This window comes from Taudactylus pleione, unplaced genomic scaffold, assembly GCF_031769625.1.
Source record: "Taudactylus pleione unplaced genomic scaffold, aTauple2 ptg000512l, whole genome shotgun sequence".
In the NCBI taxonomy this organism is placed as follows: Eukaryota; Metazoa; Chordata; class Amphibia; order Anura; family Myobatrachidae; genus Taudactylus; species Taudactylus pleione.
In genome coordinates this window covers 2,780,063-3,013,599 of record NW_028284914.1, presented here as the reverse complement: position 1 = coordinate 3,013,599, position 233,537 = coordinate 2,780,063, and the positions used below count along the sequence as shown (strand labels likewise).

The 233,537-nt window shown below is 47.2% G+C and overlaps 2 protein-coding genes across 2 annotated transcripts; one reads left to right on the top strand and one right to left on the bottom strand.

Moving 5' to 3' along the window:
• The first annotated feature begins 51,107 nt into the window (after nucleotides 1–51,107).
• PLXND1 (plexin D1) lies at nucleotides 51,108–209,979 on the top strand. The gene is made up of 36 exons (XM_088450238.1): nucleotides 51,108–52,452; nucleotides 101,047–101,223; nucleotides 121,363–121,494; nucleotides 122,159–122,259; nucleotides 125,374–125,503; nucleotides 128,858–129,038; nucleotides 130,956–131,064; nucleotides 133,157–133,253; nucleotides 137,280–137,384; nucleotides 138,787–138,876; nucleotides 141,073–141,166; nucleotides 151,992–152,161; nucleotides 153,829–153,980; nucleotides 154,992–155,091; nucleotides 155,312–155,451; nucleotides 156,441–156,611; nucleotides 157,173–157,263; nucleotides 157,437–157,709; nucleotides 158,870–159,016; nucleotides 166,534–166,648; nucleotides 167,795–167,902; nucleotides 168,771–168,883; nucleotides 173,584–173,691; nucleotides 178,629–178,759; nucleotides 180,096–180,294; nucleotides 184,178–184,324; nucleotides 190,016–190,172; nucleotides 191,677–191,780; nucleotides 194,339–194,402; nucleotides 195,986–196,020; nucleotides 201,863–201,967; nucleotides 203,619–203,782; nucleotides 204,794–204,941; nucleotides 206,738–206,878; nucleotides 207,022–207,096; nucleotides 207,203–209,979. Exons 1-36 carry the CDS (start codon nucleotides 51,292–51,294, stop codon nucleotides 207,317–207,319), a joined length of 5,652 nt encoding a protein of 1,883 aa, XP_088306364.1. The 5' UTR covers nucleotides 51,108–51,291; the 3' UTR covers nucleotides 207,320–209,979.
• A 9,768-nt stretch (nucleotides 209,980–219,747) lies between these two features.
• Nucleotides 219,748–225,776, bottom strand: H1-8 (H1.8 linker histone). Its single transcript, XM_088450213.1, has 5 exons — nucleotides 225,649–225,776; nucleotides 223,263–223,534; nucleotides 222,739–222,877; nucleotides 221,462–221,514; nucleotides 219,748–220,044 (listed from the first exon to the last, which is right to left on the bottom strand). The coding sequence occupies exons 1-5, from the start codon at nucleotides 225,716–225,718 to the stop codon at nucleotides 219,826–219,828; spliced, it is 753 nt and encodes a 250-aa protein (XP_088306339.1). The 5' UTR covers nucleotides 225,719–225,776; the 3' UTR covers nucleotides 219,748–219,825.
• Nucleotides 225,777–233,537: the final 7,761 nt, after the last annotated feature.

The window sequence follows — 233,537 nt, the reverse complement described above, 5'->3', positions numbered from 1 at the left end:
ACCCCTCCCCCCCCTGTCTGGAGCCTAACGCTAACCTTCCCCCTCCCACAACCTAACGCTAACTCCCCCTGGGGTGCCTAAACCTAATCCCCCAGCGGCTAAAAACTACCCGGCCCCGCTATACTTACGATTGGGATGCTGGCTGTCAGGATTTCGGCGTCTCCACCCATGTGGGGGTTCCGGCGCCGATCTTCAAACGCTGATCAGGATTTCGGCAGCCGGCATCCCGGCTGTAGGTATTGTAACCGCATTCCCATTAGACGTTGTGTACCCAGCATGACATCACTGGTGACGGGACCCGGCATGCGGCAAGTGCATTCACAATGCCTGTACATGGCATCGTTGGCGACATCCCACGTCAGCCCTGCGCTAGCAACCCGTGGGAGCGCGCATCACATGGGTACACACTATCGATGTACCCAATATGTCACTACGATCTGCAGGATCGGACGACATATCGTCTAGTCTGTACCCAGTTTAAGGGATAGAGGAAGGAGTACTAGATGCCACAATACCACTCAGAACAGGATGTAGTCATTAAGTCGACATTCACAATGTTGAATTCATAATCCCGACACCACAATGTCGACAGTTATGATATCGACATTGATAAAATGTTGACATTAGGGTTAGGTTTAGAAAACCGAGAAACCAGATGCACCATACAACCATTAATAATTATGTGTAATATGTGAGGTTTTTGGCATTAATTTGGCCAAAATTATGAGCTTACCCACCATCGTCAAGGTAACCTCATCGGGTAAAGCTGGCCACACACTAGACCAACTTACATCCAACCAGCCAACTTGTTGATTGGTTGGAATGAAAATCTGGTAAGGAATGAAAGCAAATGACAATCAGCAATTTGCTCCCAAACGCCGGAAAATTAACAAAAACTGTTGTTTGTTAAATGTTTGATCTAAACAATTTGTTCAAACTTGTCTGACGCCATTTTCATCTGTTTTCTGGCATTTAGGAGCAAATTGCTGATCATCATTTACTCCTATTCCTTACCAGATTTTCATTCCAACCAATCAACAAGTTGGCTGGTTGGATGTAAGTTGGTCTAGTGTGTGGCCAGCCTTAGTCCCTAACACTATGGGGGTTCATATCTGGGGCGCAGGGCACCCCCAAACCACCCCAGGGCACCACACAAAATAAAATAAAAAAATAGCAGTGACGTGTTGGGTAAGTGAAAGTGGCCGCTTAGGTTTGGAAGTGTTAGAAAAACAATAAAAATAAAATGTGTGATAATGTAACATGAACAAAAAACAAACTCGGTGATATAAAGTGTTAAAAATAAGTGGTGATGCCCCAAAGAAGTCCAGCCGTAGCAGTTCAAGGTGCCCCATGCCCCAAAATTCACCCCTTAACTGACTTGGTACACGGTACTAAATGCATGTAGGTCTTACCTGTGCCTTTGTTATATAGACTGTGCAGTCAGTAAATGATAGGTCCCTAATTTAAAAAATCAGGGGCAGGTGGGCGGGGTGCTAGTCCAGATTGAAGGAGTCTCGGCCTTCGTGTGTGTATATCATATATAATATATATATATATATATATATATATATATATATACACATAATACATTAAATATTTTTGGGAAACTGCTCTGGCTGGACTTCTTTGGGGCATCACTGCTTAACACTTTCTATCACTCGGTTTGGTTTTTGTTTGTTACATTATCACACATTTATTTTAACATTTTTTTCTAACACTTCCAACACTAAGCAGCTACTTTCACTTACCTAACACGTCACACTTCACTACTATTTTTTATTTTATTTTGTGTGGTGCCCTGTGGTGGTTTGTCCAACGCCCAAGACATGAACCCCCATAGTGTTAGGGGCTTGCCCAATGAGGTTACCTTGACGATGGTGGGTAAGCTCATCATTTTGGCCAAACTTATGCCAAAAACCTCGCCTATGATGCATAATTATTAATGGTTGTATGGTGCATCTGGTTTCTATGTTGTAATATTTATGTCTCAGCTAGGTAGCCCATCCCATTAGAAAGAGCTAGGGTGTGCAGTCCAGGCCCCCTTTCCCAAAAATATTGGCTGCAGACAAGATGGTTAGGCAGCCTGGATGGTGGGGTGGGTAATGATAGACCTACAGTAAGTTAAAGACCTTCGCCACCATTGGGGCTTGCGATGAGACCCTTGTGGTAGGGTCTCGTCTTCCGCAAACCCCAAGTGAGCTTTCGGCTCTATTAGAGTCAGACTCTCACCACTGACATCATGAGCAATGTCAGTGGGGCCGCCCCCAAATGGCAGGGAACGCCTCTGTTTGTGTAGCCACCCCCCCCCCCCCGCCCCGCCTACAAAACGGGGCGAGCTGTCGATCACCATCGACAGCCGCCCCTTTTGTAGTGAGTCCCGGAGTGCCTCAACATCGACCCGCTGCTAGCGGGTCTGAATGAGACTCAGTGTGTGCCCGGCTTTACTCTCAGTTCATTGTCAATAGGTGGCTGCAGTACTACCCCTTAGCAGCTTGTGATGTCTACAGCTCAGAGAGTCTGCGGCATATCCTGGAGGGGCCGTAGTGAGTGAAATCACCGCGTGAGACCTGACCGCTGCGCACGGATTCTGTGCAGAAAAGAGTTCAAATCAGGCCAAAAGTTTTATTATTGTAGCACTGTAAAATCCTCCTTCATATTTAAAAAGCATAGAACACATTTTTTTTTATTTTTTCATTTTAATGTTCCTTCAATACATAAGTAACAACCCAACAAATTAGTGCAGCATTTTGGCTAACTTTTTTTCCAGGGTCACTGATTGGGAACCAGGTGCCTGTGCTCTGCGTTTATACAATGAGAGACCATTATAGTGCCTATAAAGTTTGACATATTGCCTTTAGGATGTTTTGTAAAGCTTTGTATTTGCAGCACTGCCCAAACATAGGCCCTGATTCAGAGCCGGACGCTCTGAATCAGGGCCCACCTCCATTAATATGGAGCGTCCTCCTGGACGCTCGTATAGCTGTGGGTCACCACCCACAGCATATACGAGTGTGCAAAATGATGGTCGCGATGGTCTTGACCATCGCGATCATCGGAACTGCGAGTAAAAGCCTGCGGTTGGGTTTTTCAACCGCAAGGCCAGGAGTGATTTTGGCTCTATCAGAGCCAAAATCACTCCCACTGACATCACTAGTGATGTCAGTGGGGCCGGCTTCAGACGGTAGGCGCTCCCTTGGGAACGCCTCCTTCTGGCAGGCATGCCCCCAGCACGCCCACCAAAGGGGGCGTGCTGTCAGTCCCCATCGACAGCAAGCCCCCTTTGATGAGACACTCCGAGCGAAGGAAAGTCCTTCGCTCGTCGGGTCTCGCGCATGCGCAAAACGGAGCTCCCTCCGTTGTGCGCATGCGCCGTCGTGCGCATGCGCAGTGGGGACCATCGACCCACTTGTGAGCGGACAGCCGCTCGCGAGTGGGTCTGAATGAGGGCCATAATCGCTTAGTGAAATATCAGTTTACTGCAACCCAATTTAGCCACAAGTGGGCGACGTTCCATAGGAGTCTACGGATGAGAAGTCACTATGGCTGTTCTCGCTCACTTTAATACATACAAAGGGGCTTATTTGTTATGAGGTACTTGTAGCATCTTCCCTGAAAATATCCGCATATATTAATTATCCCCCCAGATGAATGATGTGGTTCCTCCGTTTCCCACAGCAGCTGCACCCCCAGATTTACCAAGTTCCATTGTGCTGCTGTAGTTTATAGGCTACACATCCCTAATATTAACGGGAGAGGGATCCGGAGAAACCCGCTCCTGCGATGGCCACCGGGCATGCTCTGTCTATAGATGCTACTGCTGTACTAGCCCTTCCCCTGGTGACCTAGCGTGCATACGAATGTGCACGGACATCCGCTTAGTCGCACCAGCCCCGTGTAGATTTTCCCACAGAGTACGATGACCTCCAATGGGAATGATTAAGGGCCTGATTCAGAGCCGCTCGCTATTTGCGGTCGTTCGTTCTAAAACAAGGGGTGGCTATTCAAATGAACCGTTCGCTATTTGCGGTCTGTTCACGCCTCTACGTCTGAACGAGCGAGCAAAACTTGCGGTTGTAATTTTGAAAAATACGCACCCTGGCCGCTCGCATCCTACGTCATGTCCGCTATTTATTAGATTAATCGAACAGCGTATGAACTGCTCGCTATTCTTGTGGCTGGTTTTTTCAACCGCTATTTTGCGATCAGTTCGGGGTAAAAAAAAAAACAAGTGACGTGGTCAATGACGCTGCTGTATTAATTATGCACTCCCTTAAAACGCCCGTTTTGACCTTTTAAGCACGCCTGCGATCTAATTCCACACCCCCGTTTTCAAGCACCTTCCCCTGTTACCACCCACATACGCCTCCTCCTGTCAATCAAAATAGTAGGCATTCGCAATTTAGCGAACAAACGATTTTCGGCCGCACTGACTGGTTCGCGCATGCGTATAACGATCCGTACGCATGCGCAGATGTGCGAACATCGGTCAGAACGAACGAGCGGCCGCCTACGAGCGGCTCTGAATCAGGCCCTAAGTGTCTGCGTACCCTGCCGCTTCAGTGACGGGCCTGACACTCCCACATCACACTCAAAATATGAACCATCTGGCATCTGAATAGTCCTCTCCCAGCACATTCCTGATACCTTGCGTCTCAACAGCACCTGCGCCTGTGTGCGTACACGCTGTGGGACGCATGGACTATACGAGTTTTTAGGGATTTTCATGCATGTGCAGTAGTCAAAAAAATTAATTATCGCTCAACTCTGAACATTGGCACAGTCTGCCACTCAGGATCAGGACCACCGCGTGCTCATTGGAAGGGGGTGAATGGATGGGTGCCACTCACAACTGGCCGTATGGCACCCTTACCCGCACTAAGGCGAGTGGTGTGATTGGGGGACAGATCTGGTTGCAGAACTAATTGAAATGAATTGTGATAACGTTCACACTGCAGTTAATTGTAGATCATCCTGGGAGGTCTCACTGTACAGTAAGTATAAAGGGCTCAGCTACAGGCGGTGTGTGTGTGTACATGATTATCTGTGGCCTAGTCTTTATTTTTCTATATTTAGCCAGAAGACATGGGCTTATTTTTCCTGCCAGTCCTAATTTCTCTCCGTGTTTGCAGTTAAATTCCAAAGAAACATTTCATCTAATCAGCAAAGGCGCCTGCAGATCCCTGCCAGAGCCCTAACGTGGTGGATAATGTCTGTATATCGCAGGGCCTACATTATATAGCTCTGCTGCACGGAGACTGAGAAATATCCTTTCTGCTAACCTACTGTACAAGCTCGTTTTATCTTCCATGACCTTCGCATGACTGAGATAAGCGGTTTTGCCATTATGTGTGGGTGAAAGTCTGCCAAGGTGTGAATGAGAATTTATAGTAAAACGAATACCTGGCTCTGTGCATATATAGCCTCTAAATACAATGGGGTTTTGTGTTCTTTTAAAACAGCGTTATTATTTACTATTTATTTCATCAAGTATTTATACATGTTTTGTGGCAAAAGTTACTGTGTGGCTGTGCTGCGCCGCGCCCACTCTGTGACATCACCATTTAATCACACACTAACCTGCTACATAGACTGTGTGACTGTGCTGCACTCTGTGACATCACCATCCGATCACAAACTAACCTGCTATATAGACTGTGTGACTGTGCTACACTCACTCTGTGACATCACCATCCAATCACACACTAACCTGCTACATAGACTGTGTGACTGTGCTGCGCTGACTGTGACATCACCATCCAATCACACACTAACCTGCTACATAGACTGTGACTGTGCTGCGCTCACTGTGACATCACCATCCAATCACACACTAACCTGCTACATAGACTGTGACTGTGCTGCGCTCACGCTGTGACATCACCATCCAATCACACACTAACCTGCTACATACACTGTGTGACTGCGCTGCGCTCACTCTGTGACATCTCCATTCAATCACACACTAACCTGCTATATAGACTGACTGTACTGCGCTGCGCTCACTCTGACATCACCATCCAATCACACACTAACCTGCTACATACACTGTGTGACTGCGCTGCGCTCACTCTGTGACATCACCATTCAATCACACACTAACCTGCTGCATAGTCTGTGTGATTGCACTGCGCTCACTCTGTGACATCACCATCCAATCACACGCTAACCTGCTACGTAGCCTTTGTGACTGCACTATGCTCACTCTGTGACATCACCATCCAATCACACACTAACCTGCTACATAGCCTGTGTGACTGCACTGTACTCACTCTGTGACATCACCATCCAATCACACACTAACCTGCTACATAGCCTGTGTGACTGCACTGTGCTCACTCTGTGACATCACCATCCAATCACACACTAACCTGCTACATAGCGTGTGTGACTGCACTGTACTCACTCTGTGACATCACCATCCAATCACACACTAACCTGCTACATAGACTGTGACTGCACTGTGCTCACTCTGTGACATCACCATCCAATCACACACTAACCTGCTACATAGACTGTGTGACTGCACTGTACTCACTCTGTGACATCACCATCCAATCACACACTAACCTGCTACATAGACTGTGACTGCACTGTGCTCACTCTGTGACATCACCATCCAATCACACACTAACCTGCTACATAGACTGTGTGACTGCACTGTACTCACTCTGTGACATCACCATCCAATCACACACTAACCTGCTACATAGACTGTGACTGCACTGTGCTCACTCTGTGACATCACCATCCAATCACACATTAACCTGCTACATAGACTGTGTGACTGCACTGTGCTCACGTTATGACATAATCACCCAATCACATACTAACCTGCTACATAGCCTGTGTGACTGTGCTGCTCTCACTCTGACATCACCATCCAATCACACACTAACCTGCTACATAGCCTGTGTGACTGCACTGTGCTCTCTGTGACATCACCATCCAATCACACACTAACCTGCTACATAGACTGTGTGACTGCACTGTGCTCACGTTATGACATAATCACCCAATCACATACTAACCTGCTACATAGACTTCAAACTATAAAACTGAAGCAGCAGCCCTATAACAGCAGCTACATATAGTTAATCTGTGTCACTCTACACTACACATTCAATGATAATGTGGGCAGGGCCGGATTAAGGGGGGTCAACAGGGGCGGTCGTCCCTGGGCTCCCACACACAGAGGGGCCCCCACTAGCGGCCGCTGTCTGCACCTGCCGCTAATGTCCCCGCCGCTAGTGTAGTGTAGACCGCAGGGAGCGTGCCCACACTACACAGTTACAAACACACAGGCACCGGCGGCAGCTGTGTGTATGTTACAGCAGCCGATGAGAGTCACAGAGACTCTAATTGGCTGCTGCGTCAACGGAGGGAGCCGGCTGGAGCTCATTCATGAGCTCCACCTTCCGGCTCCCCACGCAGCGGGTGATGGGAGAGACGTCATGACATATCCAATATTTTGTTTATATATAAATATATATAAATTAGTACTGTATAGATGCGTGGAACACCTTAGTTTCTCCTGTAGTATGCTGTATAGTACCCATAGGTGTGGTGAGAAAGTAAAGGCCACCGCTGCTGCCATCTTCTGGTGAGTCATTGAAATGTTAGCAGTTATTTATTTAGCGCAAACATATATTCCACAGCGCGGGACTACTACTGGGGGCACTGTATAGGGGGGGGACTACTACTGGGGGCACTGTATAGGGGGGGACTACTACTGGGGGCACTGTATAGGGGAGGGACTACTACTGGGGGCACTGTATAGGGGGGACTACTACTGGGGGCACTGTATAGGGGAGGGACTACTACTGGGGGCACTGTATAGGGGGGACTACTACTGGGGGCACTGTATAGGGGGGGACTACTACTGGGGGCACTGTATAGGGGGGGACTACTACTGGGGGCACTGTATAGGGGGGGGACTACTACTGGGGGCACTGTATAGGGGGGGACTACTACTGGGGGCACTGTATAGGGGGGGGACTACTACTGGGGGCACTGTATAGGGGGGGGGACTACTACTGGGGGCACTGTATAGGGGGGGGGACTACTACTGGGGGCACCCCCTAGGGGGGGGGGGGACTACTACTGGGGGCACCCCCTAGGGGGGGGGGGACTACTACTGGGGGCACTACATAAGGGGCACTGCATGGGGGGGCTACTACTGGGGGCACTACATAAGGGGCACTGCATGGGGGGGCTACTACTGGGGGCAATGCATAAGAAAAAAATTCCTAGAGTGACAAGAAATGGTGGTATATAGGGGCCCCCACAGACCTTAATCCGGCTCTGACTGTGGGCAGCCCAGTGGCCTACTGGTTAGCATTATTGCCTCACAGTGCTGAGGTCATCAATTACTTTTCTGACCAAGGCTCTATGAGTTATCATACGCATATGACAAATAATGCTCCAGCCAATTGGCTCCCAACTGTCATTTTTTAAACAGATGACAGGAGGTGATTGGTTGGAGCACCATTATCATACTCAACGAGATTTAAAAATCATTGCATATGATAAAACTCGTTGATAATAGACCCCTATGTGTGTGGAGTTTGTATGTGCTCCATGTATTTGCTTGAATTTCATCTGGGTGCTCAAGTTTCTTCCCACCCTCCAAAAAGATGCTAAGTGCATTGGCTGATGGTTTTTATTAACCCTATTGTGTATGTCCATGTGATAGGGAATAGAGACTGTAAGCTCCACTGGGGCAGGGACTGAGGTGAGAGACTATATTCTCTGTAAAGCGCTGTGGAATATATGTTTGCGCTAAATAAATAACTGCTAACATTTCAATGACTCACCAGAAGATGGCAGCAGCGGTGGCCTTTACTTTCTCACCACACCTATGGGTACTATACAGCATACTACAGGAGAAACTAAGGTGTTCCACGCATCTATACAGTACATATATATATATATATATATATATATATATACACACACAATATTGGATATGTGGAATGAAAGATCTACTGTAAAAGGGTAGACAATGTCTAGATAGACACCAGATGTTAGTCAGTAGGTTGACCGGGTCAAAAGGTCGACACATGTTTTGTTTTTCTAACCCCAATCTTCACCCTAACCCTCCCTCGTGGTGCCGAACCCTAACTGTTGGGGTAGGTTCCTGACACTAAAAGTCCCTTCTGGTGCCTAACCCTAAAAAAATAGCGTTGACCTTTTGACCCCGTCAACCTTCTTACATGGCGACCTTTAGTGTGTCGACCTTTTGTACCTGTCGACCTATTGACTGTCTAACATCTGGTGTCTGTCTAGACATTGTCGACCTTTTTACTGTAGATCTTTAGACTGGATCCCATAATGTTTTAACAGTTACTTCTAAAGCGCAAGCGTATTCCGTTGCGCTTAACAATTGGGGGCTAACAGTAATAAAACAAGACTGGGGTAATAGGAGACATACATAGGGGTAAGAGGGCCCTGCTCGCAAGCTTACATTCTATAGCTATGTATTGATACTGATAGAGCGCTTAATAGCGGAATCGGTATTTAATGTCGGTGGCTGAATAGCCGCCGGATCAAATACCGGCACAGCGGAACCCCCGACGGACCTATTCCCGACTGGGGCTGGTAAGTAACCTAACCCCCCTCTCATCCCCCTCACCCTAACCCCCCTCTCATCCCCCTCACCCTAACCCTCCCTTAGTGATGCCTAACCTACCCCCCCCGTTAACCTACCCCCTGTTAGTGCCTAAACCTAACCCCCCTCCCTGCACCCTAAACCTAACCCCCCCCCTTTCCCTACCCTAACCCTCCCTGAGGGTTCCTAAACCTACCACTAATCCCTACGGCTAGACCCTAAGACACTCTGCTTTGTTCGGTAAGCAGGTTATCGGTATTTTGTAGTGGGGCTAAAAGCAGGCGTCCGGATTTTGACGCCTATCTTTAGTACCCTGTCAGGCTGTCAGTGTCGGCATATCGGCGGGCGGGATAGTGCCTGCCGGTTTCCTGACTCCATCACTCTGCATAACATGATTTATTGCACAAGCTTTATAGGAATAAAGTTCAAGTATCAATATTGCTATTTATATAGAGCGGCACCATTCTGTTGGTGGCCTGTGGGCCTCAGGGGCCATTGTATGAGGCCCCCTACTCCCTGATGGCCACTATAGACTCTATATAACAAGATGTACAGCACTGCTCAATGGCATCAACACAGCAAAGTGTAATGCTATTATTAGAGAAATATGTATACTCCTGTTTACAATCTCTTATTACAGTAGGTAATGAAGTTTATTTGTATAGTCCCTAGACCAGAAATTATTGGAATCATTTATAAAAAAAAAAAAGAAATGAAGTTTTTCACGTTGTCAGTGTCACACACCACCTTGTAACCCAAGATCCAATGTATACTACTTTGAGCGGTAGCTGTATTCTGTCATGCAACCACCAGGTGGCACCGTACACACATTTACCATCTTCTCTGTAATTACCTGACTGATCATGTCTGTGCCAAGATGGCAGCGTGTTGGAAAAAGCAATAGGCTTTATTTTGTACCTTATTTTTTATTTAATTTTGTTCTCTGAAAGCCATTGGCAGCCAAGGACGTAAACCCCTGCTGGGGACTGTGGCATTAACGGTGGGTAAGAAGCTGCCATTTTTATGTGGTACAAGAAACCAACCATCTTAGCCGCGTGCAGTTACCGCTCTGCTGGAATAAATACGTTTCTCCCAGGGAGACAGCGGTTCAGCCTCAGCGACAAATATACGTAATTTACAAAATAGCAGCAGATTTCAATAGGACAAACATACAGAACTATAATTTTCCACCTTATCCACAGCTTTGGGTAACATATTAGCGCTTTATAAACATGAAATACAAATAGTGGTCTAGCACCCAGCCCGTATACAGTGATGTACTAACCTTCTGATGGCTGAACACACACGAGGACGCTTCCGGTCAATAAAAATGGTTTATGATGTCACAAAGCGCAGAGAGTCTCCATTATTATAGTCTTTTCCTTTACTTCTATTTATTCATTGACCTTTCCCCTAAGCCAAAATAATTACAGTGCAGTCCTGTTTCTTAAGTAGTTTACAATAAGTATTTTTTTTTAAAAAAAGATAAAAATGAAATAGAAAAACTGCTATTCTTGCACATGCCCCCTCCGCCGTCTCTCCCCCATTGCCCCCTCCGCCGTCTCTCCCCCATTGCCCCCTCCACCATCTCTCCCCCATTGCCCCCTCCACCATCTCTCCCCCATTGCCCCCTCTGTGTCTCTCTCCCATTGCCCCCTCTGTGTCTCTCTCCCATTGCCCCCTCTGTGTCTCTCTCCCATTGCCCCCTCCACCGTCTCTCCCCCATTGCCCCCTCCACCGTGTCTCCTCCATTGCCCTTTCCATCTCTCTCCTGTTGCCCCCTGTCTCTCTCCCGTTGCCCCCACCATCTCTCTCCCATTGCCCCTTCCACTGTCTCCCCCATTGCCCCCTTCCGCCGTCTCTCCCCCATTGCCCCCTTCCGCCGTCTCTCCCCCATTGCCCCCTTCCGCCGTCTCTCCCCCATTGCCCCCTTCCGCCGTCTCTCCCCCATTGCCCCCTTCCGCCGTCTCTCCCCCATTGCCCCCTTCCGCCGTCTCTCCCCCATTGCCCCCTTCCGCCGTCTCTCCCCCATTGCCCCCTCCATCGTCTATCCCCCATTGCCCCCTCCACCGTCTCTCCCCCATTGCCCTTTCCATCTCTCTCTCCTGTTGCCCCCACCGTCTCTCTCCCGTTGCCCCCACCGTCTCTCTCCCGTTGCCCCCACCGTCTCTCTCCCATTGCCCCTTCCACTGTCTCTCTCCCATTGACTCCTCCATCGTTCTCCCTTTGACCCCCCCAATGTCTCTCTCTCTTTACCCCCTCCATGTCTCTCCCTTTGCCCCTCTCCATTTGCCAGTCTCCATGCCCCCCCCCTCCCACCTACCTTTACTTGTGATGGTCAGTGCTGTTCTGCAGCATCGCTCCTCAGATCAGACCAGACTCTTCCTGTCTGATCTCCCACAACGCACTGCATTGTAGGACCCCATGCAGGCAGCCTGTTGTCTTACAGTGACCGCTCTCCCCTGCTCATCTCAACATTTTCGCCCTGCGCGTGCCCTGGAGCCGAGCGTAGACCAACTACGGGCAAAGGGGAATTGTACACAAATTGGTTGCATCGCCATTTTCACACACACGGGCCCGATTCAGAGATGAACGCAATGCTAATAACTGACAAAGATCGCGTGCATATAAGTTGCTCTGCGTATGCGCAGCGGTCGCATGGCGATTACAGATGCACAGAGGAGCCACTCGCAAACTGATTGACAGGTAGTCAGCGTTTGGGGATAGTAACGGGGAGGGGTGGTCAGAAAAACATAGGTGTGTCTGACTGAACGCCGTTACATAGGCGCGCATAAATTAGCCAGTGCGATCTGCGCAGCATCAGAGCCCTCTCCAGGTCAGGGGAGCCGCTGAGTCTGCGGCAGGTCAGACAAGGCAAGGGCAAGATGGCCACTCAATGTGCGTCTTTGTTACCGATATTTACACAGGTAAGCGTTGTCGTGCGAATGTCAGAAGGCAGCAGCGATCTTTGGAACCATTAGCATATTTTCACAGAGCGTTGTTTACAAAATCGTAGATGTTTATCAAATTAGCGCCTATAGGCCACGTTTATGGTGATACAACGGCGTTGTGCTGATGCGTTAATACCCTACAGATAGCGGCAGTGCTGTCTTATAGATGCGTATAACACTGCATTTGGTGATTATACACATTTAGTTCCCTGCATGCAACCCGCTCGTCCAACTTTGCATCCGCTCAGAGAACATTTTTGGACATGCTTGGACCGATAGTGCACCCAGCTGACCCCTAGGCCCATGTGGGAAAAGTTGCGCTGTGTAGGAGTGCGCACGTCATGTCACCGTCCAGCCTGTGTGCACTGTACAACCAGCTTTTTTTTTTTTTCTATTGCTCAAAGGGGCTAATTCTGTGTGTGTCCTTTGCTAGTGTAGCGTGTGCAACTTTATAGGGGGGTTCTCTCTCTCTCGCAAGGTAAGGGTGTGTGTAATATATGTATAATACATACATACATATATACATTACTCACACCCCCTTACCTGGCAGGCTGGCACCATGTTGGGATGGCCATCGATGATTCAAAATCATCGATGGTTTATGGCCAATGTTGAATGCTTTTGACATTAATGGGGGAAAACCATATGGTTTCCCTCCATCGATGTCTAAGCATATCCAAATGTTTTTTTGTTTTACAAGGAGCCGGGACACAGCAAAGCTCCGCCCCCTGGCACCCGTGAAGCCCCGCCCACATGTTCTGATTTCCCTGCGGGCCAGTCAGTTAAAAAACAGGGATGACCACAGGTTGGTGAAACCATCAATGGTCATCCATAGAATAGTTTACCATCGATGGTTACTTGATATTTTGCCATTGATGGTTACCACCGATGGCCATCCCTAGCACCATGTCATTTGGCCCCTCTCCCTAGCGTGAAACTGCCATGATTCGCGGGTCAATCTGAAGGAGGCGGAGCCAAATGACGTAATTCTAATGGAATTGTCATATTAGCTCCACCTCCTCACGATTGACTTGTGAATCAGGGCGTTTTGCCGTGAGGGAGCGGGGCTTAAGAGCATGATGCCTGCTCTCGAGTCTGTCGGGATGAATCCTTCTACAAGCCCTTCCCCTGATGTCCATCCGTACGTTTCAATGTGCAAATTTGCGTCTTCAGACCATTGAAAATTCATACCAGCCCCGTGCTAGGTGCAAGTTTTCCATCTGCATACGGCCTGCAATGTGAGCGACTAAGCGTCTGAGTTGTACCACCCTGCGAAATCGCATGCCGCTGCAGCCGTTTGGATGGCCGATGCTGCAAACATTGTGACCGACGGTCGCAAAGTGGATCCGACCCTGCAACTGTGCCTCTGTGCATACACATTCAGTGGGATGCATGCGCTACGCGACTTGTCATCCACATTGCTGCAATGCGCAGTTGAAAAACATCGACCATTTGTGCGGATATCGGCACTGCGTGCGACTGCCAAGCGCAACCAAAAGATGCAAAGCGCGACCCATTAAATGTATAGGACACTGGGGTGAAATTGGCGGCGCTGTTACTGCCATAGCGCAATAAATCCCATTCAAACATGATGCACCCTCTACACCCCTTTATCTCAGCTGACCCTCCATAGACCATACTAGCCTACATTCCGGGATTCTGGGCCTGCCCTCCAGTGCATCTTGGATTGGAAGTTCAAGTGGGAAATGTGTGGAGGGGGCGTGGCCACAATTGCACAATTAGTTTTGAGTCACCTCACCAAGCCTCCAATTCTCCACCTTCATTAGAGCTGAGGCGGGAGGGTTAGGGTTGTCCATGGACAAGATAACCAAAACCATCAATGGGTTTTCACCAGCTGGTTGAGATAATAGATGGTTTAACCATGTTGGCTCAGGTCTGTGCATGCATCGGTGAACCAGGACTGCAACCGTGCAATAGAGAAAAGAGATGGGCTACTACCATAGGACCGCCACCATTGATGGTAAAACCATTGGGAGGAAATCCTTGATGGGTGCTTAATATCAATGGTCAATGACCAAACATAGGGAGGATAGCCTGCTCGCCCGGGAGCTTACCAGTCATTCCAGGAGAGCAGGCGATTACGGGCCTGATTCAGGGAAGTACGCAATGCCAATATTTGCACAGTTCGAGCGATGGTTTGCCTTTGCACTTGCGTGAAAGCCGCACTGCGCATGCGCTGCGATTGTTTTGCGACTACGCTCGCACAGAGGATTCCAAACGCGGTCCTCAAGGCTCCCCAACGGGTCAGGTTTTAGAGATATCCATGGTTGAGCACAGGTGGTTAAATTAAATTGGCCGAGGTACTAATTAAGCCACCTAAGCTTAACCATGGATATCTCTAAAACCTGACCTGTTGGGGAGCCTTGAGAACCGCGTTTGGGAACCTCTGGCATAGTGAGTGTCAGGTAGTCAGCCTTTGGGGGAGGTAACGGGAGGAGGGGGGTGGTAGGCAAACACAGGCGCGTCTGACTGTTTAAACGCTGTTACGTGGACGTGTATAAATTAGCTACTGCTATCTCCCAGCATAAGACCCCTCAGCGCGGCAGGAGAGACTCTGTGTTTGAGGCTACGCTCAGGTTAGCTTTTGATACTTTAGCATATTTTCGCTATTGCGAACCGTGCCGAAATTGCGATAGCGTCCACCTCTGAATATCAGGCCCTAGGTCCTAAAACCCAGGCATCTCGCTCCACAAATGAATACAGTCTGGTGGAAATAAAGGTGCGCGGTGCCGCCAAAGACGATGATCGGCCTCGTTGCTTTGCGTGTCGTAAATTCCTTCCTGTGCGTTTCTGAACCAACTGGTCACTCACAGACGACAACATCATCCCAGTAACTCAGCAGTCGGTCATTTATGGGGAGGGGTCGCAGGTGGATGCAGACCCACAGTGCCGTAGTAATCTGTCTCGGGCGCTGCTGCGGAATTGTACAGACGCCGTCACTGCCTCACCCTAGGGGCTGGGTGCAGCGTTAGTACAGGAGATTTCCCCTCCTTACACTCAGTAAGGAGTCAGGGTCTCCCAGGCCGGCAGGGGGTGGCGATTGAATCTCTTATCGGTGCTCCCAGCTTTGCTCGGAGTTTCCCCCGGATCTGCCAGTGCAGGCGGCTGCTTATCTGCAGGAAACCAAATCCTTTACATACACAAAGAGACAGCTCAAACTTCCCTGGAGGAAATGGTGACCCCTAATTTTACCCCTCACCCTTCCTCAGCGCCTCCCACTGCTCCCTCTGCACTTTATTCCTACGGCGGACACCTCTCATCTCGCACGGACGACACAAAGCTCCTTCACCGCATTATACACGAAGGGCCTGAATCAGCAAGAAACGCAACTGCCAATGCTATATTCCGCCCGCAGTCTCACTGCGACAGTACGGTAATCCATTGAGATCGCAGTGTAATCTGAGCACAACACAAGGACGCCCATTTTACCTCACACACATCCGTCATGTTTAGCGAGACTGCGAAAACTCCGGTACAACGAGGACCATCGGAGGCTCACGCACACTTGCACAAGCTCTGACCTTACTCAGGAATTGCTAACTTCCACGCACGCTATCAGGGTGCATACAGCATCGTAGTGGATAATTTATATATTTACAACGGCGTCCAAACACACTGGCACAGGCGACCACCCCCCCGTCACCAACGACAAATGGCACTTTCTGTTAATCACTCTGCGATGGTTCTGCGTAGTCACTGCGATCACAATCCCGAGCACAATGGCTATTTTGTCGCATGCGCTGTACGCAACATTCGGCCGATTGCAGGCATATTAGCAAATGCGTTCCTTGCTGAATCAGGCCCTAAGACAGGTACTAATTAAGTCACCTTTGGTCAAGCATGGATATCCATAAAACCTGGACTGTAGGGTAAATTGAGAACCGAGAGCCTGATTCAACACGGATCGCTACTGCAATCTCGGCTGCGTAATCGCACGCACTGCATTTGCGAATGTATGCTAATGTCTGCCACCGCTCAGCCAACATAGAGAGGCCCATTTCTGCTTTCTCACATCCTTATCACCTCGCAGACCTGCGTGTACATCGGTAACATTGAGGAAAATCGGCCCGTCGTGTCGACATTGCAGTTACATCAGCTCTGACCTGTCTCAGAAATGGCAAGTCTCGTCGCACGTAGTGAGCACTCAAGGGGCGTATGTAGTAATCGCAGTGACTAAGTTATGCACGCCCATGCAACTGCGTCCGAAAGTACAGGCACGCCTACATTTCTCTGGCCACTCCCCCACCACTTCCTTTCGCCACCACCCTGCACTTACCCCGATGAAAGTGGGCAGTTCGGTGGGGTCCGATGACAACATTTGCGCTGAATCGTGTCATCGTAGCAAGATGGAATTCTTGGCATTGGGGAGCGGGGCTGGAATGACGCGATCGCACCACCACACCCCCTGCAGCGCCGACCTGGCAGCCCCCCTCCCTCAGGGAGCAGCCACAAAGTTGGAAAGCCTGGTTATAGTAGTCTCACAGTCACCTAAATCAGAGTAAAGATCATTTTCATTTACTGTATTGTCCAGGTGAATGAATGAAATGTCGACATGTTCATAATGTCAACATTTAACATGACCACATTACATTTATGTATTAGGGTTAGGCTAAACTACACAAAAAAATGTCGACATGTTAAATGTCAACATGAATTATGATATTTTGAACGTTGACACATCGGATGTCAATATAATGTCCATGTCTATATTCTGACTGTCGACATCGAGAACCTATAGACTTTTCATACAACACACACAACTTAAATATATGTCACCAGAATATTTGCAGCGCGAATTCAGCGAGGTGCAATGGAGTTCCCTTTTTTTGTTTTATACTGAATAGGAATCAGTGGAGGTTTAATTCAATGCATAAGAGCAAAAAGGTGAAACTGTAAAGCTGGTCACTTACATAATAATTAGTTACTGCAGAGTTCAGGGGAGGGGGAGGGAGGGGGAAGGTCAATGTCAAGAGCAACTATTTCCTATATAAACCTGGGACAGTCCCAGGAAATTGGAGAGAAAGATCTTCGTCCCCCATTAGATGAGGAGACTGGGGATTGGTACAAGTTCTAGGAGACATAATTTACGAGATATATTAATGGGGTGTGGTATATTTTGTCAACATTCATCATGTCAGCATTCTACTGGTCCGTGCACAATGCTGACATGTTCAATGTCGTATATCATGACTGTCGACATTGTGACTACATCACCATTATTGGGTGGTATCAGGAGTCCGTGAGACATAAAACATGGTTCCCTACCACCGCAAAGGCCACAGAGGAACCTTGGTCCACATCCGGTGGCCATGCCCTATGATAACCTCCTACTAGGACACGATGCACAGGGGGTCTATGTACTAAGCCTTGAGAACAGATAAAGTTAACAGAGTTAAAGTACCAGCCAATCAGCTCCTAACTGCCATGTCACAGACTGTGTTTGAAAAAATGACAGGAGCTGATGGGTTTGTACTTTATCTCTCTCCGAGGCTTTGTACATAGACCCCACAGACTCTTAAATAGTCTATTTGAGGCTGTGGGGGTCTGTTCTCCCCTAACCCTCCGAACCTTAACATTTGGGGAAAAAAAAAACAGCAAAAAATTGGAGAAACAGTAGTCTCACCCCCATCATGGTGGTTGCTATGGGTAACGTCTCCAATGGTCCAATTATCTTCTTTTCACACTGTTTTCTTCCCAATATTAGGGAGTAGAACAATGTCAAGATCCAAATTACACAGGTATTGGGACATTTCCATATTACAATACCCTGATATTGGTGCCTCTCCGCACCTCCTAATACCCAGACATTGGTGCCTCTCCTCACCTCCTAAATCCAGACATGGGTGCCTCTACGCACCTCCTAATACCCAGACATTGGTGCCTCTCCTCACCTCCTAATACCCAGACATTGGTGCCTCTCCTCACCTCCTAAATCCAGACATGGGTGCCTCTCCTTACCTCCTAAATCCAAACATTGGTGCCTCTCCTCACCTCCTAAATCCAGACATTGGTGCCTCTCCGCACCTCCTAAATCCAGACATTAGTACCTCTCCGCACCTCCTAAATCCAGACATTGGTGCCTCTCCGCACCTCCTAAATCCAGACATTGGTGCCTCTCCTCACCTCCTAATACCCCAACATCAGGGCCTCTCCTCACCTCCTAATACCTCGACATCAGAGCCTTTCCTCACCTCCTAATACCCCGACATCAGGGCCTCTCCTCACCTCCTAATACCCAGACATTGGTGCCTCTCCTCACCACCTAATACCCCGACATAGGTGCCTCTCCTCACCTCCTAATACCCAGACATGGGGCCTCTCCTCACATCCTAATACCCAGACATGGGGGCCTCTCCTCACCTCACCTCCTATACCCAGACATGGGGCCTCTCCTCACCTCACCTCCTAATACCCAGACATGGGGGCCTCTCCTCACCTCACCTCCTAATACCCAGACACCACCTTCTCCATTGATAGCTGGTAGATGCCATTCACAGTCCTACAAAACCGGTGACTCAACCCAAATGAATGATCCTCTCACTGACTCTATTGTATTCCTAGTATGGACCTCTCAGTCCTGGCATGTGGTGGCTCCTCCAGTAACCACTACATTAAACAGTCAGTGACTCAGGTCGTAACAGCTCCGTGATGAAAGGCCCACTGGGTACTTACTATTATACAGGTGATGTCAGCCTCAGAAACATCATCGCCTCCTCTGCTGAGGCCGGCTGTGTCCGTGGGCACATTTTATAGTCCGTGGAAAGAAAAGTGCAGCGTTATTTTGCATACTTGCACACGCAGCTACAGTACTAGAATCACATTATTATTAATGTTTATATATAAGGTCACAGGGGTTCTTTAGTGCAGAACAAGGGAATATAACTGCCCATACGCTACAGGAGTACAGACTAATACATACAAGCTTCACATAGTCATATGATTGCAGTTTGCATAATTATGTAAGGAGGGCAAAGGGGAGAGGACCTTGCACGCAGGAGCTTGCAATCTATGAAAAAGGTGCATAATGCAAATTTACACTATTTTTTATCATCTGCTATAAAAAGCAGCGATTATTTATAACCTGTGTGGATTTAGGGCCTGATTCTGCAAGGAACGCACGGATGCAGACCCACGCACCCGTCCGCTGCGAGAATATGCTAATCAATAGATACGCACGGAGACCGCAGCACAGTATGCAGACGCCCAGCCCCATACTATGCCGCCCATCTCCCTTTACTCACAGCCTGGTCAGCACGCAAGATAGCGTAAACATCGGTAACATCGAGAACCATTGGACCCATTAGCATAATAGTGGTTGACCTGACCTGCCACAGAATTTTGTCCGCTTCCTGTGTACAGATTACGGTATGGCTGCGTATGCCGCCACACTGCCTTAATTATGCACGCCCCTATAACGGCGTTATAACGCCTGCGTCCGCCTGACCACCCCCGTCACCACCCACAAACGGCACTACCTGTCAATCAATATCGGAGGGGTCTGTGTACACACGGTGTGTAGTCTGCGTACCCTAATCCAAACGCTCTGACTAGTTTGCACGCGCATTGCGATGCATGCGCAGTGCAAAAACATCGGCCGAGTGCGTGCGTTCTCTCCTGTGCGTTCCTTGCTGAATCAGGCCCTTAGATAGATAGAAAGGTTTGTACCACGCTGCATAACACGGGCGCAACCTTGGCCTCTCAGCTATAATCCAACAGCTGGTTATATGTAGTGGTGCGGAAGGTCCCAGCTTCAATCATACTGCAGCACATATTACATCCATCTGTAACCCTTGTAGGAACCTGGGTAATACAAGTGTGTACCATAGGCAGTAATTACTTGTGTGATATTCTGTTTCCAGGATTCCATTGAGAGCCGTAATGCTGAGGAAGTCAGGGGTTAAAATAAATCGGTTTAAGCCGGAGATGCTCTGCGCCGCGGAGCATATTAATGTGTTATTCAGATGGTATAGCTGTAGCAGAGCAATGTTCTATAGAGTCATAAAGAAAGGATTAAATTAGTCTGCAAGTCACTAGTATACAACGTATTGGGGATAATGAGCCTGGTTCTGAGTCGCGCGCAGATGCAGACGCTATATATCGCCTTTTTCCGCAGTATCGTCTGTTGCTACAACGCCCCTCCCTGGTGTACATCTGTGTGTAGGATTGTGCAAGGACTTGCAGCGTCTGTAGGAGCTGCCTTACTGTCTAGTGCGTATAGATGCACCAACCCTATGGCAGGTTCAGTTTTCCCATCTGGGTATGGTCTCCTATGTGGGCGATAGAGAACCTCTATGTTAGCGATAGAGTGCCCCTATGTCAGCGATAGAGAACCTCTATGTGAGCGATAGAGAGCCCCTATGTGAGCGATAGAGTGCCCCTATGTGAGCGATAGAGAGCCCCTATGTTAGCGATAGAGTGCCCCTATATGAGCGATAGAGTGCCCCTATGTGAGCGATAGAGAGCCCCTATGTGAGCGATAGAGTGCCCCTATGTGTGCCTTAGAGAGCCCCTATGTGAGCGATAGAGTGCCTCTATGTGAGCGATAGAGTGCCCCTATGTGAGCGATAGAGAGCCTTTGTACGCAACTGATTTAGCAACAAGCCCGTGACACTCCCATATCACACCCATCATACTGTGCAAGAGGACGCGGTGCTGTGAATGGCATCATTGGCACTTTAACCCACACGGCACAATGGCACAATTTCTGTTATTGTACAGCAGGGGAGGGGGCCACGATTCACCGCAAATTTTTTAATTATCCCCCAATCTGCCAACTCTTCGGTGGAAGGGAGCAGATCCGGGAGGCTCGTCTACTCACGTGGGCACCTGGGAGAGATCCTTGAATTTCGGGAGCCTCCTGAAAATTTCGGGAGAGTAGGCAAGATGCCAACACAAAACAAACTGTGTATGAACGTCGGTCGCCATTACTCCCAGGGGCGCAGGTGCTAATAAGCCTGTGCGAGTTATCGGGGGCTTGTGAGGATGCTGTCGTCTCTGAGAAGGATCCCCAATTATCAGCAGAATCCCCAACGCAGGAGAGACAGGAAGAATAAATTAACACTTAGGTCCTAGATCCCCCAGACAGAGGTACAGGATGTGGTAATGTCTCTCTTCCTCAGGGACATAACTAAGATGTTTGTACAGCGTGGCCAGTTACACTTCTCTAATAAATCCAGATTACTGGCCGAGATACTGGCTTCTCCTTCCCAACTTGCGGAAATGAATCTGTCAGTCTCTACGCAGCTATGCAGGGGTTAATCTGACAAATTACAACAGCCCCCCGGAACCCTTGAGGGGGTTTATATAAAATGCAGCAAGTTCTATATCACAATACATCCTCTCCAACCAGGAGACAGGTCAGTGTAGATACTACTCCTCTCAGCTCCTCATTCCTGAGACTCCATGCCTTAAGGTGATTCAGTCATAGGAGGACTCTGCGCTGCCTCTGTTCCCGGCCCCAAACCAGACGCGCACTAGGACCCGGCACAGCTCGCTCTGGAGGTCTGGCCTCCAACGTGCGCTACTGCACAGGCGTGGATATACCGAGCCCTCTCTCTCCTTTGTGTCCATACTGAGTGGACGTGTCCTTGAGCGACTCCAGGATACTATGGTACCTCCATTATGGAGTAACCACAGACCCCCCTATAGCACTATACCACCACCACCATAGTGCATAGTACAAGCACCACTGATGTTACCACCATACAAGCTGCACAGAGTGCATACTGCACCTGACACACTACAGCGCCCAGCAAACCCTATAACCTGTATCTGCTATAGACCCTGTGTTGCCTTACCTCCTGTCTCTACCTGGTTAATAAACCATTAAGTGGTTAAACTGTCTGCTGTTTGGATTAACCTCCATTCCCACACCCACTGCGCACCACGCACCACTCTGATGATGCTACTAGTAATAATCTGTATTGCATACTTACCGACTTACTGGCTGCCTAAGGTCTTAGCCAGGTCGGCTTAGTGGGGGGTTCACGGCAAAGTGGGCGGACCAGTGGGCGTGATGATGCAATTGCGTAATGGTGGCCCCACCCCCTCTACACAATGCCTAGATTACCAGTATTGTTAAGCAGGAAGCTCGCCACGATGACACGCATCAGTGCGATTTGCTTTATCAGCCATCTGGGTGGGTGGCGGCCAGCTCCTGGAGAATTGCTCACTCTTCCAGGTGGCCAGGAGCACAACAAAATTTTCGGGAGCCTCCTGGCCGTTCTGGGAAGGTAGGCAAGTATGCTGCATTGTCAGTAAAACTGGTACAGTGCACAAAATGGCTGCCTCCACTTCTTACCTGAGGTATTCTGTAGTGCAGTGACATGATTGGAAGCTCAGTAAATGTCACCACATGATGGACCGTTGTCTGGCCATGGAACTGGTTTAAGCATAAATTGGAAAAGCAGAAGCAAACTTAGCCCCGTATTCAATTAGAGGCGAAAAGCTGCAATCGGCGAAAAAGTTTCGCCTATTGACGCTTTTTGCCTTGTCGGAACTTATCTCCAAATTCAATTCCATCCGGAATTCGCCTAAGGTGGGGAAACGACCCAGAACCCATGGTACAATCCCCCAAAGAACAAATCTGTAAAAAAGAACACCCAAGTACTTTCATTTTTGGAGCAAAAAAGTAAAAAGTGGGGGGACGAGCATAAAAACTAGCGAAATAGATATCTTGGGGGTCTGCAAGGATGGGTCAGGTGTTTTTGGGATTGCAGGTGCGTTTTTGCCATTTTTTTAAAGTTCGCTTTAGTGACATAAATATACGCTAGCACCCATTTTCAGGTACCCCAAATATGACAGGACTACATGTTTCCACCAAAAAAATACAGCTTTATGCCATTCTTCACCACTTGTGCACAGACACTAATAAGAAGCAATTTAAACTACTTAAGTACCCCAAACACTATTATTAGGGGTATTAGTACACATCTACATTCATCCCCTATGTTAGTGCATCTTTTTTGGGGTACAGACTGATTTCCCCATTTCTGACAGCACTTTCCGCCTGTTCCACATTCGCCGCTTTCCGTTTTCGCGTGATTTGGAATTGAATAGGGCGAAAAGCGGGGACACACACAAGAAGTTTTTGCCTCTGAAACAGGCGAAGGAGGCGGAAAGTCAGACAGGCAAAACCTTGCCGACTTTTCACCTATAATTGAATTCGGGGCTTAAGTGGGAAGTTCCTAAATAGTATGTTACACCAGGCGGGCCATGATGCCGCTATTATTGGAATATAGGAGCGGAAAGGAACTCCTCGTGTTGGGATGGAATGGGTTCTAGATGGGATGGTGAAGGAGTCTGGTCCGGGATTATTTGCATGCTTGCTGTTTTAGGAATGCCACACAGGGGCCATTTTCAGTCTCTGCAATTAAATCTTATGAAATCAGTCACCCAAAAGGAAGAAAATAACCTTCCTGTGTTTCAGTATTTCCTGTCCAGAATCGCCTTAATCTCTGCTGTTCCTGTGAGGAGATTAATTTGCAGCATTAAGCAGTTGGTGATAAATAACCACTCTACACAGCCATTCACACAAAACAACAAATCACTTTAGTAGCAAATCACATGAAAGAATGAGTCACAAAACCAGCCGCCTCTATTAGGAGATTCATGTCTTCAGATCGAGGGACTAAAACGCACCTTATAGCATAAAGAGGCCTATGTATCAAAGCTTGATGTGAGATAAAATTGTGAGATATATATCACCAACCAATCAGCTTCTAACTTAAGGTGGCCATACATGGTGCGATGCACCGTGTAGTGCGACTGGCGATCCATCAGCAGACGGATCGTGATGTCACCGCCAACAATCATGCAGTCCCAGGCTTGCCTACCCTCCCGATTCGGCCGGGAGCCTCCCGATTTTCGGGTGCCGCTCCTGGCCCCCTGGAAAGGCAGGCAAGCCTCCCGGAAGTCTCTGACCCTCCCTACCTCCCCCCTGAAACAACTAGAAACCCCCGCAGCAGGGGGGGCCGGTGACGCAATTCGCGCTGAATCGCGTCATTGTGGCCCCGCCCCCTGCTTCACAACACCGAAAATAATGGCATTGTGACGAGGGGGCGGAGCCACGATGACGCGATCGTGCGGCCCCGCCCCCAGCTCCACCCCCAATGAGAAACAACCTGACCGGCCCCGCCCCCAATGGCCGCCCCCGCCCCCCGCTGTTAGCCGACAATCAGCTCCCTCCCGGAAGGCTGGAGCTGATTGTTGGCAAGTATGTGCAGTCCCCGCTGATGGCACGATATGCCTGCTCCCCCCTCCTCCATCTGAATGGAATCGCACATCGCATCCCAGGCCAGATGGTTTTGCAGGAAGATCTGGGAATGCGATGCACGACCCCGCGGGAGCGCGCAGCACGATATCAGGTACGATATTGTGCCCATACACGGCACGATATAGCACCTATATCGTGCCGATCCGTCGGACCGGCATGTATATCGTGCCGTGTATGGGGACCTTTACATTTTGCAGGCTGTGTTTAAGAAATTATAGTTTGGAGCTGATTGGCTGGTGATATATATTTCACTATTTTATCTCACATCAAGCTTTGATACATATGCCCCATAGCAGACATGCCGACATTTTGGCTGCCCCTTCCGGGAGGGGGCAGCCAATTCGGCAAAATAGGGGGCATGGCCGGCTGTTGTGGATGGAGTGGGGGCGTGGTCATGCACTCGTGTCATTTTGGCCCCGCCCCCGCTACACAATGCCAATAATCCCAGCATTGTGAAGCAGGGGGCGGGGCCAAAATTATGCGATTCAGCATGAATCACGTCACAGGCCCCTCCCCGCGCTGCCGGGTATTCTCATTCATCGCGGGGGGAACATGAGGGGTCGGCACTTTGCGGGAGGCTTGCCTGCCTTCCTGGGAGGCCGGGAGTGGCATCTGATTTTCGGAAGGCTCCCGACCAAATCGGGAGTGTAGGCAAGTATGCCCCATAGAGTGTAAGCTTGTGAGCAGGGCCCTCTTACTCGCTGTTGGTTATTGTCCAGTTTTGTTTTATTACCTGTTCTCCTACTGATTCCTAATTGTAAAGTGCAACAGAACATGCAGGTCCTATATAAGTGACCGGTAAATAAAAACGACTCAATTTAAAAAAAAATATATGTATATAAATATATATATTTGCCTACTTTATGCATCGCCTCTCAGGAAGGGGAGATGCGGATGTCCGGCACTTGGGCGACTCGCATCTTGCCATCATGGCGAATCACAGCATTATATAGAGGGATTGGGGCCATTATTCGCTCACAATCGCAGCATTAGGACCCAGCATCCCGCCATTTCACCAGGAAGCTGGCGGTATGCGGGAGGGTGACCTATCGTCTATGATATTGATATAAATAATTGCACAGATGTTTGTAGCCATACCCGTCCTTATCTACGCCCCAGAGAATTGCATTCAGATTCCATAGATAGCAGCTCCCCAGGGCAGTTACAGACTGGCTGTTTTTAGCTGGACAGCGATGTCCCACAACCCCGGCCTTCCTGCCCCATTGTACCTATGTCCTGCTCCTTCTGATGCTCCACATCCTCTTTCTGTCCAGTTCCTGCCTCTAATTCATTTCCTCCAGTCACTTCCAGATTGTAAAATAACAGCAGATTCCTTATTGAAGCCGGCAAACCAGCCCCCTCGTCACAGTGAGATAAAACTACGCTTCTGATTTTCACACTTATTTTCTAAATTAAAAAAAAACTGGGTTGAATTTAGCTGATGTTGAAAGAAAATAAAAAAATCCCCCCTCCCCATAACAGCTGGACAACAAGTGTGAAAATTAGAGGTCGTTGTTGCTATGTCAGGGGTCAGGTCGGGCTATGTACTGTATCTGACAGAAATGTTGTTGTCGTTTTAGGACTTTGGGGCCTATTCATTATACGATAAATTGCCCGGTATCCATGCAGAAATGCTAGTTTCCACATATTTAGGTTACCGGGCCATTCATCATCAGGACTCGCAAATGGACCCCCTGATATTCAGCAAACTCCGAAACTGAAAGTTTGCAGAGTTTGCTTCCCAGAACAAGCGCCATCTTCAGACAGCACTTGTTCTGGGATCCCCGCTCCTTCCTATGGGAAGGAGTTCTGGGGGTGCAAAGAGAAATCCGAGCGGATACCTACGTCGCCTCCTCACTACCTCCCCGGCGGCTTTGCCTATGCATGACCCGAGGTCACGCATGCGTAGCCGGGACGATGGGGAGCAGGTATGTACTAACCGAGGGGACAGCTGCTTTTCTAAGCAGTTGTCCCCTCACCGGAGCAATGATGAATTGCCCCGGTGTCACGTTTCCCCCGCGGCCAGTCGGATACTTAAGTTTCCCTCGCAGTGAGTTCAATACTTCATCATCGGAACCCATACGGTCTCCGATGATGAATAGGCCTCTTTGACCACTAGGTGGGAAACCTGTGGCACCCAGGCTGTGTGTAGAACCACAGGTTCCAGCATGCCCGGCTTTATTTTTTGTTGTCCCACAATAGAGCCACTGGTGGCCTCAGAGAAATACATTGTAACAGTTCAGCATCGCCTCCATCACTTGTTTCATCTCATAATAAGGTTTCTGTAAAGAGAATATCCAGCCGCTCTCTGACCAGTGCCACAGCAGCCCCCTGCAGCCTATCTGGGCCCCTTACATAAGCACTGCGCCAGTGCGCCTGACATACACGCTTCTGAACATTGTTATCTTGTTGTGTTTCGGATAAGTCTGTTGTATGTCGGATGAGGGATGCTCATATTGTATTACAGCACACTTGTATTGTATTACGGCACGCTCGTATTGTATTACGGCACGCTTATATTGTATTACGGCACGCTTGTATTGTATTACGGCACGCTTGTGTTGTATTACGGCACGCTCGTATTGTATTACGGCACGTATTGTATTACGGCACGCTCGTATTTTATTACGGCACGCTCGTATTGTATTACGGCACGCTCGTATTGTATTACGGCACGCTCGTATTGTATTACGGCACGCTTGTATTGTATTACAGCACACTCGTATTGTATTACGGGCGGCACACTTGTATTGTATTACAGCATGCTCGTATTGTATTACGGCACGCTCGTATTGTATTACGGCACGCTTATATTGTAGTACCGCACACTTGTATTGTACTACAGCATGCTTGTATTGTATTACAGCACGCTTATATTGTATTACGGCACGCTCGTATTGTATTACGGCACGCTCGTATTGTATTACGGCACGCTCGTATTGTATTACGGCAGGCTTGTATTGCATTACGGCACGCTTGTATTGTATTACGGCACGCTTGTATTGTATTACGGCACGCTTGTATTGCATTACGGCACGCTTGTATTGTATTACGGCACGCTTGTTTTGTAACGATGGTCTGCCTGTGGTTAGTGACGTAAGACTTTGCCTATAAAACACGTTTATTACGATACCTTCTGCTTACAGGATGTAGTTCTGAGGGCGGGACGCAGCAACGTGAGAAATGCGCTCAAATCCTGAAAGTGCGCGTTTGTCCGCACTTCTCATATGCACCGAGTCTCGGAATGCGATGCGCTCTGGGGCTTGGATGCGGTGGGTGATGCCATCTTCAGATGGCATTACCCTACAGAAGCCTACGGGCTGCTCTCTGCAGAGTGCTGTGAGAGGGATCCGATCACATCCCAAGCAGCACCCCCCGCAGCGCGCGCATCCTTCTGCGCATGTGCAGAATGGCGCCAGGGGGACTTCCGGGTCATAGACCAGAATGGGTATGTGGTAGCCTGTATGAATTAGCGTATAGAAACCCTGGGCCTGATTCAGAGTAGTCCGCAAACCCGATGATTTGCGCTCTGCTCTGATTATGAGAGACCTGCGCAGGATCTGTACTGCGCATGTGCGGGTCCTCCCTCTGCGAGATCGCTCGTAGTTCCCCCGTCGTGCATGCTTTACAATGCTGCAGCATTTGTTGGGGGGAGGGGGCGGTGACTGTGACCAAAATGGGGGCGCAGCACTCAGATCTGTGACGCGGTCAGGAGGTGGTTATTTACACCAGATGCCTCCTGCTGTATTAGCATATTACAAAGAAATGAAAATGAACCGCGCTGACTGTCACTATTAGTGAGAATATACTTATAAAAATTAATGAATATTATACATAATATAACATTTGCATGAATACTAACACAAATGCGATTAATTGCGGCTTGGTTGAAATAATCAAGATAGTTTATTTATATAAAACATTTGATAAAAGACATTTTAAAGAAAAATAAGAATAAATTCCATATCCTCAAATTATGAGTCTTTCAGATACAGGTTGTGTTAACAACACCAATTGGGTATTTCTATAGATAAAATCCTTCAGCAATACAAGATGAAATAAGAGTCTCCAAATAGATATGAAATGATTGAATATATTGTCATTGATGAGAGATGGAATCCGGATTAATGTCCAGCTCTGAGTATAATTAAACAATTCCAATCACTTTTTGGTTGCAATCTGCGATCTGTGAAGCCCCATACATTGCAGATTTTTATACACAATCGATTGCAAATTGCAGGATTGCCACAATCGATTGCTGATGTATGGGGGCCTTTACACGAGATAAATGAGACCATCCTGCGGAAATCATTATAAGTGAGAGCTGAACATTTACAAGACATCATTTTTGGAGATTATTTTCTGAGTGAAGATAAATTAATAAAATATATAAAATCATTCCAAATACGCTATAGGGTCTTCCAATGGGTGTGGGGTGTGGATTAGAAGGGGCACTGGCATTTATTACATGGAGATGTAAGAGACATACAGTGACCGAGTTGCCATGTGAGCCCCTAATTGTGTATAGGACTTCAGTGGTTATTGCTGGTGCTGTATAATGTGGATGAGGTCATCTACCTTTGTATACTGTAACGGGCCACTACCAACACGTTATATGAAGTTGAACTTGACTAATATAGATGGCTGCTATTATTACTAACATTATTTACTAACATTTATACGTGGGCTGATGGAAGAGTAATGAGACTTTTTTTTTATTTAAATTCAGAATCAGATGACTACACAGTAGGGTGACCACGTTTCCAATACCGGGAAATGCTTTTTTTTTTTTTTTTTTTTTTTTAAAGGTGAAGAAATTATCTGGCAGTGAAAGGGTTACTGGGAATATTGAGTTAAAATTTTCAATAAAGACAAATATTGAGGAATCCCTAAGCCCAGGCCGGCCGGACAGGAAGTCTCCAAACAACAGGAATCGGTGTTCCTCAGTCAGCATGCGAACGCCAAAGGCTTCCTTCCTGACATTGCTGAGGGAGTTAAGGAGCCGCAAAGCCCCTTTCATCAGCGAACGCTCGCTATAACATCACCCAACTTACACCTTTGTTGCCATTATAGATACTGGGGAAAACAATGATAGGAACTCTGTAATAAATGGCCACATTTCTAAGATGGTGACATGGGGGGGAAGTCTCATTTGCAACATGGCAGAATTACCGATACTTTTTACATTGAGATAAGCATAAAACATTACCGGGCTTTTCTATTAATCCCAAAAAATGCCGTAAATCCTCACACATTTTTGAGCATCTGGGTATTTATCAAATAGAACATCAGAGATATGTGCTGCGGTGCCCGTCTTTCTGACTACGAAAATGGGTACTGCGAAAATGCCCCAGTGCTAAGGACCTGATTCAGCAAGGAACGCAGTTGCTTATACGCATGCAATCGGTCGCCCGCCGGGATGCCAACTACATCCCCCTGTAACACGACGATTCCATGGCCAGCTGGCGCAGCACAGAGAGAAAGGATTTTTTAGGTGATAATGCACCGCCCAAATAGGCTACACACATGGCAATTTGTTGGTTATGTACAAAACATGGGAAGTCGAAAGTTAATTGTGGTAAATGTGAAGCTGCTAAAATTTTGCCCAATTTATGGGGCTACTTATCAAGCCAAAATCTCGTGGGAATAGCTGTTTATGCTTGTTTAAAACACTTTGGGGTAAATTTACTAACGGTCAATTTGGCATTTTGAGTGATTTGAGGTGTGATTTTCATTCGATTTGTATTTGATTTTGTTTTTGGGTATTTACTAAAGGCCAAATTGAATGTAAAATCGGACTTCAAATCGAATTTTGAGTCAAATCAACCATTGAATAAACATTGGTACTTTTACATAGCCCAACACACAAAACCCTTATTTACTATCATTCGATTTGAAATCATCCTCAAAATCGGACTTCAATTCACTCTTCAAATCCCCAATACAATAGACCTGCTTTATGCTTTCGATTTGAGCATGAGCAGGTCGGATTGACACAGATACATGCATACATCAGTGAGATGCCTGTAAAAAGCATTTAAAGAGTTAAAAGATAGAAAAAAATTTACGTGAGGTCCCCCCCAAATCAGAACCAGCCCTGGACTGCTGAAACCCAGGTCTGGTTGACTAAGTACAGGGAAAAAATAACGTAGGGTCTCTGTGTACTCAATACAACCAGCTCTGGGCTATGGGAAGCAGGGCTGGTTCTGGATTTACAGGGAAAATTTTGCGTAGGGTCTCCGTGTAAATCACAGAACCAGCCCTGGACCCTATCACCGGGCCCCCCAGCTGCAGCATCAGCCCTGACCGCTAGTCAGCCTGGGCAAGTCTTCCCTGAGTTGGAGACCCCTCCAATAAAGGGGTCTCCCTCTCTAGGGCACCCCTAGCCTAGGCTGATAGCCCAGGGCTATCCCCACCACCCCTGGGCGGTGGGTGGCGGGTTGATTGTGTGAGTGATGTGTAAAAATAGAAGTAATAAAACATTGTCTTTCATGGATTATACTGTATTCGCGGGGGGGGCAGATAGATCGCCGGGGACCGGGAGGCTTGCCTACCTTTCCGGGAGGCCGGGAGCGGCACCCAATTTTCGGGAGGCTCCCGACCAAATCGGGAGGGTAGGCAAGTATGCTTACACAGTATAAGTTTAATACATACATACTCACACATACTCACCTATATTACCTCCAGTGGTCCCCTTGTCCAGCAGGCATCCATGGGTGACATCGGTCCCCTGTTAGAAAGGGTCCAGGCAGGGCTGGTTCTGTGATTTGCAGGGAGACCCTACGCAAATTTTTCCCTGTAAATCCAGAACCAGCCCCACTTCCCATAGCCCAGTGCTGGTTGTACTGAGTACACAGAGACCCTACGTATTTTTTTCCCTGTAAGTCAACCAGATCTGGGTTTCAGCAGTCCGGGGTTGGTTCTGATTTGGGGGGGAGGACCTGACGTTTTTTTTTTTTTAATTTTAACTCTTTAGACACTTTTTCCAGGCAGATACATGCAGGCATCTCACTGATGTCTGCATGTATCTGTGTGAGAACGAACTGCTCATGCTGAAAGTGAAAGCATGAAGCAGTTTTAACGTGTCGGGGATTTGCAGTTCGTTTTGAAGTGTGATTTGCCGTTCGATTTGTACATGAACATGCCAAATGAACAGCAAATCACTGTTCAAAACCGACTCAAATCGAATTTGTTTTGCAAATCGCAAAACAAATCGAATAGTAAATGCAGTGAAAAAACGTTTTTCACTGTATTCGATTTGAGGAGAGGTAAATCACTGCTCAAATCGACCTGTAGTAAATGTACCTCTTTGTTTTAGCATCAGAGAGGGATTTACTACAAGCTAAAGGCAGGAGATAGCAGGCACTGCAGTATTTTGCATTATTCTGCTATTGGATGTGCTGACTGGTGTGACTGTACAGTAGTGGTAAGTTTCCCCATTAATTCATCAGTTATCGGTGCAAATAGCAGCAATAACATTTGTTAATTAATGCAGTGTTAATGTGTGCAATAATGAATAGGCGCGTATGTGCATGGTTCTTATGGTCTGACTTGAATGAACAGAGGACCTCATTCAGAGCCGGACGCTATTTGCGCTCGCTCGTTCAGAAAAAAGGGGTGGCTATTCAAATGAACCGTTCGCTCTTTGCGGTCTGTTCACGACTTGCGGTCGTTTTTTGGAAAACTACGCCCCGTGGCCGCTCGCATCCTACGTCATGTCCGCTATTTATTAGATTAATCGAGTACATCGACCAGCGTATGAACTGCTCGCTATTCTTGTGGTTGGTTTTTCCTACCGCAATCTTGCGAGCAGTTCTGACTATAAAATAACCCAGTGACGTGGTCAATGACACTGCTGTATTAATTATGCACACCCATAAAACGCCCGTTTTGACCTTTAAGCACGCCTGCGTTCGGATCTCCACTCCCCGTTTTCAAGCACCTTCCCCTGTTACCACCCACATACGCCTCCTCCTGTCACTCAAAATAGCAGGCATTCGATATTTAGCGAACAAATGATTTTCGGCCGCACTGACTGGTTCGCGCATGCGTATTACGATCCGTACGCATGCGCAGTTGTGCAAACATCGGTCAGAACGAACGAGCGGCCGCTTACGAGCAGCTCTGAATCAGGCCCAGAGGGCGTGATTCAGAGTCGGATGCTCTGACAGAGCGCTCGCTCTGAATTAGGGCCGGCCCTCTGGTTTTTTTGAGCGACCTCCTGGCCGCTCGCATAGCTGTGGGTGACCACCAAAGGGGCGTGCTGTCACTCAACATCGACAGCACGCCCCTTTGGTACGAGACCCGGAGCGACGGCTTGCCCGTCACTATCCGGGTCTCGCGCATGCGCACGACGGAGCCGGGTCTGAATCAAGCCCAGATATCTATATTTGCTACTGTATACATCTCAAGAGATGGTTAAAATCCCCCATTATTAGTTGTCATATTTGCATAGCTCAGTATATGCAGACGTAGGGCCTGATTCTGCGTGTGTGCCGTAGAAAGAAAATCGGGGACTGTGCATGCACCAAATCACACACACACACACACACACACACACACACACGGACGGAGATCGCAAGGGCGGATTGATTAATCAGATCAGTTTTAATGAAATGGACGATAACTGGGTGGCGATCGTACGGATGCACTGATCTGCTCCATCTAGTAGCAGTGTTGTTGGCACGTAAGCCATCTTCAGTAGTGCACAGACGGAGATAGGACGTCCGTTTTAGACAGATCTGTAGCACCAAGCATGGGGTGGGCGCATGTCCTGATACTATGATGATGGCTGCTGCAGATGGGCAAACAGCGGGCAGGAGGGCATTCCACATGCAGAGGCTTGGATGACGGGTGGATAAGCTAGGCGGCCGCAGTCGCATGGAGGGATGGCCACCGATGTGGCAAAATCATAATCAGGCCGATAAGGTTATCAATAATCGGTCTGTCTCATCTATCACAACATACACCAAACAGGCTCTGAGAACCGGCATCCATAGACATAGCGCAGATCAACAACCCAGATCCGTGGCACCCGCATAACACTCTGCTAACAGCTGCAATCTAATACACAGCAGGTTTAATGTCACTTTTATTTTACCTACTATACTTAATGTATTACCTGCATAGATGACTAAGGGGCCCATTTATCAATAATCGCATTCTCAATGGGATCTGGAAGCGATATTAGCACCAATGATAACAATGCAGCATATGATTATACCGCCAGAATGTATTAAATAGCACCGGCATAGACAGGGGCCCCGAAAGATGCCGTCCCTGCAATGTGCTCAGAGTGTAGCTGTCTCTTCATTCCTGCGCCGGGACTCCTGCGCATGTGCGGTCTATTGGTCACATATGCGCTGTCTAGTGGTCACACATGTGCGGTGTACTGGTCACGCATGTGCGGTCTACTGGTCACACATGCGCGGTCTACTGGTCACACATGAGCAGTCTACTGGTCACTCATGCGCGGTCTAGTGGTCAAGTATGAGCGTTCTACTGGTTACACATGCGCGGTCTAGTGGTCACTCATGCACGGTTTACTGGTCACGCATGCATGTTCTACTGGTCACGCATGCACGTTCTACTGGTCACATATGCGCGGTCTAGTGGTCACACATGTGCGGTGTACTGGTCATGCATGCACGTTCTACTGGTCACATATGCGCGGTCTAGTGGTCACACATGTGCGGTGTACTGGTCACGCATGTGCGGTCTACTGGTCACACATGCACGGTCTACTGGGCACACATGTATGGTCTACTAGTCACACATGAGCAGTCTACTGGTCACACATGCACGGGTTACTGGTCACCCATGCGCGGTCTACTGGTCACACATGCGCAGTCTAGTGGTCACACATGCGCGGTCTAGTGGTCAAGTATGAGCGTTCTACTGGATACACATGCGCGGTCTAGTGGTCACACATGCGCGGTCTAGTGGACACACATGCACGGTCTACTGGTCACACATGCGCTGCCTAGTGGTCACACATGCGCGGTCTACTGGTCACACATGCGCGGTCTACTGGTCACACAATTGCGCTTTCTACTGGTCACACATGCGCGGTCTACTGGTCACACATGCGCGGTCTACTGGTCACACATGCGCTGCCTAGTGGTCTCACATGTGCGGTCTACTGGTCACACATACGCGGTCTACTGGTCACACATACGCGGTCTACTGGTCACACATGCGCGGTCTACTGGTCACACATGCGCGGTCTACTTGTCACACATGCGCTGCCTAGTGGTCACACATGCGCGGTCTAGTGGTCACACATGCGCGGCCTACTGACCCCTGCCAGGGAATTTTGCAGTAAATTTTGCAAAGTGTGTCTCATAGGCTACAGCAGCTAATGCTGCCTTCAGAGGGCATTAGCTGTGGGCATGGGTGTAACTACCATGGGTGCAATGGGTGCAGCTGCTATAGGGCCCAGAGCACAGTGTCCAAAGGGCCTAATTCAGCAAAGAACGCAGATGCTAATAAGGACGCAATCGGTCGACGTTTGTGCTCTGCGCATCCATCGCAGTGCGCAAACTAGCAATTGCGATGGGAATTGCGATTACTGAGGCTACGCAGACCCAGAGCACAGTGTTTGTCAGGAAATGCCGTTTGTGGGTAGTGACGGGCGGTGGTCGGGCAAACGCAGGCGTGCTGGTGCGTTTCATCGCCGTTGCAGAGGCGTGCATGAATTATCCACTGCGTGGCTATAAGCAGACAAAACACTGATAGCGTGCGTGGCTGGTAGCAATCTCTGAGTAAGGTCAGGGCTTGTGCAAGTGTGCGTATGGGTCCGATGTTACTCGATGTTACCGATTGTTTCGCTATGTTCCCCTAGTATACGGATGTGAGTAAGGGGAAGTGGGCGTCCTTATGTCAGGCTGCGATCGCAGTGTGAATGCAAATATTTACATATCACCGCTGATATTAGTAACTGCGCTGCGTGCGTATAAACAGAATAGCGATCCATAGTGAATCAGGCCCAAAGCTTGGTAAATCTGACAGCATCGCATCCCCCGCAGAAATTTATAGAGATTGCAGCCGTGGTCAGAAATGGAGGAACCGCAACAGATATCGGCGATCTGTACTGCCATCCCGCCATAGTACATTTGGGGGATACTTAATATTTACGGGTATCCCAAGAAAATGGAAGTTTTCGGGGAGTATGCTGCAAATATCTAATGATAAACAGGCCCCTAAGCGAATTCCACATTCTGACATCCATTCACTTTTTTTATTCCCAAACATAGGGCCTGATTCAGAGCCGGACGCTCTGACCAGAGCGCTCGCTCTGAATCAGTGCCCTCCTCCATGAAAATGGAGCGGCCTCCTGGCCGCTCGCATAGCTGTGGGTGACCACCCACAGCATATGCGAGCGTCCATGATGATGGTCGCGATGGTCTTGACCATCGGGCTTGCGACGGAGACCCTGCGGTTGGGTCTCGCTGCCGCAAGCCCTGGAGTGATTTTGGCTCTATCAGAGCCAAAATCACTCCCACTGACATCACTAGTGATGTCAGTGGGGCCGGCTTCAGACGGTAGGCGTTCCCATGGGAACGCCTCCGTCTGGCAGGCACGCCCACCAAAGGGGATGTGCTGTCAATCAACATCGACAGCACGCCCCCTTTGGTGCGAGACCCGGAGTGATGGAGAGCCCGTCACTCGCCGGGTCTCGCGCATGCGCACAACGGAGCTCCCTCCGTTGTGCGCATGCGCAGTGGGGGAACATCGACCCGCTTGCGAGCGTCCTGCGCTCGCGAGCGGGTCTGAATGACCCCCATAGGCCCCATGTTATATAATATATGTGCCTATACTCCACATGATGGTGCCCGGGAGCTTTATTTTAGAAGCTGTGGTGAAGTAATAGTGTTTAGCATTGTTGCCATGGTGATCAGAGACACCAACATTCGTCTTAGGGACCGTGTGGAACTCTGCCTCTCACTTCAATCTCCATGTTGTCTTACCTTCTTCATTTTGTGTCACCTATTATTTCATTTCTTTTTTAGCCTTTATTTATATCGCACCTGCATAGAATATATACATATAGGATCAGCCCAGGGGTTGCAGATAGCGCTCATTTCTGCGTGCCAGCTGATACTGACACATCGACATACATGTAACATAGATTAACGCAGATAAACCTTCCCCGACACATCTGACAGCCAAGGACACATTCTGTCACAGTGCTGATACATTGACACCTTCCCTCTCATTGCTGCGTTCTCATCTGATAAACAAATTTATTTTTGGGACTGTTTTCTTCTGTAAGTCACCAAGTGCAGAACCTCATAGCTGTGAAATCTCTTGAAAGCAAACCGGCCCCCGAGGCCCAAAAACCTCTCTGCAACTTGTAGCCGTAATTATAAACCTGTGTCAAGCTGTTTGCCTTAACATTTGGTTAGAAAATATTTTATTATTAAGAAGTATCTATAACCCAGTCCTGTAATGCTCCGTTTTGAATTGTATCATCTGTCACAAAGTAATAAGGGCGGGCAGTTCTTAGAGGTCTATTTACTAAGCAGTGTTAGGAAACAGAGGGAAAAGTGATAAGAAAGTGATAAGGTGCCAGCCAATCAGCTCACCAACTGTCATTTTTCAAACACAGCCTGTGAGATGACAGTTGGGAGCAGATTGGCTGGCGCCTTATCACTTTCTTATCACTTTTCACTCTGTCTCCTAACACTGCTTAGTAACTAGACCCCTTAATGTCACAACTCAGTTAATCAAGTGGGCAGGACTATCAGATCAAGCCACACCCACCTCAGTAAACAACCTGTCCTGCCACATTATGTTCTGAGGTGGGTGGAGCTTGACCATGCAAACAGCAGTCTCCACCCACTCTGCGGCAGGTAAGCGCAATCTGGGGGTGATTCAAAGGTGGACGCATTTGCAGTAACGTCTGTTACTTTAGTCGCAGCTTCCACTGCGTCTGTTTGCCAATGCCACTGTCTGGGGAAGTCCTAGTGAGACAGAGACGCACTTTCGGTGCACCGTCGGATATTGCACGTGCCTATGACAGATGCAGAATGTCCGATTGACCATGGCCGCCGGAGTCCGTCATCTTTAGACGCAGTTACTGGCGCTATTGCGCCCGTGACTGTGAGCCACACCCCTGCTTCCCATTACTACCCATAGAAATTACATGGAACTGCTCTGCATGCAATTTTCGATCTGCGTCTCATGGCGGTAAACATCGGGATACGTGCGCAGGTCATCCCGGATGCATGCGCAGAGGTAAAACTGCTTTGCCTGCGTCCACCTCTGAGAATCCCCCTCTGCTCTGTCTGTGTCCTGCTTTCGTGGTGATCATTACGGACAGTAGGAACAATGCACGAAAATGATGACGACTGATGCAACTAATTCCAATATTCTCTTGAAAGCGCTATATAATATACTGGCTCTAAATAAAATATATGATAATTATAATAAAAGACGAAGGCTGAGTGACCGTGCCTGTTCCTATGATCACATACTTACCTACGTTTTACGTGATTCCTCCTGGAGAAAGGTCGGAGGTGAGATGCAGTTGGTCACTGTGACGAACACAGAAAGGGGGCACCCTCCGTCTCGCCCATTTCACTGGGAAGTGAGTGGCATGTGGGAAAGTTGCCTAGCCTAGGGATGGCCGGCAGAAGTGTGCCATCGAATAGCGATGGCATTGCTGCCATCACAAGATATACTATGTAGACAAAAGTGATTGGACACCCCCCGCGTTTCAGCTGGTTTGGCATCGGTCCACTAGTTGTAATGCATGGTCACAAATGTTTTTTATCAGGACGACAATGCCACCTGTCATGTTTCCAAGGTGACACTGGACTGGTATACAGAAAATTCAGTAACCTAGATGGACTGGTCAGCTCAGGGTCCAGATCTTAACCCCATTGAGAATCTCTGGGACGAATTGGAGCGACGGGGCCGATCGAACTTCTCCGGTGTCACAGTTGGTCACTGTACATAAGGCCGGATGGCAAACCATACCGCCTGCTGCTGCCCAGGAACTAGTGGGCAGTTTGCCAAGAAGGGCGTCTGCAGTAATCACTGCACGTGGTGACCTACAAAGTACTGACTTCAATAACATCTCGTTCATCTATTTGCTGTCAGTGTCCAATGACTCTTGTCTATATAGTGCACCTTGCATTGGCTGCAAATTGGTTACGAACCATTGACTTTCTATAGCCATCCCTATTGCGTATTTTCCCTGGGGATCTGTGGAGACTGCCCTATAATTGCCATGATGACTATTTTTTAAACATCTAAATGCAGTAAATACACAGAATGGCTGCAATCATCTAACACGATCATTCACCCTCTTCGCAATTGCTGCCGATTGGCTGTGTAGATAATTTTAGATAATTTATTTTTAACTCCGGCCAAGGCCATGGCTGAAGTATGTTCCAGATCTCAGCATGTGCCAGGATCTCTAACAATGTTTAACCATTTCACCTTCCACTGTATTGCTGCCTGGTTATTCTAAATAGATATTATTATACCCCTGATACCTATACAGTCTGAGAGACATTTGTTCCAAAGCTACTGTTTAGTAGGGAGCAGCAGAGAAACTATCGGCTTATATAAGGGAAAATTCCTGCTGAATCCAGGCGATCACACTAATTTGCAAAGAACTGCGATGGCATTATGGAGGGGGCACAGAATTATAGCTTACATGGCAAAATAGCTACAAAAGTACATTCTGCTGGAAGAAATTATAGTTTGTCAGTAAAGTGTACAATTTGTAACAAGAAAAACGTTAAAATGATAATAAAAATATTTAATTTGTGGGGATTTTAGCAGGACCCAGCGAAGCCTTTTTCGGCTATGCTGAATGCCTGCCAGGTTGTAGAGTTAGGTACATTCGTCATTAACCCTTCGCTGGCAGCAGGTAGGCTGCTGGCAACAGAGGGGAGGACACCGCCCAAACACAGAGCAAGTGCTTAGTACAGCTCTATGCAAGTCTACTAGTAGCGAGTGAAACAGCGCTAGTCGGATCTTAGATGCAGGTAACAGGCGGGTTACAGAGAAGAAACCCACCACCATTCGTTTTACGTGTCGGGCAGGTTTCATTAAGGAGGGTTCCAGCTAAGGGTCGGTGTTATCCTTTATTTACTGTTATATTTCCTTCCTAAAATACTTCCCATATGAGATGTCAGATGAGGGACGGGCCACAGGGGGGACTTTTAAGTTTTAATTTGTAGAAATTCTGCTGGTTGAAATGCGTTCAAATAAAAATGAAGGCCAGCTCTATACCTTCCAACATTAGTCATGTAACATTGGGACACAAGAGGCACCACAGTCCACGTCCAGATCATATTCCCCCAGAAATTATCAATTTTGGTCAAAAGACCACTTATGGCCAATGCCGATGACCAAAACTTGCCAGTATGTGCAAAAAGGTACGTTAGTTTTGTGTGTGTGTGGGGGGGAGTTTGGGGAGGTTCTGCTACATGTGCTGTGCCCCATTATATCATCCTGCAAAACAAACTCCCATTTCATGCTCCCATCCACCCAGTTCTCTCTATAAGAAAGTTCTAAATTTTGCCGCCCCATCACCTTCTCTTGGTGCATTAGGCCAGGCACTGACCCATATAAACGTCACCAATGGCAGAATAATAGGTGTATGACATCACGGGTGTGGACTGAAATGCATTGAAATTAATTCATAGACAGTAAAAAGGTAGACAATGTCTAGATAGACACCTGATGGTAGACAGTCAATAGGTCGACTGGAACAAAAGGTCGACACACTAAAGGTCGGCATGTAAGAAGGTCGACAGGTACAAATGGTCAACAGGGTCAAAAGGTCGCCACTGAAAATGGTCGACACAAAAATGGTCGACACATGATTTAATTTTATTTTTAGCCCTAATCACCCTAACCTAACCCACCCCTTGGTGCCTATCCCTAACCCTCCCTCCTGGTGCCTAACCCTAACTGTCGGGGTAAGAGCCTAAACAAACAAAAAAAATAATGTGTCGACCAGTTGTGTGTTTACCATTTTCATGTCGACCTTTTGTCCCTGTTGACCTTTTGTCCTAGTTGACCTATTGACTGTCTAACATCTGGTGTCTATCCAGACATTATAAAGATAATAAATACCTCACCCTAGCACAACTGGAAAAGCAGCCGAGGTTAAAACACGTAGGTCACCCCAAATAACATGTGAATACTAAAACATACAATGTCTTAAAAAAAAAAACTGTGGCGCTAGACCAATATAGGAAAAAAAAACAATTACTTCTCTCTTGGTTTCCACTTCAGTTTTGTTTCATGTATTTAGAGAAGAGAAACAAAAATATAGTGTGATACTGTAAACAGGTAAACACATAAATTTATTAGGTCAATACTGTCCAACAAGCAAGTAAAAACGTCACAAAGTGGCGAATATAATGATCAGCACATATATATATTGAATCAAGCAGTAACAGGAAGCCCAGTGGCCTGCGTACCAGATACAGGATCGAAATTCAGCACTGAAATGCACCGTGGGCGGAATTGGTAAGGCCGGCGGTTCGATTCCCGGCAGCGGCAGCCCGACATCAGCAGAGATCCCGGCAGCGGAAGCCCGACAGCGCTGGAAATCCCGATCGTGGATAGGTAAGTATTGTCTAACCTAACCCCCCTAACCCTCCTTAGGGGTGCCTAACCCTAACCTCCCCCCCAAGTGCCTAACCCTAATCCCCCCTCTAAGTGCCTAACCCTAACCACCTCCTTCCCAGCTGCCTAAACCTAAGTCCCCCGGGGGGGTGCCTAACCCTGTCCCCCCCGGGGGTGCCTAACTCTAAGCCTCCCTCCCCCTAGCCTAACCCTCCCGGGGGGGTGCCTAACCCTAAGTCCCCCCGGGTGGCCTAAACCTAACCCTCGCCCCCCGCAGCTGTCCGCTCGCGGCGCCCGGCATCCCTACGATCGGGATGCCGGGCGCCGGTCTCCCGGCGTCGGGGAAATGTCGGGCGTCTACATCTAGACGCCCGGAATTTCACCCTTGCCGGGATATGACAGCCGGGAAGCCGGCTGCCGGTATTTAGGCAGCCGGCTTCCCGATTGCATACCCCATGGGCAATCCGGATATGTCCACAGTGTCTCACAGGCAACGTTGGTAATAGGCGTGGGTCTCCTGCTGTTTGTAGCAGTCTGCAATCCTTAACGCGTTTCGAGCCGCTTGGTCTCTTCCTCAGAAGGTTTTTCAGAGTGATGTTAAGTCCCTGAGAATTTCCATCCTGTATCTGGTACGCAGGCCACTCGGCTTCCTTTTACTGCTTGATTCAGTGTATGCATTTATTTGCTAATCTTTATATTTCGCCACTTTGTGACGTTTTTACTTTCTTGTTGGTCAGTGTTGACCTAATAAATTTATGTGTTTACCTGTGTACAGTATCACACTATATTTTGTTTCTCTTCTTTTATCTATATCAGTGGTTCCCAAACTTTTTTGAATCACGGCTCCCTAGTGTATCAGCATTGTTTTCACGGCACCCCTAAGGCAAAAGTTTGCTATTGAGAAATTCAGAAATAAATGTAATGAAGTAGTAAAGTGAAGTAAATTGTGCTGACCTGTCATCCTTCAGTGCAGTTATGTGGTTTGTGCTTCTATTTGTCCACATACTTACATTACATTGATCATAAATAATTTAATTTGGTGCTGGACCACCAACCTGAGGCACCCCTGCAAATGTCCCAAGGCACCCCAGGGCGCCACGGTGCACAGTTTGGGAACCACTGATCTATATACATGAAACAAAACTGAAGTGGAAACCAAGAGAGAAGTAATTGTTTTTTATTCCTATATTGGTCTATCTAGACCAGTGGTCGCCAACCTTAATTGAGGTGTGAGCTACTATAGTAAAATGAAACCTCCTGAAGAGCTACTAATATTGTAGAGAAAAAATCTGGCTAATAAACCTAACATTTGAAGGTCATTTAATGAAAATTAAAAATAATGTTTCATAGAAAAGAACAATGTATTTAATTATTACAGTGATATCATTGTAATTTGTAAATAAAATTTAAGCACAGGCACATTTCACTGTTAATTACCGGCTCCAAGGAGGTACGTGCAGTAGAGGAGCAAAAGGGCTTCTGTGTGATTTTCCGGCAGGGTAGGGCCATAGCGTAGACTCCGTGGGTGGAACCACAGGGAAGCACAGCTGCGGCAATCACCTGACCTGCTTCCCTGTGGCTCCACCCATGGCGTCGACACCACGGGGGAGCACGCGTCAGAGGTCACTTCCCCCTAGTTTACTCAGCAGTACTGCAGCTAGGTGAGCTACCAAAATTAAGACAGCGAGCTACAGGTTGGAGACCACTGATCTAGACATTGTCTACCGATTTACTGATTATCTATAGTCAGGCACCCTGACATGACAGCATGCCATTTGCACAGTGCACCCACATTTTTACAGCTTTGCTCGTGACTCTTATTACGTTATCCATGAATTATTTCTACTACCGCAGAACTTATTTGCAGAAAATCTGAGCTCAGGGTACAACAAGGAACTTCCCTTTCTCCAATAACGGGAAGCTCGCCCGTTCTGTGTCTTGTGACAAGCCCAGTATGTAATGAGGTCATACTGCAAGTGTAGGCAACAGATGATTCATGAGGCAGCGCTGGGCACCTGGAATGTCAGTGTCCCTCTGATAACACATCAGTGTGGGGGTAATGAATATGTAGCGCTCTATTCATATTCATAAATATACATATTCAGCGCTGGATAACCTAAGCCCAGGTAGCCATGGTGGAAACCGCAACAAAAATCTGCAGCTGCTTCTGGTTTCTAAGCTGTGCAGGCATTATAGAAGTGGGGAGGCTGGATATGGATGAACCATACTTACCTATCCCCAGGGGTGTACTCCCAGACTCCCAGCGGACTAAGCCACCCATTTTTTTCTGAATTGGGCGGGGCTTTCATAACATATTGAGGCCGGGATGTACTAAAGGACAAATGCGGTAAAAACCCTGTTTTCTGGGGTTTTACCGCATTTCCATATGTACTAAGCCCCGGCTGCACTTTTATCGGTGCAGAGGGTAACGCCAGAAAAGCCTAGCATTACCCTATAGAAGCCTAAGGGCTTCTTTCCACACCCCGCACCCGACGCTTCGCCGACGCTTCACCGCCCTCCCCTGCGCTGGCCCCCACTCACCTGCTCTCCATGGTCACCGGCCCGCACTCCTCCTGGGCCCTCCCGCCTCCTCCTCCTCCTAATCTTCCGGGTGTATGGAGGAGCCCGGGACTTCCTGCACAGGTCACCAGCAGGAAGTTCCCAGGGCTCGGAGGGGGCGGGGTCCCAGGGAGACCCCATCACCTGGCGTTGGCTGCTTCGCAAAGGGCAGCTCTTATCGCAAGAGCTGCCCTTTGCGATACTTATCGCATATGTTAGTACATATGCGATTAGTAAGGTTGCGGTGACTGGCGGAATGGTCACCGCAACCTTAGTACATCCCGGCCTTAATCACGTCATCACAGCCTCGCTGCATGATGACGTTGTTACACAGTAGAGGGAGGGTCCATGATAGCACAAATCGCATTACGTGACCCCTCCCTTGTCCCTCCCCTACAGGATCTCCCCTGTGCATAAGTCCTGGGTGCACTTTAATATGCTTGTTGTAACACATAGGCCTGTGAAGATGGCAAAGAGTTCGCAAAGTAACGCAAATCGTGTTATGAAGGGGGTCCCTCCCAGCACCCCAGGCAATACGCACTTCCTTCTGCGCATACACACAGGGACTTCTGGGTCATAAACCCGGAAAGTCCCTCTATCACAAGGGACAGCTCTTATCGGAACAGTTGTCCTTTGCGATTTTCTTTCGTGTATACCGGAGTTATTAACGCCAGCATACATGCGATTATGGCGGATGCATCGCACGCAAAATGCGTTGCTTGATGCATTCCGCCCTTAGACGTAAAATTGCGACCATGCACCAACAATTATGTGGTTACATTTTGAGATGTACATATTTTAGGATTACGTGTAACGATACATTTAGCGTATAGGTACGGCTGTCATCGTAAGCTTGGAAACTTGCAACTGCCCAATGGGATGCACAAAGGTATGCCTCTTAAAACGTATATATTAAAGATACAGGTAACGCAAGATCAGATGCATCTATAAGAGGTGGGATGGACTTGCGTTTCCACGCCCGTACTGTACTGGACTTACGCATAAAAGCCCCAGAGCCATTTTTCCAAGTACAAGTAAGATACTCGCAACTCAAATTGCCGGTATGCGCAGTTATCAGGGATGTGAGGATGCTCTTCACCCCACCAACTTGCCGCAAATCATGTCATCAAGCCCCTCACACATCGGCTATTCGTGCCTCAAAGGACCATATGATAGGTAGCCTAGGTAATGATGCATTTAGCAGTTTTGGGTGTGTAAGCCACCACAGATCAGGGGGAGATGGGGAGATGCAGCAATATCCGGAAAGATTAGATTAAAAAGTAGTTTGCTGGGACATCTACTTCCACAATAGCAGGAAAACAGGTTGCCTAAGACTGTATTAGACAAAACGCCTATATAGGGAAAAAACTGTTACCCTTCTATATTATGGCACAGACCATTCTATCTGGCAAAAATATATCAAAAGATTCAAGTGAAATCGCAAATGAACTATAGATGCTGCAAGCGCCCCTTCCTCCTCTCTATAGATGCTGCAAGCGCCCCTTCCTCCTTTCTATAGATGCTGCAAGCACCCCTTCCTCCTCTCCATAGATGCTGCAAGCGCCCCTTCCTCCTCTCCATAGATGCTGCAAGCGCCCCTTCCTCCACTCCATAGATGCTGCAAGCGCCCCTTCCTCCTCTCCATAGATACTGCAAGCGCCCCTTCCTCCTCTCTATAGATGCTGCAAGCGCCCCTTCCTCCTTTCTATAGATGCTGCAAGCGCCCCTTCCTCCTCTCTATAGATGCTGCAACTGCCCCTTCCTCCTCCCTATTAGATACTGCAAGTGCCCCTTCCTCCTCTCTATAAATGCTGCAAGCGCTCCTTCCTCCTCTCTATAGATGCTGCAAGCGCCCCTTTCTCCCCTCTATAGATGCTGCAAGCGCCCCTTCCTCCTCTCTATAGATGCTGCAAGCACTCCTTCCTCCTCTCTATAAATGCTGCAAGCGCCCCTTCCTCCTCTCTATAGATGCTGCAAGCACTCCTTCCTCCTCTTTATAGATGCTGCAAGCGCCCCTTCCTCCTCTCTATAGATGCTGCAACTGCCCCTTCCTCCTCTCTATAGATGCTGCAAGCACCCCTTCCTCCTCTCTATAGATGTTGCAACTGCCCCTTCCTCCTCCACTGCAAGCGCCCCTTCCTCCTCTCTATAAATGCTGCAAGCGCCCCTTCCTCCTCTCTATAGATGCTGCAACTGCCCCTTCCTCCTCTCTATTAGATACTGCAAGCGCCCCTTTCTCCTCTCTATAAATGCTGCAAGCACCCCTTCCTCCTCTCCATAGATGCTGCAAGCGCCCCTTCCTCCTCTCCATAGATGCTGCAAGCGCCCCTTCCTCCTCTCTATAGATGCTGCAAGCGCCCCTTCCTCCTTTCTATAGATGCTGCAAGCGCCCCTTCCTCCTCTCTATAGATGCTGCAAGCGCCCCTTCCTCATCTCTATAGATGCTGCAAGCGCCCCTTCCTCCTCTCTATAGATGATGCAAGCGCCCATTCCTCCTCTCTATAAATGCTGCAAGCGCCCCTTCCTCCTCTCTATAGATGCTGCAAGCGCCCCTTCCTCCTCTCTATAGATGCTGCAAGCGCCCCTTCCTCCTCTCTATAGATGCTGCAAGCGCCCCTTCCTCCTCTCTATAGATGCTGCAAGCGCCCCTTCCTCCTTTCTATAGATGCTGCAAGCGCCCCTTCCTTTCTATAGATGCTGCAAGCGCCCCTTCCTTTCTATAGATGCTGCAAGCGCCCCTTCCTTTCTATAGATGCTGCAAGCGCCCCTTCCTCCTCTCTATAGATGCTGCAGGCGCCCCTTCCTCCTCTCTATAGATGCTGCAGGCGCCCCTTCCTCCTCTCTATAGATGCTGCGAGCGCCCTTTCTCCTCTCTATAGATGCTGCGAGCGCCCCTTCCTCCTCTCTATAGATGCTGCAAGGGCCCCTTCCTCCTCTCTATAGATGCTGCAAGCGCCCCTTCCTCCTCTCTATAGATGCTGCAAGCGCCCCTTCCTCCTCTCTATAGATGCTGCAAGCGCCCCTTCCTCCTCTCTATAGATGCTGCAACTGCCCCTTCCTCCTCCCTATTAGATTCTGCAAGCGCCCCTTCCTCCTCTCTATAGATGCTGCAAGCGCCCCTTCCTCCTCTCTATAGATGCTGCAAGCGCCCCTTTCTCCCCTCTGTAGATGCTGCAAGCGCCCCTTCCTCCTCTCTATAGATGCTGCAAGCACTCCTTCCTCCTCTCTATAAATGCTGCAAGCGCCCCTTCCTCCTCTCTATAGATGCTGCAAGCACTCCTTCCTCCTCTCTATAGATGCTGCAAGCGCCCCTTCCTCCTCTCTATAAATGCTGCAAGCGCCCCTTCCTCCTCTCTATAGATGCTGCAACTGCCCCTTCCTCCTCTCTATAGATGCTGCAAGCACCCCTTCCTCCTCTCTATAGATGTTGCAACTGCCCCTTCCTCCTCCACTGCAAGCGCCCCTTCCTCCTCTCTATAGATGCTGCAAGCGCCCCTTCCTCCTCTCTATAGATGCTGCAACTGCCCCTTCCTCCTCTCTATTAGATACTGCAAGCGCCCCTTTCTCCTCTCTATAAATGCTGCAAGCGCCCCTTCCTCCTCTCCATAGATGCTGCAAGCGCCCCTTCCTCCTCTCTATAGATGCTGCAAGCGCCCCTTCCTCATCTCTATAGATGCTGCAAGCGCCCCTTCCTCCTCTCTATAGATGCTGCAAGCGCCCCTTCCTCCTCTCTATAGATGATGCAAGCGCCCCTTCCTCCTCTCTATAGATGATGCAAGCGCCCCTTCCTCCTCTCTATAGATGCTGCAAGCGCCCCTTCCTCCTCTCTATAGATGCTGCAAGCGCCCCTTCCTCCTCTCTATAGATGCTGCAAGCGCCCCTTCCTCCTCTCTATAGATGCTGCAAGCGCCCCTTCCTCCTTTCTATAGATGCTGCAAGCGCCCCTTCCTTTCTATAGATGCTGCAAGCGCCCCTTCCTCCTCTCTATAGATGCTGCAGGCGCCCCTTCCTCCTCTCTATAGATGCTGCGAGCGCCCTTTCTCCTCTCTATAGATGCTGCGAGCGCCCCTTCCTCCTCTCTATAGATGCTGCAAGGGCCCCTTCCTCCTCTCTATAGATGCTGCAAGCGCCCCTTCCTCCTCTCTATAGATGCTGCAAGCGCCCCTTCCTCCTCCCTATTAGATACTGCAAGCGCCCCTTCCTCCTCTCTATAGATGCTGCAAGCGCTCCTTCCTCCTCTCTATAAATGCTGCAAGCGCCCCTTCCTCCTCTCTATAGATGCTGCAAGCGCCCCTTCCTCCTCTCTATAGATGCTGCAAGCGCTCCTTCCTCCTCTCTATAAATGCTGCAAGCGCCCCTTCCTCCTCTCTATAGATGCTGCAACTGCCCCTTCCTCCTCTCTATAAATGCTGCAAGCGCCCCTTCCTCCTCTCTATTAGATACTGCAAGCGCCCCTTTCTCCTCTCTATAAATGCTGCAAGCACCCCTTCCTCCTCTCTATAGATGCTGCAAGCGCCCCTTCCTCCTCTATAGATACTGCAAGCGCCCCTTCCTCCTCTCTATAGATGCTGCAAGAGCCCCTTCCTCCTCTCTATAGATGCTGCAAGGGCCCCTTCGTCCTCTCTATAGATGCTGCAAGGGCCCCTTCCTCCTCTCTATAGATGCTGCAAGAGCCCCTTCCTCCTCTCTATAGATGCTGCAAGGGCCCCTTCCTCCTCCCTATTAGATACTGCAAACGACCCTTTCTCCTCTCTATAAATGCTGCAAGCACCCCTTCCTCCTCTCTATAGATGCTGCAAGCGCCCCTTCCTCCTCTCTATAGATACTGCAAGCGCCCCTTCCTCCTCTCTATAGATGCTGCAAGGGCCCCTTCCTCCTCTCTATAGATGCTGCAAGCGCCCATTCCTCATCTCTATAGATGCTGCAAGGGCCCCTTCCTCCTCTCTATAGATGCTGCAAGGGCCCCTTCCTCCTCTCTATAGATACTGCAAGCTCCCCTTCCTCCTTTCTATAGATACTGCAACTGCCCCTTCCTCCTCTCTATAGATGCTGCAAGCACCCCTTCCTCCTCTCAATAGATGTTGCAACTGCCCCTTCCTCCTCCACTGCAAGCGCCCCTTCCTCCTCTCTATAAATGCTGCAAGCGCCCCTTCCTCCTCTCTATAGATGCTGCAACTGCCCCTTCCTCCTCTCTATTAGATACTGCAAGCGCCCCTTTCTCCTCTCTATAAATGCTGCAAGCGCCCCTTCCTCCTCTCCGTAGATGCTGCAAGCGCCCCTTCCTCCTCTCCATAGATGCTGCAAGCGCCCCTTCCTCCTCTCCATAGATGCTGCAAGCGCCCCTTCCTCCTCTCTATAGATGCTGCAAGCGCCCCTTCCTCCTCTCTATAGATGCTGCAAGCGCCCCTTCCTCCTCTCTATAGATGATGCAAGCGCCCCTTCCTCCTCTCTATAGATGCTGCAAGCGCCCCTTCCTCATCTCTATAGATGCTGCAAGCGCCCCTTCCTCCTCTCTATAGATGCTGCAAGCGCCCCTTCCTCCTCTCTATAGATGATGCAAGCGCCCCTTCCTCCTCTCTATAGATGCTGCAAGCGCCCCTTCCTCCTCTCTATAGATGCTGCAAGCGCCCCTTCCTCCTCTCTATAGATGCTGCAAGCGCCCCTTCCTCCTCTCTATAGATGCTGCAAGCGCCCCTTCCTCCTTTCTATAGATGCTGCAAGCGCCCCTTCCTTTCTATAGATGCTGCAAGCGCCCCTTCCTCCTCTCTATAGATGCTGCAGGCGCCCCTTCCTCCTCTCTATAGATGCTGCGAGCGCCCTTTCTCCTCTCTATAGATGCTGCGAGCGCCCCTTCCTCCTCTCTATAGATGCTGCAAGCGCCCCTTCCTCCTCTCTATAGATGCTGCAAGCGCCCCTTCCTCCTCTCTATAGATGCTGCAAGCGCCCCTTCCTCCTCTCTATAGATGCTGCAACTGCCCCTTCCTCCTCCCTATTAGATACTGCAAGCGCCCCTTCCTCCTCTCTATAGTTGCTGCAAGCGCTCCTTCCTCCTCTCTATAAATGCTGCAAGCGCCCCTTCCTCCTCTCTATAGATGCTGCAAGCGCCCCTTCCTCCCCTCTATAGATGCAGCAAGCGCCCCTTCCTCCTCTCTATAGATGCTGCAAGTGCCCCTTCCTCCTCTCTATAGATGCTGCAACTGCCCCTTCCTCCTCCACTGCAAGCGCCCCTTCCTCCTCTCTATAAATGCTGCAAGCGCCCCTTCCTCCTCTCTATAGATGCTGCAACTGCCCCTTCCTCCTCTCTATAAATGCTGCAAGCGCCCCTTCCTCCTCTCTATTAGATACTGCAAGCGCCCCTTTCTCCTCTCTATAAATGCTGCAAGCACCCCTTCCTCCTCTCTATAGATACTGCAAGCTCCCCTTCCTCCTTTCTATAGATACTGCAAGCGCCCTTTCCTCCTCTCTGTAGATGCTGCAAGCACCCCTTCCTCCCCTCTATAGATGCTGCAAGCACCCCTTCCTCCTCCCTATAGATGCTGCAAGCAATCCTTCCTCCCCTCTCACAATATATCTCCCATTCCTCAACTCTACTCTATGGGGTGGAAAAGTTTATTTTTCGCAGCTTTGGAAACAAACAAAAAAATCTCCAGTTCTTAATCAAATTCACATGACAAAGGCTGAGGGGACAGAGATTGGGGGAGAGGAGCTCGTAATGAGAGAAGGGGAATGAGGGAGACGGCTATTAGAGAGAGAGATACAGGTATAAGGGAATAATTAGACAGACAGGGCTGAGGGAGTGAGTGAGACAGAGACAGGACTAAGGAAATGAGAGAGACACGGCTAGGGAAGGGGGAGAGAGAGAGAGGGAGAGGGAGAGGGAGAGGGAGAGGGAGAGAGAGAGAGAGAGAGAGAGAGAGAGAGAGAGAGAGAGAGAGAGAGACTGCATATACTGAGAAGAAAGAATGAAACATACAGTACAACACAATAATGTGAGCAGAAAGTAACTTCTTCCAATCCAGGAGGAGTGTAGTAGGGAGCAGGGGGAGGGTCAGGGGGAGAGGAGGGGGCGGCAGAGAGACAGCATCAGTTTGGTGATAGACAGTGCACTGTGTGTAATACATATCCCGGGGAGTGAGAGAGGGAGAAGGAAGAAGAGACAGCGGGGAGTGTGTGAGACAAGCAGCAGAGAGAGGGCACCAGGCAGCCAGCTGATACCATGCAGGGCTCTGGGAGGAAGAGCTGACCATCCACAGCGCCCTGTCCCGGTGCCCCCATGCCCAGCCATGACACCGGCTCTCGGGATTGCGCTTTGCCAGCTGCTGCTTCTTTCCGTCACTTCTTCTGGGCTGAGGCTGATCAACAGGTTCCAGTCCGGGCACCCCACTAACAACTTCGCCCTAGACGGAGCCGGGCACCGGGTATACCTGGCGACGGTGAATCGACTGTACCAGCTGCGAGCAGGAGACCTGAGCCCGGAGCAGGAGGAGGTGACCGGGCCGGTGCCAGACTCACCCCTGTGCCATGCCCCACAGATCCCGGAGTCCTCCTGCGAGTTCCCCCGGGCACCGACCCCCAACTACAACAAGATCCTGGAGCTGGACGCGGAGCAGGGGCTGCTGCTGGCCTGCGGCTCCATCTACCAGGGGCTGTGCGAGCTCCGCGCCCCGCGGAACATCTCCCTCCGCGCCGTGCCCTTCCCCCCACGCAACGTGGTGCCCAGCATGCTGAACATCGCCGCCAACCACCCCAACGCCTCCACAGTGGGGCTGCTGATCAAGGGCCAGCAGGGGGACACCCGGCTCCTGGTGGGGGCCACATACACCGGCTACGGTAGCCAGTTCTTCTCCTGGAACCAGAGCGTGGCTGACCATCGCTTCGAGAACAGCCCGGAGATCTCTATCCGCGCCCTGAACGCCACTTACCCCTCCCGGCTCTTCACTTTCGACATCAGCCCCTCGGAGGACAACATCTTCAAGGTGAAGCAGAGCCACAAGAACCGGCACCGCCTGGTCTTCGTGCGGGCCTTCCAGCAGGGTGGCTTCGGGTATCTAGCCATGAACATGGAGCCCGCCCCCACGGGGAAGGAGAGCCGGCCGAGCAGCGTCCTGGCGCGTTTCTGCCTGAGGCCGGATCCACGGGGGGAGGTGCGCAAGATCACGGAGTCTTACATCCAATTGAGGCTGCGCTGCGAGGGACCGACGGGCACGCTGTATGGGCGCTTGCTGTCTGTGTACGCGGAGCCAGAGCGGATATTCGGGGTGTTCGAGGGCCAGCGGGACGCTGCGCTCTGCGCCTTTGGGCTGCAGGATGTGGGGAGAGAGATACGCGGGGCGCGTAGAGGCTGCTTCGAGAGCCGGGACCATGGAGACGTGTCAGTCCTTGATAGTGTGGTCCAGGGGACCGGGCCAAGTTGCGAGCCTCGGGTCAACACCAAGAACTTCAAGGTGAGTCACTAAGCCAGGTCTATATTCTTTCTCATGGCAGTCCAAGTTTTTAAAGTTTGCCCCTGGAAATATATCCCCCCCATCACATGTACCTGCATTACATGAGTCCTCCTAGTAAAAGATAAGTCTGGTGTTGGTACAAAATTGCCATTGCATTGACAAAGAGTGGGACGGCATCATTGGGCTTTGGTTGTACTTTTGTAGGTGAAATGTTGCATCACATTAATTGGGTGTTATGGCCACCAATGGATATTATCCATGTCCTTGTCCTTCATTGTATTGTATTTTACTGTAAGTCACTTTTTTGGTTATGTACCTTGCAAGGCGCTGCGGAACACTTGTGGCGCCATATAAATAAACTATAATAATAATAATCATCACATTCACATGTATAAGGTATTCCGATATATGGAGGGTGGAGATATTCTGAAGAGGACATTCCATGGACTGGCAGTTGGCTGAGTGATGTGTATGGGATGTGAGTCGCACAGGTGAGATGGTGTTTGGGAGAAGTAGACTGTGAATGTGAATGTCATGAGGTTATCAGGCTGAAGTCATTGGATAAAAGTGGGGACTGGGGAGTGGACATGTTGTTAGTAAGATAGGGATAAGTCAGGTGGGGTGGTGTTGTATAAAAGATACAATGGCTGGCACCCATAGAGGAGAAGTAGAGGAAGACAGGCAGATGAGTCTCAGCAACATGATCTGCTTGGGCAGAATTTGGGTTATTATAAAGGGAGCCAATATGAAGCACTAATCCAGACATTAAATAATAATTTAGGCAATTGAAGGTTTGATGTTGTTTAAGTGAGAATAGGCAGATGCTACCCATTGCCTGTCATTAAGGTGCATTAGACAGGTTAATATCGGATGTACACAGTAGAATCACAGACCACTAAGGGGCAGATGTACTAAGCTCTGGAAAGTGATACATTGGACTGCTAAACTACCAACCAATCAGCTCCTAATTGTCATTTTTCAAACACAGCCTGTAACATGACAGGAGCTGAGTGGCTGGTCGTTTATCACTTTCCAATTTATCACTTTTCAGAGCTTAGTACATCTCCCCCTAAGGGAGCCCCTCTGTAGGCCGGCTATAATGCTCAGTACTGAAATATTTTAAAATAACCGTGCGCTACGATCATGACCAGCCTTGTGCTGTTGGGATTCGCCGTGGTCCCCATTTGCTGAAACTTGATCAACCAAGAGCCCAGTGAATGGTTTTTGTATTTTTTGCAAATAAGCTTTCTTTTATTTTTCAAAATTTCTGTAACTGTGATTGAAAATATTTGTTCCAAGAGGTTCTGCAGCAGCAGGTTCAGACATCTAGCAAACTTGTTTAAAATATGTATTAAAAGTGCTCTTTTCTATTCAGAATTATTTTGGTAGTGGTTCTATAATAGCCGGCTGCAGAATCAAAGTCAGGATTGCTGGTTTATAGGTAACAGCTCAGTTTGCTTTTATGTCTGAGGTATTTAGCATTTGAGATAGAGAAGATGACCCCAGGTGTCCGTGTAGCACCCTTGACGGGTTTCAGAGTATCATGGATGAGAACTGACATGAGCACTGCAATTGCCTGGGACACCTGTCAAATATTTTATATATAAATAATATATATAAATGCACATTAAGAAGGGTGAATTCACCTGTGCCATTGAGCTCTAGCTGTTAACTACAGTAATTGTGAGCAGGAATGATGGATATGGGAGTAGTTGGATACTTGTTAGTTAAAGTGTATCTGCCATGCTGAGACTTTCACAATAGCTCACCAGCCACAGGTTGCCCAATGCAACGTTACAGTAGAGTTGTGTAGAGTTAGTTAGTTCGTGATGAGATCCTTACCAGCAGTTTCCATCTGTTGTGCTTACAAAAAAAAAACATAATTGTAAATAACATGAATTGCAGTGAGCTCAGACAGAATGTGCAGCATCTGGGGCAACCTACAAGCCGGTTCCCTGGCCACACACAGGGCAACAAAGGAAAATCTATACGCCAGAGGTTCGTCAGCTGCTGACAGTTTGTATGGTGCCATTGTCACCTCTTATGTGGTTCCACAGAGTGTCCCAGTATATAATACTGCATATAATACAAGCCATTTAATTGTAGACAGCACAGAGAGTCCCAGTATATAATACAGCATATAATACAAGTCATTTAATTGTAGACAGCACAGAGTCCCAATATATAATACTGCATATAATACAAGTAATTTCATTGTAGACAGCACAGAGAGTACCAGTATATAATATAGCATATAATACAAGTCATTTCATTGTATACAGCACAGAGTGTCCCAGTATATAATACAGCATATAATACAAGTCATTTCATTGTAGACAGCACAGAGAGTCCCAGTATATAATACTGCATATAATACAAGTCATTTCATTGTAGACAGCACAGTGTCCCAGTATATAATACTGCATATAATACAAGTCATTTCATTGTATACAGCACAGAGTGTCCCAGTATATAATACAGCATATAATACAAGTCATTTCATTGTAGACAGCACAGTGTCCCAGTATATAATACTGCATATAATACAAGTCATTTCATTGTAGACAGCACAGTGTCCCAGTATATAATACTGCATATAATACAAGTCATTTCATTGTAGACAGCACAGTGTCCCAGTATATAATACAGCATATAATACAAGTCATTTCATTGTAGACAGCACAGAGAGTCCCAGTATATAATACAGCATATAATACAAGTCATTTAATTGTAGACAGCACAGAGTCCCAGTATATAATACTTCATATAATACAAGTCATTTAATTGTAGACAGCACAGAGAGTCCCAGTATATAATACAGCATATAATACAAGTCATTTAATTGTAGACAGCACAGAGTCCCAGTATATAATACTTCATATAATACAAGTCATTTAATTGTAGACAGCACAGAGAGTCCCAGTATATAATACTGCATATAATACAAGTCATTTAATTGTAGACAGCACAGAGAGTCCCAGTATATAATACTGCATATATACAAGTCATTTAATTGTAGACAGCACAGAGAGTCCCAGTATATAATACAGCATATAATACAAGTAATTTCATTGTAGACAGCACAGAGTCCCAGTATATAATACTGCATATAATACAAGTCATTTAATTGTAGACAGCACAGAGAGTACCAGTATATAATACTGCATATAATACAAGTCATTTAATTGTAGACAGCACAGAGAGTCCCAGTATATAATACAGCATATAATACAAGTCATTTAATTGTAGACAGCACAGAGTCCCAATATATAATACTGCATATAATACAAGTCATTTCATTGTAGACAGCACAGAGAGTACCAGTATATAATATAGCATATAATACAAGTCATTTCATTGTATACAGCACAGAGTGTCCCAGTATATAATACAGCATATAATACAAGTCATTTCATTGTAGACAGCACAGAGAGTCCCAGTATATAATACTGCATATAATACAAGTCATTTCATTGTAGACAGCACAGTGTCCCAGTATATAATACTGCATATAATACAAGTCATTTCATTGTATACAGCACAGAGTGTCCCAGTATATAATACAGCATATAATACAAGTAATTTCATTGTAGACAGCACAGTATCCCAGTATATAATACTGCATATAATACAAGTCATTTCATTGTAGACAGCACAGTGTCCCAGTATATAATACTGCATATAATACAAGTCATTTCATTGTAGACAGCACAGTGTCCCAGTATATAATACAGCATATAATACAAGTCATTTCATTGTAGACAGCACAGAGAGTCCCAGTATATAATACAGCATATAATACAAGTCATTTCATTGTAGACAGCACAGAGAGTCCCAGTATATAATACAGCATATAATACAAGTCATTTCATTGTAGACAGCACAGAGAGTCCCAGTATATAATACAGCATATAATACAAGTCATTTCATTGTAGACAGCACAGAGAGTCCCAGTATATAATACAGCATATAATACAAGTCATTTAATTGTAGACAGCACAGAGTCCCAGTATATAATACTTCATATAATACAAGTCATTTAATTGTAGACAGCACAGAGAGTCCCAGTATATAATACAGCATATAATACAAGTCATTTAATTGTAGACAGCACAGAGTCCCAGTATATAATACTTCATATAATACAAGTCATTTAATTGTAGACAGCACAGAGAGTCCCAGTATATAATACTGCATATAATACAAGTCATTTAATTGTAGACAGCACAGAGAGTCCCAGTATATAATACTGCATATATACAAGTCATTTAATTGTAGACAGCACAGAGAGTCCCAGTATATAATACAGCATATAATACAAGTAATTTCATTGTAGACAGCACAGAGTCCCAGTATATAATACTGCATATAATACAAGTCATTTAATTGTAGACAGCACAGAGAGTACCAGTATATAATACTGCATATAATACAAGTCATTTCATTGTAGACAGCACAGAGAGTCCCAGTATATAATACTGCATATAATACAAGTCATTTCATTGTAGACAGCACAGAGAGTCCCAGTATATAATACTGCATATAATACAAGTCATTTCATTGTAGACAGCACAGAGTCCCAGTATATAATACAGCATATAATACAAGTCATTTAATTGTAGACAGCACAGAGAGTACCAGTATATAATACTGCATATAATACAAGTCATTTCATTGTAGACAGCACAGAGAGTCCCAGTATATAATACTGCATATAATACAAGTCATTTCATTGTAGACAGCACGGTGTCCCAGTATATAATACTGCATATAATACAAGTCATTTCATTGTAGACAGCACAGAGTCCCAGTATATAATACTGCATATAATATAAGTAATTTCATTGTAGACAGCACAGAGTCCCAGTATATAATACTGCATATAATATAAGTCATTTCATTGTAGACAGCACAGAGAGTCCCAGTATATAATACAGCATATAATACAAGTCATTTCATTGTAGACAGCACAGAGAGTCCCAGTATATAATACAGCATATAATACAAGTCATTTCATTGTAGACAGCACAGAGAGTCCCAGTATATAATACAGCATATAATACAAGTCATTTAATTGTAGACAGCACAGAGTCCCAGTATATAATACTTCATATAATACAAGTCATTTAATTGTAGACAGCACAGAGAGTCCCAGTATATAATACAGCATATAATACAAGTCATTTAATTGTAGACAGCACAGAGTCCCAGTATATAATACTTCATATAATACAAGTCATTTAATTGTAGACAGCACAGAGAGTCCCAGTATATAATACTGCATATAATACAAGTCATTTAATTGTAGACAGCACAGAGAGTCCCAGTATATAATACTGCATATATACAAGTCATTTAATTGTAGACAGCACAGAGAGTCCCAGTATATAATACAGCATATAATACAAGTAATTTCATTGTAGACAGCACAGAGTCCCAGTATATAATACTGCATATAATACAAGTCATTTAATTGTAGACAGCACAGAGAGTACCAGTATATAATACTGCATATAATACAAGTCATTTCATTGTAGACAGCACAGAGAGTCCCAGTATATAATACTGCATATAATACAAGTCATTTCATTGTAGACAGCACAGAGAGTCCCAGTATATAATACTGCATATAATACAAGTCATTTCATTGTAGACAGCACAGAGTCCCAGTATATAATACAGCATATAATACAAGTCATTTAATTGTAGACAGCACAGAGAGTACCAGTATATAATACTGCATATAATACAAGTCATTTCATTGTAGACAGCACAGAGAGTCCCAGTATATAATACTGCATATAATACAAGTCATTTCATTGTAGACAGCACGGTGTCCCAGTATATAATACTGCATATAATACAAGTCATTTCATTGTAGACAGCACAGAGTCCCAGTATATAATACTGCATATAATATAAGTAATTTCATTGTAGACAGCACAGAGTCCCAGTATATAATACTGCATATAATATAAGTCATTTCATTGTAGACAGCACGGTGTCCCAGTATATAATATAGCATATAATATTATTATTATTATTATTATCCTTTATTTATATGGCGCCACAAGTGTTCCGCAGCGCCTTACATAGTACATAGAACTAATAAGTGAACAAGAAACAAGTAACTTACAGTACATTACAGTGCAGGACAGGGACACAACTTATATACATTGCTGAAATAGTGATTAAAGCACTCACAATAAGCTGCCGGGAGTTGGCGGTCCCGTGTTAGGTGCCCTAATGGGGAGTAGAGAGTAGAAGAAAATGTAAAGAGAAGCACATGAGGGAAGAGGTCCCTGCTCATGAGAGCTTAATATAAGTAATTTCATTGTAGACAGCACAGTGTCCCAGTATATAATATAGCATATAATATAAGTCATTTCATTGTAGACAGCACAGAGTGTCCCAGTATATAATACAGCATATAATACAAGTCATTTCATTGTAGACAGCACAGAGTTCCAGTATATAATACTGCATATAATACAAGTAATTTCATTGTAGACAGCACAGAGAGTCCCAGTATATAATACTGCATATAATACAAGTAATTTCATTGTAGACAGCACAGAGTCCCAGTATATAATACAGCATATAATACAAGTAATTTCATTGTAGACATCACAGAGTGTCCCAGTATATAATACTGCATATAATACAAGTCATTTCATTGTAGACAGCACAGTGTCCCAGTATATAATACTGCATATAATACAAGTCATTTCATTGTAGACATCACAGAGTGTCCCAGTATATAATACTGCATATAATACAAGTCATTTCATTGTAGACAGCACAGAGAGTCCCAGTATATAATACAGCATATAATACAAGTCATTTCATTGTAGACAGCACAGAGTCCCAGTATATAATACAGCATATAATACAAGTCATTTCATTGTAGACAGCACAGAGAGACCCTGTATATAACCCATTGACCAGGCACCGGCCCATTTTATAAGTCTGTCTGTGCACGCTCTGCACTCAAACCACCAACGGCTATCCATCGATGGTATACGGTTGATGTTTAAAACACATTGACCTTCGATGGTAGAGCCACCGATGGCCGTCACTAGCTCCATCATCAGACCTATTGTAGGTAAAGATGGCTGCTGGTTACCCTGAAAGGGACTCTGACACATGCTGGAGTTCCCTGGTCCCTGATTGGATATTGGAATTCAGTAGAGCATATAAAACCAGCACGATTTCACAGCTGTGGCCACAAGCCTTTGCCTCTTTCCACGCTCATTAAAAACCCTAAATGGTGGCCTCATGCCGTCATCGAGGTCACAACCAAAAACCACTGGGATAGCAGCATTTGTGTTATTTTTCCACCAGCATTTGTGATAGGAATAAAAATAACTTGCAATGGATTATGGGAAGCCGGCGTGCACGGTATAGGGACCCCATTTGTGAGCTTCAGTCCGCAGGTCAGGATTGTAAAGACTGAGGTGGATTATTAGGAATGGGATCATGTAACGCTTGTGTAAGTAGAAAGGCAGCAGAAATGGCAGCTTTTATAGACGGAGCAAACTTCCTGCCATTGGGGTTATCACTGTGACAGCGAGGTGTAAAGACAGACACCGGCTGCAACTTTATTTGCTGGCAAGTGGCAAAAACACAGACACCACAAAATAACACGTGAGGTGCCCGCCAGGCGTGGAAGTTCTGCATTTGGCACTAACGGGGAGATGTACTGTATCAAGCCCTTGAAGAGAGATACAGCGGGGAGAGATACATGTGGGGTCTATGTACTAAGAATTGGAGATAAAATGGACAGAGATACAGTACCAACCAATCAGCTCCTAACTGTCATGTCACAGGCTGTTTGAAAAATAACAGTTAGGAGCTGATTGGTTGGTAGTTTTTCTCCATTCACGTTTTCTCCCTCTAAGGCTTAGTACCAAAGTACCAACTAATCAGCTCCTATAATATTTCAAACACAGGCTGTAACATGGCAATTAGGAGCTGATTGGTTGGTACTTTACCTCTCCATGGCTTGATACATATCCCCCTCTGTGACACTGTTATACCCCTTTCAGATATGCCGAGAATCCCGGGAATTTGGCCTATCTCAACCAAATTCCCGGTTGCCGCGTATGCCTGAAAGTTCCCGGGTAGCCGACCCTTCAATCGACCAGGAAAGTACCCTGCTTATGTCTGAATAGTGCTACACGGGAATTTACTGCTCCCGGGCTGCAAGAAGCAGCTTTTACATTGATTTGGCAGCGCAGAGCTTCCTGTAGGACGCCCAGTGCTGCTGCTTTGAGTTGGCAGTGCGGACGTACAGCGCTGCTGCTTTGAGTTGACAGAGCAGAGTGTCCTATAGGACGCTCAGCGCTGCTGCTCACCACCCCCAGCGCCAGAGACACCCGTCGGCGGGTCTCTGCCACAGCGGGTTCGCCCGCACTCCCGCTGGACCACCAGAGCACATTTAAATAAGTTAATAATAAAATAAAATGCCTGTAGTGATTGGTCGGCTGCCTGCTGCATGATGATGACATCATCAGCGGCACTAGGAAGAGCAGAGGAGAGGCAGGTAATATTAAAAACTAAAACACCCTGCTTGTGTCTGAAAGGGGTCTACCTGGGAATTTCCCGGGAAGACGCTGTAGTGTCGGGGTCTCGACCAAATACTCGGGAATTTGCACAGGAGAAATTCCTGGGTCTGACCAGGAAATTTCCCGGGTCGTATGTCTGAAAGGGGTATCAGTAGACAGTCGAGTCGGTTAAAGTTAAAGTCTATCTGTCAACGACACGGTGGAGCCTGCCATGTTGTGGTCCAAACTAAATCCCTGGGGCGTGGTTCCAATAGTCCCAGTTTTTAGGACAGTTCCCATTTTTTGTGCTCCTGAAAGGGGACAGGCCTGTCACAATGTGAGACTATGGCTGAGAAAATAACGGGCTGAACAGGCCGCAGGGCTGCCAATCGTGGGCAATTCAGGGTATGGCCACATTTTGTCCCAGTGCTGTTGATGGTAAAGTTGAGAGACTGGCTGGTGATGTCACTGAGGCACACAGTACCTCATGCCTCACTGGTTCCTAGTAAAGGATGGGAAGCATTCTCAACAAAAGTGCTTTAGCCCACAAACTGGCTGCATCCACTATGACAAGGTGATGAGTGTGCTATAAAATTGTCATGACTCTAGTTTCACGGGAAAGGTCAGAGAAGGCGGCCAGGATGTGTCACCCTAATCCCAGCTCTGTGACCGGAGAATGGGCCCAGACCTCCTTATCAGCACAGGTTACAAGGTGCATCCTCTGGGAACAATGGTCTTTATTGCGGTGTTTACAGAGAGAGGCGTTTATGAGCGCCCACCTGTACTCCTCCAATAACACACCGTGGTATCAGCGCAATAGATAAGGCACCACAGGTGTTTGGGACTCATTAAAGCACAATGACCAGGAGACTGCTGAGGTCTATAGAAAGTGCTTAACAATTAACCAGTGCTCATAAAAAGGGGCCTATTCAGCTTATGTCGCTGGATCCCATCATTAACATTATTATTATTACCCTTTGTATAGCGCCAGCATAATCTATGGCACTTTACCTCATCTTGTGCCAGACCTGCCCAGTCTCGGAGCATTAACCAGCGTGCGTATTAGCTCCCAGCAGCCGAGGCCCCTGGATAGCAAATGTTGGCGCATCTCGTGAAACCCGAAGAGCAGTGTATCGGTGCTTGGTGATACTTGACACGGCTGTACATTTATATTCCTGTTTTATAGCTTCGTTGCAGAGTTGAAAGTTTCAGACGGGTGAATTCCAGGCTCCGTTTATAGCCAATAAAACATTTTCTGGGAGGGAGATAGAGGTTTGGTTTTTACATGAGGAGTGAGTTTGTTTTCCCACGTCCTCTGTCCCTGGCGCAGTAATGAGTCACAGACGCTCCAGTGCCGCTCTGAGCTCACAGCTGCCGGATTTCCCACGTCCCCCTCTGTGGCGAGATCAGCAAGAGTTAGGAAACGGCGCACAGTCCAACTTCTCTGAGCGCACCGGCAGCTTACGGACTGGCAGCAAGGCCCCTGGGCCCCCCTGGGCCACTCACGTAGGGTTAGTTCAGACCGCTGGAGTAACCTGAAGGTGGAGAAATAAATAAAATAGTGCACAGCTGACACCAGATAGTCTCGTTTTCTTTTAAATTAACCCATAAGTTAAATATGAATCATTGTTTAAATGCCAATTTTTTTGTTTTATGTTTATTTACATTTTTTATTAGTATTTCTCTATTTTCATGACCCAGGACATATTTTAACATCTTTGCTTTGTGCTGGTTATAAGGCAGCATTTATTTATTTGATTACCACAGTGGATTTTATATTACAAAGAGTTACTTACATAGCGCACACATAGGGCCTGATTCAGAGCCGCTCGTAAGCGGCCGCTCGTTCGCTCCGAGCGATGTTCGCACATCTGCGCATGCGTTGTAATACGCATGCACGAACCAGTCAGTGCGGTCGGAAATCGTGTGCTCGCAAAATAGCGAATGCCTGCTAATTTGAGTGACAGGATGAGGCGTTTGTGGGTGGTAACAGGGGAAGGTGCTTGAAAACGGGGAGTGGAGATCCGAACTCAGGCGTGCCAAACGGTCAAAACGGCCATTTTAAAGGTGTGCATAATTAACAAAGCAGTGTCATCGACCACGTCACTTGGTTGTCTTTTAGTCTGAACTGCTCGCATGATTGCGGTAGGAAAATGCTACCACAAGAATAGTGAGCAGTTCATACGCCGTTCGATGTACTCGATTAATCTAATAAATAGCTGAGATGACGTATGATGCGAGCGGCCAGGGGGCGTTTTTTTCAAAATAACGAGCACATGTTTCGTTCGCTCGTTCAGACATAGAGGCGTCAACAGACCGCAAAGAGCGAGCGCTTAATTTAAATATCCGGCCCCTTTTTCAGAACACCATCCGCAAATAGCGTCCACCTCTGAATCAGGCCCATATTCCGTAGCGCTGTATGAATATATCAGCCACTCACCTCCGTCCCTGCCCCAGAGCTTACAAGCTATGGGGCTGATTCAGACCCGTTCGCTAAGATGCGAACGCTCGTAGCTGGCCGATAGTCGCTAACTGCACATGCGTACGCATCGCAATGCGCGTGCGCAAAACAATGCGAGAGGCCGGGATGCGTTCGCTTGCTGCGTATAGACTGCCCAGTAGAGTGATTGACAGGAGAGGCCGTTTGTGGGTGGTGACAGGGGCTGACCACTGGAAACGGGGGAGTGGAGGTGCGAACGCAGGCATGCCTGAGTGCCTCAACGCCATTTCAGAGGCGTGCATAATTAAAAGGCAGCATCTTAGTACACGTCACTTGGTGGGATTTCACTCTGAAGTGATCGCTGTGCTTGCGGCAGGGTAAAGGCAACCTTAAGCGATGCGATCGCATCCGATGGTGCTCGATGTACGTGTGGTTACAAGCACTTCCTGGAGATGACGTGCGCAAGTTTGCGTCTTATGAATGGCTGGTGGGCATCTACACACACAAAGCGATCCCACGCGAAGACATAGTGGGTGTGCCATGCGATCGCCGTGCCATGCCGTCACTTAGCTGAATTTGAATACGCTGGGAGCGAGAGTATGCATCTAGCGAGCGGGTCTGAATGTTCTCCTATATTCCCTATCACATGAGCACACACTAGAGTTCATTTTTTGTTAACGTATAATGCTAACCACTATGCCACCGTGCTGCCTTATATATTTATTTATAGTGATCTCGTAATCCAGAAAGGAATTTCCTTTGGTTGCATTTTTTTCATATAGATTTTTTTTAGGGTAGTGGACCTGCCAGCTCCTGCTAAGCTAAGTACACACTATATGATATACAGTATAATACTATATATATTTCTGACACGGATCGGACTGCTATATCGTACACTTAGGGTATCATTCAGCCCGGATCGCAAGTCTGCGATCGCACGCACCCGCTCGCTGCAAAATTATGCAAATTAATGCGATCGCAGCACTATATCAAGACGCCCACCACTGTATAAAGCCGCCCACTTCCCATTACATACATCTGCAAGTCAGCGAAAACATTGGTAACATCGAGTACCATCGGACCCATACGCACAGTTGTGGTTGAGCTGACCCTGACTCACAAACTGCGAAACTTCCTATCGCCATCTAGAACTCTGGCTGCGTATGCCCTCGCTGGGGCTTAATTATGCACGCCCCTGTAACGGCGTTCAAACGCACAGGCACACCTGCGTTCCTTTGACCACCCCCCCATCCCCCTAAACGGTGCTTTCTGTCAATTACTCTGCGTATGCGCTGCGTTCGATTTCCCATGGCCGGTTCCCGTACGCGCGCTGCGGTGCTTGCACAGAGCGCAAATATCGACCGGGTGCGTGCATCCGCAGACTTACAATCCAAGCTGAATGAGGCCCTTAGTATTATATGTACATCCGATCTGTCGTTATCGGCGGTCATTCATCGCATCGTCCCCCTCCGCTGGTCTGCACAGCAGATGGGGTGATGCAGTGAATAACGCGGGGCAGTTACATTGCATCGTTACATTACAGCATTTAACTGTACATTGCGTCGTCGCACGTCGGATCATGTACTGCGTGCGCGATGTTTCGTTACATTGCATCGCACTCTCGCTGGGTACACACATCGTATCGTGGAAACAGTTCCTTTTTATTTTGCATGCGTTAGGGGAGATGAACCAAGCTTTGGGGGCCTATTCATCATACCTTAAAACTCTCTGGAGGTAATTAGGTTTATAACTGGCATGGAGTTCTACCTAATTACCGGAGGAATTCATCATTCCTCCTCCCTATAACTATCTATTTCGAAAAGCTGTCACTTTTACGATGACAGTCTTTCGGGAAATAGATAGTTATCCCTGTCAACACCTACTTACCACAGCTGGAATCCATTCTGCGCATGCGCTGTTACATTTGTAAAGCCAGCGCATGCGCAGCACTGCCTACAGCGGCGGTAAGTTTGTGTCCCCCCCAACTCCCTGCCCCCACCCCCCGCTCACCTCCCCCCCGTCCCCGCACTTACCTGCCCGCGCGCCGCCTCCGGCTTCGGTGGCTGTACTGTCACATGTTCTCCCAGCAGCCCACAGTACAGTTTAGAAAAAAAAAATATATATTTTTTTTTTGTCTAAACTTTATTGTGTTCTACTGGGAGAAGACGTGTCTGCACAGCCCCAGGAGCCAGAGGATGGACCAGAGCGCCAGAGGAAAACGCCGGGGGGACCTCACCAGCTGGAAGCAGGTGTCACCTGCTATTCTCCACCTCACAGTGACGGATAGTAACTCCATCAAGTTCCGAAAATACATAATTTTCGGAATTTGATGAATACCATAATTTCCATATCCCCTTACTAATGTATGGGGAGTGTGGAAATTAACGCAGGGGAACTTAGCAAGGAGATATCAGTGATATCTCCTGTGCTAAGTGTGTTCACGAATACTAAAATAACATTCATTAAGGAAAATGTCCTTTAAAACATTATTTTAGTGTTGATGAATAGGCCCCTTGGAGAGAGATGAAGTGGAGAAGCTTCCCAAAGCAAGCAATCAGTGTCTCTGGGTACACATAGATGATATGTCGTCCGATCCGGCGGATCAGAGCTACATATCGGCCACACCGTCCGGAGTACGCCTGGTCCCGACGCTGAGGTCGGGCTGAGTACACATCATCTAGTGTGCTCCGGCCTTCACTGTCATTTCATAGTGTGCTAGATAAATGACAGAAGTAGATTGGATGCTGAGGAAACTTCTTCACTTTATCTTTATTGAAGGCTTGATACATTTCCCCCATTGAGATCTAAACTGTCTCCCTCCTGTAGGGGGCGACTAGGAGACCCTTGCAGCGTTCTGTTGAAATTATCGATTGGTCACCAATCATCAATGGTGTAACTAGGGTATTTGGAACCCAGGGCAAATTTTTAAATAGAGCCCCCCACCTTGTGCGCGCGCGGCAAAAAATGGGCGTGGTCACTTAAAAATGTGGCGTGTCAACATGACACATCCTCCTTTATCGCCACTCAGAACATTCCTATCCATATGCACCTTAACCCCAGTAGTGCCCCTTATACAGTACCACCAGTATGCAATGTCCCCAGTTGTGGTCCCTTATGCAGGCTCATAGTAATGCCCAGGGCAAATGTTGAAATGGAGCCCCCCACCCCCCCACCCGTATGCGCGCGCCAAAAAAATGGGCGTGGTCACAAGGGGTGGGGTGACTTAACAATGGGGCGTGTCGACAGGACACATATACCCCTTTCTTGTCACTCTTAACATTCCTTTCCATATGCACCTTAACCCCAGTAGTGCTCCTTATACAAGCTGGTCCCTCTTATGCAGGCCCCCAGTAGTGCCCCTTGTACAGTACCCCCAGTAGTGGCCCCCCTTGTGCAGCTCCCCATTAGTTCCCCTTATACAGTGCCCAAAGTAGTGGTCCCCCTTATACAGGCCCCCAGTTGTGCCCCTTATTCATTGCCTCCAGTAGTAATCCCCTTTATGCAGCCCCCCTGTAGTGGTCCCCACTATCCAGTGCCCCTTGTAGTGGTCCTCCCTATCTAGTGCCCCCAGTGCAGTGTCTCTTGTGCCTCCAGTAGTAAGCCCCTTATACAGTGCCCCCAGTAGTAGACCCCCCTTATACAGTGCCACTTATATAGTGCCTCCAGTAGCAGTCCCCCCCCATGCAGTGCCCCCAGTTGTGGTCCCCCTATGCAGTGCCTTTTATATAGTGCCCCCAGTAGTAGTCCCCCCCGATAATTGCCCTCAGTAGTAGTACCTCCGATAATTGCCCCCAGTAGTAGTACCCCCCGATAATTGCCCCCAGTAGAGGTTTCCCCCAGTAGTAGTCCCCCCAATAATTGCCCACAGTAGAGGTTGCCCCCAGTAGTAGTCCCCCCGATGGTTGCCCCCAGTAGTAGTCCCCCCGAATATTGCCCCCAGTAGAGGTTGCCCCCAGTAGTAGTCCCCCCGATTATTGCCCCCAGTAGAGGTGCCCCCCCCAAATACATAGCAAAAAAATAAAATTAAAATAAAACTTACCTGCATCCACGCTCCGGCTCCTGTTCCGTCTCCGGCTCCCGCCGCAGCGACGTCCGCCCTCCCGGGCGGGCGCGCTCTGCATTATGGGAGAGACGTCATGACATATCTCCCATTACCCACTGCAGGAGCCGGAAGGGAGCCGGCTCTTGGAGTGGGTACTGCAGCAGCCAATGAGAGTCTGCCTGACTCTCATTGGCTGCTGATTAACACACACATCGCTGCCGCTCGGCGGCGATGTGTGTGTTAGCACAGCCTGAGCCCGCCCACCTGCCACCCTCCTCCTGGCGCTATTGGGCAAGCGCTCAGGGGGAGGGAAGGGGCTCGGCTGTGCAGCACAGGACCGGCACTGGGAAGCCTAGCGCCGGTCCTGTGTAAATGTGTAGCGCTGACCGCACTCACTGCGGTCGGCGCTACACTGCCTAACTAGGGCGGGCCGGACCGTGGCCGGCGGCGCCCCCTCGCGCCGCTGGTCCTACGGCGCCCAGGGCACACACCCTGCTCGACCCCCTTTAGTTACTCCACTGCCAATCATATTTGATTAATTTAGAATATTGGTGTTTAATTGTCCTTAGGGTAATGTCAGGGATTGTTTAATATGCCGCCTGAATGCGTTTCCATGCTCTTACCAGTTCAACAAAACCTGTCCTAAAATTCATTATGAATTTCTCAAATTTTAGAACCATTACAAAAATCGAGAAAGTCGAGCAGTTGCGACAGTTTTCAGGCACGTCTGGGTTCAATTTAAAATCATTTTTTTTGTTTTGTTTTCATTATCAACCATGAACGGCCCTTCAGCGCAAAGCATTTTAAAATATTTTTTTTTTGTTTCAGTTCATTAAAAACTTTGATTAAAAGATGTTTTATATAAAAGTTAAAAACAGTCATTTTAGTGTGAGCGGCAAAACACGAACAGGAAATGTGATTGCGAGCCAGAAACTTCCATCCAGGGGGCAGATTAGGATTGTACTGTGAACATGTTCAGGATCTTCCAACCAGTGGAATTCGAACAGATTTCAAAAGTTTCACGAGCCTCTAAGACGAATACACAATAAGGATTAGGCCTCGGAACGGAAGTTTATACCCTCTACAATCGCTAGTCCCTTGTCTCCATTTATTACTGTTATATGGATCAGTGGTTTACAGAAATATTGCCACGCTTTATAGTCTTTTAGTCAACCCTGTTATAAACATAATAATTATTTTAGCGGTGAAAGCAAATCAGTTCGTAAAGTAGATTGTGTTAAAACACTTTATTATCTGAGGTAAAACATTTTGAAAGTCATTTTTGAAGTAAAACTTTTTTTCGAGTTTAAACATGACTTGAAATAAGTTTGAGGCTACAACTAGTTTCCGATGTAATTTTACACTATTTTACATTCGTAACATCTATTTTTCTGTATTTAATTTTTGAAGTATAAAGACCATTCTATAAAATTGGCGCCATTTTTTGTTGTTGTAAAGTAGCTCAAAACCACGTCCCCTTTAATTAGCGTATGATGTTTTGTGCATTTCATTTTAAACTAGATATAAAACAATTTTAAGTATAATTTAAATCCTTTGGAGGGAATTAATTTCTCAGCGATGTGCCTCCGCGATGTTCGGCTGCGCATATCACCATATAGCGCTGGGAGCGAGCTCCCGGAGCTAGTCAATTCAGTGCGCTGTGTGGTCGGATAATGCCGGTTATCGCAGTCATCGCGCCTTAAGAAAGATGTTAAGGCGCGGTAACCGGCATTCTCTGACAAAGTGCCGGGCGCGCGGCTGTTAGCGCCGCGCTATGTAGAAAAACAGCCGCGCACCCGGCACTTTGGTCGGATTTCTCTTCACATCCCCAGGGGGGTGCGAGAAGAAATCCTTAGCGCGCCCAATTAGCGCGGTGTATTGAATAGGTTCTGGAGTCCCTCCCGTCGCTATTCAATAGCGCGTTGAATTGAATTCCCACCACAGTACGGTAGCTTAATATCGCTAATTTTTCTGCGCACTTCTGTGGGGTGCGAGGGAAAATTAGCAATATTTCTGGTCACGAAAAGGACCTCCGCCCAACTGTGCCAGGAATCAGATTGAGGAGACTGCTTGCTGCCGAGAACCCTTGTTGTCCCAACTCCACTCTCCAAAGAGGAGAGGTATGTAAGAAATTTGGGGTGGCGGGCTACAGTCATACATCTTAATATCTCAGCGTAGGGCTGTGCTGAGGAACGTCTGGGAGCAATTTATAAAAATGGTTATTTTGAGCCCAGCGGAGATTTCCAGATCTTTGTCAGATGTGTTTGTAGCACAATATTGTAGCACTTACACAATGTTGTTGCTGTACGTTGTATGTACATTTATTTTCCGCCGCTGGTCAGACACCCTGTGACTCATAGTCATGTTGGAAGTTTTTGAGCCCAAACAGTCAGTGTTGAGGGATCAGTGGAAATTGTAAATTAATCTGCCTGATCTATGGGTTATGAAAATAGTCCATTTCTTGCATTACTCTGAGGAATCTGGGGGAGCCGCAGCTTGTCAGGAGCTTTTGGATTAATTTCCAGACTCCTGCACTTTATATTAACACTTTGCCAACTGCGCTGGACGTTTCCAAGTGGCTCATTTTAGATGAAACATAAACATCGCTGCTTGATGTATAAAAAAAAAAAAAAGGGTGAATGTAGGAGATTGACCCTGTGCAAACGGTATATGAAATAGTTACACAAACAAGGAGGCAATTCAACTCCAAGCGATGTGTCAGGCTGCGCCTACTACAGCAGCCAATCTGCGCTAATTTTACGGCGCATCTCTGTAAGTTACGTACTGGTCGCAAAGCTCCTTTGCACGACCGGTAGCACTTCGCTGCCAGCATGAGGAGGAATGAAAGAGCCCCCTGAATGCCTTTTTGTACTCTCTCCTGTAACTTTTACTGTATACTTTGGTTTATCATTCTTGCTTGCTTGAATGCTTTTTAGCTATTTATTTATATAATCAGGCAGCACTGTTTCTTTTATTTTTTTTGCTGTGAGTTACACATACAGTAGATGCCCTTTGCATTGCATAGAGGGCCTGATTCAGAGCCGGACACAATTAGCGCTCGCTCGTCCAGAAAATAGGGGTGGATATTCAAATGAACCGTTCGCTGTTTGCGGTCTGTTCACGCCTCTAGGTCTGAATGAGCGAACAAAACTTGCGGTCATTTTTTGGGAAACAACGCCCCCTGGCCGCTCGCATCCTACGTCATGTCCGCTATTTATTAGATTAATCGAGTACATCGACCAGCGTATGAACTGCTCACTATTCTTGTGGTCGGTTTTTGCTACCACAATATTGCGAGCAGTTCTGACTATAAAATAACCCAGTGACGTGGTCAATGACGCTGCTGTATTAATTATGCACACCCATAAAACGCCCGTTTTGACCTTTAAGCACGCCTGCGTTCGGATCTCCACTCCCCGTTTTCAAGCACCTTCCCCTGTTACCACCCACATACACCTCATTCTTTCACTCAAAATAGCAGGCATTCGCTATTTTGCGAGCACATGAATTTCGACCGCACTGACTGGTTCGCGCATGCGTATAACGATCCGTACGCATGCGCAGTTGGGCAAACATCGCTCGGAGCGAACGAGCTGCCGCTTACGAGTGGCTCTGAATCAGGCCCAGAGTGCGTTATCCCAGGCCAAGAAAACAAAAACTTTCTGATGATGTATAGACATAACTGAAAAGCACAGAAGAGAGCCATGTATTAGCATGAGCTGAAGTAGGCATGTTCTTATGGTGAAATATTAGTCTTTGTGCCACTAGTGGTAATAAATGTCACGTTATATGCACCCCCGTTTTGCGTCATGGTCGATTTCTAGCAATAATAAAATAAAACCCATTTCCTGGCCTCACACGTATGTTTCTCCATAGGCATATTTGTGGCTTAGTGGTGTTTGTACATGACCACTGGTGAGATCAGCACCCCAATGTCCCTCGAGGAATGGCCCTCCTTACTTGTGTGTCTCAGCGCATTGCTTGATGGCTGGAATTATGAGCCTCTCCCAGCATGCACCGGGTAACCGCTGCGCTCTCTGTCCCCGCATTCTGCACCCGGTCTGTGTAAACACCGCATTGTGTCATTTTCACAGTGTTTGAACCTTAGTCAGAAAAAAAACCCCACAGACTAATTTTCCCAAATCTGCAGGACATCCCCTTGGGGAGGTATAGGGAACATTCGTTCCTTGAATAATTCACTGCTGCTATTACAACACAGTTCTATCAGTCAAAGTCAGATTACTATCTCGATTGGAAGTGTGTCAAGAACAGGGCTTGTTTGCACAGATTGCTACGAGCAACTTTTGTTTTAGCGCAGTTACCAACAGGGAGATCTAGGAATAGGATGATGCGTTTAGGGGTCTTATTTGATAACACGGCGCTACGTGGAGAAATGTTATGAATCCTATATGAACCAATCGGATGGTCGATTTCATATCACACACTATGCTACAGAAATGTCATCTTGAATCTGATTGGTCGCTAGGGGTTATAGTGCATTCTTGCACATAGCACTATTATATGCCTGGATTAGGGGATTATTGAGTGGTATGGGCTAAGAGATGGGGGGCAGGGGATCTGTCTGTTAGGGACAGTAGAGGGGTCAGGATTTTGTGATGGCCATTGTTAAAAGATCATTATTACCAGTGACAGCTGTGCGTCCTTGGCGCTCATTAAGTTCTCTTTATTTATATTTTCCCTTCTCTCATCGAAGTGTGTGGCCACGAAATATGTTTTCTTTCTATTTTAGTCTTGATGATTGAGACTGAGAAACACGTGGCGGAGACTTTTTATTTGTTTTGTTGGGACACAACAATGAGCCTATAAAACATTGCGTGGTTGCTCACGACCCCGTTATGTGGGGTGAGATAACGAACCTAATCTTTAGCGTCTATTGTAGTTCGATTCTTGTAATAACGTAAACGCTGTTTATTTGCTTTACATATAACATGTCCATCTTAAAGACAAATTGAGGTGTTAGATCGCACCCATCAGCTTCACGCAGTGGAATCAGACTCTTAATTCACAAAGCCCTCACAGCTACTGACATTCATTGTATCGCCAATACAACGCACAATAGTTAAACTTTAATTGTTTCCATGTAAAGTTTAATTATTGTGAACATTTACGTTTGATTTGCAGTTTCACCACTGTTTCAAATTGAATGCACCTTTTTTTTTTTACACAAATGAAATAGTGGTGTGTACCGGGTCTAATTGTCTCAAGCCGCAGTCTAAAATATTATAATAACGATGAATAAGTAATAATGATCTTTTTTTTATTTTTTTTTATTAAAAATGACCCTGTCAGGGGAAAGTCCCATCACAGGGGTTCTGGTTTTGTCATTTGTATTGTAATTGCAGGACTGAGTATTAATGAGTATTTTTCTTTGCCCCACTTACATTATTTTGCAGAAGGACTCCCAACAATTTTGTCCAGATGTGATGTATTTATTTACTTACTTGTTACCAGTTATTTATATAGTGCACACATATTCTGCAGCACTTTACAGATAATATTTAGTCATTCTACATCAATCCTTGCCCCAGTGGAGCTTACAATCTATGGGCCTGATTCTGACCCGCTCGCGAGCGCTGACCGCTCGCAAGCGGGTCGATGGTGCACAAGTGCGCATGCGCGAGACCCGGCGAGCGACGGGGAATCCGTCGCTTGGGGTCTCGCACCAAAGGGGGCGTGCTGTCGATGGTGAGTGACAGCACGCCCCCTTTGGTGGGCGTGCCGGGGGCGTGGCTGCCAGACGGAGGCGTTCCCATGGGAACGCCTACCGTCTGGGTCCGGCCCCACTAACATCACTAGTGATGTCAGTGGGAGACACTACCGCAGGGTCTCGTCGCAAGCCCGATGGTCTTGACCATCGCGACCATCTTTTTGGCCGCTCGCATAGCTGTGGGTGACCACAGGAGGCCACTCCAAGTTTAGGTAGGAGGGCCCTGATTCAGAGCGAGTGCTCTGGTCAGAGCGTCCGGCTCTGAATCAGGCCCTCTGTTCCCTACCACATGCACACACACACTAGGGTTAATTTTGTTGGGAGCCAATTAACCTACCAGTATATTTTTGGAGTGTGGGAGGAAACCCACACAAGCACAGGGAGACTATACAAACTCCACACAGTTAGGGCTGTAGAGGGAATCGAACCCACAACCTCAGTGCTGTGACTTAGTAATGCTAACCATTACACCGTCTGTGCTGTACTAAAGTTCCTCTTTTGATTTTTCAGACCCTTGATAACATCACCGAGATTGGTCTTTAGTCTTTATTTTCTGGCACGGCTGTAAGAATTAATCTGAGCAGTCTTCCAAGAATTTGCGTAACAGACTGTGTGGTGAAACAGAGTAACGTATTCCAGCATACATTGGGGACACTGCGTACATGGTTAGCAAATGAAGTCCCTCCAAATCTCATTAGTCTGCCCAGCCCACCTGGCTCAGAGGACTGTTACAGAGATCCGATCGTGGCACGGTGTAAAATAGTGATTAAAACAGATAGGGGCCTATTTATCAAGCCTTGTGCCGTTTCCACGTGATCACCACTAACTTCAGTAGCAAGGTTATTTATTAAGCCTCTAACGCAGGAGAGCTTCCAGAAATCTGCTGCCTCCTGTAAGTAACCAGATACACCAGGGGGTCTATTCAGCAAGCAAACGTTTTACTGAAATCAGGCAGAAACCAGCGTTTGCCTTCAGTATCGCAGCTGTGCAGGAACCGGTTAACGGAGAAGATATCGCAGTTATCTTCTATATTGATGCCTGCCTTCTACAACATCGCCCTGTAGATAGACAGCACGCCAGCAGCATTGCTGTAAGTGCTGTTTGCTATTTCTCAGGAGGAGGTGTGAGTGGCAGCTGTCACCTGTCACTGACTGATAGCTGCTGGACTAGATTGAGGGGTCTAGTTACTAAGCAGTGTTAGGAGACAGAGTGAAAAGTGATAAGGTGCCAGCCAATCAGCTCCTAACTGTCATCTCACAGGCTGTGTTTGAAAAATGACAGTTGAGAGCTTATTGGCTGGCACCTTGTCTCCTTTCACTTTGGGCCTGATTCAGAGCCGCTCGTAAGCGGCCGCTCGTTCGTTCTGACCGATGTTCGCTCATCTGCGCATGCGTACGGATTGTAATACGCATGCGCGAACCAGTCAGTGCGGCCGAAAATCGTTTGTTCGCTATATAGCGAATGCCTGCTATTTTGAGTGACAGGAGGAGGCGTATGTGGGTGGTAACAGGGGAAGGTGCTTGAAAACGGGGAGTGGAATTCAGAACGCAGGCGTGCTTAAAGGTCAAAACAGGCGTTTTAAGGGAGTGCATAATTAAAACAGCAGCGTCATTGACCACGTCACCTTGTTGTTTTATAGTCAGAACTGCTCGCAATATAGTGGTAGGAAAAACCAGCCACAAGAATAGCGAGCAGTTCATACGCTGTTCGATGTACTCGATTAATCTAATAAATAGCGGACATGACGTATGGTGCGAGCGGCCAGGGGGCGTCTTTTTCAAAATTACAACCGCAAGTTTTGCTCGCTCGTTCAGACTTAGAGGTGTGAACAGACCGCAATGAGCGAACGGTTCATTTGAATAGCCACCCCTTGTTTTGGAACGAACGACCGCAAATAGCGAGCGGCTCTGAATCAGGCCCTTTGTCTCCTAACACTGCTTAGTAAATAGACCCCTTACTTTTGCTTATTTCAGGTATATTAGTTATCTCAGTGACAGAGAGGCCATGGCATAAAATAATGTGACATATTATTCCGCTAGCTCAGCGCACACATAAATAGCAGATAGCCAGGTGATATAAGATGCAAATTGACCTCTTTAAATGGATAAATTCTGTCAAGACAAACAACTGACTCTTAATGTGTTCATTGTACATTTAGGCGCAGAATGTAACACGCAGAACGTCACTTACCTGTACTGCTCCAGTCACATGATCTGGCGCTGCCAACGTGGCTCTAATGCTCCACCCAGGAGATCTGCTCACCTGCTCAGGGCGGGCAAACGCCTGCTCGTGTTTTTAACGCCCCTCCCCCATAACATATCCATTAGGATAAATGGGACATTTCATGTTGCGAACGAGAAGACAAATCACAAATTGTAACACAAAGCTCTGGGGAAATGTAGGCGTAGGGGCTGATTGTGAGTTGGGATTAAAACAAAAAAAAAAAGTAACTTTACTACTTGGTAACGCCATGTGGCGCTGCAGGTAGGGCAGAGTAAAATGGGCAGAGAGTGTAATTCTGGGTACACACTAGGTCAAGGGGTCGGCATATACACTTACCACTCGTCCACCCGATGTGTCGGGCCTGACGTCACATCTGGGCGGGCACTGGTTATCTGCCAATTTAGACTGTATCATAGGCATAGTTGTCAGGGCCTGCTGACAGTTGTAGTTCTACATCAGGTGAGGAGCCAAAGGCTGCATATCTCCACTGTAAAGATTGCTGTGAATTTTAACAGGCGTCTCCCGAAGGGTAAACCACTGGCCAGTATCTAGCTCGGTTCTAATCACATATATTGATCTGTGTTTTAAGTAGCTCATTTGCATGTAGTAACTTTTAGCATCTAACGGCCTATTTAACAAATAATAATTGCGGGATATCCCCCCAAAAACACCAGGAGATACCTGGATGTATCTCCGATATCTGTCCCTCCATTTCCGACGGCGGCCGACAGCCCCCCGGGGCTGGTAGACTGTCAGATTTACATGGCGTTAGCCTGTCGTAGCCTTTAGGCTACATTTGCAGACTTTATTGGGAGAGGGATCCATTCATCCACGCTGCTGCTCGGTCACACAGGCGCCACTGGACATCGGCGCATGCGCAGCTGGCCTGAACCAGAAATACGTCATCACTTTACTTCTACTGATCACCAGGACGGCTTCCTATCAGAGCTCCTGTACCTGCAACTCAACAATAATACATTCAAGCAAATAAGGAATCCTTGCTATCAGGGGCTGGCTGCATATATTAATAAATATGTCCATTATTGGCTCTGTAGAACAGGTCACTGTAGTGCAGGGGGCGTCCAAACTAAGGGCCTGATTCAGAGCCGGACGCTCTGACAAGAGCGCTCGCTCTGAATCAGGGCCGTCCTACCTAAAATTGGAGCGGCCTCCTGGCCGCTTGCATAGCTGTGGGTGACCACCCACAGCTTATGCGAGCGGCCAAAAAGATGGTCGCGGTGGTCAAGACCATCGCAACCATCGGGCTTGTGACGAGACCCTTGCGGTAGGGTTTCGTTGGCCGCAAGCCCGGAGTGCTTTTGGCTCTATCAGTGCCAAAAACACTCCCACTGACATCACTAGTGATGTCAGTGGGGCCGGACCCAGACGGTAGGCGTTCCCATGGGAACGCCTCCGTCTAGCCAGCCACGCCCCAGGCACGCCCACCAAAGGGGGCGTGCTGTCACTCAACATCGCCAGCACGCCCCCTTTGGTGCGAGACCCATAACGAAGGCATGGCCGTCGTTATTCGGGTCTCGCGCATGCGCACGACGGAGCAGCCTGCGTCGTGCGCATACGCACTTGGGCAACATCGACCCGCTTGCGAGCGCTCAGCGCTCGCGAGCGGGTCTGAATCAGGCCCGAAGGCCCATGGGTCAAATGAGGCCCGCCAACTGTTGAAATTTGGCCCCTGTGTGAAAGTCTCCTGTACTATAAGTGCAGGGAGAGACTGGGTGGTTGAGAAGTTAAGTGCCGGTTTCCCGCCATTCCGCCGCCATTTCAGATTTTGGGTGGGATGTACTCCGAAAATGCAGTTTTCGTCGGGTTTACAGCATTTTCCATATGTACTAAGCACTGGAATGTGATGCATTCTGGTGCTTCGTCCCGGTGGGTAACACTATCTTCAGATGGCGTTACCCAATAGAAGCCTATGGGCTTCTTATTGACAAACCCTCTGAAGGGGTCCAAACAGATCCCCCCCTCAGCGAGGGCGTCCTTCTGTGCATGCGCTGAAGGATGCGAGAGGGACCTCTAGGTGTTAAACCCGGAAGTCTCTCTATCCAAGGCTATTGCAAAGGACAGGTCTTATTGGGAGAGCTGTCCTTTGCAATTTGAATCTCATTTCTTAGTAAATACTGGGTAACTAACCATGTATGTACCTGATGAGAGGCGGGATGTACCGTATCGCGACTGTGACGCTTAGTACATCCCGCCCTGCCTCTTTGCTCCACGGCCAGCAGGACTCTGCAACAACATGATGTTATATGTGCGCACAGTAATTTACATGTGTTATGCATTGGGGACACTGTTGTGCAGCATATATTGAATTTGGGCACATATGCGTGTCGTATTTGCTTACTGTGTAGTACAATGTTGTGGCCCTCTGCTCTGAGTCATTATCTGAATATGGCACGCCAAGAAAAAAGTTTGGGGCGCCCCCGCTGTATTGCATTTCAGTATTGCACTGAAAGGGTTAAAGGAATCAAGGCGATAAAATGCTGCGTTGTATTACTGCGTTCCCCGTCACTTGGCTGTTACACACGTTGCGGCTGGCGTTATGTAGATAGAAATGTCTCCCGATCCCGGCTTGTCAGCACCTCCTAATCCCTCTCCCAATGCTTTGAAAACACAAGTGGGGAGTTCAGTAGTGGGATCAGGGCGATGATTAGTTCTCTTAGCATAGGGATCGGATTCGGGAGGCAGTCCCATGACAGTCCCGTGTGATCAGGACAGGACAAGGGCAGCAGCAGTATCAGGTTCCCATATCGGGGTTACAGGGCATGCCATAGATGGGATGTATAATACATACATGGAAATTCAGTCATTCAGTGTCGCATCTGCTACTGCTGCTGGTTGTAATATATATAACACAACTTAGACCAGTGATAGGAGGGATGTGCTGATACCTGTGTATTAGTGACAGGAAGCCATTAATGTCCTGGGGCCAAATGTAATAGGGTGAGAGTTTAGAAAATGTGAGAGTTTAGCAGTAAAACTCTGACACTAATACATTGATCGAGTTGTATTTTCAAATCAGGAAACACCTGGATGAGAGTTTTTTGAGTCTGAAAAACATGCAACGTGTTCTGTGACTATTACATTGGCTGAGTTTCCATGTTCTGTGACTATTACATTGGCTGAGTTTCCATGTTCTGTGACTATTACATTGGCTGAGTTTCCATGTTCTGTGACTATTACATTGGCTGAGTTTCCATGTTCTGTGACTATTACATTGGCTGAGTTTCCATGTTCTGTGACTATTACATTGGCTGAGTTTCCATGTTCTGTGACTATTACATTGGCTGAGTTTCCATGTTCTGTGACATTATTACATTGGCTGAGTTTCCATGTTCTGTGATATTATTACATTGGCTGAGTTTCCATGTTCTGTGACTATTACATTGGCGGAGTTTCCATGTTCTGTGACTATTACATTGGCTGAGTTTCCATGTTCTGTGACTATTACATTGGCTGAGTTTCCCTGTTATGTGACTATTACATTGGCTGAGTTTCCCTGTTCTGTGATTATTACATTGGCTGAGTTTCCATGTTCTGTGACTGTATTACATTGGCTGAGTTTCCATGTTCTGTGACTATTACATTGGCTGAGTTTCCATGTTCTGTGACTATTACATTGGCTGAGTTTCCATGTTCTGTGATTATTACATTGGCTGAGTTTCCATGGTCTGTGACTATTACATTGGCTGAGTTTCCATGGTCTGTGACTATTACATTGGCTGAGTTTCCATGTTCTGTGACTGTATTACATTGGCTGAGTTTCCATGTTCTGTGACTATTACATTGGCTGAGTTTCCATGTTCTGTGACTATTACATTGGCTGAGTTTCCATGTTCTGTGACTGTATTACATTGGCTGAGTTTCCAATATTCTGTGACTATTACATTGGCTGAGTTTCCATATTCTGTGACTATTACATTGGCTGAGTTTCCATATTCTGTGACTATTACATTGGCTGAGTTTCCATATTCTGTGACTATTACATTGGCTGAGTTTCCATGTTCTGTGATTATTACATTGGCTGAGTTTCCATGTTCTGTGACTATTACATTGGCTGAGTTTCCCTGTTCTGTGACTATTACATTGGCTGAGTTTCCCTGTTCTGTGACTATTACATTGGCTGAGTTTCCCTGTTCTGTGACTATTACATTGGCTGAGTTTCCCTGTTCTGTGACTATTACATTGGCTGAGTTTCCCTGTTCTGTGACTATTACATTGGCTGAGTTTCCATGTTCTGTGACTATTACATTGGCTGAGTTTCCATGTTCTGTGACTATTACATTGGCTGAGTTTCCATGTTCTGTGACTATTACATTGGCTGAGTTTCCATGTTCTGTGACTATTACATTGGCTGAGTTTCCATGTTCTGTGACTATTACATTGGCTGAGTTTCCATGTTCTGTGACTGTATTACATTGGCTGAGTTTCCATGTTCTGTGACTATTACATTGGCTGAGTTTCCATGTTCTGTGACTATTACATTGGCTGAGTTTCCATGTTCTGTGACTATTACATTGGCTGAGTTTCCATGTTCTGTGACTATTACATTGGCTGAGTTTCCATGTTCTGTGACTATTACATTGGCTGAGTTTCCATGTTCTGTGACTATTACATTGGCTGAGTTTCCCTGTTCTGTGACTATTACATTGGCTGAGTTTCCATGTTCTGTGACTGTATTACATTGGCTGAGTTTCCATATTCTGTGACTATTACATTGGCTGAGTTTCCATGTTCTGTGACTATTACATTGGCTGAGTTTCCATGTTCTGTGACTATTACATTGGCTGAGTTTCCATGTTCTGTGATTATTACATTGGCTGAGTTTCCATATTCTGTGATTATTACATTGGCTGAGTTTCCCTGTTATGTGACTATTACATTGGCTGAGTTTCCCTGTTCTGTGACTATTACATTGGCTGAGTTTCCCTGTTCTGTGACTATTACATTGGCTGAGTTTCCATGTTATGTGACTATTACATTGGCTGAGTTTCCCTGTTCTGTGACTATTACATTGGCTGAGTTTCCCTGTTCTGTGTCTGCATTACATTGGCTGAGTTTCCATGTTCTGTGATTATTACATTGGTTGAGTTTCCATGTTCTGTGACACTATTACATTGGTTGAGTTTCCATGTTCTGTAACTATTACATTGGCTGAGTTTCCATGTTCTGTGACATTATTACATTGGTTGAGTTTCCATGTTCTGTGACTATTACATTGGCTGAGTTTCCATGTTCTGTGACTATTACATTGGCATTAGTTTCCCTGTTCTGTGACTGTATTACATTGGCTGAGTTTCCATGTTCTGTGACTATTACATTGGCTGAGTTTCCATGTTCTGTGACTATTACATTGGCTGAGTTTCCATGTTCTGTGACTGTATTACATTGGCTGAGTTTCCATGTTCTGTGACTATTACATTGGCTGAGTTTCCATGTTCTGTGACTATTACATTGGCTGAGTTTCCATGTTCTGTGACTATTACATTGGCTGAGTTTCCATGTTCTGTGACAGTATTACATTGGCTGAGTTTCCATGTTCTGTGACAGTATTACATTGGCTGAGTTTCCATGTTCTGTGACTATTACATTGGCTGAGTTTCCAGGTTCTGTGACTGTATTACATTGGCTGAGTTTCCCTGTTCTGTGACTATTACATTGGCTGAGTTTCCATGTTCTGTGACTATTACATTGGCTGAGTTTAAATGTTCTGTGACTATTACATTGGCCGAGTTTCCATGTTCTGTGACTGTATTACATTGGCTGAGTTTCCATGTTCTGTGACTATTACATTGGCTGAGTTTTCATGTTCTGTGATTATTACATTGGCTGAGTTTCCCTGTTATGTGACTATTACATTGGCTGAGTTTCCCTGTTCTGTGACTGTATTACATTGGCTGAGTTTCCATGTTTTGTGACTATTACATTGGCTGAGTTTCCATGTTCTGTGACTATTACATTGGCTGAGTTTCCCTGTTCTGTGACTATTACATTGGCTGAGTTTCCCTGTTCTGTGACTATTACATTGGCTGAGTTTCCATGTTCTGTGACTATTACATTGGCTGAGTTTCCATGTTCTGTGACTATTACATTGGCTGAGTTTCCATGTTCTGTGACTATTACATTGGCATTAGTTTCCCTGTTCTGTGACTGTATTACATTGGCTGAGTTTCCATGTTCTGTGACTATTACATTGGCTGAGTTTCCATGTTCTGTGACTATTACATTGGCTGAGTTTCCATGTTCTGTGACTGTATTACATTGGCTGAGTTTCCATGTTCTGTGACTATTACATTGGCTGAGTTTCCATGTTCTGTGACTATTACATTGGCTGAGTTTCCATGTTCTGTGACTATTACATTGGCTGAGTTTCCATGTTCTGTGACAGTATTACATTGGCTGAGTTTCCATGTTCTGTGACTATTACATTGGCTGAGTTTCCCTGTTCTGTGACTGTATTACATTGGCTGAGTTTCCCTGTTCTGTGACTATTACATTGGCTGAGTTTCCATGTTCTGTGACTATTACATTGGCTGAGTTTCCATGATCTGTGACTATTACATTGGCTGAGTTTCCATGTTCTGTGACTATTACATTGGCTGAGTTTCCATGTTCTGTGACTATTACATTGGCTGAGTTTCCATGATCTGTGACTATTACATTGGCTGAGTTTCCATGTTCTGTGACTATTACATTGGCTGAGTTTCCATGTTCTGTGACTATTACATTGGCTGAGTTTCCATGATCTGTGACTATTACATTGGCTGAGTTTCCCTGTTCTGTGACTATTACATTGGCTGAGTTTCCATGTTCTGTGACTATTACATTGGCTGAGTTTCCATGATCTGTGACTATTACATTGGCTGAGTTTCCATGTTCTGTGACTATTACATTGGCTGAGTTTCCATGTTCTGTGACTATCACATTGGCTGAGTTTCCATGATCTGTGACTATTACATTGGCTGAGTTTCCATGTTCTGTGACTATTACATTGGCTGAGTTTCCATGGTCTGTGACTATTACATTGGCTGAGTTTCCATGTTCTGTGACTATTACATTGGCTGAGTTTCCATGGTCTGTAACTATTACATTGGCTGAGTTTCCATGGTCTGTGACTATTACATTGGCTGAGTTTCCATGTTCTGTGACTGTATTACATTGGCTGAGTTTCCATGTTCTGTGACTATTACATTGGCTGAGTTTCCATGTTCTGTGACTATTACATTGGCTGAGTTTCCATGTTCTGTGACTATTACATTGGCTGAGTTTCCATGTTCTGTGACTATTACATTGGCTGAGTTTCCATGTTCTGTGACTGTATTACATTGGCTGAGTTTCCATGTTCTGTGACTATTACATTGGCTGAGTTTCCATGATCTGTGACTATTACATTGGCTGAGTTTCCATGTTCTGTGACTATTACATTGGCTGAGTTTCCATGATCTGTGACTATTACATTGGCTGAGTTTCCCTGTTCTGTGACTATTACATTGGCTGAGTTTCCATGTTCTGTGACTATTACATTGGCTGAGTTTCCATGATCTGTGACTATTACATTGGCTGAGTTTCCCTGTTCTGTGACTATTACATTGGCTGAGTTTCCATGTTCTGTGACTATTACATTGGCTGAGTTTCCATGTTCTGTGACTATTACATTGGCTGAGTTTCCATGTTCTGTGACTATTACATTGGCTGAGTTTCCATGATCTGTGACTATTACATTGGCTGAGTTTCCATGTTCTGTGACTATTACATTGGCTGAGTTTCCATGATCTGTGACTATTACATTGGCTGAGTTTCCATGTTCTGTGACTATTACATTGGCTGAGTTTCCATGTTCTGTGACTATTACATTGGCTGAGTTTCCATGTTCTGTGACTATTACATTGGCTGAGTTTCCATGGTGTGTGACTATTACATTGGCTGAGTTTCCCTGTTCTGTGACTATTACATTGGCTGAGTTTCCATGTTCTGTGACTATTACATTGGCTGAGTTTCCATGTTCTGTGACTATTACATTGGCTGAGTTTCCATGTTCTGTGACTATTACATTGGCTGAGTTTCCATGGTCTGTGACTATTACATTGGCTGAGTTTCCCTGTTCTGTGACTATTACATTGGCTGAGTTTCCATGTTCTGTGACTATTACATTGGCTGAGTTTCCATGTTCTGTGACTATTACATTGGCTGAGTTTCCCTGTTCTGTGACTATTACATTGGCTGAGTTTCCATGTTCTGTGACTATTACATTGGCTGAGTTTCCATGTTCTGTGACTATTACATTGGCTGAGTTTCCATGATCTGTGACTATTACATTGGCTGAGTTTCCCTGTTCTGTGACTATTACATTGGCTGAGTTTCCATGTTCTGTGACTATTACATTGGCTGAGTTTCCATGGTCTGTGACTATTACATTGGCTGAGTTTCCCTGTTCTGTGACTATTACATTGGCTGAGTTTCCATGTTCTGTGACTATTACATTGGCTGAGTTTCCATGTTCTGTGACTATTACATTGGCTGAGTTTCCCTGTTCTGTGACTATTACATTGGCTGAGTTTCCATGTTCTGTGACTATTACATTGGCTGAGTTTCCATGTTCTGTGACTATTACATTGGCTGAGTTTCCATGATCTGTGACTATTACATTGGCTGAGTTTCCCTGTTCTGTGACTATTACATTGGCTGAGTTTCCATGTTCTGTGACTATTACATTGGCTGAGTTTCCATGTTCTGTGACTATTACATTGGCTGAGTTTCCCTGTTCTGTGACTATTACATTGGCTGAGTTTCCATGTTCTGTGACTATTACATTGGCTGAGTTTCCATGTTCTGTGACTATTACATTGGCTGAGTTTCCATGTTCTGTGACTATTACATTGGCTGAGTTTCCATGATCTGTGACTATTACATTGGCTGAGTTTCCCTGTTCTGTGACTATTACATTGGCTGAGTTTCCATGTTCTGTGACTATTACATTGGCTGAGTTTCCATGTTCTGTGACTATTACATTGGCTGAGTTTCCATGTTCTGTGACTATTACATTGGCTGAGTTTCCCTGTTCTGTGACTATTACATTGGCTGAGTTTCCCTGTTCTGTGACTATTACATTGGCTGAGTTTCCCTGTTCTGTGACTATTACATTGGCTGAGTTTCCATGTTCTGTGACTATTACATTGGCTGAGTTTCCCTGTTCTGTGACTATTACATTGGCTGAGTTTCCATGTTCTGTGACTATTACATTGGCTGAGTTTCCATGTTCTGTGACTATTACATTGGCTGAGTTTCCATTGTGACTATTACATTGGCTGAGTTTCCATGTTCTGTGACTATTACATTGGCTGAGTTTCCATGATCTGTGACTATTACATTGGCTGAGTTTCCCTGTTCTGTGACTGTATTACATTGGCTGAGTTTCCCTGTTCTGTGACTATTACATTGGCTGAGTTTCCCTGTTCTGTGACTATTACATTGGCTGAGTTTCCCTGTTCTGTGACTGTATTACATTGGCTGAGTTTCCATGTTATGTGACTATTACATTGGCTGAGTTTCCCTGTTCTGTGACTATTACATTGGCTGAGTTTCCCTGTTCTGTGACTGTATTACATTGGCTGAGTTTCCCTGTTCTGTGACTATTACATTGGCTGAGTTTCCATGTTCTGTGACTATTACATTGGCTGAGTTTCCATGTTCTGTGACTATTACATTGGCTGAGTTTCCATGTTCTGTGACTATTACATTGGCTGAGTTTCCATGTTCTGTGACTATTACATTGGCTGAGTTTCCATGTTCTGTGACTATTACATTGGCTGAGTTTCCCTGTTCTGTGACTATTACATTGGCTGAGTTTCCCTGTTCTGTGACTATTACATTGGCTGAGTTTCCCTGTTCTGTGACTATTACATTGGCTGAGTTTCCATGTTCTGTGACTATTACATTGGCTGAGTTTCCATGTTCTGTGACTATTACATTGGCTGAGTTTCCCTGTTCTGTGACTATTACATTGGCTGAGTTTCCATGTTCTGTGACTATTACATTGGCTGAGTTTCCATGTTCTGTGACTATTACATTGGCTGAGTTTCCATGATCTGTGACTATTACATTGGCTGAGTTTCCATGTTCTGTGACTATTACATTGGCTGAGTTTCCATGTTCTGTGACTATTACATTGGCTGAGTTTCCATGATCTGTGACTATTACATTGGCTGAGTTTCCATGGTCTGTGACTGTATTACATTGGCTGAGTTTCCATGTTCTGTGACTATTACATTGGCTGAGTTTCCATGTTCTGTGACTATTACATTGGCTGAGTTTCCCTGTTCTGTGACTATTACATTGGCTGAGTTTCCATGTTCTGTGACTATTACATTGGCTGAGTTTCCATGTTCTGTGACTATTACATTGGCTGAGTTTCCATGATCTGTGACTATTACATTGGCTGAGTTTCCATGTTCTGTGACTATTACATTGGCTGAGTTTCCATGTTCTGTGACTATTACATTGGCTGAGTTTCCATGATCTGTGACTATTACATTGGCTGAGTTTCCATGGTCTGTGACTGTATTACATTGGCTGAGTTTCCATGTTATGTGACTATTACATTGGCTGAGTTTCCATGATCTGTGACTATTACATTGGCTGAGTTTCCATGTTCTGTGACTATTACATTGGCTGAGTTTCCATGTTCTGTGACTATTACATTGGCTGAGTTTCCCTGTTCTGTGACTATTACATTGGCTGAGTTTCCATGTTCTGTGACTATTACATTGGCTGAGTTTCCATGTTCTGTGACTGTATTACATTGGCTGAGTTTCCATGATCTGTGACTATTACATTGGCTGAGTTTCCATGTTCTGTGACTATTACATTGGCTGAGTTTCCATGTTCTGTGACTATTACATTGGCTGAGTTTCCATGATCTGTGACTATTACATTGGCTGAGTTTCCATGGTCTGTGACTGTATTACATTGGCTGAGTTTCCATGTTATGTGACTATTACATTGGCTGAGTTTCCATGTTCTGTGACTATTACATTGGCTGAGTTTCCATGGTCTGTGACTGTATTACATTGGCTGAGTTTCCATGTTATGTGACTATTACATTGGCTGAGTTTCCATGTTCTGTGACTATTACATTGGCTGAGTTTCCATGTTCTGTGACTATTACATTGGCTGAGTTTCCATGTTCTGTGACTATTACATTGGCTGAGTTTCCATGATCTGTGACTATTACATTGGCTGAGTTTCCATGGTCTGTGACTGTATTACATTGGCTGAGTTTCCATGTTATGTGACTATTACATTGGCTGAGTTTCCATGATCTGTGACTATTACATTGGCTGAGTTTCCATGTTCTGTGACTATTACATTGGCTGAGTTTCCATGTTCTGTGACTATTACATTGGCTGAGTTTCCCTGTTCTGTGACTATTACATTGGCTGAGTTTCCATGTTCTGTGACTATTACATTGGCTGAGTTTCCATGTTCTGTGACTATTACATTGGCTGAGTTTCCATGATCTGTGACTATTACATTGGCTGAGTTTCCATGTTCTGTGACTATTACATTGGCTGAGTTTCCATGTTCTGTGACTATTACATTGGCTGAGTTTCCATGATCTGTGACTATTACATTGGCTGAGTTTCCATGGTCTGTGACTGTATTACATTGGCTGAGTTTCCATGTTATGTGACTATTACATTGGCTGAGTTTCCATGTTCTGTGACTGTATTACATTGGCTGAGTTTCCATGTTCTGTGACTATTACATTGGCTGAGTTTCCATGGTCTGTGACTGTATTACATTGGCTGAGTTTCCATGTTCTGTGACTATTACATTGGCTGAGTTTCCCTGTTCTGTGACTATTACATTGGCTGAGTTTCCATGTTCTGTGACTATTACATTGGCTGAGTTTCCATGTTCTGTGACTATTACATTGGCTGAGTTTCCATGATCTGTGACTATTACATTGGCTGAGTTTCCATGTTCTGTGACTATTACATTGGCTGAGTTTCCATGTTCTGTGACTATTACATTGGCTGAGTTTCCATGATCTGTGACTATTACATTGGCTGAGTTTCCATGGTCTGTGACTGTATTACATTGGCTGAGTTTCCATGTTATGTGACTATTACATTGGCTGAGTTTCCATGTTCTGTGACTATTACATTGGCTGAGTTTCCATGGTCTGTGACTATTACATTGGCTGAGTTTCCATGGTCTGTGACTGTATTACATTGGCTGAGTTTCCATGTTCTGTGACTATTACATTGGCTGAGTTTCCATGGTCTGTGACTGTATTACATTGGCTGAGTTTCCATGTTATGTGACTATTACATTGGCTGAGTTTCCATGTTCTGTGACTATTACATTGGCTGAGTTTCCATGATCTGTGACTATTACATTGGCTGAGTTTCCATGTTCTGTGACTATTACATTGGCTGAGTTTCCATGATCTGTGACTATTACATTGGCTGAGTTTCCATGGTCTGTGACTGTATTACATTGGCTGAGTTTCCATGTTATGTGACTATTACATTGGCTGAGTTTCCATGTTCTGTGACTATTACATTGGCTGAGTTTCCATGGTCTGTGACTGTATTACATTGGCTGAGTTTCCATGTTATGTGACTATTACATTGGCTGAGTTTCCATGTTCTGTGACTATTACATTGGCTGAGTTTCCATGTTCTGTGACTATTACATTGGCTGAGTTTCCATGTTCTGTGACTATTACATTGGCTGAGTTTCCATGATCTGTGACTATTACATTGGCTGAGTTTCCATGGTCTGTGACTGTATTACATTGGCTGAGTTTCCATGTTATGTGACTATTACATTGGCTGAGTTTCCATGATCTGTGACTATTACATTGGCTGAGTTTCCATGTTCTGTGACTATTACATTGGCTGAGTTTCCATGTTCTGTGACTATTACATTGGCTGAGTTTCCCTGTTCTGTGACTATTACATTGGCTGAGTTTCCATGTTCTGTGACTATTACATTGGCTGAGTTTCCATGTTCTGTGACTATTACATTGGCTGAGTTTCCATGATCTGTGACTATTACATTGGCTGAGTTTCCATGTTCTGTGACTATTACATTGGCTGAGTTTCCATGTTCTGTGACTATTACATTGGCTGAGTTTCCATGATCTGTGACTATTACATTGGCTGAGTTTCCATGATCTGTGACTATTACATTGGCTGAGTTTCCATGGTCTGTGACTGTATTACATTGGCTGAGTTTCCATGTTATGTGACTATTACATTGGCTGAGTTTCCATGTTCTGTGACTATTACATTGGCTGAGTTTCCATGGTCTGTGACTATTACATTGGCTGAGTTTCCATGGTCTGTGACTGTATTACATTGGCTGAGTTTCCATGTTCTGTGACTATTACATTGGCTGAGTTTCCATGTTCTGTGACTATTACATTGGCTGAGTTTCCCTGTTCTGTGACTATTACATTGGCTGAGTTTCCCTGTTCTGTGACTATTACATTGGCTGAGTTTCCATGTTCTGTGACTATTACATTGGCTGAGTTTCCATGTTCTGTGACTATTACATTGGCTGAGTTTCCATGTTCTGTGACTATTACATTGGCTGAGTTTCCATGTTCTGTGACTATTACATTGGCTGAGTTTCCCTGTTCTGTGACTATTACATTGGCTGAGTTTCCATGTTCTGTGACTATTACATTGGCTGAGTTTCCATGTTCTGTGACTATTACATTGGCTGAGTTTCCATGGTCTGTGACTATTACATTGGCTGAGTTTCCCTGTTCTGTGACTATTACATTTGGCCCCTGGTGTCTGTCTGAAGACTGACTTTAGCCTACAAATACAAGATAAGATACCTGATCCCTTCATACACAAATACATGGTTTTATTAGAACAGAAGATATTTTAAGTAATACTGTAGTCAGGGGATTCTCACCTCCCTCCCTATATTTTGTCTTTGTGCCAGTGCACTGTCCTATCTGTGTATAAGGGTAATAGCTCAGTGTGTCCCCTGATGTCTGTGTATTAGGAGGAGGTGAGGAGGTCAGTGTGCCTGATGTTTGTGTATTACTATTAGGAGGAGAGGAGAGGTCAGTGTCCTGATGTCTGTGTATTAGGAGAAAGGGGAGAGGTCAGTGTGTCCCCTGATGTATGTGTATTAGGAGAAGGGGAGAGGTCAGTGTGTCTGATGTCTGTGTATTAGGAGGAGGGGAGGGGTCAGCTTCCTGATGTCTGTGTATTAGGAGGAGTGGAGAGGTCAGTGTACTGATGTCTATGTATTAGGAGAAAGGGGAGAGGTCAGTGTGTCCCGATGTCTGTGTATTAGGAGGAGTGGAGAGGTCAGTGTACTGATGTCTGTGTATTAGGAGGAGGGGAGAGGTCAGTGTGTCCTGATGTCTGTGTATTAGGAGGAGTGGAGAGGTCAGTGTACTGATGTCTGTGTATTAGGAGGAGGGGAGAGGTCAGTGTACTGATGTCTGTGTATTAGGAGGAGGGGAGAGGTCAGTGTGTCCTGATATCTGTGTATTAGGAGGAGGGGAGAGGTCAGTGTGTCCTGATATCTGTGTTTTAGGAGGAGGGGAGAGGTCAGTGTGTCCTGATACCTGTGTATTAGGAGGAGGGGAGAGGTCAGTGTGTCCTGATATCTGTGTATTAGGAGGAGGGGAGAAGTCAGTGTGTCCCCTGATGTCGATGTATTAGGAGGAGGGGAGAGGTCAGTGTGTCCTGATATCTGTGTATTAGGAGGAGGGGAGAGGTCAGTGTGTCCTGATGTCTATATTAGGAGGAGGGGAGAGGTCAGTGTGTCCTGATATCTGTGTATTAGGAGTAGGGGAGAGGTCAGTGTGTCCTGATATCTGTGTATTAGGAGGAGGAGAGAGGTCAGTGTGTCTTGATATCTGTGTATTAGGAGGAGGGGAGAGGTCAGTGTGTCCTGATATCTGTGTATTAGGAGGAGGGGAGAGGTCAGTGTGTCCTGATATCTGTGTATTAGGAGGAGGGGAAAGGTCAGTGTGTCCTGATATCTGTGTATTAGGAGGAGGGGAGAGGTCAGTGTGTGCTGATATCTGTGTATTAGGAGGAGGGGAGAGGTCAGTGTGTCCTGATATCTGTGTATTAGGAGGAGGGGAGAGGTCAGTGTGTGCTGATATCTATGTATTAGGAGGAGGGGAGAGGTCAGTGTCCTGATATCTATGTATTAGGAGGAGGGGAGAGGTCAGTGTCCTGATATCTGTGTATTAGGAGGAGGGGAGAGGTCAGTGTGGCGTGATATCTGTGTATTAGGAGGAGGGGAGAGGTCAGTGTGTCCTGATATCTGTGTATTAGGAGGAGGGGAGAGGTCAGTGTGTCCTGATATCTGTGTATTAGGAGGAGGGAAGAGGTCAGTGTGTCCCCTGATGTCTGTGTATTAGGAAGAGGGGAGAGGTCAGTGTGTTCTGATGTCTCTGTATTAGGAGGAGGGGAGAGGTCAGTGTCCCCTGTTGTCTGTGTATTAGGAAGGTCAGTGTGGCGTGATGCCTGCATTAGGAGGGGTCCGTATACATTAGCGAGTGTGTGCTGCATATTGTGTGTTCGCCTTCCTGTACACCGAACATGACCAGTTACGTGCCCTCATACATTGTACCAGCCATATGATATACCCATATGTATTTAGAGTTAGACGCACACCTAATTTACTTGTGCCCACACTACCTTCCCCCCAGCCTGTGCCAAGCACGTTATACTGTAGCACAGAGCTTCCCAAACGCGGTCCCCAAGGCTCCCCAACAGTTCAGGTATTACATATATCCATAGTTGAGCTCAGGTGGTTAAAACAAATTGACTGAGGTACTAACTTAAGGTGCCCATACATCTGCGACGGATTGTCATGATGTAGCAATGTGATCAGAAATGCCTATCTGCCGGTCGGAAAAGCTGACCGGCCACCATCGATGTTCAGCGATCCGTCGCAGGATCGCTTAATTTTTACATTTTTAATTACCCCGATTTGACGATCACGATCATTTTTTGATCGCGATCGTCATATCGGGAAAATCCAACATCTTGGATTTCTGCGATCCTGCGATGCTGCGTAGCAGCATCGCAGGATCGTGGGAATCCGTCGCTGATGGATAGGGCCTTTAAGTCACCTGTGCTCAACCATGGATATCACTAAAACCTGAACTGTTGGGGAGCCTTGAGGACCGCGTTTGGGAACCTCTGCTGTAGCAGCTATGTTAACCCACACACAACACACAAGGCTGTGCCCACACACACAATTTACCAGCACAGTTACTGACCCTGCTCAAACATATTACCTCACCCAAACCTACATATCAACATTAATTTCAGCTGCAGTGCCCGGCTTTATAATTAGTGAGAAGTGTTTGATCTCTGTAGTAGAATGGTTACATTGTATCCTGTCAGGTGGAGCTGGCACTGGTTACGTGGTACATCTTGGCGTATAGCCCTCCTGCTCTGTGACCACCGTGTAAGCTCACCTGCCATGCACCAGGACTCTGCTCTGTGAAAGGTTAATGTGGGAGGCCACCTGTTGCCTGTGACAGAAGACAGAGCTCCCAGGCACCTGTGCGGAGTGTCATGTGCAGCTGCTCCCAGCTCCTGATAACGTGTGAACAGCAGCGTCAGCCTTCCTGGAACCGTCACCCTGTGCCTCTGGATCCATCTGCCTGCCGCTGTCCTGACACTAATCTAATGAGTGCTGATAAAAAGCCTGATAGTGCCCCTCTTCATGGTCATGTTTTCTGCAGAGTGTCAGCTGCCAGAGGCCCATAACCCGTACCACCCTGAGCACTGCCTGTACCAGACCTGTTCTGTAGTCAGTGTCGTGCAGATTGCTGTGTAAGTGGCTACAGCTGGATCAGCGCCCCACCTGGGCCTGATAACCGGGAACAGCTGAATCTGCGCACCTCTAGGCCTGGTTACAGCTAGAATAGCGTATCACTTGTATCTAAAGGCGCACATCCACTACCCGTTTAAACAGAGGGATTAAACGATAACGCATCGTTAGCGTCCAGTCGTTAATCCGGCACAAATAGGGCCTGCAAATGTCAGAAACGACCAGCGATGCGCGCTCCCGCTGGTCGTTTTCCACATCAATCATCGCCCAAACATGCCGGTCAATCTGCCGATTATGACAGGTTGGCCATGTTCGGAAATGATGGAGGGTGCCTACACTGAACGACTAATCAATCAGTGTAGGCACTGCAGGGGATGGGGAACGACGGTACGATTGCGATGTCGTAATCGTACAGTCTTTCCCTAGTCGGCATGTGGATGTGCGCCTTTACTATAGGGTCATGGATGGATCAGTATAAGGCTGGGTACACACGTAAAGATTTTCTGTCCAACCATCCAACTAGTTGATTGGTTGGAATGAAAATCTGGTAACGTATGGGAGTAACTGACGATCAGCAATTTGCTCCTAAATGCCAGAAAACAGATGAAAATGGCGTCAGACAAGTTTGTTAAATGTTTGATCTAAACAATTTGTTCAAACAACAGTTTTTCTCCATTTTCTGGCATTTAGGAGCAAATTGCTGATTGTCATTTGCTTTCATACCTTACCAGATTTTCATTCCAACCAATCAACTAGTTGGATGGTTGGACAGACAATCTTTACGTGTGTACCCAGCTTTACATCTGGGTCTCGCTCGATATGGGAATTTAATGCAATCAAATTAGATATAAATAGGATTCAAATTTAATAAAATGTTTGTGCTACAGGTGTTCCCTCCTACCCTGGTCAGTTTTGAGGAAAGGGTGACTCTCCTATGTACAGTGCACCTGGGGCTGTATTTACTAAGCAGCGAGATTGCAAACACAAGTCTGCCAGGTTTCACTCATCAAGTAGGATTAGAATTGCCACCACCTCACACACACGCTCCTGTATAATTGATTGAGGATTTAGGCCCTGATTCAGAGCCGGACGCAAGTGGCTGCTCGTTCGCTCCGAGCGATGTTTGCCCAACTGCGCATGCGTACGGATCGTTATACGCATGCGCGAACCACTCAGTGCGGTTGAAATTCATGTGCTCGCAAAATAGCGAATGCCTGATAATTTGAGTGACAGAAAGAGGCGTATGTGGGTGGTAACAGGGGAAGGTGCTTGAAAACGGGGAGTGGAGATCCGATCGCAGGCGTGCTTAAAGGTCAAAACGGGCGTTTTATTGGTGTGCATATTTAAAACAGCAGCGTCATTGACCACGTCACTGGGTTCTTTTATAGCCAGAACTGCTCGCAAAATTGTGGTAGCAAAAACCAACCACAAGAATAGCGAGCAGTTCATACCCTGGTCGATGTACTCGATTAATCTAATAAATAGCGGACATGACGTAGGATGCGAGCGGCCAGGGGGCGTATTTTTCCAAAAAACGAATGCAAGTTTTGTTCGCTCGTTCAGACCTAGAGGCGTGAACAGACCGCAAACAGCGAACGGTTCATTTGAATAGCCACCCCTTGTTTTAGAACGAACGACCGCATGAATGAGGGCCTTAATTTGTTACAAATTGTCGTAACAAATAAAGTTTTTTTTTTTTTTTCCTCAACAATTGTAACAGATAAAATCAATTTGACAGAAGTAAAAGACTCCTCAAAGTGGATGTGGAGGGTGAGAATAGGATCTGAGGGGATTAATGGAAGAGTTTAGGGGGTATATTTACTAAAGTGCCGGTTTTTAGGAGTGGAGATGTTGCCCATAGCAACCAATTAGATTCTACTCAACATTTATGTAGCACCTTCTAGAAGATAATAGCTAGAATCTGATTGGTTGCTATGGGCAACATCTCCACTTCTATAAACCCGCACTTATATACCCCTAGGAGTAAATGAGGTCAGGTAACTATAAGTCAAAGGAAGGGTATTTGAAGGTTATTGAATAAGGTCCATGGTTCCCATACACATTTCTGAAGAATTAAAGGCCCCCATACACGGCACGATATAGGTGCTTTATCGTGCCGTGTATGGGCACGATATCGTACCTGATGTCGTGCTGCATGCTCCCGAGGGGTCGTACATCGCATCCCCAGATCTTCCTGCAAAACCATCTGACCTGGGATGCGATGTACGATCCCATTCAGATGAAGGAGGGGGAAGCCGGCATATCGTGCGGTCTGCGGGGACCACACGATTGCCGGCGGTGACAGCAGGATCCATCTACCGACGGATCGGCAGTCGCCCTACACGGTGCATCTTCTCAAGCCCACTTGAATCGGGATGATTAAGTCCAGTTTCTTCCATGGGGCACCAACTTACAGTAGTTGTGCAGAAACTGCGACCTCAGGGCCTGGTTCAGCACGGATCACAATTGCAACCGCGTGCGCAGATCGGCCGATGGTTGCGTACTGCGCATGCACCGCATTGTGCATGCGACTCGATCAGACAGCGATTACGGACGCACATAGGAATCCATCGCAGAGTGAGTGACAGGCCGTGAGCGTTTGGGAGTGGTGACGGGGACAGGCCGTGAGCGTTTGGGAGTGGTGACGGGGTCGGAGAAACGCAGGCGTAACTGTACGTTTGAACGCCGTTGCGTGGGCGTGCATAAATTAGCCACTGTGATTGCATACGCTCCTTGAGTACTCACAATAGATTGATCTTGACACTTGCACAAGTATTTGACAGTTTATCCCAAAAGGTGATGTCTTAGCGCACCACCTACTATGGGGCACTCCACTGGTGGGGCACATGTATCCGTCCGCCAAATAGTTAATGTATACTTTGTAGATACAGGACTCTTGCAGGGAAATACAATGAGGCGCATATCCAATCCGGTGTCCAGTGGGAAGAAATGGACCTTATACAGGAGGTTTCAGACACCTCCCCCTTGTTGCCAAGAATCTGACTATTAGTCAGTGACTAATAACATTTAAATTGTGCATTTCCAGGCTCCCTTATTCAGCATAAAGCTTCACAAAATGTATGTTATATGTAGATTAGAGGTGTTTAATGCTCTTTTACTCAGGCGATATAACTCTTTGTCCTGTCACCATTGTCAGTGACAGCCATAAGCCCACATGGATGGCTCTGCTCCTCTCTCTTTGTTTAGCTGGCAGGATCTGCAGGCAGCTGTTAGAATATGGGGGATGTATCCCAGCGAGTCTGTGTAATAACTTCTGATACATTCACACAACTGGAAACATCTGTGGCTGGAAATCCTGGAAAGCGCAGTGTGTGGGGAAGTGTGTGCGGCCAGCTGGGGAATACAGGCCTACACATATTGCTACATCGGCCATTAAACACTTTATACATTCCCTCTCACCCATACCCAGAGCTAGGACATCCAGGATTATCTGTCTAGGCCCTCAATGCAAAAGCAATCATACGGAAGCACAGCAATCCTCAGTAGTGAGTGGTTTAACCGACACTGTGCTTGGATGGATGCTTTAAGCGCTCTCAACGCCTTACCGCAGAAGAGGCAGCCATTTTGTGGGCTGAAGCAATATTCATGAGAAACTGCCTCAGGCCTCAGTTTTGTCATTAGTTTTAAAAGTGATTGGCTGAATATTGGTTCAACCCATAAAATGTTGATTCATGATAGGTAGAACCTCATTGGTTGCTATTGGCAACGTCTCCATTTGTCCTCTTCTCCAGTCTTTAGAAGATTTGATACATTTCCCCCAAAATTATAGTAGCTCATTTGCATATCTGTCCTGATTGGCAAACCTTGAAAACAGCGGGGCTTGCATGGAAGTGGGTGGAGTTTCACAAAAGTGGGCATGTATGGTTGGACCATGGATGGGGTTTTGGGCAGATTAAGGACAGGATGTATTTGTCTCAATTGGTCTCTGTAAATGCAGAGAAAGATCGAGGTGTACCAGCTACTCCTACACTGACGCTGGAACATCACCAGGTTTCATAGGTGAGGTGGGACAATTAACGGTGACACTACAATTTGTAGTGTGGAAAGATGGGTATTTAAAGTGTAATTATTGGACTGCGGCATTAAGTAAAAAAATAAAAATAAATAAATCAAAGTCTTCTAAACCAAGGTTTCTTGACATAGGGGAAACAAGAATGGATCTCAATAGTCCCTGTTTTTTTTTTCCAAATCTATTTCCTGACCATTATACTCGGATTATGATTACACAGGTCCCTGGACAGAGGGTGCGGTCTATTTTGTCGATATTCACAATCTTGACAATGTTGATATGGTCGTACTGTGGACATAGTTGAAATGTTGACATTGACCATAGTGGCGTAATGTGGGGGGGGTGTCAAGCGAGGCACATGCCCTGGGCGCTGTCAGACCTGGGCGGGGGCCATGCTACATTCGGCAGCATGGCCTCCGCAAACGATATTGCCCGTCTGACCTGCATGCAGGTCTGACAGGCGATGTCGCTGATGACGCACACATCGTCAGCAACATAGCGGGTACACACTGCCCGATGTGGACGATTGGACAACATATCGTCTAGTGTGTACCCAGCTTTACATAGCACAGCATTAGAGCCACACCCCAATAGCATTGGGATCAATTAGCGATAATGAATTAGCTGACGCTATGTGTTAGTTTGGGACAATATGGCAGCATCATTCATTATCCAAGCTGGATGCTGCGCACAGGACTGTAACTAGGGTGGTGCGACCTGTGCCATGGCACAGGGCACCGCAGGGCAAGGGGCACTGTTTGGGCCTGTCACTTTTCTGTTTATTATCATTCTCACTTGTAGCTTCCTCTTCTTTTATCCCAGCATCTCCTGGCCTCCCCTATCTCTTCCCTGGCCCTTCCCCTTTTCAGGTGCACTATCTTATGTCCCTATTTAAAAAATGGGGAGGGGAGCCACCAAAGCTCTCTCTTGCACAGGGCAACAAAAAGTCTAGTTACGGCTCTGGCTGCGTACGCAAGTTACAGAGGGCTCCATTTAACGCTCGCAAATAAGGATTCTGGGGTCTATTCATGTACAAAATGTGGCTACCGATAATTACCACTAAGGGCCATATTCAATTTGGCTGCGAAAAGTCGAAATTGGCGATAATTTATCGCCGATGACGTCATTTTTGCATATTTTAATTATCCCCGTATTCAATTACAAAGACTTTTCGCCGGTGCGAAAAGTCTTTGTAAAAAAACGAGGATAAGTTTTCACCACTGAATAGGTGGCTAAAAAAAAGGTGCTGAATTGGGGTTAGGGATGCAGGCTTAAGAACAAATTGCCTGCACCCCTGGTAATGGCCCCTAAAAATGATCTGTGTAAAAAAAAAAAAACTCGGGGCACCCTAAAAAAAATTAGTTGAATTCTGGGGTAAAAATAAATAAATATGGGGAAGAAGTTTAAAACTAACTAAATAAATTCAGGGGGGGTTTCCAAGTATGCGGCAGGTGTTTTAAAGAATGCGGGTGGTAGCGGCAGGTGCATTTTTAAAGAATTTTGCACCTTAGGGACTTAGAAATATGCTTGCACCCATTTTCATGTACCCCAAATTTGATGCACCTAGTTTAAAAAAAAAAAAAAGCTAAGTGCTCTTCTTCACCCCTTCTTCCCTGGCAGAAAAAAAACACCTGCCGCGGCTATTTAAAAACCATACTTACCTTCCACAGGCCACAACGGGGGTACCCATAATGATCCCCCATGTCAGGACATCATTAGGGGGGGTCCCTGGAGGCTTTCCCGAAAATTGCCAATTTTTTTTTCGATAGTTACCTCTCCGCCGGGTCCCGTTTTCTCAGCTTTCAAATTGAATACGGGGATAAAGCGGGCGCGCGCCCGATACTTTATCTCTGCAAAACCTCCGATATGGAGCGAAAAGTCCAGCTCGGACTTTTCGCTCACGTATTCAATATCCCCCCTATATATCGTATCATATCAATGCGATTTATAGTAGTGTTATATCGCCATTCATGTACACTTACCTTTTCTGCAAAGCGATGCGGAAACCCAGTTCTCTGCGATCCTTCTTCAACTGTGGTCATCTGCGGTCTCGGCGGGCTGGACCAGTCTGCGCATGCGCCGCCAGTACCGTCCACCAGTGGGAGCAGCGAGGGGATCAGGCGAGAGCAGTGGGGGCGCACGGGTGGGTAGAGCGAGCTGGCCAGAGATGTGTAGGGGACAGCGGGCAGTCAGGATGAGGTGACCCGGCACATGCATATGTCGGGTCACTTTGCTAACAATATGGTGGTGGGGATATAGTGGGGTCAGATAGTGCAGCAGGCAGTCATAATTCAGAGGAGACTCGGCATATGAATATGCCCAGGGCTGCTCTGATTGGCTGCGGTCCGCGAAGCGGGCGGAGAAACCTGGGAGAAGGCAGGGAGGCGGCCATCTTCACTGCTCTTCTCCCCTAACAAACATCCATTCGCCATCCTGAGATGGCGAACGGATTTTGCGAAACGGAAAGCAGAGCTATGGAAAGCGCCTATGAATCGCTCTCCCCATACATCTTTAGATGAGAGCGATTCGGATCACACTGCTGGCGTGGGGACTCGGCAGCGAAGCCTTTCAGGCACTGCCAGGTCCTGGGCATGCGCATGACGCAGGAGCCCGTCGCTGCAGTGATTGGCTGCCAGCAGCTGAGCGGAGGACCCCGCCGATGTGGAGGACGTAGCTGGACCTCGCCGGCGGGGTAAATAATGATGAATACCAATGACATACTCGTTTTTTGTATCAATGTGATACTAAATGAAATATGCCGCTGGTGGTGTTTAGGTTTCGTTGTTAAATGGGGCCCAGAGCATCAACAAATGTTTAGTGTAATTGTCAGAAAACTTTTTAACAAAACAGTAAATTTACAAATCCCGGTGACCCCAATCTGTGATGGCAGAATTAAATGTTTGGGGACTTGGGAATCCTACAGCATAACTGCAATGGAATTTTCTAAATTTAGGAAAAAGCTTCCCATGGCTGAGAGAGAGAGAGAGAGAGAGAGAGAGAGAGAGGGGGCTGCATCCTGACTACAGAAATGCCATATGTAGGGGAGGGGGGCTCTGCATCCCACTAAATCAGGATTTACAAGACGTGCTAAGATTTAAAAGGCTATTACCATATTATAATATTAGGCAGATATGGTTTTATTTTGATATTAAGTGATCTGTATACTATGATAGTTCTATTCCCTATAGCTGCAAAACTCTAATCCAGTGGTTCTCAAACTCTGTCCTCAGGACCCCACACAGGTCACGTTTTCCAGGTCACCCAGCAGGTGCACAGGTGTATTCATTACTCACTGACACATTTTAAAAGATCCACATGTGGTTATAATTATTTCACTTTTGATTCTGTGAAGAGACCTGGAAAACATGCACTGTGTGGGGTCCCGAGGACCGAGTTTGAGAACCTGTGCTCTAATCCATACACTCATTATCTCCCGCATTGATTATTGCAATAGTCTCCTTACTGGTCTTCACCAAAATAGACTCTCATCCCTACAATCCATTTTGAATGCAGCTGCGAGATTGATCTTCCCCGCTAAACGTTCATCGTCTGCTGCTCCGCTCTGTCAGTCCCTCCATTGGTTACCGGTTCTCTACCGTATTCACTGTAAAATAGTTTTACTTACACATAAGGCTATTAACCAAATCACAGCAACATACATCGCTTCACTTATCTCAGAATATCTCCCAGCCCGATCTCTCCGTTCTGCACAAGATCTGCATCTCTCATCCACACGCATCCTCTGCTACCATACACTGTTACATTACTTTTTTTCAGGCTGCACCCACTCTGTGGAATGCCCTCCCTCGCATAACAAGACTTTCCTCTAGTCTCCAAACCTTCAAGTGTTCCCTGAAAACTCTTCTCTTCAGGCAGCTTATCAAATTTTTTGTGGGATACCCACAGTATCCAATAAAAATAAAAAAATGCACGCAGGGTTTTCTGCTTAAACTCTGCAGGATGATGTAAATACTTGGTTGAAAAGCACTGCCGGAAGGATAAGATTAATATATGGAGAGAAAGTGTCAGGATGGCATTTACAAGCTAGGAAAATTCATGTCATCTGTCAGTGGGCAACCCCTTTGGCGGTGGCTCATGTATAGCAGATTGTTTAACACGTCCGGAAGCATATGATATGGAGAGTTGCGTATGCAGAGCAGCGTGCGTGATTCCTGCAGAGCAGTGTGTGCGTGATTCCTGCAGAGCAGTGTGTGCGCCTGTCATGTTACCGAGGTTCTGTTTAGAGGAGTATTTTTATATTGCATTTTATGTGTTTGCCCCAGCAGAACAGTCACAGTGCAGGGGGTGGGGATGAGTGGGTGCTGGGGGTCGGGCATTTTGGCTTTATCCCAGATACAAGTTTGTTGCAATTATTCCCAGAGACTCCAGACAGAAACAATTAGTCGATGATTATTCAACACCACGCTCAGTGATTTATAATCTGGCACCGTTGGGGTTAATGGCTGAATCTTTGACCTTTTGCTGAAATTACTGATTTATGCTGTGATTAAAAAAAAAACCTTCATATTTCATCTCTAACTGATGTAAAATGTGATAAGATTGAATGTTCTTCCCCTGGGACCTTGTGGTGTGTGACGAAAACCCTTCTCTAGCCTGAGATTATAGTGCCAGCCTTGGCGTATAATAAAGTGTGTGTTGTGTGGGTGAGTGCCGCTCGGCGGCGGTGGTTAGACCCCACTTCCCTTGTCTTACACTGGTCTCTATTCTTCACAGCTGCAGGAAGAGCAGTTGGATTGTGGGGCGGCTCATCTCCAGCACCCGCTAGCTATCAATCGCCCTCTGTCTGCGACGCTGCTCTTCAAGGCTCCCGGTTTGACCTCCGTGGCAGTGTCCAGCATCAGTGGCTACACGGTGGCGTTTCTGGGCACAGCCAGCGGCCGGCTGTATAAGGTAATTCAGGGATCTGTGACACCTGTTTAAAAAAAATAAATAAAAATGTAAAAAAACGTATTTTATATCCTGCATTCCATGTCTGCCTGCAGAGTACTGATACGCTAGGGTTAAATATGCTGCCCCACTTTTCCGTGGTTTCAGGGCAGGCCTGTAATCAAGAAGTCTTTTTCACAGCCCACCTATACCTCCAGCCTGTTTATCGCCATGACAGTGAGTGGGGACTGCATCCGGTCACCTGGTCGACATGCCGAAAGACGACACCTTAATGTCGACATGGCGTTATGTCGCCAACCGATGTGTTGATGTACATTTATGTCGCCATGGTTAAACTGTCGACACATTCAGAATGTTGACATTTAACATGTCGACAACAGAATTTATTTATTTATTTATTTATTACCAGTTACTTGTATAGCGCACACATATTCCGCAGCGCTTTACAGAGAATATCTTACCATTCACATCTATCCCTACCCCAGTGGAGCTTACAATCTATGGCCCTGATTCAGAGCCGGACGCTCTGACCAGAGCGCTCGCTCTGAATCAGGGCCCACCTCCATTAATATGGAGCGTCCTCCTGGACGCTCGTATAGCTGTGGGTCACCACCCACAGCATATATGAGCGTGCAAAATGATGGACCATCGCGACCATCGGAACTGTGAGTAAAAGCCTGCGGTTGAGTTTCTCAACCGCAAGGCCAGGAGTGATTTTGGCTCTATCAGAGCCAAAATCACTCCCACTGACATCACTAGTGATGTCAGTGGGGCCGGCTTCAGACGGTAGGCGTTCCCTTGGGAACGCCTCCGTCTGGCAGGCACGACCTGGCAAGCCCACCAAAGGGGGCGTGCTCTCAGTCACCATCGACAGCACGCCCCCTTTGATGAGACACTCCGAGCGAAGGAAAGTCCTTCGCTCGTCGGGTCTCGCGCATGCGCATGACGGAGCTCCCTCCGTCGTGCGCATGCGCAGTGGGGAACATCGACCCACTTGCGAGCGTACTGCCGCTCGCGAGTGGGTCTGAATGAACCAATATATTCCCTACCACATGCTCGCAAACATACACACTATGGTCAATTTTGTGGGGAGCCAATTAACCTACCGGTCGTCTCCTCTTACTCAGAATGAACGCTAGAACTGTCAGGAAATCTGCGTTGGAAGGTGCATACCCTCTCCTTGGCATGCCTACAATACAGGGGCGACACCTCTCCCTCCCCCCGCTTTAAAACAACGGTGAGTGTTGCCTTCCCGCCCCGAAAACGTCCACAGCATGTCAATCATGCTGTGGCTTAGGCGGCACTACAAGAGATCTCGCAACGCAAGACCCATTCTGCGCATGCGCAGTCCCCTTGCAACGGACTTGTATGCAAGTCTGAATCAGTCCCATGGCCCAAATTTAGCTGCCCCCACCCAAATCTCCCCAGATCCTTCCATCGGAGGGGAGCGAAATACTGCTGCCATCTTGCCCCTTTAACCCTTGGGGGAATCTGTGTTTCGGGCCCACAGCTCCTTGCTGAATTATAATATCCGTATATCCTAGAGGACATATAACTCCGTTGAACAGTGTGTCATACACTGTAGTAGTATAATGAGCTGTTGGAATAGAGTTAAAGCTCGTTTTCTGCATTATTATGTATATGGTACAATCTCCCAGACTGCTGCTTTTATTTTCAGTCTCACCTTTACCTTGTAAATATGCACAATTTACACCTAGCAGCGACGCTAGCTCTATATTTGCTGCTATCACTTTATACCTTCTCTGTGAAGCTCTGCAGACACAGCAGTAATCAGTCTTTATGCATGCACCTCACCACCTTCTTCCCTCAGCCTTGGGGGGGGGATTTATCAAATCTAGGAGAGAGATAAAGTAGCAATGAATCATCTTCTAACTGTCACGTTACAGCTTCTAACTGTCACGTTACAGCTTCTAACTGCCACGTTACAGCTTCTAACTGCCATGTGTTTGAAAAATGACACTTAGAAGCTGATTGGTTGGTACCTTATCTCTCTCCAAGATTTGATAAATCTCTCCATTGGTGTCAAATGTGTGCGGCTGAGGAAAGAGGCAGCGAAAACTCCTACAACCCCAAACTGTATACCAGACACTCAATTAGCATGTTTGTGCCAGACAGGCAGAGGGGCTCATTTACAAAGAGCAAGACGTTCACTGCGCAGTCCATCCGGATAGGTGCGGTTGATTTATGCAGATCTACTAAAGATGTCCCATTGAGCTCGCTCATACACCTGATGTGCGTGATAGATCGGTGTTAATAGTGGGACTGAAAAGTGAAAACGTCACCAAAAAGCACTTTACAGTCTTACAGTTCCACTTATTTATACTGATGAATGTTTCATTTTGTCTTGTAATATGTCGGGTTTGCACGCCCCGTGCCTTATTTGCACGTAGTTGGAACAATGGTCTGTATTGATGTCACTGGGATTCTGGTTTATCCGGCTCAGAAATAAATGTCATTTTTAGGTCAATTTGCGTTGCTCTAACATCTGCCTACAAAAATAAAGACGCCTTCAAGTTTTGCCAACCTCCCACCGTAACTGATCATTTATACACCCATTTATACACCCTGCTGTCCGTGGAAATGAAATCCTGTCTTTGTAGATCGGTGCACAGTCCAGGAAAGGCGCGTGCCTCTCCTGCAGCCGTAAGGAATAACCACTATTCTGTCCATCATTACCAGCAACTTTATGCACTCTCCTGTACTTTATGCACTCTCCTGTACTTTATGCACTCTCCTGCGCTTTATGCACTCTCCTGTACTTGATGCACTCTCCTGCGCTTTATGCACTCTCCTGCGCTTTATGCACTCTCCTGTACTTTATGTACTCTCCTGTATTTTATGTACTCTCCTGTACTTTATACACTCTCCTGCACTTTATGTACTCTCCTGCACTTTATTCACTCTCCTGCACTTTATACACTCTCCTGTACTTTATGCACTCTCCTGTACTTTATGTACTCTCCTGTACTTTATGCACTCTCCTGTACTTTATGCACTCTCCTGTACTTTATACACTCTCCTGTACTTTATGTACTCTCCTGCACTTTATGCACTCTCCTGCACTTTATGCACTCTCCTGTACTTTATGCACTCTCCTGCACTTTATGCACTCTCCTGTACTTTATACACTCTCCTGTACTTTATGCACTCTCCTGTACTTTATGTACTCTCCTGTACTTTATGCACTCTCCTGCACTTTATGTACTCTCCTGTACTTTATGTACTCTCCTGTACTTTATGCACTCTCCTGCACTTTATGCACTCTCCTGTACTTTATACACTCTCCTGTAGTTTATACACTCTCCTGTACTTGATGCACTCTCCTGCACTGTATGCACTCTCCTGTACTCTATGCACCCTCCTGTACTTTATGCACTCTCCTGTACCTGCCAGTCTCCTGTACTTTATGCACTCTCCTGTACTTTATATACTCTCCTGTACTTTATACTCTCCTGTACTGTATGCACTCTCCTGTACTTTATACTGTCCTGTATTGTATGCAATCTCCTGTACTTTATACTCTCCTCTACTGTATGCACTCTCCTGTACTTTATACTGTCCTGTATTATATGCACTCTTCTGTACTTGATACTCTCCTGTCCTGTATGCACTCTCCTGTACTTTATGCATTCTCCTGTACTTTATACACTCTCCTGTACTCTATGCTCTCTACTGTACTGTATGCACTCTCCTGTACTTTATACACTCTCCTGCACTGTATGCACTCTCCTGTACTTTATACACTCTCCTGTACTTTGTACACTCTCCTGTACTGTATGCACTCTCCTGTACTTTATACACTCTCCTGTACTTGATGCACTCTCCTGTACTTTATGCACTCTCCTGTACTTTATACACTCTCCTGTACTTGATGCACTCTCCTGTACTTGATGCACTCTCCTGTACTTTATACACTCTCCTGTACTTGATGCACTCTCCTGTACTTTATGCACTCTCCTGTACTTTATACACTCTCCTGCACTGTATGCACTCTCCTGTACTGTATGCACTCTCCTGTACTTGATGCACTCTCCTGCACTTGATGCACTCTCCTGCACTGTATGCACTCTCCTGTACTTTATACACTCTCCTGTACTTGATGCACTCTCCTGTACTTGATGCACTCTCCTGCACTGTATGCACTCTCCTGTACTTTATACACTCTCCTGTACTTGATGCACCCTCCTGTACTTTATGCACTCTCCTGTACCTGCCAGTCTCCTGTACTTTATGCACTCTCCTGTACTTTATATACTCTCCTGTACTTTATACTCTCCTGTACTGTATGCACTCTCCTGTACTTTATACTGTCCTGTATTATTATTATTATTATTAGCATTTATTTATATGGCGCCACAAGTGTTCCGCAGCGCCTTACAAAGTACAAAAACAAATTGTATACAAGTGACTTACAGAACAATACAATACAGGACATGGATAATATATATTGCTACATTAGTGACCATATCACCCAGATAAGCAACAGAGCATAAGCAACCAAGTGTTAGGTGCCCTAGTGGTGAGTAAGAAGTAAATGACACTATAGTAAGGAGAAGCACAAGAGGGTAGATGGCCCTGCTCGTGAGAGCTTACATTCTAAGGAGCATTCATGGAGGCGGTGCAGTGGCACACTCAATATTCAGCACAAGCATCCTGGGTATTAGATGCAGTGTTTCTATACATGTTTATGCATTAGAGAATTTAAAATTTATTTATTTATATTGTATGCACTCTCCTGTACTTTATACTGTCCTGTATTATATGCACTCTTCTGTACTTGATACTCTCCTGTCCTGTATGCACTCTCCTGTACTTTATGCATTCTCCTGTACTTTATACACTCTCCTGTACTCTATGCTCTCTACTGTACTTTATACACTCTCTTGTACTTGAAGCATTCTCCTGTTCTTTATACACTCTCCTGCACTGTATGCACTCTCCTGTACTTTATACACTCTCCTGTACTTTATACACTCTCCTGCACTGTATGCACTCTCCTGTACTTTATACACTCTCCTCTACTCTATGCTCTCTACTGTACTTTATACACTCTCCTGCACTGTATGCACTCTCCTGTACTTTATGCACTCTCCTGTACTTTGTACACTCTCCTGTACTGTATGCACTCTCCTGCACTGTATGCACTCTCCTGCACTTTATACACTCTCCTGTACTTTGTACACTCTCCTGTACTGTATGCACTCTCCTGCACTGTATACACTCTCCTGTACTTTATACACTCTCCTGTACTTTGTACACTCTCCTGTACTTGATGCACTCTCCTGCACTGTATGCACCCTCCTGTACTTTATGCACTCTCCTGTACTTTATACACTCTCCTGTACTTTATGCACTCTCCTGTACTTTATACACTCTCCTGTACTTTATACACTCTCCTGTACTTGATGCACTCTCCTGTACTTTATGCACTCTCCTGTACTTTATACACTCTCCTGTACTTTATACACTCTCCTGTACTTTATGCACTCTCCTGTACTTTATGCACTCTCCTGCACTGTATGCACTCTCCTGTACTGTATGCACTCTCCTGTACTGTATGCACTCTCCTGTACTTGATGCACTCTCCTGTACTTGATGCACTCTCCTGCACTGTATGCACTCTCCTGTACTTTATACACTCTCCTGTACTTGATGCACTCTCCTGTACTTGATGCACTCTCCTGTACTTTATGCACCCTCCTGTACCTGCCAGTCTCCTGTACTTTATGCACTCTCCTGTACTTTATATACTCTCCTGTACTTTATGCACTCTCCTGTACTTTATACTCTCCTGTACTGTATGCACTCTCCTGTACTTTATACTGTCCTGTATTGTATGCACTCTCCTGTACTTTATACTGTCCTGTATTATATGCACTCTTCTGTACTTGATACTCTCCTGTCCTGTATGCACTCTCCTGTACTTTATACACTCTCCTGTACTCTATGCTCTCTACTGTACTTTATACACTCTCTTGTACTTGAAGCATTCTCCTGTACTTTATACACTCTCCTGCACTGTATGCACTCTCCTGTACTTTATACACTCTCCTGTACTTTATACACTCTCCTGCACTGTATGCACTCTCCTGTACTTTATACACTCTCCTGTACTCTATGCTCTCTACTGTACTTTATACACTCTCCTGCACTGTATGCACTCTCCTGTACTTTATGCACTCTCCTGTACTTTGTACACTCTCCTGTACTGTATGCACTCTCCTGCACTGTATGCACTCTCCTGCACTTTATACACTCTCCTGTACTTTGTACACTCTCCTGTACTGTATGCACTCTCCTGCACTGTATACACTCTCCTGTACTTTATACACTCTCCTGTACTTTATACACTCTCCTGTACTTGATGCACTCTCCTGCACTGTATGCACCCTCCTGTACTTTATGCACTCTCCTGTACTTTATACACTCTCCTGTACTTTATACACTCTCCTGTACTTTATACACTCTCCTGTACTTTATGCACTCTCCTGTACTTTATACACTCTCCTGTACTTTATACACTCTCCTGTACTTTATGCACTCTCCTGCACTGTATGCACTCTCCTGTACTGTATGCACTCTCCTGTACTTGATGCACTCTCCTGCACTGTATGCACTCTCCTGTACTTTATACACTCTCCTGTACTTGATGCACTCTCCTGTACTTGATGCACTCTCCTGTACTTTATGCACCCTCCTGTACCTGCCAGTCTCCTGTACTTTATGCACTCTCCTGTACTTTATATACTCTCCTGTACTTTATGCACTCTCCTGTACTTTATACTCTCCTGTACTGTATGCACTCTCCTGTACTTTATACTGTCCTGTATTGTATGCACTCTCCTGTACTTTATACTGTCCTGTATTATATGCACTCTTCTGTACTTGATACTCTCCTGTCCTGTATGCACTCTCCTGTACTTTATGCATTCTCCTGTACTTTATACACTCTCCTGTACTCTATGCTCTCTACTGTACTTTATACACTCTCCTGTACTTGATGCACTCTCCTGTACTTGATGCACTCTCCTGCACTGTATGCACTCTCCTGTACTTTATACACTCTCCTGTACTTTATACACTCTCCTGTACTTGATGCACCCTCCTGTACTTTATGCACTCTCCTGTACCTGCCAGTCTCCTGTACTTTATGCACTCTCCTGTACTTTATATACTCTCCTGTACTTTATACTCTCCTGTACTGTATGCACTCTCCTGTACTTTATACTGTCCTGTATTATTATTATTATTATTAGCATTTATTTATATGGCGCCACAAGTGTTCCGCAGCGCCTTACAAAGTACAAAAACAAATTGTATACAAGTGACTTACAGAACAATACAATACAGGACATGGATAATATATATTGCTACATTAGTGACCATATCACCCAGATAAGCAACAGAGCATAAGCAACCAAGTGTTAGGTGCCCTAGTGGTGAGTAAGAAGTAAATGACACTATAGTAAGGAGAAGCACAAGAGGGTAGATGGCCCTGCTCGTGAGAGCTTACATTCTAAGGAGCATTCATGGAGGCGGTGCAGTGGCACACTCAATATTCAGCACAAGCATCCTGGGTATTAGATGCAGTGTTTCTATACATGTTTATGCATTAGAGAATTTAAAATTTATTTATTTATATTGTATGCACTCTCCTGTACTTTATACTGTCCTGTATTATATGCACTCTTCTGTACTTGATACTCTCCTGTCCTGTATGCACTCTCCTGTACTTTATACACTCTCCTGTACTCTATGCTCTCTACTGTACTTTATACACTCTCTTGTACTTGAAGCATTCTCCTGTTCTTTATACACTCTCCTGCACTGTATGCACTCTCCTGTACTTTATACACTCTCCTGTACTTTATACACTCTCCTGCACTGTATGCACTCTCCTGTACTTTATACACTCTCCTGTACTCTATGCTCTCTACTGTACTTTATACACTCTCCTGCACTGTATGCACTCTCCTGTACTTTATGCACTCTCCTGTACTTTGTACACTCTCCTGTACTGTATGCACTCTCCTGCACTGTATGCACTCTCCTGCACTTTATACACTCTCCTGTACTTTGTACACTCTCCTGTACTGTATGCACTCTCCTGCACTGTATACACTCTCCTGTACTTTATACACTCTCCTGTACTTTATACACTCTCCTGTACTTGATGCACTCTCCTGCACTGTATGCACCCTCCTGTACTTTATGCACTCTCCTGTACTTTATACACTCTCCTGTACTTTATGCACTCTCCTGTACTTTATACACTCTCCTGTACTTTATACACTCTCCTGTACTTGATGCACTCTCCTGTACTTTATGCACTCTCCTGTACTTTATACACTCTCCTGTACTTTATACACTCTCCTGTACTTTATGCACTCTCCTGTACTTTATGCACTCTCCTGCACTGTATGCACTCTCCTGTACTGTATGCACTCTCCTGTACTGTATGCACTCTCCTGTACTTGATGCACTCTCCTGTACTTGATGCACTCTCCTGCACTGTATGCACTCTCCTGTACTTTATACACTCTCCTGTACTTGATGCACTCTCCTGTACTTGATGCACTCTCCTGTACTTTATGCACCCTCCTGTACCTGCCAGTCTCCTGTACTTTATGCACTCTCCTGTACTTTATATACTCTCCTGTACTTTATGCACTCTCCTGTACTTTATACTCTCCTGTACTGTATGCACTCTCCTGTACTTTATACTGTCCTGTATTGTATGCACTCTCCTGTACTTTATACTGTCCTGTATTATATGCACTCTTCTGTACTTGATACTCTCCTGTCCTGTATGCACTCTCCTGTACTTTATACACTCTCCTGTACTCTATGCTCTCTACTGTACTTTATACACTCTCTTGTACTTGAAGCATTCTCCTGTACTTTATACACTCTCCTGCACTGTATGCACTCTCCTGTACTTTATACACTCTCCTGTACTTTATACACTCTCCTGCACTGTATGCACTCTCCTGTACTTTATACACTCTCCTGTACTCTATGCTCTCTACTGTACTTTATACACTCTCCTGCACTGTATGCACTCTCCTGTACTTTATGCACTCTCCTGTACTTTGTACACTCTCCTGTACTGTATGCACTCTCCTGCACTGTATGCACTCTCCTGCACTTTATACACTCTCCTGTACTTTGTACACTCTCCTGTACTGTATGCACTCTCCTGCACTGTATACACTCTCCTGTACTTTATACACTCTCCTGTACTTTATACACTCTCCTGTACTTGATGCACTCTCCTGCACTGTATGCACCCTCCTGTACTTTATGCACTCTCCTGTACTTTATACACTCTCCTGTACTTTATACACTCTCCTGTACTTTATGCACTCTCCTGTACTTTATACACTCTCCTGTACTTTATACACTCTCCTGTACTTTATGCACTCTCCTGCACTGTATGCACTCTCCTGTACTGTATGCACTCTCCTGTACTTGATGCACTCTCCTGTACTTGATGCACTCTCCTGCACTGTATGCACTCTCCTGTACTTTATACACTCTCCTGTACTTGATGCACTCTCCTGTACTTGATGCACTCTCCTGTACTTTATGCACCCTCCTGTACCTGCCAGTCTCCTGTACTTTATGCACTCTCCTGTACTTTATATACTCTCCTGTACTTTATGCACTCTCCTGTACTTTATACTCTCCTGTACTGTATGCACTCTCCTGTACTTTATACTGTCCTGTATTGTATGCACTCTCCTGTACTTTATACTGTCCTGTATTATATGCACTCTTCTGTACTTGATACTCTCCTGTCCTGTATGCACTCTCCTGTACTTTATGCATTCTCCTGTACTTTATACACTCTCCTGTACTCTATGCTCTCTACTGTACTTTATACACTCTCCTGTACTTGAAGCATTCTCCTGTACTGTATGCACTCTCCTGTACTCTATGCTCTCTACTGTACTTTATACACTCTCCTGTACTCTATGCTCTCTACTGTACTTTATACACTCTCCTGTACTCTATGCTCTCTACTGAACTTTATACACTCTCCTGTACTCTATGCTCTCTACTGTACTTTATACACTCTCCTGTACTCTATGCTCTCTACTGTACTTTATACACTCTCCTGTACTTGAAGCACTCTCCTGTACCTGTCAGTCTCCTGCACTGTCCTTCTATACTCTAAATGCCCTTTAACACAGCAGTATTTGTGGTTATATAGGGCCTGATTCTTAGATGTTTTTGCAGTTGAGCGATTATCGACTATCTGCACGTGTCCGGGCCGCACTGCGCATGCGTCAAAGTCCAGTAACGTAGTGGCAAGCAGCGACTTTTTACTCGCAGAGTGATTGACAGTTAAGGGCTGTTTGGAGGGAGGTAACAGGGAGTACCGCCAAAAAAACAAGAGATATGGTAAGAACTTACCTTTGTTATCTCTGTTTCTACGAAGTCCATAGGGTCCACAGGGTGACCTTGGGGTATAGCTGGATCCTGGATCCTCGGGCACCACGGAGTTAAAGCTTTTAGCTGCTCCCAGGATGCACTTGGGTCCAACCTCCCCTATACCGCGCCCCCGAGCCACAGGCACCTCAGTTGGTAAGCAGCCCAGGCCGGAGGAGGAGATGAAACAGAGAGAAGGAAGACTGGAACACACAAGAACCATACTCACAGAAATGGGAGATGGAAAACCGATGACCAGTCACAGAGCCCATATGAAGCCAGGTGCGTCAGGGCGGGTGCCCTGTGGACCCTATGGACTTCGTAGAAACAGAGATAACAAAGGTAAGTTCTTACCATATCTCTTGTTTTCTACTTCAGGGTCCATAGGGGTCCACAGGGTGACCTTGGGGATGTCCCAAAGCAGTCCAACTAAGGGCGGGGACGCTCCTGTGCTGATAGGAGAACCCGGCACCCAAAGGATGCATCCTGAGAGGTAAAGGTGTCAAACGCATAGAACCTCAAAAAGGTCTGAATGGAAGACCAGGTGGCCGCCTTACAGAGCTGAACAGCAGAGGCGCCACGGCTAGCAGCCCAAGAAGGGCCCACGGACCGAGTGGAATGAGCCTTAACAGAGGCTGGAACAGGTAAACCCTCCTGCATATAAGCCTCAATAATAACAGAACGAAGCCAACGGGCTAGAGTCTGTTTGTTGGCAGGCCAACCCCTCTTGTGAAAATCAAAGAGGATAAACAAAGAATCCGACTTCCTCACAGAACTAGTCCGGTCCACATAAACCTGGAGTGCCCGGACAACGTCTAAGGAAGTCTCCCCAGCCGAAAGATCAGGTGACTGAAAGGCTGGTACAACAATTTCCTGATTAATGTGGAACCTGGAAACCACCTTAGGCAGGAAATCAGGACGAGTGCGAAGCACCGCTCTGTCCTGATGAAAAATCAGAAAAGGGGGACGACAAGAAAGCGCCCCCAAATCTGAAACCCTCCTGGCAGAAGCAATTGCCAAGAGGAAAACAGTTTTAAAAGTTAGCCACTTGAGCTCCACTGACTCCAAGGGCTCAAAAGGAGGACCCTGTAAGGCCCGAAGAACCACCGCCAAATCCCACGGGGCCACAGGTGGCACAAAGGGAGGCTGGATTCTCAAAACACCCTGGAAAAAGGTGTGTACGTCCGGCATAGCAGCGATCCTGCGCTGGAACCACACCGACAGAGCAGACACGTGTACCTTCAGTGAAGAAAGACGTAATCCTAAGTCCAAACCCGACTGAAGGAAAGCCAGAATACGCGAAACCCGGAACACTTGGGGATCATAGTTTCTGGCCTCGCACCACTGAAAGTAAGTGTGCCACACTCTGTGATAAATCCTCGCGGAAGCAGGCTTGCGCGCCCTCAGCATGGTGGTAATAACGGAGCTAGAAAAGCCCCGAGACCTCAGGACGGCTGTCTCAAGAGCCACGCCGTCAAAGATAGTCGACCCAGATCCGGGTGAAGACAGGGCCCCTGAGACAACAGGTCCCGCCGTTGAGGTAGGAGGTACGGAGCGTCGATGGACAGGCTCCGCAGATCGGAGTATCACGGCCTTCTGGGCCACGCTGGGGCCACCAGGATCAGTGTGCCTCCGTCCTGTTTGAACTTGCGCAGGACCCGAGGCAGCAGAGAAATCGGAGGGAACAAGTAAGCCAGTTGAAACAGCCATTTCACCGACAGCGCGTCTATCAGACTTGCGCCTGCGTCCCTTGTCCTTGACCCGTACACAGGCAGCTTGTGATTGTGACGGGACGCCATCAGGTCCAGCTCTGGCAGCCCCCAGTTGTCCACGAGTAGTTGGAATACCTCTGGATGAAGCGACCATTCCCCGGGATGCACATCGTAACGGCTGAGGAAGTCTGCCTCCCAATTGAGGACTCCTGGGATGAAAACTGGCGAGAGAGCTGAAAGATAGCGCTCCGCCCAAGCCAGGACGCGGGATACCTCCGACATCGCAGCTCGACTGCGAGTCCCTCCCTGGTGATTGATGTACGCCACCGTGGTGGCGTTGTCTGACTGCACCTGAACGGCCCTTCCGTGAAGAGCGGTGCCGGACGACTGCAGGGCTCTGTATACTGCCCGCAGTTCCAGGATGTTGATGGGAAGAATCGCTTCCTCCGCCGACCAACGACCCTGAGGTGACAAGGAGCCTGTCACCGCCCCCCAACCCCGGAGACTGGCATCTGTCGTGAGCAGAACCCATTCCGGGATCCAAAAGGGGCGCCCCTCCAGGAGATGAGCTGTCTGCAGCCACCAGGCTAGGGACAGACGCACCTCCGAGGACAACACCAGCATCTGAGAGCGGATCCTGTGTGGCAATCCGTTCCATTCCGAAAGAATCAGCCCCTGCAGGGGCCTGGAATGGAACTGGGCAAACTCCACCATGTCGAATGCCGACACCATGGACCCCAAAACTCTCATCGCTGAGTGCACCGACACTCTGCCACTGCTCAGACAACTGTGAATCCGCAGCTGTAAGGAGGAGACCTTCTCTGGAGTCAGAAAAATCCGTTGCTGACGAGAGTCCAGCAGGGCACCCAAATGAACCATCCGTTGTGATGGGATGAGGGAGGATTTCTTCCAGTTGATCAACCAGCCGTGCGCCTGTAGACAAGCGACCGTCAGGTGGAGATGCTGGATCAGTACCTCCGGGGAGCTTGCCAGCAAGAGGAGGTCGTCTAGATACGGTAGCAACCGTATCCCCTGGCTCCGAAGGTGAGCCGCCATGACCGCCATCACCTTGGTAAATACCCTTGGTGCCGTGGAGAGACCAAAGGGTAGAGCCCTGAATTGGTAGTGGTTGTGGAGAATAGCAAACCGCAGAAACCGTTGGTGCGATGTTGCTATAGGCACATGGAGGTAGGCGTCCTGGATATCCAGGGAGACCATATAATCCCCCGGTTCCATCGCCAGTATGATGGAACGCAAAGTTTCCATCCTGAATTTGGGAACCCTGAGAAACCTGTTCAGGGACTTCAAATTGAGGATGGGGCGATGAGAGCCATTGGGTTTCTGCACCAGAAACAGCCTAGAGTAATACCCCATCCAACGTTGAGACTGTGGTACGGGTATAATGACCCCCGCCGTCAGCAAGGCCTCTATGGCTTCCTGAACCTGCAAGGCCTTGGTTTTGTCCTGAGAAGGACTTGTGCAAAAAAACTGGCAAGGCGGCCTGTGCCGAAAAGACAGGGCGTACCCCTGGGAGACCACTTCTCGCACCCAGGCATCCGTGGTGGTATTGTGCCAGCACTGGGCGAATTGAAGAAGTCGGCCTCCCACTCTGGGGTCCCCCAGAGGGAGGCCCGTCCCATCACGCAGAAGGCTTATCTTCTGGCTTGGAAGAAGGGCGCCTAGCACTCCAGGCTTGCTTCTTTGGCTTTGAGGCGGTCTTGGATGCGGACTGCCTCGGGAAGGACTGACCCTTTGCCTTGCCCTGAACCCGAAAGGAACGAAACGCCGAGCTCCGGACCTTAGCAGGTGTAGTAGCTGAAGGGAGGAAGGCTGACTTGGATTTTGCCAGGGTATCTACTATTTTGTCCAGGTCCGGACCAAATAGTAATTCCCCATTAAAAGGTAAGGCCTCCAAGCCTTTCTTTGAATCCGCGTCTGCTCTCCAAGACCGCAACCACAAGGATCTACGAGCAGACACTGCTGCCGCCGAAACCCTAGAGGTCAACAGGCTAGCATCCAAAGATGCTTCTCCAATGTAGGAGGCGGCATCTCTCATCTGTCCTAACAACGCCCTCTGGACGTCCGGAGATTCATCCGTAAACGTGTCCTCCAAGGCGTTGGCCCACCCCTCAATGGCCTTGGCCACCCAGGAGATGGCCATGGACGGCCGGGCTACAGCCCCTGAGAGAGAATAAATAGACTTTAGACAAGTCTCCACCTTCCTGTCCGTAGGATCCTTCAGCGAGGATATAGACGGCAATGGCAAAGTAGCACTCCTGATGAGGCGTGTTACATGGGAATCGACTGCAGGCGGAGTTTCCCATTTCTTACAATGCGCTTCCGGGAATGGATAATTGGACGCCAAGCGTTTCTGTGGCAGGAAACGTTTACTGGGCGTCTGCCAGGCCACCGCCATGTGATCAGTCAACTGATCAGACAAGGGGAACGCTGTAGAAGTAACCTTAGCTTTTTTAAAACTAGGATACCTTGACTTGGGATCGGGTGCCTCATCCTCAATCAGAAGAATGGCCCGCACCGCCTTAACCAGAGCCCGCACATTGATGGAAGACTTAGTGTCTACCTCCTGGACTGAGGCATCTGAGGCTGAGTCATCCTGCACCTCACCATCATCCGAGGACCCCTCAGAATCCGAAAGATGCGCAGCCTGTGCCATGACTGAGCGTTTAGACGCCCTGGAGGGCACGTCACTACGCAACATCGACTGAAAAGCCGAAGATGCTGTTGCCAAATCTTGGACAGTGTGGGAAAGCGCATCCACCCAGGGTGGAGGGGCTGTCACAGGAGCATGAAACGGCACCACAGCCGGCTGTGCCACAGGGGTGGACTAAATATACATTGGCAACCCCGCATAGGGACCAACAGGCTGAGACCCCGGGGGAGTCTGCAATAATTGTGGGACACCCGGGGAATGGGGGATGGCAGGCTGGGGCAACGCCCTAGTAGGGGCGGCAGTCGGGACCGACAGACGGTCCGCGATGGACACCAGCACCTGGGAAAACATCGCCCATGGTGGCTCCTGCGACATGGGAGGTTTAGACGTACCAGGGACCGCCTGGCACCGTCCGCACAGGCCGTCCTGTGACAAATCCTCCCTATCCACTCCTGCAGAACAGCGCCTGCAGGAGAACAATGCCGGTGCCCCGGAGTGCTCAATCTCCTCCTCAGACATGACTTAGGAAGAAAACGTGCGCACTCACCAGTGTGCTGAACAACAGCCCACAATATGGCACCATGTAGCACACAACTGTATGTGACGGACCTCACAAATACGTGATCTATATAGGTGAGGTCAGTAGAAACACCCTTCCCCCGCACACCTGTAGGGCTTGTAGGAGAAGGAAAGGGATAGGTACAGGCTGACAGTAAGTAGAAAAAAGACACAGACAGGCAGCACTAGCAAAAGTCACATACCATGCAGGAAGATATACTCACTGCACCTTTCCAACTACAATCAACCTCCCAGATTCAGTGTCTGGGAGGGCTATAGTGCTGTGTACACTGTCCTTGATCGGGGGAGAGGTACACAGGGGGACCGGTCCGCGTGCTCCCTGAGAGTATCCACGCCGCCAGTAAGAAAATGGCCGCTGGAGACCTCAGAGGAGGAGTGGCCCGAGTAGCTGCAGCTCAGCGATGCCAGACTCCGAGCTGAAAGGCGCGCTGAGCTGAGGGGAGGAGCCGCTAAACAGGGAAGGCTTCCTCCCCTGGCTAGCATATTTAACCCCCAAGGTTGCGGCATCCCGCTTGCCGCTTAATTTACCCTGGTGGTCTAGTGGTCTGACGGGGTATGCCTCCGATAGAGGGGGGGCCCTCCGCCACCGCTAGCGCCCCCGGTCTGTCCCCTAGACCGGGGGCATGGGACTGCATATAAAAGGCATTACCCGCGCACCGCCGCTAATCAGCGGTGCGCGGCTTACCTTAAGCTCCCCGGCGTCTTCCGGCAGCAGTCCCGGGGGAAGCCAGAGTCCGGCTAGTACAGACTCTGGCTTCCCCCGCCGCGATCCCCAGTTCAGTGCTGGCGTCGCGGCGCCAGCAGGGAGAAGGAGCGGCAGCGTGGGCGTCTGTACAGACAGCCCAGCGCTGCCGCTCTGGAGAAAAAAAAAAAAACTAATGTAAAAATAAATTTAACCTAGTTAAATAAAAAGCTTTAGGGGGCTGCTCCTGCAGCCCCCCCCCGCAGGGTGACCCGACTCCGGCCGGGCACCATCTTAAACTGAGGTGCCTGTGGCTCGGGGGCGGGGTATAGGGGAGGTTGGACCCAAGTGCATCCTGGGAGCAGCTAAAAGCTTTAACTCCGTGGTGCCCGAGGATCCAGGATCCAGCTATACCCCAAGGTCACCCTGTGGACCCCTATGGACCCTGAAGTAGAAAACAACAGTTTTCGGAGCATGATGCATCCTGCTTCTGCGATCCCTTACGCAAAAAACATGGCTCTGGCGTCTCAGTTCAGGCGGCCATTTTGTGAGACCATAAGATTACTCAGGATGCAGATTATCAACGGTTCTGAGTATGCGGCTGCATATTACTACGAAGTTGCCTGGACTTGCGATTGTGCCTGTGGGCGCCTCAATGCAAATTCCGGCGTCTTCGACATTAGCGTGCTTTTGCATATGCTCTGCATACAAAGTTGCAGCAGCGATGGCGAAAGTGTACAGTGATGGCAAAAGTGTACAGCGATGGCAAAAGTGTACAGCGATGGCAAAAGTGTACAGCGATGGTAAAAGTGTACAGCGATGGCAAAAGCTCATAGTAGAAAATGTTCTGATCAGGTCGCAGGGGAATGGACAATTTTTAGGGCTCCAGACTTCATAGGGCTCCAGGAAACGGGGTTTTCTCCCTAAAATAATTGGTTTTACTGTAACTGATCATTTGAGATTGTTTTACCATTCATGATGGTGCTTTACCTTCGTTGGGCGTTTAAGCTGGTGCTGGAAGCTGGGGGTTGTCCACTGTGCATAGCTCGTTATGTAAGCCTGGTCCTGTCCACAAGTGGTCGTCCATCATGGTGCTTTAATGTCTATCTCAAAGTTCTAGAATAGAATCTGCCTCCTATCTGCAGAGATTGCTCATTCTCCCCGTCAGCTCACACGTTGCTAATCCAATTCCGAAGCAGTTACCTGTTTCTGGAGACCTATAACCTCCTGCTAATAGCGTGTAATTGAGATCTGTGTTCCTGTGAGACGCGGCGATAAAGTATTAACAGCCGGAATGAAAGCTTCCCCTAGATCTGATCCCCGGGAGGGGACGCGTCTCACAATTGGTCATCAGAGATCCTGGACACACTGTATCTCATCTCGCACCTAACTCCCCGCGGCCTCCCGTGCCCGGGTATCATGTGCCCACTCTGACGTCATAGAGAAACAGATGCAAATGAAAGAGACTAATTGAGGTGACTCGGTGGCGTAGTTTGCAAGGAGGGTTCCTTTATTTTAAATTCCCGGACGGTTGCGGAAGCGGGAATGAGGAATCCGAGGTTATGAGCGAAAGATAATGAATGAGAAAAGGAGATGGGAGAGGAGGAGGTGGGGTGCGATTTTGGGAAATGGTTTTACGGAATTTCCTCAGTGGTCACAGACTGCTTTTTTATTGTTACTGAATCAGGCAGTCTGCAGAGCATTACGCCGAAGGCAGCCTGCAGAGCATTAAGCCGCTCCTTCTAGGGTTTAACCCTTCATCTTCCTTGGATTTTGCATGTCTTAATGAGTGTAACATGCCGTGCTGCGTGTGTAAAGAGCAGGTAAAGCTACTGCTACACATCACTATGAATCCAGTTGATTAATGTATCTGAAAGTACTGAAGTGTTTGTGGCGCCATATAAATAAATGATAATAATAATAATAAGTGTTTCTGTTGATAGCTGCCCTTTAAGAAGGAAGGCTCGTCTGTATCTGTGCTAGCAGAGGGTCTGATTCAGAGCCGGACGCTATTTGCGCTCGCTCGTTCAGAAAAAGGGGCTGGCTATTTAAATTGACCGTTCGCTCTTTGCGGTCTGTTGACGCCTCTATGTCTGAACGAGCGAACAAAACATGCGGACGGTTTTTAGTACAAAACGCCCCCTGGCCGCTCGCATCATACGTCATGTCCGCTATTTATTAGATTAATCGAGTACATCGAACAGCGTATGAACTGCTCGCTATTCTTGTGGTTGGTTTTTCCTACCGCAATATTGCGAGCAGTTCTGGCTAAAAGACAACCAAGTGACGTGGTCGATGACGCTGCTTTCTTAATTATGCACACCCTTAAAACGCCCGTTTTGACCTTTAAGCACGCCTGCGTTCGGATCTCCACTCCCCGTTTTCAAGCACCTTCCCCTGTTACCACCCACATACGCCTCATCCTGTCACTCAAAATAGCAGGCATTCGCTATATTGCGAACAAACGATTTCTGGCCGCACTGACTGGTTCGCGCATGCGTACTAATACCGATGTGCGCACATCGCTCGGAATGAACGAGCGGCCGCTTACGAGCGGCTCTGAATGAGACCCAGAGTTGGAGTGACAGACTTGTAGACTAAAGCTGGGTACACACGTAAAGATTTTCTGTCCAACCATCCAACTAGTTGATTGGTTGGAATGAAAACCTGGTAACGTATCGGAGTAACTGATGATCAGCAATTTGCTCCTAAATGCCAGAAAACAGATGAAAATGGTCGGTCAGACAAGTTTGTTAAATGATTGATCTAAACAATTTGTTCAAACAACAGATTTTGGGCCTCATTCAGACCCACTCGCAAGCGGCTGTCCGCTCGCAAGTGAGTCGATGGTGTGCACTGCGCATGCGCACGACGGAGGGAGCTCCGTCGTGCGCATGTGCCAGGCGCGAGGAACGAAGGACTTTCCTTCGCTCGTTGTGTCTGATCAAAGGGGGCGTGCTGTCGATGTTGATTGACAGCACGCCCCCTTTGGTGGGCGTGCCGGGGGCGTGCCTCCCAGACGGAGGCGTTCCCAAGGGAACGCCTACCGTCTGAAGCCGGCCCCACTGACATCACTAGTGATGTCAGTGGGAGTAATTTTGGCTCTGATAGAGCCGAAATCACTCCAGGGCTTGTGGTCGAAAACCCCGACCACAGGCTTCTGGTCGCACTGGCGATGGTCGCGATGGTCAAGACCATCGCGACCATCATCCTGCACGCTCGTATGAGCTGTGGGTGGTGACCCACAGCTATACGAGCGTCCAGGAGGACGCTCCATTTTTATGGAGGACGGCCCTCATTCAGAGCGAGCGCTCTGCTCAGAGCGTCCGGCTCTGAATGAGGGCCTTTGTCCATTTTCCGGCGTTTGGGAGCAAATTGCTGATTGTCATTTACTTTCATACGTTACCAGATTTTCATTCCAACCAATCAACTAGTTGGATGGTTGGACAGAAATCTTTACGTGTGTATGCAGCATTACTCTCCAGTAACGGTTATAGGGCTCATTCCAGGACAAGTGATCTCATGGCGGCTTACCAGACCAAAATTTCAGGTTTTTGACCTGTTTCCGATGTCATTAGGACATGTAATTCTGGATTGTATCCTTTTAATGTGACGGGTTTTACAGATCTATGAAAACAGCACAGGACATTTCCAAACCTGGCGGTTGGGAGTGGTATATTTTGTCGAGGTTCACAATGTCGACATTCATTTTTGTCGACATGATCATACTGACAACATTACCCATGTCGACATTGATTAAATGTCAACAATGTGTTGTTAGTCTAATTCTAAAGCTAACCCTAACCCTAATGGAGATTTTAACATGTCGACATCAATGTCAACCTTCTGCTGCCGACATTTTAGCTGGCGGTTCAAGGGAATACAGGACAGGAGGCACTGTACTTACACAGCAATATATATTACAGAGGTACCTCCCAAGAATTACAGTTTTGTTTCCTAGGCAAAGGATAAAGTATAGGAGCTGCTTATCTATGTAATTCCTGAGTCATGGAGTCTCTGCTGACTGATTGATGTGTCCACAGATTAACCTGGATGCCACCATGAACGTTGTGAGCGAACAGTATATCCCGATAGCCCGCGGACAACCGGTGCACCACATCATGCAATTTGACCCTGTAGATCCCGCCTACCTCTACGTGATGACATCACACCAGGTAACTTGTCGCATATGGATTTATTTTTCCATTCCGTACAGCAATCCTCTGTAATACTGTCAATATATATATACATATATATATATATATATATATATATATTTATCCCTAACCCACCTTTTCCGCAGCTTAAAGCTGCCCATACACGGTGCGAGATAGCAGCCGTTCCGACGGATAGGTACGATATCGCTGCTATATTGTACCATGTGTAGGCATGATATCGGCAAGTGCGTGATCCCGTGTGGTCGTACATCGCACCCCCAGGTCTTACTTCATGTTCACTAGACCTGGGGATGCAATGTACAATCCCATGCAGAGCTATGTGGATGGGGGAGGGGTGCCGGCATATTGCGCGGTTGGTCACCCGATCACTCCGTGTGTGGAAACTGCCCGATATGTCGGGCCGTCGGAACGCAAGTCGCATAGCAAGGTGCATATCGCACCGTGTATGCTAATACTTACTATCGGGATTGCAGCTGCCAGGGTTCTCAAGCCTGGATTCTGGCCCCTGTTGGGATTCCGGTGCCAGGATTGTGAGTCGGGATGCCAACTAGTCCCGGTGTTAAAATCTGTGTTTGTTTGCGAGACTTTATTGCACATGGAGATATTTTTTGTATGCATTCCACCTTCTTATGGTCACCGAACATATCTTCTTCTTTTCCAGCTGACACAAGTGAAAGTTGCGGATTGCGGCACGTTCCCGACCTGCACAGAGTGCCTACAAGCTGCTGACGCGTATTGTGGATGGTGCACCATGGAAGACAGGTCTGCCAGTCACTTCCTGGCTTCACCCTCTTAGATAACGTTCCTGGATCTCATGTGGTTATTCTAATGGTCACCTCCTCCTGCCATTCCAGCCCCATACAAACTCCTCCCGTGTCTCCTAACAACGTCACATAAACGTATCCGTAATCTTGCCGTTTTCAAGTTGGCATAAATTCAACTTGGCATCAGGCCACCAGGGTGATCTTGTCAGGGAGGCATCACAGAACCAGTGACCTCGTGAGAAGGGGCTTTACTATTTGTATTGCGCAATGGAATGGAGAATAGCGCATATCCTCAGAAAGTTCAAGCAAGAAGAGCGTAGTTTTCAAACATATCTTCTAAAGAGTCCACAAGTCAGTATCGGGGTATCTAAGGGCCTGATTCAGCGCTGATCGCTGATGCAAGTACGTACGCGGATCGAGCGATTGTTAGCCATTGCGCATGCGTATAAGCCGCACTTAGCCTGCGCTGCGTTCACACTGCCGTTACGCACGCGCAGAGGAATCCATCACAGAGTGAGTGACAGGCTGTGAGCGTTTGGAGGGCGGTGACGGGGGCTTGGTCGGAAAAATGCAGACGCGCCTGTCCGTGTGAAATCGCAGCTGCGATCGCTGCTGAGCCAGGCCCCTAAGTGCGTAGTTGTGTACACCATTGACTCATCACTTCAAACTCCGTTTCACATTAACCACTAGCTGCCCAGGTTTGGGGTATTTGAACAGTGGCGGCAATGCTGCCATCGCACCGTGTCATCACCATTGGTAGTTAGTTTTCAACGTTGGAAATTTGCGCATAGGTGCTGTGCTTTGGACAACTTCTTCTGGGTGTCCGCAGCTGCAAGGAAGTAATGCACCATCAAACGATCATCGGAAAGCGGCTCGTGGCGGTTGACAACTATAGCAATCCTGGCATTTATAGAAAACCCATTTCCATCGAGTCGGAAACACTGATGGTTGCCAGCCATCAGCTTCCGATGTCCACCCGTAGCCCAGGTTATCTCCAGCACTGGGGGCCTGATTCAGCAAGGAAGGCAAATGTACGCACGCACTTGGGCGATGGTTTAGCACTGCGCATGCATATGCATCGTACTGCGCCTGCGCGAACCAACCAGCGCGATCAGGAAAGAGTACGCAGAGCAGACGCAGCATGCACGCAGACCCCTCTAACAGTGATTGACAAGAAATGCCGTTTGTGGGCGATGACGGAGTGTGGTCGCGCAAACGCAGGCGCGCCAGTGCGTTTCCACGCCGTTGCAGAGGCGTGCATAAATTAGCCATTGCGAGACCCCACGCAGCCTGAGCTCTCTCTGCATGCAGGAGATGTAGCATAGACTGCGGGAGGGTCAGGTCAACCACTAATTGTGCGTATGGTTTCGATGGACCGCGATGTTACCGATGTTTCCGCTATCTATGAGTAAAGGGAGATGGGCGGCATTACATATTGCTGGGTGTCTGCATCTTGTGCTGTGGTTGCCGTGCGTATGCGCTGATTAGCATATACACGCAGCGGATAAGTGGGTCCGTGCGCACGTTTGCGTTCCTTGCTGAATCAGGCCCTGTGTTGTACCCCTCTCCTCATGGACCACCAAAACAAAGTAGAGTTACCAGTTCTTATAACTTTTTTTTATAACTGACATCCTGGAAGAGCCACAGAGGCTGTTCCAGAGGTGGGCGCAGTGTCGATGTCAGACGCAGGCAGCCGATGTTTTCTGCACTGCGCATGCGTCCCGATGGTTACAGCCAAATTTGGAGGCAAGGAGAGGCAATTTCAGTGGGCCTTCCTGGGTGGCAGCAGAGCATTTGCACTGATTTTGACAGCCATGTTCAGACAGACTCTCTACGCCTCCATGGGTTGGTGTACTGTCAAGTGTGGTGGCCGATGGTGTATCTTAATACGAATCCCATTGGCTGAGGCAATAGCATAAGGACGCAATATTGCTGCGTAAAGTGGCGCTGTTGTGGCCGCATTAGCGTGCATCTCTGAATCAGGCCCATAGGCTTAGACTGCACACTGCTTATTATGAGACTAGAAGATGTGTGAGGAGATCTGGAAAACATGCATGGACTGGGTTAAGTAGCTATAATATCCGTGGTCAGTCATTCCTCTTCTATAAGTCACCTCCCAGCCCTTTTTCCTTCCATTGCAACCACTGGGACACGGAAACATCCTCTAAGATCTCTTATCTCAACCACCACAGCCTTATCTGCAGATGGTCGCACTGTTCCGGGACCTACAGGTTGCTTGGACTTGTAGTCCCACAGTTGTAGAGCCTGATGGTGCATACACACGGCCAACTTTGCAGGACGATATGAACGATGTCGTTTATCGTTATATCGTTCATATTGTTGATGCGCGTGGCCGTATGGACGATAACGATATTTGAGTCGACCGTACATGCAGGCCAACTTGGTCGATATCGTCATTTAAATACTGTCGGATATTGTTTATCGTTCATGAAATCGTTCAACGATATCGTTCATTTTTAAAGTAGAAAAAATCGTTCAACTATATCGATGATCGAGCAAGTTGGACCTTGTGTATGCACCAATAGACTGACTATCATTAAACTACAGATGATAACGATTCTCTGATTGCCATCGTCAACTTTCTGACTAATCCCCTACTCCTTATGTATAATGTGCTGGTCAGTATCTGGTACCCCTCTATTACCTAATTCATCTTCAGGGAAACTAATTTGTAATATATCATAAAACCCACTCTACTGCTAAGAGCATATAAACTATACTCACGGTTTAGGACCCTGACGATGTAACATTGTATCCATAGAATACTCTCATTAGCTGACTGAACTTAAATCACTTTTGGAAACACAGGCTCGCTCTGATTCTTCCACCTGATTAATTAGGCAGCAGATTAATGCATGCAGCTAGCGTTCATGTGAGCCGCAGACCGACTTGTGAAGGTCACCGGAAGGCAGAACTGTCCCGATACGGCGCTAATTACTCATCACTATTCCGGCTCAGGCCACAGCGTCTCATTAATTTCACATCAGCTTGCGCCTTTTAAATAGGACACTCGGAGGTGGCCTGTGGCTCTAGAGGTTAAAGCTGTTGTTTCCGAATGATGTATCATACATCCCGCTGGGCTTTATTACAGGTGCTCCATGCAACAGGACTGCCAGAAATCCCAGGATTCCATGTTCTGGACCAGCGCTAGTAAGGGAGCGCAGCAGTGCCCGTCGGTGAAAATTATGCCGGATAGGTTTGACTTGGCCTTAGATACTCAGGTAAGAGCAGTATAATGTTTTCTTTCTCCTTAGAGAGCTTTATATAAACATGGGTATATTTATTTCCAGTTATTTATATAACGCACACATATTCCGCGGGTGCTCTACAGAGTATATTTGTCCATTCACATTATTTATTATTTATATATTTGCCTAATTAATGGAATGATGCCGAGTGCACACTACCAGTCGTAATTGTAATAAAAGTCAAACGCAATGAAATCCTTTCCACGCTTTCATTGGTATTCTAAAGGAAAATAGGCAGTTGTGGCACTTCATGGTTGGACAGCGGTGGGGGACCTTTCCCCAGAGAGGGCTTTGCTGACCCCCATCTAGGAGAGAGGCGAGCCGCCATAACAAGACAAGACACGGGCGATTGCGACACTTTTTAGCGGGTAGCAGGAATGAGTGAATAAGTGGGGAAATATGTTCAGGACAGTGACGGTAACAAAAAGTGCACACACACACACACACACACACACACACACACACACACACACACACACACACACACACACACACACACACACACACACACACACACACACACACACACACACACACACACACACACACACACACACACACCGTGTAATGGTAGCATTACTGCCTCACAGCGCTGAGGTCATGGGTTCAATTCCCACCACGGCCCTACCTATGCGGAGTTTGTATATTCTCCCTGTGCTTGCGTGGGTTTCCTCCGGGTACTCCGGTTTCCTCCCACACTCCAAAAATATACTGGTAGGTTAATTGGCTCCCAACACAAATTAACCCCAGTGTGTATGTATATGTGCGCATGTGGTAGGGAATATAGATTGTAAGCTCCACTGGGGCAGGGACTGATGTGAATGGCCAAATATTCTCTGTAAAGCGCTGCGGAATATGTGTGTGCTATATACATAACTGGTAATAAATATATATATATTTATTTATTTCCATATGATATCAAAAGAAAGCCCAGGGTCTCCCAAGGAAAACAATTTAACACTTATTTTGGTACATCGCAAACTTTAATAATTGGCTTTACTATAAAGAGGGAAACAACGCTCTGGTCATGAAGTAGTTAAAACATAGACAAAAAAAAACCTCTTTGTTCTACATCCTCCCCTTCCATAAAAACTACTTAATTTACAGCCAGTTCTTAGTAGGGTAGTTCAACTCAAAACATTTTTTGCCTAAGTAAATCCATTATGCTGGGTATTAGCTTTACCAATAGAATGCCAGGTACACGAACTAGGGCCCTCATTCAGAGCCGCTCGTTAGCGGCTGCTCGTTCGCTCCGAGCGATGTTTGCACAACTGCGCATGCGTACGGATTGTAATACGCATGCGCAAACCAGTCTGTGCGGCGGAAAATTGTTTGTTCGCTAGATAGCGAGTGCCTGCTATTTTGAGTGACAGAATGAGGCGTATGTGGGTGGTAACAGGGGAAGGTGCTTGAAAACGGAGAGTGGAGATCCGAACGCAGGCGTGCTTAAAGGTCAAAGCGGGCGTTTTATGGGTGTGCATAATTAAAACTGGAGCGTCATTGACCACGTCACTGGGTTATTTTATAGCCAGAACTGCTCGCAAAATAGTGGTTGAAAAAACCAACCACAAGAATAGCGAGCAGTTCATACGCTGTACGATGTACTCGATTAATCTAATAAATAGCGGACATGACGTATGGTGCGAGCGGCAAGAGGGCGTTTTGGACAAAATTACAACCGCAAGTTTTGCTCGCTCGTTCAGACTTAGAGGCGTGAACAGACCGCAATGAGCGAATGGTTCATTTGAATAGCCACCCCTTGTTTTAGAACGAACGACCGCAAATAGCGAGCGGCTCTGAATGAGGGCCAAGGACTTTTCCATGAAATTGCCTGCTGAAAACTCAGAAACACTCGATATGTTACATTCATGGGATACAATCTGTTTCCGTGGAAATAAAACATACAGTACATAGTTTGTCTTCATGATGAGAGGTGTTGCCGAGATCGGTCGGTTACAGTCTATGGAAGTCATTTATGGAGAGCACCACAAAAACCCTTTGGTTTTGCAGTACTGCCATGTTGCTTTGAAACCTATGTGCGCCGGAGACAATCTAGGCTCGTGCAAAAGGGAGCCATTTTTCAGATGGCAGCGACAGTGTGTTTCTGAGCTTTCAACAGGCCATTTCAGCCGGAAGTCCGTTTCCAGGAGTTACTAGAGTAACCTGTACTAACCAGCTTTTGTTAGTTTAGATCATTTTGAAGTTTAGATACCCTTTAAAGCCTTATTCTATCTTTTCTACTAAGATTTTAGGGCAACTGCAACGCTCTTTTGACAAAATGCAGGCAAAACGTCAGTGCGTATTATGGTAACACTAGAAACATGATTTACCTGCGTAGAACACACTTACAAAATGCCAGCGGCTCTGAGCACTTAAGAATTGGCAGTGACTGTAAAAGCTTTTTTTGTGGAGGGTGAGGGGAAGGAAATGAGTTTTTATGTATGTGTTATGTAGAAACATGTAAGTACTGCATTCTGACATTGTAATTACGTGACCAAAAATTAGGGAAGTTTGAAAAATGTTGTTCGGATATTGGTTTTATCACATGGGCACAAGTAGTTCTTGTGTGACAGGAACTTGGCGCATTTTGTGCAGGCATACAGTATAAACACCAAGGACCTGATTCAGACCCGTTCGTTAGATGCGTGCGCTCGCTCCGAGCGTATGGAAATTCGGCTAAGTGACGTCAAGGCAGCCGCTTGCAGGGCAAGTCATAAGCACACCCACTATGTCTTGGCGAGCAATCAGTTTTTGTTTGTAGATGCCCACCAGCCTGTCTAAAGACGCCCACTTGCGTACGTCATCTCCAGGAAGTGCGTGAAAACATTGGTACATCGAGCTCCATCGGATGCGATCGCAGAGCTTGAGGTTGACTATACCCTGCTGCAAGCACTGCGAGCACTTCAGTGTATATTTCTAGCAAGTGACGCGTCCTATGACGCTGGATGTTAATTGTGCACGCCTCTGAAACGGCGTTAAAATTCTCAGGCACGCCTGCGTTCGCACCTCCACTCCCCTGTTTCCAGTGGCCTGCCCCAGTTACCACCCACAAACTCTTGACCTGTCACTCATTCATCTGGGCTGTCCATGCTTGGCAAGTGAGAGTTTCCCCATCGCTCGTTCCAGTTCGCGCACGCGCAATATGAAGCGTATGCATGCGCACATTGAAAAACATTGCTCGCTCCGAGTGATCGCTTGCTAGCGAGCGGGTCTGAATCATGCCCTAAGTTCTCATGGCTAAAATAACAGATTGCCTGGGTGTAACTGACCTGACTTTTTCGGGCTGTAGTATATATATGTCATATATATGTCTTTCTTCCCATACAGACAATCCTTCTGGAAATCACCGGGAATCTCCCCAGCCTGATGTACATGAACGCATCTTGCGATTACGGCAATGGGGTACTCGTGCCAGCGTCTATTGTGTACGATGCCGACGCATGCCAACAATGGGCTCGCTGCTCCTTCCTTCCCAGAGAGAAGTTCCCAGCGTTCCCGGAAAACCAAGGTACAGTACAGACACTGGTCCTTATCCAGGGATGGACGCCATGTTGTTGTTAGACGAAAATGAGCATTACTTTGCCACTGCGAACGTGCAGCGATGGATTAGCGACAGCGGATGCTGAGAGGATTTATTTGCAAATTGAGTGACAGGTAGTCGGCGTTGGAGGAGGTAACTGGCGGTGGTTTCCGATGTTCCCGCTTTTTTACGTGAGCGGCTGATGTCAGACGCCGGAGGTGGGCGTCTTAGTGCACAAAACTGCGGCTGGGACATTAGCATATTTTTGCAAGTCCGCTAAGTACGGAATCGCAGTTGAGACAGGAGTTTGCGTCTCTGAATCAGGCCCACTGTCTGGTCCGGAACATTCTGGAAGGGTCCTAGTTTATATGGAGGGCCAGTATCTGTGCCATTATGACAGCAGATTTATACTGTGTTTACCATGTTAGTTCTGACAGGAAAAAAGTGGCAACCATCTTGCCTCTGGCTGTGAGACGATGTAACCAGGAGCAGTGCTGAATGGATGAACATACAGGAAAGAAAAGACTCCTAATTACCATGGTTAATGACCAGATTACCATGAAATTGCCATGTAATTCAGTCATTTACCATGGTAATCCTATGCCTTTTTTCATAAGGATTAGATGTGTATATCCATTGAGTCTGGGCTTGTTGTGATGATAAATTCTCCAAAAAAAACAATATATATTTAAAAAATTCTGGCGTTTAATGTGATATTCTTTATTTATTTATTTATTTATTTAATTTATTAACAGTTTCTTATATAGCGCAGCATATTCCGTTGCGCTTTACAATTGGAAACATTGATAGAACAAAACAGGGTAATAACAGACAGACATAGAGGTAAGAGGGCCCTGCTTGCAAGCTTACAATATTCAGATATAGATAGATTTTTGATGACATTAAATTATCCAAATACACTTAAAAGCAATATAAATGTAGGATGAAAATTACATTTGGAGAAGTTATATTCCCCGTGGAAAGCTGGCCCTAAAAAAACCAGGACATCTGATGGTGGATAGAGGGCCTGATTCAGAGCCGGACGCTCTGACAGAGCGCTCGCTCTGAATCAGGGCCAGGCTATTTTTTTGTTGGAGCGGTCTCCTGGCCGCTCGCATAGCTGTGGGTGACCAGCGGCCTTGTGGTAGGGTCTCGTGGCCGCAAGCCCCAGAGAGTTTTCGGCTCAAATTGAGCCGGAAGCTCTCCACAGACATCACTTGTGATGTCAGTGGGGCCACCCCCAAGCGGTAGGCATTCTCATTGGAACGCCTCCGTTTGGATGGCCACACCCCTAGCCCGCCTACCAAAGGGGGCGAGCTGCCACTCACCATCGACAGCCCGCCCCCTTTGTTGCGAGACCCGGAGCGCCCGTCGCTATCCGGGTCTCGCGCATGCGCACGACGGAGCCGGCTCCGTCGTGCGCATGCCCAGTGGGCCACCATCGACCTGGTTGCGAGCGCTCAGCGCTTGCGACCGGGTCTGAATCAGGCCCAGAGATCAAATCGTTAGAATCACTTTATTCTGCCTACCCCATCTGTTTGTCCCTCCCATTTAGAATGTAAGCTCTTACGAGCAGGGCCCTCTACCCTCTTGTACTTCTCCTTACTCTACTTTCACCTACTTCTTACTCCCCACTAGGGCACCTAACACTTGGCTGCTTATGCTCTGTTGCTTATGTGGGTGTTATGGTCGCGAATGTAGCAATTTATATTATCCATGTCCTGTATTGTATTGTACTGTAAGTCAACCTATTTGTTTATGTACTATGTAAGGCGCTGCGGAACACTTGTGGCGCCATATAAATGATCATAATAATAATAAATTAGACATCACTATATGTAACATGCTTATTTGTAAAACAAGAAAACCTCCATTAAATCAAGAACCACTTTATTTTCCCCCCAGATTACACGGCCACCACCCTGGCAGTGACGGTGGGGGGGACCCGGATCGCTCAGAAGGACTTTGTTATATACGACTGTGAGAGGACGCAGACCATAAACCTTAAAACATCGTAAGCAATCCCAGCTGATTATAGTAACGTTTTCTGTTGGGGCATATGTATCAAAGCTTGGTGAGAGATAAAGTGGGGAGAGATAAAGTGCAGACCAATCAGCTCCTAACTGTCATGTCACAGGCTGTATTTGAAAAATGACAGTTAGGAGCTGATTGGTTGGTACTTTATCTCTCTCCAAGGCTTATAACATAGACCCCCCTAGGTGAGAAGTTTTGCACGCACCTCTTGTGCCCATGTGTGTCACATGACTTGTTTTGTTCTCTTTTTACAAAGATTTATAAAGGAACACGTAAGAGACATTGAATAGCATCAGTGGGGTCACTGGTTCCTAATGAGTGGAGGAGGCAAAGGTCATTGTAACAGTGTCCTCAGCACTTCAATTAAGATTCCATTGAAGTTTCTTTATTTACGTTGTGTTGTTAGAGCAGCATAGCAGCCGGAGGCAATTAGCTCCTGACGCACCCCAGGGTTCGTCTTAATCTATCATCTATCTATCTACTAAATATATCACTTGATCAGATATAAATAAGATTAAATAAAAGATACAGGGGCATATTTACTAATTATCAGATTCCAGACCCAATAATTAAAATTTGTTATCCCCTCTATTCGCGGCATAATGAAATTCACTTTCGCCCGAATAAATATCCTAAATATATGCAGGGACAAAGGACCTCATTTAGAGGCGGTCGGAGGATGCAAGCGGTCGCTCAGAAACTGGGCGGCCACTTGCATCCTGACCGCCCGCCTCTGTTGCGGTTGTAAGGCTGTGGGTTAACACCCACAGCTCTAACGACCGCTCGGGTGATGGTCGCGATGGTCAGAGACCATCGCGACCATCGGGGCTTACTACGAGACCCTAGGGTAGGGTCTCACTTGTCGTAAGCCCCGGAGAGCTTCTGGCTCTGTCTGAGCCGGAAGCTCTCCACTGACATCACTAGTGATGTCAGTGGGGCCTCCCCCAAACGGCAGGCGTTCCCATGGCCACGCCTCCGTTTGGGCTGCCACCCCCCCCCCCCGCCCGCCTTCCAAACGGGGCGAGCTGTCAATCAACATCGACAGCTCGCCCCCTTTGGATCGAGACCCGCTACGACCGGCGCTGTCGGTCATAGCGGGTCTCACGCATGCGCACGACGGCGCATGCTCTGTGGGGGGGTAATTGACCCGGTCCGAGCGCATCGGCGCTAACGACCGGGTCTGAATGACCCCCAAAGTCTCTGCGATGTGTACAGAAGGGAAATGATCTAAAAAGCAGTAATTTCCCATCTATACCGGGATCTGGGGGAGTTCTGCGCACGTGCGGTCAGCATTCGCATTCCGGAGCTTGGTAACAGTTGCAGCATCGTATCCCCCATATGGGGGCTGTGGCTGCTGTGGGAAATGAAGGGACAGATATCGGAGACATCTGCTGTGGTCTCCTCTTCATACATTCGGGGGATCCTTAATATTTGCAGGTATGTTTATGGGGAATGTCCCGGAAATATTATTTGATAAATAGGCCCCATAGTTTGGAAAAAAATATTTTCATTATAATTCTTAGCATTTAAGTTTAGGGGTCTATTTACTAAGCAATTCTTAGCATTTAAGGTTAGGGGTCTGTTTATTAAGCCTTGGATAGAGATAAAGTGATCGGAGATAAAGTACCAGCCAATCAGTTCCTAACTGCCATGTCTCAGGCTGTGTTTGAAAAATGACCGTTAGGAGCTGGTTGGCTGGTACTTTATCTCCGTCCACTTTATCTCCATCCAAGGGTTAGTAAATAGACCCCTAAGCCTCGGTCACACTTGTCGGCTGTTGGTGCACGTCTCAGCCCACATTTCACAGCTGAAAAGTGCAACATTAAGATGAATGGATTCTTATGGGCTTGTTCCTACCTTGTTCCAAAATGTTAATGCATTTTTAACATTTTAGAACGTGGCACAACCAGTATAATATAGTATATTGGTAAAAGGACAATGCAAGCAAAGAACGTGAAAAACGCATTTCTCTTATACATCTAAGGCGCGCATCCCTTTTTTTTAATGCAGCTTTACCTGTTTCCCAGCACCTGTGTGAGAATGAACCCTGAACCTTCTTCCTTACATTGCAGGTGCACGAGCTGTGTGACCTCGCCGTGGCCCTGTAGCTGGTGTGTAAAGGAGCACGCGTGTATTTCCAACGCTTCACAATGCGAATTTGCCGTCAAGGTAAGAACTGGGATCTCTCGGTGCACTCTAAGGCTGGTTTAGCACAACATGCCGTAACATTACAGTGCAGCGCCCGGCTCCGGATCACTGCAGCGCCCGGCTCCGGATCACTGGAAGCGAGCTGAAGGAGTGCGCAGGAGTTTTTCTTGTTGCCACTGGTCCCAGGTTAGTATGTGAGCCAGTCATGTGACGCATACAACAAATTCTAGGAACCCTTCTTTAGCCAGCTACACCCATTTATGCTAAGTCACCTACTCACGATAAATATACCGATGTGGCTCCATCACTGAGGAGCTGCTTTCAATGGAACGTACCTCCTAGTTGGTTATTTATTAATAGTTACTTATATAGTGCACACATACATACATACATACATATGAGGGTTCATATTTGTCAGTAGCCAATTAATCAAATGTTTAGGAGTAACCAGGAGCACCCAGAAGAAATCCACGCAAGCACGGTTAGAACATACAAACTCCCCACAGATCCTGGTTGGAATCGAACCCAAGACCTCAGTGCTGTGAGGTGGCACTACTAACTGCTCCACTGTGTGCCGGTGTTTATACACGTATATCTCAGAAAGAAGTGCGTCAAATAGTTTAAGACTGACTGCGATCTACAGACCAAGTCACGCACGTTTTTTGCAACATATCGACCCATATTGAATAAGTTTTGGTGCGAGCGCTACCACTCACAGCCGGGGATCTGTCACTCCCCGCAGCACGTCCACTCCTTTTCCAAATGCCTCTGGCCCAATCCCTTTGTGAGCCTGCAATCTCCACCGGCAGGAAGAGGTGCCCTCACCCCCTTCACCCAGAAATCTGAGACTTCCGCTGACCTTGCCCGTTATAATTACAGGGTCTGTGGTGCTTGATGTCATCACTTTTGTCTCCTGGCTATAGAGTATGTGGAACCCCCATTATTATCTTTAAGGTGGGCATTGACTGCAGGGTGTTTACCTCTTGTGACCACCACATCATCGCGATGCTTTGCGACTGTGGTTTGAGGCACAGACGGCAGAACACAAGGATTCATTGCTCATTAGACCCTGGCGTCGTGAATGTTAGCGACTTGGATGCACGTAATCTCATGGAAACTAATGAGGCCGCTACCTGAGCTGTGAGCCCTCTGCCATAATCCCATTAAACTACCCCCGTGTCAGGGCTGAAATTGAATCTTGTTTTACCGAGCAATCTCATCCCTTCATTAGAAAAGATAGGCTGCAAACTCCTGATCTAATTACCCGTCGCATTAGATGAGACAGATGAGAAATGTTCTCTCTTTCCTGTTGACATGTGAATTTGCTGTTTGTGTACAAATGGCCGGAGACTGTCCTGTGTGTGCACGAATCTATCTCATCACGTCACATCTGAATCCCGTTTTACGTTCCTCTCCCTCTTTTATTTAAGGAACTGGGACACTAAGTTATTGCAATAAGAATTCTCCCGATGGCCTTCCTGCAGAATGTTGTTCCATTTCTCACAGTTGCAAAAATGTGGGGTTAGGAGTCACGGCCATATAAATTGTTTGTATGCACAAGAGAGCGGAGCTTATTCCCAGCGGGTTGTGGGGTTTTGGGTTATTTTTCACAGTTTATCCAAAAATGATTGAAACTTTAAGAGGAAGTATCACGTTTCCAGAAGCTTATCGTTAGCCAAGAGGGGTTTTCTTTGTTCATTTTTAGCTGCACATGAAGTTCCCATTGGAGAGCGAATACACAGGGTTATCAGCAATGCATGTGACATTTATTTTCTGACATCGTTTCTTTACGTCTTGCATGCTTGCCAATCTATACACCAAGAGCTAGTTTGCTTTGCGTGCATAATAAAATCGATTAAAAGTAGTGCTTAAAAAAAATTTATTTGGACACCCCGCTAATTAGTTAGCCCCTATAGCAGGGGTGGGGAACCTTTTTTCTGCCGATGGCCATTTTGATATATATAACATTATTCGCGGGCCTGGTGCAGGCCACACCCCCTCCGTGTGATGTCACACAGGGGCGGGGCCTCAGTCGCCAGTGACTGCAGCAATGCCTGGAGCATCCTGAGGATGCTCCGGGGAGCTGTAAGGGCAGCGGTGAGACCGTCTGACGTGTCCTAAGGATGCTCCAGGTGGCACTGCTGCATAGAGTCTGGCTGCAGGGTGCTATTCTAGGCACCCTACTAGCCAAATGAGGCTAGCAGAAAAAAGCTCAGAGGGCCAGACCAAATGATTCCTGGGGCCTTATATGGCCCCCGGGCCTGAGATTCCCCATCCCTACCCTACAGCAAGGGAGGGCAATAAGCGTCCTTCCAGCTGCTGTGGGACTACACATACCATCGTGCCCTGCCACAGTTTTGATGGGCAGTTCAACCACAGCTCGAGGCCGCTTATCCCTGCCCTATAATCAGTATTGCGTTATATATTTCACAGTGTTAGGCAAGACGAGAACAAAACATATTACCCTGGGCAAGCCCTTACGGGTTTTTCAGGGGGGGGGGTTCTGTGTATGAACAAAAAAAATTACCAAAAACCCACATCCCAAACCTATAAAAACTAATCTCCTAAACTCTTCTCTTTCTAATTATAATTCTATAATTTTTCGTCCTTCACCGTGCGTTGCGGTGCCCCCCTATCCGCCACCGTTAGTGCCATTGTAGACCACACGCTATCGGCTCAATTTTGAAATGTAGAATAAAGTAGTGGATAGAAGAGATCTCCTGTAGGCAAAGTCACCTCACAATCAGGAGATCACAAGAGTCCAACTTTGTTTCCTGGGAGCTGCGAATTGAAGGGGAACTTGGACGGTAAATAATAAAAGTACGGTTCGAGCTCCCAGGAGATGAAATGACTAAAGTCTGTTGGAGTAATTGGCTCACCGCTGTTTTACTGAGGCGGCTACTTGTCGTTACTGCCCTGACGTGTATCAGGGTGAGCTCTCTGCCTGCACAGTGGGCCTGATTCAGACCCGGACGCTATGCTGCGCTCGCTCGCATTGAGCGATTTTTCGCAATCTGCGCATGCATATGATTCGCAGTGCGCGAACCAGTCAGTGTGATGGGAAAGTGCTCGCCCGTAGCCCGCAGTCGGGCCGCTATTTTGAGTGACAGATGGTGCCGTTTCTGGGTGGTAACAGGGGAAGGTGCTTGTAAACGGGGGTGTGGATGTGCGTACGCAGGCGTGCCCGACCGTCAGAACGGCGTTTAATGGGTGTGCATAATTAGCAAAGTAGTGTCATTACACACGTGACTGGGTTGTATTTTAGCCTGAACTGCTCGCAATGTTGTGGTGGGCAAAGGCTACCACAAGCGCTGCGAGCAGCTCCGATGGCTCTCGATGTTCCCGATTAACCCTACAACTGCCGGAGATGACGTTTGCTGCGAGTGGCAAAGGGGCCGTCTTTATACAGGTGCGAGCACATAGTACGGCCGCTCGCTATTACTTAGTGGGCGGCTTTACGCGACGCAGTGCGAGCGCATGATTTAAATAGCCGGCCCCTTTTAGCCAGCGAGCGGCCGCAAATAGCGTCCGGGTCTGAACCAGGCCCTGTGTTCCAAGCCAAGGTCCTTCTGGTCATGTGATTTACTCACCTTGTCCTGTAGTCCCTGGAGTGACTTGGGTGTTGCGGTAAGATCATTGCTGAGATAAAGAGGCTTCAGCAAGCCAAGGCCAGCAGCGAAACAGACAGGAACTAGTAGGCGATGTCACCTCACCCAGCCAAGTCCTGCCAGAGAGTAACAGTATTTGGGGACGAGTGTTTCCCGGAAAGCTAAGCAGTACACCTGGAGTTCTGTAACTCTCTTTGTTTTCAGCCAATCTATTGGGTAGTTGCACCAAGGTGAGGGACGCCCATCTAACTGCTATACACTGGAATGAGATGTCCGATATGATCAGCTGATACTGTAGGATGATGCCACCCTATATAGTTAGAAAGGGCCCCTCCATTATCACGTGGCCAAGCTGCTGTTCCGTGCTCCAGCGCAGATAAGGAGGCGGCGATGTTACCGTACAGCACATACTAACGCCAACCTCTTCCTTCTCCGTTAGAACAGCACAGAATGTCCCAGGATAATCCCCGTGGACATGTTACCCACCCCAACGGGAATCAGCAAGGACTTCACCCTGACACTGGCACGGGGGAACTTGTCTGAGGTAAGTCCTGAGCTGCTACAGCCCGCCCCGAATTCAGCAGCTGGGGTCCTTATCTCTTCCTAAATGACCTACATCCGTCAGCTCCTACATGCAATAAATCACACTGGGGCCCAGTTATCAAAGTGTGTGAGATAAAATCCCCCAAAACACCCGTTTTCAGGGGTTTACCTCAAATACTAAGTATCCCTCGTATGTATGAAGGAGGGACCGCAGCACGTATCTCCGATATCTGCTGTGATCCCTACATTACCGCTGGCAGCCGCCTCCCCCATAGGTTTCTATGGGGGTTGTGATGCATCCAAATTTACCACTATCCGGAATGTGATGCATTCCAGATATTGGCCCCCCGCAGCTAACGCCATCTGAAGATGGCGTTAGCCGCTGTAGCCTGTGGGCTACACCACGCACTATTAGCCGGTGGAGGGATCCGCCGGAACCCTCCCCGGCTATGACGGATGTGCATGTGGAGTCAGCGGGACTGCGCATTCGCACCACCCCCTGAATTGGCCGGCAGCTCTCCGGAGACATCGCAGGGACAGGATCCTTTCGGAGCTCGTGTCCCTGCATGTTCCTGATGATACAGCCGGCCGATAGGATCACTTTTTGCAATGCGATCAGGGGCGTCACTGGCATACCCTCATTGCATTCCATTAATAAATGGGCCCCACTGCCCTTTGTTAAGTGAAACATTTGAAATGTCTGCAAAGTGACAGAAACATGTTGTAAATGTATGTATTTATTTACACTGCATAGTATCCCTATAAAGCCTTATGATATGAGCTACTACAGTCTACATCCCGTACATGTAGCTTACCCCGCTGGGCATTTGTCCCTCTGTCAGTGACCCGTCCTCTTCTGTGCATAGGCCTCCCATTTTCATTAAATGGACATAAAATTGAAGTATAAACAAGATATAAATCTGCTCACACTGCATAAAGCAACCACACTGGGCCGAATTGCTGCGGCTGGGACCCGAAATGACCCGTGACACTGTTTTTGTATGTTGGTATATAATAGGCAGCTCATTCTCTTAATTCAAGCAAAGGGCTAGATATTGCCATCCTGGCAACCAAATCCATGCATCTCCTGCACTGTTTGCATTAGCACAGGAGTGGACACATGACCTAGTTTACTAATTTGTAAGTCGGGAACATATTCCACAGCTTACAGTCTGAATTCCCCCCATCACATGCAGACACACACATCGGCCAAGTTAGTCAGTAGCCAGATAACCTGCCAGCGTGTTTCTGCACTTTGCGAGGAAAGCGGACCAGCCGGAGGAAACTCACACGGACACAAGGAGAGTAGCTGAGAACACACAGATCACAGCCCACACGGCCACATACACAGCAAAGACACAGCACAGACTGAGCAGATGTTATCTGTGTCTCTCACCCTCTAGGACCTGGCCCTGGAATGTCATTTTGGGACAGAAAAAACCTTCCCAGCCAAATGGTTAAATTCCTCATCTGTCCTATGCAGCAACGTCCTGGTAAGGAGGCCAATTGTTTGTGTATCAGTAACAGTCTGTGTTCTCTCCCATTTCACTGTAAGTCTATGGAACGCGTCGTCCTGTGAATGTCACTGTAAGTCTATAGAACGCGTCGTCCTATGCATGTCACTGTCAGTCTATGGAACGCGTCGTCCTGTGCATGTCACTGTCAGTCTATGGAACTCGTTGTCCTGTGCATGTCACTGTCAGTCTATGGAACGCGTCGTCCTGTGAATGTCACTGTCTATGGAACGCGTTGTCCTGTGCATGTCACTGTCAGTCTATGGAACGCGTCGTCCTGTGCATGTCACTGTCAGTCTATGGAACTCGTTGTCCTGTGCATGTCACTGTCAGTCTATGGAACGCGTCGTCCTGTGAATGTCACTGTCTGTGGAACGTGTCGTCCTGTGCATGTCACTGTCAGTCTATGGAACGCGTCGTCCTTTGTATGTCACTGTCAGTCTATGGAACGCGTCGTCCTGTGTATGTCACTGTCAGTCTATGGAACGCGTCGTCCTGTGTATGTCACTGTCAGTCTATGGAACGCGTCGTCCTGTGCATGTCACTGTCAGTCTATGGAACGCGTTGTCCTGTGCATGTCACTGTCAGTTTATGGAATGCATCGTCCTGTGCATGTCACTGTAAGTCTATGGAATGCGTCGTCCTGTGCATGTCACTGTAAGTCTATGGAACGCGTCGTCCTGTGCATGTCACTGTCAGTCTATGGAACGCGTCGTCCTGTGCATGTCACTGTCAGTCTATGGAACGCGTTGTCCTGTGCATGTCACTGTCAGTCTATGGAACGCGTTGTCCTGTGCATGTCACTGTCAGTCTATGGAACGCGTCGTCCTGTGCATGTCACTGTCAGTCTATGGAACGCGTCGTCCTGTGCATGTCACTGTAAGTCTATGGAACGCGTTGTCCTCTGCATGTCACTGTCAGTCTATGGAACGCGTTGTCCTGTGCATGTCACTGTAAGTCTATGGAACGCGTTGTCCTGTGCATGTCACTGTGAGTCTATGGAACGCGTTGACCTGTGCATGTCACTATCAGTCTATGGAACGCGTTGTCCTGTGTATGTCACTGTCAGTCTATGGAACGCGTTGTCCTGGCATGTCACTGTCAGTCTATGGAACGTGTTATCCTGTGCATGTCACTGTCAGTCTATGGAACGCGTCGTCCTGTGCATGTCACTGTCAGTCTATGGAACGCGTTGTCCTGTGCATGTCACTGTCAGTCTATGGAACGCGTTGTCCTGTGCATGTCACTGTAAGTCTATGGAACGCGTTGACCTGTGCATGTCACTATCAGTCTATGGAACGCGTTGTCTTGTGTATGTCACTGTCAGTCTATAGAACGCGTTGTCCTGGCATGTCACTGTCAGTCTATGGAACGTGTTATCCTGTGCATGTCACTTTCAGTTTATGGAACGCGTTGTCCTGTGCATCACTGTCAGTCTATGGAACGCGTCATCCTGTGCATGTCACTGTAAGTCTATGAAACGCGTTGTCCTGTGCATGTCACTGTCAGTCTATGGAACGCGTTGTTTGTGCATGTCACCGTCAATCTATGGAACGCGACGTCCTGTGCATGTCACTGTCAGTCTATGGAACGCGTTGTCCTGTGCATGTCACAGTAAGTCTATTTAAAGCGTCGTCCTGTTCATGTCACTGTCAGTCTATAGAACGCGTTGTCCTGTGCATGTCACTGTAAGTCTATGGAATGATTTGTCCTGTGCATGTCACTGTCAGTCTATGGAACGCGTCATCCTGTGCATGTCACTGTAAGTCTATGAAACTCCTTGTCCTGTGCATGTCACTGTGAGTCTATGAAACGCGTTGTCCTGTGCATGTCAATGTAGAAGGTATATATACTAAGCCTTGGATGGAGATAAGTGAACGGAGATAAAGTACCAGCCAACCTGCTCCAAACTGCCATGTCACAGGCTGTATTGGCAAAATGTCAGGAGCTGGTTGTTTGGTACTTTACTCTGTCCACTTTATCTACATCCAAGGCTTAGTAGATAGATCCCTCAGTCTATAGAACGTGTTGCCTGTGCATGTCACTAACAGTCTATAGAACATATTGTCCTATGCATTTCACAGTCAGTCCATACCATACATCCAATAGTATATATTGACCTGTACAGTGTATATATGGGAAACGGCACAGACTGATTGATTCTTTGCCCGGCAGCTGCACACGTCTGAGAGCAGCCAGAGATTCCCGGTGAATCTGCAGCTGATGACCCATTCAGGACAATTTCTTGACAATCCAGATTGGCTGACTGGTGAGCTAACTGCATTTACTATGTATCTGTACTGAATAACCGTGTATGACGCCAGCAACTAGTCAGTGATAATGGTGCCCAGATTGTCAGATATAGACTAGAGATAACCAGTTAAAGTAACAAACTAGAGGAACGACCTGTGACCAGTGTTTCCGGGGAATGTTGCTTGTTCGACTGACGTCAAATGAAATAGACTCTAAAGGGGGAATTCAATTGTTTTGGGTGCCCGTAGCTCTCGTCTAAAGTGATTACTAATCGCAGATTTCTTATCGCAGCCTTCTGGGGCTTTTGGGCGCCTTAGCCGCATTGCGCTTGACTTTTGGGTGCCTTTACTGTTTCTTTAGATGGGATTAGCTGCTTTACTAACCCCCCGCAGTTTGGGACAAGACATCCGCGATAGTGATGGGCGCCCAAACACAATTGAATAGCTCCCATCACTTTAGACGGGAGCTGCGTACACGATAAAACAATTGAATTCCTAACTAAATGAGCAGTGCCCAGGGCCGTAGCTAGGGTAGTGCGGCCGGTGCCATCGCACAGGGCACCACAGGTCAGGGGGTACTGTTTGGGCCTGTCAAATTTATGTTTATTATCATTCTTGCTTGTAGCTTCCTCTTATTTCATCCCCAGCATCTCCTGGCCTCTCCTATCTCTTCCCTGGCCCTTCCCCATGAGGCCATGGCCCTCTCTCAGGTGCACTATATTATGTCCCTATTTATCCCCAGCATCTCCTGGCCTCCCCTATCTCTTCCCTGACCCTTCCCCATGGGGCCATGGCCCTCTCTCAGGTGCACTATATTATGTCCCTATTTATCCCCAGCATCTCCTGGCCTCCCCTATCTCTTCCCTGGCCCTTCTCCATGAGGCCATGGCCCTCTCTCAGGTGCACTATATTATGTCCCTATTTATCCCCAGCATCTCCTTGTCTCTCCTATCTCTTCCCTGGCCCTTCCCCATGAGGCCATGGCCCTCTCTCAGGTGCACCATATTATGTCCCTATTTATCCCCAGCATCTCCTGGCCTCCCCTATCTCTTCCCTGGCCCTTCCCCATGAGGCCATGGTCCTCTCTCAGGTGCACTATATTATGTCCCTATTTCTACTTCAGGGTCCATAGGGTATCCACAGGATACCTTGGGGTATAGGTGTGACGTCAGTCGCAGGGCACCAAAGAGTTAAGCTTTCAGCCTCCCAGGATTCACTGGGTCCCCCTCCTATACCCCGCCCCCGAGCCAAGGCACCTCAGTTTAGTTTGGTGCCCGGCCGGAGTCGGGTGCACCTGTTGGAGTGGGGGCTAGAAGAGCCCCTGAAGCTTTTTCTTCATGCAGCTGTGGCTGCACATCTGGATGAACAGCATGGACAGTCAGTCCTGACGTCCATGCTGTCTTCCCTACACCCCGCCGGTACCAGAACGCCGGTACTGATCCGGGGATGCTGGTGGGCATCTGGGGTCACAGCTAGCGGTGACCCCAGATGTTCCGGACCATGGCCGGATTCAAGGGGGACAGAGGTAAGCAGCGGGGTCCCGCGGTGGGTCCCCGCTGATCACATGGTCCTAAGTCCCCAGGCAGGGGGCTCCTTGGGGACTGGCTGCAGCGTGGAGCCAGGCGACCAACCTGCGCTTCCACTACCCCCTGGGACAGCGGACCGCAGCAGAGCGGTAGCGCTGCGGCGTCCCAGGGGTTAAATGCATGCCAGGGGAGCGCGCCTTCCCTGTCTCACAGCCGGCACCTCCCCTGCTGCACACAGCCCTCTCTGCACTGTGCTGACTGGCCCTGTGTCAGCGCTCCTCCCCCAGGCCAGCCTCCTCTCTGCTCCTCGGTGGCCATCTTCTCCAACGCATGGTGAACGCTGCTGGAAGCACTGGACGGAAGCATCGTGGTCTGGGTCCCCCCGCATACCTCTCCTCCGCTGTGGTCAGGTCTGTGTATGCAGCGCTGTGTCCTACCAGGCCCTGTGTCTGTGTAGTTGAGTGATCAGCGCTGCCTGTAACTTTTCTTCTCTAAAATGTCAGCTTTATTACTGTCCCTGTTCTTTCTGCTAAGCCCTTGCGGTGCGGTGCTGCAGGGTGGTCTCTCGCCTATTTAATATATAATTGGTGAGAGGGGTCACATACATGGTGCCATCATGTCTGAAAGTGATTTTCCCCTCCAGCTACAGTGTACCACGTGTAAAGTACCGTTAGCGGAGGGGGAGGGTAGCGCGGAGGGCCTTTGCCGGCAGTGTTTGTCCATGGCGCGGCCTCTTACGGTTACAGCACCGGTACAGGAGCCGCCCTGGGCTTGTTTCGCTCAGGCGCTAACAGCTTTAGTGGGCCAGTTAGCTCCGCAGCCCGCGTTTACTCCGATGGGTTTTTCCCAGCAGTCTGTGGTGTCGTCACCCATGCAGGGTTTCCCACGACAATTGGTGGTACCCCACAGTCTCCCTATTTCCCCGCTCCCGGTTTCTCAGGAGCCAGCGTGGGTTAACTCCCTGACGAGTTCTGTACAGCACTTGTCGGATGTATTGCAAGGGGAGTCTGTGATGCGGCCTCATAAACGGCCGGTGGCGTCTCTGTCCGCTCCTTATGAGGATGACGAAGGGACGTCTGATGATGGGGAGATTCTGGATCCTTACGATCAGGAACCTCTCCATACTAAGGACGCTGATGCTAAGTCCAAAGTATATATTCCTGGACTTATTCGGGCGGTCCGCACTGCCTTGGTGATTGAGGACGAAGTTCCCCCAGCGGCTAAGTCTAAATATGCCTTTTTCAAAGATGTGAAGGGCGATGCCACAGTCTTTCCTCTTTCGGGTCAGTTGGTGGACCATTTAGAGGAGGCGTGGAAACAGCCTGACAAAAGATACCAGCCGCAGAGACGCCTGGCGGTGGCTTATCCGTTCGCGGATAATTATTTTGCTAAGTGGGAATCCCCTCCACAGGTGGATTCTCACGTGACCCGTCTTGTCCGTAGTGCCACATTGCCGATGCCATCCATGTCTTCCCTTAAGGATGCTACGGACCGCAAGGTGGAAATCTGCCTGAAGTCCGCTTATTCCCTTGCGGGGGGGGCAGCACGGCCGGCTATGGCCATTTGCTGGGTTGCCAGAGCGATGGAGCACTGGGCGGATTCATTAGAGGCTTCTTTTGATTCCGACTGTCCAGCCGAACAGGCGGAGTTGATTGGCAATCTCCGTGATTCGGCCACTTACATCAACGAGGCGGCTCTAGACATTAGTACTCTGGTGTCTAGAATTTCTTCAGCAGCGGTAGCTGCTCGTCGCACCTTGTGGCTGCGATCCTGGAAGGCGGACGCAGATTCCAAGAAGGGTCTGGAAGCCTTGCCGTTTACCGGAGAAGTTCTCTTCGGTCCGGATCTGGATAAGATTGTGGCCACGCTGGCGGCAGCCAAATCGGCTTGTCTCCCATCAGCCGCTGCTCCTTCTGGTTCTGGACCATCGTTCTTTCGGTCATCTAGGGCCCAGGGCAGGCCCAAACCACAGTCGTTTCCTCGTCAGGCTGGCCCTAGGAAATCGGTCAAGCCCCGGAAGCAGGCATGGAGTACCAGACGTCCGGCCCTCAAGCCAGATGACAAGCCTGCGGCCTGACGGTCCGGGCCTCCCTTTGGGGGATCCCAGGGTGGGAGGCCGCCTGCTGCAGTTCGCCCAGTGTTGGTCGGTCACTACGACAGACACTTGGGTTCTGGAGGTGGTCTCCCACGGATACGCCCTCTCCTTCTGGCACAGACCCCCGGCTCGATTCTTCACCACGGGTCTACCATCAGACCGGAACAAGGCTACGGAGCTGCGGAAGGTATTGCACACTATGCTCCAGGCTGGAGTTATAGTGCCTGTTCCTTTCTCCCAGAGGGGCCAGGGTTTCTATTCAAATCTTTTTTTGGTACAGAAACCCAATGGGTCGTATCGTCCGATTCTCAACCTCAAAGCACTCAACAAGTCTTTGCGGGTACCGAAGTTTCGGATTGAGACCCTACGGTCCATCATTCTGGCGCTGGAACCGGGGGACTACATGGTGTCATTGGACATACAGGACGCTTACCTGCATGTCCCTATTCTTTTGCGCCATCAACAGTTCCTCAGGTTTGCAATCCGCAGCGACCACTTCCAGTTTCGGGCGTTACCTTTTGGCCTGGCGACAGCACCACGTGTTTTCACCAAGGTGATGGCGGTCATGGCGGCTTCTCTGCGGCTGCAGGGAGTCCGCATGTTGCCGTACTTGGACGACCTGTTATTGGTGGCGGGATCTCCAGAGCTCCTGTTACGCCACTTAGACCTGACCATTGCCCTGCTGCAACGGCACGGCTGGCTAATCAACTGGCAGAAGTCCACTCTAATCCCATCTCGGAGGATTCTGCATCTTGGAGCCTTATTGGACTCGGGACAGCAAAAGATCTTCGTGACGGAGGAAAAGATCTCTGCTTTACAGTCAAGGGTGCGCAGTTGTCTGCACAGCCGCCAGGTGTCTCTACACTCGGCGATGAGGTTACTGGGCTCCTTGGTGTCGGTGTTCGACATGGTGGAATATGCCCAGTTTCACTCCAGACCTCTGCAGCACCTGATCCTGTCAAAGTGGAACGGGCTGCCTCAGTCTCTGAAGTCCCAGACGATTGTGTTCACCCCGGAGGTTCGCCTGTCCCTTGCTTGGTGGTTACAAACGACCCACCTCAGCGAGGGACGTCCGTTCTGGATTCCAAATTGGGTCCTGTTGACAACGGACGCCAGTCTTCGGGGCTGGGGAGCAGTTTCGGGTCCACATCTGTTCCAGGGCAGGTGGACTCCGACAGAAGCGGAGCTTCCAATCAATATCTTGGAACTCCGTGTGGTCTTCAATGCTCTCCAGCAGGCACATCGGTTTCTCCAGGGTCACCCGGTACAGGTCCAGTCGGACAACGCTACCACCGTGGCCTACATAAACAGGCAAGGAGGAACCCGAAGCCGGGCAGCTCTCGTAGAGGTGTCTCGGATCCTGGTTTGGGCGGAGTACAATCTTCCGGCCATATCAGCGGTCTTCATCCCGGGAGTGCTCAATTGGGAGGCGGACTTTCTAAGTCGCCAGGACGTTCATCCGGGGGAATGGTCCCTGCACCCGGACGTTTTTCAACTACAGGTGGACAGATGGGGTCTTCCAGAGATCGACCTCATGGCGTCCCGGCACAACAACAAGTTGCCGGTGTACGGGTCTCGCACAAGAGACGAAGGGGCGTCTCTGGTGGATGCTCTGTCCGTCCGGTGGACGTTCCGGTTCGCATATCTGTTCCCTCCGGTCTCCCTTCTTCCACGGGTAATACGGAAATTCAAACAGGAAGGAGGGACGCTCCTGTTGATAGCTCCCGCGTGGCCCAGACGGCACTGGTTCTCAGACCTTCAGGGTCTGTCCGTGGACAGGCCTCTGCGGTTGCCGCTATGACCGGACCTCTTGTCTCAGGGTCCTTGTCGTCACCCGGACCTGACTCGGCTGTCTTTGACGGCGTGGCTGTTGAGACGGCCATGCTGAGGTCCCGGGGGTTTTCCAGCTCTGTGGTGCGTACCATGTTGCGAGCTCGGAAACCGTCTTCCGCGAGGATATACCATCGCGTGTGGCATACGTTCTTCCAGTGGTGTCGACCGAGAGGTTATGCACCGCGGGAGTTTCGTCTGTCTCGGATTCTCGCCTTCCTGCAAGCGGGACTAGATCATGGGCTTCGCCTTGCTTCTTTGAAGGTACAGGTTTCGGCCCTGTCTGTCTGGTTTCACCGTAGGATTGCTACAATGCCGGATGTGCGCACCTTTATGCAAGGTGTTGTCCGCATTCAGCCGCCCTCTGTTCCACCTGTGGCGCCTTGGGATTTGGCTGTGGTCCTGAGGGCTCTCCAAGGACCGCCGTTTGAACCACTGGGCTCAGTGGATCTTAAATGGCTAACAGCTAGGACTGTTTTCCTTCTGGCTATTGCTTCGGCCAGACGTGTTTCTGAGTTAGGGGCTCTTTCTTGTAGACCCCCTTTCTTGGTTTTTCATGGGAACAGGGCAGTGCTCCGCACTCGGCCCGAGTTTCTTCCCAAAGTTGTTTCCCAGTTTCATGTTAACGAGGAAATCGTTGTTCCGGCCTTTAACTCACCGGGTCTTTCCGTGGGTGAGGCCTCTTTGGATGTTGTGCGGGCCTTAAGGACTTATGTTGACCGCACTTCTTCGTTTAGGAAGTCGGACGCTTTGTTTGTCCTCTATGGCTTCCGTAAAAAGGGTTGGCCTGCTTCAAAGCAAACTTTGGCAGCCTGGATCCGTATGGCTATTTCTGAAGCTTATCTTCATGAAGGCCTGCCGGTTCCTCCTTCTGTGAAGGCTCATTCCACTAGGTCTGTGGGTCCTTCGTGGGCAGCTCGACGTGGTACCTCTGCAGTCCAGATCTGCAAGGCTGCTACGTGGTCCTCTGTCCATACCTTCGTGAGGTATTACAGGTTTGACACCTTCGCCTCTCAGGATGCTTCCTTCGGGCGGCGGATTCTCCTTTCAGCACAGGAGTGTCCCCACCCTTAAAGGATACTGCTTTGGGACATCCCCAAGGTATCCTGTGGATACCCTATGGACCCTGAAGTAGAAAATATGAGATATGGTAAGAACTTACCCTTGTTATCTCTATTTCTACGAAGTCCATAGGGTTCCACAGGACTCCCGCCCTGTCGCACCTGTGCTGCAGATGGGCTTTACTCTGGTCACCGGTTTTCCGTCTCCCTCTGGTGAGAATGTGATTCTTGTATGTGTCCAGATCTTTGTTCTCTCTCTTCCTTCTCCTCCTCCGGCCTATGGCTTGGTAACTAACTGAGGTGCCTAGGCTCGGGGGCGGGGTATAGGAGGGGGACCCAGTGCATCCTGGGAGGCTGAAAGCTTAACTCTTTGGTGCCCTGCGACTGACGTCACACCTATACCCCAAGGTATCCTGTGGAACCCTATGGACTTCGTAGAAATAGAGATAACAAGGGTAAGTTCTTACCATATCTCATATTTTATCCCCAACATCTCCTGGCCTCCCCTATCTCTTCCCTGGCCCTTCCCCATGAGGCCATGGCCCTCTCTCAGGTGCACCATATTATGTCCCTATTTATCCCCAGCATCTCCTGGCCTCTCCTATCTCTTCCCTGGCCCTTCCCCATGAGGCCATGGTCCTCTCTCAGGTGCACTATATTATGTCCCTATTTATCCCCAGCATCTCCTGGCCACCCCTATCTTTTCCCTGGCCCTTCCCCATGAGGCCATGGCCCTCTCTCAGGTGCACTATATTATGTCCCTGTTTATCCCCAGCATCTCCTGGCCTCCCCTATCTCTTCCCTGGCCCTTCCCCATGAGGCTATGGCCCTCTCTCAGGTGCACTATATTATGTCCCTATTTATCCCCAGCATCTCCTGGCCTCCCCTATCCCTTCCCTGGCCCTTCCCCATGAGGCCATGGCCCTCTCCCAGGTGCACTTATATTATGTCCCTATTTATCCCCAGCATCTCCTGGCCTCCCCTATCTCTTCCCTGGCCCTTCCCCATGAGGCCATGGCCCTCTCTCAGGTGCACTATATTATGTCCCCATTTATCCCCAGCATCTCCTGGCCTCCCCTATCTCTTCCCTAGGCCTTCCCCATGAGGCCATGGCCCTCTCTCAGGTGCACTATATTATGTCCCAATTTATCACCAGCATCTCCTGGCCTCCCCTATCTCTTCCCTAGGCCTTCCCCATGAGGCCATGGCCCTCTCTCAGGTGCACTATATTATGTCCCCATTTATCCCCAGCATCTCCTGGCCTCCCCTATCTCTTCCCTGACCCTTCCCCATGAGGCCATGGCCCTCTCTCAGGTGCACTATATTATGTCCCCATTTATCCCCAGCATCTCCTGGCCTCCCCTATCTCTTCCCTGGCCCTTCGCCATGGGGCCATAGCCCTCTCTCAGGTGCACTATATTATGTCCCTATTTATCCCCAGCATCTCCTGGCCTCCCCTATCTCTTCCCTGGCCCTTCCCCATGAGGTCATGGCCCTCTCTCAGGTGCACTATATTATGTCCCTGTTTAACCCCTGCATCTCCTGGCCTCTCCTATCTCTTCCCTGGCCCTTCCCCATGAGGCCATGGCCCTCTCTCAGGTGCACTATATTATGTCCCTATTTATCCCCAGCATCTCCTTGTCTCTCCTATCTCTTCCCTGGCCCTTCCCCATGAGGCCATGGCCCTCTCTCAGGTGCACCATATTATGTCCCTATTTATCCCAGCATCTCCTGGCCTCCCCTATCTCTTCCCTGGCCCTTCCCCATGAGGCCATGGTCCTCTCTCAGGTGCACTATATTATGTCCCTATTTATCCCCAGAATCTCCTGGCCTCCCCTATCTCTTCCCTGGCCCTTCCCCATGAGGCCATGGCCCTCTCTCAGGTGCACTATATTATGTCCCTATTTATCCCCAGCATCTCCTGGCCTCCCCTATCTCTTCCCTGACCCTTCCCCATGAGGCCATGGCCCTCTCTCAGGTGCACTATATTATGTCCCCATTTATCCCCAGCATCTCCTGGCCTCTCCTATCTCTTCCCTGGCCCTTCCCCATGGGGCCTTGGCCCTTTTTTGGGTGCATTATGTCCCTTTGAAAAATGAGGGGGGTGCCAATGCTCTTTCTGGCACAGGACACCAAAAAGTCTAGTTACGGCTTTCGCAGTCCCCATAGCAGCCAAAAGGCCGAATGCTCACACATTTCATGTAATACACAACTGATGTTAATACGTGTAGTCTATGGTAAATGATATATGTATAAAGTGAGAGCTCTGATGTCACCGCTTGTTAGAAAAATGTGTGCGCTCTCAGGAATAATGCACCCCCTGCTGTAAGTCACTATAGATAGAGGAAGATGAATTCCATTATAAGGAGGCTTTTACTGCAATCTATACCTCATAAATGTATTATTTTCCTATCTACTGAGACCGCTGACTGGAGTTAATGGTGGGCTCACATCCCCTACGTAATCCTGCCTTTTGCCACGCTAACCCCAGCGGCTGGACATGGCATATTTCACAGGCCTCCCATTCTAACACTAAATGATATATAATATATACACGGTGACAGCGCAGACTGATAACCGGCTGCTGAATCTGACCCCGCTCCTCCCAAATCATAAAATATCCCTTTGAAGAAAGAAGCAGGAAGCTTTGCCTGCGTAGGAGGATGAGTCTGGAAATTAATTTATTTATCAGGTCCTAACGTTTTTCACGGCACCGCTCAGACAGGGGGTAGCAATGTGTCAGTAAGCGGAGTGGATATACAGTCTGCATAGTGAGCTATGGTCACACTGCTGACGTGGGAGTGGGGTAGATCGGCAATTAGCGCTGGCAGAGGGCGCCAGACCGGGTGCTGTGAGAGGGGGAAAAGAGAGCGGCAAAATATTGTTCTCTTATAATTTGCCTTTAAATTCTGTTTACTTTGCCTTAGTAACCTACATCAGTATTTTGAAGATTTGGCAAACCGTTCTTCCGAATATGAGCTGGATGCAGATTGTTTTAATTGAAACCATCACTAGTCAGCTTTCTATGCAAATACTCCCCTTCATTGTTCTCCTCACTACAGTGTAGGGAAAATATCATTCATTCCATTCTATTAAATTAAAGTGCGCACACTGGACGCAGCCAGGGCTGGAACAGCGCATCACCGGGCCCCACAACTACAATTGCCTAAGGGCCCGTTGATGCTGCTTTAGCCTCCCAAGTGCCTAAAAAGAGCAGGACAGGGGCCTCTCTGAGCAAGCACGGGCCAGGGGCCACGGCTAGGAAGCAGTTGGTTCCTAGGGGGAGGAGCCTTGCAGCGGCCACACCCCTGCAGTATTGGTTCTGACTAAGTGGCGTACTGCCATGATCCCATTGTTCGACCTGATCCCAATCTTACAAGTTTGGCCACTGATCCTATATGGCAGAGACTACCTGGTGCAGCTCGTATAGCTCAGTATGATATACAGCCGGCTGCGGCAGCGGAAACCCGGCAGGGGTGAAGATCCCGAAGCTAAAAAAGGTAAGTACAACTAACCCTATTCTACGCCCTAACCCTCCTTTAGGGGTGCCTAACCCTAACCCCCCCCTTCCCCACAGCCTAAACCTGTCTTCCGGGGGGGTGCCTAACCCTAACCTCCCCCCGGGGGTGCCTAACCCTAACCCCCCCTTCCTCTAGCCCAACCCTAACCCTCCTGGGGGGGTGCCTAACCCTAAGTCCCCCCCGGGAGCCCCTAACCTAACCCTCCCCCCCCTGCGGCTGTCCACGCCCGGCGCCCTGCTTACCTTTGATTGGTATGCCGGGTGTCGGGCTCCCGGCGTAGGTCTAATGAAAGGTGTCGGGATTTCAACGCCTGTCATTAGTACCTTGCCGGGATTTGACAGTCGGGAAGCCGGCGGTCGGCATTGCGACCATCGGCTTCCTGACTGCATCCCATCCTGTATGGCATAGGTTAGGGGTGGTAAATTGGTATTTAATACTGACTTATAAAAATCTAATTTTAAATAAATGCGATCTTTAAAAAGGCCAATACAGTAACATGAAGCCAATTAACAGGACAGTATATTCATTCATTCATTCAAGCCCGTGCCGTGGGGTAGATTGTTACAGGATAATGGCTGCATCTTCTGGTTGATATTATCAGGCCTCTGTGGAAAAGGTGACATTGATGCTATCTCACTTCCTCTGTATCACATCAGAATATTTTTGTGACCTCTAGTTCCACTTTTAAAGTTACTCTGCTCCTGCAAACAATTTCTGCCCGTCCCTCCATGCTGCCCCCACACTGAGTCACTGTATCCTGTAGTGCCGTAAGATGGGCCTGTGAGCCTGTGTGTCATTCTTCCTTCCAGTTGAGGTATATAACTGCGCAGCGGAAACCACAGACTGCTCACGGTGCATCGGGCGGACATATTTAAAACACAAATGCTCCTGGTCTGACATCGGCGCCTCCTGCAGGCTGAGCAGTGAATCCTCCAGTGAATCTACCAAGAACAGCTGCCCACCTCCAGAAATCAGGAAGGTAATGCTTATATATGGCGGAGGGGATGGGGGGGAAGGGAAGATGTTTGTTTTTGCAGATAGGGATCTGGAAATTAAATTTCACATTGAACCATTTTGTAGAGTTTAAACACGTTCACAATTCGCTCAGGGCATGTGGCTCTCCAGTGTCTGTGGAGCAGAACTACATGTCCCAGCATGCCTCAGATATAGATGTATTACTTGTACTTTATAGAGCTTTAAGTACTTTTTCATTTTGGAAAAAGCGATTGAGGTTTTTGCACCACAGGAGAGGGGCCGATGCATGTTTCTACGTCTGTCTGTTCTCTCCTGTATAGAGCATAGAACATATACCAAGGCTCTGAGTAATGTCGGGAATATGGATAGCATAAAAGTGATCAGATCATATTCATTTAGCCAGTGATCCTTGTATCGTGTGACGTTTTCTAACAAACTTTAAAGGAAAAATCGCCAACTTACATAAATTCTGCTTTGAATACAAATACATGCAGATCAGTCCACCCCTCTGCTGGATGTTAGACATGACTCACAATGACAGAGATTGAACCTGTAAATATTGCGACATCATCTATGGCAGAGGTCAGGGAACTTTTTTACCTTTTACCCCAAAATATATTTAGATACGCCGACGTTACCACCTTGATTTGAAAGGAAGGAAATCATATAGTAGTGCCCCCATAGTTATGCCCCTGTAGTAGTGCCCCCATATAATGCCCCTGTAGTAGTGTCCCCATATAATGCCCCTGTAGTAGTGCCCCCATAGTTATGCCCCTGTAGTAGTGCCCCCATAGTTATGCCCCTGTAGTAGTGCCCCCATATTATGCCCCTGTAGTAGTGCCCCCATATAATGCCCCTGTAGTAGTGCCCCCATATAATGCCCCTGTAGCAGTGCCTCCATATAATGCCCCTGTAGTAGTGCCCCCATATAATGCCCCTGTAGCAGTGCCCCCATATAATGCCCCTGTAGCAGTGCCTCCATATAATGCCCCTGTAGTAGTGCCCCCATATAATGTCCCTGTAGTGCCGTCATGACATCTCTCCCATAGTGCGCATGGAGAGAGCCTGAAGCTGGAGTTCAGAATAGAAATCCAGCCTCCGGCTAACGCGGTGCTGCAGGGAAGGAGCCGGGCGCCCGCTGGTAGTAACATCTCAGCGGGCATCCGGCTTAGAGCCTCCCTGCGGCACAGCCGGGCATGCATATGAATCTTTCTATATTATACAATAATTCATATGCATGCCCGGCTGTCCGTCCATTACCCCCTAGGAATTTAATTTTTACCCCATGTGGGGTAATTTACCCCTGTTCCCTGACCTCTGATCTGTGGCCCTCGGTTACTCTGTATGGTCCTGTGCAAGAGCAGAATTGTGCATCGCTGGGTCCCATAGCTACATTTTGGCGTGGGCCTGGAAATACCTCTTTTTTTTTACCTGTACCCCCCTCAAAATAGTAGAGCAAAGTCCTCTCCTGATCATGTGTGAGTCTGGGGTCATACCAGGGATTTCTGGTGAAACAGGGGCCTGGGACGTTGGGGGTGACCCAACATTGCCCTCTCATCTCCAGGCCTCAAAGCGGCTGCACCCTGTGTAGTTCCGCCACTGGCCCTGGGTATTAGCTTTGTGGCCCCTGTATTATTAATAGTGATGTTTGTTCCTTCTTACTCCCTTCAGATTGAGCCAGTAAATGGGCCCCTGTTTGGTGGCACGTTGCTCACAATACAAGGGCGCAACCTTGGGAGCCGATATGAAGACATTCTCAGCAAGGTCAAAATTGGAAACATCTCTTGTGTCCCGATCCCGGAGGAATATCTGGTGTCTGATAGGTGAGTGTTATGTACAATTCATCACTCAGTGGTTCCCAAACCCCGTCCTCAAGGTACCCTAACAGTCTAGGTTTTCAGGATATCCATACTGAAGCACAGGTGCATCAGTCCGTTTGATTATACCATCCATGCACAAGCATGGATAGCCTTAAAACCTGGACTGTTAGGGTGCCTTGAGGAGGGAGTTTGGGAACCCCTGCTTTATTCACTTGCTTGTGTGTTTTCATAAAGTTTTCTATTGTCTTCTTGGCTTTCCTCATACTTCAGTTAAGTTCATGTAAGCCAGGCTTCATTGTTTTTATGGTCTTATATTGAGATTAGTGTATTGGATCTGGCCAATCCTGTGTCTCGTCTCCCCTTCACCCCGCCCCCTTACATCTATGAAGAAGTTTGCACTGTTCCTATGTTCATATACCAGGCACTATATCAGTGTTTATGTACCGGTCCGCAAACCCACGTCCATGTATCAGACCACAAACCCACGTCCATGTACCAGACCACAAACCCGCGTCTATGTACCAGACCACAAACCCGCATTCATGCACCAGACCACAAACCCGCGTCCATGTACCAGACCACAAACCCGCATCCATGTATCAGACCACAAACCCGCGTCCATGTACCAGACCACAAACCCGCGTCCATGCACCAGACCACAAACCCGCGTCCATGTACCAGACCACAAACCCGCGTCTATGTACCAGACCACAAACCTGTGTCCGTGTACTGGACACCAAACCCGCGTCTATGTACACGGATATTTAATGTAACAGGCCCTTCTAATATAAATAAAGTAATTGATGCCACACAGACACAGTAAAATATTGGGGAGATGTACTAAGCCTTGAGGAGTGATAAAGTACCAGCCTATCAGTTCCTAATGGTCACTTTACAGGCTGTGTTTGAAAATGACAGTTAGGAGCTGATTGGCTGGTACTTTATCTCTCTCCACTTTATCACTACCAAGTCCTATATAACTATTTATAGGTTAATTGTTTTCGTTATCCCCAGGATTGTGTGTGTGACCGGAGCGTCACCTATGGAGGTCAGTGACTGGGTGACGGTGGATGTAAATGGAGGCAGCCGCTCCAAGGAGAAGTATTCATATATGGTAAGAAGGATCCGTTACCTTGTGACACAGACACAATGGCTGATAAGTTTGGGCACAATGATTCGTTCCTCACACAGGAGACATGACATTCATACGATAACAGCGTTACATGCATGGGGACAGCGTCCTCTACGGTTCTCATTGTTCATTATATTATAGACCATTTAGCACACAGTGTATCTCTATACACTGATCATCTCCTCTGTCCCGTCATGTGCAGGAGCCGGAAGTACTCGCTCTATTTCCCAATCTGGGCCCACGCGCTGGGGGCACCAAGCTTACCATCTCTGGGAGAAAGTTGGACATCGGTGGAGAAGTTCGTGTTTTGTTCAACAACATCCTGGCGTGCAGGGACCTAATGTGAGCCGCAAAACAAGCTACACACGCTCTCCTAACAGTGCAGCGCTCTCCCAACTCTCAGCCTGTCTCATGCTTATCGCAGATGCAGGAGCTGATTCAGACCCGGACGCTAAGCCGCGGACGCACGCTATGGGCGATTGTCGCCTGTCTGCGCATGCGTTTGCATCAAAATACGCATACACGAACCAGTCATTGCGTCCGGAAATCATAAGCTCGTAGTACGCAGACAGGACGCTACTTTGAGTGACAGATAGCGCCGCTTGTGGGTGGTAACAGGGGAAGGTGCTTGTGAACGGGGGAGTGGTGCAGGCGTGTCTGGGCGTCAAAACGGCGTTTTATGGGTGCGCATAATTAGCATGGAAGCGTCATTGCACACGTCACTTGGTTGTATTTCAGCCTGCAGTGATCGCAGTGCTTGCGGCGGGGTAGGGGCTAACTAAAGCGCTGCGTGCAGCTCCGATGGCTCTCAATGTTATTGATTAATCATACACTTCCTGGAGATAACGTGTGTTAAGAGAGAAAAGTGGGCGTCCTTAGCCTGGCGTGCGTTCGCTCTGCCGTCGCTCTCTAAGACATAGACGGCGTCCTTACACCAGACAGTGCGATCGCAGAATTTGCATACCCGGCCCCTTTTGGCTGCGAGAGAGCGCAGTTTAGCGTCCGGGTCTGAATCAGCTCCTCTGTCACCAATTGTTTCTCTGTTGCTGCCACTCACATCTCAGTCTCGGTTGTCTCTTTCTCCTGTTCCTCCCATCTTTAGCTCATTTTGGGGGAGATGTATCAAGCCTCGGAGAGAGATAATGTGGAGAAGTTACGCAAAGCATCCAATCAGCTTCTGTCATTTATCCTGCACAGTCTTTGAAATGACAGTTAAAAGCTGATTGGTTGCTTTGGTCAATTACACCATTTTATCTTCCTCCAAGCCTTGATACATCTCCCCCTTTATCATCCTTTTGTATTAACGCGATTGATTCATTTTATTTTCCAAGACGCACAGAGAGCAGTATCCGGTGCACCGTACCAGCTATCGGAGCCCTTCTCATGACCGCTCCGGTCTGTGTCAAGTTTGAAGGGAAATCATGTCTAAATGGCAACCTTACCTTTCAGTACAGGGAAAACCCAGTGATCGTAAACATGGAACCTAAGCGAAGTCATGCGAGGTAAGGAGGTCTCGCGTTCAGTGGGTGACAGCGTTGTGTCTAGCGAGCTCTGTAATGTCACGGCTGGTGGCGTGGAGATATTGGCCTGCAAGTAGGCGATTATGTTGGATATGAAGGTACATTGCCTTGTGCAGAAGATTCCAAAGGTTGCAGTATATATTCAGTCTCCGATGTTACGTTCTCACCATGGGGTTGATGTATTAGGCAGTGGAGAGGTGGACCAGTGGAGAAGTTGCTCATGGCAACCAATCGGCTTCTACCTATCATTTTGTAGAATGTACTTGATAAATGCTACCTGGAAGCTGATTGGTTGCTGTATAGTTAGGTTGTGGCAGACACTGTGGTATGATAGCAGAGGTACTGTCCGGATTTCGATGAGACAGTCCTGCTTCACAATTCTCAAAGGAAGTGGAGCTTACGTTGTAGTGGGTGGGCATAACTAGGCGGAAAGTGGGCACGCGTGGGCAGATCGGGGGAGGTGTTTATTTTGCGTTGATAAATGTGCGGTGGCATGTTCATTCCGCATTGACATGCTCACATAATCTCCTGTGTCGTCTTTAGTGGCGGCCGGATTATCACCCTGACCGGAGAAAGGTTTGACCTGGTGCAGGACATTGGAATGAAGATAAAGAATCATAAGGGAGAACAAGTGGTAAGCCTCATCGTTACTACAACAATAAAATAATGGACACGATCACTGGGCTTCTAGTGAATTAATCGTTCATGCTGAAGGCCGAATATTCTTGGTAATGTTTGATGCTGAATTAGGTCCAAAGTGGGCGGAAACTTTCGGAGTCTTGACGGCGTCTTAAACCTCTCTCCTAGAACTGCACAGTCCACAGCGACGTAATGATCACCTGCCCCTCTCCAACTGCCCTAAACTCCACCCTGGAGAAGAAAAACTACAGCTTGGACTTCTGCATCAATGGGCTCTTCCTGTCCGATGATCATACGGATCTCAGCAATGACACCGATGAGGAGGAATCTGCAAGCAGCAGCTTCAACCTGGAGTATCAGCCCGACCCCTTGTTCTTCACAGCCAACAAGGAAAAGTTGATCAAGCACCATGTTGGGGAACCCCTGACCCTGGCCATACATGTAAGGAATAAATGGTCACCAAGGCGGAACTGTAGCCTGATCTGATACTATTGTTTGTTAGATATAATGGTTTGTCTCTAAGTTTGTTTTTTGTTTTTAAAACACAGATATATGTAACAAACATAAAATAGATAAAAAATATATACAAAATCCAAATATTAACAGATAAGTAGACATACAAATGAACGTAAGGAGGGGTGTGCCAATATGCCCAATTTTATTGAGTTTATTATGTCAATAAAGAAAAATGTACCACATCAGGACCCATTATCCTATCATTTAAGACATCACAATATAATAAATGACATGGCCGTGCTGTATGATATCATTCTACCCATCTCGGATAGTTTTTTGAGATTAAGGGCCGAAATCAATTAGCCGCGAAAAGTGCCGTCTGGTGAATAGCGGACTGAATTTGCCTCATTCACCTGTTTTGATGCAATGTTTTTTCCATGCGCGTCTCCAGTTTTCGCCCTATTCAGCTGTAAAACACGTGAAAACGCGGATAGGCGAGTGTTTTACAAAGCGAAACTAGCGAAAAGGACGTCTATTTTGGGGGAAGTCAGTCTGTACCCCATAAAAAGCTTCAGTGACCTTGGGAATCAATATAGAATAGTAGTAACAGCCCTAATAAAAGTATTTAGTGATCTTATTTTGTGTCAAAGAGCTGTTATATGCATATTTGCATACTTGTGGAAAAATGATAGAAAGCAATGTTTTTTCTGAAAAATATCTACCGTAGTTAAATTTGGGGTACATGAAAATTGGTACTAGTATATTTTGATATCTCTAAAATGAAGATTTAAAAAAACTCAAAAATACACCTACTGCGGCCTCCTGCAATCTCAAAAACACCTGTCTCATCCAAATAGCCCCCCAAACTACCAGGCCCCCCCCACTTTTTACCCATTTTCCAACACTTTTTCCATTTTCAAGAGATAGACCCAAGGATGGGTCCTGAGCCCAACATTGTTTGTGCATGATCCCAGAAAGTAGTCTTTTGGGACAAGTCCACCAGATGTGGAGGAAAGTTCCTCTATGTCCACCACATTTCCAGCATTGGTCATCGGTGGCAGAACCTGTCTGGTGTATAACACTACCTGTAAGGCGTTTTATAGTCCTTAACCAGGTCTTCTTTGTTTGTACCTGGTATCTGACAGAAAGAACACGATGACCTTGGACTGAAGGTTGACGAGTATCAGGTGAAGGTTGGACGGACTCCCTGTGAGCTGATCGTCTTTAATGATAAAGTCATTCACTGCAGCATCAATGAGTCTCTCAGTTCAGAACGCTACCAACCCGTCACGGTGAGTAGTGATTGGAGCTGGACCTTACAGCCAGGTCCCACCATGTCCTGTACCTTGCCATCACCATAACCTTCTACCGCAGATGACCACATTTTAATAGTCGTCTCCTCGGTTATTTGTAGGCTTTATCTCTATCGTCAAGAACTGAAAACTGAGATTTCTATGTCACCATATGACTATGTAAAGTAACAGACCGCGGGGGAGTTGTATCAAGCCTTAGAGAGAGAGAGTGTAGAAGTTGCCCAAAGTGACCAATCAGCTTCTAACTGTCACTTATCTAACACAGTCTATGAAATGACAGATGCTGATTGGTCACTTTGGGCAATTTCTCCACTTTATCTCTCTCCAGGGCTTGATACATCTCCCCCTTTATCCCCATAAGCATGACCTTTGACATCAACTGACCACATCGCCATCATCATCATCATCATTACCACCTATAAAGTCATATTGCTTTAGCTCTACGTGTGTAGTATGTTGTGTACCATAACTGACCACATCTCTATAGTATTGACTTTAGACACCAGCAGAGCTTTTCCCCTCTCATCGCAGCCTTCCAATCAGAATCAGCATTTCTTATGGTCCTTATGACCTTGTACAGTAAACGGTGAAATCCTCATGACCATGCAACTTATCAGGGCATAGAAACTTATATTATCATCATTATCACCATTTCCATCATCAAGACACCCACATCTATCACTCTAGGACCATGGGGGGGCGAGATGTCTCATAGCAACCAATCAACTTCTAGCTATCATTTATTAGGTACATTCTACCTATCTCAGAGGGGGCAAAGTAGGCCCAGGGGGAGTCTGGGTTCTGCAGGGAGGGGCCTGGGTTCTGCAGCCCCCACCCCTGTAACAGGATGCGGCACTTCGGGTAGGGAGAGAGAAGAGTAGTACACACTAGACAATATGCTCACGATGCGATATCGTGAGCGGTTTCCTTTGAACTCTCCCCGGCAGCTCCCCGGCACTCCAGGACGCCATATCGTGCTAAGAAGTGTCCAATCTGACCAACGATATATCGCGCGTCCTTAACGATTTCCGGAGCATCATGTACGAGATAGGCAGATCTTGCCTGCTGTAGGCAAGATCTGAAGATGCGATGTAGGACCCGCTGGTAAGCACATCCAATGCGTCAAAATCGGGCAAATCGTGCAAAATATTGTCTAGCGTGTACGCCCCATAAGTCCTCTCCCTGCGTGTTGTGTGTGTGGGGCGGACGCTCGCATGTGCACCCCATTCGTAGCTGCGCACATAGTATACGTTTGATTTCTTTGTAAAGATGAGGTCTGCCCACGCCTCCATCCCAGTACCGGCGCCCAGCGGAGCGGTCAGCGGCCCTGACCTGGCCTCTTTAAAAAGTTTGATACACCTTCACCAATGTACAATAACTGACCACATCTCTGTAAATTTCACCTTTGACAACAGCTGGCCTCCAGTGAAAATGTAATAGACCAAAGGAAGTGGGTACGATTGTTTTAATATGCAAAGTCAGTGGATGTTGAAGAGAACCCGGTATTGTTGACCAGATCCATGTTACTCAGCAACTCTGAGGTGGAATTTGAAGCCTACAGCGTACGGTTGTGTCTGATTACCAGCGCAGACCGCAGGGCCTATAAATCCAACCATTTTATTTTATCTTCCTGCCGTCAGCGCATTGGACTTGTAATAACCGGACTGATAAGTAACGTTGTCTGTCTTGGGATGACCCAGAGCTGCATAACAGATATCTAACAATACACGCTGGTCACATGCTCCCGTCAGTGACCTCAGGGATTGTACAGAGAGGAAGAGAGCGATGAAAATAATCCTTGTTCTCTATTCTTGGCTCTGCTCTCTCTGAAATTAGCAGCCAGATTGAATGATTGAATCGTTTTACTATAAGAGAGGCGAGGAGCTGAAAAACCCCCCACTGTGCTGCACGGGGGGCATAGAGTCTGGCAGCGGGGTAGGGAACTTCCCAATGGTTGGTTCCGTTTTGATGGCTTTGACCTTAATGTTCTTTCTTAATTGATTATGAAAATGTTTCGTTTATATTCCCTTAGAGCGACGTTTATTAGATTACGCGTCAATTCCCTACAAAATAAGATCCCTTTTGTTTTACTGTTGGGCGTTCCTGCCACCGGACCGCTTGTAGCTAGTGTGGGGGCATAACCAAAGAGCCAACCAACCTGGGCACACTCATACTTTTCTGTTTCCAATTAATGGAAGCACCCGTCACGGTACAGACTGTAAAATTAGTGTCAGCTAAGCAATGTCCATTCCATGAAAGATTAAAGAAAATTGATTATTTACAACATGGAATTCTGGACCTCATTCAGAGCCGCTCGTTCGCTCCGAGCGATGTTCGCACATCTGCACATGCGTATGGGTTGTAATCCGCATGCACGAACCAGTCAGTGCGATCAAAATTCGTGTGCTCGCAAAATAGCGAATGCCTGCTAATTTGAGTGACAGGATGAGGCGTTTATGGGTGATAACAGGGGAAGGTGCTTGAAAACGGGGAGTGGAGATCAGAACGCAGGCGTGCCAAAAGGTCAAAACGGGCGTTTTAAGGGTGTGCATAATTAATAAAGCAGCGTCATTGACCACGTCACCTGGTTGTTTTTTAGTCAGAACTGCTCGCATGATTGCGGTAGGAAAATCCAACCACAAGAATAGCGAGCAGTTCATTCGCCGTTCGATGTACTCGATTAATCTAATAAATAGCGGACATGACGTATGATGCGAGGGGCCAGGGGCCGTTTTTTTCAAAATAACGACCGCATGTTTTGTTCGCTTGTTCAGACATAGAGGCGTCAACAGACCGCAAAGAGCGAACGGTCAATTTAAATAGCCAGACCCTTTTTCTGAACGAACGAGCGCAAATAGCGTCCGGCTCTGAATCAGGCCCTCTTTTCATGGATCTGTTTAAAGGAGAACTTCAAGCAAAAATAATTCCTCCCCCAGACCTCCCTCCACATAATTTATTAGCACATTGTTGTCCCAGGACCATACATTTCAGGGGGTATCTGTCCTGAGCCCTCCCTCTGGGTTGTCGCTTGGAGACTGACTGGATGAGCAAGAGTTCCGGCAGAGATGGAGATAATATCTTTGCAGGGAGCTTTCCGTCGAGCCATGGGCTTGTCTTGGTTAGATACCCGTGGCTCAGTAAACTTTGCTTAGTTTGAGATTCGCTAATATTACATTCATCAGATTAGAATATTAGGTTCTGGGACCCATCGTGACAATATAGAGTTGTTGTTGTTGTCTCAGAATAGGCATCTTTTAAAAGTGATTTAGGGTCTTTTAATTAAATCCAGTCCAAGGGGTATATTTACTAAAGTGAGAGGAGTTTTTAGAAGTGGAGAGGTTTCCCATAGCAACCAATCAGATTCTATCTATTATCTTCTAGAAGGTGCTAGTTCAATGTGATTGGTTGCTATGGGCCCTGCTTCTGAGCCGCACGCAATGCTGATACTCACGGAAATAGTCAATGCCTTTCATCTAAGACGCTAAAAAGTCGCACGGCGCATGCGTCCCACGGTGTTAGCGTACAAAGTCGCAGGACGACGCACTCTCTCAGAAATGTATTTGGCGTTGTTGGGCGGTGGCTATTCAGACGCACGGAGAAGGACTGTCCTATGGGCGCGTTGCCGGAGTGTCGCTGCAGTGTTTGCGTATTCGGGCCCTCATTCAGAGCCGTTCGCTATTTGCGGTCGTTCGTTTAAAAACAAGGGGTGGCTATTCAAATGATCCGTACGCACATTGCAGTCTGTTCACACCTCTAAGTCTGAACGAGCGAGCAAAACATACGCTCGTTTATTTGTTAAAAACGCCCCCTGGCCGCTCGCACCATACGTCATGTCCGCTATTTATTAGATTAATCGAGTACATCGACCAGCGTATGAACTGCTCGCTATTCTTGTGGTTGGTGTTTGCTACCACAAATTTGCGAGCAGTTCTGGCTATAAAATAACCCAGTGACGTGGTCAATGACGCTGCTGTTTTAAATATGCACACCCATAAAACGCCCGTTTTGACCTTTAAGCACGCCTGCGTTCGGATCTCCACTCCCCATTTTCAAGCACCTTCCCCTGTTACCACCCACATACGCCTCATTCTGTCACTCAAAATAGCAGGCACTCGCTATATAGCGTACAAACGATTTTCGGCCGCACTGACTGGTTCGCGCATGCGTACTAAAAACCGTACGCATGCGCAGATGTGCAAACATCGCTCGGAACGAGCGTACTGCCGCTAACGAGCGGCTCTGAATGAGGGCCTCAGATGCTTAATCGCCTACATCGAAGGACTTAGCCTGACGGAGATTCTGCACCAAGCACGGGGCTGGTGCAAGTTTCCATGGTGCGTCCAAAGACATAACGAGCGGTATTGTAGCGTCTAAAGCGGTCCTTGCACATTCTGCCGCACACGGATATACACCAGGGAAGGGCTTCTACATGCGAGCATAAAGTCACAGACGCGATTACGGCATAAGATGCACACGGAAGCCGCTGCGTCCAGCTCATAATGCGCATCCTTGCGTTTTATGCTGGGTACACACTTAACGCTGTGTACCCATCACCATGTCGTCCGTGGCGGGTACAGACAGGGGTGCCGGTATCGGCAAATGCGTACACACTTGCAGATGCCGGCAGCAACGGAACAACAGCGGGGGCCATGCTGACAATATCGCAGTCAACGCCGGGGAGCGTGCATCGCCAGCGACGTAGCCGGTACATACTGCCCAATGAGGTCGATATGACGACTGATCCGCCGGATCCGACGCCCGATCGTCTACTGTGTACCCAACTTTAGAGTCAGATTGCTAGATATTGTGACTGACATATCAGGGCCACCCTCCCCCCTATTCTCTCTCTTCCACCGTTCTCTCTGCCCCTCCCGTTCACTCTCTGATATAGTGGAGAGAGATATAGGGGTCTAGTTACTAAGCAGTGTTAGGAGACAGAGTGAAAGGTGATAAGGTATCAGCCAATCACCTCCCAACTGTCATCTCACCGGCTGTGCTTGAAAAATGACAGTTGGGAGCTGATTGGCTGGCACCTTATCACTTTTCACACTGCTTAGTAAATAGACCCCAAAGTGCCAACCTTTCAGCTCCTAACTGTCATTTTTCAAGCACAGCCTGTAACGTGACAGTTTGGTTGGTAATTTATCTCTCTGCACTTTATCACTCTCCAAGACTTAGTATATCTCCCCCTCACTTTTCACCCATTCTCTCTCCCTTCCCCCTTCTCTCATCCCCTCTATCTACTGCTCCGTTCTAAGCAGACTTGTGACTTTCCTATGCTTGTTGTCTTTATACTATTTCTTTTTACCTTTTACGGCATTGTGAGTTTCCGTATTGATTAGGGATGTGCGCCGGACCATTTTTGCCGGATTTGGTTCTAATTCGTCGTCCGGCTTTGGATTTGGATTTGGATTTGCCAAACTGCGGTGACTGGCTTTGGATTTGGATTTGGATTTTTTTACAAAAATTGACAAAAAAAGCTAAAATCACATAAATTGGTCTTTTTTTTCTTCCTAGAGTATTATTAACCTCAATAACATTAATTTCCAGTCAATTTAGACCATATCACAGCTTATAATATTGTTTTCAACATTATTGGCCAAAGGTTGCAGTGAGCTGACTGGTTACTAAGCGACAAAGCAGCGGCACAACGACACAGACACCACAGTATAAAGCACATCTATGACACATTGCCACACAGCAGTGGCAGAAATGAAAAGTAGGGCACCCACCCAGTGGGGTACGGCCAGCAGAGTCATAGTACTTGTTTACAAAGTGGGCTACGGCCCTAGGAGTCACAGTGCACAATCTTATTAGCATTACACCGCACATAGGGCCTGATTCACATTACACCATAAAGTAGTGTCTCTTATTTATGTTACGACACACAGTAGTGCCCCTTTTACACAATGCCCACAGTAGTGACCCTTTTACACAATGCCCACAGTAGCGGTGTCCCTTACACAATGTCCCCCAGCAGTGGTGCCCCCTATGCAGTCCCCTTAGTAGTAGGGTCCACTATGCAGTGCCCCCAGTAGAATGCCCCCCAGTAGTATGCCCCCCATTAACAGCCCCCCCCCAGTAGTATGCCCCCCCAGTAGTATGCCCCCCATTAGCATGCCACCCAGTAGTATGCCCCCCCAGTAGTATGGCTCCCCCAGTAGTAGGCTGCCCCAGTAGCAGGCCCCCCCAGTAGTAGGCTGCCCCAGTAGTAGCCCCCCCTGTAGTATGGGCCCCCCCTGTAGTATGGCCCCCCCTGTAGTAGGCTGCCCCAGTAGCAGCCCCCCCCCAGTAGTAGTAAGCCCCCCCAGTAGTATGGCCCCCCCCAGTAGCAGGCCCCTCAGTAGTATGGCCCCCCCAGTAGCAGACCCCCCCCAGTAGTATAGCCCCCCCCAGTAGCAGGCCCCTCTGTAGTATGGCCCCCCCAGTAGTATAGCCCCGCCCAGTAGCAGACCCCCCCAGTAGTATAGCCCCCCCCCAGTAGCAGGCCCCTCTGTAGTATAACCCCCCCAATAGTGCAGATCCCCCCCAGTAGTATGGCCCCCCCAGTAGCAGACCCCCCCCAGTAGTATAGCCCCCCCCAGTAGCAGGCCCCTCTGTAGTATGGCCCCCCCAGTAGTATTGCCCCCCCCCAGTAGCAGACCCCCCCCCAGTAGTGCAGACCCCCCCCCAGTAGTATAGCCCCCCCCCCAGTAGCAGGCCCCTCTGTAGTATGGCCCCCCAAGTAGTATAGCCCCCCCCAGTAGCAGACCCCCCCCCCCAGTAGCGCCCCCGGACCTTTGACAAGTAAAAAAATTAAAACTTACCTGATTCCCCGCTCCCGCGCCGTCCGCTCTGTCACACGCTGAGGACGGAGCCGGAAGACGGAGCTCATGTGTGAGCTCCAGCCGGCTCCCTCCGTGCAGCAGCCAATGAGAGTCTGTGTGACTCTCATTGGCTGCTGTAACAAACACACAGCTGCCGCTGGCGGCTGTGTGTCTGTGTCTGTGTAGGGCAGAGCGCTATCACTGCGCTCTGCCCTACACGCGAGGAGACCTGATGTCGGATTCTCTAGTGAGAATCCGACATCAGGCGGCCGCCGTTCGGCCCCGAACGGGGATCCGAGTCAGGCGGTGAACACCCGAACAGGGTTCGGGTGGACTCGGATCCCCAATGTTCGGAGCGGTTCGGATTCCACAGAATCCGAACCGCTCATCTCTAGTATTGATGCTGTATATGGTAGAGCTGGGTATGATGATAGCTATCGGTTGCTGTGCAGATATTACTATGAAGTGATTTGCAAACTTTATCTTGCAGTAATGTAAGTGACATGTTCTGTTGTGAAAGCAAAGTGTAAATATCAGGTTGTCATTCCCAGTGATGAGTGTGAATCACATTCAGGCGAACTGACAGCGGTGTGACTCCTGCCTGCCTGCGGTACCATTCCCCATCCGGCACTTCCTGGCTATACGGATTCCACGCGGCTGCTTTACTTCACTATCTGTTTTTTTCCGCAGATTCAAGTGGGTAAACTCAACCAGACCATCACCATGCTGTACTTAGCTGGGATAGAGACTTCCATCATCGTGACTATTGTCGTCTGCAGTATATTGTTACTGGCCTCTGTGGTGGGTAAGTGTGCATCCTCTGGTCCAATCATACTACTGCTCTAGGTCCACCCCCTCATTCTGAATGTGTTAAGGGGGGAATTACCTTTAAATAGCAAGCAAATGCCCTATTTTGTATAATGCTTCTCCTATTGATTGTCTGCAGCAAGTTGCCCTGTTAAGAGTAAGGTGTTTCTCTAATACCCCTTTCAGACATACCGAGAATCCCGGGAATTTGGCCTTCCTCAGCCAAATTCCCGGGTTGCCGCGTATGTCTGAAAGGTACCTACCCCTCCCTTCGATTGACCAGGGAATTTCCCGGGACTTAAGTCTAGGGAAATTACCCTGCTTATGTCTGAATGGTGCTACCCGGGAATTTTCTCGGGCTGCACCAAGCAGCTTTTACATTGAGTTGGCAGCGCAGGGCGTCCTATAGGACGCTCAGCGCTGCCGCTCACCACCCCCCGCGCCGGTGGCTGTGTTGCTGCAGACCGCGACACAGAGGACCCCAGCCGGACGCCGGGGACATCCACAGTGGGCCGCCCACACTACCGCTGGACCACCAGGCAGTACTTTAACGGAAGGGGTTCTATCTCTTCCCCATTGGGGGGGGGAGGGGAGGGATCAGAGGGGACAGCAGTTAGGGCTTAAAACAAATAATTTATTAAAAAAATTAAATTTAAAAAAATGGCTGGATTGGGATTGGCCGGCTGCCTGCTGCATTTTGATGACCTCATCAGCGGCAGCCGGAGAGGGGATAGGCTAGGAAGGGCAGACGGCATAGGAGAGGCAGGTAATCTACAAAACCCTGCTCTTGTCTGAAAGGGGTCTACCTAGGAATTTCCCGGGTAGACGCTGTAGTGTGAAAGGGGGTCTGAGCAGGAAATTTCCCGGGTCGTATGTCTGAAAGGGGTATAACTGAGCAGACACAGAATGACTGAGGACCTGGCGGACTTGTTCTGTAATATTGCACTGTGTGGATAGGTTGATTCATACATCGTGTCACTGTAGCTTGGCATTCTACCCCATATGAGATCCCACCGGGGCACTGTCCCAAAGAGGTGGGAGGAGCTTCAGCTGTAATGGTGGGGAGGGGTACCAATTAGAATGTATTTTCTATCACTGATATGAGAGCCAGGCATCGTGATTGGTGCGTTCTGTCTTCCTCTAGCTCTGTTCATCTACTGCACCAAGAGTCGCAGAGCTGAGCGCTACTGGCAGAAAACACTGGTGCAGATGGAAGACATGGAGTCCCAGATCCGGGAGGAGATAAGGAAAGGTAATTGGGAGGGTCCCTCCTGCCTCCTGCATTTCAGTGCAACCCTAGAAGGAAATCTCAGGATAGAGAAGACAACTTTAACTTGAGTTCACCTAACCAGACAAGGGTCTTTGATGGATATTCTGGAAATATTCATTGCGCAGTTCATGGTAGCAGACTAGGCTGTAGGGATTAGTGCTGGTAGTAGATTATGCCAGCTGTAGGGATCAGTGCTGGTAGCACACAATGCCAGCTGTAGGATTCAGTGCTGATAGAAGACTATGCCAGTTAAAATAATCAGTGCTGGTAGCAGGCTATGGCAGCTGTAGGGATCAGTGCTGGTAGAAGACTATGGCAGCTGTAGGGATCAGTGCTGGTAGCAGATAATGCCAGCTGTAGGGATCAGTGCTGGTAGCAGACTATGGCAGCTGTAGGGATCAGTGCTGGTATTAGACTATACCAGCTGTAGGGATCACTGCTGGTAGCAGACTATGCCAGCTGTAGGGATCAGTGCTGGTATTAGACTATGCCAGCTGTAGGGATCAGTGCTTGTATTAGACTATGCCAGCTGTAGGGATCAGTGCTGGTAGCAGACTATGGCAGCTGTAGGGATCAGTGCTGGTAGCAGACTATGCCAGCTGTAGGGATCAGTTCTGGTAGCAGACTATGCCAGCTGTAGGGATCAGTGCTGGTAGTAGACTATGCCATGTCTAGGGATCATTGCCAGCTGTAGGGATCAGTTCTGGTAGTAGACTATGCCATCTGTAGGGATCAGTGCTTAATAAGGATGGATCTGACACTCACCAGAGCAAAGTATGAGCAGGAAGCTTGCTTCCTTGCCACATGGTTACATCCGTGAGACGAGGATTTAGATGTCATCTCTTTGTAGGCTTTGCCGAGTTGCAGACCGATATGACAGACCTGACCAAGGAGCTGAACCGCAGCCAGGGAATCCCCTTCTTGGAGTACAAACATTTTGTGACACGCACCTTCTTCCCAAAAGTAAGTCCCACACCCTGAAAGGAACTTGTACAATTAGCTTTCCTTTTGTCAGCTACAGAAGTAGGATGTCCCTGGCTGAAAACGGCATCTGTGGGCAGGATGTGAGCTGATTAATGCATTATTTTGCAGGGGACAGAATACATATATAGTAAGAGGTCATAGTGATTTATATTCTATCCTCTAGGATACCAGGCTCTCCACTCTTAAGGATCATTTGGACACCTGTCTGCTCCAGGTGAGCAGGAGCTAGATATAACTGCACTCAGGTTCTTCTGCCCCGATCGCAGAAGGGATGCGTGGAAGGTGGAATGATGCTCTGAGATGGTATCAGGGCAGTGGTCAGATCTGGATTCCACCCTGTCTCTATGCCATGAGTAATTAAGAGTCCTCTGCCGAGCTCAGTCCAGAAAGTGATAGAGCTTCTGAAAATCCTTGTTCCACATTAGAGTCTATTCCAGGTACACACTAGACCAGTGGTTCTCAAACTCTGGGCCTGATTCAGAGCCGGACGCTCTGAACGAGCGCCCGCTCTGAATCAGGGCTTTTTTTTTTTGTGTTCGTCCTCCTGGACGCTCGCATAGCTGTGGGTTACCACCCACAGCTTATGCGAGCGTCCATGATGATGGTCGCGATGGTCAAGACCATCGCGACCATCGGGCTTGCGACGAGACCCTTGCGGTAGGGTCTCGTTGCCGCAAGCCCTGGACTGATTTTGGCTCTATCAGATCCAAAATCACTCCCACTGACATCACTAGTGGGGCCGGACCCAGACGGTAAGCGCTCCCATGGGAACGCCTCCGTCTGGGCAGCCACGCCCACCAAAGGGCGTGCTGTCAATCACCATCGACAGCACGCCCCCTTTGGTGCGAGACCTGGAGCGACGGCTTCCCTGTCGCTCGCCTGGTCTCGCGCATGCGCACGACGGAGCTCGCGAGCGGGTCTGAATGAGACCCTCTGTCCTCAGGACCCCACACAGGTCACATTTTCCAGGTCACCCAGCAGGTGCAAAGGTGTATTCATTACCCACTGACACATTTTAAAAGATCCACAGGTGGTTATAATTATTTCACTTTTGATTCTGTGAAGAGACCTGGAAAACATGCACTGTGTGGGGTCCGGAGGACCGAGTTTGAGAACCTGTGCACTAGACGATACCTAGGTCCGATGGGCGACATCGTTAGCGTGGGGCCATGCTGCATTCGTCAGGTGTGTACTGGCTTTAAGACCTTCCAATATTAAGTGGGTAGAACTCAGTTGTCCTCCTACCTCCTGGAAGCATCATCCAAATGAAGGAGAATTCGGCCCTTTCAGTCCTTGTCTGGGTGAGAACTGGAGAAGATTCGCCCTCATAGTTCCTTTGGTTCCTCATGTGTTAAATACCCATGGACCAGTCTTTAAAGTCCTGTCATTGCACGGGCTAGCAGGGCCGACGCCAAGGGCGCCATAGACTGAAGGAGCCCTGCTCCCCTACCTGAACATTACTTTAGAGGAGCTCACCACCAGGGCCGGATCGAGCCACGTTCTGTGTGTCCGCACGAAGGTGCAAGAACCACAACCTGCCCGTCTCCGGAAAAACCCGCCCTCCACTCACTCACTGGCATTACTGGTATACGCTCAGGGGGAGGGAAGGGGCAACAGTGCAGCACAGGAGGAACCTCGCGCCAGCCGTGAGCCCCGTGCCCACCTCCCGTTTTGTGTCTGGAAAAAGAAAACTTAGGAGCAACAAGATAGATGAAGGGGAGAGGAGACCCTAAAGGTTGCATATAACCCACTGACTGTGCCCACGTACTGCCTTGGAGAATGACATTAAAGTACCAAAAATCTCCTTTTGATAACGATAATTCTTCCACAAACCCTGGTTAGAGCTCAGACCAGTCGTTTTGATATTTAGTGAAGATAAAGGGAGATTTCATATGGCACCAGGATGGTTAATCCTAATGGGAAGGAAATGGTAAGCTGCAAATTCAGAAGAGGAAGAGAGAATTGGGTCACATGAATAAAGTGATGACTATTCAGTAATGAGTAAACGGGTGACAACGTCGTGGTATTCACGTGGCATCTTTATAGACAGAAAAACAGAAGAAAGCCACATGTCCCTGTAGAATGAGGTGACACTGCGAAAGTCCCGGGTTCTAATTTCTTCTCATCATTTAATATTTTGACCTTATATTGCCCATCAGCGTCCTCGGAGCTCGAGCTGCAGCAGACGCAGGTTAATGAAGCCTGCTAGGGATTTAAAGAAATCTATAGATAAAATACCAATTAGTGGGGAAGTATACAACTTGCTTCCATGTCACCCTGCAGCTTTTACTATACACTTTGGGGGTCATTCAGACCCACTCGCGAGCGGCAGTACGCTCGCAAGTGGGTAGATGTTCCCCACTGCGCATGCGCACGACGGAGGGAGCTCCGTCGTGCGCATGCGCGAGACCCTGCGAGCGACGGGCTTTCCATCGCTAGGGGTCTCGCACCAAAGGGGTCGTGCTGTCGATGTTGATTGACAGCACGCCCCCTTTGGTGGGCGTGCCGGGGGCGTGCCTGCCAGACGGAGACGTTCCCATGGGAACGCCTACCGCCTGAAGCCGGCCCCACTGACATCACTAGTGATGTCAGTGGGAGTGATTTTGGCTCTGATAGAGCCAAAATCACTCCAGGGCTTGCGGCAGGGAGACCCTACCGCAGGGTTTCCCTCGCAAGTCCGATGGTCGCGATGGTCAAGACCATCGCGACCATCTTTTTGCACGCTCGTATATGCTGTGGGTGGTGACCCACAGCTATACGAGCGTCCAGGAGGACGCTCCATTTTAATGGAGGAGGGCCCTGATTCAGAGCGAGCGCTCTGGTCAGAGCGTCCGGCTCCGAATCAGGGCCTTTGTTTTATCTATATGGCTTCCCTCTTTGCTCTTCACCAAATCCTTTATCTAGGTTCGAGTTCTTTATTTTTGTTTCCCTATGGAAACAACACAGTTCTGTTCTGGTCTGTGTGTCTGATTCAGAGCCGCTCGCTATTTGCGAGTGCACGCTCTGAATCAGGGCGGGGAGTATTATTTTTCCTGTCCGCTCGCTAAGCTGTGGGCGCTAGTGCGAGCGGTCAGGAGATGGTCTCGATTATCGGCATTGCGAGGAGACCCTTGTGGTAGGGTCTCAGCACTCTAATAGAGCCGGAAGTCCACTACTGACATCACGAGTGATGTCAGTAGGGACGCCCACAAACGGCAGGCATTCCTTCGGGAACACCTCCGTTTGTTCAGCCACCCCCTCTAAATGGCTACAAAACGGAGCGAGCTGTCGATCAACATCGACAGCCGCCCCATTTTGCTGCGAGCTCCGGAGCGAGTGAAGGTCTCACTCGCTACGGGGCACGTGCGTGCCCACTGGGCCACCATCGAGCCGCTTGCGAGCGGGTCTGAATCAGGCTCTGTGTCCGTTTGGCCGTTCTGTGCTGTATCTCAGGGGGTGACAATAATAAACAACTGTGACATTATGATATAAATACTTTAGTGAGAAACACAGACAGATTAGGAAATGCGCTCGGTAAAAATCGCGCTTAGTGAAAGTCATTTGACGGTGGAAAAAGTTTGGCGATGTCTGACGAATGGACTGCTAGTTTGAAAAAAAATAAATAAATGGTAAGACTTGGAGAGAGATAAAGTGGATGGGGTTAAAGTACCAACCAATCAGCTCCTAAATGTAATTTTTCAAACCCAGCCTGTAAAGTGACAGGAGCTGATTGATTGGTACTTTGTCTCTCTCTGCTTTATCTCTCTCCAAGGTTTATCACATCAATCCCAGGAAATTATATGGAAAATAGTTTGAGGACCAAATTCAAAGTTACAAGTACAGTCTCCTGCACCTATCGTTAGGGATCGCGCACGCCAAGTTGATGCTGCAGGCAAGCGGATGATGTTTTCAGTCTGCGCATGCGTCCGAGTCGCACTGCGTATGCTTCGTGAAGATTAACGATGGGAGCCGCAGAACGAATTTGGGCGTAAAAGCGGGGTGTGGCCAGCCAGACGCGGACGTGATGTGGACAACGACTGTGTCTTTTGTCGCGGTTACACAGACACCTGGGGCCATGTTCCGATGGACATTCTGCGCCTCCATGGGGCTGGTGCAATATTTGATTGCACAACCGATGGGCATCTCTGTACGAAGTCCATCGGCCGCGGTATTATTAGCATAAAGACGCAGGCGTGACTATCTTTTGCAGTAGTGCAACTGCGTCTTTATGCTAAAAATACCGATAACGTGCACCTCTGAATGAGCCCCATAAGCGCAGAGGGTTACAACCATGCTAGATATTGCTATGACTTGTACGTTGCTGAGTTGGGAGCAAAACAAAACAAAGGTGCAACATTGCCCCTGGACAAACCATGCTGCAATACAAGGGGGCAAATACGTGTATTATGTTTGCATGCAGGGTAAATACCGGCTGCTGTTGCATGTAGCTCACAAATGCTGGACAGCTTTATTCTTACACTGTCATTTAGATGTGAGTTAGAAAGCGCCCCTCCGTCATCTAACTCTCTGCACATTACATCTCCCCCACCTGCAACTCAGAATGAGCCCCTATATGCTCTTCCAAGGTAAATTAAATACATACCACTGCCACCCAGTGGTCAAGTTTTCATGAAATATAGCAGAGCCTTTTGGTTACAATGTTACACCTTATGAACAAAGTATGTTTTTTTTTTCCATAGTGCTCCTCCATATATGAAGAACGCTATATCCTGCCCACCCAGAACTTCAGCTCCCAGCTGGTTAACCAGATACCAGAGACGCACCCACTGCTCTGCGTAGAGTGGAAGGTGAGTCCGGGGAAATGTTTGCTATATCGGCCATTGCATGCTACGCCGTGTGGTTCCTGCCGGCTGCAGATGCCCAAAAACTTCATCAGATTCAGAATCAACTGTGCAGGGAAATTCCCGACTGTTTCTACTTCTGTCCTGGCCCCGGCGTTCTCTCTCTCTCTTCTTTCTCTTAAACGGTCTTCACCCCCAGATATCTTTCATGCATTGACTTGTATTCTCCCCTCCTGCACGTTGCATTCAGTGCATTGTGTTATCTTCTGTGTTTTTTAGCTTTGTATTTATATCATTAGTGAGAGTTGTGTATTTCCGTTGCCCTGGGATACAATGAAACTCTGCTGTGCCCAACACTCCCCACATCGGATGTCATTGTCCCCAGGGGCAGCTTTGTGTTATTTCCCATGACAGCAACAATGAACACCTCTGCCTGATTATATAAATACATGGCTAAAAGCAACAGAACAGAGATAGATAAAGCAATGGATTTTGAAAAAGGCGCACAAGGACATAGTACTAGGCAGCACACAAGGACATAGTACTAGGCAGCGCACAAGGACATAGTACTAGGCAGCACACAAGGACATAGTACTAGGCAGCACACAAGGACATAGTACTAGGCGGCGCACAAGGACACAGTACTAGGCGGCGCACAAGGACACAGTACTAGGCGGCGCACAAGGACACAGTACTAGGCGGCGCACAAGGACACAGTACTAGGCGGCGCACAAGGACACAGTACTAGGCGGCGCACAAGGACACAGTACTAGGCGGCACACAAGGACACAGTACTAGGCAGCGCACAAGGACACAGTACTAGGCAGCGCACGAGGACACAGTACTAGGCAGCGCACAAGGACACAGTACTAGGCAGCGCACAAGGACACAGTACTAGGCAGCGCACAAGGACACAGTACTAGGCAGCGCACAAGGACACAGTACTAGGCAGCGCACAAGGACACAGTACTAGGCAGCGCACAAGGACACAGTACTAGGCAGCGCACAAGGACACAGTAGTAGGCAGCGCACAAGGACACAGTACTAGGCAGCGCACAAGGACACAGTAGTAGGCAGCGCACAAGGACACAGTACTAGGCAGCGCACAAGGACACAGTACTAGGCGGCACACAAGGACACAGTAGTAGGCGGCACACAAGGACACAGTAGTAGGCGGCACACAAGTACACAGTAGTAGGCGGCACACAAGGACACAGTACTAGGCAGCACACAAGGACATAGTACTAGGCGGCGCACAAGGACATAGTACTAGGCGGCGCACAAGGACACAGTACTAGGCGGCGCACAAGGACACAGTACTAGGCGGCTCACAAGGACATAGTACTAGGCGGCGCACAAGGACACAGTACTAGGCGGCGCACAAGGACATAGTACTAGGCGGCGCACAAGGACATAGTACTAGGCGGCGCACAAGGACACAGTACTAGGCGGCGCACAAGGACATAGTACTAGGCGGCGCACAAGGACACAGTAGTAGGCGGCGCACAAGGACACAGTACTAGGCAGCGCACAAGGACATAGTACTAGGCAGCGCACAAGGACATAGTACTAGGCAGCTCACAAGGACATAGTACTAGGCAGCTCACAAGGACATAGTACTAGGCAGCGCACAAGGATATAGTACTAGGCAGCGCACAAGGACACAGTAGTAGGCAGCACACAAGGACATAGTAGTAGGCAGCACACAAGGACATAGTAGTAGGCAGCACACAAGGACATAGTAGTAGGCAGCACACAAGGACATAGTACTAGGCGGCGCACAAGGACATAGTACTAGGCGGCGCACAAGGACATAGTACTAGGCGGCGCACAAGGACATAGTACTAGGCGGCGCACAAGGACACAGTACTAGGCGGCGCACAAGGACATAGTACTAGGCGGCGCACAAGGACACAGTAGTAGGCAGCGCACAAGGACACAGTACTAGGCAGCGCACAAGGACATAGTACTAGGCAGCGCACAAGGACATAGTACTAGGCAGCTCACAAGGACATAGTACTAGGCAGCTCACAAGGACATAGTACTAGGCAGCGCACAAGGACATAGTACTAGGCAGCGCACAAGGACACAGTAGTAGGCAGCACACAAGGACATAGTAGTAGGCAGCACACAAGGACATAGTAGTAGGCAGCACACAAGGACGTAGTAGGCAGCACACAAGGACATAGTACTAGGCGGCGCACAAGGACATAGTACTAGGCGGCGCACAAGGACATAGTACTAGGCAGCACACAAGGACACAGTAGTAGGCAGCGCACAAGGACACAGTAGTAGGCAGCGCACAAGGACACAGTACTAGGCAGCACACAAGGACACAGTACTAGGCAGCGCACAAGGACACAGTACTAGGCAGCGCACAAGGACACAGTACTAGGCAGCGCACAAGGACACAGTACTAGGCAGCGCACAAGGACACAGTACTAGGCAGCGCACAAGGACACAGTTCTAGGCAGCGCACAAGGACATAGTACTAGGCAGCACACAAGGACACAGTACTAGGCAGCACACAAGGACACAGTAGTAGGCAGCACACAAGGACACAGTAGTAGGCAGCGCACAAGGACACAGTACTAGGCAGCACACAAGGACACAGTACTAGGCAGCGCACAAGGACACAGTACTAGGCAGCGCACAAGGACACAGTACTAGGCAGCGCACAAGGACACAGTACTAGGCAGCACACAAGGACACAGTTCTAGGCAGCGCACAAGGACATAGTACTAGGCAGCACACAAGGACACAGTACTAGGCAGCACACAAGGACACAGTACTAGGCAGCACACAAGGACATAGTGCTAGGCAGCGCACAAGGACATAGTACTAGGCAGCGCACAAGGACATAGTACTAGGCAGCACACAAGGACATAGTACTAGGCGGCGCACAAGGACATAGTACTAGGCGGCGCACAAGGACATAGTACTAGGCGGCGCACAAGGACATAGTACTAGGCAGCACACAAGGACATAGTACTAGGCAGCGCACAAGGACATAGTACTAGGCAGCACACAAGGACATAGTACTGGGCCAAATTATTAAAGTAGTCCGAGGGTAGAGATGCCTTAGCAATGTCAGGCCCATGTCACAATCCCTCTAACCGGCTTTGTCCATATTGAAACGATTTTGTTACGGACGAGCAGCGATTGCTGATGAACATCAATTTTTACTACTCATTTACAAACCGCAAACTTTTACATACGGGGTCTCAGAAACCCCCACCCCACCCCCCAACCGACTCTGTAATCATAATCTGTGATGAAGCAGTGTCCTCCGCCCCCAGGATAGTGGATGTTTAATATCAGTGTTTCCAGACATCCCATTGGGAGATTCATCAACATCTCAGAACATTTATAATAGAGAACTACAGCATTTATCCCGGCGAGCAGGGTACTCTGTACTACTGACATATCAGTCCGTTATACAGAATAATCATTGTATCAGCCAATGGAATAGAAGCGCTTCAGAACATCTGATTAAGGGTCTCCAATCCTGTGCAATGCTGTTGTGTATTGATAAAAAGCAGATGTGATTTTTTTTTTTCTTCCTATAATTGTTACCTAAACTGTAGATTAAGCTTTACCGACTGTACATTGGAGTAGATTACAAACCGAAGCACATTGTTGGTGATATTGTGAAACTACAACTCCCAGCAAGCTGGGCCGGTGGCAGGACATGCTGAGAGTTCCGCTCCTGGCCGCGCCCAGCCAAGCACTAGAACAAGCAGCGGCATAGTCTCCTGGATGCCCGTGGTACAATGGTGATCCAGTGCAAAGGAAATTGCTGAAATCTGAGCTGTCGCTCGGCCCAGCAAGGAATTAAGAGTTAATGAAGTGCTCCGTGTGTTTATGTGATGTGATTAGCGATGGCAATCTCCCCTTCCTCTCCATCTTGGCATTGTCGGCTGTGAATCTCAAACACGTCGCCCTCCAGTTACATCCTGAGTAGGAAAGCAGGAAAATGAAGCGGGGCCATTTGTTTTGGCTGAAACCCACCGATGCTGAATGTTGCCTGGTAAAAGCTCAAACACGTGTGATGGAGATAAGCGTGTTCTTTTCAGAGAGATTGGGCGCCGTGTCATATAAAGATTGCCTTTTATTGTGCACCCAGACCGACGCAGGAAGGTGCCGTTGGCGTGTATGGACTAGCGGCACTTCTAAGGCGGTGTTGCCATCTGCAGTTTTCCCGCCAATTCCTGGTACTGCACAAAATCATGTTTTCATGTACCGAATAACATCCCGTCCTAGACAAGAATTACTTTCTTTTTGTAAAGCCCCCATTTTGCCGTACAAATCCGTTCATGATTGCCTTGACCCGCGTGTCCGGAAGCTGTTGCATTAGGTGAAAAACGACTTTCGCATGAATTTTACACCCCAGGGCCTGTCTGACAATTACCTCCTAAGTGTTAGCATATTATTATTTTAAGGAACGTACAAGAATCCTGGAGAAGCCAGGGGTCTAATTAGACCATTATACTGTAGGACCGATTTTACTACCAAGGAGAATTTTTTTTTCTGTCAGACACTTTGCTGCAGTTGACATTTCTGAGGTGTTTTCTTGGCATGAGATCCATGTTTACTTCACGGAGAGTCGGCACATTGCGGTGAGGCTCCAGCCACGCAGGAAGTCACAAATGATTCTGTGAAGCTGGAGACAGCTGTCATTTCTGCCTTCAGCTTTACTGAAGTTCAGAGTATTAATCCACACCCTGGGGCTTTTATAATAACATGTTGCAAAAAAGCAGTGAAGCGCTGTATTAACCAATCACATGCCAGCTTTCATCGTTTCAGTGCAGGCAGATCAATGCAAGCTGACCTCTGGTTGGTTGCCATGGATTACGCCTGTCTGATGATGAAAGCCTATGAATGTTGGATATCCGTAGTAGAGATTTGAGAACAGATTTTATTTCATGCTTCTCCTGCAACAGGTCCCGGAGAGCAACCGGTCAAACATGGAGGAAGGGATGGCGACATTATCCACCCTGCTGAGCAACCGTCACTTCCTGATCACGTTTATCCATGCGGTAGAGATGCAGAAGGACTTCGCTGTGCGAGACAGGTACAGGGAGGAGCCTGTTTGTCACCTGTATACGTAACAGTGTAATGAGGAATGAATCTCACTAACATGAAGGAATAAATATTCCCTGCGTCGGGTAACATCAGCCTGGGGCTTGATTCATGTGGTTGATGCATCAAGCAGAGGAGAAATGAACCGGTGGAGAAGTTGCTCATGGCAACCAATCGACTTGCAGGTAGCATCAGCCAGGTACATTCTATAAAATGATAGTTAGGAGCTGATTGGTTGCTATGGGTAACGTCTCCACTGCTCCACTCCTCCAGCCTTTTCACTGCCTAATACATTAACTGGCTGCAAAAGTGAATTCTCTCTGTAAAATCTTATTCTCACAAATCATTTCCTGCTGAAATTAAAGGGCCATTAACATATATAGGGGTCTATTTACTAAGCAGTGTTAGGAGACAGAGTGAAAAGTGATAAGAAAGTGATAAGGTGCCAGCCAATCAGCTCCCAACTGTCATTTTTCAAACACAGTCTGTGAGATGACAGTTGGGAGCTGATTGGCTGGCACCTTATCACTTTCCTGTTACTTTTCACTCTGTCTCCTAACACTGCTTAGTAAATATACCCCATAATGCAGATTGGTCCAGAGAGAAAAGTTATTATACACAAATATACTGTAGATCTCATTAGTCCCATACAGCATACCTCCCATATTCATGGACTGTCCCGCCATCCCACCCGCGAGCCACATTGTCCCACATTGAGTGTTGGGCTCACCCCCAGAGCGTTGCAAAGGAAGGCATGCCGCGATGCCACATCCCTTTACCGCTAGGCCATGCACCCTTTTTGGATGAGTACTCCATTGGCACGCGGGGGTCCTACTATTCATAATAAGAATGTTGGAAGGTATGCATACAGTGACCCAAATTAAGGAAATCATCACTGAAGTACCAAATGCAGCCCACACCAGAATCAGTGGCAAAGGCGACACCGACGTGACCAATAGATGATAGATTGTAAGCTCACTAGGGCAGGGCTCTCTTTACCTTGTTTCCTGTTATTGCATGTAATTATTCTGTGTCATGAACCTTTCAATGTAATATGTCAGCGCCTTATAAGTAACATGTAATAATAATGATGCATTAACATTGCAGTGCGTAACATTCAGGTGCAATTTAAAATTTACTGAAATATTTGCTGCATTAATATTATGATTATCTTTTATTTATAAAGCATCTCTGACATAGTACGTCGTGTCACTTTCCTTCCATAACACGATTTGTGTGACGTACAATAACTTTTACACTGCCACCCACTCACCAAGGTGGCAGTTACCTGACGTCGGCTATTATTATTATTCCTTTGTTATGCTCAGGTGTAACCTGGCCTCTCTGCTCACTGTCGCCCTACACGGGAAACTGGAGTATTACACAAGTATCATGAAGGACCTTCTGGTTGATCTCATAGACTCCTCAGCTCCTAAGAACCCTAAGCTGATGCTCCGCCGCACAGAATCCGTGGTAGAGAAGATGCTGACCAACTGGATGTCCATCTGCATGTACAGCTGTCTCAGGGTACGGAGATCAAACAGGACCAAACAAAAAGGGGGAGATGTATGAGTGATACAGTGGAGTAGTTGCCCATAACAGCCAAACAGCTTCTATCATTTCAAAGACTGAGCTCGATAAATGACAGTTAGAAGCTGATTGGTTTCTTTGAGCAACTTCTCCACCCTATCTCCAAGCCTTGATACATACAGACACAAAAACACCCTACGGTAGTGGATGTGGATGTGGAGGTGGGCTGGGGGGGGGGAATTTTCTTACTGTGCAGGTCAACACCCATCCTTCAAGCCAGCAGTTCGACAGTCCAGACTCATCATTTTATGGGGGTCAAATTTTTCATACCAGCAGCACAAATTAAATGGGGTAGATAGAATATGTTTTTTTTATAAAGCTTCCCCCTGTACCTGTCCTTTACCAAGTCGTCCCAGAAAAGTAGCAAAATGTATATTACTTTTATAAAGGTCTCGCGTCATTTTGCCAAAATAAAATTGAAATCAAGTTTATTCCAGGTAAAATTTTTGCAGCAGTTTTACAGATGCAGAGTATACAGACGCCCCATAAAATGTAACGTAAGACTCAGCAGACCCACGTATTTAATTACTAGGCAATCGCTTAACTTGCTGTCCTACTCCAACATGGATGACGTCTTGCTTTGCCCAGGAAAAATGATCGTGAATAGGCAATATTTTAGTTAAATATGTCTTTGTCAGTTTTTTAGGGGTCTATGTACTAAGCCTTGGGGAGAGGGATAAAGCGGATGGAGATAAAGTCCCAACCAATCAGCTCCTAACTGTCATTTTTCAAACACAGCCTGTAAAGTGACTGTTAAGCCATGTACACACTAGACGCTATGCTCCATGAGCGATATCGTCTAGTGCAGGCCTGGCCAACCTGTGGCTCTCCAGCTGTTGTGAAACTACAAGTCCCAGCATGCCTTTCCACAGTTTTGCTATTAGGAAATGCTAAAACTCTGGCAAGGCATGCTAAGACTTGTAGTTTCACAACAGATGGAGAGCCACAGGTTGGCCAGGCCTGGTCTAGTGTTTCCCCTGAACATTGTCAACGACCCGCGGGAGCGCGCCTAGCTGGTCATTCACAGCATACACACTGGACGATATTGGACGCAATGAACGATAACGATATCGTTATCGTTCATATCGTCCAACTTATCATCTAGTGTGTACGCGGCTTTAGGAGCTGATTGGTTGGCACTGTATCTCTCCAAGGCTTAGACACATTGGTTGCTATGGGCAACATCTCCACTTCTAAAACCCCGCCACCTAGGGGTATATTTACTAAAGTGCAGCTTTTTAGAATTGGAGATGTTGCCCATAGCAACCAATCAGAGTCTATTTAACATTTATCTAGCACCTTATAGAAGATAAAAGCTAGAATCTGACTGGTTGCTATGGGCAACACCTCCACTTCTACAAACCTGCACTTTAGTAAATATACCCCTAAATTCAATTAGAAAAAACTACTTTCGTTTTTTAAATTCAGGAACCCCGAATACCCTAAATTTGTTCAAATATCCTTAGCAACTAAACACATTTTTTTTTTTTGTTGCTGGGCTGTGCCCTTCTGCTCAACGGGAGGTTTCTGTCCTCCCTGAGCTCGCCTTAGGACACCTGCGTTACGGTTTGACAGGTGTACCGCTCCAGAATCTTCTGCATTGAGTATAACACTGAGGGGTCTATTTACTAAGCAGTGTTAGGAGACAGAGTGAAAAGTGATAAGAAAGTGATAAGGTGCCAGCCAATCAGCTCCCAACTGTCATCTCACAGGCTGTGATTGAAAAATGACAGTTGGGAGCTGATTGGCTGGCACCTTATCACTTTTCACTCTGTCTCCTAACACTGCTTAGTAAATAGACCCCTGAATCTCACAATATACTGAAACAGCACCAGCTCGCAAACTTAGAACGTGAGGCGAAAAGAACAAAAAAAAATAAAAAATACTTTCCCCAAACTACGGGAACATGGAATATTTAAGGTTCTGTCTAGTTCAGGGGGAAAAAATTGGAACCACTCCATGAAATGTTTCATACATTAGCATTTGCCTCGTGTGTCAGTATTCCATGGTGTTGTCACCAAAGTTTTCTTTCTACCTGAAAAAATGTTGAGTTATTCCTCCCTAGTGCAGACGAGGTGAGAGGTGACAGGTCGCGTTATCATAGCAGAGACCCCTGTAATAATAAGCCTGCAGTGTTAGGACAGCCATCAGAAAGCCGCCTGGGATTGATTAGCTGCAGTCACTTGGACTCTGTAAACAAAACCAAATGTAATTAGGACTGTGACAGAGCGATCCCAGGGAGAGAAGGGGGGAGAGGAGGGCTCCCATTCTCCCCCAACTCCATCCGCGGCACTGAGACGGACCCTAGGATCCTCGCCTTCCTCTCCTCTGGTTGCGCTGGGAATGTTGGAGAAGCTCCGTTTTCCCCGCGGCCCCTGGTAACTTGTGCTACATTGTAACTGCGCATTGTTGCTGTCACGCTCAGCTGCTGACATCTGTCACCGCTCATATCTATGCGGATGGATGTTTATTCAATGTTTTACACAACTATTTACAAGTATATATAATATAAATATACATTTAAATGAAGCCTAGTATAGTAAGTCCATTAAATTGATGGGAGAGGGGCTGAGAGGTCCTTGAAACTAGAGGTTGAATGTTTTTTTCCCATGTAGTCTGCATTTTATGTCCATACGCCCCCTCCCCACTGCCGCAGATTTTCTGCATTCTCTATGCATAACTTACATATATGTTTATAATTTAGCCCCTTATAATGTTTCTATTAGCATATAACTAAAACCAGAGCGCCCCCACGCAGTCCTGTCCTGTAGCACCAGATCCTCTGCAGCCTTTAGGCTGGGTACACACTGGCCCTCATTCAGAGGCGGTCGCAAGAAGCGAGCGCTCGTTCTGAATGAGGGCGGCCACTTCCCTTTTCAAGTGCGGCCTCCTGGTCGCTAGCTAAGCCCCACAGCTTTAGCGACCGACCAGGTTGATGGTCGCGATGGTCAAGACCATCGCGACCATCGGGGCTTGCGACGAGACCCTAAGGTTGGGTCTCGGCAACCGCAAGCCCCAGGGAGCTTCCTGCTCTGATCGAGCAGGAAGCTCCCCACTGACATCACTGCTGATGTCAGTGCGGCTACCCACAAAACGACAGGCGTTCCTTAAGGGGGAACCACCCCCCCGTCACGCCTACAAAACGGGGCGATGTGTCGATCAGCATCGACAGCTACCCCTTTTGTAGAGAGCTCTGGAGCGAGAGAATTTCTCTCTCACTCCGGGGCTTGCGCACGCATAAACATCGACCCGGTTGCGAGCGCTCAGCGCTTGCGACCGGGCCTGAATGAGGACCACTATATGATGTATTGCATGATATATCGTTCCAACATGGATTGGAACTATATATCGTACACATCATATAGTGTGTAAGCCCGATCTGTTGTGCCCGATGGTCATTCATCGCAGCTTCCCAAATGCGGTCCTGCACGTAAGATGGGATGATGCAATGAACGACCTGGTGCAGTTTACCTGCGGCATGTAACGATACATTGCGCCATCGTACGCCGGATCGTGCAGTGTGTACGGTGCGCGTGATGTATTGTTAAGCATGGTGTGTACCCAGCTTTACTCTAAATCTAGGCCTTTCCCTACCCCCCAGGAGCTTGCAATCTATGTCATTGTAGTGTAGCCATAATAAAATATTATTTTCTTAAATAACTTTTTTTATTTGATTTACATTCCCCCCATCGACCCCTGTGACAGGGCACCGCATGTGAAGGGTAAGGTGGGAGGGTAAGGAGAGAAGGGAATGAGAAACTGCAAATCCCGTTACAAGGAAAACATCCGCTATTTGTATAACCCGACTGTATTTCCATAGGAGACAGTGGGAGAACCATTCTTCTTGCTCCTGTGCGCCATAAAGCAGCAAATCAACAAGGGCTCCATTGACGCCATCACAGGGAAGGCCCGGTACACCCTGAACGAGGAGTGGCTGCTGAGGGAAAACATTGAGGCCAAGCCTATGGTAAGTAGCGCCACCTGCAGGTTGTATGGGGAAAACCTTCAGCGGCATCTGTTATAGGCAAAATAAATTACTAAAGTGGGACAGTGCATAGGTTGCCGCCTTTATTAGAATTATGGCCAAACTGGAGTTTTATACGTATTTCAGACTCTGCGCTGGAGTAAGCTCGCATTCAGTAGTGTTACACATGTACGGAATCCTGAAAGTAGAAACCTTAAATTCAGAGACAAGTCATCCACTGGCTGCCTACAAGTAATTGTTCCTGATCATTCAGCAGAACCTCACTACATATACATAAATGTGTCCCTGTCCAATCACACACACAGTTCCTAAAGCATACCTCCCGACATCTATAATTGGCTGGGCAAAGTAAGCCCCAACCCAGATTCTCCCAAACTCCGCCCTCGTCCACCCTAACTCCACCCCTTCCCCCAGAAATGTCCAGGTTTGATCAAAACTCTGCAATTTCGTCCCCACCAAAATTAGGGCAGCTGGAAGGCTTGCTTAAAGACATTTTAATACTAGTTCTACCACTTCCCACCAAAACCTTAATTTCTCCTATAACGCTATTCACTATAGGTACATCGTGACACTACTCACTATAGATACATTGTAACACTACTCACTATAGGTACACAGTAACACTACTCACTATTGGTACATAGTAACACTACTCACTATAGATACACAGTAACACTACTCACTATAGGTACACCGTAACACTACTCACTATAGATACACAGTAACACTACTCACTATAGGTACACCGTAACACTACTCATTATAGGTACACAGTAACGCTACTCATTATAGGTACACAGTAACACTACTCACTATAGATACACAGTAACACTACTCACTATAGGTACATCGTGACACTACTCACTATAGATACATCATAACACTACTCACTATAGGTACACAGTAACACTACTCACTATTGGTACATAGTAACACTACTCACTATAGATACACAGTAACACTACTCACTATAGGTACACCGTAACACTACTCACTATAGATACACAGTAACACTACTCACTATAGGTACACCGTAACGCTACTCATTATAGGTACACAGTAATGCTACTCACTATAGCTACACAGTAACACTACTCACTATAGGTACACAGTAACACTACTCACTATAGGTACATCGTAACACTACTCACTATAGATACACAGTAACACTACTCACTATAGGTACACCGTAACGCTACTCACTATAGGTACACCGTAACGCTACTCATTATAGGTACACAGTAATACTACTCACTATAGCTACACCGTAACACTACTCACTATAGGTACACAGTAACACTACTCACTATAGGTACACAGTAACACTACTCACTATAGGTATATAGGAACACTACTCACTATAGGTATATAGGAACACTACTCACTATAGGTACATAGTAACACTACTCACTATAGGTACACAGTAACACTACTCACTATAGGTACACCGTAACACTACTCACTATAGGTACACCGTAACGCTACTCATTATAGGTACACAGTAATACTACTCACTATAGCTACACCGTAACACTACTCACTATAGGTACACAGTAACACTACTCACTATAGGTACACAGTAACACTACTCACTATAGGTACATCATAACACTACTCACTATAGGTACACAGTAACACTATTCACTATAGGTACACAGTAACACTACTCACTATAGGTACACAGTAACACTACTCACTATAGGTACACAGTAACACTATTCACTATAGGTACACAGTAACACTACTCACTATAGGTATATAGTAACACTACTCACTATAGGTACACCGTAACACTACTCACTATAGGTACAGCATCACACTACTCATTATAGGTACAGCATCACACTACTCATTATAGGTACACAGTAACACTACTCACTATAGGTACACAGTAACACTATTCACTATAGGTACACAGTAACACTACTCACTATAGGTACACAGTAACACTACTCACTATAGGTACACAGTAACACTACTCACTATAGGTACACAGTAACACTACTCACTATAGGTACACCGTAACACTACTCACTATAGGTACACCGTAACACTACTCACTATAGGTACACAGTAACACTACTCACTATAGGTACACCGTAACACTACTCATTATAGGTACACCGTAACGCTACTCATTATAGGTACACAGTAACACTACTCACTATAGGTACACAGTAACACTACTCACTATAGGTACACCGTAACACTACTCACTATAGGTACACCGTAACACTACTCATTATAGGTACACAGTAACACTACTCACTATAGGTACACAGTAACACTACTCACTATAGGTACACCATAACGCTACTCACTATAGGTACACCGTAACACTACTTCCTGTGAACATCTGGGGTCTGAGATTGTTACTATATATAGTGAATGTTATTTTAGTCTGTAAGGAATTTTTGAATGACTTGAGTGATGGCATCTAGGTGGGTGCGGCCCGTATTCTGTGTACGAACATTCAGCACCATAAAATCAGCACCATACATGTTTTATGTCTTCTGTAGAACAAAATGAAAGCGTCACATTGATATATGAGTGCACTAATGCATTGTTTTCACACTGGTCTCTGGGACACTGAGATAACTCAGACAGAGCCCACCAGCCATATCCACACAGGATTAGATGGAAGAGCCTGCACCCTGGGGGCTGTGATTTATTGCTCCCACATCAGTGGGGGAGAGGGTTACAGGCAGTGTGGGGGGGGGGGGGGGAGTTTACAGGCAATGGGGCGGGGAGCGAGGGTTACAGGCAGTGGAGGTGGGGTGAATGTTACAGGCAGTGGGGTGGGGGGAGAGGGTTACAGGCAATGGGGTGGGGAGCGAGGGTTACAGGCAGTGGGGTGGGGTGAATGTTACAGGCAGTGGGGTGGGGGAAAGAGTTACAGGCAGTGGGGTGGGGGCGAGGGTTACAGGCAGTGGGGTGGGGGGAGAGGGTTACAGGCAGTGGAGTGGGTGAAAGGGTTACAGGCAGTGGGGTGGGGGAGAGGGTTACAGGCAGTGGGGGTGGGGGAGAGGGTTACAGGCAGTGGGGTGGGGGAGAGGGTTAAAGGCAGTGGGGTGGGGGGAAAGGATAACAGGCAGTGGGGTGGGGGGCGAGGGTTACAGGCAGTGGGGTGGGGGAAAGGGTTACAGGCAGTGGGGTGGGGTAGAGGGTTACATGCAGTGGGGTGGGGGAGAGGATTACAGGCAGTGGGGTGGGGAGCGAGTGTTACAGGCAGTGGGGTGGGGGAGAGGATTACAGGCAGTGGGGTGGGGGAGAGGGTTACAGGCAGTGGGGTGGGGGGAGAAGGTTACAGGCAGTGGGGTGGGGGAGAGGGTTACAGGCAGTGCGGTGGGGGAGTGGGTTACAGGCAGTGGGGTGGGGGAGTGGGTTACAGGCAGTGGGGTGGGGAAGAGGGTTACAGGCATTGGGGTGGGGGAGTGGGTTACAGGCAGTGGGGTGGGGGAGAGGGTTACAGGCAGTGGGGTGGGGGAGAGGGTTACAGGCAGTGGGGTGGGGGAGTGGGTTACAGGCAGTGGGGTGGGGGAGAGGGGTTACAGGCATTGGGGTGGGGGAGTGGGTTACAGGCAGTGGGGTGGGGGAGTGGGTTACAAGCTGTGGGATGTACTAGAAGTGTCTGACACCTCCTGAGGGTTATATATGAATCCTGGGCTACAGGCAGGGAACACACACAAACATCACTTAATGTACAGAGTACGAGGTTCTTCATTTCCTATGAAGTCATGCACTTTTCAATGCCACAATGCATTTGGCAGATTTAACCCTTGCTGTCAGCACATTTTTTCTGAGCACTTCAGTTTGATTGAAATATTTTGTCACCAGAGATGCAATTTTGGCTGCTAAACTAACACAGGAAAAAATGTGAAGTGCTGTATATCTTATCGGAAGCGCACTGTCCGTGCTTTAACACCGTAAACGGCGAGTTTAAAGCGGCAGTCTGATATTACACGTTATAGAAGTGGAATATACAAGATATGACCGACCCCTCGCGGTGGAGTCAGGAGGCTATAATCTAACATATACTGTAGTTTCTGACGCCCGTCCCATGTCAGCCGCTGACCTTGTGATGTTGGCGCCGCGGATTGTCCATTGCAGACATCTCGCTGTCAGATGCCCAGCAGTCACATCACATAATGACCAGGTTAGCCTCTCAAGCCGTCATTACACAGGAAAGTTTCATTATAGTCCGGTCTATCCAGCATACATAAACACCGTTCAAGCAGATTGTTACAGGGGATTTATCACTGGAATATATTTATGTAACATGTTGTGAGAACTGATGGGCTCTTCAACTCTGAATTGGATTATAATTGATAACATAACTCACAAGCTGTAGTTATGATTAATGCTGTTGCAGTCTATGAAGTTCACAAATTGTATAAACACAGACGCTGATAAGTGACCCTGCGCTCCAGCAAATGCTCACCCCTAGCTGTTTATTTATGGTTATCCAGCTAGGGAATAAGACACCGTAGGACACACTGGGGGAGATGTATCAACCCTTCTAAAGAGGGACAAATGGAGTTGCCTATGGCAACCAAACAGATTCTAGCTAACATTTTGTATAATGTACTTATGGTTGCTACTGGCAACTTCTGACGGTAGGCGTTCCCTTGGGAACGCCTCCGTCTGGCAGGCACGCCCACCAAAGGGGGCGTGCTGTCAATCAACATCGACAGCACGCCCCCTTTGATCAGACACTACGAGCGAAGGAAAGTCCTTCGCTCGTCGCGTCTCGCGCATGCGCACGACGGAGCTCCCTCCGTCGTGCGCATGCGCAGTGCAGACCATCGACCCACTTGCGAGCGGACAGCCGCTCGCGAGTGGGTCTGAATGAGGGCCTATATTCCCTATCACATGGGCACACTGGGGTTAATTTCTTTGTGTCAGCAGTCAGTTTACCTACCAGTAGGTTCTTAGGGGACACAGTTACATCCCAGTGGTCGGAATTCCGTTGCCAAAATGCCAACCGACAGTAAGTATTAGGGTTAGGTGGAGGGTTAGGGTTTGGCACTAGGGGAAGGGTTCGGCTACAGGAAGGTGGGAGGGGGAGGGTAGGGTTAGGCTGCGGAAAAGGTGGGTTAGGGGGAGGGTTAGGCTGCTGGAGAAAGGTTGGTTAGGGTTAGGACACTTACCTAATTGTGTCAGGATTCTGACTGTCGGGACGCCGCTGTCCATATTCTGACCGCCAGCATTACGACTGCTGGGATCCCATACCCAACCTGTTTTTGGGGTGTGTGAGGAAGCCCAGTAACCTACCAGTATGTTTTTGGAGTGTGGGAGGAAACTGGAGCACTTGGAGGGAACTCAAGCAAACACGGGGGGGAAACATACAAACTTCACACAGATAGTGCCCTGTTCAACAACTGGACTCATAACTCCAATGCTGTGAGGTAGTAATGCTACCCACTTCGCCCACCGTGCTGCCCTAAAACACTAATGGAGTGAGAGTGGTGGTCCAGCCTTAATGGAAAATAAAAACAATAGATGTCAGCTTCAATGTGAGGAAGAATTAGACAATCGCAGTAAGATCTACAGTACAATTGGGTTGGGGGAAGGGGGTATCCTGTTTTCTGCCATATCTCTGTATTTTATTCCTGTCTCCATTCAGACATTCTAGGTCAGTGACTAATTCCCTCTCATGACTTCTCTTGGCAGAATCTCAACGTCTCCTTCCAAGGCTGTGGCATGGACTCGCTGAGCGTGCGCGTGCTGGATACAGACACCGTCGGCCAGTGTAAGGAGAAGATCCTGGAGGCTTTCTGCAAGAACCTGCCCTACTCTCAGTGGCCACAAGTAGACGATGTGGATCTAGGTAAATGTCGGTGGAAAGGGCGCAGCTCAGGGGTGAGAGTGGGCAGTAACCAGTAACGGTGTAAGATGGCTTCTATCCTCCCCGCCAGTATATACTGCTCGTACAGCAGTGACATTATATGGAATTTATCCTTCACATATAACAGCGATATATATATATATATATATATATATATATCAGTTTTGCGTCTACGTTTGCATATAGGGGGAGATGAATCAAATCTAGGCGAGAGATTAGGTCGAGAAGTTGCTCAAAGCACGAGTCAGCTGGTAACTGTCAGGTATCCAGCACAGTCTGTGAAATGACAGAAGCTGATTGGTTGCTATGGGCAACTTCTCCAATTGATCTCTCTCCAAGCCTTGATACATCTCCCCTCCAGTTTGCTAGGTACTTAGGATTCTTTTTTTTTTTTTTTTGTCGCAGAGGAATTAGTATAAAATCGCAGATAAAGCATAAAGATGCATAGCGTAAGTCACTGGTAATGGACCTGTCTTTTGACTTTTTATCCTAGATTGTGTACATTTTCCTTCACTTTTATACTCTTTCCTAAATTTTTCGTCTTATCACAGTTATAATGTACTCGGTATTTAGGATTAGTGTCAGGTCACTTAGGATAAGTTGCAAAGTCCATGGCGCACTAAACGGGGCTATTAGTCGCGATTTGAGGATAGGTGTATGTGTACACATCTGTAATAAATAGAAGACAGAACAGTGCCCCCCGGTGGCCACATTGGAGTCACAAGTCACTCTCTGCTGTGAGCGCCCTTCTTATCTTAAAATTAAAATTTACTTTTTTTGTTTTTTTTAAATAATACAATTTACATACGGCATGATTTACATAAGCCATTGGTAGCCATCAGAAAGGACAGTGGCAGCAATTTAATTTACCTCTTCAAGAATTTGTATGAGATCTGATCAAAAATTAAATGGATTGTTTCTAAATCCCCCCCTCCCCACCCAAAAAAAAAAAGATTACAAGAGATCGCCTCACAGAAATACTGGAGTATACACACACTGTAGTGATCAATAGCACAATAACAGCACACACACAACAATTCGATTGCATGAAGATAAAACAAAATATCCCACTCATCCAATCTGAATTCTGTGCAGTCTTATTTGGCTGATATGATTTAATTGCACAGTCTGAACGGGTTGGGTACAGGATGCCAGTATTAGGATCCCGGCGTTCAAAATCCCAATAGGGTTAGGATAGCGACACATGACGATAGGTATTCTAACCCTCCCCCCATAGTGCCTAAACCTAACCCCCCCCTCCCTGCACCCTAAACCTACCCCCTTAGTCCCTAACCCTGCCAGCACTGGGATTCTGACAGGTGTCGGAATTCTGGTGCCGGTATTTTAATCGCCGGCATTCCATGATGTGCCAGGATTGTGACCGCATCACGTCTGAACAATTCAATCCAAATCAGTCCATTCATATTACCGAACTGTAATGTGTATATAATGCTCATTCTCCCCCCCCCCCCCCCCCCCCACGCAGAATGGTTTGCGTCCAGCTCCAAGAGCTTTATCCTGCGAGATCTGGATGACACGTCGCTCATGGAAGACGGGAGGAAGAAACTTAACACACTGTCGCACTACAAGGTGACTGGATGATGATTCACTCACCCACGTAACTATGGCGTCTAGTATGAGCACTAGCATTGGCCGTGCCCCGGCTGTGTGATCCCGGGTTACAGTACAATAAAACCGTGTGTGTCCTGGCTATTGTGGGATCATTTTTCCAAAGTTCTGAACTGTAATAAACCCACCTTTAGGGGCGATTCACTTAAATGTGACACAGGGATGATGCAGGCGATGTGCCGGTAGGACGATGTGTGAATTTTCGGCAGCGGCACCCTATATCGCTCCTGCATCATAAAAACGCTATATTGACATGCTGAGTGTCCACGCATTGTCAAAATAACGCCCATGTCGACATTTTAAATGTCAACATGTTGGACCACACCCAACCCCTTATTATCTTGTGTTAGATTTGTTGTACATTATATTTGATGTCCCCTAAAATATTTTTTACGTAAATGGTCAAGTAAGTTTACATCACAGAACTGCTAGTGACACCCACCAATATCGCTTTAAAATAACTTGGTGCTAAGCAGAATAAGAATAAGGGGTCTATTTACTAAGCTGTGTTAGGAGATAAAGTGAACAGTGATAAGGTACCAGCCAATCAGCTCCTAACTGCCTGGTCACAGACTATGGCCTGTATTCAATTTGGAGCGAAAAGCCATTTTCGCGTGTTTTTGGTGAAAACCTTTTGCCGATGACGTCATTTTCGCCTGTTTTGATTTTACTCCGTATTCAATTTGGAAGACTTTCCGCCTAGGCAGGAAGTCAATGTAATGTAATAGGCGGAAAAGTTTCACCTATGAATGGGAGGCGGAAAAAAGTGCAGAATTGGGGATTTGGGGTGCAACGTTGCGGGAACCCCCGTGCAGCCTTCAGACAGTCCCCCAAAGGTAAACTGTGTCAAAAAAAAAAAAAAAAGACTTAAGGACACCCCAAAAAAATCACTTTGAATTTGGGGGCGAAAAAAAAAAGTTGGGGGACAAACTAGCGAACTTGACTCTGGGGGGGTCCCCAAGTACGCCCCAGGTGTTTTTTTCATTGCAGGTGCTTGCGGCAGGTGGATTTTTCACGTTTTTTTTTCAACTTAACTTTAGCACCTTTTAAAATGCTGACCCCCATTTTCAAGTACCCCAAATTTGCTGGGATAAGTTATTTTCTGCAAAAAATACTCCTGAATCCTATTCTGCACCACTTGTACAAAAACGCTATTTGGCAGCTATTGAGCCCGTTTAAAAACACCAAATACCTTCAGCAAACCAAATCAGGGGGTACCATAGCTAACCCCCATGTCAGAGCATCTATTGGGGGGTCCCAGGCTGATTTCCCCAAACCTGACAGTACTTTCCGCCTGTTTAAGTTTCGCCGGGTCCCGTTTTCGCCTACTTTCAAATTGAATACGGCGATACGCGGGCACGCGCGCAATATTTTTCCGCCTGCAAAACAGGCGAAAAGTATGGGAGGCGGAAAAGTATTGCGGGTCTGCTCAAATTGATTACGGGCCTATGTTTGAAAAATGGCAGTTAGGAGCTGATTGGCTGGTACCTTATCACCAGTCACTATATCTCCTAACAAAGCTTAGTATACAGACCCCTAAATAGACCCCTAAATATCTATCAGAATATAATATAGGTTGGACAGAGAATTGCAATAACTGAATAATGCTATGTACTATGGGGTTTATGCATCATGAAGTGGACCAGTGGAGAAGGATTCGCGTAGCAACCAATCAGCTTTTAGAAAGCATTTATCAAGAGCACTCTATAAAATGATAGGGTAGATGCTGATTGGTTGCTATGGGCGAAGTTGCACCACTGGTCCAATTCTTGATACATCTCTCCCAATGTAAGATACATTGGGGTAGATGTATTATAGCGGCACTTACCGTGCCGCTATAACGCTTCCCGCTTCGCCTCTTTACCGAGGCGAAGCAGGAAGCACTACCGATGAGATGTATAAACATCTCATCAGCCGGAGAGGGGGAGCGTTAACTCCCCACTCCGGCGCTACCCGCTAGAGACAGCAGCGCATCAGCCTAGTGCTGATGCGCTGTGTCTCTGTCCCAGCCGGCTCCACTGAGCATGCGCGGGATCTCGCAAGTATCGCGAGATCCCTGCGTGGAGCCCTGGAGCCGGCAGCCGCCGCAGCAGGGACAGCGCTGTCCCTGCTATGGGGATAGGCTAGCGCCAGGCTGTAGCTGTTGATAACGACAGCTACAGCCGGACGAACGGTCATGCGTTATGGCGCTGCCGTCGGCGCTGCTATCTTGTAGATAGTAGCGCCGATAATGACAGGGGCGCATAGCGCCCCTGTCATTTACCGCCCAGACCCCCGATCATACATCGGGGAGAAGCGGTATCAGCGCACATAACGTGCGCTGATACTGCTTCTGGGCTTAGTACATCTCCTCCATTGTCCTATGATGGAATATGAACATACCATCATACATTAGTTATAGTTATTGGATGGACGCGGATTTTCGGTGCAGTGATCCTCTCGCTTCTAGGGTTATATATGTTATAATGAATAGCGATTGATGTGCTGAAGTTTTTTGGCTTAATACTTTTATCTGGCAGGTCTGTGACGGGGCCTCGCTGGCTATGAGTCTGAAAGACCAAAGGGATAACACCCTGGGGCGAGGTATGTAGTATGTTACTGATCACATACATGAGTGCTAAGGATATATGATATTTTCTGCCTGGGGAATGAGCACAGCTGAGACGAGAGAATATATCGCTCTTTATGCTACAAGACCGCCGCGCTCCAGGCTCCGATCTCCGCGTACTTTCCTCTCTGTCCTCCAACCTACGCAGATAAACTAAATTACTTGGGGAGTGATCTGAGAGTTTTCGTCTGTCACATGAGAGTGGGTTACATCAGGAAAGTCCATCAATTAGTGAGACAATGAGCTTTCTGCATATTACTGACTACATTGTTTTTTAGTCTAAAGGCGCACGTCCAAATGCCAACTAGAGAAAGACAGTACGATTACGACATCGTAATCGTACCGTCGTTCCCCATCCCCTACAGTGCCAACACTTAACGATCAGTCGTTCAGTGTAGGCACCGTCCATCATCCCCGAACATGGTCAGTCTGTCGTTATCGGCAGATTGACCAGCATGTTCGGGCGATGATTGATGTCGGAAACTATCAGTGGGAGCGCGCATCGCTGGTCGTCTCCGACATTTACATGCCCGATTAATGATCGATTGAACGATAACGATGTCGCTATCGTTCAATCGGGTAGTGGATACCTGCCGTTAGGAGCAGCATAGGCATCCATGAAAAGCATATATAATCATAAATGTATCCCAGCGCGTCTTAACAAATGAATGGCATTAAATAACGCCTTTCGCTGCGATGTGCTGTACATCGCGTTCCAGAACAGCACGTCGCGTTATCCCTGCATCGCTGATTTTGCCTCGCAGCTTTAGAGGTGCGCAGGACAATCGTGGTAAAGTGACCAAATCAGGACGTGGCTGTACATCACCCCCCTAAGTGAATTTACCTCTCAGAGTTTGTGGGCTTTAAAGATTCAGTGTAAGTGACTGTGGACCTCATTCAGAGTCGGTCGTTGCGGCCGCACGGTCGTATGCCACCGATGTTCGCTGAACTGCGCATGCGTAAAATTCGCAGTGCGCGTGCGCAAACTAGCTATTACAATCAGAAATTGATCTCTCCTTGAACACAGCCAGGTCGGTAGTTTGAGTGACAGGATGAGGCGTTTGTGGGTGGTAACAGGGGAAGGTGCTTGTGAACGGGGGAGTGGAGATCCGAACGCAGGCGTGCCTGACTATGCAAACTGCGTTTTATGGGAGTGCATAATTAACTAAGTAGTGTCATGGCACATGTGACTTGGGAGGTTTCTACACTGACTTTATCGTAGTGCTTAAGAGAGGGTATGGTCAACCTTAAGGTCTACGACCAGCTCCGATGGTTCCCGATGGTCTCGATTAATCCTTATATGCCCGGAGATGACGTGTAATGGGAACGAGAAGGGGGCGTATTTTTAGTCTTACGGCCGCATCCTCCCCTCGCTCGTCCAGCTAATGATCCCATCTTAACGATGCAACTTGCGAGCGCTTCATTTGCATATCCGGCCCCTTTTACCTTACGACCGTGCGGCCGCAACGACCGACTCTGAATGAGGTCCTGTATGTAATAAACGAGAAATGCTCCTCCAATATAACCTGCCCCTTATCCTTCTCTGTGTTCCTTTCAGTGAAAGACCTAGACACCGACAAGTATTTTCATCTGGTAAGTGAGTTATTCTCTTTAGCCCACGTCCTCACCGGGACGGATTTGGAACAGAGAAGCTAAGTAGGGACATTACATATAAAGAAACTGTATAGTACAATGTGTCAGATTAAACTGAATTACATCTGACTCTCTATTATTGTGTAGTTGTGACTTTAGTGCTGATTTGTAATAAGTTGTTCTTTAGTGTGTATATTGTCTCAGTTTCTAAAACACAACATAACAAACATGCATATAGCACCCCCTACAGGCTCTTAGAGAGCACTGCACCCTAATGAATTAGCTGTTTATTTATTAACAGTTATTTATATAACGCACACATATTCCGCAGCGCTTTACAGAGAATATCTGGCAATTCACATCAGTCCCTGCCCCAGTGGAGCTTACAATCTATATTCCCTACCACATACACACACACTAAGGTTCATTTTTTTTTTGTTGGGGGCCAATTAACTTACCAGTATATTTTTTAAGTGTGGGAGGAAACCGGAGCACCCGGAGGAAACTCACCCAAGCACAGGGAGAATATACAAACTCCACACAGGGTCGTAGTGGGAATCAAACCCACGACATCAGTGCTGTGAGGCAGTAATGCTAACCATTACACCGTCAGCTGTTTAATATGTTCCATCTATGGTAATGTATATTTCCTCAGTGGAGCTCATTTACGACACGCGGGATACACAATAGAAAGTGCCTTGGATTTGCACTAGTGCGCCTAACAAACCGCAGCCTCTTCGCCGCTCGCTGTGGGAGACGCCTCCTGAAACTATGAGTGCGCCTAGGTGTTCAGAGAGGTGGAAAATGAGGTGCACTGCGCAGAGCTAAACGTCACGTTCAGCTTTCTACCACTTCAGTAACGGTGCTTTCATTACATCAAACATCAGCCAGTTTACCCTATTTATGGCGTAAATGAGCCATAGAGTACCATTACTTTAATTGCCAAACAGGATTGGGTGCAAATTGTAAATGCATTAAACGGCCCTTTCTGTAGCGGTGATTGATGTCTTTATAACATCTTTTCCCCACAAGGAGAGGAAACGTTGTTACCGTGTTACCTTGTCTATGTCATCGTTTCTGTATAATTTTGTTGAGATTATCAGGGTTAATAGATTGAAAACATGAATGATTTTATAGACCAACCTTCATGTATAGGTTCATTTCTATATTGTCACAGGATATGCAGCACATTGTAAAGCTGTCAGCAGCACAATACAAATCGTTACGCTCAGGAGACGTACGAGCTGTACAACACACAGGCAAATGAAACCAAACAAGGAATATACATACCTACAACTGTACTTTATGTAACAATGTGTGTGTGTGTGTGTGTGTGTGTGTGTGTGTGTGTGTGTGTGTGTGTGTGTGTGTGTGTGTGTGTGTGAAAATAGGCCTTATGTATTAAATGTATAGTAGATTGTTTAGATAGATAGATAGATAGATAGATAGATAGATAGATAGATAGATAGATAGATATGGGATGGATAGATAGATATGAGATACAGTAGATAGATAGATATGAGATAAATAGATAGATATGAGATACAGTAGATAGATAGATGGATAGATAGATATGAGATACAGTAGATAGATAGATATGAGATAAATAGATAGATATGAGATACAGTAGATAGATAGATATGAGATAAATAGATAGATATGAGATACAGTAGATAGATAGATGGATAGATAGATATGAGATACAGTAGATAGATATGAGATAGATAGAGAGCTAGATGAGAGATAGATATGTGATAGATAGATAGATAGATAGATAGATAGATAGATAGATAGATAGATAGATAGATATTAGATATAATAGATAGGTTGATAGATATGAGATACATAGATATAGGATATATAGAAAGATACATAGATATGAGATAGAAACAGTATATACATAGATAGACACATATATATTAGATAGATAGATAGATAGATAGATAGATAGATAGATATGAGATAGCTAGCTATACATACAGGTAGACAGATATACATTAGATAGAAGATCTATAGACAGACATGAGATCTATAGATAGGCAGACAGACATGAGACCTGTAGATAGATTAAATTGTGTAATCTCTGAGCTGGATAATATACTTTATATAACTAATGACTTAAATATGTCCAGCTTTCTTCCTGTCGTTCCTCTGCAGAAGATTGATGTTAGGAGGGAGAGGATTCATTGACTGAGGCGGTAGAGTGTCTGTGACAGGCTTACCAGAAATGCAGAGTATAGATTTGTGGGATCAAACACGAGGGCAGGGCTAGTGATGTCACAGCAGCTCAGATGACTGCAGTCTCAGCTCTATAATATACAGCGTCCTAATGGGATCCAATTAGGAACCAAGGTGCTACACCTTTCTTAAATCTAGTGGGGAGGTAAAACTTTTACTTTTTAACAGAGCTGCAGTAGATTGCTGGGTAACACCCAACATTTTTTTTTAAACCCGCGCGTGCCTTATATATAAGAATTTACATTTTGAGGTTTAGTGGTCCTTGAGAAGTGGTGAAATGTCAAAGCAGCATTGATTGGTAGGAAACAAATGTAAGATCTACCAGGCAATTATCTTCATATTTGAAGAATAAAAATCCATATCAGCAATTGTGTTTTTGCTCTACATAGTGTGATCTGCGCCAAACTGATTCAGGGACAATTGAATTGGCTGCTGCGCAACCTCCTGACATTAATAAACAGGGCGCTGTATACAGTGAAATTTTTTTATTGTTTCATCACCTCTTCGCGCAAGTCAACCGTTCCACGGTCGCTGCTGTCTGCCTGAGAGGAGGGGCGAAGAGAGAGGGAACACAGAGCCCAGCAGATAAAAGACAGATGGAATATGTCATTTTAGAAAGTGAATTGAACTAGACGGGAGGGTTATAAGATAATCTTACAGATATTACAGAAGCCTTTCTAATTGGAATCAGCTCCTCACTCCTCCTCGGATAACATTTCCAGCCTGGGCACAGGAATCCGGGGTCATCTGAGGAATGCCAGGTTATGGCAGTGCCCGCCCCCCCGCTCTCTAGGAACAGACGTTACTGGCTTTCACACTCCCAAAGTAGAATTAGTATGCGGTCGCACAGACGGTTCTGATCTCCAGATATTAACAGAAACACGGAAGTAACACGCTTTGTGCGTGTGGATACATTTCCCTTTATAATGTCTCTGTGGGAGGTCAGGACACAGGTGATTGACAGATACCACAGGCCGGCTTCATGTTTTGTGTGACCGGGCTTCTGGGAGTGCACAATGCAGCTTCCTGTTGCTGTGTGTAGCTTATGTCACTTCAGTCTCATAGCTGCATCTGTTTCCGCATCTTTATAACTCTATATAATCAGAGATGACTTATTCAGTATAAAGGTGTCTGATTCCTATTCCATTCAGCAACATAATTCTGGTCTAAATCCCTATTAGATGCGGACCCTTTTGTACTTGTGCTTAAAGCAGGGGTGAGGAACCTTTTTTCTGCCGAGGGACATTTTGATATATAACATTATTCGCGGGCCTGGTGCAGGTCACGCCCCTCCATATGATGTCACACAGGGGCACGGCCACAATCGCCAGTGATTACAGCAATGCCCAGAGCATCCCTGGATGCTCCAGGGGGCTGTTAGGGCAGCACTGTGAACATCTGAAGCGCCCTAAGGATGCTCCAGGTGGCACTGCTGCATAGATCCTGGCTACAGCGTGCCATTCTAGGCACCCTGCTACCCAGATGAGGTTATCAGAAAAAAGCTCAGAGGGCCAGACCAAATGATTCCGAGGGCCTTATAAGGCCCCCGGGCAGGAGGTTCCCCATCCCTGGCCTAAAGGGTGAGTCCTATTGCAGAATCGGTTAGAAGTGAGGAGGGTTTCCCTCATCTGGGGCATCCACTGTAATGCTGCAGAATAGAGGCCGGGGACCCCAAGAGGAATTCACAATGTGCTAGTGGAAGGTGTGTCAGTACACGCTGCATCTGATTGGATGATGGTCACAGAACCTCTCCAATCAGATGTCACCCTTGCTTACACTTTAATACTACAGTGGTCTAATCTGTGATGTCACACACTAGGAACTGCCATGGAGTTTTGTCACCTACAGATGTCATTCACTGATTGGCTTATACATGACCTCATGACAGTTACTTAACTATACACTCGCTACTTTCTATGATTTTCAAACATGTCTTCGTATCATCTGGCACAGTTGCTCAACTGCCATGGAGACCATACTCAGAAGGAGCAAATGCACCTGCCATAGGATGTACACCAGGGAAGGGCGGTTTAGCGGCATTTACATAACGTTGCAGATGAACGACCTCCAATAGAGGCAGCTGTCATTTTTTTTAAGGGGACACATGACCCCCTTATTGTCAGATGTATCCCTGTGTACCGTCCATGTACAATCTCAGTGGGTTGTGTCTGCTGTCTGTCATGTTTACTGTCCTTTCCCGGTCTGGCCGCGTCCTCCGTCTGCCTATGATGTCATATGCAGCCTGCTGATGTCACACATGTCTCTTGCAGTCGGGACACCTCCCCTAGTTATTGTCATACTAACTAGGAAAACTCCTGTTAGGAGGGTTTTTCTACACTCAGGGCCTGATTCAGAGCCACTCGTAAGCGGCCACTCGTTCGCTCCGAGCGATGTTTCCCAACTGCGCATGCGTATGGAACGTAATACGCATGCGCGAACCAGTCAGTGCGGCCGAAAATCGTTTGTTCGCTAAATAGCGAATGCCTGCTAATATGACTGACAGGAGGAGGCGTATGTGGGTGGTAACAGGGGAAGGTGCTTGAAAATGGGGAGTGGAGATCAGAACGCAGGCGTGCTTAAAGGTCAAAACGGGCGTTTTATGGGTGTGCATAATTAATACAGCAGCATCACTAACCACATCACTGGGTTATTTTATAGCCAGAACTGCTCACAAATTTGTGGTAGCAAAAACCAACCACAAGAATAGCGAGCAGTTCATACGCTGTTCGATGTACTCGATTAATAAATAGCGGACATGACGTAGGATGCGAGCGGCCAGGGGGCGTAGTTTTCCAAAAAACGACCGGAAGTTTGGTTCGCTCGTTCAGACATAGAGGCGTGAACAGACCGCAAAGAGCGAACGGTTCATTTGAATAGCCACCCCTATTTTCTGGACGAGCGAGCGCTATTTGCGTCCAGCCCTGAATCAGGCCCTCAGCTCTTAATATTTACATAAGGTAAATACAAAATGGATAATAAAATTACATGAGCAGAGTCCTTGTAATACATGCCAGAACTAAATAAGTGCTGATATTACATTTAATATTAAAGTTACTTAAGAGAGAGTAAAGTAAATATTGTAATTTACTGTGTGAGTTCTGCTCCATAAGTATTATTATATTATTATCATTTATTTATATGGAGCCACAAGAGTTCCGCAGCGCCTTACATAGTACATAACCAAATAAATGACTTACAGTACAATACAATACAATGCAAGACAAGGACAGGGATAATATATATTGCTACATTCGCGACCATAACACCCAGATAAGCAACAGAGCATAAGCCATCAAGTGTTAGGTGCCCTAGTGGGGAGTAAGAAGTAGGTGAACATAAAAGTAAGGAGAAGTACAAGAGGGTAGAGGGCCCTGCTCGCAAGAGCTTACATTCTAAAGGGGAGGAGCAGACAAGCAGGCATGACACAGATGGGGTAGACAGGGAGGAAGGAGCATGTAGCAGCGAGTTAGGATGAGAGCTGTAATAATATACTATATAAAGTACATTATTGCACCATGTACAGGATTGTCAGCTGCGTACTGTATTATGCTGTCACTTGCTATGTTTATCTGTCTCTCACACCTCAGTGTTGTTTCCTCTCCAGGTTCTCCCGACAGATGACGTCCAGGAAAACAGGAAATCTCACAGACAGAGCCACAGGAAGAAGGTTCTGCCCGAGATCTATCTCACTCGCCTGCTGTCTACAAAGGTACCAAGACTAGTGACTGTACACCACAGCTACCCCCTAAGTGTACAGTATATACCCTTCAGCCTCATCCTGGGTGTACAGTATATACCCTACAGCCTCCTACAGTATATACCCTACAGCCTCCTCCTGGGTGTACAGTATATATACCCTACAGCCTCCTGGGTGTACAATATATACCCTACAGCCTCCTCCTGGGTGTACAGTATATATACCCTACAGCCTCCTCCTGGGTGTACAGTATATACCCTACAGCCTCCTCCAGGGTGTACAGTATATATACCCTACAGCCTCCTCCTGGGTGTACAGTATATATACCCTACAGCCTCCTCCTGGGTATACAATGTATACCCTACAGCCTCCTCCTGGGTGTACAGTATATATACCCTACAGCCTCCTCCTGGGTGTACAGTATATATACCCTACAGCCTCCTCCTGGGTGTACAATATATAGCCTACAGCCTCCTCCTGGGTGTACAGTACATATACCCTACAGCCTCATCCTGGGTGTACAGTATGTATACCCTACAGCCTCCTCCCGGGTGTACAATATATACCCTAAAGCCTCCTCCATGGTGTACAGTATATACGCCACAGCCTCCTCCTGGGTGTACAGTATATACCCTACAGCCTCCTCCTGGGTGTACAGTATATACCCTACAGGCTCCCCCTAGGTGTACAGTATATACCCTACAGGCTCCCCCTAGGTGTACAGTATATACCCTACAGCCTCCCCCTGGGTGTACAGTATATACCCCACAGCCTCCCCCTAGGTGTACAGTATATACCCTACAGCCTCATCCTGGGTGTACAGTATATACCTCACAGCCTCCCCCTAGGTGTACAGTATATACCCCACAGCCTCCTCCTGGGTGTACAGTATATATACCCTACAGCCTCCTCCTGGGTGTACAGTATATATACCCTACAGCCTCCTCCTGGGTGTACAATATATACCCTACAGCCTCCTCCTGGGTGTACAGTATATATACCCTACAGCCTCATCCTGGGTGTACAGTATGTATACCCTACAGCCTCCTCCCGGGTGTACAATATATACCCTAAAGCCTCCTCCATGGTGTACAGTATATATGCCACAGCCTCCTCCTGGGTGTACAGTATATACCCTACAGCCTCCTCCTGGGTGTACAGTATATACCCTACAGGCTCCCCCTAGGTGTACAGTATATACCCTACAGGCTCCCCCTAGGTGTACAGTATATACCCTACAGCCTCCCCCTGGGTGTACAGTATATACCCCACAGCCTCCCCCTAGGTGTACAGTATATACCCTACAGCCTCATCCTGGGTGTACAGTATATACCTCACAGCCTCCCCCTAGGTGTACAGTATATATCCCACAGCCTCCCCCTAGGTGTACAGTATATACCTCACAACTTCCTCCTGAGTATCCTGAGAATATACAGAGTTATGCTCCTTTGTATATAGAATATACCCTGTTCTGCACCCACAAAGACACCTCTTGCATGCACATGAGGAACCAAGGAGGTTTTAATTTGCACGTGTCCAAACCCCAGTGGGTATGGGGATCATTAAAAACCCTGTATTTTATATTTAGACTTTGCACAGCTACAGCCACCGGGTGAATGGTAAATTCTCCAGCTGTATCAGATGCATCACTTTTGGTTTTCAGGGAACGCTGCAGAAATTCTTGGATGACCTGTTCCGAGCGATCCTCTGCATCCGCGACGACCGGCCGCCCCTGGCCATCAAATACTTCTTTGACTTCCTTGAGGAGCAGGCAGAGAAGAGAGGGATCTCTGACCCAGACACGCTCCACATCTGGAAGACCAACAGGTGAGCGGCGAGCAGCGGCGCGGTGTCCGTGTATGATCTCCTAGTGCTGATACTAGAGAGAGTAGTAACGGTCCATTCATGCTAAACAGGGCTCCCAAACGGTTTAGAGTAAAGTCTCCATTGGAAGCTATGTGTTGTCAGTAGTTTCCTCTTCCCCCTATCCATAGACGTTTGGGGGTATATTCACTAAAGTGAGAGTTTTTAGAAGTTTAGATGTTGCCCATAGCAACCAATCAGATTCCAGCTATTCTCTTCTAGACGGTGCTAGGCTTAGTACATCTCTCCCCCAATCACACAGAGCCTGTGACTGCACAAACCTGTACATTGCATTCCTTGCCAGTTAGATTTCTGGACAACCACTGGTCAGAGGAAGCCCACACAGAACAATTTTACCCCATGTTAGTCTAAAATGGACATATGGTTCAATGCAGCAGTCACCGTATAGGTGACCAAACTTGTGCATGGTGGGAGTGGTCCCTTAAATACTTTGCCATTGGTCATATTTGCAGTGACATGCACACACGTGTCTTGTTGCAGCTACCACCTAAGGGCCGTATTCAATTAGTGGCGAAAACAGACGTTTTTCGCCAACAAACGCCTGGTCTGGGATGGAGAAAACTTATCGCCTGTTTTTTTTGGCGAAAATATCACCCTCTTTTTGGCAAAAAAAACGGCCATTTCCGTCGCTAATTGAATACTGCCCTTAGAGGTCTATTTACTAAGCAGTGTTAGGAGACAGAGTGAAAAGTGATAAGAAAGTGGTAAGGTTCCAGCCAATCAGCTCTCACCTGTCATCTCACAGGCTGTGTTTGAAAACTGACAGTTGGGAGCTGATTGGCTGGAACCTTATCACTTTCTTATCACTTTTCACTCTGTCTCCTAACACTGCTTAGTAAATAGACCCCTAAGTCTCCATCCTGCTTCCTGTAACTTCCCAGTGAGCCCCTGTTTTTGCCCCCCACATCTTCCATCTACACCGTCATCACTGCATTCTGCTTTTCTGCCCCACAGTCTTCCTCTGCGTTTCTGGGTAAACATCCTGAAAAATCCGGAGTTCGTGTTTGATATGGAGAAGTCCGACCACATGGACGCCTGTCTGTCGGTCATCGCCCAGGCGTTCATCGATGCGTGTTCAATCTCCGATATGCAGCTGGGGAAGGTGAGGAGCGCTGGGAATCTTCCTACCTTGTCCTAACCCTTTAAGTTAATGACCATTTACAATATAATAATGTAAGAATTTGGGGGAAGAACTGGAGGAGTTTTCCCGTACAAAGTAAAGGCTTAAAACGCTCCAGCTTGGCATGTACTGTAGATTTTGAAATTAGAATTTTTTTTTTAATCTTAATATTTCTGTTAGGAAATCCTGATGTTATCCACAAACCAGTCACATATTACCTAACCACACACTTGGAGTTTATACACTTTACATACCATTTCACAGTCTGATCTATTTACTAAGTTCTGGTCCCCATACTGTCGTCTGATCTATAATAACTTTATTGGCACAGAAACCAGGCATGCCTGAGATTGGTCCTGTTATCCCGTGTATAGTTTGTGCAGTGAATTGTGGTCGCATTGCTGTGTTCTTTTAGTCTGTGATGTGTATTTGGCCTCTTTGGGTCTCTAGGGCTTATTGCACAGCTGGTTGTGTTTTCGGTGACGAGAGTTCAGTGACCTACGCACACAAGTACTCGCGGCAAAGTGCCTTTAGGGGACAACTTCAAAAGATACCAATTAACTGAACAAGTGGGCCACACACCGATTTATCCAGAGAGAGCGTGAGAGTCTGGGGCGAGGAAAATGGCGGGCGGGTGTCAGCTAGACTAAGTGTGCCCATCTCAGGTCCTTACGTGCGACCGTTTATAGGGGGAACTTATCAGTAGTGTTTTGTTTTCTTCAAGTGGTGTATGGTGTATTGGCGTCACATTAGGAAACACGCCTTCTCTCTTTATAAGTATTCGTGAAGGCTGCCATTTTGCTTACCTCAGTACAGGCAAAGCTAAAAATGAACAGCATCAACCAAAAATTCTCAGGGCCTGATTCAGAGGCGCTCGCTGTTTGCGTGCGCTCGCTCTGAATCAGGGCGTTCTTTTTTTTTTTTTTTCCGGCGTCCAGGCCGCTCACACAGGTGTGGGTGACCACCCACAGCTTGTGCGAGCGGCCTGGCGATGGTCACGATTATCGGCTCCTGCAAGCCCGAGTGGACTTCCTGCTCTAATAGAGCAGGAAGTCCACTACTGGATGTCAGTAGGGCCACCCACAAACGGCAGGCGTTCCTAAGGGAACACCTGTGTTTGTGCAGCCACCCCCCCCCCCCCCCCCCCCCCGACTCCCCACCTACAAAACGGGGTGAGCTGTCAATCAACATCGACAGCCACCCCATCTTGTAGTGAGCCCCAGAGCTGCCGTCGCTCACTGGGGCTCGCGAATGCGCACGACGAAGGCGGCGCATGTGCAGTGTGGGATTCTCAAACCGCTTGCGAGCGCTGTGCGCTCAAGAGCGGGTCTGAAACAGGCCCTCAGTGAGCACCACTAGCGCCTCCTAGCGTTTGTACCCATGTATCCTTACTGCAATTCGTCTTATAAATAAGAGTTTAAAAGGAGATTCCTTACTGCCATTGCATTTTCCCTCTGTTGTTCTAGATTTCTTCCTGTAGCCTCCATCTTCTAAAGAGACAAGTAGAGGTGTCGGCCAACCAATCAGATTCTAGCTATCCTCTTATAGATTGTAATCAGTAAATGATAGCTAGAAGCTGATTGGTTGCTATGGGAAACACCTCCACTTGACCTCTTTCAAAGATTTGGCACTTCTCACCTTTAGTAGGCTGCTATTTGTCTCTATTGCCCCCTACAGGTTTCCTCTGTTATTGTTTATGCAGCAAGTTCTCCCGTCAGAGTTATAGTTCGTTTTTTTTCCTCTCTGGCTCTAACTGGTGTATATGACATAAATTCCAGGATTCTCCTACTAACAAGCTGCTGTACGCCAAGGAGATTCCGGAGTACAGGAAGATTGTGCAGAGATATTACCGGCAGATCAAAGAGATGAGTCCGCTGAGCGAGCAGGAGATGAACGCACATCTTGCCGAGGAGTCACGGGTAAGAGACCGATCGCACCAGCGTGAGACGTCTTCAGAGCGCTGATTACCAGTACAGAGAGAATGTAGCCTAAGGGGGCCATAGCATGTGGTTGTCGCCATTTATCTCATTTCCTAATATATATTTTTCGTTATCTGTCTCAGAAATACCACAATAAATTTAACACCAACGTGGCGATGGCTGAAATTTACAAGTACGCCAAAAAATACCGCACTCAGGTAAGCAGCCGCCATAACCCCTTCTAACGGCCACGTTTATCTCAGCGACAGGTCAGACACGTCCTGCATGGTGTCCTCAGCCCCCTTGTACCTTCTCTCCCCGCAGATTGTGACCGCCCTTGAAGCAAACCCCACCACCAAACGTGGGCAGCTACAGCACAAATTCGAGCAGGTGATTGTGCTAATGGAGGACGATATCTACACATGTAGCAGCGAAGCGTAGGAGCGGCCAGCTGGGACCCCTCTGTTCCGGAACGTTGGAAAGCGAATCTTTGTTGCAGAACTCTTGGATAATGAGAGATCGTGGAACATATTTGTCCACACCCCCATCTGGTCTCTGCCAGGGTGGCGGGCATAAAGGACCGCCTGTTACATGCAGCGTGACGGAAGGCTGGCGCCATAGCCTCACAATTATGACAGAACTGAGAATCTGGACCCCACTTTCTAGAGGATATAGTCATTTCAGGATTATACTGTCTTGGATATTTGCCTTCCTCAGTGACTGATACCCGACGAGCACCATTTTGCCGTAGTCCGGACTATTCTCCGTTGTGCCACGGAATATTTTGGACACGTACTGTTTTCATTAAAAGATTTGTATCTCACAGACCAGATTCTGCACTGTACATGTGACCGGAAGCATCGCCCTTTTCTATTAATCATGTCTATGACCACACGCGCACTGATAGGGGAACGACCACTTCTGAAGGCTGGGGACATCTCTCCGCTGCGGAACTGGCAGTGGAAGTTAGTGGTACCTGACTTTACATGAATTGGTCTAAGTGCCTTATTGACAGATCTCAGGATGTGAAAAGGGAGCAAAGATGCTTGGTGTAATGTAGGAACCGGTTTTCTGCAGGAGCTAATGACGTGGCGCGTCCCTCATCCAGTAATGTTGGGGCGTGCACCTCAATGCACTTCAATCCATTCCAGATATTACCGACTATAGGAAAATATTCTTTAACCTCCCTGGGAACTACAGTTATAGGGAGATGCAGTGTTAGGCTAATGCTACATGGGCGGTTTTGACTCTCCAAGGTTAATCTCATTTTACTTTTTAAATGCACATTCATTGTACTGAATTGGTCTCCTCCTCCTGAATGAGTAGTTATTGGGTCATCCTATTAAACTGTATGGTTGGGGGGACATGAATCGTCTGACTATCGTGGTAAACAATCAAAGTGCGCAATTGTAGGGAATGATTGCTCCACATTAAGATTAGAAATCACTTGGGTAGGAGAGGGCGTAGGAGAAAGTGACATCAGTATCTCGCCTTAAGAACGCTTATCAGAATGCGCCCATGTAACCTAGCGCTAAGTGACACCTCAATAACATGTCTTCTTGTGGGCTTTGTATTAATGAGGAGGGGGCATATTACCTGTACAGTGCAGGAGGCGTGTTCACCCGCACGCAGCACAGCGGACATTATATTATAATGCACTATGTATTTTCTGTATAGGGAAAATAGACAAATCTTCAGCATTCAGAGGGACAGCGCCCCCCACTGGACGCCCAGCGCTTTGCTGGAGACGAGGTGCTGTATTTCTGCAGATTCCATTGGTGAAGGTTACCTGCCAGTGTTATAAATGTGACGTTACTTGCTGCCAGCATGAAGTATAAAATGGTGCATTAATCAGTGTCACCTCCTCCTGGTGAGGACGGGTTATTAATGCTGCAATAGACTAGGGGTTAGACAGGAGAATAAAATCCAAATTCCAGCATGAAGATTGCTTTGGACAGAATTAGACTAGAAATGCAAGAAATAGCAAATTTATGGATCTCCAGCTGTTGAACTACAAGTTCCAGCATGCAGGTTGCAAACCACTGGTTGCCTACGGCCTGTGCGACTCCCCCAAATAAACTCTTCCTCTCTGCAAGACAGCAGAATGTTCTTACAGTATGATTGTGATGTCTCCATTTGTGGTAGGTGGGTTCTTTACTGGTGACCGCTGCACCAGTTACCATCCGGGCAGTCTATGTACCAGGAGGACGGCGACCAGGTAGCTGGCTATCGCAAACCAGTTCTCTGCCCGTATTGGCTTTTCAGCCACATAAACATAATATATGAAAAATGACAGAGCCAAGTACTCGATGCTGTGAATATCTGCTGAGCAGAGATCTTTCGTAAATAAGAGACATTAACGTGCACCATTTGCAGACAGTTATTTTGTGGGCTGAAGCAATATTCAGATGCAGCCTCACCACTAAGAATAGGCGTCTCTGCGGCACTACAAGAGGCACCTAGTGGAGGCTGCCATCTTGTGGGTGGATTTAATGTTTGTGATAGTTAATTCTGTCAATTTATTAGCAACAGTGATGTCTCTAGTTCACAGTGCATTCACAGGCTGCTTTTGCATATTAGTTTGGCTCACAAAATGGCTGCCTCCACTGAGGAGGGGACAGGTGCACTTTTAGTGGACAGACAGAGTAAATAAAAAAACATTTTGGCTTTATACAAAGTGACTCCACTTCGGTCCATTGCAGGATAGGATTGACCTCTGCTATGGAGAAGTATTTATCTGTCAGGACTCAGGAGCCTGTAGTGCATTATGAGAGGGTTCCTGGCATAATTAGGATAGGGGCTCTGAGACCCCCTCCCCCCCCTCCCCACTGTTATTAAACCACTTTCCAGTAAAGTGGCCATTTAAAATAATTTCTGATAGTTTTATGGCTCCCTCTCCGATGTGAAGCCCCCTCCTCAGAGGAAGAGCTGGAATCAGTCTAAATTTCAGATGGACCCTTAAATACCTCTTCTGGCAGAGGCCCCTGCACCCTAATAGAAGGAGATGATGCACACTGTATGTAGATGTATATAACATGTTATTATAAGTATTATTGTTCTATTGTGAGATTATTTGTAATAAAAATGAATATTTAAAAGCCTGATGAACTTCGTAGCTTATTGCAAGAAACTCTCAGCTGTCTGAAGCAAACATTCGAAAATCATGAAATAAAAACTATTTACATAAAAACTGTATACACATACAGGCTATACAAATCTAGTCACCCAGCTGGGGACGTTTCACACTTTGCTGTGTTACAAGTACAACATAGAAGCATGATGGTTTTAATTTAAAAAATGATTCCCACCAAAATACAGAGGGGCCTATTCATCATACCTAATCTAATAATCGACGGAGGTAATTAGGTTTAGAACTTCCATGGCGTTCTACCTAATTACCGGAGGAATTCATCCTCCCCATAATTATCTATTCCGAAAAGCTGTCATTTTTGCAATGACAGCTTTTCGGGAAATATTTATCCCTCTCTACCTTACCGCAGCCAGAATCAGTGCTGCGCATGCGCTGTTACATTCGTAAAGCCAGCGCATGCGGAGCACTGCCTACAGCGGCGGTAAGTTTGTGTCCCCTCCCATCCCCGCACCTACCTGCCTTCTGCGTCTCCGGCAGGTGTGCGGTCATGTGGTCTCCCAGCAGCACACAGTAGTTTAGGGGGAAAAAAAAGGGGGGGGGGGAGGGGGTGTTCTAAAATTTAGTGTTCTGCTGGGAGGACACGTGTCAGACCAGCTTCCATAGCCAGAGGACGCACCAGAGCGCCGGAGGAAGACGCCGGGGGACCTGCACACGCTGACAGTGGCGAATAGTAACTCAATCAATAGTAACTCAAATTCCGAAAATACATAATTTTCAGAATTTGATGAATACCATAATTTCCATATCCCCCATACTAATGTATTAATGTATGGGGAGTGTGGAAATTAACGCAGGGGGACTTAACACAGGAGATATCACCGATATCTCCTGTGTTAAGTCTCTTCAGGAATACTAAAATAACGTTAATCAAGGAAAATGTCCTTAAAAACATTATTTTAGTGTTGATGAATAGGCCCCTCAGTATTAATACTTGGTAGAAGGAACCACCTTTAGCAGCAACTATAGCTTGGTGTCTATTTGTGTGAGTGTCCATCAGTACTACACAAAATAACATAGGCTCCATCAGTGTGTAGGGTGATTCATGGAGGATAGTCATTTTTAAATGTGGCTCAATTATATTGAGATCTAAGGACCCATTTAATTTATCTCTCATGTGTGTAATGTTCTCTATTTCATTCTAATCTCCCGACAGAGCAGGTAGACCACTGCTTCCCCTAACAGCCATTAAACTGCGCCTCATATCATTCATAATGTCCCAACCAGGGCCGGCTCTAGGGGGCGTTCGACCAGTACGGTCCCATAGAGGGCGCACCCCTCCCCAACATCCCGATTTCAGCAGGACAGTACAGTCCTGCTGTTCCACCCGTGGGCCGAAGTGGCCCGCGGGTGGTTAAATCGGGAGGTTGGGGGACCGCCACAGTGCCGGATCCCGGAGTCAGAATGGATGCTGCGTGCGGAATCCATTCAGTGACAGGAGATGGCTAGGGGAAGCCCAGCCAGTGAGGCTCCCCCCCCACAAGTATGGGGACTATGTGCAAAAATAATCTGCGCCAAGGCCATACTACTGTATTGATTATACATATCTACAAGTTGAATCAAATTACGCAACGAGAGGTCTTGTTACCTTATTTATTGAACCACCCTCATACTAAGCCTAATACAGAAGATTTTACAGACATTTCTTGCAGAAGGATAATTAGCGCTGTAGACTGCAGTCCCCATGTAGAATGACAGGGACTGCAGTCTGACTCCTATGTACCACACTCTGAGAAGCACAGCTTTTTGAAGTTTAGCTCCATTGGTTAATGGGAATATTCGGAGGAGAGGGATCCCGCAGCCTCAGTCCAGCTCCAGACTATGACACTATACATGTGCAGGGTCAGAATCTTCATAGGTGTCTTCAAAAATATGAAACTCTGCCAGAGATGTAACTCGCATGGACAGTGGTCATCACTACCGCCGTCCCTGCCAGTTAGTACATAACAAGACATGTGTAAAAGGGGGAAGAAAAAAAAGGCAGCCACAAGACGGACTTAAAATATATATAGTGGTAATGCTGCCATTAATAGTCTAAATGGCAGCCTCAGGATCCCGAAGGTGAGTATCGGCAGTTAGGGGAGGGCTAGCCACTAGGGGTAGGGTGCGGTTAGGTTTAGGCACTGAGGGGTGGTTATGTTTAGGCACTAGGGATGGGAGTGTTAGGTTTAGGGTGCAGGGAGGTTAGTGCTAGCATACTTTCCTATGGGTGTCAGGATTCTGGCTGTCGGTATTCTGACCAGTGTCATCCCGACCGCCAGCAATCCATACCCAACACATTAATACATAGGCCCCCTAGGATTTCTCTGGGTCACTTCACATCTGCTGCTCCAGTGTAGCTCTTGCTGAATGCTTTAGGTCAGGGCTAGCCAACCTCGGTCCTCGTGAGCTACCAACAGTTCGTTTCCAGACCACCTAGCAGGTGCACAGGTGTACTCATTACTAACACATTTGAAAATATCCACAGGTGGAGCTAATTATATCACTGGTGATTCTGTGATGAGACCTGCAAAACATGATCTGTTGGTAGCTCTTGAGGACCAGGGTTGGCTACCACTGCTTTAGGTCATAGTCATGTTAGACGATAAGTCTACATTCATTTCCAGGTGCTCTTGTAGGCAGCAGACAATTTTCTTTGTACTTTGCTCAGTTCATTTTTCCCCCCTCTACGAATTTTCCAGTCCCTGCTGCAGAGAAGCCTCCCCATATTGTGAGGCTAACCTACAGTGGTGGTAGAGTTTCCATAAACTACAGTCCCCAGTGGGCCTGAACCGTGCATGTTCTACAGGTCTCCTGGTTGGTGCACATACTGACAGACATGCATTGGCGCAGTTACCCATTCTGTGGTTGCTGGCATGGTGGGAACAGAGACCATGTTAGACAAACTGGAATCAGACCAAAAAAAAAAAAAAAAGGGTTGGGAATCGGCAATTTAACATGTTGAATTTCTGATTCCCCAACAGACTGCTGATCAGTCGGCAGAACGGGGAATTGGGCCGTAGATAATGTATGAACCACATTACTCCTTTTATGGAAGAGGGGGAGGGGGAGGAAACGCAAGAACCATAAGTAGAAGACACTGCTTGAAGCACCCAAGAGTCTGGCTCCAAAATGGTCACATGAGACAGTCAGGCTTCTCCATTCTCAAGCCTCTGAATGAAACCATTGCCAAATGCATTTCAGCCACCATTAGACAAAGTTAGAGACAAGTGCAGACCATTGGTGTTATACAGTATACATTTACCTTTACATTATGTCACATTCAAGACCAGGGTTGGACTGGCCCACAGGGGAAATCCCCAGTGGGCCCCACTCCCTCCTCTAGAGGGTCATGTTCCAGATAGTGCAGTGAATTGTACCCTGTTGGAGGGTCATTTACCTTGTGGAGCACTGAAAAACATTGGTTCTTTGTTTCTTTTCCATAGAATCGACACCAATATTTGCCTAATGGTTAGCCAAGCAACTGTGGTGGCTGGCCACACCCTTCTGGAGGATGGCCACACCCCTTAAGTATGGGCCCCTACTCTGGATTCCCCTGGTGGGCCCTTTATGCGCCAGGCCAACACTACAGGACATGTGCACCAAGTGATGGCCGATCTATATGGAATTTTAAAAAGGCATTACCTATCAATGTGGTATATTGTCTACCACACATTTTGTCATGAGCAAATTAACCTACCAGTATAATTTCTGAAATGTGGGAGGAGGGAGGAGGGGGGGGGGGGGGGAAGCCCAAAAACACATGGAGAATATACAAACCCTATACCAGAGTTTCCACGACCTCCCTCATTACAGCCCAGGTTTTAATGCTATCCATGCTAGAGTCCAGATGGTTCATACCAAATTGACTGAGGACCTAATTAAGTCCCCTGTACTCAAGCATGATCTCCTGGACTGTAATGGCAGAGATGGGAAGCAGCTATACACAGCTCAGCACATGGTGGTGATTGAACCCAAGACCTTAGTGCTGTTTGGCAGCAATGCTGACCATTACACCCTCCATGCTGCCCAAAAGCGACATTGCAACTGAATTACTAGTTACAAGTGTAATTGTGCCAAATGCTTACCTAGCCCTCAGAGACATGGACCCATTAGTTGCGCAGTTACACAGGCTGGATCCGATTAGGTGCGAAGTCAGCCGATTTTCGCATGAGCCCACTCGTTTTTTTACAAAAAAAAAAAGGTGAAAATGGGTAGGTGTGATAAAGGCAAATGGCTTCAATTGCATCGGTTGGCTGTAATTTTACCTTTATATGTAATTTAAAAAAAAAAAAAAAACCCGCAGCCATGTGCAATGTTAAACACGACACATCCATATAACCCCTCCCCCAGACACCAGGCCCAATAAGTTACACCCATTTTCAGTGATATATTTTGGGTGAAAAAAAATATATGACAGGTTGTTTTTAACCAAATTGCAAACAACTTGAAGTATTATCGTTTGGTGAGGGGTCCAAAGGCTTCTGAAAGAAATCCCCACATTTTTAGGCAAAATTTGAAATTTTGCCTTTCCGGCACCTGGTCTGAGATGGCGAACACTTTGCCTAAGTTACTGTTTAATTATTGCCGCAAAATTTTGCGCCCAATTGAATCTGGCCCTAAGCAGTGTTTGAGTTAAAAACTGGTGCTTAATTCGACAAGCAATATATCAAAATTATAAAACAAATTACAGGGAGACACCCAACTGGCAAACCTGCACCGCAATCCTATAACTCATGCGCCAGGGAACACACTCTTTTAGACCTATCCATCTCCTGATGGAGCTAGCAGTTGGGCTGTAAGGCTGGCAGCTAGGATGCAAGTCACGTCATCAAGCCCGACAGCTAGTGGCCAGGAACATAATGCCAATAGCCTGTCACGCTTTACCCAGCGCACCATGCAAATTGAATAAATCTTTAATAAAATATATATTTTTTCAGTTATTTATCACATGATGACCGGCCATGAGGAGTCTCAATGCTGGACTGCAAATACACAGTAGAATAATCATGTTCCACTCGCTGTATATGATTGAGAAAGTTCTGTATGGTCCATCTGCATACAGCTCAGAGATGCTGTAAAGACTGGATAAAGATGGGCTCCATGTGTGGCTGTGAAAGCCTGGTGTTTGCCTGCTCATAGCCAAACGTAAGGTAGGTGGGGGGGGGGTTCTGTCTGCCTGGAAACCCCCCTCCCCAGCCTACACCATGACCACAATAGAAATAGTAATGTAATAGAATGTTACTAGTGCTACATGTTCATCTCAGTATCGCAAATAAAAATAATTAGCACCACCTGTGGATCTTTTAACATGTATCAGCCAGTATTAAATAACCTGTGCACCAACTAGAAGACCTGGAAAACATGCACTGTTAGAGATGCACTGCTATTGAGCCCAATATGTACATATACAGCATGTCCAGGGCAGTGCTAGGTTCTTCTGCTGCTCCTCCAGGACTTGCTCCAATAGTCTGGAATGGTGCCCACATCTAACATAAATACGTTCAGCTCAGGCAGGATGGCCCTACTGCCACATCTAATGGCTACTGTGATCTCTGGTCCTGTATATGCTGGAATTATGACACACAATACACTATGTATGACACATATAATGGGTTACTGTGATCACTGGTCCTGTATATGCTGGAATATGACACACAATACACTATGTATGACACATATAATGGGTTACTGTGATCTCTGGTCCTGTATATGCTGGAATTATGACACACAATACACTATGTATGACACATATAATGGGTTACTGTGATCACTGGTCCTGTATATGCTGGAATATGACACACAATACACTATGTATGACACATATAATGGGTTACTGTGATCGCTGGTCCTGTATATGCTGGAATTATGACACACAATACACTATGTATGACACATATAATGGGTTACTGTGATCGCTGGTCCTGTATATGCTGGAATTATGACACACAATACACTATGTATGACACATATAATGGGTTACTGTGATCGCTGGTCCTGTATATGCTGGAATTATGGCACACAATACACTATGTATGACACATATAATGGGTTACTGTGATCGCTGGTCCTGTATATGCTGGAATTATGACACACAATACACTATGTATGACACATATAATGGGTTACTGTGATCACTGGTCCTGTATATGATGGAATTATGACACACAATACACTATGTATGACACATATAATGGGTTACTGTGATCTCTGGTCCTGTATATGCTGGAATTATGACACACAATACACTATGTATGACACATATAATGGGTTACTGTGATCACTGGTCCTGTATATGCTGGAATATGACACACAATACACTATGTATGACACATATAATGGGTTACTGTGATCACTGGTCCTGTATATGCTGGAATATGACACACAATACACTATGTATGACACATATAATGGGTTACTGTGATCACTGGTCCTGTATATGCTGGAATATGACACACAATACACTATGTATGACACATATAATGGGTTACTGTGATCTCTGGTCCTGTATATGCTGGAATTATGACACACAATACACTATGTATGACACATATAATGGGTTACTGTGATCACTGGTCCTGTATATGCTGGAATTATGACACACAATACACTATGTATGACACATATAATGGGTTACTGTGATCGCTGGTCCTGTATATGCTGGAATTATGACACACAATACACTATGTATGACACATATAATGGGTTACTGTGATCACTGGTCCTGTATATGCTGGAATTATGACACACAATACACTATGTATGACACATATAATGGGTTACTGTGATCGCTGGTCCTGTATATGCTGGAATTATGGCACACAATACACTATGTATGACACATATAATGGGTTACTGTGATCGCTGGTCCTGTATATGCTGGAATTATGACACACAATACACTATGTATGACACATATAATGGGTTACTGTGATCACTGGTCCTGTATATGATGGAATTATGACACACAATACACTATGTATGACACATATAATGGGTTACTGTGATCTCTGGTCCTGTATATGCTGGAATTATGACACACAATACACTATGTATGACACATATAATGGGTTACTGTGATCACTGGTCCTGTATATGCTGGAATTATGACACACAATACACTATGTATGACACATATAATGGCTACTGTGATCTCTGGTCCTGTATATGCTGGAATTATGACACACAATACACTATGTATGACACATATAATGGGTTACTGTGATCGCTGGTCCTGTGTATGCTGGAATTATGACACACAATACACTATGTCTGACACATATAATGGGTTACTGTGATCACTGGTCCTGTATATGCTGGAATTATGACACACAATACACTATGTATGACACATATAATGGGTTACTGTGATCTCTGGTCCTGTATATGCTGGAATTATGACACACAATACACTATGTATGACACATATAATGGGTTACTGTGATCACTGGTCCTGTATATGCTGGAATTATGACACACAATACACTATGTATGACACATATAATGGCTACTGTGATCTCTGGTCCTGTATATGCTGGAATTATGACACACAATACACTATGTATGACACATCTAATGGCTCACTGTGATCACTGGTCCTGTATATGCTGGAATTATGACACACAATACACTATGTATGACACATATAATGGGTTACTGTGATCACTGGTCCTGTATATGCTGGAATTATGACACACAATACACTATGTATGACACATATAATGGGTTACTGTGATCACTGGTCCTGTATATGCTGGAATTATGACACACAATACACTATGTATGACACATATAATGGGTTACTGTGATCGCTGGTCCTGTATATGCTGGAATTATGACACACAATACACTATGTATGACACATATAATGGGTTACTGTGATCGCTGGTCCTGTATATGCTGGAATTATGACACACAATACACTATGTATGACACATATAATGGGTTACTGTGATCACTGGTCCTGTATATGCTGGAATTATGACACACAATACACTATGTATGACACATATAATGGGTTACTGTGATCGCTGGTCCTGTATATGCTGGAATATGACACACAATACACTATGTATGACACATATAATGGGTTACTGTGATCTCTGGTCCTGTATATGCTGGAATTATGACACACAATACACTATGTATGACATCTAATGGCTCACTGTGATCACTGGTCCTGTATATGCTGGAATTATGGCACACAATACACTATGTATGACACATATAATGGCTACTGTGATCTCTGGTCCTGTATATGCTGGAATTATGACACACAATACACTATGTATGACACATCTAATGGCTCACTGTGATCACTGGTCCTGTATATGCTGGAATTATGGCACACAATACACTATGTATGACACATATAATGGGTTACTGTGATCACTGGTCCTGTATATGCTGGAATTATGACACACAATACACTATGTATGACACATATAATGGGTTACTGTGATCACTGGTCCTGTATATGCTGGAATTATGACACACAATACACTATGTATGACACATATAATGGGTTACTGTGATCTCTGGTCCTGTATATGCTGGAATTATGACACACAATACACTATGTATGACACATATAATGGGTTACTGTGATCACTGGTCCTGTATATGCTGGAATTATGACACACAATACACTATGTATGACACATATAATGGGTTACTGTGATCACTGGTCCTGTATATGCTGGAATTATGACACACAATACACTATGTATGACACATATAATGGGTTACTGTGATCGCTGGTCCTGTATATGCTGGAATTATGACACACAATACACTATGTATGACACACATAATGGGTTACTGTGATCACTGGTCCTGTATATGCTGGAATTATGACACACAATACACTATGTATGACACATATAATGGGTTACTGTGATCTCTGGTCCTGTATATGCTGGAATTATGACACACAATACACTATGTATGACACATATAATGGGCTACTGTGATCACTGGTCCTGTATATGCTGGAATTATGACACACAATACACTATGTATGACACATATAATGGGTTACTGTGATCGCTGGTCCTGTATATGCTGGAATTATGACACACAATACACTATGTATGACACATATAATGGGTTACTGTGATCGCTGGTCCTGTATATGCTGGAATATGACACACAATACACTATGTATGACACATATAATGGGTTACTGTGATCGCTGGTCCTGTATATGCTGGAATTATGACACACAATACACTATGTATGACACATATAATGGGTTACTGTGATCACTGGTCCTGTATATGCTGGAATATGACACACAATACACTATGTATGACACATATAATGGGTTACTGTGATCGCTGGTCCTGTATATGCTGGAATATGACACACAATACACTATGTATGACACATATAATGGGTTACTGTGATCGCTGGTCCTGTATATGCTGGAATTATGACACACAATACACTATGTATGACACATATAATGGGTTACTGTGATCACTGGTCCTGTATATGCTGGAATTATGACACATAATACACTATGTATGACACATATAATGGGTTACTGTGATCGCTGGTCCTGTATATGCTGGAATTATGACACACAATACACATTGTATGACTCATTAAAACTGGTTAAGTACTAATTATGTCCTCTTCATTGACTGGCCTCACTCGCTCTAAAATTAAGCCTTTGGAAACCCCCCTCTGGAAATCCTGCATTTGCCACTGCTGCTCTGCAGATAACAGGACAGCCACGTCGTTTAATAAAGACTTTATTTAGAGAAATAAGTTAAGAGACATTTACAAAAGTTAAAAACCCTTAAACACAATACAGTCACTTCTTCGCCTTCTTGTTACTTTTGGCCTCAGAGGCCTCCTCAGGGTCCTTCTTTGCTTTCGGGGGCTTTGTCTTCTCTTCCTTAGTCACCGGTTCCTTCTTGGCTTTATCGTCCCCCTCCGCTTTGGCCTTTGGTTTTTTGGCTGCTGCTGGAGCCTTATCAGTTTTCACCTCTGGATCTTTCTTTGGTTTATTAGCAGCAGCCTTTGGTTTCTCCTAGAACATGTAGAAGAGTCATATCAGTACGACCATCAGATTCATTGCTTCATTGCACAGTGCTCAAATCGGACGACATACTCCAGGATAACAAAGTAATATATTAACAGAACAAGTATTTTTTTCAGTGTAAACGCTGAAGAGTGTACAGTGGCCCTCATTCAGAGCCGCTCGTTCGTTATGAGCGATGCTTGCACATCTGCGCATGGGTTGTAATACGCATGCGCGAACCAGTCAGTGCAGCCAAAAATAGTTTGTTCGCTAAATAGCGAATGCCTGCTATTTTGAGTGACAGGAGGAGGCGTATGTGGGTGGTAACAGGGGAAGGTGCTTGAAAACGAGGAGTGGAGATCAGAACGCAGGCGTGCCTAAAGGTCAAAACGGGTGTTTTATGGGTGTGCATAATTAAAACAGCAGCGTCATTGACCACGTCACTTGGTTGATTTATAGCCAGAACTGCTCGCAATATAGCGGTAGGAAAAACCAACCACAAGAATAGCGAGCAGTTCATACGCTGTTCGATGTACTCAATTAATCTAATAGCGGACATGACGTATGGTGCGAGCGGCCAGGGGGCGTATTATTCAAAATTACAACCGCAAGTTTTGTTCGCTCGTTCAGACAGAGACGTGAACAGACCGCAAAGAGCGAACGGTTCATTTGAATAGCCACCCCTTTTGTCAGAACTAACGACCGCAAACAGCATCCGGCTCTGAATCAGACCCTGTGTTACAAGTTCGATTTAATGATGCGAGTGCGAGATGGAATACAAAGTCAGACCATGTACAGTAAGAGTGGTAAGGGGTGTATCAGAGATACCAATCTTCTGGGAAAATGTCTTGGTTCCCAGACATGGCCCTCAAGAGGTCAGGTTTAGAGATCCATGGTCGCTCACAGGTGGTTAAGTCACATTGGGCCCCATTCACAAACGAAATATAACCCCTTTAGCGCTCGCTAAAGGGGTTATACCATCTTCCTGTATTTAGTAAACACCGGCAATCTTAGATTACCGCTGTTTGTACAGCATCGCTCTCGCCATCTAAAAGATGGTGAGAGCGATGCGGGCCCCATTGCCGGCAATGGAGACCTGGCGGTGCCTTTCCGGCTTAAGCGAAGCCTTCCAGGCACTGCCGGGTCTCCCTGTCACGTGCAGACGGACCGTCGCGCATTCGCATGACCCTGGAGCCCCGTCGCTGGCAGCCTAGCAGAGGACCTAGTCGAGTATGAGGATTCCGCGGGACCTCGCCGGAGGGGTAAGTATTACTAAATACCAGTGGAATTTTCGTTTGTATCAGTGATACTAAATGAAAATTCCCGCTGGTATTTCCCTTTGTTTGTAAATGGGGCCCATTGACTGCTAAACTAAAAATCAGTTGACTGAGTATAAAGTAGTTTGAGGAGCCCCAAGTCTACTCACCTCAGACTTTTCTGTCTTCCCAGTAGCTTTGACTTTCTTCTCAGCTTTCTCACCTGTATTAGATTAAATATAGGACACAAGCCAGTGTGAGGGGAAGGTGTATGCAGCACAGAGAATGGCTTCTCAAACAGACATCCCCAGGAATATAAAGGCAGATTTTCCTAGATCAGTCTAGTAACAGTTGAAATCTTATGAAGTGTAGCCATGGCCAAACATGGCAGATCGCAGGTGTACAGCCCCAGCTCTGACTGACGCAGCCTCTAGTCACACCTGTTCCCGGCTATACCGCCTCCTGCAGGTGAGGTTAAGGATGACTGGTTAGACAGCCCCATCATTACCAACAATGGTGCCATATTTTTAAGCATTTCATTTATACATTAGGGCACGGGACTATTGCATTTAGCAGGATTGTAGTGAAGCAGTTCATGTGCTACAGCTGCATTATGAATGGTACGCCCTGTGGCAGTGACTATTACATGTAGTGAGAAAGGGCCACTAGATTTAAGAGTCTCAGGAAAAAATTTACTAAGATGGAAGTTCTATTAAGAAGTGATGTTGCCCATAGCAACCAGATTCTACTTCTCATTTATATATCACCTTCTAGAAAATACCTGGAATCTGATTGGTTGCTATGGGCCAAGCAGCCCATAGCAACCATCTTAGTAAAATTTAGCCCTCACTGTTTGAAGGTATTTTGAGAATCAAAGTAGTAATTCTGGAAAGTTTCAGATCCAATTTCAATAGGGCAGGCCTGGCCAACCTGTGGCTCTCCAGCTGTTGCGAAACTACAAGTCCCAGCATACCCTTCCACTGATCAGCTGGTAAAGCATGCTGGGGATTGTAGTTTCACCAACAGCTGGAGAGCCACAGGTTGGCCAGTCCTGCAAAATGGAAAAAGCGAGGAATTATGGATGGAACTAACTATTCTGTCATCTAAGTTTGCTCCAATGCAAGGTGGTGATATTTTGTAGGTGGCAGCAGGTCTTCAATAGGTGTATGGCTCAGGTTGTTGGACTACATATCCCATGAACCACATGAGTACAAGTGTCAGAGGCAGCCATTTTGCGCAGTAATCATGAGAATGCAAATCACTACTTAACCAGTAATCTCGCTTAGGAAAATAGGGCGTTCACCCGTTCCTACCAGACTGTCTACATTTCCATAGAGGTAGTCTCAGACCACAAACTGGCAGACATGTGAATAAGCAACCGGGCTACCAATGGGGTGTAGTACAGGTTACAGAATGACCAGTCTGACAGGTGTGGTGTCTGCTCTACCTTTGGATGCCTCCTGTTTCGCTGCCTTGGCTTTCTTTGGAGGCTTCTTTGTTTTCTCCTTGGGCTCTGCATTGGGGTCATCGTTCTCAGACATTTTGCCATTACTCGGCTCCTTTGGTTTAGATACTGGTTTTGCCAGCTGGTGAGAAAATAAAAACATTTAACCCTTTTAGTCTCCCAGACCACAGATGTCCATAATGCCCCCTACTGATCACATATGGCAACATACACTTATCAATCTTTTGCCCCTTTATGCTAATGTTCTAGACTAGCTACTTATAAGCTTCTAAATAAAAGCTTCCCGTCAGCAGTAGAGCTCTTGTTTGGGCAGAGTATGACCTGACTGGCACTAGGGGGCACTGTATGGAAGGGGAGGTAAACTGCACAATCTGGGGAGTCCTTCCAATTAGACCATTGTCAATGCAGTGGGCAAGACATTAAACCTCAGGCTTGTGCCTATGGCCGATGACTGGGGTACTAAGGGGTTCAAACAGCTTGTTCCACTGAAACATTACAGGACTTACTTTGAAGCGACCTGTGGCTCCGGTGGCATGGGAATTAGCTGGCCGGATGATAATTCCCTTCTCAATTCCCCTGTTCAAAGCAGACTTCAGTAAGAACTTCAGCCTCACAGGGTCCACAGTAGGATGTGCTGCCAGAATTTGGTTTCTGATGGCCTGCACAGATGTCCCCTTCTTTTCTGTATTCTTCTTCAGGACCTCGATCACCATGGACAGCGTAGGAGGATGCCCCAAGCTCTTTACCAGCTTCTTGGGTTTAGCCTCTTTGCTGTCATCTACAGGTACAAATAGATTATTAAGCCTCACTGCCAGGTCAGGCTGTCCCTTATGGTTTCAGATAGTAGCCACAAGCTTGTTGTGGCCCCACAAGCCTAATATTATTTTTTTGTATTACCAAGACTATGCCTTACAGTCAGTTCTTAGAGTACTGCTTATACCATGGAGGCAGCCATTTTGGAGGCCTGAACTAGTGTTTATAAAACTATAGCTTACCAGTTAATTAGGATCGACATCACTGCTGCATGAGCCTGAGGCAAATTTATTGACATCTGTTAAGCTCACAGGATGGCGGCATTCACCATGCCAGTGACCACATATAAGGCCAACTATACGTGGTGGCATTAACACCAGAATAAAACTCATGATTTTCTCCATTTAAAAAGCAGCCAAAACAGGGTGCAAATAAAACACTTAATATACAATAGGAAAAACTGGCTTTATTTTGTAACCCCAAATTCAAGTGTTGGGCTACCCATAGATTTTAACCCCCCCCCCAATAAGAAGACATTTCACCAACCAGCACGAGAGACTGGCCACTGGGGGGCACTGTTCCATTGTGCTCCTCAGCATGACCGATCCCATCAGCACCAAGCATACAGAAAGCTACTAAGGGTTTGCTAGTGCAACAAAGCACTCACACTGGCCGCCACCAAGATGGAGCTCAGGGAGCTACAATTTGAATATTGGTCCATGAACTGCACTTAATTCTAAATTATTTTCAGTTTAAACATACACTACTCCACAAACATTAGCTTCTAGAGTCTGGATAATGGGACCTTTTTGGCAAGCAGGGTTTCACTGAATAAATAAACAACAGCTGTAGAACCTGGTGATACAGCAGACAGACCCTATATAGGGCATCCATGTATAGGTTTGGTCACAAATATACTTTGCAACAGGCTCCATTAGATTCAGATCCTCAGCCGATTGTGCAGGTGGTTCAGTCCAATTATAGCTCCCAACTGTTCCAGTTTGAGGCCTTGGTACCCCCATGGACACTTGTTGGGAGGTAGGTTCCCTCGACTGCAGCCATAGGCACTTGCCAATCCCACACAGCTTTGGAGGCAATTGTGTATATAGGGGGTGAAGCATTTGCTTATTGCTTTACAATAACATACCCAAGACAGTGTGTCACCACTCACTGCCATATGTCCCAATCTGACTACTTAGGCAGCAAGAACTCTGTATATACAGGGAATGAAGGTCTATAAAGGAAATTGTTTATGGCGATCAGTACTATAGTGTGTGAAGGTGAACTTACGTTAATACAGGATATTTATTTTGTGGCAAATAAAACCTATTGATTGGCAGGAGTCAGGGATTACAGACTTAAAGGGAACTTTGCAGGAATGCCAGCAGCACAGGTGTGTTCTATCACTTATCCAGTTGTTCCAGCAGTCAGCTAACAAGGACACAGCTCACATACAAGTATTTACGTTGCATTTCATAAGCACCACATTACTGCACAGATAGGCTACCTTCCCTAGCTCAGACCCAGCAACCCCCTGGTTCATCTGCAAACCTAATGGGTACTACAAGGAAATGCAAAGTCAGAGACTTGTAAAATAAAATACTCTGTTACATAACTAGGCCACAGCAGGCCTCAGATACACGATACCCAAAAGTCAGTGTTATGGAGCCAGCACAGGTCCCTGTAACAGGGATAGTCCCATTATTGCACTAGATCAGAGGTTCTCAAACTCGGTCCTCAGGACCCCACACAGGTCACATTTTCCAGGTCACCCAGCAGGAGCACAGGTGTATTCATTACTCACTGACACATTTTAAAAGATCCACAGGTGGAGTAATTATTTCACTTGTGATTCTGTGAGGAGACCTGGAAAACATGCACTGTTTGGGGTCCCAAGGACAGAGTTTGAGAACATGTGCACTAGATACAAGTACTAGACAGGCATAACTGAACCATTGGCAGTAACACCAGTGCTTTGGGCTCTAAGGAACTCAGGAACAATCCACCTTCTGTTTTTGACAGACACATTAGGTATAAGAGCCCATTGATCCAGCCTAATTGAGATACATACTATACAGTAACAAGAGTAATCTAAGCACTTATTACACATTTCATATAGTCGCTCTCATTTTCCCTTACCTGCGACCGAGGGCTGATCTTCCTCCTCAACAACAGCCACAGCAGGAGGGGCAACTTTTTTAGGTGCCATTACTACCAGCACTAAAGCAAATCACAGGAGGCCAGATACCTTCCTCTTCCCTCTGTGCAGCCCTTTATACCTGCCTGTCAGTCATTCCCAATCAGGGCTCCAATAAGGGGAAGCTCAGCTGGCTGTGGTTTAGCGTTAATGTAACGGGGGGGGGGGGGGGGGGGGGGCAATTAGCATTAATGTACGACATTCACTATATATGTTTATTGTATTTTCAGCTGACTCCTGGTAACAATTCATTTATTGATATAAAACAAATCTTTGACATCATTTAAATAATATATATGATAATAGAAAGCGCTGGGCTCAGGAGCTGACTCTTCGATGTGGTGGGTCAGGTTATTGGGTCTGGATTTTAATTAAACTGAAGAAAGACATACCACCTTGCATTGTAATGCTGTTAGTACCAGTGTCGCCCAGCTCCAGTCCTCAGGGCACCATAACAGTTCATGTTTTCCGGATTGCCTTTGCTGGAGCACAGGTGTGTTCATTACTGACTGACAACAGTTTAAAAGAGCCACAGGTGGTGCTAATTATTTCACACGTGATTCTGTGGGGTTGCAGTCGCGACTCCGCCTTTGTACGCAGTGAAACTTCGAATTTATGCTGATGCCGCAGCCGATTAAAATTGTACAGAGACCCCTACCGGCTGCGTGTCCAATCTGCTGCTTTGCACAAAAAGTCGCACCATCGGTCGCAAGGGGGTGTGGCCATGTTATGTTCTTGGGGCATGACTGCACCTCCCTGGCAGGTCTGGCCCTCAGAAAGGGTCCCACTCCCCTAAAGGGCCTAGTGCCGAGGGGAGGAGCCACAGAGGTGCAGAACAAGGACCATTGGAGAAAATACTGAAATGTTGTACCCAGAGCCGTAACTAGACTTTTTGGTGCCCTGCGCCAGAGAGATCATTGGCGCCCCCCCATTTTTAAATAAGGACATAAGATAGTGCACCTGAAAAAAGGCCTCATGGGGAAGGGCCAGGGAAGAGATAGGGGAGGCCAGGAGATGCTGGGGATAAAAGAACAGGAAGCTACAAGTGAGAATGATAATAAACAGGAAAATTGACAGGCCCGAACCTGCCCTGCGGTGCCCTGTGCCATGGCACAGGTCGCACCACCCTAGTTATGGCGTTGGTTGTGCCTAGGGGCGGGCTGGGCCGTATGGTAACTGAACCCTGACTGCTTCCATTACAGGCTTTTTGGGAATCTATTTATTATCCACTACACTGCTGAATGGCCCTGTAGGTTAGTAGGATGCAGCACAGGACTACACAGCACTGTACAGTCAGGGACATCAGTCCCAGCTTCACTTCATCCGCCGGCTTCAGACAGAGTTAAATTTTATTGACCATTTACATTTTTTTCCCATGAATGGGTGGGTAGGGGCCCCAGTGCATAGCTTGGTTCAGGGCCCACAATGCTGTTAAGACAACCCTGGGTACAGTCCTGTGGGCATGATAGCAGATAGGATGGGTGGAGCTGCTGCAGTCACCAGAGTGACAACTACTTGTCCTGTAAGGTCAGAGGAATCGGGCACTACAAGGCAAATACTCTATGGGTTTTACAGAGCTGCAGCTTTTGTGAACAGACACTTCCTGGCAGGTTGGAGGGGAAAATTTCAAACTGCACTCGCAGTTTCCCTGATCATTTGGAATATATGGTGCTGTTGCTAGATTCACAGGATGGCCTGTATGTTCAGTAGTGTCTAAATCCCCTTCACGGAGAGGACCCTGACGTCATCAGCCAGTGTCCAGCGTCATTCCCTACCATCCAAGTGGGCATAGAGGTTGAACATAACCTTGTGGCGAGCGCAGCAAGCCACCGAGCCCGAAGCGTGGTGAGTGCACTTTAAGTGGGGACAACTTACTTGTTAAGTTCATGCCCATTAAGGCCAGCTAAATGTCCTTCTCATCGGTATCTGGAGAGGAAGTCATGGCCCTCATCCGGTCCTCCCCCCCTTCCACTTCCCCCCTTGATCCTATCCCCTCCCACCTCCTCCGCTTCCTCTCTCTCTCTGCCTGCTCCCATCTTGCCCACCTCATTAACCTCTCCCTCTCATCAGGCACTGTTCCTTCTGCATTCAAGCATGCCCTTGTCTCCCCCATTCTTAAAAAACCTACCCATGATCCTAACCTTTCTAACTACCGACCCATCTCTCTCCTCCCTTTTGCCTCCAAACTCCTTGAGCGTAGTTTACACCCGCCTTACCACCTTTCTTTCCTCCCACTCCCTCCTTGACCCTTTTCAGTCTGGCTTCCGTTCTCTCCACTCCACTGAAACTGCCCTCACGAAAGTCAGCAATGACCTCCTTGCTGCCAAATCCAAGGCCACTACTCTCTGCTTATTCTCCTTGACCTCTCTGCTGCTTTTGACACTGTGGACCACCTTCTCCTGCTGCATATCCTTCACTCTCTTGGTCTACGTGACACTGCCCTCTCCTGGCTGTCCTCCTACCTCTCTGACCAATCCTTCTTTGTCTAGTCTCATGACTCCTCTTCCTCTCCGCAGCCTCTTACAGTAGGTGTTCCCCAAGTTTCCATTCTTGGACCTCTACTATTCTCACTCTATACTTCCTCTCTAGGTGAACTCATCAGCTCTTTTGACCTCCATTATCATCGCTATGCTGATGATACTCAAATCTACTTTTCCTCCCCTGATCTCTCTCCCTCTCTTCTGACTCGTATCTCCAACTGTCTCTCTGCTATCTCTTCCTGGATGTCCCAGCGCTTTCTTAAACTTAATATGTCTAAGACAGAGCTGATCGTCTTCCCACCCTCCCACATAACCTCACTTCCCACTATTTCTTTATCAATTGATGGAATAACTATCTCATCTAGTCCCAAGGTGCGCTGTCTTGGAGTTATCCTGGACTCATCCCTCTCCTTCAATCCACATATCCAGAACCACTCACAGTCCTGTCGTTTCCATGTCAAAAATATTTCTAAGATCAGACCCTTTCTCACCCAGGATGCCACCAAAACCCTCATACACTCACTGGTCATCTCCAGATTGGACTACTGTAACCTCCTCCTATCTGGCCTCCCCAAATCCCATCTCTCTCCTCTCCAGTCTGTGCTCAATGCTGCTGCTCGACTCATCTTCCTCTCCAAGCGCTCTACATCTGCCTCCCCTCTCCTACAAGCCCTCCACTGGCTCCCCTTCCCTTTTAGAACCCAATTTAAGGTTCTCACACTCGCCTACAAAGCCCTCACCCATTAATCTCCCATTTACATCTCTGACCTCATCTCCCTTCACTCTCCTGTCCGTCCTCTTTGTTCAACTAATGCGCGCCGCCTTTCATGCCAGCTGATTACTTCCTCCCACTCCCACCTCCAAGATTTTGCCCGCACTGCTCCCCACCTTTGGAACTCTCTCCCACTCCCCCATCAGACTCTCCACCTCTTTGCAATCCTTCAAACGGGCTCTCAAGACCCACTACTTCTAACTCCCTGCTACATGCTCCTTCCTCCCCATCTACCCCATCTGTGTCAACCCTGTTTGTCTTCCCCTCCCTTTTAGAATGTAAGCTCTTACGAGCAGGGCCCTCTATCCTCTTGTGCTTCTCCCTACTTTACTTTCATCTACTTCTTACTCACCACTAGGGCACCTAACACTTGGCTGGTTATGCTCTGTTGCTTATCTGGGTGTTATGGTCGCTAATGTAGCAATATATATTATCCATGTCCTGGTCCTGTATTGTTCTGTAAGTCGCTTGTCTACAACTTGTTTATGTACTTTGTACGGCGCTGCGGAACATTTCTGGCGCCATATAAATAAATGATAATAATAATAACTGCACTTCCACCCTAACTTACGTCACTTCCAGGTCCCTAGCATGCAGGGGAAATAAGCTCTACCCTGTATGTTCCCTGTAAGTGAGCAGTATGCTGGGTCCTGTCCTTGTCCACTGCTACTGACGCAGCCTCCATCCTCTGACACGCTGGGCCCGGCCCATCACATCATCTTCTGTCAGTAATGCTGACTGGTATTTATTTATATGGGGATATTTGAGTAATGATAGTTGTGGTAATACATGCATTTATGTCACACATGGCCTGCACCCGGTGGGTACTATTTAATATGGTGCTTATATCATGTGTTAGTGTGTATGATTATTATTACCTCACAACTGTCCCTAATGCGGCAGGAACATTGAGATTGTGGACTTTGGGCCTGATTCAGACCCACTCGCGAGCGGCTGTCCGCTCGCAAGTGGGTCGATGGTCTGCACTGCGCATGCGCACGACGGAGGGAGCTCTGTTGTGCGCATGCGCGAGACACGACGAGCGAAGGACTTTCCTTCGCTCGTTGTGTCTGATCAAAGGGGGCGTGCTGTCGATGTTGATTGACAGCACGCCCCCTTTGGTGGGCGTGCCTCCCAGACGGGGACGTTCCCAAGGGAACGCCTACCGTCAGAAGCCGGCCCCACTGACATCACTAGTGATGTCAGTGGGAGTGATTTTGGCTCTGATAGAGCCAAAATCACTCCGGGCCTTGCGGTTGAGAAACTCAACCGCAGGCTTCGGCTCGCAGTGGCGATGGTCGCGATGGTCAAGACCATCGCGACCATCATCCTGCACGCTCGTATATGCTGTGGGTGGTGACCCACAGCTATACGAGCGTCCAGGAGGACGCTCCATAATTATGGAGGTGGGCCCTGATTCAGAGCGAGCGCTTTGGTCAGAGCGTCCGGCTCTGAATCAGGGCCTTTGGCCTGAGTGCAGGGATAGTTAGGAGATACATCCTGCATCACTCTGTACTGGATGCTCCAAAAAAATGCAATATATTTCCAGGGCGCATGGAGAGGAAAGGGGGCGGAGTGTGGTTTAGCACTAGACACGCCCCCCTCCATGGATTGACCACACCCCTTCTGGCAGCAACCAATGGGCTGCTTGGACGGACTTTCTCCCTGGAATAAAATTTGCCGGCCGGCCCCTCGCACCATTTGTGCTATGGAGCTGGGTGTGTAGTGTTTAATTCCTGTATGGAAATGATTTAGAAAAGGCAAAAAGGGCTGCTGTGCCGTGGCTTCGTATCTCCATATGCTCTGTGGCCCAGGCCTATAGGTTGTCAGATGAGCATAAGTATGAACAGGCAGAAGGTGGACGGAGAAGAGTAACATCGGTCAGAGGCATAGCAATGAGTGATCATTTGCTCCTGGGTGGCTGTCTACAGTCAGTAGCCATCAGCCTGATGTGGCCCCATGAGTCTTTCCTGTGGCCCTAGCAACAAACATGACTGCCGATAACAGATCCATAGGGGTCAATTTACTAAGATTCGTGTCTGATCGAGTTTCGCCGATTAGAAACTCGATTTGCATCGCTGAAAATTGGGTGATTTTAGGCTTCTGAAACACCCAAATTTACCAAGCAGCGTGTTTAGCTGAGTTCGTGTTTTCCGATGGTGTATCAGTTTGAGATTTCTCCCCCGAGTTGCAAGTGTCTTACTGCAGCCAAACACTCTCGAGCAAGAAGCCTGCACATATCAGTGAGATATGTCAAGGCTGCTTGTGTGTTTTTAATGTAAAATAAAGTGTTAAATGTAAAAAAAAAAAAAAAAATTATGTATGGTAAAAAAAAAAAAAAAAAAAGCCAGCCCCTGGCTGCTCAGACAGTCCTGGTTCTTAAAAATACGGGGGGGAAAAATGAGTATGGGGCCCTCGTATTTTAGGAACAAGCACTGGGCTACTGAGCCTGTCCTGGTTTTAAAAATTGGGGGGGAGGGAGAATTGTGTAGGGGACCCCCTATTTTTAAAACCAGCACTGGGCTCAAGCATTATCACCTCAAGCCGGTCAGCCCAAGCCAGGGATCTCAGGGGAGGTGGGGACCCCCCAATAAAGGGGTCCCCTCTCTCCTGAGCAACCCAGGCTTAAGCTGAAGCCCGGGTCTCTTCCCTGTACCCTTGGAGCGGTGGGTGCAGGGGTAATAGTGTTGAAATAATAATGTAAACTATTGCTTTTACAGTGGAACTACAGGTGCCAGCATGCCTGCCCTTTGGCACTTGTGGAACTACAAGTGCCAGCTGGCGGCCAGCTCCCGTATCCCTGCTGTAAAAAAAAATTGTTAAAAAACCACAAGACACACACACTGTAGATTGTACAATTTTATTGCACACACCTACCACACTCACACATACTTACCAACTGCCAGCTGTTCTGTCCCCTTCTCCATGTAGTAATCCAATGGGTTACCTGTAGAAAAAAAACACAATACTCAACTATGTCCTTGCACTTATCTCCGTAGCATCAATGGGTCTTGGCAAAACAAAAAAACGACTGTCCCGTTCCACCTCGGACAAGTATAGGTATATGTGTTATCACATATACCTATACTACGCGGAATAACAGAAGACGCTACTCTTCTGAAATTCTCCTGGCCCCTCAGCCAATCAGAGGCCGCTCTACATGTAGTGGCTACTGATTGGCTGTGACCCACGTGCCTGTCACTCTACAGCACGTGAGTCACAGCCAATCAGCGGCCACTACATGTAGAGCAGCCGCTGAGTGGCTGGCGGCTCCTGACAGTTTCCACATGGGATGTGCAGTCGGTAGCCGGGTAGTGATGTATGTGGTTACACATACATCACTACAGTATGAACTGGTCCGGGTGTCAGTTTGTTATTTTGCCAAGACCCATGGATGCTACGGAGACCAGTGCAAGTACTTAGGTGAGTATAGGATTTTTTTGTACAGGCAATCCATTGGATTACTACATGGAGAAGGAGACAGAACAGCTGGCAGTAGGTAAGTATGTGAGTGTGGTAGGTATGTAATAAAATGTTACTTACTATGGTGTGTGTGTCTTGTGGTATTTTAACTATTTTCTTTACAGCGGGGGTACGGGTGCCAGCAGCCTGCTGGCACTTGTAGTTCCACAAGTGTCAAAGGGCAGGCACGTTGGCACCTATAGTTCCAATGTAAAAAAACAATAGTTTTACTCTATTTTCACCACCATTACACCTGCACCCACTGCTCCAGGGGTGCAGGGAAGAGCACCGGGCTTCAGCTTATGCCTGGGGTGCTCAGGAGAGGGGAACAACTTTCTTGGGGGGGTCCCCACCTCCCCTGAGATCCCTGCCTTGGCTGACCAATTTGGTATGATAATGCTTTGACTGGCGTGACCCGGTGAAAAGGGTCCCCTGGCTGTGGCATTACACCCTGGACGAATTTGAACCCAGTGCTGGTTTTAAAAATAGGGGGACCCTTACGCAATATTTCCCCCCTATTTTTAAAACCAGAACAGGCTCAGCAACCCAGTGCTGGTTCCTAAAATACAAGGGAATCCTTATTGTTTTTTCACCATATTTTTGGGAACCAGGACTGGCTGAGCAGCCCGGTGCTGGTTGTGCTTTTTTTTTTTTGGGGGGGGGGGGGGCATGCGTAATTTTTTTATTTTTAATATTAACCCTTTAAGTAGTGTTTACAGGCAATAACATACACAAATCACACTGATCTGTGTATGTTTCTGCCAAACTCACAGCTATGGGGGTGTTCTATTTGAATCTTCTATTTTGGTCGGAGTTTGCTTCAATTACACCCGTGATTGTAATCACGATTTTTGGTAAATTACCGAGTTGTATCTTTTTCAATGTAAAACAGAGAAATCTCTCTCGAGTTTGTCTTTAGTAAATTTGTGAGTTGAAAAAAAAATTCTAAACTCACCCGAGATTGCAATCTCGGACCAACATCTTAGTAAATTTATCCTTTAGAGTGTACTTCTTACACAACATAATTAGGAACTTGTGACCTCACTGTGGTATGAGGCAAATTTATTGACACAACACTGAAGCTCACAAGAATGTGGATTTCACTGTGCCGATGACC

Excerpts from the sequence above, each read along its gene's own strand:
- PLXND1 (XM_088450238.1), top strand. The coding sequence starts at position 51,292 with ATGACACCGGCTCTCGGGATTGCGCTTTGCCAGCTGCTGCTTCTTTCC. Across the intron at positions 157,710-158,869 it reads CCCTGACCCTGGCCATACAT|AAAGAACACGATGACCTTGG; the intron begins GTAAGGAATAAA and ends GGTATCTGACAG. Across the intron at positions 190,173-191,676 it reads AGTAGACGATGTGGATCTAG|AATGGTTTGCGTCCAGCTCC; the intron begins GTAAATGTCGGT and ends CCCCCCACGCAG.
- H1-8 (XM_088450213.1), bottom strand. The coding sequence starts at position 225,718 with ATGGCACCTAAAAAAGTTGCCCCTCCTGCTGTGGCTGTTGTTGAGGAG. Across the intron at positions 223,535-225,648 it reads AGATCAGCCCTCGGTCGCAG|ATGACAGCAAAGAGGCTAAA; the intron begins GTAAGGGAAAAT and ends TTGTACCTGTAG. Across the intron at positions 222,878-223,262 it reads GAGCCACAGGTCGCTTCAAA|CTGGCAAAACCAGTATCTAA; the intron begins GTAAGTCCTGTA and ends TTTTCTCACCAG.